Genomic DNA, 244,364 nt, shown 5'->3' with positions numbered 1-244,364 from the left:
ATCATCCTCAGGAGGAGGAGCGTCCTCCTTGTGGCTGGCCCACCACCGAATACTGCTGCATAACATTGTTAGAGGAACTTGGTCCTTACCTTCCTTATCATCCATTCCCAAATCTTCCAATTCAGGCTTAGTTGTCACAGATTTTTCCCAATTTCTAAGTCAACTTCAACTATCACTCCATCAGAACTCTGTGATGTAAGTAAAGGCGTGGTGCTCTGACTAAAGAAGACTGCAGACCAGAGGCATCCACACCACGGCCACTAATGGGATGGATTTTTGCACAGAACAACTTACTCAGCAGGTTGGGTTCTTGCTTTGACACACCCTCCACAAGGCTTAGCTCTGCTTGGCTGGCTCTTCCAGATTCTCTTGTAGCTAAGCAGATCTCACTTTGCTTAGCTTGCAGACCTTACCATCTGCCTTCACATACTTGTAGTTTCCTCAGTTTCCCAAAGATGTCATCCCACTGGGTGAAGGTGAAGCAGAAACTACAGAATAGCTTATGAACAGGGGGACATGTCAAGTAGGATTTCTTGACTGAAAATTATGAAAACAGGACAGAGTGGAAACAGAGGTCATTACAATGACGAGACAAGGGCCATGCTTGGAGTTGTTTCCTTTCTCTCAGGCAGTAACATCTGACGCTGCCTTAAAGAGGGTTGCCTAGAGCCAGGCGGTGGTGGTGCACGCCTTTAATCCCAGCAATCGGGAGGCAGAGGCAGGCAGATCTCTGTGAGTTCGAGGTCAGCCTGGTCTACAAAACGAGTTCCAGGACAGGCACCAAAACTACACAAAGAAACCCTGTCTCAAAAAATCAAAAAAAAAAAAAAAAAAAAAAAAAGTGTTGCCTAGGAACAAAGAGATTCGAAGGGTATGATGTATGTTATATTGGTAAAATCGTCATGTGCTGTTCGAACTCACTAATAATCTGGCTCTGGAAGCAGAGTTGGCCCCTCTCCACTTCAGACCCAAGCATATTTTTGTCAAATGTCCTCCAGGACCCTTTATCTGGGGATGGGTCAGTCCCCCTAACTCTGTGACAGGGAGGGAGAGAAGCGCAAAACAGCACAAGAGTAAAGGCAGCTAAAGGTAAACATTTCCAGCAGACTTCTGCTGATTATCCTGGTTTATTAAAAAAAAAAAAAAAGACCTTCAATGGGCACAGGAAGTCTCAAGTTCAGCCATGGGAAACTCAGCCACTGAGAAAACTCAGTCAGGCACGCCTGGTGAATACCCCACAACAGTCCTGATAACCTGGGCCCCAAACTAGAGCGGTCACCAAGGTCCTGGGCAGCAGGCTTCCACACACCCAGTGAAGGGGGCTTAAAGACGCCCATGGGCGCCTGTGCTCCAGGCATGAAAACACCCCATCTGGTGAGGTGCTGACTCAGCTGCTGCTGCTGAGCTGTTCTGAGTCTTCAGGGAAGGAACCAAGCCCCAACTTGTCTCCAGCTGGGGAAACTGAAAGCATGCCTTCTTCTCTCAGCTCAAGCTCCAATCCAACAATGGAAACAGACACCTGTGGTCAAAGTATAACATGCCTTCTCCTCTGATCCCAGCCAGTGTGCAGCACCGGCATGCCTGTGAGGAATCAGTGCAACATCAAAAAAAAAAAAAAAAAAACCTCCCTCTTGGAGTGGTTTAGACCAAGAGAAAATCAATTTTGATTCCTCCACTTCTCTCCCTGGGTCTTCTGACTGTCTCTGTTGCCTGTTCCTAGCAAAGAGCTTTGCTATATAGTTATCAAACAGCATGGTATAGGAGAGAAATGAGGAGTCTCTTGTCTAAATCAAATATTTTACCAGTGTTTACAAGGAAAGAATCTACTGAAACCTACTGATCCAGAGCAGTATTCACCTGTTGCTTGCAGAATGCATTTATTGTGGATACTTGTTTTCTTCAAGGTGGCTTTCAACCTATTGTCTGCTTTTAGCAAACGATTTCTACAACACACACACACACACACTATTCTGGGTCAGGGGCTTGGAAGAGTACATAATTTAAGACTAAAGCTTTGTGTTTAGCCTAGCTTGAAAAGTCTGATTACATGGGAAGTCCAAGACATAGAAACATTGGTTACATCGTTAACTTAAGCAGGCTGAATGGTAGGAGAGAAACAGATTGGGTATGTAGTTTTCAGTGGTCTCACCGCAGAGGATAAATTTGGTCCCAAGGTCGGGCAAAAGTTTAGTTTCAGAAGCATGAGGTATTTTCAGAAAAAGCTCTTTCCACGTGTGTCCACTAATGGAACTGTGGGCATCTCACAGATTCCAGCTTCAGAAGTTTCAAGAAGCATGAAGTATTTTCAGAAAAAGCTCTTTCCACGTGTGTCCATTGATGGAACTGTGGGCATCTCACAGATTCCAGCTTCAGAACAAGAGGATGAGGCTACGGCAGAATCACAGCTCTTAAAGTTTTGTTTTTGTTTTTGTTTTTAATTTGTTGGTATACAAAAGATACACCAAGCAAGAGGTTATGTTATAGGTTTATGTTAGCCAGTATATTCTGAGTACAAGATTGGATAGTAAGAAACAAGGCTATATTACAGATTGTTCAAATGGTCTTCTAGGGGATGGGTTTGGAGTGCCAAACTCCCTGTGTATAAAAGAGCAAAGGGGAATGTACAAGACAACCTACAGAGACTCGGCAGTAGTCAGCCTAGAAGAACCACCAGCCTCCAGCACTCTTCGAGGAAGAGCGGGCTATCGCCCTAGAGGCGACAGCGATCCAGGCACCAGGCAAGGGCAAAGAAAGGCTGCGGGCCCCACGGAGTGTCCCTCTCCCTTGATGAGAGCCTGCTACCTGGCTAGGGAGACAAGCTGGAAGAAGCGGTCGCAGTGATGGGCCCGAGAGGCCTGGAGCTGGATGACGATGTAGTCAACGTTCAGGTGGCCGGATGATCAGGACTGTTTCTGGTCGACTCAGTGCAGAATCAGAGTTGAACCTCTTGATTCGGAAACCGATAGCCTTAGTGATGAGGCTAAGAACTTTCAGAGGAAGACAGCACAGTATGGAGAGTTACAGTGTGTCAGAGGGAAGTAGGACCGGTCCATCTGAAAAGGACCCAGGAAGCTCCTTGCCTGGCTACTGAAGCGAACCTCAGTAAACAAAATGAGTCTTGTGGAATATTAGTTGAAGACATATCTCATTCACATTTATGCTGTGGAACATTTGTTTAATGATGCAAAGATGTGTTGCATTCCTTTATGTTGCATTTGTTTAACTCTGTGAAGCTGTGTTACTTTGTCTATCTAAAACACCTGATTGGTCTAATAAAGAGCTGAGTGGCCAATAGCTAGGCAGGAAAGAGAAATAGTCTGGGCTGCCAGGCAGCCAGAATGGAAGAAGAAGAAGAAAAGGGGGAAGAGCGAGAAAAGGAGAAGGAGAGGAGGACACCAGGGGCCAGCCACACAGCCAGCCACAGAGAAGGAAAGAAAGACATGAAGAATAAAGAAAGGTAAAAATCTCAGAGGCAAAACATAGTTAAAGAGAAACGGGATAATTTAAGTTAGAAAAGCTGGCTAGAAACAAGCCAAGCTAAGGCTGGGCATTCATAAGTAAGAATAAGTCTCATGTATTTATCTGGGAGCTGGGTGGAGGGCCCCCAAAGAGTTAAAAAAAAAATCCAACTACAGAATTCTTCCCTTCTCCACATCACAAGAGCTGCTGGGCCCTTCACAAGACCTGGCTTCCAGAAGATAAAGAAGAAATCTTGGGAAAGCCAACTAGGAAATTCAGCTCAGGCAGAAGAGGACTCGGATGTACCTGAAGGCCAAACAACAGAGGCATGAGTGACTCCAAAGGGCCATGTGCTGAGGAGAGTGAGAACGCAGTCCTCCCAGTCACCGCAGAATGAGAACTATTCACACCCATCAGCTTCCAACAGCATTTATAGCAGCCGAGAAGACAGAAAACATTTGAGAAGGAAGAAACGCATGACAAGAAAATATGGAATCCATTGAATTGACCTCTGTACATTGTCTCAAGGTCGACCTAAAGACGGTTGGGTGCATTGTTTGTAGACAAACAGTACATTTTCTGTCACACTTCACATGGACGAAGAAGATAAGAAAATGAATAACTCCTGCCTAGTAAGCAAACAGCCAGTTAAAATTATGTGCTAATGCATTTCAACTAGCTAGCCTGTTCACAAATTACACTTTTACTTTTATTTATTTTTGTTTTTTGAGACTGTGTTTCTGTGTAGCCCTGGCTGTCCCGGAACTGGATCTGTAGTAGCCCAGGCTGGCCTCGAACTCACAAAGATCTGCCTGCCTCTGCCTCCCAAGTGCTGGGATTAAAGGTGTGTGCCACCACGGCCAGTCTGTTTTTACATTTCTAATTATAACCTAAAATTGAGACAGCAGGGGTTTAATTTTTTTACAGATACCAAAGCAAGAAAGAATCTCAATCCATGTAAAGGGTTTTGGTTTTTTTTTGGGGGGGGGGGTTGTTTGTTTGTGTGTGTGTGTGTGTGTGTGTGTGTGTGTGTGTGTGTGTGATTTACCCATTCTGGGAGTAGGAAATAGTGAATATTTACTTCCTTTTAGGAAAATTTCACTTTGACTTATATTGTATGCTTAGGTTTTAATGCAATTTGCACTGGCTGTATAGTTTATCTTTTACCTTTATTAAATAGTTTTCACTTATCTAACAATAGAAATGTCTGATTTCCTCTTAAAAAATGTAAACTGTGCCAGGTGGTGGTGGTAACTCCAGTGCTAGGAGATCCAACACCCTTTCCTGGCCTCTGTGGGCATCTGCACACATGGCAGACACACAGACATACATAGATACAGACATACACACAGACGCAGACACACACACACACACACACACACATACACAAATAAAATAAAATTTTTATAAAGCTAAAAGCAGAAATGCCACATGGTCCACATACTGGCTGGTTTTGTGTGTCAACTTGTCACAAGCTAGAGTCATCAGAGGAAGGAGGCTCAGTTGAGGAAATGCCTCAGTGAGACCCAGCTGTAAAGCATTTTCTCAATTAGTAATCAATGGGGGAGGGCCCAGGCCATAGTGGGTGGTGCCATCCCTGGGCTGCTGGTCCTGGGTTCTATAAGAAGGTTGGCTGAGCAAGCTATGGGAAACAAGGCAGGAAGCAGAACCCCGCCATGGCCTCTGCATCAGCTCCTGCCCCTGGATCCTGCCCCGTTTGAGTTCCTGTCCTGACATCCTGACGTGTAAGCCAAATAAACAAACCCTTTCCTCCCCAACTTGCTTTTTGGTCATGGTGTTTTGTCACAGGAATAGAAACCCTAACTAAGACAGTCCACTTATACCATCCTGGACTTATACTCAAAGGACTCTATCTGTACCTTGCTACAGACATGATTATAAAACCATGTTCCATTGATGCATCACTCACAATAACTGAGAAATGGAATTAGCCTAGATGTCTACCAACTAATGAGTAAGTGATGAAAATATAGACACCAAGGAGTTTTTTAAATTTTATTTTATGTGTAGGGTGCTTTGCCTGTGTGTCTGTCTGTGTACCATGTGCTTGCCTAGTGCCTACATAGGCCAGAAGAAGGCATCAGATACCCTGAAACTGGAATTACAAACCATTGTGGGCACTATGTGGGTACACTTAAAAGCAAACTACTGAACCATCTCTCCAGCCCCCCTTACACAAAGGAATTTGAATCGGCTGTAAAGAAAAATGAAATTATTAAAAATCCATAGGAAAATGGCTGAAACTGGAAAACATTATACTAAGTGAAGTAACCCAGGCCTAGAAAGATAAATATCACATGTCACAAACATCACAGCCTCAGCTACCCACCTGATACACAAAGTCACCTTGGGAAGATAGAACCTCAAATGAATTGCCCAGATCAGATTGACCTGGGGCCACGCCTGGGAGGCATTTTCTTAACTGATAGTTCCCATAGGAGGGTCCAGACCACTGTGGGAGGTGCCTTCCTAAAGCAGGGAGGGGAAGAGGCCCTAAGAGGGGATGGGGATAGTAGAACAGATGTGATCCAAAATGGAGGTGGGGAAATACTGGGACTGGAAAAGGTTTGAGCTGTGAGGAAGCCAGGGATAGAGAGAAGGTAGAGGGACTCCAGGTGTGGTTGTGAAAAGACTGAAGCAGAGAGGGGAAGGGGAGATGGAGAGAGAAGGGGACAGGAGGAAGGCTAATAAAAAAAAATGCACATATTGTGAGACCAAAATGAGCCATCTTAGAAATAAGACCAAAATGCTTTCACCCTAAGATTAAGGCCTAAGATTTCTCCTTTTGGGAATAGGCCATTAGTTACTGAAACAGTGTCAGTTCGGATTCCAGAAACCAGAAGTGTAAAAGTACAGAGTCACAAGATAGTCACGAGGTAATGCCTGCCGGACTATGGAATGTCCTCTCCCTGGTTTCCAGAGCAACTGACCACAGAAATGCCCCCACCTGAGGGCAGCCAATGAGAAATGGTGGCAGGCAACCACTCCCTCAGAAGTAATTTCTAGAAGTCCCTAGAAGCGAGCCAATCAGAATTGTGCCCGCACTAGCACCCCTAAATGATGTAATCTTGTGATTTTTTTTCCCTTTAAAAGCTGTTGCAGATAGGTGGGCACTTCCTCCAGTCTCCACTGCGTTAGATGTATTGGACGAAGTCCCTGCCTAGGCTTGTATTGCTTTTGAATATCCAGAATTAAACCTTGCTTTTGCATTCCGGCATGCTCATCTTTGGTGGTCTCTCTGGGGGTCACAATCTGGGCACAACAATATGAAAACCCTTATGGAACCACTGCTTTGTGAGCTAACTTTAAAAAAATTAAAGAGGAGTTTGAGTGGAGGTATCTCATATGGACAGACAATGCTATTCCCACGAGCCATGGGTTATTAAATGTCCCAGTGCCTCCGGTTGTTGGTTAGGGAAGCCTCAGAGGTCACCAAAACAGCCCAGGTTCTTGCCATTGCTGGTGATTATCCACCAGAACTAGATGGTGAGATCTATTGTGGTAGACACCATACACTGTATTTGCAGGACACAGAAAAATCAACCATGTGGAAATGTCTCCAAGCTGGTTAGCTGTTAAAGTCCCAAATGGTACTATGCAAGCCACTGAGGACGAAAAGTCACCAGGGGTCTTACCCAACCCTGGATCCTTGGTCCTGCAATACTGACCCACAAGGCAGGATGTGCCCACTGGCACAACAGCGGCATGAATGTTGTGGGGTAACCAACCATTTTCCTTTTGGATCTGAGGCCTGCTCCACAAGAGGAAATCCATGCCTGTTACTGTAAATCTGGCCAAAAGTCCATGGATATAAGTTCAAGAGCCTATCTGGAACCTACTACCCACTGTTTTGCTAAGTAGGGTCAGGTTGCTGTGCTAGTCAGGGTTACTATTGCTGTAACGAAACACCTTGACTAAACGCAACTTGAAGAGGAAAGGGTTTGTTTGGCTTCCACTTCCACACCACTGTTCATTATCAAAGGAAGTCAAGACAGGAACTCAGACAGGGCAGGAACCTGGAGACAGGAGCTGATGCAGAGGCCACAGAGGGGTGCTGCTTACTGGCTTGCTCCTCATGACTTGCTCAGCCTGTTTTCTTATAGAACCTATGACTACCACCCCAGGGATGATACCACCCACAATGTCTGGGCCCTTCCCATCAATCACTGTCAGGTATTCTGTGTTGCACAGGCTGTTCAAAGAAGGAGAATCATCCCAGAATGTAATTTAGGCTCTCTGGCAGCAGGGAGGAACAGTTACTGAGAACTGAACCCCCAAACCTCTGTTCAGAAGCATATTTATTGACTGTACACAAAGGTTGTGTTTGGGATACAGTAAATTCCTCATGTCAAAAGCCCCTTTGATTTATTTGATATGTTATCTGAAGAAAATCATTACACCCTTGAAACCTTTAGTCCTTATTGTATACTGTTGGCAGTATCTGATAATACAAGACCTCCAAGCCTGGATAGTCTTGTGACCAAAGATATGCAACAGATGGATAACTCCTTCTGAAAAACAACTCTATAAATCATAGAAAACAATCACTGTTTTTATATGATTTCTTCAAGGTCCAAGTATCCTCAACAAACACTAATACATGAAACTGTTGCCCTAGATACAGTGAGAAACAACTGTTACATTTTATGTTTACCCTAGATACAATGACTCTACTAAATTCCCACTACATTTCCCCCTTTCGTTTCAGTTAATTTAATTACATTGAAGATTATGTAGTCAGACAGTGAAGACAACCTTTGGTCTATTATGCTGACTCATAGTCTTATGTAGATAAGCCAGAATACATTTTAAAGCCAGTAAAATTATTACAGGAAGAACAAGTATAACAAGCATTAGAATAAGAAATGTATTAAAATGATGCACAGGGTTAAATGAAGCTATGGTATCTGCAATGCTTTCCATAATATCCATCCCAGATACATCAATTAACTTATTAGAAGTTTCCTTAATTTCTTGCTGTAAATTATAAACTATTTGAGAAGAATTAGAGTAACTCAACAAATGAATTTTAACCCTTTCCCAATCTTGCTTTCATTCAACCTTAAAGGTGTGTAATACAATAAGATGTAACATTCCAATCACATTTTAATTTAATTTGCTCTCTCAGTGTCTCTAACTGATCTCCCATAAGGATTACAGCTTGTCTCAAATCAGCTATCTCATTAACAACCTCACTATCGATCCTACTTTGCTGAACCTAAAGTTCTGTAGAATGTTTATGCCAGTCTTTAATAAATTCAGCAGTCTGAATTTCCTTATGAAGGGCCAGTCCAGCTATTGCCATAGTAGCAATCATTGCAATAATTTCCATAACCGCCGGGCGGTGGTGGCGCACGCCTTTAATCCCAGCACTCGGGAGGCAGAGGCAGGCGGATCTCTGTGAGTTCGAGGCCAGCCTGGTCTACCAAGTGAGTTCCAGGAAAGGCGCAAAGCTACACAAAGAAACCCTGTCTCGAAAAAAAACAAAAAACAAAAAAAACAAAACGAAAAAAAAAAAAAAACAAAAAACAAAAAACAAAGCAATAATTTCCATAACCACAGCAACAACCAATCTAATCATTCTACGAGTTCTTAATATTCTTTCATCCAGTGTCTGGACTAGACTCATCACAGATGAATCTGGCCATGGCCTTGACAACTTCACCAGCATTCAAGCTGCTGTCCTCGATCTAAGAATATAGAAACTTTCAGAAGTGACATCTGATAACATACTAGCATTAATACAGGTATGAAGAGTACAGCATTCGCAAGTGATACTATAGTTATTAGGGTGCCATTGTATAGGCCCTTTAAGTAATACATAAGGTAATGGTACACATGCTACAAAGTAATGACTTTGATTTAATCTAAAGGACAAAGTATACTTACCGTCATTAATGTCTAACTTTCCTTTCCAAGCATTAACAGGATATATAAAGCACCAGCTGATTTCCACAAATTAGTCTGAACTGACTTGCCAAATTGCAACGTAAGAGCTGACATGCCAAACCCATGCCATTGGATGGGTTCATTAACAGTAGAACTAATTTCTCTAGTTCCATTCAAACTATACCTTTGTCATCTCAATTCTGAGTGAGAATATTTTCCTTGAGGGAATCCATAAGGGCTCCAACCAATGACTTGTCCTTGGGAGATATTAACAAATACCCAATGGTTCTCACTTTTACATTGTTGCCAATGTATCCAGTCAGATTCCTTGTTGGTAACCCACACCTCACAAAATGGCAGATTTATGGAACTAGTCGTATTAATCTCCTGTCCTCCAGATGCATGAAGTAAATACAATTTATAATGAAAAATTCTAGGTAGTATTAACTATAGATAGCCATATTTGAATAGGCTATATGAAGGTGTGTTCTGTTACCCATACAAATAGGAATTCCTTGCACTCCCACAGTATAATTTTTAATTTCTTTACCCTCTTCCTTAGGCCTAGCAGGTCCTCTGTGGTCATAAGGATCAGATAGCCAAGATTCATTGGCCACAACAGGAATATCCATGTCTCCCCAACTCATCCTTTTATTAATGGAAGGATTGGGAATGTAAGTGTGTATGTATGTATGATTAGTCCCCGTTACCTGTACAGCTGCCACAGACAGCACAGCAAAGAACAAAGTTGTAGCATTCAAAGGTTCTAGAGCCAGACAACTATTGCTTCCCCTTCTTCAGACAATTTCTTAGGCTGTCGCCAAGTAGGATCAACTGTCTGCTTCAAAGGCTTTCTGGATTTCTTTCTTTTCAGCGTTGTAGTATCCTTGTGAGCAGTCGAGGCATCCTAGAGACTTCTCTTGCTCATGTCAAAATTTTATCAATTTCGGTGGTATCCACAACTTCTCGTCTCCTGCAGAAACATAAACACAACCTTGACCCCATTGCAACACCTCTCCTGCTTTCCATTCTGATGTTAAAACATCCTTGTAGTACACAGGCTGACTCAGTTCAACAGTTTTCCCTATGGTCCAATGCCTTTCAGTGGCTATTGTCCCTGCTTCATTAGCATTTTAAAAATTTAAAGTTAGTGAGGCATTGTGTAACCTTTTGTGTTTACCCTAGATGCAGAGACTCTACTAGAGTCCCACTACAAATCACTAATGAAGAAAACGCCCTTCCACATGTGCTGTGGTATATATGTGTCCCCCCGTACAGAACCATATACATAAATTATCTTTAAAACCTCTTAGCAGACTTTATCTCTCTCTGTGCCAGGGCGCAGAGGTCAGTTTCAGAGACCTTGCCAGGTACAGGCTGGGTTGCCCTGTGGTCTGTCCTGAGAACTGAGCCCAGAGTTTGACCTGAACATTGAGTCTGGGGCCAGGTGGAAGCTGGTTGGAGTGCACTGTCTCCACTTTGGACCTAGCCAGGACCAAACTCACTAACTTGGGCGAGCCAGGGTGAAATTTAAAGCCCCTTTTATCTTCCTCCAACGCGAATCCAGACTGGAGTTGAAGACCAATGGTAGAGTGCTTGCCTAGCAGTCAAAAGACCCTTGGATGGATCCCTGGGACTGTAAAATATAAACAGGAACACAGCCCTCCGCCCCGCCCCCAGCACCACCACCGCGAGCCTAGGAGGTAGCTGGCAGCCCAGCCCCAAGAGGCAGAGGTTCCCCCTGGCTGGTTGCTTTAATTGGCCAGTGATGTCTGCCTTGTGAATTGGCTTTATAGTCTCCCAGTCCAGCTCCAGGACAGCCAGCCCCTCCCCATTGCCTCTCTCCAATTCCAGGAGCCTGGCTGTCTCTAGTGAGGAGCGGAGGTTCAGATTTAGAGGGAGGGAAAGTCTGACCTGTGTGATGACCTGTAACCAGCTGAAGGCAGTGGGCTTTTGTGGTGTGCTGAGGATGGGGGTGGGGGAGAGGCTGGAAAACTCAGAATAGAAATGCCCTAGAGGGACACAAGCTCAATATTCAGGGGCCAAACTGCTCTCCTAATTCACAGTTCCAAGTAGGCATTTCTAGAAGCCAGTGAACAGATCTGGAAAGGAGCATCCTCCCATCCAGTTACTGACTCCCCAGTGAGGCTGGGGCAGGGGGGTGGGGGTGGGGGCTCTCCGCCTGGCCCTGTGTCTCTGTCTCAAAGTCTGGCTGTGCTGTGCAGTTGTCCCCAGTGGCCTTGTCTTGCTCAATCAGAGGTGGAAAAAGATCACCTCCCGGTGACCTCCCTCAGGCCCCAAGGGATGGGCTGTGTCCAGAGCTATGTGGCAGAGCTTGTTGCCAGGGCCTGGAGAGGCCCAGCTGGCCTGCCTTGCAGCCCCAGCCACAGACCCAAGCCCAACCCTGAGAATGGCGGGGAGTGGGTATGGGAGACAGTCCAGCCAGGGCCCCTGTCTGCCCCAAGCTGTCCAGGAACTAGGCAGTGAAGTCACTATGACCATCCTGGTCAGCTAGGAGAACAGTGCTCCAACGAGAGCTTTTCTTTCTGGGGACTTGAAAGGGAGTGGGGCACAGGTACGTGGAGTAGCCAAAGCCACCAGTCCTCATGGCTCTGCAGGACTTTGAGGAGTCAGTACGGTGACCACCATCCTCCTGGTGGGACAAACTGTGGCTCTATGAAGATGAGGACCGTTGGAGGCAGGCTATCCTGGCTGATACCCTGGTAGGACAGGGTGGACCCACAGGCGTTCTGCGTTTCCTGGGGTTCCTGTGAGCTAGCTGCAGGCCTACGGGACAGAGGCTCGCGGGAACAGCAGAACAAAGCTGGGTACTCTTCCGTACATGCCTAGCTTTGGCCAAGGTGCTATGAGGTATGCGGCCCCAGGCTTGCACTGCCCCTCTTTCTACAGATGTCGGATGGTCCACCCCATCTCTGGGTCCACAGGAACTGACAGGGGAGACCCAGTGAGATGTAGCATTTCATTCACCCCCAGTTTGGTTGCCCTGGGGTCAGGAGAGGAATGGGGACCATTATTTTTTAATCTGTATGTAATATTTGACATTTTTGTTCTTTTTTTTTTTTTTTTTTGGTTTTTTGAGACAGGGTTTCTCTGTGAAGTTTTGTGCCTTTCCTGGAACTCACTTTTGTAGACCAGGCTGGCCTCTGCCTCCCGATTCCTGGGATTAAAGGCATGCGCCACCACTGCCTGGCTTTTTTGTTCTTTATGTGTATACATGTGTAAATATCCTCTCCCTCATCAACTGATACAATTTGTAATTTTTTTTTTTTTTTTTGGTTTTTCGAGACAGGGTTTCTCTGCATAGTTTTGCGCCTTTCCTGGAGCTCACTTGGTAGCCCAGGCTGGCCTCGAACTCACAGCGATCCGCCTGGCTCTGCCTCCCGAGTGCTGGGATTAAAGACAATTTTTAATAAAAATCATTTAAAGCAAAAAGAAAGAGAGAGAGAAAGAGAAAGAGAGAGAGAGAGAGAGAGAGAGAGAGAGAGAGAGAGAGAGAGAGAGAGAGAGAGAGAAGAAAATGCCCTGGGCCCGGGTCCTTGGGTCCTGTCATTTTAAGGAAATAAGGGGCAGAGAATTGGAAGAGTTAGAGAATCGGAATGGTTCATACTCCATGAAAGACACATAAAGGAAGAAGGTGGATGAAGAGGATTAGACAGATGTTGGAGGCAGCTTGCCACCTGGGTCTATGGTGATGGCGGTGATGATTAGCCGGAGGAGGGAGGGAGGTCTGATTACCACCCGGGACCATTGCAATGCCCAGATCAGGCTGCTACCAAGGCCATGTGTGGGTCTCCCGTCCTACAGTAGCCAGGGTCTGTGTGAATATCCATGGCTCCTGTTGCCATGCTGATTCCAGTAGGCTGGTCTGCCTTCTGCGTCCGAGTTCCGGTCCACGAGCCATGCTGCCACTGGGGCCATACCGATCTGGGAGGCCTTTGCCGTCACCTAAGGCCATGGTGGCAACCAGGCCTAGGCTGCTGGCAAGGACCACGTCTGTGCCTGTGTTCCTACCGCACCTGAGGTCTGTGTTGATGCCCATGTCCCCACTGCGCCACCAAAGGCCGCATGAAACCTGGGGTCTGGACCGCATCCTGGGGTCATGTTGCCGTCAGAGCCATCTTGATCTGAGCGCCTGGAGCTGCTACTTGGAACAAGGGTGTTGATCAGGCTAAGCTAATGCATGAGGCCATGTCTGGGTCCGGGGCCCAACCACAGCTGGGGTCTGCATTGAACTCTGTGGTTGCCACGGGGACTCATACAGACGCCTGGGATCTGGGCCAGAGCCTGTGGCTTGGTTGCAGTCGGAGGCCACGCAACAGCAGGGGCCATGCAGATATGGGTGGCCTGTGCTACCACCCGGGGCCAGGGTGTCATCTGGGCCCAGGCTGCCACCAAGGGCCATGTCTGGGTTTCTGGACCTGCACCGTCCAGCATCCAGATTGACATACGTGGCTCTGGTTACCACCGAGCACAAGGAAGAAGCCTGGGTTCAAATCAGCCGCCTGAGTTCCAGATTGGTGTCTGAGGACCAGGATGAATCCATGTCTGAGTGGTCTGCTCTGCTACTCAATAACATGGTGACGTTTGGGCCCGAGCTGCAGATGAGGGCCATTTCAGGGTCCGTGGCCCCACTGCAGCCAGGATCTGTGCTGATATCCCATGCTCCTGTTGCCATCGAAAGCTGTGCAGACACTCAAGATCAAGGGCTAAGTTAGTGTCTGGGGGCCATGCTGCCACTAGGGGGCAGTGGTGATGTCCAGACCCAGCTGCTACTAAGGACCATGTTGGGGTCCATAGTCCTACAGTGGCTGGAGGTCTGACCCGAGGTGTCATGCAGAGGCTCAGGGTTGGGACAGAAACCTGAGGCCTTGGTGATGTCCGGTGACCACATGGCTGCCAGAACCATTCCCACCTGGGTGGCCATTCCTTCCACCCAGAGCCAGGATGTCGTCCCGGCTTAAGCTGCTGCCAAGAGCCATGTCTGGGTCCATGGTCTAGTCGCAGCTGGGATCTGTGTTGGTGGTGTCTGTGGCCAGTGTCACCTGAGGAGGCCTTAGGAATCATGCGAGATGAAGTCAGAGGGCTGTACTGAGCCAGTTCTGCCCTTCACTGCCCTGGGAAAGCTGGCCTAGCCTCTGGTGGGCCACTACAAGAGAACTGGTCCCTATACTCAGGAAAGAGGGCCTCCACCCCTCACCACCAGCGAGGTTGAACATACCCTGAACATACATGTAGGGGAGCTGTTGACTCCACCACCACACCTGAGGCAGGTGGCCCCAGTGGCTCAATCTGACCTGCCTGGCTGACACCCAGACTCACGACTGGGCCTTGGGTTGACCTACCCTAGCATCTACCCCATCTAGGTCCTCGTGAAGGGACTGGTCCTGCTGAACGATACCTGCAAGATCTCCAAGACACAGGATACCCCAAGAGCTCTGGTGAGGATCCAGTGAGGATGGTGTGCCAAAAGCCAGAGGCCTTGCTTGAACCAGAGCAATGACTCACTGCAATGCACAGTTGCCAGTCAGGCTGATGGGACGGAGGGGTACACCAAATGACACACTGAATCAGACCAGATGAAAAAGTGAGAGAGAGTCGGGTGAGAAGGAGAAGCAGTAGATTTTCTGTTTCTTGTGTGGTTTTTGTTCTGTTATGGTTTGTTGGGATTTTTGTTGTTTTTGCTCTCACTTTTGTTTTCTTGCTTGCTTACTTTGTTTTGCTTTTTTTTTTTTTCCCCGTGGAAGAGGATGCAGCGAGGATGGGGGGGAAATATAGGGGGAACCCAGAAGTGAACATAATTGGGGTGCAAGATGTGAATCCCCCCAAAGACTCAATAAAGAAGTTTTTTGTTTTTTTTTTTAAAAAAAGGAAAATGCTCTACACCTGGATATTACGGAAGCACTTCAGATGGCTCTAGCCTGTGTCAAGGTGACATGAAACTGGCCAGCAAGGTTACCCTCTAAGCACTTACGCTGACCCCGTTAGGTTAGTGCTGCTCTCGGCTGTGGCCAGAGAAGCTTCTTTTTTGCAGTGGGCAGTGGTTAATAAGAGGCTCACAATGGGTCAGAGTGCTGAGAATAAGTTAACTGTGGAGGGCTCAGCCCTGAATGGGACAGCCCCATCAACCCCCAACCCAAGGCTCAGGGAACACGTTGGAAGAGGGTAGGAGGAAGAAATGCAGGAGCCAGAGTGCAGGAAAGCGGATGTGAAATGCATCTTCTGAACTTCTGAACCCATGCACTTACAGCAGCTGTGGTTACCTACATGAGACCTCTAGAAAATGGATCCATGGAATGAGGGGAGAGCATGTGAGGTCTCACTCCCGGCTAAGAAGCTATAGGCAAGTTAATTGGTTGATGGGGTGAGGGGAGTGTAGCCACTGGTAAGTTGTACATGGTCTACTGAATAGCCCCATACTCATGCTCATGCAAATAGCCCTAATTAATCTCAGTAGGTTATTTTTTTTTAAGAAAGTAGGATGTGTTGGGATAAGAGAGGATTCAGAGAGAGTAGGTGTGGAAAGGGAATAAAAAAGAGAACTGGTCTGATTGAGCATTCCTTGGAAATATGCCCAAGAGTGGTATAGCTGGGTCTTGAGGTAGATTGATTCCCAATTTTCTGAGAAACCACCATACTGATTTCCACAGTGGTTGTACAAGTTTGCACTCCCACCAACAGTGGAGGAGTGTTCTCAAGTCTCCTGCCTCCGTCTCCTGAGATGGTGGGATTACTAATCCAGACAGGATTACTACCGTACCTGTTCCTGGCGATCTTCTGCTGACGACTTTATTTTCCAACAGATGTGTTTACAGGAAGAAGGGACACTAACAAGGCAACACGCACATCTGCTCAGCCTGCTTAGCACTGCACTGGTGGGAATCTCTAAACCCTGGGACTGGTGTGTTGGCCACTCTACCTCCCTCCTACTCTGCTGATGCTGAAGAGGATGGTCATGGAATTCACCTATTTCTCCCATCCCAATCTAGTCAGGTTATTTGGGAATAAAGAGGAGAAAGGAAGTATTGCTTTGGGTGACTGCTACAGGGGCCATCAATGACAAGACATGCTGATTATTCTATCAAATATCAGTACTCACCTCTTCTGGAGGAAACAGGTCCATTATGAGATGATATAAATTTCACCGGGTCACTTCCTGTTCCTCCTCGCTTGATACAAACTCTTACAACAAAGCCCCTTTCCCACTGCCCAGTGCTGCTGCCCCATTTCCGCCTCTTTGGGCACATCTGACCGTCTCACAGGCACACAGGCCAGTGGACACACACTTCCACTGCCTTCCTTTCCCTTTACTCTGACCCCTCCCCGCACTGCTCAGGATATGCGCTGCTCTCAACTTGCAGATAACCTTCGGTTTTGATTAATTTCCCAGGTTTACTCTTTGAGTGATCTCCATCCCCAAGGTATTCTGAATTTAGCAATCAGTAGTGCTGTTGCATCGGAAAGACCAAATTATGTGGCATGAACAAAACAATTCATTAAACATTTCATCAAAAAAAAAAATGAGAGGGTATTTCCTAAAGAGTGGTTGGTTTCCTCTCTACCTATGGCAAACCAGTAGCTGCCCTTTAGAAGATGAAACCAAACATTCCAAGGCACCCTTCTCACCCTATCACGAGCTGCCAAAAGAATACATATATGTATATGTAATCTTATCCAGTTTAGTCAGTGTTCTTTGCACTTAATTATCTCCATTCTCTCCAGCTTTGGCAGTTAAATCAATACCACTGGTTTCATTTTCAGTGTACGGAAAAAACACAAGAAGAATTTCACAACAGACTTCCTGTGCTGGGAAAAACAAAAACAAAACATTGTACAAGGGAGAGCAGGCTGAATAATTCCCCCCACCCAAAATATCCAGGCACTAATCTCTGGAACCCGTGAATGCTCCCTTATTTGGGGAAAGGGCTTTTGCAGGTTTGATTAAGGCTCTTGAAATGTGGGGATTACCCTGGATTATCTGGGTAGACCCTAAAGTAGTCCTAAGTGCCCTTAGAACAGAAAAGTAGAGGATTTTATCACAGAGGAAACACCATTCTGACGACCGGGACAAGACGCTATGCTGATTTGGCTTCTGAAATGGAGCAGAACTCCACCAGAGAGTAGTCTGTACACCAGGGACAGGTGGGTTCCCCTTGGAGCCTCTGAGGGAGTTCTGTCTTCTAGGCACTTTGATTATGCTCCATGAAACTGATTTCAGATTTCTGATTTCAAGAACTACAAAATGATAAATCTGTATAGTTTTAAACCATAAAATTTGAAGAACTAATGCATCTATGCACTGTTCTTAAGGCTTCAACTTGATATCCAATTGTTTCTCCTTATACTCTAAGTAACATCCAAATAATGACAACAGCAATGTCAGAATTCTGCCTAACTTCCTATGACTATCTTACATACAATATAAAATGTGCTAACCCCCCCCCCAACAAAGCCTCAACAACTTCAGCATTGCTCAAAAGTTCAAGTCCAAAGTCTCTATTGAAATTCAAGGTGCTCTCTTAACCTGTGAGCCTCTGGGGGAAAAAATTACATCCTCCCTACATAGGAGTCAACGCCTTCATGAACGGTTTCTTTGGAGACCCTTACAGAAAGCCACAGCTAGTCAAAATGCTGAGAGCTGATCCTCTGACGCCCAGTCCCAGTTGATGCATCTACAACACAACCCCCATAGCTAAGACTCACGGAATATAGTGGAAAAGGGGGCAGAAAGGAAGAGCCAGAGGACCAAAGGAGTCCGCAGTGAGATTGTGTCTCCTAGAAATGACAGGGAAGCTGCATCCATGTTACCTCAACAACATGGCTGCCTAAATAAGACCAGAACAATGGCAAGACCAATGGATGTGTTATTGTGGAAAGGAGAAATATCATGAGACTCTACCCTTGCAAAGAACTACGGACTGCTGAGAGAGGGAGAATTAGTCTTCCCCAGGGAGATGTCCCCTAATTGGTTATCCAATTGGTTACATGGTCAGCCATGTAACTGTATACATACAAGCAACACTCAGTAGGTTATATTTATGTATTTATTCATTTATATATGTAACAATAATAATTAAAGAAAAGGGGGCCATGAATTTGAGAGTGAGCAATAATGGGATATGGGAAGAGTTGGAGAGGGGAGAGGGAGGGGAAAATTATGTAATTATATTTTAATTTTTTTAAACGGCAAAAAATAATTTGGAAAAAAGTTTGGAGTCAGGGAAAATGGGGAAGAATAGTGGAGGAGGGAAATGAATAAGAACAAAAGATAGTAACATATATGGAAAAAATGAATAAAAATAAACAATGAAAGTCCTATACTTAGGGTTAATATTACTTTGTTATTTATAAAAACACCTCCTATTGAAATTTTATTTTTTGATAGCACATGTTCTAACTTGTATTTATCCAAACTTTCAAAGAATTACCTTTGTAATTTTAAAATTATTTTTCACTTTACTTCATTGAATTACTTTCTTCAATTTTCATTACTAAACATTTTTAGGTTAATTATTTTTCTTTTTTCGTTTCTTAAATGCAAGCACTTATTAAAATTTCCACTGTAGCCGGGCGGTGGTGGCGCACGCCTTTAATCCCAGCACTCGGGAGGCAGAGCCAGGTGGATCTCTGTGAGTTCGAGGCCAGCCTGGGCTACCAAGTGAGCTCCAGGAAAGGCGCAAAGCTACGCAGAGAAACCCTGTCTTGAAAATCCAAAAAAAAAAAAAAAAAAAAATTCCACTGTTTATGTCTTTGACTTGGGCTTTTGTTAGCCTACTTATTTTCTTTTTCAAGACAGTCTTGCTATGTAGTCCAACTCTCCTGGTGCCCCTGAAAGCTGGGTCTGAGCTTTGTGGGAGGCACAGAAGTCCCTGTGCTCACAGATAAGCATGAGGGAACCAGGAATGCTAAACACACAGGGTTGTCTCTTCAAGGGGAGAGATGTAGAACCTGTTTTTTGCTCAAAAGGCTGGGAGTGGTTAATAGTGGTGACCTTTGTGTAATCTGTGTGGCCCAGATTACACTGGATCCTCCCCCAGACACTTATCATGAGCTCGTCAATCTACACAACCCATCTTTATGGAAGGTGTCACATGTACTTTGCAAAGAGTTTAGACATAGGGTATAGTCACAGCTTAAGCATTATTGTGTGCACGGAACTGAATTAATTATCACCAGGAAATTTTTTACATTCCAATTGTGCAGTGCTTAAATGCCTAAAGTAGCTGGGCGGTGGTGGTGCACATTTTTAATCCCAACCCTTGGGAGGCAGAGGCAGGCAGATCTCTGAGTTCCAGGCCAAGCTGGTCTACACAAAATAACCTTGTCTCAGAAAAACAAAACAAAACAACAACAACAACGACAAAAAGCCTAAAATTAACTACTTAGAGTCAGACTCCCAAAGTTTGAACCAACACCAGCTACTGAGTCACGTTGAACCAAACTACCTTCTTGTCTCCCATGGATCTTTATTTACTCTGTTGGCCATGTGGTTGCAGAGACCCCCACAGAACTTGAGCTATAGCTCCCCCCAAAGCACCTAGTCTCCTGAGTGATGAGATCACAGACAGACCACCATACTCAACTATGTTTGTTTTTAATTTTAATATTTAAGACTATCAGTCTTCTATTTGGTTGAAGCCATACAAGCTTTGATAAGAAATTAAATTGCTAAAGGCCAGTTATAAAATTGACTTTTCTTCCTTTTCCATCCAATCTAGGTATTGACTTGTATATATTATAACAATGTATTTATTGAATTTCCCAATGCGATATTGTGTGTGCACATTACTTTTGTTTCATTCGCTGGGGTTTGGGTGTTCATTTTATTCACATACATGAAGAAAAAGAATAAATACCATAGGGACTGGAGAGATGGCTCAGGGGTTAAGTGCCCTTGCTGCTCTTCCAGAGGACCTGGGTTTGGTTGGCAGCACCCACATGGTAGCTTACAACCAACTGTAACTTCAGTTCCAGGGGATCCAACACCTTCTGGTCTCCTTGGGTACCAGGGATGCATGAGTGCTACAGCTCTGGAGGGAAAGGTCTCCTGACTTGTCAGGAGGTCAGGCTGTATCCAGGGCTGCAACAGGACTGCTCTGGAGGCTGGAGCTGCAATAAGACAGCTCAGCTCTGGAGGGAGAGGTATCCTGACTTGTCGGGAAGTCAGGTGATACCTGAATCTGGGGTGCAGTGGGGGATGGTCTCCTCTCCTAGAGAGAACCATTACCCGCTGAGCTTTGCTCCAATCCTTATTCCCCTTTAAGGGGGCTTCCCAGCAGAGCTCCACATCTTCTCTCCCGCCCAAGACGTTGCTTCTTGGGCTTCACTCTGCTAAAGAGGAAACCCCTACAGAAATGTAGCAATCTCCTCTGGCTCTGGCCAAAAAGTTGTTACTTTTTTCTGCTCAGCCTTGCTCAGGCCCGTTAAGGGAACATCTCAGCAAAGTTTTTTCTGCTCAGTCACCCTAAGGGAACATCTCAGCAAGATTCTTCTGTTCTGTGCCTGCAAATGAAGATCTTCACCCAAGACTCTTTTAGGAAAGAGATTTATTTGGGAAGGAGGAGTCCAGGAGAGTGGCTGCCTTTGCCAGGGTGGGAAAGCACAGCCCACAACTGAACAGGCAGAGGGGCTCATATAGTGCTTCTTAGGGGCAGAATTTCTCCAGGGGGAAGATTTCCTGCTCAGGGATTGGTTAGTTTTGTTGGTCAGAGGTAGAGCTGGCTCTGATTTCAGGGCCAACTGTCTTTCTTTCACAGGTCCTTTTTAGCCTCTTGGCTCTAATTTCAGGGTCAGGGTGTGTTTCTTTGGTTCTGGGTTCAGAGCTAAAGTGTTTCTTCCACTGGCTCTAGTTCCAGGTCCAGGGTGGGTTTCTTTGGCTGGCCCCTTTCCCCTACAACATGGTATATATGCACACAGTCAGGGAAACCACTTATACACATAAAAAATAAAATCTTAAAAATAAATACATAAATAAGAATAAACCTTTTAAAATACTACAAATAAATATTTAAAACATTTTAGTTTAGGATTCAAGGGGGACACTGAGACAGATTGTCCTTTAAAACATTTTTTTTAAGATTTTGTGTGTATGAATGTTTTGCCTACCTCATTCATATGTACCATGTGCATGCCTGTTGGAGTCCTTGGAAATGGGGTTATGGATGGTTGTGAGCCACCATATGGGTGCTGGGAATTGAACTCAGGTCCTCAGCAAAAGCAACAAGTGGTCTTAACTGCCGAGCCAGCTCTCCAGCCCTCAGACTGTCCTTTTTGTAAGTGGTTTATTTGAAAATATAGTACCACCATAGACAGACAGGCAGACGGCAGTGTGCCGGGTGCTCTGAGTAATGTTCACCCCCGCTTCTTACATGTTTTAAAGGAAGTAGATTGAAAGTTTCCCTCTGGGGCCAGCAGTTGGCCATTGCTGAGTGTAACCATTAGCAGTCAGCTACAGATTGTCAGATAACAGATAAAGATCTTTCCTGAGCAGCCATTACTGGAAGTCATCAGGGCAGGGGTAGGCAAGAACTCGGAGAAACAAATCATTTTAGTTCTAGAAACCAAATCACAGTAGCTATGTAATTAGCACAATTCAACCAAAATTGAGGAGCTGTACAAAATGGCGTGACCCTGACCACACAGGGAAGACACTGTGGTTGAAGAAACAGCTCCTACCTCAAGGGAATGAATGAGACAGTTTATTGCAGAGCTAACTATGAGCAGCCCTGACCCAGCAGCACAGAATCAGGTTCCCCCAATACCATGTTCCCAAGGATGTAGCAGTTTCATGAACTTGCTGTAGTAATAGAAGTACATCACAAAACAGCATCCTTTCCAGTGCATGGTGGGTACTTGGGGCAGGTGGGTTATACGGAAGCAGGGAAGACGCTGCTGTAGGCCTCAATTGCTATCTGATGGCATTCTTAGTGTTCAGTTGGAACCTCTCCAGCTGCCCCTGCATGATCCGCAAAGCCCTATTCCTATCTCTCCAAACCCCACCCACTCAGAGAATCTCCAGACAAAGGGAAGGCACCAAAAAGCCCAGTCATGCATTCTTGGTGGGTACTGTAGCTTCCTCTCCTGAAGTTGCCTCAACCCAAATCTGGACCATACTGGAGCACAAACCCAGCTTGCAGTGAACACGTCATCGCCCCTTGCTTACAACCTATATAATCTCCCTGCTTGAGTTCAAGTGTGTGGCTTCTCTGGCATTGATCCCTGGGACTGGAGAACCCACTCAGGAGTTGCTTTGCTCTAATAAATCTGTTCTTATAATTTTTCAATTTGACTTGATCTGGCTTACTGTGTCAGTGAAGAAGCCTATTGTCAGGGGACAGAAAACCTATTACTTAGTCCTTTCACTGGTGGAAACTGGTGTCTGCTCATGCATTCATTCCAAAGGATTTACATAATGGTCACAGAAAAATAAAAATAATAGATCATGAACAGAGAAGGGCAATAAATGGCTATTGAGGAAGCTAAGGACACCGCCCAAAAATATGATTTGTAACATTCCAACCTCTCTTCGTCATTACAGTTCTGGTCAGTCAGTCAGCCTTAGTGGACACATTGCCCCCACCCTCCCCAGGAATTCCTGTTCACAATTCCAAGAATGGCGACATAGAAAACAAATAATAGGACTGATACAGGACAAACACAGCAGGCTCCACGACATTCACGCTGACCTTCTGAACTCCCAACAGAGTCAACTGCTAAGCCCTTCTGACAGCCCTCTGGGCTTTCTGCAGCTCCCCTGTCCACATTTTCCAAACTCTTCCTTCACAAACCACATTGATGAGAACAGGAGCTGGAAACTGGCCAAGTGGGGCAGGGACCCTGGAGTAGCAGTCCTGAGGATGTCCTCTGGGCCCTCGGAGCTGGAGCTCTGATTCCTGATGCTTTGCTATCTTCTAAAGGAGCAACTCCGCTTCAAGCCTGTATGACCCTATGTGACTGAAGCTGAGAGGCTGCACCTGGATGCTTCACGGCTGGGCCAAATGGACTCCAGCTCATCCCTGCCTCCATACCTCACCCATCTAACATAAGTTCCTTAAAAAGCCCCCAGACTGGCAGCTGGTGGCACCCTATTTCCTGGGACCATTCCTGCTACAAGAGCCTTTCCCTCTGCCTCTGTCTCTCTCAGTGTCTCTGTGTCTCTCTGTATCTCTGTCTCCCTCTCTCCTCCTTCCCTCAAGCTCTCATCTATGACTCTATGATAAACTCATCTCTAAAACTCACCCTCTGTAGTTCTTGAATTTCGTTCTTTGAATTAATGAGACAAGAATCTGAAGCGGCTTTGGCAGCTAAGAGCCAAGAAAGGCTCCCTTACTCAAAGACACCCCAAGATTCCCATATTGACATCATAGCAACACTCCCAGCAATGGCACCCTCCTTCTGCTCTCATTCCACCCCAGCTGCCCACATTGGGGGGTGGCAGTTAATCCTCTCTGTACCCACCTTTTACTAGCTGAGCCTTACTGATCTCCTAAACAGTTCTCAAGCCACTGGGGTTAACCATTCACAAGATCCCTAGGTTCACCTAAGGTGAACATGTAACAGGCTCCATCTGTCATCCCTGCTGTGAACCAATAGGACGCTAAGACACCTTGAACTCCTGACCCTGCTGCTTCCTCCATCCAAGCACTGAGATTACAGATGTGTGCAATGCCTGGAGTTGAGCCAGGGCCTCCCACATGCCGGGTGAGCATTTTACTGACGGAACCACAGCCCTCCACCAACCACTTCCTTTTTGTCCTTTTCCCCCCTAATTTTTGAGAAGGATTCTTAGGTCATTGATTTTCAGCTTTCATTCATATCTACACTATGTATTTAGGATCATAATATTTTCTAGCCTGGATTTGGCTACAGGTTATAATTTCTGTGTGTATTGCCATTTAGTTAAGACATTTCCTGATTTTCCACATGTTTTAAATGTGGAATTAGAATAGATTCTTTAAAACATATTTCTTTTTTATTTTAGTTTTATGTGTATGGGTGTTTTGTCTGCTGTTGTGGAATAATCTTTTTGTATACTGTGAAGATGTGTCCTGGCCAAAGCGCCTTCTTATTGGTTCAATAAAAAGCTAAATGGAAACTCAAAGCGATACCACTAAATTCAGGAACAAGACAAGGCTGTCCACTCTCCCCATATTTATTCAATTTAGTACTAGAAGTTCTAGCTAGAGCAATAAGACAACAAAAGGAGATCAAAGGGATACAAATTGGCAAGGAAGAAGTCAAACTTTCACTATTTGCAGATGATATAATAGTATACATAAGTGACCCCAAAAACTCTACCAGGGAACTCCTACAGCTGATAAACTCCTTCAGTAAAGTGGCAGGATACAAGATCAACTCAAAAAAATCAGTAGCCCTCCTATACACAAATGATAAAAGGGCTGAGAAAGAAATCAGAGAAACATCACCCTTTACAATAGCCACAAATAATATAAAATACCTTGGGATAACACTAACTAAACAAGTGAAGGACCTTCTTGATAAGAACTTTAAATCTCTAAAGAAAGAAATTGAAGAAGATATCAGAAAATGGAAGGATCTCCCATGCTCATGGATAGGTAGGATTAACATAGTAAAAATGGCAATCTTACCAAAAGCAATCTACAGATTCAATGCAATCCCCATAAAAATCCCAACACTATTCTTCACAGACTTGGAAAGAAAAATACTCAACTTTATATGGAAAAACAAAAGACCCAGGATAGCTAAAAGAATCCTATACGATAAAGCAACCCTTGGAGGCATCACCATCCCTGACCTCAAACTCTACTATAGAGCTATAGTAATAAAAACAGCTTGGTACTGGTATAAAAACCGACATACGGACCAATGGAATCGAATTGAAGACCCTGACATTAATCCATGCACATATGAACACCAGGTTTTTGACAAAGGAACCAAAACTATACAATGGGACAAAGAAAGTATCTTCAACAAATGGTGCTGGCATAACTGGATGTCAATATGTAAAAGATTACAAATAGATCCATATCTGTCACCATGCAGAAAACTCAAGTCCAAGTGGATCAAAGACCTAAACATAAATCCAGTTACACTAAACTTAATAGAAAAGAAAATAGGAAGCACTCTTGAACGCATTGGCACCAGAGACCATTTCCTAAATAAAACACCAACAGCACAGATCCTGAGCACAACCATTAATAAATGGGACCTCTCGAAACTGAGAAGCTTTTGCAGGGCAAAAGACACAGTCAATAAGACAAAAAGACAGCCAACAAATTGGGAAAAGATCTTCACCAACCCCACATCTGACAGAGGATTGATCTCCACAATTTATAAAGAACTCAAGAAACTAGACATCAAAGTACTGAACAGTCCAATTAAAAAATGGGCTAAAGAGCTAAACAGAGAATTCACAAAACAAGAACTACAAATGGCTGAAAGACATTTAAAGAAATGCTCAACATCCTTAATCATCAGAGAAATGCAAATCAAAACGACTCTGAGATACCACCTTACACCTGTTAGAATGGCTACGATCAAAAACACCAATGACAACCAATGTTGGAGAGGATGTGGAGCAAAGGGAACACTCCTCCACTGTTGGTGGGAATGTAAACTTGTACAACCACTGTGGAAATCAGTATGGCGGTTTCTCAGAAAATTAGAAATCGAACTACCTCAAGACCCAGCCATCCCACTCTTGGGCATATACCCAAGGAATGCTGATTCATACCATAAAGATACATGCTCAGCTATGTTCATAGCAGCACTAGCTCAGCTATGTTCATAGCAGCACTATTTGTAATAGCCAGAACCTGGAAACAACCTAGATGCCCATCAACGGAAGAATGGATGAAAAAAATGTGGTACATATACACAATGGAGTACTACTCAGCAGAGAAAAACAATGAAAGCATGAAATTTGCAGGCAAATGGATGGAACTAGAAAAAATCATCCTGAGTGAGGTAACCCAAACCAAGAAAGACAGTTATGGTATGTACTCACTCATTGGTGGATTCTAGATATAAAATAAAGAACAATCAGACCACGACCCATAGAACCATAGAGGCTATATATATAGCATGGAGGTCCCTAGGACGACTGTGGCATATAATAAATTTCAGTTTTACTCAATTATTAAAAAAAATAGCCAAATGAATGGAAACACATGAACTATGAACCAAAGGCTGAGGGGCCCCCAGCTGGATCAGGCCCTCTGAATAGGTGAGACAGTTGATTGGCTTGATCAGTTTGGGAGGCAACTAGGCAGTGGGACCAAGTCCTGTGCTCATTGCATGAGTTGGCTGTTTGAAACCTGGAACTTATGCAGGGACACTTGGCTCAGTCTGGGAGGAAGGGACTGGACCTCCCTGGACTGAGTCTACCAAGTTGATCGCAGTCCTCGGGGGAGGACTTGTCCTGGAGGAGGTGGGAATGGAGGGTGGGGGTGGGAGGGGGGAGAATAGGGGAACCCATGCCTGATATGTAGAACTGAATGGTATTGTAAAATAAAATATATAAATATATATATATATATATTAAAAAATAAATAAATAAATAAATAAATAAATAAAAAATGTAAAAAAAAAAAAAAAGCTAAATGGCCATTAGCTAGGCAGGATGTATAGGCAGGACAGCCAGACACAGAAGATGCCTGGGGGAAAGAAAGACGGAGTTGCAAGGAGACACCAGGACTCAGAGGAAGCAGGATGGGCTGTACAGAATAAAGGTAATAAAGCTACGAGGCAGAAAGTAAATGAATAAAAATGGGTTAATTTAAGTTATAAGAGTTTGCTAGGAACAAGCCTAAGCTATCGGCCAAACTTTCATAATTAATAAGAAGTCTCTGTGTGGTTATATGGGAGCTGGCTGGCAGGACAAAAAAGTCCGACTACAGTCTGCATGTATGGTCTGTGCACCACATGTGTGCCTGGTGCCCAAGGACACTTGAAGATGGTGTCAGATCCCCTGGAACAGAGTTACAGACAATCATAGCTGTCTTGTGGGTGCTGGTGGTCAAACAAAGGTTCTCTGGAAAGAGCAGCCAGCACTCTTAACCACTGAGCCATCTCTCCAGTACCCGGAATTACACTTCTTCTTTTTTTTTTTTTTTTTTTGGTTTTTTGAGACAGGGTTTCTCTGTGTAGCTTTGCGCCTTTCCTGGAACTCACTTTGGAGACCAGGCTGGCCTCGAACTCACAGAGATCCGCCTGGCTCTGCCTCCCGAGTGCTGGGATTAAAGGCGTGCACCACCACCGCCCGGCGGAAGTACACTTCTTAACATTCAAATATGCAGGTGTCTTAGTTGGGGTTACTATTGCTGTAAAGTCCATGACTAAAAGCAGCTTGGGGAGGAAAGAGTTTATTTGGTTTACATATCCAGCATCACAGTCTGTTGAGGGAAGACAAGGCAGGAGCTCAGATCAGGCAGGAACCTGGAGGCAAGGGCTGATACAGAGGCCATGGAGGGGTGCTGCTTACTGGCTTGTTTTCCATGGCCTCCTCAGCTTGCTTTCTTATAGAACCCAGGACCAGCAGCCCAGGGCTGTCACCACCCACAATGGGCTGGGTCCTCCCACATCAATCACTAAGTAAGAAAATGCCCTACAGGCTTGCCCACAGCCCCATCTTGTGGAGGCATTTTCTCAGGTGAGGTTCCCTCCTCTAGGATGACTATAGCTTGTGTCAAGTTGACATAAAGCCAGTCAGCACAGCGGGCTTTCTAGTTACTATTTATTTTATTTTATAATTTAATTTAATTTTACATATCAGCCACGAATTCCCTTGTTCTTTTTTTTTCTTTTCTTTTTTTCCTTTTATTTTATTTTACAATACCATTCAGTTCTACATATCAGCTACGGGTTCCCCTGTTCTCCCCCCTCCCCCCCCTTACCCTCAGCCTACCCCCCATTCCCACCTTCTCCAGGGCAAAGCCTCCCCCCCGAGGACTGCGATCAACCTGGTAGACTCAGTCCAGGCAGGTCCAGTCCCCTCCTCCCAGACTGAGCCAGGCGTCCCTGCATAAACTCCAGGTTTCAAACAGCTATCTCATGCAGTGAGCACAGGACTGGGTCCCACTGCTTAGATACCTCCCAAACAGATCAAGTCAATCAACTGTCTCACCTATTCAGAGGGCCTGATCCAGCTGGGGGCCCCTCAGCCTTTGGTTCATAGTTCATGTGTTTCCATTCATTTGGCTATTTTTTTTAAATAATTGAGTAAAACTGAAATTTATTATATGCCACAGTCGTGCTAGAGACCTCCATGCTATATATATAGCCTCTATGGTTCTATGGGTTGTGGTCTGATTGTTCTTTATTTTATATCTAGAATCCACTTATGAGTGAGTACATACCATGACTGTCTTTCTGGGTTTGGGTTACCTCACTCAGGATGATTTTTTCTAGTTCCATCCATTTGCCTGCAAATTTCATGCCCTTGTTCTTAGTTACTATTTTTTATTGGTTTCTGGCTTAATTGCCCTGAAGTCAGGTCATAATTTGAACAACTTAAATTCTTTGAAATGTGTTGGTTTCTTATGCAATGGACCAATTGTAGTACACTATATTTCCCAAAGATGGCCCTGTTTCCCCAGCCACATGCCTCTCTGCAAAGTGATCCTGCACTTTACAGAACAAGAGGAAATGGTCCCTGTCACTGACCGAGAGAAAACAGCTGGCCTGGGAGTTTTCTCATCCTGCTGGGAAAATGACCACCATGGAAGAAGTATGACGACCCTGAAACCCTGCAATGCTTCAGAGAGTCAACATAGGAGGAAAGACTCTGGAGGTGACATGTCATCAGAGGAGAATAGGACCAATGCGTGCCACAGAGCCAAGACAGGTGACTAAAGAAGCCACCTTGGATCTAGTCCAAGCATGCCTTTAGACAACTCCAGTCTCGGCTCTTTCTGACCAGAGTTACATAAGAGACACTAAGTGAGAATCATCTGAGCATAGGCAACCCAGAGAACCTTTCAAAACAGTAATAAACTGCTATTCTAAGCTCCATATCTTTTTTTTCTTTAATAAAAGAACCATTAAAATTATTTTATTCACTAAATGTCTCAGCAATGGAAAAACGGGGGGGGGGGTGTTTAAATGTAACAGGGTTATTTTATATGAATTCAGTCAATTAAAAAATAAAAAATTTAAAAAATGTGCTTAAAGAAAAACCACTATTGAATTATGGTGTTAAAAATTAAAATTTACTACTACAGATGTCAAGACCTCTGTCCTTGTGTTTCTGTAGAAGCACCTGGCTCAGATTGTGTGCCTCAGTGTCCAGCAGGAAGTGCTGAGGTGGATGTGCAGGTGTGTGGGAGCGCAGGTCATTGCATGAGCTGATTCCCAGCGGGGATGGAGCCGGCAGCTGGCTTGTTAGTGGTAAGGTAAACATTTCCTTTTGAGATGACACTTTTATTTCTTTTCGGGTAGAGAGCTTTGAAATAATTTAATGATGCATGAACTTTTAAGGATGTGTCTTCAAAGAAAGAGCTGTGTATGGGAAGACTTTTTTGTTGAGTGGGTTCTCTACTATAATGAATACTTTTCAAATTTTTCTATCAGCAAATCGTTTATGGAGAATGACATAAGAAAGGAATTTCTTGCCGGGCGGTGGTGGCGCACGCCTTTAATCCCAGCACTCGGGAGGCAGAGCCAGGCGGATCTCTGTGAGTTCGAGGCCAGCCTGGGCTACCAAGTGAGCTCCAGGAAAGGCGCAAAGCTACACAGAGAAACCCTGTCTCGAAAAACCAAAAAAAAAAAAAAAAAAAGAAAGGAATTTCTTATGTGGTTATATAATATTTCCCTTTTATTATAGTCATTTTCAGAAATCAACATCTTGTCAGGTCTATAGTAACCCAACAATTTTGTTGGCAATGACTACATCAAAGAGAAGTTATTGTGCATAGATTAAATCTCTAATAAAGGAAGTGATGTTTTCTTGTTTTTTTTATTTTTTAAATTACACTCATGATATTCAATAATTACATTCATGATATTAATCACATTTGTGGTATTCATAGATTACATTCAAAGTATATATATATATGTAATATATATATTTTTTTAATTTTAAATGCCGAATGTCATTTATTAAAGGAGGGAGGAGGTCTTAAATACAGGCTTACAGCACAATGGGAGAACCCTGGAGGGCAGAAGTTCCCTACTGATGTATTACAATCTTGCATCTAAGCTGTTAACGCCCATTATTCAGAATATACAGACAAGGAACTTCCCTTTAGCATTCAGGAGGGTGGAACCTGGCAGGGAATTAGCATAGGGAGGATATCAAGGTCAAGGTCTGCAAGCAAGGCAACAGTTACCCAAAATAGGGACCAGGGACCTACAGGTCCCCCTTTTATTAAAAAACGAGTTTCTGACTTGGGTTGCGTGGGACGTCAGCAGGTCACCTTACCGGTCATGGAGACACCTGCCCAGTAAGCTCCATATCTTAACAGCAATTTTTTTTGTTTGTTTGTTTGGTGGTGGTGGTGTTTGGTTACTGGTTTGGAAAAATCTCATGTATCCAAGGCTAGCCTTGATGTCCTTGAAACAGGGTCTCAGGTAGCCCAGGATAGCCTCAAACTTGTTATGTAGTCCAGATTGACCTTGAATACCTGATCTTGCCTGGTTTTCTTGCCTTCACCTCTAGAATGCTGGGATTACAGGTGTGTGCCACCATATCCAGTCTATGAGGTCTTATTTCCCCAGCCACATGCCCCTCCCTCTGCAATGTGCTCTTCCTGCATGCTAGGCTAGCCCTCCTCCAACTGAGTTTAATCTCCAGACCAAGAGTAATTTTATTTATTTATTTATTTACTTACTTACTTACTTACTTATTTATGTTTTTTTTGTTGTTTTTTGTTTTTGAGACAGGGTTTCTCTGTGTAGTTTTTGGTGCCTGTCCTGGATCTCACTCTGTAGACCAGGCTGGCCTCGAACTCACAGAGATCCGACTGGCTCTGCCTCCTGAGTGCTGGAATTAAAGGCGTGTGCCACTGCTACCTGGCTGGACCAAGAGTAATTTGTGATGCATCAATAATTATTCAGAATGTGATTGATTTATGTACATGTTCCTGATGGGACTGGAGAGACAGCTCAGTGTTAAGGTACAGCATTACTCTTGCAGAAGATCCAAATTCAGCTCCCGGCACCCATATCAAGTGTCAGAACTGCCTGTAATCCCAGCTCCAGGTGATCTGACACTCTCTTCTACACTCACACACAAATACATACACACACAGTTTAAATCTTTAAAAGATTCATCTTACAAATGACCCATGTGTATTTAAAAATAATTATCAACTATAATTATTAGTGTTCTGTTGTATCAAGTAAGCCAAATACAGTAGCTTGTGTATCTAAATCTACATACTGTATCGCTTGGTTTGCTTTCATAAATTACTGAGAGGGATGTGTTACCAATCTTCCACTATGATTCTGTATTTGACTACTCTCCTTTAGTTACCCCACCCCAGCCCCTGCTGAAGATCGAGGGCCTCTCACATGCTCGGCAAGCATTCTACCACTGGGCTACATCCCAGGTCCCTAGTTCTATAATTCTTTGTTTTTTTTTTTTTTTTAGATGTAACCAACCGTCTTATTAAATAAGAAACACAGAACCAATGCAAAGAAGAAAGCCAAGAGATCAGAGCTAAGAGTCTTACCCACCTGCTGCAGCTAGCCAAGAGACCTCTCCGAAAAAGGCTCTTTCTGTTTTCTATTTTTACTGTCGAGATGTAGTGTTTGCTTATATATCTAAGCTAACATACAAAGTAATGAGTTTCACTATGGACTTTTCATACAGATATCTTACTCATCTCTCTACCCAACCACTTTCTCTCACCTCATCTGTCCCCTTTCGCTCTTCCCTACCTCCCTCCAGCTTGTCATTCTTCCTGTTTTCATGTCATATGTATTCCACTACATTAGCTATCGATCTGTCTGCCTGTTTGTCTACAGACATTGACTTTAAGTCCTTTAGTTAAAACCCAAGAGTGGTACAGCTGGGTCATAGTTCTTTTTTCTATCTTTTGAAGAACCTCCATGCTGACTGCTATAGTGGTCACTTAGTCTATTTCAGCACTAGGACTGGCGGAGTTGAAGCAGCAAGGACGGCTGGGTGACCCCATGGAGTCTCACATGTCAAGAGGATGAGGAAAGCGACCATCAAACAGAAGAGCTCCATGGCCCCCAGGCAGGGCAAAGTCCAGAACAGCATAGAAGAGCTCTTGCTCCATAGATGGGTTCCAGCATAGCCAATATAAGGCTGCCAAATACCGCTCCCTGATCCCGCCACACCAACTGTGGTGCCCCAGCACCAACACACCAGGCTGCTGTGTCGATGTTCTGAGATACATCTCTGATCTGGAACTCCCATCTGGCCACTTGGAGAGGGGAGCTGCTGCAGGGAAGCTGTTAGGTGGGGCCTCTGGTCTTCTCAGAGGGAGGCAGACACAGGCCTGATCAGAACTGGAAAAGCAAGTAGCCTTGGTGCTCCTTATCTTTCCCATCTACCAGCTTTAGCCCTTGGTCTCTGGGAATTAATTTTAACAGGTAAAATTTTGGTCCGATCATTCCTCCCTTTAGGAACAGAAATGCTTACTTTGTGCCATTCTCTGATGGAAGGATATAACTTGTCTTTTATTTTATACAAGCCCACAGCTAAGAGACTCGATTTTTAAAGTGTTGGAATTGTTGAAAACTATGGGGATTTTCAAGTTGGACTGGATACATTTTATGTTTTTATGTGGTCATGAGACTCTGTGGACAAGGAATGGAAGGTTATGGCTTAAAAATGATGTTTGGGTGTCTTATTGACAAGGAATAGAGCTGTGTTAGCTATCCACTTGACAGGATCTGGAATCACCTGGGAGATGGCCCTCTGGGGATTTCATTGATTACAATAATGGAAGGGGGAAGACCCACCACTGTGGGTGAGGCCATTCCTTGGCTGGGATCCTGGACTGTATAAAGGAAAGGGGGAACTTGCACGTCTCTCCCCAACCCTTGCTCCTTGTGGCTCTCGTCAGGTCCAAAGGAAACTCCATTTCCCTAAAGTCTGGCAGGTAGACAAAATTGAGCATTCCTCAGAAACTTGTGAAGCTGGTTCCCCTCTACCAAAGGAGCCATTTCCCTTATCACTGGCAGAGGGGACAAATGGCTGTCTGTGGTGGCTATTAGTACACCCAAGTGCACGCTAGCTTCCAGGCTTCCTCAGTGTCACAAGTACCTGGTTTACACATTTCAAAGTCCATGCTAGCGTCCTAGCCCTCCTCCCCTCCTTCCCAGCGCTTCTCCAGCTCACAGGCTTCCCTACCCCAGCCTCTCATTCTCCTTAGAACCCTGCTATTTCAGCTGTACCCTCTCTCTTGTCTGAACTCTGTCCTCATTTCACTTTCTCCCCATTTCTCTCCCTCTCTCTGCTCTGCTCCTGCTTCTCTCCTGGTCAGGTCCGGTCATGCTCAGTCTACTACCTCTCCTCTGTGCTCTGGTCTCTTCCATGTGCCTCTGCCATTTCTCCCCCTCATATACATAATAAAAACCTTAACCATACCATGGAGCAGTCGTGTTCATCAGTTTTTACAGCTCTACCTTACCTGTGAGCCAGAATAAACCCCTTTCCCCTTAAGTTGACTTTATCAGAGTATTTTTATCACAGGAATACAAAAAGAAACTAAGACATTTGTCATTTTATTTCTTCACATTTCCAAGTCCTGAAAAATTTATGGTATCAACTGATTTTATTGCTCCTGGTAACATTCTAATGACACCCCCCCACACACACAACTGAGGATCAAACCCAGGGCCTTGTGCTTGCTAGGCAAGCGCTCAGCCACTGAGCTAAATCCCCAACCCCCAAGGACATATTATTACATTTGCACTGTCTATCTGGAATATAATCATTTTGTTTGGGAGACAAATGTTGAAGGTTTTTATTTACTATGTACATGTTGGATACTGTACATATCCAACATATCAGTAAACACTGATTACTCTTACAATAATCCAATGTAAACAATTTAGTGTAAATTTACGTAATACTTTTAATAATTAATTTTAAATCTACAGATAGGCTTAGTTTCTATGTAAAAATCTAATCAATACAATGTGACTAAGATAAAGTGTTCAGGAAGAGACAATATTTAATGTTTCAGGAAAAGATAATTAACAGGTTTATTTTTTTTTCACTTACACATTCAGAAGGGCTTAACCATAGACATAAAAACAAATATGGAAAAACTACCAAACAGACAAAAATACAATTCTCAAATGTTGAGGCTTAGAGTTAAAATTTTATGCTATGAAATTTGAGTTGTTAAAAAAAAAAGGGTAGAACTAAGGCTCACATACATCCAAATAATACACACACACACACACACACACACACACACACACACACACACACACACCAAAAAAAAAAAAAAGGAAAAAAGAAAAAGGATACATTTTCTTTAGATAATTCTGTGGCTGCCATAAGTTCCAGAAGGACAAACAGGTCTAACAAGATACCTTCAAAAATAATTCCATTTATGTCTCCAGAAAGTAATAAGCCCACCAAACTCTATGTAAGACGTGGTTTCTGTGTTCATGTGGTACTTGGAATTGAGGTCAGTCAGGACTTTGTATAAACTTGGCAAGTGCTTTACTATCCAAGCTTTGTAACTAGCCTCTTCTAACTTTTGTTATTTTGAGACAGGGTCTTAACTAAGTTGCCCAGGCTGGCCTGAGCTTTCTATTGTCCTGCTTCAGTCACCCAAGTACCTGGGTTACAGGTCAGCACCATAAAGGCCAGCAAAACTGCCTTCTTGAGATTGCCACATTTCTAGATTCATTTAAAAAGCAGAAAAGCCAGGTCCAGTGGCACACACTTACAGTTTCAGCTTATTTATAATGCTGAGGCAGGCCCAGGAGTTAGAGGCCAACCTGGGTAACACAATGAGACCTTGTCTCAAAAAGGGCACAGAATACTGACCCAGAGTTTCCAGCATAACCATCTAGGAAAACAGGGGATAAACAGCAGCCTGGACAATCAGTTTGGGCTGGGCCTCATTTAGTCGCTCTGGCAGGACACCCTCTCAAATTTTCACTTCCTCATAAGCCATAGTATTGGCCTCATGCTTTACCATGGGGGCTACAAGGCACCTGACTCACTATGTTCAGAAACAAACATTTACAGTTCAAGTACAGCAACCTCATTTTTTAAAAATCAAAATAACATGACCAGAATCATAAATGTTAGCATTTCAATACTGAACCTAGAAAAAATACAATGCAATACTAAAGTCAAAATCAAAAGAGCATTTGACAGAGTTCTTTTAAGTATGTTTGGATGACAATAATTCCATAACAATTGTGCACTCACAATTTGTGAATATGTCAAAATGGAGAACTAAAATAGAATCTGAGTTTTCTCAGGACACATGTTGAGAAAGAAAATAATTCTTTCTCCATTCACATTTAAATTATACATATGTCGTAATATTTTATAAAAAATAAATGTCCAGATATAAGTACAATTTAACTTAGTTTCCTCTTTAATTTGTTTTTTATAGCAGACATGTTAATTTCATTTTGAACATGATATGCCGAATATCCTGAGCTTCCAGGAATGAAGTCATGTAATTCTCCAAGGAATTTCTCCAAGGCATCAATTGATATATAACCTATAAAGATAAGAAATAGATACATTTGAAATCTCATCACACTATTTTATTTTCAGTGTCTTTGATTTATTAGTTAATTTTTTATAGAACTTTTTTTAAAAGAACTGAAAAGAAAAACTAATACTAGTGAGAACCTTAGACACCTATATTCCTGTTCCTACCTCTCCAGTGCTGAGATTACAGGCCTGTTCCACCGTGCTCCACTATGTAGTACTGGAGACCAAACCCAGAGCTGTGTACATGCTGCCCAAGCACTCTACTAACCGGGCTCTATCCTCAGCCCTTAACACTGTTTTCTTTCTTTGCCTTAGTTTATAAAACAGTGAGTTTTTATCATGGCCTCTTCATTCAAATATATCACCGTATTTTGGTCATATTTGTCTCTTCTCTTCTACCCATCTTCCCTCCCCCACTGTCCTAGTTTTTTGTTTGTTTGTTTGATTGTTTTTTGAGACAGGGTTTCACACTTTAACCCAGGCTAGACTGGACCTCAATTGTAGCCCAGGCTGGCCTTAAGCTTTCAGCTCTGCTTCAGCCTCCTAAATTCTCGGACTATTGGTGTGAACCAACACACTTAACTTTTTCTCCCACTCTTAAAGCATAGATACTTGGTAAGCAACTTTGATTACCAAGAGTGGAATGTCCATATTGGGGCTGGAACATTACAGTGCCGAAACCAGAATGACGGGATAACTGGCACAGACTGTAACCACTGAGAACTCTCTCCAACCACCCAACAGCACAGACAGCACATCTGCTCTATAGAGCAGACGACACCTCCAAGCACTGAAAAACTGGGATAATGTTCTCTAGTGAAAAATTAATAGTAAAGTCAGTACTGCTGCCAGTCAACACAAGTTATGGGTGTAATTTTGATGTCATTAATAATCTGAAATAGCTCTGGACTGACAGCTGGGGAACCTGCATGGGACTGAACTAGGCCCCCTGAATGTGGGTAACAGTTGTGTGGCTTGGGCAGTATGTGGGGCCACTGGCAGTGGGACCAGAATTTATCCCTAGTACATGAACTGGCTTTTTGGAACCCATTCCCTGAGGTGGGATGCCTTGCTCAGCCTCCATACAGGAGGGAGGGTCTTGGTCCTGCCTCAACTTGATATGCCATACTTGTTGACTTCTCATGGAAGGCCTTATCCTCTCTGAGCAGTGGATGGGGGGTGGGATAGGGAGAAGGTGGGGGGAGAGCAGGAGGAGGGGAGGGAGGGAGAACTGTGGTTGGTATGTAAAATAAAAAAAAACCCTTTTAAATAAAAATAATAATAGTAATCTGAAATAGATATGAATGCCAAAAAAGAAACCTTGCCTAAATGCAGAGAGCTTAAGGAAGGATTCAAAGCTCTTAAGCAGTAACTTGATAACAATTACTTATTATTTGAATGATTATATTTTATGTATAATACAAATGTTTGTGGTTTATACTAATACTAATACTAATACTAAAATTGCAATCTAAAAGCAAACATTGTACATTAAAAATTCTAGAAGATCCCAAGTATGACTGAATTTAAAAGTACCATCAATGGCAACAGAGTTTGTACATATAACTTGATTGTTTTTGTAATAAAGTCAATTCATAGTTTAAAATTATGAATGTGGCCATTGAAAATTAGTGTCTTTAATTTTATTTATTTCAGTCGTGGGTATCTACTTCCTTAGCTCTTTTTGAAGCACTACTGTGACAGCCCATGTATATCCATGATCTCTGCCTGATGGATAAGCACTGTGTAAGGAGTGAAAAAAATGCTTATTGCACAGACACTATGTGAAGTTTCTAAATGCTTACTGCACACATATAGAGAGGGTACCAGGGCCTTGTACTCACAGAGAAGCACCAAGAGAACCAGGAACAGTAATCAACCGTGGATGTCTCCTCAACAGAGGACATAAAATCGAATACTCTGCATTCCATCCAGAAAGCTGAGGGTAAAGGTTGCTAACAGTCTAGTGACATTTTTGCTATTTGAAGGGATAGACCTCTTTCTAATTCCCCAGAATGATTATCCCAGACTCTTCCCTCCCTAGACCATTACCCATCCTTAGGGAGATGTCCCATGTATTTTATGGCCTGTTGATCTCTGTGCTATCAGTCAGAGACCACATTAGATTCTAGGCCTTTTAGCTATATAACCTATCCTTAAAGTCACATGTACTTTGTAAAAAGAATTGCTATGTAATCATACCTTAAGCCTTATCGTGCACCTGGAGTTGGAATTATGGGAATTATTGTTGCCTGGAGACCCTTTCCAAATTCTATTGCATTTAAATATGCCTACAATAAAGTGTCTGGTATTAGATTCCCTGAAGTCTGATCCAGGTTGATGAATTCAATCTGCACTGGGTTTTCATTCTTATCTCTGTGCGGTTTGCTCCCCTGCCTGAATACCTGCAGGGACCTCCTCACACATACACTATGTAAGGTTTCTAAAGGCATCAGGAAAGAAATACAAAATTAATTAGCAAATATATTCCTACCAGGATAAGTGTGCTATCTGCTTTCATCCAGTTTTTGGCTTGTAACTCTTCCTCAGAGGTATAAGATAGAACTTCCCTCCCCCAGGCTGCTCATAGGAACTCTGGTATCCCCCTTTTCTGTCTTAGAGCTGGTCATTGTGAACAGAAGTTTACCAGAAAGAAGAAGCACCCTCTGCAAGGCTGACTAACGGGTCAGAATTTCTGACTGCAGAGAGGCTGCCAAGTTACAGCCTTCTTACTAGACGTCCCTCCCCCACCTGTGTCTATCCTAGCATCCTTGTGACTAGCAGGTAAAATCTTAACTTAGCGACCTTGAGCTTCCACCAACCCCAAAGCTAAGAACATCACAGACAGCCTAAGGCCTGTGACAGAGATTCCCTGCTTGGCTATAACCAACTGCCTACCTGGCATTTCTACCAATGAATGAATTTATAAAATATCTTCATTTATGATGATTCACTTCATCAAACTGCTACCACACGGGGATGTGGGATTTGGTGAAACCTGAATCTGTGTTTCATGGTCACTTATAGTTTCTAGAAAATATCTCATCTCATTTGCAGTGAGACTTTTTTCACATCATCATCATAAATTATCTAACCTACCCTTATCTAATTGATGGTAGCTCAGGAGATGCTTTGTTCTGGAAGATCCTGCCCCATAGCCTGGAAGGAAGAATGCTACAGAGATAGATCAAGTAGAGCTTTTGGTATCATATCATACTCTTCCTGTCCCATCACATCTCAACACGGTTGCTGACAGGAACTTGGCATTATTCAGAATCAACTATCATCAGTCTCTTACTGATCACAAGTTTTCCCTCTACATTTTAGCTTTGTTTTCTTTTTCTGGGCCAAATTGTGTTTCTTTAAGGGTAGGAAATATGGTCATTTGGTATAGCTTTTAGTTGAATGCCTGCCTAGCATGCATGAGGCTCTGGGTATGATTCCCACTAATCACCCCTTACCTCACCCCACTTCTCTGTGTGTGTGTGTGTGTGTGTGTGTGTGTGTGTACATGTGTGGTCACCTAAATAATGAGTTATCTGTTACACCATGTCAAAAATTCGAAAAAAAATTACTATGGTCAGCCCATTGCAAATCAGGTATTCAGTCCCAAAGCAACTCTTGGGACTACAGACAAAGCGAGCTTGTATTTTAGATAATGCCTGTTTCTGGGCAGAGGAGATGGTTCAGTGAGTAAAGTCACTTGCTTTCAAGCTTGATGACCTGAGTCTAGTTCCTGGTACCCATATGGTAGAAAGAGAACTAACTCAAGGTTGTCCCCTGGTCTCCCCACGTACATGGTGGCAAACGAGCCCATAAACATATATCATGCACCAGCACGTACATATATACAACAGTAATAGGCAAATTTTAAATATAAAATAACAACTTCATGAAACAGTTACCATGTGGAGCATGGAATCTGGGGAAACCTGAATCTTTGTTCCTGAGTCATGGTCACTTACATGTGGCTACAAATAAATGATCTCTTATCCTCTGTGAGGTGAGAGCTGTTTCTTATGTTGACAACAGTCTCTAAGAAGGCCTTAATGAGTGATCCCCATCTCTTGGTATTCACAAACTTGTGTAAACCCTGACTACTTCCTGTGGAATATTCCTTTACACTGTTTGAATATATGTCACTGTGATTAGGTTACTAAAGAAGCTGACTGGTTAATAGCTGGACAGGTAGAGGTTAGGCAGAACTGGTAGACAAAAAGAGAACATGGAGAGGAAGAGGAAAAGTCTCAGGAGCAGTGAGGAGATGCAGAGGAAGCAGGAGACGAACTTGACGTACTGAGAAAAGGTACTGAGCCACATGGCAGGGCATAGATAAGAAATATGGGTTAATTTAAAATGTAAGAGTTAACTAGTAACAAGCCTGTGCTATTGGCTGAGCGTTTATGATTAATAATAAGTCTCAGTGTGGTTATTTGGGAACTGAATGGTGGGAAAGAAAAGTCAGCCTACAACTTCCTACTTGGGCTGATCTATGTGTTGGCATGTCACTTCTGAAAACAAGGACTAGATTCTATCTTAGATATTCTCTTATTACTTTTGGACCTCTTACTCTGAAATAAGTTACTATATTTTGAATGAAAATGTCCATTCAGGGAGCTGGAGAGATGGCACTGTGGTTAAGAGTATTGGCTGCTCTTGCAGAGGACCTAGGTTTGATTCCCAGCACCCACATGGTGGCTCACAACTGTGTAATAGCTCCAGTTTCAGGGTATCCAGGGCCTTACTCTAGTCTCTTGAGATACCAAGTACACAGGCATACATGCAGACAAAACACCCATATGCATTAAAAAAAAAAGTCCATGTAATATAAAGTATTTGGCCAAAACTCAGCAAGGACCTAAGGTCTGTCAAGTACCACTCATGAGTAACCTCTGATGTGGATTTTTCCACTCCCAGTTGTGCCTCCGAATGATTGTAGCTTTGGTGACAATTTCACTGAAAATTTATGGAACTCTGAAATAAGTCATCAGTTACTAAACTCCAGGACTCTGACCCTCTGAAACTATAAATAATAAACATTCATTATTCTGGTTTTGTTTTTGTTTTCTCTGATGTATGCTAACCTGACCTCAAACTTGCTAGTTGTAGTTGAGGATGACCTTGAGCTTCTTATCCTCTTGCCTCTACCTCTGCAGTGCAAGAACTACAGGTGTGACACCCTAAACAGTTTCTATGGTGCAAACACTGTACCAACTGAGCTGGAGGCCCAGGGCCCTGGGTTGGTTTGTTTGTTGGAGATAGTCTCAACACTGTAGTCAATATGGTCTGTAACTCACTGTGGAGCCCAGGCTACAGATTCATAGTACTTCTCTTGCTCAGCCTCCAAATGCCTGTATTTATAGAAACTAGCACCCATGCCAGATACATGGCCATTGCTTTAAACTGTTAATTTCTGAAATGATTTGTTACATACCAATAGATATGTAAACAGTAAATATTTTGGATTCTTAATTTAATTATTAGAATCCTTTGGCTTGGAATTTTTGTCAGTAAGGTATTTAAATTGTTAGTGATGATTTTTTTCCCTCTACTAATCACAAATATAACTTATCAATCAGAACATCTTATTGTAGATAGTAGTAAGTGATAATTAAACTGAGGTGATAATAAAAAAAAAAAATTAAAAACAGTATTTTGGGAGCCACTTGGCAAAGTCTGGAGATACTTTTGGTTGTCACAGTTGCGGGGAAGAAGTCATATGGCTGGCACACAGTGGGAGACATCTTTTTTTTTTTTCCAGAGTTGAGGACGGAACCCAGAGCCTTGTGCTTGCTAGGCAAGCACTCTACCACTGAGCTAAATCCCCAACCCAGTGGGAGACATCTTACAACCATGCTCAAAGCTGATGCTCATCCATCTCTGTCAAGAGAATAGTTGGCCAGCAGTGCCAACAATGCCCAAACTGAGAAGCCGTATTCTAACACAAAGTTCCAGCTTGTGTTTTCTTATAACTAAAGACCTCAATTAATTCTGTTTTCAGAAACTTAACATGTTGTCACTGAACTTAACCCATTTAAGGGAGGAAGAGTCAAACAGCAACAATGTTACTAGAGTTTGTTAGGTTCAGAGCCTGGACTCTGGCAGCCCTAACAGGCCAGGCTGGGTCACTGCCCTCAACAGGCCAACTGGAGAGACTCAATGGTATAATGTGTGCTTAATGAAAAGCTTCAGGTTTGAGCTTCAAGGGGGATGGTACACTGAGGTACACTATCCTTGAGATAAGAGATTTATTAAATGTAACAATGAAATGTTAAAATCTAGCTGCTACTTAAGCCATAATACTTTGCCAGAGTCTCCCACTTTCAGATACTGACAGGCACCCTACTGAGACACCAGCTCCAAGTCCCAGCTAACAGACTTCCTGGGGCTAGGATCTCTCATCTGGGGAGGTGAGCTGACATCAAAGAGGGTGTGGTTGTATATCCTGCTTACTACCATTTCCCTCTCATGGCTGGGAAACCTCCCCATTCTCAGAAAGTATAAGAAGAAACCACACTTCTGCCATATGGGCTCTGATTCCTCTCTATCTCTGCCATGTAGTCTGTGTCTGGTGTTGGGGCCCGAACTGACCCCAGAGCCCTCACCATGCTATTGTCTGCCTGTCTGTCCATGACAATAACTTCTCTAAAAGTCTCCAGTAATCCATTTCAGCATATCTCTTGAACCACCCCCAATTTGAAACCTTTCGTTAGAAGAATTATTAACACCATAAACATATAGACAGCAGAATGGAGGTCCCTTCTTATGGGTCTCAAAGGGAAGGGGAGGTTCCATGTTATATGGCTGGTGAGTAGTCCACAGAAGGGGCCCAGCTGTCTCAGGCTCCACAGAAAAGCCTGATCCTAGGCATGTATGAGACCCTGGGTTCAACCCCCAGCATTACAAAAACAAAAACAAAAGAACTGATCCCTGAATGCCAGAAATAAATTGCAACTGTCTCATGCAAGCAAGAGTAAGCATCCCTCCTATCTAGAGAGCCCTGCCTTGGCACAGGAAACATGAAGCCCATGCTTGGTCCATTCTGCAGGTTAACGTTTTAGGAGATGAAGGGCACCTCTCCTATCACCATGGTAAAAGGAAAGCTCTGCTGGGTAACAGCTTGGTTCTACGCAGTCCCCCTGCTTCTTCCCTAGCTGGGGTAACTCCCATTTCTACTTCAGGTTACCTGTTACCATGTTGTTCACTGGATAATTCTGAAGAGGGAAGTACATCTGCTTTTCTACAACCGGAGTCCTTATAAAATCATTCTCTGCACTATAAAAATAAAACATACAGAAAGTCACATTTATATTTGATTTTTTAATTTATATTACAAATGAAGATTTATTCCAGGCAATGTATATAATAATTTAACACTTTTTTTTGGTTTTTTTTTTTGAGACAGGGTTTCTCTGTGTAGATTTGCACCTTTCCTGGAACTCGCTTTAGAGACCAGGCTGGCCTCGAACTCACAGAGATCCGCCTGACTCTGCCTCCTGAGTGCTGAGATTAAAGGCGTGCACCATCACTGTCCAGCAATTTAACACTTCTTTGATCAGGTTTTAGACTTACTTACTGAAATATTAATTGTAAGCTTTCTTTTGTGATCCTAACAAAGACCAGAGCTTATATACCTGCTTTTGGTTTTCTTAGCTACTTCACAAATCAAACAGTTATTGAATAGAGGCCTAGGTCTTCTCAATATCTCCCAAAGCACAGTAATAATTTGTAATAAGATAACATAGGGCTAGGAATGTATCTCAGTTGTAGGGCTTTTCCCTAGCATGTATGAGACTGGGTTCAATTTCCAGCACTGTCAAAAATGTAAAATAATTTATTATGTACATCATAATATATATATATATATATATTTATACACACATGTGAAATCTTACATATGCCAAAAGAAAAGCACAGTAGATTATATAAATGGTCACAGTATTTTGTTATTCAGTATTCAAATAATTGAGACTCTATGAACCAGTACACTTCACCATACTTCAGCACAACAAAAAGAAACAAGGTCAGGGAAACCATGAAATACAGTGAGATTTTTAAGTAACTTAAATAAGTAAGGTTTACCTTAGATCATGGGCCTGCCTATTTAAGACCAGATGGCAGCCTAGAAGAAATCAGCCCACACCTTCCCTATAGTCTGTCCACTGAAGCAAAGAATTGACATGCTCTGTGTTATCACACAAGCCTAGATGGGTCCCCCTCCTTTTTGTGGGGGGAGGGTTCAAAATAGAGTTTCTCTGCATAGCCCTGAATGTCCTGGAATTCGTTTTGTAGACCAAGCTGGCATCAAACTCACAGAGCTCTGCCTGCCCCTGCCTCCCAAGTACTGAGATTAAAGGCATGCACCACCACTGCCTGCGTGGTAGTTTGAATGTAACTGGCCTCCATAATCTCACAGGGAGTGGACTATTAGGAGGTGTGGCTTTATTGGAGTGGTATGGTGTTGTTGGAGGAAGTGTGTCACCGTGCAGGTGGGCTTTGAGGTTTCCTATGCTCAGGATACCGCCCAGTTTGCCAGTTGACTTCCTGTTGCCTGCAAGCCAAGATGTAGCCAGCACCACATCTACCTGCACACCGCCATGCTCCCCACCATGATGATAAGGGACAGAACTTCTGAAACTATAAGTGAACTCTTCAATTAAATATTTTCTTCTAAGAGCTGTCATGGTCATGGTGTCTCTACACAGCAATGAAAACACTAAGACAGCCCAGCATGGCTTGCTGGGTCCCCTTTGGGAAAGAGTTGATAGAATATTAAATGCAAAGTCAAGGGACTTCAAAATTACCTCAGCTCTAGAAATTGTGTCTTATTGTAAGAGAAGAGAGATACATACTATTCAGTAGTAGAATTATTTCTGATTTAATTTTCCTTTATTCTTTTCTGTATGTCTTATTTTCATGAATTTACATGGATTTGCATTTTTAAAATTTTGGCATTTTTGAAATAGGGTTTCATAAAGCCCAGGTTGGCCTCAAACTAGCTATGTAGCTGAGGATAACTTTGAACTTCTAATACTGTGTTTACCTCCAGGGTGCTGGTTTATGCAGTGTTAGGGATCACTTCCAGACCTCCATGCACACTAGGTAACCCCTATAACACTGAGCTACATCCTCAGCCTATTATATTTATTTTTAAATAATCTAAATCAACAACAAAAAGTTAAAATGCACGTGGCTTTAGAATTTGAGGAATATTTGGGGAAAGGAAAATAGCACAATGGTTAAAAGTTTGGACTACACATGGTTTCAAATTCAGCTGTACTTTCTGAATATATCTGAGTAAATTACTTAGCTCTTCAGATCTATTTTCTCAATTGTAAAATGAATGGGGCTGATTGCATATCTAAGTGGTGAGAATCAAATGAAATACTGTAAACTGCTTGTCTCACAAATACTTAGCAATTGTTCAATAATAGCATTTCTTTTAGTATGTGCTTGCTATCATTTAGTAAGTAATGCTTCATACATGTATTTTAGGGTATATTTTATTTATGTTCATATTCCACCATCTGGTGGTTCCACAAAGAAATGGCTCTACAGATGTAGTGGAGTTCTCTAGCATAACATGACAGGGCTACTGAACACATGAACTCACAGTGGCTATGACAACACGCATAGGACTATACAAGATCAAACTAGCTAACATCCCAGCATGGGTAGAGGAGGGGCTCATGAAGCCCCAACTCTAGCTGAGAAGCTGTTGGCCTTAGAGAGCTGCTACAAGAGTGAGAATAAGTTTTCTTCGGGGATGCAGCCCTTGAAAGGCTGCTCATACTCCTGTAGATGGTCCAATACTCATTCACATAGAGGCAGCACTAAGTAGACCCAGCAGGTTTTTAAAGCAAGAAGCACCAGGTAGTGATGGTGCACACCTCTCATCCCAGCACTCAGAAGGCAGAGGCAGGTGGATTTCTGTGAGTTTGAAGCCAACTTGCTCTACATAGTGAGTTCCAGAACAGCTAAGACTACACAGAGAGAGAATACATGAAATTGAGGGAAAGAGGGGAGTTAAAGAATTAGAGGAGGGGGTGGGTGTGGGTTTGATCAAAATTCATTATATGCACTATGAAATTCCTAATTAAAAAAGGAAAATTGAAAAATAAAAGGCAAAGCCCAGCAGTGGTGATACACACCTTTAATCCCAGCACTTGGAAGGCAGAGGCAGGCAGATTTCTGCGAGTTCAAGGCCAGCTTGGTCTACAGAGTGAATTCCAGGACAGCCAGGGCTACACAGTGACAGTGAAACCCTGTCTTGAAAAAAACAAAAGGAAAAGAAAAAGGAAAAAAAGGCAGAAACCTAGGGCATATTCACATAATTGGTCTTTGGTTTTTTAAATGTGACAGAGTCTTCCTATGTAGCCTAGCGCTCATCTTAACCCCTATAGTGCCAAGATCATACTTAAAAAGTACCACGCCTGGCATTTTTGTCATGTATGCATGTATATTTGTGTGAGTGTTAGTGTGAGTGCGCACATATAGGAACATGCATGTGGAGGCCAAAGATTAATATTAGGTGATGTCATCAATAGTTCATCACCTTATTTTGTTATGTATTTATTTATTTTTGTTTTATGTGCATGAGCGTCTTGCCTCCGTGTGCACCACATGTGTGCCTGGTGCTCTCAGAGGTCACAAGAGAGTGTCATATCCCCTGGAACTGGAGTAACTGATGGTTGTGAGCCACCACGTGGGTGCTGGAATCAAATCTAGGCGCTCTGTAAGAGCAATAAGTGCTCTTAACCACGGAGCATCTCTCCAGCCCCACTTCTACTCTCTTTAATAAAAGTTCGTATTTGGACAAATTAATCTTTTTATCTTAGATCTCTTTTTCTATAAATGGGAATGGTGATAATGATACTATTAATCTCAGAGGAATTGTAAACTAAAACAAATCCACAATCAAGCTCAACGATTTCTCCATTAAGTTTGAACAGCACTGAAGCATAGGAACTCCCTACCTTTCAGACAACTCTTTCTTGTGTTCTGTGGTTGGCTCACTGCTTCCCCTCTCATTTGATGGTATCCTGTCATGCTGCAAACAGCAAAAGATATCACATTTGTAAAATTAACACACTAATTATCTAATCATTAATTTTTAAATTAAATTAAAATATAATCAAAAGCTATTAAATTTATTTTTTTAGTTCTAGTCATTGTAACCTAGTAGGGAAGCTTATGAAATTTTGTATATATACTCATATAATCATGCTTTTAGAAGAGTATAAAGAAGGAAAACCAGAATTCTAAATACCAGCTATAGTTGTAGCAAGTAACTAAATTTTGTTTGAGGGAAGGGAAAGAATACAGAAAGGAAGGAAGAGAGAAAGGAAAAAAATCAAACATTACAAACTTAAAGACTTTCTTAAAATCCTTGACTTCAGGATTTTCCTATTTACAAATCAATAAAAAAAGACTGAATGAATTGTTTCTATTTTAAAGTGATGGTGACAGAGATATGTTTACTCTGAAGTTGTAACAAAACTAAAAGTATATTACGCTTTTCCAAAACATTTGTAAAAATGACTCAGATGCTTATACCTAATGCATTTAACAGAATGTCATTAGAAATTCCATATTTAGATCATAAATTTTCCCTAAGCAATAATAATGCTCCAAATTACTTTCCAGATTTATCCTTGTTATTTTCATTTGAAATCATAACTTTCTACTTATATATTATGTGGTTACAGTATTATAATTAGCTAATATTCAACACTGATAACTACTTTAAAGGAATTGACAAGATCTTTTATCAAATAATAATGTCTAGCCAATAATCAATATAAAAGTATGTTATTAACATTTTTATTTTGATTTATCTGTCTGCCTGTATGTCTGTGTAAATGTATGTCACATGTATGCAAGTGCCCACAGAGGCCAGAAGGGCTCGTTAGAAGCCCTGGAGCTACAGTTACAGGCACCTGATGCAGATGTTGGGAGTTCAGTGGTGAACTGAATTCTGGTCCCCTGAGCCATCCCTCCAGCCTTACACTAACTTTTTTTTTTTTTTTAACAGAAATGACATTAGATTAGGTTTAAGCTAAGAAAATTTGGTTTCATTGTGCTAATATATGGTAACATGTACTAAGACAGATTTTTTTCCCTTTTCTGTTTATGTCAGCATTTTTATTTATAAAATTAAATGATCTTTAGGTTCTTTTTAAGTCCCATAGTACTGGTATACTGAACAATTGGCAACTAATTTTTAAAACTCATCATCACTTGCCGGGCGGTTGGTGGCGCACGCCTTTAATCCCACCACTTGGGAGGCAGAGGCAGGCGGACTTCTGTGAGTTCAAGGTCAGCCTGGGCTACCAAGTGAGTTCCAGGAAAGGCGCAAAGCTACACAGAGTAATCCTGTCTTGAAAAACCAAAAAACAAAACAACAACAACAAAAAGAAACTCATCATCACTTGTATAGAAACACTGACATATCAGAGATTAGATATTTTCAGAACTTATCACCTCCAAGCCTCGGACATCTACATGTGTATAATGGCATGTGCATACACACAAAGAAATAAATAGAATTTTAATTAATGAAAGGAATATGAAGTATATAAATTAATTACTTGGCTGTGGAAATATAGATTTTTTTAAATTTTTTCAGACTGAAAAAAAAATAACATACTGATAAGTTTTTAAAAATAAAATAGTACAATACCTTGCACTTAGAGATATTTTTGCTACTTTGAGTGTGCTCTTTTTCAGTTTTGTGAGACCATTTGAAAATATAACATTTCTATTTAAGATCTAGCAAGAATTTTCTCATAAATATATTTTATCTTTATAATACCATTAGCATACTTGAGAAAATTTAATAAATCATTATTATCTAATATCCCACCAATCAGTTTTCCCACTTGCTCTCAAAATGCCTTTTTTGTTGTTTTGAGACAGGGTCTCACTATGAAGCCCTGGCTGGCCTGGAACTCACAGAGCTCTGCTTGCCTCTGCCGCCCAAGTGCTAGGATTAAAGGCCAGTGCCACCATGTTATGTTAAAAATGCTTCTTTTATGTTAAAAATATCTATATAGAGAATCTGATCAAGGTTTATATATCACATTTGGCTGTTGTATCTCAATTTAGAACAATCCTTTTGCCTTTGGTGTGACAGTCGCTATAGAGGTCAGGCCAGCTGACTGACTGTGGCATAGTCACTTCTTGGATTCATGTGATTAATTCATAATTGGATCTCGATTAAGCTTTTGAATAAGAATACAGCATAGACAATATTGTGTGCTTATTACAACACAACAGACTAAGCATAATTAGAGGTTATTCCAGGATTAGTGACACCAATTTGATCATTTGGTTAAAGTGGAATCTTCCAGATCTGTCCATTTGCAGATATTGCTTGCCTTTGTAATTAGTAAGTAATCTGTGGGTGATAATTTGGGATCATAGTTTTTACATCTATTAGTGACTCTTTCTAAATCAATTATTATATTTGCAGTTACAGAATGCATATTTTTTATTTTAATTTTGTGTGTGTGTGTGTGTGCGTGTGCGTGGTGTGTTGGGGACAAGGCACCCAATAGGATACAGCATGCCTATGGAGGTCTGAGGACAACTTGCTGGCGTTGGTTCTCTCCTTCCTCTATGGACCCTCCCCAGGTCATCAGGCTTGCACAGCAAGCACTTTGACTCACTGAGCCCTCTTGCTGGCCCAGAGAAGGATTCTCTATTTTATCATCCTTTCTACCTCTATTAGCTGCTATTGCTATAATGAAAAGTTATACTTATACTACTTTCTTCTTCTTTCTTTCCTTCCCCTGTCATTTTTTCTTTCTGCCTTTGGATTATCACTATGAACTAATTGATTCCTTTTTATATAATGTATCATTATCAATTACTGTCTTCTTTGATACTGAAATTATCCATATTTGTCTATTGCAGAAGGATTTTGAAGTCAAAATACAGACAAATTTGAGTAGAATGACAAAAACTAAAATGCAGTTTTGCATATCTATTAAGGAATATTCCTCAAAACATTTAACAAGTGATTCAGCACAAGAATTCATCAGAATCTACACCAGCAAATAGCAGGCACCTATTGTTACTCTATAGTACTGACTAAAGAAACCAGTGTCTTATTTATTTTTCCAGTACCAGGAATTGAACCGAAGGAACTGTGTGCCAAGGAGGCATTCTGCCACTGTGTTCTACCCCAACCCTCAAGTTTCTTTCTTTCTTTTTCTTTCTATTTTATTTTTCTTCAACTTCTAATCCTCCTGCCCCTGTCTCCCAAATGTTAGGATTACAAGTGTATGGCACCATGTCTGGTTTTTATGCTGGGCTGAGGACTAAACCCAAGGCTTCCTGCATGCTAAGCCTGCATTTGAGTTTCTTATAAGAATAGTTTCATTTATACAAAATAATTGTTTTACCATTGCACTGCACTATGTAAAAACCATGTCAAACCAGAAAACACTCAATAAAAGCATGCTCTTTCAATTCCTTAATCTGGCTCATTGATGCATATGTCACAAATTATACTGCCTTCAAAATTTTTGAAACTGCACATCCCAATCAATTATTTTAATTTCCTCTTACCTTTTCTATCAGAACATTTTCATCTTGTTCCCAAATAAAACTACCAATTTTTCTTCGTATTTCTGTAGTGAGAAAAACAAGTTCAATATTTTTAAAAGTAATTTCTGGATTTTGCATAATGTTTGAAACTTGTAGGTTATGTTTATTCTACTTGAATCAAAATAACCTCTTTTTTTTTTTAAATTCTACTTGAATCACAATAACCAGATTCCTACTGAACCAAGGCATTGAAAAGCCTAGGAATTAAAATTTCCAATTCACTCTCCAGATGATTCCAGTACACTTATGATCACTATTATAGACTTCTTCATGGTATGGGGTGTGCATGTATGTGTTTGTTGTGTAAGTATATGTGGTTGCATGCATATGAACATGCAGATGTCTATACCTGTATACAGCATGCAGAGGCCAGAGGAGAGCACTGAGTATTTTCCTCTGCCTTATTGCCTTCAGACAGGGTCTCTCACTGAACTGGAAGCTTATTGGTTCAGCTAGACTGGCTGGCCAGCTCCTGGGATCTCTCTGTCCCCATCCTCCAGCTGCTGGGGTTACAGGCACTCATGACCATGCCTAGCTTTTCATGTGGATGTTAGGAATTCAAATTCAGGTCCTTATGCTGGGCAAATTCTCTTACCTACTGAGCCATTTCCCTGCCCTTACTTTTTCTACTAGCATATATTACTTCATTAGATATGTGTCTCCATTATGCCAAGTATTAATAAATAAGACAACTATCACAATAAAATGCATAAAATTGTTGAGTATCTAGAGCTGGGTTTCTCAAGAATAAATTTATTTTACTAAAAAGTAGATAAGCAATGTCTAGTAGACAGGAATTCTATAAAATTCAGTATGTCTGGTGACTTTTATTATCTTAATAATCTCAAAATTCTCCACAACAGTCCACTGGAGGACAAAAGGATCTAATTATACTAGACTTTTGTTAACCAATATGGTAGCAATGTAAATGTATGCTTAGTCAAATTGAGGTATGGTGTAAGTGTAAAATAAGAACTGGATTTTGAATATCTGGTATCAGAAAGAATATAAAATATTTTAATAATTTTCATACTGATTACATATTGAAATGATAATCTTTTCAATATTAGGTTAAATAAAATATAATCTTAAAATTAATTTTGCCGGGCTGGAGAGATGGCTCAGTGGTTAAGAGCACTGACAGCTCTTCCAGAGGTCCTGAGTTCAATTCCCAGCAACCACATGGTGGTTCACAACCACTTACTTGCAAAGAGATCTGGTGCCCTCTTCTGGCCTGCAGGAATACATGTATACTGTATACATAATAAGTAAGTAAGTAAATAAATAAACAAATAAGTATATAAATAAGTAAATAAATAAATAAAATCTGGGGGCTGGAGAGGTGGCTCAGCGGTTAAGAGCATTGACTGCTCTTCCAGAGGTCCTGAGTTCAATTCCCAGCAACCACATTGTGGCTCACAACCATCTATAGTGAGATCTGGTGCCCTCTTCTGGCCTATAAGCATATGTGCAGATAGAGCACTGTATACATAATAAATAAATCTTTAAAAAAAATTAATTTTGCCTATATATTTTTAATACGGCTACCAAAACCTTTTAAACTCGCATAGTTCACAGTGGCATATCACACACATCTGCTAGGCCATACTGCTCTAAGTAGATAAGTACGATATCCTGGTTTGAATGAGAATGGCCCCACAGGCTTGTGTTTGAATGTTTGGTCCCCAGTTGGTGGAACTGTTTGGAACAGATCCTCACTGGAGGAAGCATGTTACTGGTGAAGCTGTTAAGGGAGGCTCCTCATTGGTGAAGTATGTTATCGGCGATGGATCTGAGGTTTCAAGGGACTGTGCCACTTTCAGTGGTCTCTGCTTCCTGTTTGTAGCCCCAGATGTGAGCTGTCAGCACTGCTCGAGAGCCGTATGCCTGCCTGCCTGCCGCCATGTTCCCCACTATGATGGCCATGGACTCCTATCCCTTTGTAACTGCAGGTCCCAAATAAACCCTTCCTTTTATAAGGTGCCTTGGTCATGGTGTTTTATCACAGTAATGGAAAAGTAACTAAGACAGTAATATACCTTTTTTTTTTTTTAAAGGAGTATGTTTTCATTTCAAACAGATTTGTTTGTTTGTTTGTTTTTCCGAGATAGGATTTCTCTGTGCAGTTTTGGTGCCTTTCCTGGATCTTGCTCTGTAGACCAGGCTGGCCTCGAACTCACAGAGATCCACCTGGCTCTGCCTCCTGAGTGCTGGGATTGAAGCCGGTTTAGCCGGGCAGTAGTGGAGCATGCCTTCAATCCCAGCACTCGGAAGACAGAGGCAGGCGGATCTCTGTAAGTTCAAGGCCAGCCTGGTCTACAAAGTGAGTTCCAGGAAAGGCGCAAAGCTATACAGAGTAAACCCTGTCTCGAAAAATTAAAAAAAAAAAAAAAAAAAAAAAAGAGAGAGAGAGAGAGAGAGGTTTAGATAGAAAGGGACGGAGAGAAAGAGAAAATTTTTTTCTTTTTTTATTATTAAGAAATTTTTGTTTGTTTGTTTGTTTTTTCTAGACAGGGTTTCTCTGTGTAGCTTTGCGCCTTTCCTGGAACTCACTCTGTAGACCGGGCTGGCCTTGAACTCACAGAGATCCACTTGGCTCTGCCTCCCGAGTGCTGGGATTAAAGGCGTGCGCCACCACCGCCCGGCTATTAAGAAATTTTTTATTAATTTTACATACCAACGAAGATACCCTCTTCCATCCGAGATAGTTATTTTTTAACAAATCAATTTTTTTTGCCATAAGTCATTAGTTTATTTGCATAACCACTTAGATAATTTAGTATTATAATTAGGTTGTGCTGGAACACTACTTACAAGAAACCAGTCTTTGGGGTTTCTAAGGATTTATCTAGGAAAATAACTGTTTTTGGTTTGTTCTGAGTTGTTTTTAATATTTTCCTCACTGGAAACCTGTGACCAGCTTCAGTTTGTCTTTCTAGAAATGGACATAGAAGCAAAATCCTCACCAAGAACTGAGTGACTAGGGATGGAGAGATGGTTCAGAGGTTAAGAACACTGTATGCCCTTCCAGAAGACCCTGGTTCCATTCCTAGAACCCACATGGTGGCTCACAACTGTCTCTAACTCCAGTTCCTGGGGATCTGATGCCCTCTTCTGGCCAGCACAGGTACCAGGCACCACTGCGGGGCACCGACACACATGCAGGCAAAACACCTACATATAGAATAATTTAAACAAGAACTGAGTGACTAACGAAAGACCTACAAAAATGAGAGATATAAGGTTAGGTAAACAACCTAGGTTAAGCTTTGGACAAACATGCTAAGACCATGTTCCAAGCAGGGAAAACTGAAAGGACCAATCTCAAAAGCAGTTTACTTACTTTTCCTTCAGTTGTTGAGATAATGTGAAAGTACTTTCAAAAGCATAATGAAAAATATAAATACGAATTTACTATTATAACAAATATTTAAACAAAAATTCAGATGAAGAAATTCAACACTAGCAAACAACACATTTATTAATACTCACCACATGTCATATGAGATCTATTATCTCATTTTATCCTCAAAATCACTTGGAAGAAGTCAATAGCAAATAAATTACAAAACTGCTGGGCATGGTGGTGCACATCTTTAATCCTAGCACTTGGGGGGGCGGGCAGAGGCAGGTGGATCTCTGTGAGTTTGAGGCCAGCCTGGTTTATATAGTGAGTTCTAGGCCAACCAGGACTACAAAGTGAGACTCTGCCTCAAAACAAACAACTAGAACAAAAAAAAAAAAAAAACCTCCATAAAAACAAATTAAGTGTTGGATCCCAGCTAGTAAGCACTTTTGGGGTAATATCTGACTCTGTCTTGGTTTGTTTTATTTTTTGAGACAGGGTTTCTTTGTGTAGCTTTGTGCCTTTCCTGGAACTTGCTTTGCAGACCAGGCTGGCCTCGAACTCAAAGAGATCTGCCTGGCTCTGCCTCCCGAGTGCTGGGATTAAAGGTGTGCACCACCACCACCTGGCATGACTCTGTCTTATTCACCATTGAATTCAAGCACCTGGGTTGTGACCTGGCAAACAAAGAGAATTTAATGAGTGTGTAAATAAAGAAAGCCAGAATACTCACTCAAGGTGTCTCTTCCCAAGTCCATACTTATTCTACCTATATTAAATGATTCAAAAATTTCTGTGGGTATCGTGGTTCACACCTACAATCCCAGAACTCAGGAGACTGGGATACAGAGTGAGACATTGTCAAAAATAAAAACAAAAAAAACCCAAAAGCAAAACACACACACACACACACACACACACACACACACACACACACACACACACACACCATCCAACTGAGAACAGAGATTGGTAAAAATTAAATTTGGTTATCTTAGAAGGGATTGGCTGGATTTGGCAAACAGATAGGTTTATGATTTTTGCTAACCTTTTTGCAGACATTCAGGAGGAAGAACAAAATGGCCCAAGGCCACTGAGTTTTTCATCTCAGTATTAGCTACCGCAGAAAGATAGTAGGCATGAAAAACTGTAGCATTATCTTCTATGTACTCGAGGCTCTGATATATTCTAGAAGAAAGGAAATCTTCTAGGTTATGAAATAGACAGGAATGCATTCAACCTTTCAAAAGAAAAACAAATGACTTCAAGTAGGATTACTGCTAACATTAAAGAATACATTTATGATGGTCCTTTTTTCCTGGCAAGAATGAATAAATTTCAGGTCTGTTAGTTTGAGGACCTACATGTAGGCAAATCTCAGCTTTCGAGTGGGTAAATGATTATATACATTTACAAAAGACCTAAAACAGTAGTCAGCTGGCCATCAACAGTGGACCGAAAGCCAGCAGCGCAAGGAGTGTTACTCATAGTTACTGCCATGAAAAGAAATCAATTAATTCCGAGGTCGAGTGGGCATCCAGTTAGAGAAGCTTTCACATACAGAAAACATCTTTTCTAAGCCTGTGAAAAGAGGGAGAGAAGAAAAACATTAGGAATAAAAGACATACATGAAGGAACAACAATGACAATGTTGACTAGACTTCGAAAGGTCTGGAAAATTAAAAGAGGTTTTAGCTAAACCTGCACCTGTAGGTAGTGGGGCGAGGGCAGGCCAGGCGCAGATCTCCGTTCAGTACGCGACAGCAGTTATGAAAGGAGATGGCAGGACACACATGGAGGCAGAGTGGTCTCTTAGGAAGTTCCTGTGATGGTCCTGGCAAGGGGTAATTACAGTGCTAGTAAAAGCAGCAATGCGGAGGAAGTACTGTTACTGGAGCCTGTTCCATGGTATTGGGTACCGATTCATTCGTGGTAATAGCAGTTAGTTAAGATGCCAGAAAGCCCAGTCTTGACACGTGCCTGAAATCTTAATCTTGGGACTTAGTATGCCAAGACAGGAAGAGCATGAGGTGCAAGGCTAGCCTGGGCTACATTGCAAGAGCCCGTCTCAGAGAAAAAAGACAAAAAAGGGTGGGGGGTAGATTTTCAGCTTGCAGAACTCAGGACGTGCTCCGGTGTCGAGGTGATACCTGGTTGGAACCTGCAACTTTCACGTGACAGCTGGACATTCAAAAGCAGGATTCCGTTAGAGACCGGAGGGACAGGCAGAAGGCGAGGGCGGGCGGAAGGAAAGAAAGGAGAACGGCATCCCTCAGGACGAGGGCTGCAAACTTGCTGTTCCCCAGTGGGGATGACTGGACCGCCACGTCTATGCGTGGCTCTAGCGGGTGACCCTGGGGTACCTCAGCGTGTCCGGGTGCGAGGCATCGCAGCTGAACAGGAAGTCGGCGGCCTGGGCATCGCTGACGGTCCCGCCTTGGTCCACTGTGGAGGCAAGAGCACGTGTGAGCGCCGGGCAGGGCAAGCGCCCCCAACCCCGCTGGGGGAGGAGGGCTTCCCGGGATGGGGGGGAGGGACACACTGCGCCCCGCCCACCTTCCTACCCCAGAACTGCCGCAAGTCCTGACTGACGCTGCGGCAGAACCAACCACGCTGCCCCTGGAACATGGCGCCGCCTGCCTCCAGGGCTCCTGGGCGGGGCCTAGCGCCGAGACCGCTGATTGGTCCGAAACCAAGCTTGCTGATTGGTTCCCACAAGGAAAGGGCGGGAAAGGTCTGCGGAAGCAGACAAAGAGGCGCTAACTCCCATCCACACGTGAGAGAAGAGCCACGGAGGGCCAAGTTCGCTGGACCTGGTGAGTTTTAAACACTGGGGTAATAAGTGTAGTAGTAGGGTGCTTATACACCTATAAACTGCTGGAATTACCCGCTGGCCACTGAGGCAAGAAGAAGACACTGCACTGGAGTTACAGGCCGTCGTGAGCCACCCGGTGGGTGCTGGGAATTGAACACCAGGTCCTCTGGAACAAGGGTCCTCTGGAAGAATAGTCAGTGCTCTTAAACCCTGAGCCATCTCTCCCACCCTAAGAATTATTTTTAAATGTAGTGATGGTATCATTTTGTTTATATTTATTTGGGGGAGTGTGGTTGTGTGTGTGTGTGTGTGCAGATCAGAGGACAGCTCTCAAGTGCTGGTTCTTTACTTCCACCATATGGGTTCCAGGGATTGAATTTAAGTGGTCAAGCTTTGTGGCAAGAGCTTTCATCAGCAGCATCGTCTTGCTACTCATATCATATTTTTTGTCATTTTGAGACAGTCCCTTATAGCCTAAGCTGGTCTTGAACTTCAACTGAATATATGGCCTTGAATTTCCGGTTCTCCTGCCTCCACCTTCAGAGTATTTTGATCGCAGGCCTGGGTCACTATGTCCAGTTTATATATTGTTGAGGATGGAACTCAGTGAAAGGGATCAGGGTCAGCACAGAACACACCAGACACCAAATTCTCAGCCTAGAGGGCCAGGCTAGGGCATTCCTCTTAATCTAAGGGTCACAGGTTTTTTGAGATGTCATTTCTTATTTATTGCTTGGTTCAAATTATTCTCAGATTTCAGTAGAACATTTTGTAAAGTGGCTTATTTGTCTTTTTGTTTGTTTGTTTGTTTTTGAGAGAATCTCCATATTATTTACAAGCAAGCCTCAGACTTGTGATCCTATGCTTCAACCCCCAAATGTGAAGATTACAGGCAGGCATAGCTATGTACACTGATATATCTTAAAATTTCCAAATACATATGATTTTCTGATTCTGAATATATTTACTCATGGCTTAGCTGCATTAAAATAAAATACTGGGGCTGGAGAGATGGCTCAGCGGTTAAGAGCACTGCCTGCTCTTTCAGAGGTCCTGAGTTCAATTCCCAGCAACCACATGGTGGCTCACAACCATCTGTAATGAGATTTGGCACGCAGACAGAACAGTGTATACATAATAAATAAATAAATCTTTAAAAAATAAAATAAAATACTGGTCTGTTTGATCAAATCTTGAAGTTTGTTAGCACTTACTTTATAATGGCAGTGTATAGCCCATGAGGTTATATCTTTAAAAAGAATGCTCTTAGGTGTTCTGTATATATGTTTGTTGGATCAAACTACTCATATTGTCTGATTCTCTGTCAATTTGTAGGGAAGCCATGTAAAAATCTTATGGATCTATCAATTAATTCTTATATGTTAAATTTTTATTTGTGTGCAGGCCTTGTACTGCACTACTTTTAATTAGAAACATGTAAACTCATACTTGTCATTTTCTGTTTGTTTGAGTCATTGAGCACTTAAATATGAAAGGCAAAACCTCAAGACACATAGAACACGAGAGAATATTTTTGGCCCCAGGCAAAGGATTTTTTTTTTAATTGAGACATAGTGTTAACCATGACAGAAAAAAATTACATAAATTTGACTCCATTAAAATTCTCTTCACCAAAGTCACCATAATTAGAGTGAATATATACAAGTCACAAAATAGGGAAGGTACCTGCAGTGCAAATAATCAAGAAAGGATTAGTGTCCAGAATATATAAGTAACCCTATGAAACAATAAAAGAGAAATGACCCAATTAAGAAAATTCAGCAGACATCTGAATAGACTTTATAATAAAAAGACCTGCAAATGACCAATAAACACATGAAAATATGCCTAATCACATGTAGTTAGGGAAATGAAAATTAAAACCACAATGAGATACCATTACATAAGTTCAGTATTACATACTGAACCATTACATACTGAACTTATTAATAAAAAATGAATTGGCAAAAGCAGAGTCATAGGAATTCCTCCTGCCGCTGCTAGTGAGAATGTAAATCTATACTCTCACTTTGGTCAACAGTCCAGTGTTACTTAAAGTTATATGTCTAATGTCACCCAGTATTCATCAGATATACACCCAGGGAAACTCTTGTTCCCATGTACACATACAGCAGTACACATAGAATGTTTATGGCAGCTTACAATTGCTAACAGCAGCAATAACAAAAAGGAACAATGGAAACAATCACTGTACGCTGGGTATTTAAATTACTGTCTCTCCTTTAAATTTCTAAATTATGTTTATTTCTTCATTTGAGGGGTGACATGGCTTGGATGTGGAAGTCAGAGGACAACTTGAGGGAGTCAGTTCTTTCCTTCCATCATGTGGGTCCTAGGGATCAAACTCAGGTCATCAGGCTTGGCAGCAACTGTCTTTACCTGCTAGTGATCCTGAATTATACTGTATTTTCATACAATGAAATACAATAGTCCTTAAGCACAGAGGATGCTTTTCAACATCCCAAATGGATGCCAGAAGTTACTAATTCTAGACCCTATATATACTATAATGCTTTCCACCACTACACAGATATCACTGTGCCAAATTTTAATTAATAAATAAGGCATGGTAAGACATTAACAATTAATAATAAAATAGAACAATTATAATATATTCAACAAAAGTTAGTGTGTTTTCTCTCAACTGCCATGAGGCAGCTAGTATATACATTATGGATATGCTACTCTATTGATCCTAAGTGGGAGGGGTAGGAGGGCATAAGACTTTATCATACTACTAAGAACTGCATATTGAACCCAAATCCTCCAACATGATAAGAAATCTTTACCACTGAGTTGCACCCCAGCGCTCAGAACCATGATTTTAAATTAATCAATCATTTATGTCTGGAGTTTCCCACTGGTATTTTCAGACTATGGTTGACTGTAGGTAATTTTAACTGTGGAACATGAAATCATGGATAAGGGAAAGAATACTAGTACATCATAATTTTGAATTTTCAAAAAGCCCAGGAAAACATACAACACCATACCATTTATTTTCAAGTTCAGAAGAAGTGATAAAATGAAAATATATATTTTAGGAATACATGGATATTTAATATAGAAAAAATAAAATAATACATGTATAGAAAAACCAGCTAAGTTTATATTTTTAAAAGAATTTTTATATAAAACATATTATTTATTCATTATGGATATGCATGTGTGTTTGAGTATGCATGCATACCACATGTGTGCAGGAACCTGAGGGAATCAGAAGAAAGCATCAGATTCCTGAAATTGAAATTATAGGTATTTATAAGCAGGCCTGTGAGTGCTGGGAGCTGAATCTTCTGCAATCTCCAGCTGGGTGCTGGATCTTCTGCAAGAGTAGTAAGTGCTCTTAACTGCTGAACCATCTCTGCAGCCCCATGCCTTATGTTTTAGTGCAAAGCATAGAGTAGTGAATACCTGAAAACTGAAAGAGGCACCCAGGAGCCACCAATGTTTCATTGCTGTTTGGGTTCTAAAGCTAAATTATTAGTTAATTAGTCTTTTTTATTATTATTCTCAGAAGACCTCTACATATCTATCACCTGCCTTAATTATTGTGTATTTTTAGAAGTAATTAAGAAATTATATTAGTTGATAGGGGAGGAGAGGGGAGACAGTGACAACATCAAGCAAAGTTCCAGGCCCAACATGAGTCCTCACCACATTCTGGTTGAGGTGAAGTCATTAAAAGACATGGATAGGAAGGGGCTGGACAGATGGCTCTGTGATTAAGATTAAGTGCACTGCTCTTTCAGAGAACCCAGGTTGGGTTCCAGCACCCACATCAGGCAGCTCACAACCACCTATAACTCTAGCTCCAAGGGATGTGACATCCTCTTTTGTATTCCACAGGTACCTGCATCCATGTGGCACACACTCAGATACACTTGCATACACATAATTAAAAAAATAAGATTTTGTTTAGAAAAATAGTAAGTTTTCAATGTATCCTTTTAATCATGTCATGCTAGTTACCAAACTCATCTATTATAAATGTATATGTGTTGTATAGGAAAGCAACTTTAGATCGGGAATTCCAAGGAGGGGAACTAGGGCCATTTCATCAAGAGTACTGTGGATATCAAGAACTCTAAACCTAGAAAGAAGGAACAAGCTAGACACTCAACAAGTTGAAGAGAGAAGGATGAAAAATGCTGTTGATTAAAAATATAGACAGGACTGATGAAGAAGGACAGAGTCAAAAGCAGATGGGAATATGGGTGTATTTTGATCTAGGAGAAACAGGCAACTCTCACTAATAACGCAGGAAAAAAGAACTGAAAAGAGGAAAAAGAGCCAAAGATTTGCTAGACTAAAAAGTATGTTGAGTGAATGCAGGAAGACATGATTATATGCTAATTCAGGCCATTTTCTACTTCAAGTCTCTGGAGCAAATTTTTACATTTACAGCAACGTGTTTTGGAAAAGAAATGAGGTGAATTTTTTAGAATTAAATCCCAGCACTGAAAAAAGCTAATTCAACGGGAGGAAGAGTACAGATGTGAACATCCATCCTCTAGACTCAGTATGCTGGCAGAACATTCGAGAAGGGTTTCCAAGCATCACAAAATCAAGCTGCAGTTTGCTCCAGAAACAAGACATGAGGACCATACTCAGGGAAGCTCCCTGTGTCCTAGAAGACCCCACAGAAGTAGAGTGTTGTCTTGAAAGGCTCCAGCAAAATCCATGTAGGGAACTGAAATGTAAGTCAGTTTGTGAATCCTGCTTTTATTGTTTCAGAGTTCCCCATAAATTGGAAAGAGAATCCAGTGAAATTGGTAAACTATTTCAACACTTTAATAACGCTCTGAATTTATACAACAGTATGACTAATTACTGTGGATGTACGATGTGCAATGGTTCTTTATTCTCTCCACCATCATTAAGGCAGGGACAGAAGTAGGGGAAAAGTGTCTCCATGAAAAGACTACTGAAGGTGTAAAGATGACTCATGGTTGCAGCATTATAGAAGGACACCTGCCCTCCCTCATAATCCAGGTATATGCCCACCCTGTTGAGATCACCCTCTTTCAGACTACAAGAAGGCAAATCCAAAGCCTTTAGATCAGTTTGGTTCCTTAGTCTTAAAAGCCAGAATCCTTGCTCAGGAGTCAGAGGGCAGCTCCCCTTCCGAATGATGGACTCTCTGACGACTCCAACTGTCCATTTTGTCTTCTTTGCTACTTCTACTTCCCAATACCACTTTCCAGAGGTGAAGCCTTTTGAGCCCAGTACAGCCACACTTGAATCAAACCTCTCTGGATCATCAGGCATTACCTGCTTAACATCACCATGACACACACTGGTCCTGCTATCGGATAGCACCAGATTTGGATGAGCTGTTTTAGGATCCAGAGTTAATTGAGATAGGCCTAGTAAGAAAATGAGATAGCAGGGAAGAGGGGAAAGGAAGTGAATGCAATTTTCCATAGTAAGAAATAATACTAGCATAGATATTTGTGTTTTCATCTCAATATACATAAACCCCTAGTCAGGAAGTTTCTCATATACTTTCTATTGCTTGGTATCCATGTTGCTATTTCTAGACCTTTTTATATTAGCGATAAAATTAAACTTTGTTCTGAAGTAATTTATGTTCTACTGAAGGAAACAATACAAATAATGTGAATCTTGACTAATACCAAGTGGTAAAAATAGGTGAAATTGTCCCAGGAAACCTTACTAAGGAGAGTGTCTCAATTGGGCTATAACATGGTATACTTTGGGTAAGCAGAGACGGGGGAGGGTAGATTAAATGCAATTAGTTGCTTGTGTATGAGAAACTATCTGTTAGAGCTAGGGAAGACTGAGATACCTGGTGGAGATTATATTTGGTTTAACATGCAGTGAGACATTGGAGCTCTAGGGTGCTATGTGCCACTGCTCTTCAGAATAGAGTCTACAGATTATGTGGTTACCAGCCTGGGACAAGATAATACAATGAAAGCAAACATTTAGAAATTTTTATGGCAATCTAACAAAGTAACTTTATGTCATTTTAAACTGGTAATTACAAAACCAGGCTTATACTTTGTAAACGATCTTTAATTTCACATTTGTAAGTAATTAATTTATATTGTAGTCTATAATATTAAAATTCCACGACAGATGAAGATTTTTTTTAAATATGTAAAAGCTAAGAAAGTTTGCCTCATAGAAATAGACTAGTGATCACTGGAGGCTAGAAAGGATAGGGAGGGATGGGGGTAGAATGATATTGGATAACAGATACCAAAATATGGTGAGATAGATGTTACTTTCAGAGTTTTATAGCACAATATGGTAATCATAATTATATATATATATAAATATTTTCCCCCAGTGGTTTTGTTTTGTAGCCAGTGCTGGAGATTGAGCCCAAGGCCTTGTATATGTGAGGCCAGCATTCTGTTACTGAGCTATATCCCCAGGCTTTATTTATTGAGGAAATATAAATACTAATTACCATGATTGAATTATTATATGTTGCATACATGTGTTGAATATTATATTGCATCCTATAAATACATACAGTTACCATGTGTCAATTAAAATTCATTTGGAGCTGTAGCACATACCTATACCTAGGAGGCTGAGACAGAAAGATCCTAATTTCAAAGCCAGCCTGAATAATATAATGAGATCCTAGTTTTGTTGTTGTTATTGCTGTTTAATGTTTTATATCAGGTGCATGCCTATAATCCTAACACTTGGGAGGTAGAAACAACAGTATGGGGAGCTTAAGGTCATCCTTGGCCACACAGAACTCTCAGTCAAGCTGGGCTACATAAGACTGTATCTCAAAAAACTTAAGTTAAAAAAAAAAGGAACCATCAAAAAAGCAATTTGTGGCTGGAGAAATGACTCAAAAGTTAAGAGCACTTTGCAGAGGAGTTCTGATCCCAGCACCCACACCAAGCAGCCCACAACTGCCTGTGACTCCAGTACCAGGAGATCCAATACCTTTTACTGGTCTCTGTTGACAGCCACACTCAGGGGAACAAATTCATATACAGACACACACTTTTGTTTTGTTTTCTTTCTTTAAATTCTTTTTAACAAACATGAGTGATAAAGGACTTGTCCCTTTATAATTTAATGTTAAAAGAATCCAACAAAAGTGTGGTCAAAAGATTGAATATGTCTCACCAACAAGGCATAGGAATAGCAGAGAACCATGTGGAGAGATGTTCAACAGGATTAGACATTAGAGATGTATACATTAAAACAATGATGAAATGTTACTATACTTAAGGTTAAATAGTTAAAATTAGAAAGATTGACAATATCAAGTTTTATCAAGAAAATAGGAAAAATGGTCTTGTCATCCGTGCAGTAGGAAATGTAAAATGATTCCTCCACTTGAGAGAAGAGGGGTTGACAGTGTCTCATAAAGTTAAATGCACATCTCCAACCCTACCACTAGGTCTTCTCCTCAAAGATGTGTGAACAGACCATACAACTTTATTCTTCATAGCCCTCAGTGTAATCTACCCAAATGTTCGTCAGTTGAAGAATAGATAAACACATTATGATGTGTCTGTTAAACAAATTTATTGCTATGTGCAACTACATAGGTAAACCAAAGGAAGCACTGTGGTAAGTACTAAATCTAGACACATCGTACTGGAATGTGTGATTTACATTAAATCAAAAGTTTGAGAAGACACATGCAAAGTGAAATAAAGCAGATCAACAAGCATTAAGGGCTAGAGCTATACAGAAAGAACTGATTGCAGAAAAACATGCCTGTGTGTGTGAGTGTGTGTGTATGTTCATGTATGTGTTTGTGTACACAAGTATATCTATGCATGTACGTACATGTGCATGTGGAGATCAGAGATCTACTTTGGGTGTCTCCTCAATCACTCTCCATCTTATTTTGTGAGACAGGTTTCTCACTGAAATCTGGAACTCAGTCTTTCAACTAGACTGGCTGCCCAGCAAGCCTCCTAAGATCTACATTTTCCCCCAACTCTTCCCCAGTGATGGAGTTACAGTTGTTTACCACCATACCTCACTTCCTACATAGGTGCTAGGGATTCAAACTCAGGTCCTCTTGTTTGTTCAGCAAGCATTTTATTCACTAAACCATCTCCCCAGCCCCCACTTATCTTGATCACAGAGATATTTACATGTTTGTTAAAACTCAACAGCTTGTACACTAGGTATATATAGGTAAAATTGGCAGATTCTACTCTATTAACTATACTTCAGTGAAATTGTTTTCTTTCCATGTTTGTCACTTGGAAAATGTGACAAGTATATATTTGATTTTAAGTAGGCTAATAACAATAATAATATGTATATAAATTTTGCCAAAGCTATCTAAAATTTTATTTCTATACATATTATATCTAGAATATTATTTCTTTTTTATGAAATACCACTTGTGTTATTTTGTCCTGTTCAGGCCTTTGATATTTGCAAGAACACAAAAATGTGCTCATTACACAGACATATCTACTGAAATTAGATACTGTTTTCTTCTGAAGAACTGTTTTTTTTTTCTGAAGCACTGATAATCTCTAACACTCTTTTACATGTTGTGCTCTATGCTATGACTATAAAGCACTAAAAGACCTATAAAGACTCTAAATATATACAAGGAGTATGTGTGGGAAATGCCTTCAGAGCAGAGATACTCCAGAGATTCTTATAGCTGATGTAGCAAAACAGGATAAAATTGTGGTTGTTTCTACATATTCTAGATCAAACAAAATTATAGGCTGAGGAGTAATTCTAATATCAGACTCTTATGTATTGTTAGTTCAAAGACACATATTCTTAGATCATAGCAGCAGGAGAAAAAGAAAAAGTCTTCTGAATTAAACTCCACCCAAGGGCTGGAGAGGTGGCTCAGTGGTTTACAGCACTGGCTGCTCTTCCAGAGGTTCTGAGTCCAATTCCCAGCAACCACATGGTGGCTCACAACCATCTACAATGAGATCTGATGCCCTCTCTGGCATTTTGGTGTACATGCAAACAGAGCACTCACATACATAAAATACATTAATAAATAAATCTTAAAACTGCACCCAAGACTATCTCCACCTTGCCTCAAGCTAAAGAAGTAACTTGGGCCACAGCAGAGACCCCATAGATAAAATGTAGTTTGGGGGCCATAGGAATGAGTAGCTACTTCCCACTATACCTGGACAGAGAACAGACTGCATTTCCCTCCAGATCATATACTGGATGGGACCTTTGAAGCGGCCTGGGTTCAGCTTTTTGGAGATAAGCTGTCTGGGTAAGAATGCCCTCATTCCTTGCGCCACGCTGTAAGGGACACAAACAGTTTATTTTTTAGACATCCTCCAGGGCCAGAAGGAAGGGGATAGAGTACCATGGAGAAGCACTTACCTATCTATGAGCTTTGTGATGTCCTAAAAGAGAAAAGGAGAAATAGTGCAGTCAGATGCCTGTTTATCATCTCTAGAAATCTGTCTGGTTATTCTGATTACCATCCAGGTTTCATCAGTACTGGCTTCCTGTGCAGGTGATGGTGCTCAGTCCATCTCCAAGAACAATTTTTATCCTCCACAGGCTTTTCCTAATCAGCACCCCAATCTAACCTGTGAGAAACTGACCTCCCATTTGCTAACCTCCTGATTTCTATAATTCCAACTCTGGTAGGAATTATATGGAGCCAGTACATCCATAGTTAAGGTCAACTTTTTTTAAAGTGAGAACTTCCAAATATTCCCACAAGAAAAGATCAGAGGCAATTCCAGTGCCAAGGGTAACTAAACTTTTGAGTCCTGAAGTAATCACCAGTGTTGCTTTAGAGGTGAGACTTCAGGTAGCAGTTTGACAAAAAGACTTTTAAATAGTTCAGTTTATTATTTCTGTAAGCCCAAAACTCAACAAAGGCTATCAGAAACATACTTTTGAAAAATAAGCCAGGCGATGGTGGCACACGCCTTTAATCCCAGCACTCGGGAGGCAGAGGCAGGTGGATCTCTGTGAGTTCGAGGCCAGCCTGGTCTACAGAGTGAGTTCCAGGAAAGGCACAAAGCTACACAGAGAAACCCTGTCTCGAAAAACAAAACAAAACAAAACAAAACAAACAAAAAAGAAAGAAAGAAAAATAAAGCTTCAATGTTCTTAGTGGGAAAATAAAAATATTGATCCATATAGCATTATGGATGAAATTGTACTGTTTCATAGGAAGATGAAAGCACAGCTTTCCACTGAACATAGAACAAAAGCAGCCTACATTTTCCCCAAAGGATCTTCAAAGCACTGCAGTGGATTGGGTTCAGTTCAGTTCGGTTGAGTTTGGTTAGGCTATGCTTTCCTTCCCTCCCCAACCAACCCCAGGCCCTCTTCCCTCCTTCAAGTGTACCCATAATCAAATTGCTGTGGAATCTCACTTTGAGGAAGTTGAAGGGATTCTGCTGTTCCATCCGTGTCTGAATGTTTATCAGCATGTCTTTGGCGAGAAGACACTGTTCCTGAATCTGGTTCAGATTCAGCTCCATCTCCTCATTCAAGACTTTCCCCTCATCACGGAGGTCATTTAGAATGTCTTTTTCTTTGTTGTGCAGGAACTGATGCAGCTTGAGAAACTCCAAGGAAAGGTGTTGTTGCAGTTGTATCTTGTTGTCCTGGAAACCTCCATAATCATCACCACGATTACTACTGAGACTAGCACTTAGAGACAGGGACTCACACCACACAACACACCTTGGAAAATTCCATACAAATGGCTGCTTAGCATCAACATTCAATCCTACTAAACAGAGCCCCTTGGGAGACTTATTCCTTCTTTCCCAGCTAGTTTAATGGTGTAAGAGGAAAGGTTTTGTTTTCATTTTTTCTCTTACTGCTTGGATAATAACCATTGCTCTATTAAATAATGTTGTGGAGTCAATCAAACATTCTAAAAAGAATTATTATTGTTGTTTTTGTTGTTGTTTTTTGAGACAGGGTTTCTCTGTGTAGCCTTATCTGCCTTGGAAGTCATTCTGTAGACCAGGCAGGCCTCAAATTCAGAGATCTGCCTGCCTCTGCCTCTGGAATGCTAGGATTAAAGGTGTGTGCCACCACAACTTAGCTAAACATTCTCAAATTAATACTAACAATACCTTCCTAGACTGGCAAACTATCTACTAAATGATGCTACTAAACTAGGGCATAAGGAACCTGGGAGAACTGTCCTTTCAAAACCAAAACTACTCTTGCTGCCAGGACAGCATGAAAGAAACAGGATACGAACAATGTACAAAGTGCTGAAATTGGTAATTGCTACACTTGCAGCTTGTGTGTGTGTGTGTGTGTGTGTGTGTGTGTGTGTGTGAGAGAGAGAGAGAGAGAGAGAGAGAGAGAGACAGAGACAGAGAGAGACAGAGAGAGACAGAGAGAGACAGAGAGAGTCAGAGAGAGAGAGAGCACAGCTTCCTCCCTGGTGAACTCTTTATATCCTGACTTCTCAGTTCCTCATTGTCTTCTTTTCTAATAACTTAGAGCTTTCTCCACTTAGTCCCAACCACACATGGAATTTCATCATTCCCAGAAAATGTATCATCTCCAAAATGACTTTTTCTCCGAGTTCACTTGCTCCCTACTGCAGCACTGTTGAATCTCAATGCCAGTTTGTATTCAACCTGGGCATGATGATACATGGCTCTAATCCTAACACTTGATGGAGGGGACAGGGGAGCAGAGGCAGGCAGATCTCTATGAGTTTGAGGCTAGCCTTGTCTACATAGTGAGTTTCAGGGCAGCCAGGGCTACATGGAGAGACTCTATCTTAAGAAAACAACAAAGTGCCGGGAGGTGGTGGCACATGCTTTTAATCCCAGCACTCGGGAGGCAGAACAAGGCGGATCTCTGTGAGTTCGAGGCCAGCCTGGTCTACAGAGTGAGTTCCAGGAAAGGCATAAAACTACACAGAGAAACCCTTTCTCAAAAAACTAAAAAGAAAAAAGAAAACAACAAAGTAAGTTTGTAATCATTGACCCTCCTCTGTTTCTGTTAATAAACTTCTATCTTCATGGCCTGTCTTATGTAGCTTAGATTCCATGGACAATCATTAGCACACTCTTAAGATAGTCTTAACTGTTCTTCTAACCCATGTGTTTCCAGTTTCCCTTTCACCTTTCTCATGATTTCCCATTTCCTCTACCCACAATTTAAATATTAAAATTAGTTGGTATTCTGTCCTAAACTCAAAATTAGTTAGTATTCTGTCCTGCTCATTCTACACTTTTAGGCAATCCCTCCTGCAGCTTTAAGTAGCATCTAATGCTGACAGCTTTTCTCCAGCTTTTCTCCAGCTTTTGGGCTCCAGATTCCTAAACCCAAATGCTTATCTGATATTGCCATTCACTCCTCTTATCTAATCAATCACCACATCTATATAGTGTCCTCCCTACACCATATGCTTTTGTTTATCTCTGTGTTTCCTGCTCTTTAGTCCAGTCACATGCCATTGTTCTTGACAAACTAACCTGCAACAGTTTTCTACGATTTTGTCACTGTCTCTCTCTAACCCATTTTCCACACAGCAATCAGACATTTTCAAAATGAGATGAAACTGTATCCTTATTACAACTCTTTATTTCTGTGGTCACAGGATGAAGTATTCAAAATACTTAATGTCTTCCATACAAAGACATGCCTGACTGGGCCATATCTTCCTCTTCAGTATTACCTTTTTAGCGTGCTCTAGTTTTATTGGACTTTTTTCTGTTTAACCTCCTGTTTCTTGACTTCTCCTTGTATATTTTCCTATGCCTACAACACTCTTCTCCAGGCCCTTTAGTTCACATTCCTTTCACCCAGTTCATTTGATTAAGTTACTCATCCTTCAGTCCTTAAAAAAAAAAAAATTGAGAGTGGATCTCATGTATCCCAAGCTAGTCTAAAACTTGGTATGTAGCCAAAGATGACCTTGAACTTCTGATCCCCCTTCTACCTCCTGAGTGCTGGAATTACAAGTGTGTGCCACTGTGACCAGTTTATGTGATATTGGTGATAAAACCCATGCATGCTGGGCAAGTTTGAGTACATCTCCAGCTCAAGTGACTTCTTCAGAGCATATTCCTCCTCCACCTAAAATAGGTTCTCCACTATAGTCCTCTTCATTACTATATTTTCATATCATATAGTGCTAGTCATTATTGTTATTTTATTGGTATAGTTAGCATTATGTAATGCCTGTCTCCCAAACTCAGATTCTAGTGTGGGAGTCTAATGCTTTGACCCATTCAACAAATATTTGTTGAATGAATATTGACTGTAGTATCTGAACTAGGAAACAGTAACAAAATTCTCTGGAAACATCCCTAACTCCATCTATCTCTCTCTGAGGCTACATATTTTTCTAGATGCCAAATGTCAGATGGCTCTCCTATACAGCGTAATTAATGAAGAAACCAAAGTTTCAATTTAGCTCCCAACCTAGATACTGATTTGCTGAATCTTTCCAATTAGTATTGTTTAGCACTCCTGTGAAGTCTAAAGTGGATAGGCATGTATAGGCAACAGCTTTACATAGTTTGGGAGCAGTTAAGGAAGACAAATCAGATGGAGGAAAATGTAATCTGAGAGTCCATGGATCAGAGGTACCTGGTTATAAACTCAAAGGAAATAAAAGTATTTCTTTGGACATAGCCATCTTTGGTAGGTTTTATTGGTAAAGTCCTTATTTTGCCATAGGTGAAAGGACAGAACAAGCAGATCTCAATACCACGTTGTTCACCTAGTGACTTAACCATCAAAAGACCCAGCGTGTTAGGACAAAAGCTAATCTGTTCAATTATCAAATATTGGGAACTTTTCCCACTCTACATTTCTTCCTACCCTGCAATGAAATACCCAGGTGCCATGTAGTCTTCTTGATAGAGCTGGAGTTCTAGGAAGGGATTATCCCAGCTCTGCTTCATAAGCACTTTCCCCTGCCCCTCACCTTGTAAGCAGCAATGGCATCTTTCTGCATAGTTCTGAGGGACTGAAGCTCCTTCAGGGTTGTCTGAAGTTGGCTCTGATAGATGGCAAGCTCCTCCTAGAAATACCGAATAGAATTAACCTACAGCAATTTGGGAGGTAAAGAAAACAAAGCAGGTCCCCAGGGCCTGGGGAGATGATGACTCAGTTAGTACAGTGCCTGCCCCACAAATGTGAGGACCTGAGTTTGATCCCCAGCATTTATAAAAGGCTGAGCAGGGTGGCACACACTTAAGTCCAGTGCTGGGGAGATGGAGACAGAGATCCCTGGGACTTGCTGGCCAGATAGCTGGCCTAGCCTAATCTGCAACCCCAGGTCTTTGTGAGAAAAACCTGTCTCAAAAAACAAGGTGGACAAGTACTTAAGGTAAAGCCTAAAATTTTCCTCTGGCCTTCACATGCATGCACACACATGCCTATAGCACGGAGAGACCTCTGTAGAATAGGAAAAGAACTGTGCTAATAGCACAGGGAGACAGGAACAGGACAGGTGTTGAACAGGACAGGCTAAACAAATGGCAGGATGGGGAGTCTAGTCCTGGCTCCAGAAGAGATTCTGCCAGGGGATAGAAGGCACACCAGTATTTGTTTGAACATAGACATTTTAATGTTAGGAACTATTAATTTTTTTAAATTTTTTTTTAAATTTCTATTTCTTTTTGGTTTTTCAAGACAGGGTTTCTTTGTGTAGCTTTTCACCTTTCCTGGAACTCACTCTGTAGCCCAGGCTGGCCTCGAACTCACAGAGATCCGCCTGCCTCTGCCTCCCAAGCGCTAGGTTTAAAGGTGTGCGCCACCACCACCCAGCAAGGAACCATTAATTTTAAAGTTAGCTCATTGCTGAGATGGGTGAGGTGGTCGTGTGGGTAAAGGCAGTCATTGTTAAGCTTATCAACCTGAGTTCAGTCCCCAGAAACCACATCATGGAAGAAAAGAACTCTCTCTCAATCTCTCTCTCTGTCTCTCTGTGTATGTTTGTATGTCTCTCCCACCTCTCTCTCTCTCTCTCTCTCTCTCTCTCTCTCTCTCTCTCTCTCTCTCTCTCTCTCACACACATACACACACACACACACACACACACACACACACACACACACACACACACACACGAGGAAGGATGGTGGGAAAGACATCTACAAAGACATGGTGTGCCAAGAAAGAAATAAGCTCGAGGTGTTCCTTCTTTAGAGCCCCTCCCGCTCTCTGGAGTCCTTTCTCATTTTTCTCTAATAAGTCTGTGTTCACTCAAGTCAACTCTTGCAACAAAGACATCTTACTCTTCTACTGTGTCATAATTCCTGTCTCTTTTGAGAACTGTGACAAAGGCTCAGGTTTAACTCAATAGCATAATACTTGTTTTGCTTATACTATGCCCTGGGCTCAATCCCCAGCACCACCAAAACAAAATTTGTGAGTAAAATAAGCAACAGAAACAGTTAAGTTTTGACATCTTATTGTCTAGATACAGGGATTTGAGGAGGCTACTGTAACTCTACATCTGAACACCTTTACTTATGCCGTTCCCATTGGAACATTTCTTTCTTCCTTCTGCCCAGCCAAATCCAAATTATTTGTGTTCTAGTCTCACACCTTTCCTTCACTGTACATCCCCCCCCTCAGAAATCCTAAACACTTGGGAATTACAAATGTGACAAAACTTAGTTCTCAATAATACATTATCATATACTGTTTCTATTGTTGTGCTCATTGAAACTCCATCAAAGTTTGAAACTTATAACAGGAGCACTCTTCTGTTCATGCTTTACCCAGTGTGTGACTGAAAGAGCCATATAGTCTTTTATAGTGCCTTTCCTACATGTAGCATCTTTAGAGGAAGCACTTTCCAAGGCATGTTGTATTTCTGAAGACTCTGAACTTTCTCATTATTTGAATAAAGAAAGGGATGAGACCAGAAGAAAGAAGCAGCCCTCCAAAAGAGTTTTCCTAAGGGATTGCTCACGGCCCAGCTCTCACACACCGTAAAGAAATGGACAGCATCAGAGATTTGCAGGAAATCCTTAGACTGCTCCATAGACAACCGTGCATCCTTGCATTGAAAGCAGATCAGTTTCCCATCTGGCTTACTGAACAGTTTCAGGTTCTCTCCATGCTCTGGGCACTGTGGATGGCCCTTGAGCAGGGGTAACTTCTTAATCTTCTCTACCAGCTTCTCCAGCACAAGGTTGAATGTACAGTTGCTATACTGGCATAACATCGTACACTCAGGACAGAATGTTTCCTTTGCATGCAGTTTCCAGTAGTTTTGGATACAGACTTGGCAGAAGTTGTGGCCACAGCTCAGCATCAGTGGATCACGGAACCAATCATTACACAGTGGGCAGTGTAGCTCCATAGTAATATCTTGTATCACCACTTTTGAGGGTGTGTGGGTGGTTGGATCATTCACTTCAACATAGGTGCCTGGATCGAAGTTGGAGGGGGGCCTGGAGGATACCTTTGGGAAAGAATAGCTCAATTAAGGTTCTCTTACTGCCCATTTCAATACACAAGGATGCAGAACTCCATTCCTAAAGGAGCTGAGAACATCAGCTAAAACATCATAATCTCTTCTTTGAAAATAATGCAATGGAGGCTGGAGAGATGACTCAGCAGTTAAGGACACATACTGCTCTTGCAGAGGACACAAGTTCAGTTCCCAGCACCCACTCAAAATGACCTGTAACTTCAGTTTCTGGAAATCCAACACCCTTTCTGGCCTTCACAGGAATGGTACTCATTTGGACAAACCCATCTACACATAATTTGAAATAATTCAATAAATAAAAAATAATACAGTGAATTTGATGTTTTCTAATGTCATAGTTTGTGGCACCATTTCAAGTTTTAATACAGATCCAAAGGAGAAGAAAGTGCTCTATCAAAGATACATATTTTGTTGTACATTCCTCTCTTTACCAACCTTCTCCAGTTATGCATTGAAACTTTTATTTCTGATTTCTGTCTCATTGGTTATTTTTATTTCCTATGGATCACACATACCTAGAAATGCAGTGTCTGGAGCATCCTGAACACACACTTATGATTCCATTGACATCAGAATATACACTATTTTCAAATGTGCATGGAACATTCTCTAAAACCATATGTTAAGTCACAAGACAAATCTCAATGCATTTGAAAGGATTAAAGTCATATGAGGTATGATATGGTTTGAATAAGATTGGCCCCACATAGGCTCATGGATTTGAATGCTTGGTCATTAGGGAGTGGCCTACTTGACAGGGATTAGGAGGTGTAACCTTGTTGGAGGAAGTGTGTCACTGGGGATTAGTTTTGAGGTTTCAAGGGCCCAAGCTAGGCTGAGCCCCCCTCACCCACCACCTGCTGTCTGCAGATCTGGATGTAGAACTCTCAGCTACCTCTCCAGCACCATGTCTGCCTATGTGCTGCCATGCTTCCCAACATGATGATAATGGACTAAACCTCAGAATGTAAGCAAGACCCAATTAAATGCTTTCTTTTATAAGAGTTGTCATGGTAATAGTGTCTCTCCACAGCAATAGAACAGTGACTAAAACAAAGTGTCTTCTCAGATACTATAGAATGGAACTAGAAATCAATAATAAGCAAAGTGGAAAATTCACAATTATGTAAAAATTAAACAACACACTTTTAATTAATCATTGGGTCAAAGAAAGAGGTAAAGTTAGGGAATATTTTGAGATGAATGAATAAAAAAATTCAACATACCAAAACTTATAATAAAAAGCAATTATGTCTGGGAAATGTATAGTTGTAAACACTGACATTGGAAAACTAAAATGGTGGAACTCAGTAAGTAGTAGAATGCTTGTTTAGCATATAAAGGCCCTTGGCTCAATTCCTAGAACCAGCAGCATCAACAATAAAACTTAAAAAAAATTAAGAAAGAGAGCTTAGTACTCTGACATATGCCTATATTTTCAGTTTCTTGGGAATCTGAGACAGAAGGATTGCTTGAGCCTGGAAATTTGAGTCCAGCCTGGACAATATAAAGGGATCCTGCCTGGGACCTCTTAAAAGGGCTGGGAACATAAATCAGTGGTTGAGCATGTGCTCAGCATGCCTCAGACCCTAGGTTTGATTCCTCAGCACCACAAGAATAAGTCAGTAAGTAAGTACATAAATAAATTCACAATAAATGGCCCAAATTTCCCTTAAAGAACAAGTAGGGGGAAAGAACAAACTAAATCCAAAGCTAGCAGAAGGAAGAAAACATAGAGTAGAGATAAGTGAAATAGAGAACAATAGAATCAGCAAAATCAAAAGTGCAGCTTGTTAGCTTTGCCAAGCATGAGGGAGCACATCTGTAATCTCACATTTAGGATGTTGAGGCAGGAGCGTTGCCCATGGCTAGCCAGGGCCTAAAATAAAAATAGTGCTTTTAGTGGGTGGAGAAGCTAAAATTGATTAGCTAAATTAATAATTAAAAAAGAATGAAATCACTAAGATTTGAAATGGTTTTATTACAGGCCTCACATAAATAAGACTCTTATGCACAGTTGTATGACAACAAATGTGTAACCTAGATGAAATAGGAATGGTTCTAGAAACATATCAACTATTAAAACTGACTCTAGAAGAAATAGAAAACCTGAACATCCCTTGTAACAAGTAAATAAATTAATCAACAAAGTAAAACCCAGGACCAGATGACTTCACTTGTTAATTTTATCAAACAGTTAACAGATTAATATTAATCTTCCTCAAATTCTCCCAGAATAGGGTGGTACTTCTTGACCCTTTATATGAAGTTAGCATTCCCCTGATATTAAAGCTAGGTAAATAAGAAAAACAAAGTAAAAGACAAATTACATAAAGGAAGAAGTTATTTGCAAACTCTAGTCCTTGTAAGGGTCTAGAATCCAGAATAAAAAATCTAGAATCTCACAACACAAAAAGATTAGCAACCACTTTGTAATGGTCAGAAAATTGAATAAGCATTTGTCCAAAGTAAACAGATAGGTGGCCAACAAACACATGAGAAGATGTTCCATACCTTTAGGCATGAAAATTCACATGAGAATTTTGAATTCATTATTTCACTATCTCACAATGAAATCTAATTTCACACTAGGATTGATATAATTTTAAAAGGTACATTGCTGGGGGCTGGAGAGATGGCTCAGAAGTTAAAAACACTTCATGCTCTTCCAGAGGAATTGGATTCCATTCTTAGCATCCACATGGCTGCTCACAACTATCTAAAACTCTAGTTCCAGATGCCTTCTTCTGGCTCCAGTGGCTCCAGTAACACAAGAGGTACACAGACATATGCAAGCAAAACATCCATACACATTTTCTAAAGGACATTGTTAATGAGAATGTCAAATAATGCAGCCATTTGTATACTTCCTCAAAAAATTGAACACAGAGCTGTGCATGGTGGCACATGCCTTTAATCCCAACATCCAGGAGGTAGATCTCTATGAATTAGAGGCCAGCTTGGTCTGCATATTGAGTTCCAAGACAGCAATATAGAGCTATATAGTGAGAGCCTGACTGAAAAAAAAAAGAAAAAAAAACTTATGGACTGTAAAGACAGCTTAGAGTACTTGCTGCATAAGTATACAGACCTGAGTTCAGATTTCCTACACCAATATAAAAAACCAGGTATGGCCGTGTATTCCTGTAACCTCAGTGTTGGCAAAGGTGGAGACAGGGATATCTCTGGGGCTTGCTGGCCATCAGCCTAGCCAGAAAGCAGTGGGAGACCCCATCTCAGGAGAATAAGGAAGAAAACGATGGAAGAAGACACACAACTTCCTCCACTGGTCTTCACATACATGCTTATGCATATGTACACTAACATACATGTGTACATACATGCATATATACCACATGCACACACTATATCATTATGCTGGACTGAATGTTTCTCAGTGGTTAGAGTACTTGCCTAGCATAACCCCAGAACAAATAAAGCCTACACAAAAGATCACATTTTATGATTTTGTTCATATAAAATATTCAACATAGGTAAATCCCTAAGAGACAGAAAGATTAGTGCTAGGGCATATGGGAGAAGGAAAAGTGAGGAATGACTGCGTAATGGAAAAGAGATTTCCTTTGGGGATGACAAAAACATTTGGAAATAGAAGTAGCTGTTGTACAGCATTGTAAATATACTAAATGCTACTGGATTGTACATTTTTAAATAGTTAATTTTATATTACATGTTAGTTTTTTTAATGAAAGATATTTGTTCCAGAGCCTGAATTTTTATACTGAACAATATCCTGCTTTGCAAAATGTTGTAGTTTTGCCATACAAGACATGCTGTTATTTGATAAAGAGCCACCAAAAGTTGTTTCAGTCCCTACCTGTGAGGCTGATGCTATTCATGAGCACACAGTGCCGGCTCTGTTCTATCCTCCACTGTATCTGTGTGTCATTGGCAAGCCTACTACCTTGGCCTCCTGATGACTGATAACAGGCACGAACCACCACACTATGCTTCCAGTTTCTTTTCCTGAACAGCTCCTAGACAGGCATTGAAGAGCCTCACTGTCCTTTCCATTTTTTTTCTTGTTCATGTTTTCTGGTGCCATAGCGCTCTCTCTTTGTTATGGACAATTTTATCCCTTTCTTACTTTATAGTTACCACTAACTTTTTGTTTCTTTTTTATGTGGGGGAAGGCCTCGAAGACAACTTTGAGTGTCATGAGATAGTGTGTCATTGTGCTGGAGTTCACCAGTCAGGCTAGCCAGGCTAGTAAGTGACTCCCAGAGCTTCTTGTCTCTGCCTTTCTAAAACTGGGGCTACAAGCATGCACCCCCATGCTTGGCTTCTAACATCCAGCTCAGGTCCTTGTACCAGGCCATTGCTCCAGCCCAATTTCTTTGTTTCTTTAAGTACTTTGAGTGAGATGAGTTCTTCCTGAGTTAGCTATTTAGAAAAGACTTGTATGAAAGGGGTGGCAGGTCCATACATTTGAGGTTGTTTTCTTCTTGAAACAACGTGCACATGAGTTCTCCCCCCAGTGAACCGGTCCTGCGGGTTTGTTTATTGTGCAGCATCCCTCCACTCCACCTCACCATCAGATGGACTCTGCCTTCCTCAGCCTTAAATCTTTGTGACAAGTGGATCTAGGCGAGCTCTGGCTTCAGCCACCTGTCTGTTCTCATTGTTGTGGGTGTTGGATAGTCGGATGCCACACTTCTTTGGGAAACTACATCACTGTCTTTATGCAGGTTCACATTCCTAATCCTCTCTCATGCTCTGTTTGGTTTTTACTGTCGCCTGTAGTCTTTCCTACCAGGCTGGTACCCAAAGCTTCTGAATGTCTTTAGCTTCATTGTTAAAAGGTTGTCTGGTTTTTTGCTTTTGGGGTTTTTTGTTTGTTTGTTTGTTTGTTTGTTTTTGTTCTGTTTGCTTTTCTTGTCTTTTTCATTCTCCTTGAGTTTTTTGTTTGTTTGGGACAGGGTCTCAGTATATAGTCTGGCTTCCCTCAAACCCAAAAATCTTCCTGCCTTTCCCCTTCCAAGTGCAGGAATTACAGGTATGCCAGCACATCTGGTTCAAAAGTTTACAACTTTGACTTTACAAAGAATAAGGGGTTCTTTTGAAGGGGAAATCATTGTTTTTATTATTTCACCATTCAAAAACAAAATCTTGTCACTAGCACTTTTTCCAACATTTCTATATGTTTAGGGAAAGATATGCATGTGTGTACACACATGTAAAAGTGTTTAGGAGAGAGTGGGGCAGATGGGAGGGGATGGATTTCAATGTCATAGACCATCTTGACAAGATGAATAATGAATTGAGCTCCTTTGCAGCCTATAGGAAGGGAAATCAAAGTCAACATTTAGCAATGTTATAAACAATCCTATGTGTTATTCTTTGCACACTTGACTTTTTAAACTAAGATTTCTCTTCAGGGTCTACTAAATGTGTTCATTAAAATAGCTGCCATCCCCACAGTCCATGCTAAAGTCCAAGCCACACATACACCGTGTGGCTTCCTCTTCCTTCCCCAGACCACAGATGGGCTTCTGGACCATTTCATAGTCTGTCCCGCAATCCCAATTGTTACCTAATGTAAACCAGAGCATCTCATGAATTATAGTCTGAAAACAAAAGGATCAGAAGACAGACAATAGGAACAACAAGATCACTGTGAGATGCCATGTGGAACACAGAAAATCATTAAAGAAGCAGGATCTGCCCAGGCCTAGTGGAGCATACACTTAGTCCCAGCACATGGGACATGAGTTCAAGGCCAGCCTGGTCCATATAGTGAATTCCAGGACAGCCTGAGGGACCTGACAGAGAGAGGGGGGTTGGGAGAGGGGGAAAGAGAGAAAGAGAGGCAGGATCTGGCAGATACAGTTGAAACACAAAGCAGAAGGAATGGAGAGAGGCAGTAAAATCAGTTCGTTGATAAAGACAAGAAGACATTACACAGAGAAGGCCTGAAAAGATGGCTCAGTGGCTAAGAGCATCTACTGCTGTATCAGAGGACCAGAATTCAGATTCCAGAACTCACAAATCTAGAAACAAGCAATATGGCAGAGCCAGCTCTGCCTAAACTAAAAAAAACACTGCGTCCTGAATTGGCTTTGTACACAGAAGTGAAGACTCAAACCTTGCTGACTTCTCAAAGGTTTCATGTCCCTCACTATTTCCAGCCTCTGCCTGAATAGTGGAAGTAAGAGTAAGTTGACTGTCATGCAGTCTTTTATTTCACTATTAAGGAAGAGTATTTTTCCCCCTGACTTTGGCTTTAAGGGGATCAGAGTATAGTATGAAAGGCAATAGCATTTGGGGGTTTTTGCCTACAAAAAATGTAAACAAAATATTTGTTATTCAGTTTGCTTTGGTAGCTAAGGACAAAGAAGAGCATGAGCAAACCTCAAGGTCCTGCAGTAGAGGAGGTGAGAGCCTGATCATCACAGTGAAGAACTATATAAAACAAACTTCAACCTCAAGCTGGTTCTGGTGGTATGGGCCTGTAATTCCAACATTTGGGAGGTGGAGGCAGGAGGATCTTGAGTTCCAGACCAACCTGCATAAAGAGATCCCAACTCAAAACAACCTGCCAAATCAGAACACCAAACAGTAAGTTTCCTAAGTAAAAATTGGGGGGAAATGATAAGTCAGCATCGGGGGCTGTGTGTTGGAATTTCTATGAGCTTTAGTGGGCTTTCCCTCCTATGGTAAATTATTGTTTTCTTTAGTCTCCCTGACAACACAAAAGTTTAGAAGACTGACTTCCTTTACTTTTGTTTTAAGGTGTCTTAGAACAAGGAAATCTATTTAAAACCTTTAACTGGGCTGGAGAGATGGCTCAGGAGGTGGAGATGCTTGCCTCCAAGCCTGACGACCCAAGTTTGATCCCTGAGAGGAAGGAGTGAACTGATTCCTGCAAATTGTCCTCTGACCTCCACACATGCTATGGCATGCACAATGACACATGTACACAAAATACACAAATGTAATTTTAAAGATATTTAAATTCTGTTTTAAAAATAACACACCAAATGTGATAGTATGAAAAACATTATAATTTTTCATCCAAAGATAATAAATGTATTAATAAAGAGGGTAAACTTTTATATAGTTTATTTGAATTATTTTCAGAAGTTCTGGTGGGCTTCCTTACTTTCTTACCCACCTCTCTAATTTCTGTTTTTCCAGAGGTCTAGAGAGAGCATAGAATGCTAAAGCTATATGTTAAACATTTCCTTGATTTCCTCTCTTGATCCACAGTCCATTCCCGGCTCCTATGATCTTGTTTTCCACACTGTGTCCAGAAAACGTGCAGGGCTGTTGGAGAGTAACTTACCTCCATGAAGCTTGGTCATCAGGCCACCAGGTGGCAGAGACAGGCAACTTGGCTTTGCTCAGTGGGCCCAGGATGGCTGCCGCCCAGTAGTCCTGGGCCTGTTAGTTTGCTAGGAATGGACTTGGGGCCCATGAGAGGAGGAGGGAGAGTTCAGGAGCTGGAGAAGAGAGGAAGGCCAAAGAGAGGTCTGGCGGGTTCCGTGACAGTTTGTCAGTTGCTTTGATCATATTCGCTTTCAAGAAAGAGAAACTCTGATTGGATTGGAATGGCCTATCAACCCCTTTTATTTTATTTTATTTGGGGCAGGGTTCTTTTAAATTTCAGGTGGTAATCTAATTTTTTTTTTAATATTTAATCTTGTGAGTGCTGGGAACCAAACTCTGGTCCTCTGCAGGCAAAGTCTTAACTGCTGAGCCATCTCTCCAGCCCTGGTAATGTAATGTTAAGGTTTACAGATCTCGCTTCTGAATGAGGCTGCTCTAGAAAGAGAAAATCATCATCATCATCATCAGCAGCAGCAGCAGCAGCAGCAGCAGCAGCAGCAGCTGTACTCCTGACTCAGGAGATAGCACTTCGGTCCACCTGGGCCTGGCAGCCCAAGGCACACTGGACCGCGGAGGGCAGCTGCTTCCCTCTCGCCTTCCTCTTACCATCTATTGAAGCACACCTGAGTGAGTAGCAGGGTCTGGGGTCAGGCCCTAAGGAGGCAGGGTAAGATGCTTTCACACAGCTTTCTCTAGCACTTTTAGCTTAGAGATTCCTACCTAGACCATGCTCATCCAGGACATATAAAGAACTATCTCAGAGCCAACAGGTTTGCTGTTTTGCTTACAGTAATTCCAACCCAATGTATTGTCTGGAGCGGGTAGTGCCTGTCTGCTATCCACGCACCACTCTGCTGCCAGAGTTAGAACTGCCGGCATACGCCTTGTTTCTCTGGCTTTGCACAGGCTGTCCCTTCTGCTAGGGGGCGCTCTCTGCCAAGAGAGTTAGTGAGAAGTCAGAGCTAACTCTATGCAGCAGCACTTTGCAGCTGTTTCTATCATAGCTCTGATTATACTGCGTTGTTTCTTTCATAAAGAAACTTATTTGTTTTCATATCTTTTTCCCAAGAAACTGTAAGCTTCTTGGAAGGAAAAACTATCTTCTTAGGCCCCCAGGCTTACCACACTATCAATATGTAATAAACGCTGGCTAAGTGAGTGAATGGACAAATGAGGGGCACCTGTCAATGGCCTAGACCCTCTCCTTTCTGTTTGCTTGTTTGGTTTTACTATATTTGGGGGAAGGTTGTTTTGGTTTGGTTGTTGTTGTTGTTGTTTTGTATATGTTTTAGAAGCAGTGTCTCTTTACATAGCCCTGGCTATTCTGGAACTCACTATGTAGACCAGGCTGGCCTCAAACGCATGGAGATCTGCCTGCCTCTGCCTCCCAAATGCTGAGATTAAATGCCCAGCATGTATGTTTGTTTGTTTGTTTGTTTGTTTTTGTATATTTGGTGCTATGGTTAACTCAGTACCTTGTACCTGCTAGACAAGCACCCTAATTACTGCCCTACCCCAGCCTTCTTTCCGGTTGGATGATTGAATAACTGCTGCTCTTCTAGCTTGTTCAGAAAAAAGGAAGAGAGTGGTTCGTTCACTAAAAGCACTCTCCTATCAGGAAAGCCAAGGGACATGGTGACACCACACTGTCAGTTTTTCTGTCTTCCCTGTAGAGAATCAGTGAGACTGGCAGAGCCATACCTGGGGCCTCATGTCTTTGCATGCCTCAGAAGAAAGGCATATAAGCCACAGGAACTTTTCATGTATGGAAAAGTAAGAGGAAGGGATGATCTCTCAAATACTACCTAATTAATGTCTTCCATGCCACGGGGTTATCATGTCATTGGACAATACAACAAAACCGCACATTTTCTCAAGTCAGAAATCTACCTGCATGACACTATGGCACTGAACTATGAAATTAGAGATGCAGGGAAGATGCACAAGATTGCACTGCTGACATAATGCTCTGGGCTGCTAGGCATGATAGTGTACACCCAGAAAACCAGTACTTGAGTGACAAGCAGGAAAATCAACCAGTTCATGGCTAGCCTGGGATACAAAGTGAGACTTGTCTTAAAAGTCCTCTTTTTAAACCCCACAAAACTGTGTACTAATAAATATTCAAAACTGTTAGTAGTAAAGCTGCTGCTCCTAACTTTGAACACTTTTTTAGAAATACGGAGTGAAAAGCTGGGCCTGGTGGATCATGCCTATAACCAGCCCTTGGGAATTAGAGGCAGGAGAATCATAGTGAGTTAAGGCCAACCTCAGTTATATGGTACATGAGACCTTGCTTTTTTAAAAAAGGAACAAAATCTAGGGAGGTGGCTCAGTGAAGAGTGCTTGCCCTTCAAGGTTGAGGACCTGAGTTTGAATCCCCAGAACCCACTTAGAGACAAATGCAGCAGCTCATTTATAATCTCAGTGTTCCTACCATAAGATGGAAAATGGAGCCAAGAGAATCCCCAGAAACTTGCAGGCTAGCTAACCTACAGAAAAAGAGAACCCGTCTCAACCTAGGAGAAGGCATGGACCAACACCCAAGGATATCTTCTGAGATAAACATACATGCTCCCTCCATGTGCATGTTCATACACACAAAACAAACTGCTCCCCCAAAACCCTACTGCCCAGTGAGACCCATACCTTCCTGTGAGCCTCAGAGCTAAATCTAGACTGTACTGGAGCAGTCCAGGGTTATAGGTACAGAAGTGCAGAGATTGCATGCAGGCCAAGGCCTCCTTGACATGCTCCTTGGTGCTTAGTGTGTTTTAGACTGCCAGGAGAGCTGGAGGAAACCACAGGAAAGAAGTCCAGGACAGTGGGTGCTGCTGTTGCTCCTTGCTGTCACTGAGAGGACACTACTGGCTTAGAGACATCATTAGGATGCAAGTGCCATTGAGAGCCTACTTAATAAAACTCTTTGACTATTCCAGGATAAACATTTTAATAGTAGGAGTTAAGTGCTTAATTGCAGCCCACAGGTCACATGTGTCCCAAGAAAACTATGAATGTGACACAACACATTTGTAGATGACAAAGGTCATGTTGCAGTATCAAAAGGTTGGACATTTCTGGGTATTTCATACTCATCTTGCATATCCTGTACCAAGCCAAACAACCAAGGTCTGGGATGTGGGCAATATCCTAAAGAATCCAGTGGTGACAGAGGCTGTAGTCCCAGAACTCAGAAGACTGAAGTAGGAGAATCACCACTAATTCAAGGCCAGCTAAGGCTACAGAGTGAATTTGTGGTCAGCTTGAGTGACATATTGAGACCCTGTGTCAAACAAACAAACAAAAATAAGCAACCATAGCCGGGCGATGGTGGCGCATGCCTTTAATCCCAGCACTTGGGAGGCAGAGCCAGGCGGATCTCTGTGAGTTCGAGGCCAGTCTGGGCTACCAAGTGAGTTCCAAGAAAGGTGCAAAGCTACACAGAGAAACCCTGTCTCGAAAAAAGAAAAAGAAAAAGAAAAAAAAAAAAGCAACCAGAATGCAATGGGAGACAGATGTGCAGGTATAGGCACTGCCTTACTGGTTTACCTGAGCTTGCATGTGGAGAAAATGCTGCTATGTGTACTGTAAGGAATGAGTGCTTCCCTGCACATTTTATTAGAGAAAGGGAAAGAGCATTGCAGAAATCACACCTCTCCCATCCCGAGGTACAGGTTGCTTTGTGAGAGCTACATGATACTCTGTAAAAGAGTAAATATGCTTCTCAAGGCCTGAGAGCCAGCCAGTCTGCTGTTTGTTCACAGGAGCATGCTAAGTTGGTTAGCTGACCCAATTGTTAGAACACAGACAACCTGTACAACCAAGGTAAAGTAGTTCCTCCCTGTCCTGGCATGTCAGAGGTCAGAGAATGTAAAACCACTATTGTAAGTTCCAATGTGCATAGCAACTTAGCAGGCTGGCCTCAAAGGCCATTAGTCATGGTATTTACCTGCATACCATGTACTTCATTCACCCTCCGGTAGAAGTAGTCAGAAAGAACTGACTTCCACTCCAGTATAATCAGGAAATGCAGAAAGTGCCCTGCCTGGCCCATTAACAAAAATAAAGTTTCCCTTGCTCTAAACAGAAACAAATTTGATGCTTAGTTTTACATCTACTCTTTTTTTTTTTCTTTTTTTATTTTTCAAGACAGGGTTTCTCTGTAGCCATGGCTGTCCTGGAACTCCCTCTGTAAACCAGGCTCGCCTCAAACTTACAGACTCTGGAGTGCTGGGATTAAAGGCATGAGCCATCACTGCCTGGCTTATAGCTACTCTTAATTACTGAAAGGACTTACTTCTGCACACCATAGTTAGAAAGTTTCCACCCTCTTACGCCTTACAATGAGGATTAAATTTCAACATGTATAAATACAAGAATGTATATACTCTTCAGCCCCATGGATGAATTCCAGACAACCCTGAGAGTTGTCTGCATCTAAAGAAAGATGCTAACTCTATAGAATTCTGGGGAAATAAAGAGTCTGGCTTCACTTGTGAACATCTTCAGCCTGGAGTGGTTGACGTAACTCACCAAGATTCCAATAAGTCACACATTACCTGACTGTACTGAGTGTCTGATTTGCGTGGGAAGGCACTCAAGAGTCACGTGAATGGAATGCAGTCATAAAGTGGAGGGGACAGTTTCCTAAGTCTCAACCTTAGGGAACAGTCACACCATAACAAAAGAGAAAGTTCCTGGGCATGGTGTCACATGCCTTTAATCTGTGAGATCCAAACCAGCCAGAACTACATAGTGACACTCTGTCCCAAAAGAGAGAGGAGTGCAGTGTGTTGGTTTAAAAATAACTGTCAGAATGGCCTTAGCTCTAACAGCTCATGGTTCTCACACAATGATATGGGAAAGCCATCTCAAGCCAGATGGTTTATTTGTCCTAAGCACCAAGCACATGTAAATACAATAGTGCTGATGATGGTTGATTTTTTTTCTCCAAACAAATCAGTACAATTTAAGTATTTTTTAAGAGAAATTCACAAGAAATTCACTATGGAAGATATGACCACATTCGGTAGTGTTTCTGTGATTGCTGAGGATTGACTGAGCTGCAGGCTGGGCAAACTAGGCAAGCACTCTGCCACTGAACTTATACCTTCAGCTCTATGACTACATTCCATCCATATGACTCTTAAGAGCCTTCCCACGCAAACCAGACTCTCAGTACAATCAGGTAATGTGTGACTTATTGAAATCTTGGTGAGTTAAGTAAGTTAACTACTCCAGGGTAAAAATGTTCACAGGTTAAGCCACATCCTTTACTACCACAGAGTCCTATCAGTTTTCCACCCAAGGCCATGCCAAGAGTTAGCATCTTTCTTTAGATGGAGAACTCTCAGGGTTGTCTGGAATTCACCCATGGGGTTGCCAGAGTATATACATTTTTGTATTTACTACAGTTTTTTGATTCGGTAAGACATCTGTGCCAAAGTTTAATGCCAACATTAAGGGCCTGTGCACCTCATAGCTGTTGTTGATCCCAGCTGGTTTACATCAGAATTTAGAGCTCAGAGCTTCTGGAATATTTGGCTTAGATTCTGATTCCAGTCCCATCCCCACCTCCACATCCTCTGTGCTCTCACAAGGCAAAGTCAGCTCAGTGTGATCTTTTTTGGTTTTGTATTTTAAGACAGAGCCTCATTCATGTAGCCCAGCCTGGCCTGGAACTTACCTTCTTTCCTGTCACTCCCAAGTGTTGTGACATCAAAACAGCCTGAGTTTCATCCCCTGGATCCACGTGGCGGAAGGAGAGAACTAACTCCCTCAAATTGTCCTCTGCCCTCCACATACATGCTGTAGCATGTGCATCCACATACACACACAAAAGCAAAGAGTGTAGAAACAAAACAAAAATAGTGAATGGCTCCTGAGGAATAACATCCTACTTGTCCTCTGGCCTCCACACACATGTTCACACAAACACTAAATAAACAAATGTAATTTTTTTTTCCGAGATGGGGTTTCTCTGTATAACAGTCCTGGCTGTCCTGGAACTCACTTTGTACACCAGGCTGGCCTCAAACTCACAGAGATCTGCCTGCTTCTGCCTCTCAAGTACTGGGATTAAAGGAGTGTGCTACCACTGCCAGGCAATAAATATAATTTTAAAGCTAAAATAATAAGGATTGAAAGTAGTATAAGATATATATAAACATATGGAAAATTCATAATCAAAAATTTAATTATGCATTTAAACAAATTTTGGAGACCATTACTCTTAAAACTGTGCCTCACCCCCATTTCATGTCCTGGTGGCAATGGTGAGAAGGTGAACCCAAGAGACATTTACATGAAGAAGAGTACAGACTACTTAAGTATTAGCAAAATAGTCTAGATAACATTTTATTTTTATTGCTTTATAAGATAGGCAAGATGGCTCAATGGGTAAAGGCATTTGCTGCTAACCCTGATTGTAGCTAGAAGTTTTCCTGTGTCCCAGCCTTCCAGCAGTTGGGACAAATCTCTCCCATTCATGTCCCCAAGTAAACACACAGAGGCTTATATTAATTATAACTGCTTGGCCGTTAGCTCAGGCTTATTACTATCTAACTCTTACACTTAAATTAACCAATTTAGCCACTTAAATTTCCCATAATTCTTATCTATGTTTAGCCACATGACTTAGTACCTTTTCTCAGTTCTGCCTTGTCATCTTGCTTCCTCTATGTCTAGCAGGTGACTCCTGACTCAGCCTTCCTCTTCCTAGAATTCTCCTCGTCTGCTTACCCTGCCTATACTTCCTGCCTGGCTACTGGTCAATCAGCATTTTATTTATCAACCAATAATCAGAGCAACACATCCACAGCATGCAGAACGAGATTCCATAGCACCTGATGATCTGAGTTTGATCCCTGGGTCCCACATGGCAGAAGGAGAGAAGTGACTGAGAGTGCATACCTGTTATCCCACCACTCAGCAGGCAGAGACAGGAGAACAAGGAGTTCAAAGCCAGCTTGGGCTACATGAAAGCGTGTGCTTTTAAAAGAGAGAGAGAGAGAGAGAGAGAGAGAGAGAGAGAGAGAGAGAGAGAGAGAGAGAGAGAGCGAGCGCTCTAAAGGCTCTTTAGGGCCTGGAAAGATGGTTCAGCGGTTATGAGTACTGGCTGTTCTTCTTGAGTTCTCACATGGTAGTTCCCAATCTGCTTTAACTTCAGTTCCAGAGGATCCTATCCTCTCTTAGGCCTCTGAAGACATTGTATGTATGTGGTACATGTACATGGCACATACACATGCTGGCAACAAACACTTATACACAAAGAGGATAAATTGTTAGAAAGCTCTCCATGTGTCTGAGTTTTTATTAAGAAGAAATATATAGTATATTTGCTGCTTCACTAGCCCAGATTTCTCTAATATGGGTTTTTAAAGGGTTTTGTCCAAAATTTTGTTCTAGGAAATGAGATGAAATTTGAGCATTAGCTATAGAGAGACTTGGTTTCAACCTGGGCATGGTGCTGCACACTTTAATCCCAGCATTTGAAGGCTGAGGCAGGAGGACTGCTAAGAGTTCAAGGCAAGCCTGAACTTTATAGCAAGACCTTTTACATATTGAAATTGCTGAATTTATTCCTGATAATACAGAATTAACTTCACTCTATTCATACAATTACAGGAAATCATTAGAAATAGGGAACATCATATATATATATATATATATATATATATATATATATATATATATATATATATCACATCATATCTCATACAGGTCTGCCAGGACCTCTAGCACAAGGTAATGTGATTGATGAGTTACTAATAGGTAACATGCTAGAAGCCTCAGAATTTGATAAGAAACACCATGTAAATAGCAAGGGTTTGAAGAAAGATTTCTCCATCACTGGGCAACAAGCCAAGGAAATTGTAAGAAAATGTCCTACTTGTTCCCTCTATAACCAAACTCCATTATACACAAGAAACAATCCAAAAGGTATACAAATAAATGAAATTTGGCAGATGGATATGTTTCATTTCACAGAGTTTAGAAGATTAAAATATGTACACCATACCATTTACATCTGTTTGGGATTTCAATGGGCAACTCCCAGGAGTTCTGAAAAGGGCTGATTCTGTGATTACACACCTATTAGAAGTTATGGCCATCATAGGAATACTTGTACAAATTAAGACTGACAATGCCCCAGCATTTGTCTCAAATAAAATGAGACAGTTTTTTTGCTTATTACAATATAAAGTATGTTACAGGTATACCACACAATCCCACAGGCCAAGCAGTCACAGAAAGATTCAATCAAACTTTAAAGGATATTCTAAATAAACAGCAACAGGTAACAATGACTCCTAGAAATAGATTGCATAGTGATTTATAACCTTGAATTTTCTCAATGCTGATGAGAAAGGAACAACAGCTTCGGAGAGACATTGAACAACAAAAAACCTTCTGAGCTAAACCAACCAGTTTACTTCAAAGATGTGTTGACCTCAGAATGGAAACCAGAATATGTCCTATGTTGGGGAAGGGATTTTGCTTTTGTTTCTGCAGGAGAAGAAAAGCTATGAATACCAACAAAATCAATGAAAATTCAATTTGAACAGGGAAAACCCCTTGATGAGGAGAAGTAAAAGCTCATCCACTGATGTGACATCTCTACAAGTTGTAATAAAAATTTAACAAACAAGGGTTTGGGCAGGGTTCTATTTTCTGTCATTACAGGATAATATTGGACTCAGTATTCTCCTTAAAGAAAAAAAGGGGGGATGGATAGGTATAGGATATTAAGGTAGATTATTGAATATACTAGTAAACTAATTTAGTAAAATATCAGCCTTAGATAATTTGCACTGTTATGGATTCTTATATATTGATACAAATGTAAACTATTTTTATTATCCTATTTAAGATAATTTGTATATTGATACAAATACAGAACTATAATTGTTATCATGTACATATATTTCTACTTGTATTTGAAATATTTTGTATATTGATACAAATGTAAAATATTTGTCATACTATATGTATGTTCTACCTCTGTTTAGGATATTTTATATATTGATACATATTTAAGATTGTTGTCATATTTAAGATTGTTGTCATATTGCGTATTACACTATACATTTCTACCTCTGTTTAAGATATTTTGTGTATTGTCACAATTTTGAGGTCATTGTCCTTTTACCGTACACTTGCCTACAGACTATTTACCTTGTTTACATGAAGCCTTATTCCTTAGGTTATTAGATAGATAAGACTTACAGATTTATAATCACCTATGCTTGTCATCTCTATAGTTGTATTATTTAGTTTGTCCAGATTTACAGATACATAAGTCAGATGGACAGGTAATCTTCAAACACTTGGTAGATCTAGAGACTATGGCATTTAAATAACTTAGAATTCTGTTGACGTGAGACATGATTGCTCCTGGCAGCGCTGATTTGATCTCAAGAGAATGTTTGGCTCCTAAGACATTTCCATTTGGAAGCTTTTCTTCTTCTTGGCAAAAAATGGCCTCCTGGGCAAAGAACTGCCCTTGCCTCAACTGCTGACAGTACAAATGCTGTCCTTTCTGGATGAACGGGACACAAGGAAAAGTGATTACTGAACTCTGCCAAGACAGGGTAAGATGGTCTTTCAAAATTCCTGCTTCTGAAAATAGTCTGTCAAATACTCTAGGCCTTTGGCCAATTTGAATGCACCAACTATGCTGAGAAACTTTAGGTAACTGTCCAGGCTGCCAGTTGTCTCTGTCTACTCTCACAACATTCCCAAAAGTTGCTTGCATCCATTCTCATGTTTTCTTAGGTATTATTATATTCCTTCTCAGGTCTTTGATGGGATTGGAGACTAACAGTTACAGTTACAATCTTCTTATATTTTAGCTAGAACATATTAAGCATTAGATTTAGATTAGATAGGACACCTTTTGGAATAATCTCTGTAACATGCCATTTACCTATGCTCTAGACGTCTCTGGATTTCAGTATGTGTCTCTTCTTGTTTTATGTTGTTCTTGTTGGTTGTAGTTCTATTTGTTTATGTCATTACCCTTTATTTCTCTTTGATAATTATTCCTATTGTATATAGTTTTGTGTTAAGTTAGAACTTTCTTTCTTAGACAAGACGAGGAGATGTGTAGGGGTGGTTGTCTGTGCCTTACCCTGAAGCACCGCCCCCTAGTGAGGCAGCAGGTAGCTGCTAGGTACCTTCCCCCCCCCCCCCCCCGGGCCTGGACTGACGGGGACCCCTTAAGACCTGGGATACACGTATGTGGTATCTCTTCTCTTCGTTACCTCATGGTCTGGTACTATGGATCAAGGCAGAGCTCTCCTGAGAACCGGGTTGGACTGCACCCCACCCCTCCTCCGAGACCATATCCTTTATTCTTGTTGTGAGTTAACACCCCAATAAATTCCTATAATCAATAAGCTATTTCTGTGGATTGGTAGCGATTTAATCGCAATACTAGCCCAGAATTCTCTACTAGGGGTTTTTAAAGAGTTTTGTCCAAAATTTTGTTCTAGAAAATGAGTTGAAATTTGAACATTAGTTATAGAGGACTTGGTTTCAACCTGGGCATGGTGTTGCACACTTAAATCCCAGCATTTGCAGGCTGAGGCAGGAGGACTGCTAAGAGTTCAAGGCAAGCCTGAACTTCATAGCAAGACCTTGTAGCAAAATGGGTGGAGTGTGGGCATTACAATCTCCAAAGGGCAAGTGAGGTCGTTCAGTGGGTAGAGTTACTACTGCCAAGTGTGGCTACTGATCATCTGAGTTCTGGATCCTACATGGTGACAAGAAAGAGTTGGCTCCGTCAGGATGTCCTGTGACTTCCATATGTACACGTGCCCACACACCCAAGGAAATAAAATAATTTTAATAAAATAAAAGGAATATCAAGAATAGGCAAATTTACAAAGACTGAAAATTTAATTGTTTTCAAGGGCTAGAGGGTTGAGGAAGAAGGAGGAGAGCCTGCTAACTGGGATAGGGTTTTCATGGGAAGATCATAACCATGTCCCAACATTGTTGGACATGGTGGCACATACCTTTTATCTCAGCACTCAGGAGGCAGAGGCAGGTGGGTCTCTAATGGATTCAAGGCTAGCCTGGGCTACCACAGTGAGTGAGACTCTTACCTCAAAAAGCAGAGAAGAAAAGAAAATGTTCTAAAATCATGGTGATGGATATACATAGCCTTGTGAATATACTAAACCTCAATGAAGTGTGTACTTTAAATGTACTAATTGTGTGGTTTGTGGATTATATCTCTGTTATAAAGTATTATTTTAAGATGTGTTACATTTGTTTATTCTGTGGAATATTTAATTATGCAAAGATGTGTTGTATTCCTTTATGTTGCATTTGTTTAACTCTGAAGCTCTGTTACTGTGTCTGTCTAAAACACATGATTAGTCTAATAAAAAGCTAAATGGCCAATAGCAAGGCAATAGGCAGGGCTGGCAGGCAAAGAATAAATAGAAAGAGAGAAAGGAGATCAAGGAGCAAGAAAATGAGGACATCAGGGGACAGCCACCCAGTTACACAGCAAGCCACAGAGTAAGAAATAAAGAAAGGTATACAGAAATAAAGAAAAAGCCCAGAAGCAACAGCCCAGCTTTCTAGCCCCTAGGCCCCAGGGGCATATATTGTGCTCCTCCCCCTATCATAACACCAGAGACCAAGCAGCAGCATCCTCCCCTGCCCCCTCCCCAACCATCACTCCCACTGGAGCCACATGCCCCACCTCCACCAATTGGAAGAAGAGGTGAGTCTGAGCTCCCAGCTGGGCAGTCCAACTCTCTAGCCCCTAGGCCCCAGGGGCACATATAGTGCCCCTCCCACACACATCACAGCCCCAGAAACTAGGCAGCAGTATCCTTCCCACCACCTCAACCATCCCCTGAGGCACCAGCGACCACCAGAGCAGCACACCCCACCTGCACTGATTGGAGGAAGAGGGACTCCAAGAGGCACAGGCTCTACCTGTATGGATTGGAGGGAAAAATGGGTATATGGCAATGTAAGAATACATTCAACAACATAAAGAGCAATATGGCACCACCAGAAACTAGTGGTTCTACAACAGCAAGACCTGAATATCCCAACGCAGATGAACCAGAAGAAAGTAACCTTAAAAATAACTTTATGAAGATGATAGAGGTCCTTAAAGAGGAAGTTAAAATTCCTTTAAAAAATGGAGGAAAAGGCAAACAAAAATTGGAAGAAATCATTAAATCCCTTAAAGAAAGCCAAGAAAAAACAATCAAACTAGTGAAGGAAACAGTTCAAGACTTGAAAATTGAAATAGACACAATAAAGAAAAGATTAAACCGAGGGAATTCTGGAAAAGGAAAATCTGAGTAAATGAACCAGAACTACAGATGCAAGCATAACCAACAGAATACAAGAGATGGAAGAGAGAATCTCAGGCACTGAAGATACGATAGAGGAAATAGATTCATCAGTCAAAGAAAATGTTAAATCCAGCAAATTCTTACCACAAAACATCCAGGAAATCTGGGACACTATGAAAAGACCAAAACCTAACAATAATAGGGATAGAAGAAAGAGAAGAATTCCAGCTCAAAGGCGTAGAAAATATATTCAACAAAACCATACAAGAAAACTTTCCAAACCTAAAGAAGGACATGCCTATGAAGGTACAAGAAGCTATCAGAACACTAAATAAACTGGACCAGAAAAAAAGTCCCCTCACCACATAATAATCAAAACACTAAACATACAGAATTAAGAATATTAAGAGCAGCAAAGGAAAAAGGCCAAGTAACATATAAAAGCAGAGCTATCAGAATTACAACTGACTTCAATGGAAACTCTGAAAGCCAGAAGGTCCTGGACAGATATTTTGCAGACACTAAGAGACCACTGATGCCAGCCCAGACTACTATACCCAGCAAAACTTTCAATCACCATAGATGGAGAAAACAAGATATTCCATGACAAAACCAGATTTAAACAATACATACCCACAAATCTAGCCCTACAAAAAGTACTAAAAGGAAAACTCCAAACCAAGGAAGTTAGTTACACCCACAAAAGCAAGGCAATAAATAACCTCACACCAACAAACACCAAAGAAGGGAAACACACACTACCAACAACAACAACAAAACCAAAAGTAGCAGGAATTAACAATCACCGGTCATTAATATCTCAATATCGATGGACTCAATTCGCCTATAAAAGACACAGGCTAACAGAATAAGTACGAAAGCAGGATCCATCCTTCTGTTGCATACAAGAAACACACCTCAACCTCAAAGACAGACATTACCTCAGAGTAAAGGATTGGGAAAAGATTTTCCAATCGAATGGACCTAAGAAACAAGCTGGTGTAGCTATCCTAATATCTAACAAAATAGACTTCAAACTAAAATTACTCAAAAGAGATGGAGGACATTTCGTATTCATCACAGAAAAAAATCCATCAAGATGAAGTCTCAGTTCTGAACATCTATGCCCCAAATACAAGGGCACCTACATTTATAAGAGAAATATTACTAAAGCTTAAATCATACATCAAACCCCACACACTAGCCCACTTTCACCACTGGACTAGTCTGCCAGACAGAAACTTAACAGAGAAATAAGGGAAATAACATGTTATGGCTCAAATGGACCTAACAGATATCTATAGAACATTTTACCCAAACAAACAAACAAAAAAAAAAAGTACCTTCTCAGCACCTTATGGAATCTTCTCTAAAACTGACCACATACTCGGTAACAAAGCAAATCTCAACAGATATAAGAACATTGGAATAATCATCTGTGTCTTATTGAATCACCATGGCTTAAAGTTAGAATTCAACAACACAAATTGCAAAAAGCCTACAAACTCATGGAAACTGAACAATGCTCAACTGAATCATCACTGGGTCAAGGAAGAAATAAGAAAGAAATTAAAGACTTCCTAGAATTCAATGAAAATGAATGCACAACATACCCAAACTTATGGGACACCACGAAAGCAATGCTAAGAGGAAAGCATTAAGTGACTACATGAAGAAACCTCACACTATCGAATTAACAGCACACTTGAGAGTTCTAGAACAAAAAGAAGCAAACTCACCTAGTAGGAGTGGATGACAGGAAATAATCAACTTGAGGGCTGAAATCAATAAAATAGAAACAAAGAGAGCAATACAAAGAATCAATGAAATGAAGAGTTGGTTCTTTGAGAAAATCAACAAGATAGACAAACCCTTATCCAAACTAACCAAAAGGCAGAGAGAGAATATCAAAATCAACAAAATCAAAAATGAAAAGGGGGATGTAACAACAGATAGTAAGAAAATCCAGAGAATCATTAGGTCATAATTCAAAAACCTGTACTCCACAAAATTAGAAAATCTAAAAGAAATGGACCATTTTCTTGATAGGTACCATATACCAAAATTAAAGCAAGATAAGATAAACAATTTAAATATACCATAACTCCTAAGGAAATAGAAGCAGTTATTTAAAAAAACCAGGGCCAGATGGTTTCAGTACAAAATTGTACCAGATTTTCAAAGAAGAACTAATACCATACTCCTCAAATTGTTCCATCCAATAGAAACAGAAGGAACATTGTCAAACTCTTTTTATAAGGCTACAGTTACCCTAATACCCAAACCACACAAAGACACAGCCAAGAAAGAAAATTATAGAACAATCTCCCTCATGTACACTGATGCAAAAATACTCAATAAAATAATGGCAAACCAAATTCAAGAACACATAAAAAAAATCACCCACCATGATCAAGTAGTCTTCATTCCAGAGATGCAGGGATGGTTCAACATATGAAAATCTGTCAATGTAATCCACCATATAAACAAACTGAAAGAAAAAAAACCCACATGATTCATCATCATTAGATGCTGAAAAAGCCTTCCACAAAATCCAACACCCCTTCATGATAAAGGTCTTGGAGAGATCAGGGATACAAGAGACGTACCTAAACATTATAAAGGCAATAGACAGCAAGCCAACAGCCAACATCAAACTAATGGAGAGAAACTCAAAGCAATTCCACTAAAATCAGGAACAAGACAAGGCTGTCCACTCTCTCCATATCTATTCAATATAGTACTCAAAATTCTAGCTAGAGCAATAAGACAACAAAAGGAGATCAAGGGGATGCACACTGGAAAGGAAAAAGTCAAACTTTCACTATTTGCAGATGATATGATAGTATACCTAAATGACCCCCAAAATTCTACTAGGGAACTCGTACAGCTGATAAACACCTTCAGGAATGTGGCAGGATACAAGAATAGCTCAAAAAAAATTAGTAGCCCTCCCATATACAAATGATAAATAGGCTGAGAAAATAAGTCAGAAAAACATCACCCTTTACAATAGCCATAAATAACATAAAATATCTTCAAGTAACTCTAACCAAACAAGTGAAAGACCTGTATAACAATAACTTTAAGTCTTTGAAGAAAGAAATTGAAGAAGATACCAGAAAATGGAAAGATTTCCCATGCTCTTGGATAGGTAGGGTCAACATAGTAAAAATGGCAATCTTACCAAAAGCCATCTACAGATTCAATGTAATTCCCATCAAAATCCCAACACAATTCTTCACAGACCTCAAAAGAACAATACTCAACTTCATATAGAAAAAAAATATGATAGCCAAACAATTCTATACAATAAAGTAACTTCCAGAGGCATCACCATCCCTGACTTCAAGCTCTACTATAGAGCTATAATAATAAAAACAGACACGTGGATCAATGGAATCAAATTGAAGACCCTGACATTAATCCACACACCTATGAACACCTGATTTTTGACAAAGAAGCCAAAATTGTACAATGGGGAAAAAAGCATCTTTAACAAGTGGTGCTGGCATAACTGGATGTTGACATGTAGAAGAATACAAATAGATTCATATTTGTCATGATGCACAAAACTCAAGACCTCAACATAAATCCAGTTATACTGAACCTGATAGAAGAGAAAATGGGAAGTAGCTTGAACGCATTGGCACAGGAGACCACTTCCTAAATATAACACCAGTAGCACAGACACTGAGAGCAATAATAAATGGGACCTCCTGAAACTGAGAAGCTTCTGTAAGGCAAAGGACACAATAAATAAGACAAAATGGCAGCCTACAGAATGGGAAAAGATCTTTACCAACCCCACATCTGACAGAGGGCTGATCTCCAAAATATATAAAGAACTCAAGAAACTAGACATCAAAATACCAAATAATCCATTTTAAAAATGAGGTACAGATTTAAACAGAATTCTCAACAGAAGAATCTCAAATGGCTGAAAGACATTTAAGAATTGCTGAACATTCTTAGCCATCAGAGAAATGCAAATCAAAATGACTCTGAGACACTATCTTACACCTGTCAGAATAGCTAAGATCAAAAACACTCATGACTGCTTATGTTGGAGAGGATGTGGAATAAGGGGAATACTCCTCCACTGCTGGTGAGAGTGCAATCTTGTACAGCCACTCTGGAAATTGGTATGGAGGTTTCTCAGAAAATTGAGAAGCAACTTACCTCAGGACCCAGCAATACCACTCTTGGGTATATACCCAAAAGATGCTCAACCATACCACAAGGACACTTGCTCAACTATGTTCATAGCAGCATTATTTGTAATAGCCAGAACCTGGAAACAACCTAGATGCCCCTCAGCCAAAGAATGGATAAAGAAAATGTGGTACGTATACACAATGGAGTATTACTCAGCGGTAGAAAACAATGACATCATGAAATTTGTAGGCAAATGGATGGAACTAGAAAAAATATCCTGAGTGAAGTAATCCAGACCCAGAAAGACAAATACAGTATGTACTCATAAGTGGATATGAGATGCAAAGCAAAGGATAACCAGACCACAGTCCACAGCTCCAGATAAACTAGGTAACAAGGAGGACCCTAAGAGGGACACATGAATTGCCCCAGGAAGGGGAAATAGTTAAGATCTCCCGGGTAAACTAGGAGTGGGGTGGAGGGGGGAGGGGAGGGGAGGGGGGATGGGAATATGAGTGATCGGAGATGGGTGAGTTGGGTGAGGAACAGAGAGAGCAATGAAAGAGATATCTTGACAGAGGGAGCCATTATGGAGTTAGGGAGGAACCTGGTGCTAGGGAAACCCCCAGGAACTCACAAGGATGACCCCAGCTAAGACTCCTAGCAATATTGGAGAGGGTGCCTGAACTAGCCTTCCTCTGTAATTAGATAGATGACTACCCTAATTGTCATCATAGAACCTACATCCAGTAACTGATGGAAGCAGATGCAGAGACTCACAGCCAAGCACTGGGCCAAACTCCTGGAGTTCAGTTGAAGAGAGGGAGGAGGGATTATAGGAGCAAGGCGGGTCAAGGTCATGATGGGAAAATCCACAGAGACAGCTAACCTGAGCTAGTGGGATCTCATGGATTCTGGGCTGACAGCTGGGGAACCTGCATGGGACCAAACTAGGCCCTCTGAATGTGGGTGACAGATGTGTGGCTTGATCTGTTTGTAGGGCCACTGGCAGTGGGACCAGGGTCTTATCCCTGGTATATGAGCTGGCTTTTTAGAGCCCATTCCCTATGGTGGGATATCTTGCTCAGCCTTGATGTAGGGGGGAGGGGCTTAGTCCTGCCCCAACTTGGTATGCCAGCCTGTGTTGACTCCCCAAGGGAGTGCTTACCCCTTATGAAGAGGAGTGGGTGGGGGATGTGATAGTGAGAAAGTAGGGGAAGTGGGAGAAGGGGAGGGAAGGGAAACTGTAATTGGTATATAAAATGGAAAAAAAATTTAACTAAAAAAATAAAAATAAAAATAAAAAACAGGCAGAAGGTAACCAGGGTAATTTAAAGTTAAGAAAAGCAGGCTAGAAATTAGCCAAGCTAAGGCCTGGCATTTATAAGAAAGAATAAACTTCCATGTGTGATTTATTTGGGAGCTGGATAGTGGGTCCCCCAAAGAGCCAAAGGAGTAAGAATACAAAACAACCAACAATATATCTCAAACACAGTGGCAGAAATACTGCACAATACAGAGTTACTGTGGGGATTTGGTATAAACCGTGGAACCTGGTAGACAGTTGGAAGCCTAAGAAGGAAATTGGTGGAGCCCAGGGATGGGTGCAGTGCCTAGCACTCTGTCACGGGCACCAACCTTTTGATCCAGGTGATCCTACTGAGACACATGACTCTGGTCTCATGATCACAGACCATGGCTACACTTTACCTCTCCAACCAGGGAAGCAGAGGCCTCTAAGTGAGGCTGGGCAGCCCTAGAAAGCAGAGCCCATCACCTGGTCTCTACCTAGGCATCCAGCAGCTGATGTGGGACCCAGGTCTTTTGTCCTTCCTGTCTCAAGAATTCCTGCCAGGGTCGCTATTGGGCGGGAGAACTAGAAGCATGCACTTGCATTTGTGCTGAGTTTGTGACCCTGGCTGGGCAGGGAGACTGCACAAGGCTGTGTAGATAAACAGGAAGACAGCTGTCACAGGGACACCCCAGGTTGCAGAGCAGAGGTCACAAAGTAGGTTGATAAGGGGCAAAATCCTTCTGGAACTCCACTCTTGCTCCTCATCCCCATCCCTGCTGCCACTGCCTCCTGAAACACTTTCACTCTTTGTGACCTGCGCACTGAGCGCAGGTCGCCATATCGCCCACCAGGCTGTAGGCAAAAAGTGCCCTTAGTTAGAAAAAGGACTTCCCTACCCCCTCCCTCTTAGTTTCCTCTTCTGCCAAAGCCCTTTACAGGAAAGGGGAAGGGCAGTTGTTCTCTGTCCCCATCCGCCCAGAGATTAGATCAGCAATCCAGCTGTCCAGTCACACTTTATGCTTGCTGTGATGGTGACATTACTTGTAGTGTCCAGAAACTGAGGGTCAGAGGTTGCAGCCTACGAGATACTCAAGTCTTTATAATCTGGGTTTACAATCACACGTAAAAAGGTGTTTTTAAATTGTTTTATTTCTTGAAATTTTGTGGACCACTTTTTTGCTATGCCTGGCTAAAATAGCTGAATAAGTACAAGGCAACTCAAAAGGTGTAGTTTGGGATTTTTGTTTGTTTTAGGAATTTTACCTAGATTGTCACCATTTCAGAAAAGCATCACAGAACCGATAGAGTGAGAGCCATTGATGAGGCTCAAAGCAACATGGCAGAATGCGGTGCTAGAGAAGCCACACACACACACACACACACACACACACACACACACACACACACACACACAAAAGCCAGGTTTACTGCTCAAGGTTTAACCAGTAGACACAGGACTTGGGGACAGGAAGTTGGAAAGATAGTCTTTCTTGCACCCTGAGGTGCCAAAAAAGTTCCACTAAAACAGTTAGGGAGGGTCCACATCTCCACCTGCAGCCTGCCCTGAGGTTATTTTCAAGGTAACAAGGGTCTTTTTAAGGTGTCTTGTGGGGAAATGGTTCAGTTTCAAGCAAAGTTTGGTTTCCAGCACCCAAGTCTGTAATTCCAGCTCTAGTCTCTGGCCTCCAAGAGGACTAGCCTTCACATACACACACACAGATACACACACACACACACACACACACACACACACTCTCTCTCTCTCTCTCTCTCTCTCTCTCTCTCTCTCTCTCTCTCTCTCTCTCTAAAATTAAAAAAAAAGTTTCTTTTTAAGGTGTCTTGGCAGGGTAGAGGGTGGGGTTCTTTCTGCCAAGTCGGTCCCCCAGGTTCTTCTTGAGCTCCTGGCTGCTGGACAAAGCAGCCTTTGGGGGTGCTAGCCCAAACTCCTTCCCTTCGGCTGAGTTCCCAGGCTGCCACTGCAGTCTTGTTCTTGAACAGCTTCGGCTGGGCTCAGACCTTGGGATGTCTCGGTGAAGGAAGAGCTTCCCATGAAGTTCCCTTACCCTGTTGAAGCCCAGTAGTAACACAGCCATCTTGAACCCTACTGAAACTTCACTAACCAAGCAAGATTAAACAGGAGACTGAGAATCAAACTCTATATCTAGAACCCCAAGGAACTTTGTCCCAGATTGCTGTCTTCTGGGCCCATTTACCTCTCATAAAAATCATTTATTGGGGGCATGGAAGATGCCTCAGTTTTTACACCTTGGGACCGGGTTCAATCCTCAGTACTCATGTAAAAGCTGGGAGTGGTGATATGTGCCTGTAATCCCCGCGCTGGGGAGGTGGAAACTAGAGGATCCCTGTCTTAGTCAGGGTTTCTATTGCTGTAAAGAGACACCATGACCACGGCAACTCTTATAAAGGAAAACATTTCCTTAGGGCTGGCCTACAATCCAGAGGTTTAGTCTGTTATCATCATGGCAGGAGCATGGCTGCATGCAGGGAGACATGGTGTTGGAGAGGTAACTAGGAGTTCTACATCTGGATCTGCGGCCAGGAGGAAGAGACTAAGACACACTTTCTCCAGCAACGCCACACCTACTAATAGTGCCAGTCCCTATGAGCCTATGGGGCCATTTTCTTTCAACCCACCAGAATCCCTAAGGCTTGCTGGCCAGCTAAATCTCCAAATTTGAGGTTCAAAGAGACTCTGTCTCAAAATATCAGGTGGAGAGTAATAGCAATTGAAGATATTCAACAAGAAGCATTTCTGGCCTCCGAATACACACACACATGCATGCATGCATGCATGCATGCACAAACGTATACATACAAAAAAATTAAAAGGTTTAGCAGTTAAGAGTGCTAGCTGCTCTTCCAGAGGACCCATGGTTTAGTTCCCAGCACCCACATGGTGGCTCACATTCATTCATAACTCTAGTTCCAGGGGATCTTACAGCCTCTTCTGAACTTCATAGGCACCAAGCATACATGTGGTGTACTTATGTACATGTATCATACACATAAGAATAAATGAATAATTATAAATTTAAAATAACAATTGAGTGAATAAATGAATAAGCTTTGTGATACAGGACTAATTATCCCACTTTGGAGTTATGGTGACTCTAAACCAGTAATTAATTGTTATAACAAAATACTTGACACAAGCTACTTAATTAGATTTATTTAACTTACAGTTTTGAATTCCAAAACTTAAATGATTAGCACAGACTCTATGCCAAAGTTTCCTTCTTTATGCCAACAGCAATGGGAAAAATGCATCAGGAGTAAGCACGTGATTATGCGTTAGACCAGCAGAAGGAACAGAAGGGGCTAGGTTTGCTGCCTTTATAATAACCCTTTCAGAACTCAAAAAGACCTGAGAGCACCACAGGACCTCCCACTAGACCCCACCTCTTAGAAGTCCAACCACAAAAGGACCTTTGGGGATACAACTAAATTATATCAAATTTAAAAGCTCAAGTCAGAATTTTATAGTAACTTTGTATTAGGATTCAAACTCAGTTCTATCAGCATTTCCACTTTAACACTAGCCCTTAGAAACTTTGAACTGGTGGTGGGGCTTTCAGACTAGGTGTGCTGTAGGCACAACAGAATTGAACAGGAAACACAGTACTCACTGATGCCCCACCTACATCCTTCAGTAAGAGCCAGTCAGTCCTCAGCTTTTGCATGTCGGTACTTGCACACCACCATATCTGGGCTTTCATCCTACCACACAGTCCTGGAGAGCCAGCAACAGGCTTGTCCACATTGCCAAGACAAACTTTAAGATGTGGTTTTTGCTCTAGAGCTCCCTGTGGGACCAGCACTTCTGAAATCCCTACTCCCCTCTCAACTCCTTCCTATTCCCTGTCACCAGCCACACTCCTACTGTTTTGCTTTGGAGTCATTTCTTAGTTATGTTCATCTCCTGGTTCAGGAGCCTGCTTCTATGAGAACCTCTTAAGACACACACTGGCTCTTCAGGTGATAAAAACCACATGCGCATTTGCAGGCATTTAAGGATACCTAGAAACCACTTCGTGTAACACTCTGGCAATGTCTAGCAAATGTCCTTTTTTTCTTTATTTTTGAGTAAAAATAACAAAGAGGAAGTAACCCATGGAGTTGGGGGAGAGGATTGTTAGGCACAATGTGCTTTACCAAAAAGAAAATATCTCAGGTTTCTTAGATTAAAAAAAAAAATCACTTAAGTTGTAATAGGCCAAAGATGAATAATTCCATCCAACTAATAAGATGTACAAAGGGTTTGATATATGATCAACTATTATTTTTAATTACATTTACTAGCAGTTTTTTTTCTTTCAAATTATCAAAATGGTTTGTTTCTGATCAAAATACTCATTGATGCTTTATTATTTCAGATATGTAGGGTGTTAGTCTTCAATTTTTTTTTGGAAAACATGCAGAATTCAAAGTTACAAAGAAGATGATGTGTCATTACTATTCCTCACTGTGTGCATAAATTGTACAGCATATTAAAAACTGAGAAATACTCTGGAGTTAAACTCGTCCAAATGAAGCATCTTCAGACCTGAAAAGAAAAGGGGAAGAGAAGGGAGGAAGGAGGGAAGGAGGAAGTTAGCAGAGCATTTACTTCATTCGAATTACAGACCTCACCACCAGTGGGTCTAGCATCTGAGTGTAACCACCTTCTTAAAGGAAGTGGGTCCTGGCTCCACCATTTGGTGACTGTGTGCTCAGATAACCCATCCTCTCTAATACTCTCTCTCAAATCAATCCCCCTTTCCTAGAAATAAAATCATACAAGATCGAATGAGATTTTGGCCCCAAGGTCCCTGGACAGTGGGATTTCATTGAAAATAAGGATTTTCTACACTAGACCACATCTAACACAGAAGCCTGAGTTCCCGTCATGTGCTTCTAGACTTCCTTCTGAGACAGCTATGATGGTGCCTTTACATGGAGTTACAATATTCTATATCCGTTTCTTTCCTAGAGTGGTCTGAAAGCCTCTAGAAGGTAAACCTAGTGCCCACCAAATGAGACAGAACAAGAGACTGAGGGGTGATGAAACTCTGTCAGCCCCACTCTTGGCTGAAGAGCAAGGCCACTGCCACACAAAGAAAGCAAGTGGTTCATTGTCCATGGCCTTTTCAGCAGAAATGCCAAGGAGAAAACAGAAGAACCACCAAACCCTTAAGGTGGGGTAGATAACTGCCCGTCTCTCTTGGCCACATACTAGCAGGCTGAGAGCTCCCTTTAGAGGGTTAGTGATGGTGGCAGAGCCAGACCTGTAGTTACGTGCCTCCTTCCTGCCAATCCACAGGATAAAGGAATGTAACCCCAAAGGATTCTTCTGTGGCTACTGACAAGCTACCCTGATTAACGTCTTTTGTACACAATAGAACTCAAAGCCTTATGCATGCTAGGCATGTGCTCTACCCCCAAAGGCCCATTTCTTAAGGTCAAGAAACTTACCTCCATGATGCTTAATCACAGGTTTCGATCTATGAAAAAAGAAAATGGGAAAAAATTTTTTTTTTACTTTTATTCTGCTAAGTACTAACAGACGTCCCAAAGTGTTACAATAAGACCAGTAGAATAAATAGGTTGTTGTTAGCATTGAGTACTTGTTGAGAACCACCCAGAGATCCACCCCTGTCTACAGTCTCCAGTACCTAGCCAAGGTACTGGAACATCCAGAATTGTAGATACATGAGGGCAGGGATTGCAAGCCAAGGCCTGTGCCTTCCCGACATGCTCTTTGGCACTTTGTGTGCATCAGGCTGCCAGGAAAACTGGAGGAAGCCACAGTAAGAAGTCTGGGACAGTAGATGCTGCTGCTGCTCCCTGCTCTTACAACAGTGAACTACTCAGAAGGCTCCACTGATCCGTGCTTTGGGGGTATTCCCTAACAATCTCAGTATGCAGATTTTTGAAATAGCAAAGCAGTTTTAGGCTGTGACTTGACACAGATAGAGCTTTCAGAAACTAAGGAAGAACTTGAAGACTCACCCCAGGTGACAACCTTGGGCTCTTTCAGAGTGGTGTGTGTAACTCTGCAGGCGTACTTATCAGTCGCAGTGGGTGTGAATTCAGTATGAGCCAGGAGATAGAAAGACCAGTCCTTGTTGAAGGACAGATCTGTGTACTCCACTTTTTCTATCTTCTCTCCGTTCTTCAGCAGTTCGATGTTAATGTGGGGTGGGTGAAACTGCGACACGTAGCAGTTCAAGAAGTTCAGTTTGCCATCCTCTGGTGGGTGGCGGGTGTATACTTGCACTTGTGGGGTACCTAAGGGTCACAGAGAAAGACAAATAACAACTGCTGGGGCTTTTTCCTTGGAGCTAACTGCATCACAGTCTACACCATGCCCCATGTCACACTTGGTCATCTAGTTCTCCCACTTCCACTTCTGCTCTGGACAGGTGATCTTCTGCTTCCCCAAAAGGCTACCTACATTTTGAGAACCACATCATGACATTATCTTTTCCTCGAAATCCTGTACACAGGCCTTTGGTTTTTCCTAACTGGCTTGTAAGCAGTGTCTTCTGTCACTAGAGACGGCTGGATTTTTAAGAAGCTTTCTTGGAGGCTCTCAAGAACTATACTCATCCCTTCCCTTAATTAATGTCATGGCCCACCTGCTTTCCAAATCTCAAGTCTCATTCCGCACACCCTCTGCAGTATCCATATCATAGTACCTACATCCTTGTATGCTGCGTCAGCCCCAATCACTTTCTTTCTTATTTTTATCCCCTTCCTTTTTACTTAATGTTCCCCCGCAGACTGCCTAACATGTATTGTCTGATACAGAGCAGAAAGCTGAGCCTTGCCCCTCAGGTGGCAGGGTTAGTGTTATTTCCTCCCTCCTTATGTCCCTATGCACGTCATTCCAGGGTCCACTCCTGCCAGGTACAATCTCTCTGTTCCAGCCCAGAGTTAACAGGCCAAAGCAAAGCTCTGATTTCATGAACTAGAAAACAAACAACATCTAAATAGCTACAGAAGCTAGCAAAACTTTTAAATGGTTGGGTTAGGATGGATAAATCCAGTAGGGAGAAGTGAGGGCTGTGATGAATGAGAAAGAATATACTCAGCTAGAACTAAGTGGAGCAATGTATACAGGAGCAGGATAGTGTTTCTAGTCAGCGCTTTCAAATGGCTGCCCTAACTAAACATGTTGGGAATAATTACCTCACAATATAGAGGCCTGCATGTGTGTGCACGTATATGAGCACCATAGCTCTTGTGTGGATTTAGGAGTCATTTCTCTTCATCCACCAAGTGGCATCTGAGCTCAAACTCAGGCTTAGTATCTCTACCTGCTGAGCCAGTTCATTGGCTTTCTTGTGTTTTCTCCATCCATCCATCCATCCGAGACAAAGTTTTGCTCTGTAGACTGGCCTCAAACTCTTGTCTCAGCCTCTCCAGGGCTGAGATTACAGGCATGAGTCGCCACACCTGGCTTATAATATACTTCCAAATACATATATATATATATATATATATATATATATATATATATATATATATATTCAGGGTACATGGTCTCTAAAGGGCAGCTACTTATTTCATGTAGAAGGAGGTAGGGAGAAGGAAAGGCATCTGGGAACTGCGGCCAGCTCTACGTATCCAGAAGCACTGGAGGAAAGGTTACTAGCTCGGTCAAGAACTACGGTTAAGGTTTCAATGAAGCCTTGGGTTTTTCTCCTGTAAAGTTAAAGTGAAGATAAGCCAGAAAGCGCCTTACATTTGAGGTTTTAGTAACAAGAATATTAAATGCCAGAGTTCAGAGGCCAGGTTCATCCTGCCTGGAATCCTCTGGGAAAGAACGATCCCTTCTTACACAATTTAGACAAGTGTTGGGCCAGGTTTGAATCTGGGCCCCGCCACTTTTCTACCTCTATGACTTCTTGAATTATTTATCCTCAAGAGTCTTGGTAACTATACTGAATTATCTTTGCCCCAGAATTCACAACTTCCCTGGCTTTGACAAACTTGGAGTTTCCGAAACCGAAAGTAGATGCTCTATCTTGTAAAACAGCCAGGCTGCGTGGCAAAAAGGAAAGCCTGTGTGAAGTACCAAGGGCCCAAGGCATCCCAGCCTGCTTTACAGACTATGATCCCGGAAGGACAGGGGCACTTCTAGAAACAAATGGGGTTACTTCCAAAAGGCCTACTTTTACCCCAAATGGCATAAATAGGCCTCACTTCCAATTCCAACTGCCATTAATCCTTGTGTGAATAAATTACTTAAAATCCCGATGCCTCGGGTTCCCCATCTGAGAGACAAAAGGAACCATAATGTTTACAGCTTAAGCTCAGTTTCCAAGTTATAAACCACGCAGCGTCCTCAGCATTACAGTAAACTGCCATACCCCACCGCCTTTATGATGAATACTAAAAGCATTAATGAGACGAGGTAAATTAACGGTCGAAAAAACTTTGGAAACAGCAGAGCCTAGGACCCACGCCCATTTCTCTAGACTTTGCCTCATTGGACCCCAAGCGCTCGGAAAGTGCAAAGGCAGCTGGGCGGCTGCGGTCTGATTTCCTGGGTTCCCTGGGTCTAGTCCAAGGCCCTCTTCTCCGCACCTTCGAAGCAGACCCACCCTCCCGCTGCGCTGGGAGAGTCCGGGGGGGGGGGTCCTGGCAAGCAAAGAGCAGGAGAGAAGCTTTCCCCACCTCCAGCGCTGACAGTCCGTCTACACAGTCCCAAACCGCGTCCACACTGCTGCCTCGAGGCAGCAAGAAGGGGGCGGCGGGACTCCCACCTCTTCCCCGGGAGACCCAGCCCTGTCCAATCCCGTCGGGAAGGAGAACTAAGGAGAAATCAGAATTAACGCCGGGAGAGGAGAAAGACACTCACGCTCGATAGCGTCCGAGTAGTCCAGTGAGGCAAGCATCAGAAAGGCCACGACCATAGAGCCCACAGAGCCCACAGAGCGAGCCATCGTTGCGCGCCGGTCGGAGCGAAATGAGTGCGGCCGGGGCTGGGCGCACTCTTATACTCCCCACTCTCGCAGCCAATCCGGATCCAGATCAGGAGGCCGTCACCAGTCTCCTAGATGGTGACGCTGAACTAGGTTAAAAAGGGACTTTCCTATTTTCAGTTTCATGTTCTTATAAAGTCCCGTGGTGCTTTGAACAGCCTGGGCGGACCCTCCGTACCCTGCAATCAGGGGCGCTTCTGAGCTTGGTGTATCTGGTCCTTCATCCTAGGAAGGACCTCCATTCGTTCTAATGCTAGTCAGAGAAGGGCTTAGGACCTGAAGTTTTCATTCTTGAAAAGTAAAGCCAGAACAATTAAGAGCATTAACTGGCAGAACTCAAACCTTGGATTATAACTCCAACCCAGGAATAAGAAGGCGGTTTCAGGATTCCCTGTGCAAGGACCCTCCTGCCCTAAGGGTAGCTCGGCGAATCTTGCTCGCTTCACGCTTCTCGAAGGTTTCTCCTTTGGGTGGAGAACTTCCTCGGGTATGCTTGCTAAATTTAGGTAAATTTCTGTTTCATTTGTGGGTGTGGGGAAAAGACAACGGCTTACAGTTCTGAGTTTCCAGGCCATTCTCTTAATAGTACCGCACTAGAACAGTGCCATTGGTAAACTAACTGAACAAGTGACGTGAATTCCACGAATAAATTATTTTTCTGGATAGGGAAGAGAGAACTGAGAGGCATAACCCTGGGGTTCCTGCTTTATCCGCTTGGAAGACAAAGGCAGTTTTATTCAGAATGTGTATTACATCAGCTGAGGGGTCCATCAAGGAAGTTAAACTCCTGGCCAGAAGCGCGTGACAGAGACAAGCAGTGACCACCGGGGTTCTGGAGACACTACCGCCACAAGTAGCCAAGTTGATGGCAGCGTTAGTGAGTGAACAGTAGGAAGCGGAAGTGGAGCATAGGGACATGGAGGGAGATCTTGGAAAACACCGTAGCGACTTTGGGCTGGGCTTCCCCAAGGAGCACAACATAATTTCTGGGTTTCTTTGACATTAACTATCAAGCTATTAACAATCTCTAGTGTGGAGCCCGTGTCTAAACTAGAGAAAACAGAATATTCTCCACGGACCTTAATGAGATAATAAACAGATATCCACTCCTACAGTGCCTACATAGTATTTTTATCCAGTAATGTTTAAGGATCATAATTATTAATGTTATTTTCTCATCCCTTTCTGTAACTCTGAAATATAAGAATAATTGTTAAGCATAAAGGTATGAATTAAGATACTTTCTTCCATCTAGTTAAAAAAAAACTCATTTAACACATTTAAGACCTGAAATATTAATGTTAAATTATACTAAACACAGCTAGTGTTGAATTGTACTAGAAAAATGCTTTAGGAAAATAGTAAACTACAGGGCTTTTGTTTTGTTTTGTTCCTAGTTTACTATATCATTAAAGGTAGGATCTTTTCTATTGACGTATAAACCCAATTTAAAATCAGAAAGAAAGAAGCCACAGTGGGGAAGCTGAGATCGGGCACACACTCCAGATGGGGTACTGGGGAAGCTGAGAGAAGGATTGCTCAGGCTAGAAGTTCGAGACCAGTCTAGACAAGAAGGTCTCATCTCAAGGAAGAGCCAGAAGATGGAGAAGTATTTTCAGTTTTTTGCATGTGGGGACTTCTGTGTTTTCTCGAACTGCCATTTATGACATGTCTGGATAATAATGAAAGGAAAAGAAAATGATTGTTTAAATATTAAGAGTGCCGGTGAGATTGCCATCAAACCTGACAACCCAATTTCAATCCCTGGGACCCACGTGGTGAATGGAGAGAACCAGCTCTGCAAGTGTCCTCTGACCTCTGCGCGCGCGCACACACACACACACACACACACACACACACACACACACAGTCAACAAATAAAATAAAAAAGAAAAGAGCCCTGTGTGTCCAAGGGAACCAACTTTGAAATCTATAAACATAACAATTTAATAGTATTATCTCCCAGGAGACTAATTAACTGGTGAACTGGTGGCCTTTTTTTTTTTTTTTTTTTTTTGCCTATGTGATTGCCTAAAAAGGTTTTTGCAGTCAATACTTCAAATTCAAAATGGTAAATATTGGCAAGAATTATTTCAAAAGAACTAGAATTTTTATGTACTCCTGGTAGCAATGTAAATGGTATAAGTACTTTGGAAAACAACATAATAATTTTATTGAAAACAACAAAGTTTGGGGGTTAGAGAGATGGGTCAGTGGTTAACAGCAATAGTCACTCTTGCAGAGGACTGGGGTTCAATTTCTAGCACCCATATGGTAGTTCTCAACTCCTAATCCCAGTTTCAGAGGATCCAACAGGCATACACATGGTGCACATACAAGCATACAGACAAAATGTCCATACAAACAGAGCAAAGTACATCAGTCTGGAAAAGGTTGTTGTTTCTTTTTAATTAAACACAATGGACCATAAGATCTAGTCTCTGCATTCAGGTGTTTTCCAGGAAGAAAACAAAAGCATATATTATACAATGACTTGTACATGAATGTTCACCAGAGCTTTGTTTGTAAAAGCTGTAAACCAGAAATAATCCAGACCACTACCAACAGGCGAATGGATAGATACGTGGTGGTGTAGATCTGTCAATGGAATACTATTAAGCATAAACAAGAAAAAATGATGCAAGAGCATGAATCAAATTAATAATTCCGGAAGAAGCCAGATGGAATAATGTACTCTGTATGAGTCTGCTTATATAGAACTTACAAATGATACACTAGTCTGTAATGACAGACAGAAAGCAGGTGGGTGGTTTCCAGGGGACAGAAGGAGCATAAGAAGCAGGAGAACGTGTTGGTGGTGAAAGCTCTTAATTATTTAGAGTTTGATGGTGGTTTTATAGATGTGTTTATATATACTATTATTCATCATATACTTTAATATACTTATAGTATATTAATTATTATGGTTAAAAAAGGTAAACCCCGAGGCTGGAGAGATGGCCCAGTGGTTGAGAGCACTTATTGCTCTTTCAGAGCATGGGATTTGCATCCCAGCACCCACACTGGGCAGCTCACAAACACTGTTAACTTCAGGTCCAAAAGATCTGCCACGCCACTCTAGCCTTTGTAGGCAGAGGTGCACATGTACACACACTAAATAAGTAAGTAAATAACTCTTAAAAAGAAAGACAAACATTGGAAGCACAGATACTTATTGCTAGATTTCAAAAACAAAACAAAGTGCTTGAGCAGGAAGAAAAGTAAGATCAAGTAGAGAGACAGGCACAGGTTAAAGTTCATGTGAGTGGACCTCTATCAGCAGTTTTCTGAGACAGGTTTGTCTACACAGTTGGTCCACTAGAAACAATGGAGCATTTGTGCTGAGATCTTTCAAATGTTGTCCTCAGTCCCTTGCTAGTCAAAGCATGATCTAACATCAGCACCACCAATATCTAGGAGCACCTGAGTAAGCAGGCTCTTGGGTCCATCTCAGACAAACTGTAGCAAAATCCCCCTTTGGCAGCATTTCCAGATGACTCATATCTACACTAACGAATGTGAAACTGCTAACCCAAACTATACAACTGTTTCGAAAGTAGATATTTTCATTTATAGATAAGAAAATTGAAACCAGGAAAGCACGTATATAGAGGGAAGAAGTTCTACAAAATTAGGATAATTTCATGTATGTTCATTGAATTGCTTATTTTCAACTTTAATAAAATTTACACAGTGTCCATGTTGTTCTGTTATCAGAAGCTGGGTGGGGTCCTTCTACTCAGGCAAAAGCAAGGAATGGTATTTCCAATGTTGGTAGTCCCAGGCCATTGAATATCAAAGGCTGGCAGGTTGGCCTGCCAGACTCAGAGACATAAACCGCCGAGCTCTAAGAACTAGAGACTTATTTCTAGAGCCAGGCACCATATGTCTGAGATTGAGAGCCCTGGTTGCTCATGTTGGAGGCTTAATGCTCTGCGTTTTGATTGTCAAAGGCCATGTACTCAGTATCTAATGAAACCCTTGGTTTGCAGCAGCAGCAGCAACAGTCAGTCCCCAGCAGCAGCCAGTATTACGGTTCCTAAGCCTTTGATATGAGTCTCCTCAGTCTTAAGGTTTGCCAGCTACCTGGAACTCTTCTGGTGACCAGGACTCCCAACCTCTCATCTTCAGCAACTCAACTTTTCATCTTCTGTATTGTCTTAGTTAAGGTTTTCATTGCTGTGAAAAGATACCATGACCACAGCAACTCTTATAAAGGAAACGTTTAATTGTGGTGGCTTGATTACAGTTCAGAGGTTTAGTCACTCATGGTTGTAGCTAGAGTTTTCCTGCCTTGCCCACAGTCAGGACAAATCTTTGTCACCCGCCAGTCCCACAGCTGCTCAGACCCAACCAAGTAAACACAGAGACTTATATTGCATACAAACTGTATGGCCGTGGAAGGCTTCTTGCTAACAGTTCTTATAGCTTAAATTAATCCTATACCTTGCCACGTGGCTTGTGGCTTACCGGTGTCTTCACATGTGGCTTGTCATGGCAGCAGCTGGCAGTGTCTCTCTCTCTCCGCCTTCCGCTTCCCAGAATTCTCCTCTCTTCCTGTCCCACCTACCTCCTGCCTGGCCACTGGCCAATCAGTGTTTCATTTACTGACCAATCAGAGCAATTTGACATACAGACCATCCCACAGCACTTCCCCTTTTCTTTTTTTAAAAAGGAAGATTTTAACTTTTACACATCTCCAAAGCCAGCTTGATATATTTGGGAATTTGGGCGTAGTTTCTCTTACTGCTTCCTGCTGGAGGGGGGCGCTGTATCTTATGGGGACACAAAGAAAATTTTAGGATCATGGAGTAGTCTGTGAGGCTGTATCATCTGAGCCAGTTGCCTTGAAACGATTCTGGATGTTGGATCATCTGGGCCATGGTGTCATCAGAGACCTTTCAGGTGGTCTTGGCTAGTCAAACCTGATGTATCTTAATCTGGAACAAATCCATAGCCTCTGGCTTTCTGTAGAAACAAAAGCAGAGCCTCTTTTCCAAAGCAACATATCTTTATATCCAAATTTTGAAGTCAAGGTACCTTTAAAATATACATTTTGGCATAACTCAACAGCTTTTGGAATCAAATGTTTTTCTTCAGTTACAAATATCAAAGAGAACATAATCCAGATTCTCTGTGTGATAGCCATCTTTATGTGGCTTATGTTTTATATTACCTTGAGCCTATTGCTTTAAACTGCAGCCTTCTAAGACTGAAAAGGCGCTGTGGCTGCTGGCTCCGCCCACTTCAGCTTCTCAACATGGCGGTGGTACGTTTTCCACCAGCTTTGGGAGCCATCAATTCTCAGAAATAGTGGGTCTATGCTTCTTATCAAAGCAGCATGTAGCCCAGAAACCTCTTTTTGTTTTGTACTAGCAAAGGCTAAATCCACCACACAGCTTAATGTGCCACTTGCAGAGGCCTCATTTCCACCATACTGCAGGTCAAGCACACACGCCAGGAACCCGCCAGTAACTCAAACCGGCAGCTGCTGCTCATTTGAGAGAGACAATTAGGAAACTGTTTTTAGTTCTGTTTTAGAATCTTTTCTCAGGTTTTAGGTGGAAACTCTTGCCAACTCGTTGGGCGCCATTTGTAGCTAGAGTTTTCCTGCCTTGCCCACAGTCAGGACAAATCTTTGTCACCTGCCAGTCCCACAGCCGCTCAGACCCAACCAAGTAAACACAGAGACTTATATTGCATACAAACTGTATGGCTGTGGCAGGCTTCTTGCTAACAGTTCTTATAGCTTAAATTAATCCATTTCCATAAACCTTGCCACGTGGCTTGTGGCTTACCGGTGTCTTCACATGTGGCTTGTCATGGCAGCAGTTGGCAGTGTCTCTCTCTCTCTGCCTTCCGCTTCCCAGAATTCTCCTCTCTCCCTGTCCCACCTACCTCCTGCCTGGCCACTGGCCAATCAGTGTTTTATTTACTGACCAATCAGAGCAATTGGACATACAGACCATCCCACAGCACATGGTAGAGAGCATGGCGGCATGCAGGCAGGCATGGTGCTAGAGAAATAACCAAATGTCCCACATCTTGCAGGCAACAGGAAGTTGATTGAGTCACTGGGCAGTTACTGTGGATATTACTCTATGTAAATAAAACACTGATGGCCAGTGACCAGGCAGGAAGTATAGGCGGGACAAAGAGAGAGGAGAATTGGGGAAACAGGAAGAAGGAGGGAGAGACACTGCAGCCACCGCCAGGACAAGAGCATGTAAAGATGCTGGTAAGCCACCAGCCACGTGGCAAAGTATAGATTTATAGAAATGGGTTAATTTAAGATAAAAGAACAATTAGCAAGAAGCCTGCCACAGCCATACAGTTTATAAGTGATATAAGTGTCTGAGTGATTATTTTATAAGTGGATTGTGGGACTGCGGGGCTTGGGGAACCTGGAGAGAAGCCCTCCAGCAACAGGCAGTATCCTGAATATATGAAACCTCAAAGCCTGCCCCCACAGTGACACATGTAGATGGACTTTTCTTTCCCACACACCAGTTCCCAAATAGCCAACACAGACACTTAATATAAGTTATAAATGCTCAGCTGATAGCTCAGGCTTATTACTAACTAGTTCTTACAACTTAAATTAACCCATATTTCTTAACTAAGTTCTACCACATGGCTCATGGCTTGCTACCTCATTTCATACACATCTTGCTTCCTCTGTGTCTGGCTGGCAGCTCTCTGACTCTACCCTTCTTCTTCCAAGAATTCCCCTAGTCTGACTCTCCTGCCCAGCTATAGGCCAGTCAGTTCTTTATTAACCAATGAAAGTAATACATATTTACAGTGTATAAAGACTGTTCTACAGCAGATACACTTCCTCCAGAAGGTGTGGATCAGATTAGAGGTGTACCCTCCAGCCTCAAGGTCTGGATTAAAGGCATGTGTCATCCAGCCTTCTCCAAAAAGACCACGCTTCCTCCTACAAGGCCACATCTCCTGATAGTGATATTCTCCATGAGCTTATGGGGGCCAAATACATTCAAACTACCACATGTATACTTCCTCCATCCTTTGTCATCTCTGCCTGTTGCTCTCAGGAACTCTTTAGCCTCCTCCTCACTGCAGCCTCACTACCACTACCCTGTCTCCTCTTCAGAGTTGTCTGGGTTGGTTTCTTGTCAGCTTGACACAGCTACAGTTATTTAGGAAGAGGAACCTCAATTGAGAAAATGCTACATGAGATTACCTGTAAGTCTACAGGTCTTTTTCTTGATTAATTATTGATATGATTGGTCTCAGCCTAGGGGGCAGAGAGGTGGTGCTACCAAGGGCAGGTTGTTAGATAAGAAAGCAGGTTGAGCTAGCCACAAGGAGCAAGCAGGTAAGCAGCATGCCTCCATGCATTCTGCTTCAGTTTCTGCCTTGACTTTCCTCAGTGATACACTCTAGTCAGAAGTTTCTCCAATCCCACCTGGCCCTGCAGTCCTGGAGCCACTTATAAAATAATCACTCAGAGACTTATATTAATTACAAACTGTATGGCCTGTGGCTTTAGCTTCTTGCTGACTGGCTCTTTCATCTTAAATTAACCCATTCCTGTTAATCTATATGTTGCCATGTGGCTATGGAGTCCTGTCTCCTGTCATCTTGTTGCTCCATCTGAGGCAGGCTTGAGTCTCCTGACTCCATTCTTCTTCTCTCTGTGTCTGTTTGGATTTCCTACAAGCTTTCTTGCCATAGGCCAAAACAGCTTTATTTATTATCCAATGGGAGGCACACATATTCATAGCATACAGAAAGACATCCCACAGCACTTCCTCTTTTCTGTCTAATCAAAAAGGAAGGTTTTAACTTTAACACAGTAAAACTATATATAACAAAAACAGTTATCAAGCAAGAATTACAGTTACAATATCTAGTCTATTTGTATTCGGCAAAATTAAAGAAAATATCCTTATTTTATCATCTATCCTTATTTTTGTGAGTATAAAGTTTTATATCTAATTTATTTTTTATCATGACTAAGGAAAACTATTACTATCTAGTCTTTAACTCTATCAAAGACCCCAGAAGGATATATTACCTGAGTAAACAGGGTCTGCATTGCAAGCAACTTCCATAATTCTAGAAATGACAGAGACATATGGCTACCTGGACAATCATCCAAAGTTCCTCTGTAACATTGGAGTATCTATCTTCAGCCTTCAGGCCTAGAGTCTCTGGCATAGCTTTCAGTGAAGCAGGAAATTTTAGGGACTGTTCCACCCATTCTGGCAAAGTTCATCAATCACTTCTCCCTGTGTTCTGTAGAATGTCTGGCAGTTTCTTCTGCAAAGCAGGAACCTGAAGGACCATCTCGCCTTGCAAAGTTCAGTGGTCACCTTCCTATGGGTACTGCATGTCCAGTTTATACAGCATCCTGTCAAGAAGCTGAGGCAAGAGGAGTTTCTTGCCCAAATGGCTAACTTTTTGGAGTTTCTTCGATGCCCATCATCTTCTCTGAAGTAGATTGGTGCTGCCAGAAACAGACATGTCTCAATGTCCAGAAAAGTCTAAGTTCTTAAAACATTTTAAATGCCATATTCTGTAGGTCTTTGAAGTGTTTGAAGATTACCTACCTAATTGAAATATACCTTTGTATACCTAAAAAACTTAACTAACATGACTATGAGTTTAATTATCATAGATGACTAATTGTTAATCTGTATTTCTTGATTATATATTACAATTTTAAATGAGTTGCATAAATATAATACCTTAAATAATAGTAGAAATATACATTTAGTATAACAAAATTGACCTTAAATTTGTATTAATAAACTAAAATCTATAGCAATGTAAAATATTTCCAATGAAGCCAGGCAGTGGTGGTGCATGCCTTTAATCCCAGCACTCAGGAGGCAGAGGCAGGTGGATCTCTGTGAGTTCAAGGCCTGCCTGGTCTACAGAACAAGTTCCAGGACAGGCTCCAAAACTGTACAGAGAAACCCTGTCTCAAAAAAATATTCTTGGTTTTTAAAAGTAGATTCAATAATCTACCCTTTTATCCTATTATATCTATATCCTACATTTTTATATCATATACCCCTTTCTTATTTTAAAAAGAGATTGACTATTACCAATAACAATTTGTAACCAACCCCCTAAACAACAACAAATTATCCATAATCCATTTTTGGGGGGGAATGTGGGTGTAGTCCTCTAGGCTACTTCCTGCTGATTGGAGGTGCTTTTAATCTTATGGGGGTCCTGAGAAATTTCAAGATAGTGGTTAAGTCCTGGGAAGACCAGCTATAACCTTTGTTGATAGATACCATCTGTCAAGGTTCAGGTGGTCTCACTTGATCAAATCTGGTCCATCTTAACCTGGAACAAATCCACAGCCTCTTGCTTCCTGTGGAAACAAAAGCAGAGCCTCCTTTCCAAAGCAACATATCCTTAGACCCAAATTTTGCAGTCAAAATACCTTTAAAATATATATATTGGTTTAACTCAGCAGCCTTTACAATCAAATGTCTCTCTCCAGTTAAAAATCCCAAAGACAACATAATCCAGACTCTGTGTAATTTCCATCTCTACATGGCTTATTATATTTTTATATATATTATTTTATTTTTAAGACTTTATTTTATTGTTATGACTATGGATATCCTTTCTCTTCTCTCTCTCAAGATTACATACCTTTTACATATACTGTAAACCATTTAGAGTTTTATTCTGTCTGAATCTGTGTTATTGTGAATCTATAATCAATCCTTTTCTGCCTAGGAGAGATTTTAAACTGTTAAGCTGTGTGGTGACTTAGGCTGTTGATTCTGCCCTGTTGGGACACAACAGGGCAGAGGAACATTTACTGCCAGCTCTGAGAACCACGCTCACCGCCAACTCTGGGAAGCAGTGGGTCTATGCCTCCATCAAGCAGTGTGTAGCCCAGAAATATTTTTTTTGTCTGTACTAGCAAAAACTAAATCTCTGAATCCGCCATGCTGTGCTCAAGCTCAAATGCTGCGGTGTCTCTGTACCATGCTGTGGTGTCTCTGTACCATGCTGTCTCTGTACTACAGCCCACATGAGACATGAGAACTAGGAAGCTGTTCTTAGCTCAGTTTTAGAATTTCTTTTTAAGTTCTCTCAGGTTTTAGGTGGAAACTCTTGCCCCACGTTGGGTGGCCAAATGTAGCCAAAAGTTTCTCTGGTCCTGCCTGGCCCTGTGGTCCAAACAATCTCTGCCACCTGCATCCCACAGCTGCTTGGTCCCAAGTAAACACACAAAGGCTTGTATTACTTACAAACTGTATGGCCTATGAGTCAGGCTTCTTGCTAGCTAGCTCTTATAACTTAACTCAACCCATTTCTATTAATCTGTATGTTGCCATATGGCCGTAGCGTTAATGGTCTGCGGGCATCTTGTTGCTCCGTGGGCAGTGAGCTGGTGTCTCCCCTCATTCTCCTTTTTTTCTCCCATGTTACCTAGGAGTATAAGATGAAATAAGCCCTCCCTCCCCAAGTTGAGCAAATCTATTTTAATTGCATGGATCCTTAAAAAGGGGAGATTGTTCAGTGGTTGAGAGCCGCAGCTGCTTTTCCAAAGGCTTGATTCCCATCATTCACAGGGTAGATCACAGCCATCTGTAATCTCAGTTCCAGGGATCTGATGCCCTCTTCTGATCTCTGCAGGCACCACACACACACACCTGGTATACATACATACATGTAGGCAAAACATTCATACACATAAAATAAATCTAAATTGTTTTCAATCAGGGAACTATTTTTTTTTACTAGGGTTAATAGGGAAATACTGTTACAGAAGCATAATCAGAGGCATTCGATAAGAAATGTTAAGACAAAGAAAGAAGCTATGAATCAAGAAATGAAGGCAGCCTGTAGAAGGCAGAAAAGTCAAGAACAGCCCCTACACTCTAGGGCCTAGAGTCTCCAGAGAGCGCTGCTGCCCCAACACCTTCGTTTTAGCTCCATGAGACTTTGGGTCCACAGAAGCATAAAATGACAAATTGTTCTGAGTGAATGAGTTCTTAGAAACTCATTGCAGCAGCAACAGAAAATCAATCCAGTCCTCCTTCCCAGAAGCACACAGATTTGGACCTGGCTACCAAAAACTCAGTTCTGCATAAATGTTTGCCTTTCCAAAGTCTGTTTTGCCTTTGACCAAGCAGGCTCTGGCTTCACAGGGCATTTGGGGTATGCTCCCGTCGGGAGCAGCAAATCACCTGCTTTGTGGCCGAGGGGAGTTGGAATTTTTGTTAGAGCCTTGGGTCCTCCCCTTCACTCACCACTCTCATCTGAGCTATGTCGGCCCTGGTGATGTGGGCCCAGCACAGCATGGGAGGGGCCAGCCATGGCAGTGTGCCTGATGTACGTTATTCCACAGATACCACAGTCCAAATGGGCCAGACCGCCTGTGCCCTACTTGAGGTTTACAGTATTAAAGGGGGCTGAGAGTTACAAGAGGGGACTTCTAGACCAGGACAAAAGTGTTCACAGTTTTGCCTTTTTTCTTCTTATCCTGTGCCAGATACTTCCACGATCTGCCCCAACTTGTCCATCTAACATATCAGTGCCCACAAAAATCATTCAGTCGCTCAACAGTTCTTTCCTGGGTTCTGCTACCTGCTAAGCACTGGGGAAATTTTCCCCAGAGGAGCTCCGTGAACTGTAGTTTATAGACCTGCAAATAGATCATGATACCAGAACAGCAGCTACCTGTATTGGGAGCCAGTAAGGGACAGCCAACCGCGGACCTTGGAACCAAGGGAAAGAATGTGGACTTTCCCCTGTGGACTGTGATCCAGTGCCAGCAGGACAGGTTTTTTGTTTTTGTTTTTTTTTTTTTCCATTTTTCCAGACAGGGTTTCTCTTTGCAGCCTGTCCTGGATCTAGCTCTGTAGACCAGGCTGACCTCAAACTCAGAAATCTGCCTGCCTCTGCCCCCCAAGTGCTGGGATTAAAGGCGTGTGCCACTGCACCCAACTGAGACAGGGTTTGTTATTTATTTGCTTTTCCTCGCCATTGGTCCTTAAGACTTTTCTTCTTTGTTTGGGGGTGCTGGGAGTCAGGCTCAGGGTCCCAGGTGTGCTAGCTCTACCACTGAGTTACAGAGTTACATCCCCAGCAACACCCCCCCTTTTTTTTTCTTTTTTTTTTTTGAGACAGAGTTTCTCTGTGTAACTTTGCACCTTTCTTGGAACTCACTCTGTAGCCCAGGCTAGTCCTGAACTCACAGAGATCCACCTGCCTCTGCCTCCCTAGTGCTGGGATTAAAGATGTGCGCCACCACCGCCAGGCCCCTTTTTCTAATTATAAAATTCACAGCCATAAGAAAATGCTAGACAGTTTAACTAATATTAAGATCACGTTATTCTGCCTTCCAAGATATCCATGCTGTATTTATGCCTGGACTTTATCGGCTCATACAAAGATACGTGTATGGACACACATCTTAATAAAAATCTAATCCTCTTGCCTATATTTCTATGCAAACTGGCTTTTAAGTAACCATATATCATGGACACTATATCTGTTTCTATGACAGTATAGATATGTCTTCATACTTTCATGATACTTTATTATATAAATACCTACATTTTTTAAAGACGGGTTCTCACTATGGAAGGCCACAAATATTCAGTCTTCCTGCATGAGCCACCTGAATGCTGGGATTATTGGCTTCTACACCACACCCAGTTTATACCATGCTTTTTAACCCAATCTTTCTCTCTCTTTTTTTTAAAAAATTACACTCATGAGCCGGGCGGTGGTGGCGCAAGCCTTTAATCCCAGCACTCGGGAGGCAGAGCCAGGCGGATCTCTGTGAGTTCGAGGCCAGCCTGGGCTACCAAGTGAGTCCTAGGAAAGGCGCAAAGCTACACAGAGAAACCCTGTCTCAAAAAACCAAAAAAAAAAAAAAAAAAAATTACACTCATGATATTCATTAATTACACTCGTGATATTAACCACATTTGTGGTATTCATAGATTACATTCGTAGTATTCATTCAATTATATATATATATGTATATATATACATTAATTTTAAATGCGGAATGTCATTTCTTGAAGGGGGTAGGAGGCTAAACACAGGCTTACAGCACAATGGGAGGACCCTGGAGGGCAGAAGTTCGCTACTGTTGTTTTACAATCTTGCATCTAAGCTGTTAACGCCCATTATTCAGAATACACAGACAAGGAACTTTCCTTAAGCATTTAGGAGGGTGGAACCTGGCAGGGAATTAGCATAGGGAGGATATCAAGGTCAAGGTCCGCAAGCAAGGCAACAGTTGCCCAAAATGGGGGCCAGGTACCTACAGGCCCCCCTTTTATTAAAAAATGAGCTTCTGCACTATTTGTAATAGCCAGAACCTGGAAACAACCTAGATGCCCATCAACGGAAGAATGGATGAAAAAAATGTGGTACATATACACAATGGAGTACTACTCAGCAGAGAAAAACAATGAAAGCTTGAAATTTGCAGGCAAATGGATGGAACTAGAAAAAATCATCCTGAGTGAGGTAACCCAAACCCAGAAAGACAGTCATGGTATGTACTCACTCATTGGTGGATTCTAGATATAAAATAAAGAACAATCAGACCACAACCCATAGAACCATAGAGGCTATATATATAGCATGGAGGTCTCTAGGACAACTGTGGCTTATAATAAATTTCAGTTTTACTCAATTATTGAAAAAAAATAGCCAAATGAATGGAAACACATGAACTATGAACCAAAGGTTGAGGGGCCCCCAGCTGGATCAGGCCCTCTGAATAGGTGAGACAGTTGATTGGCTTGATCAGTTTGGGAGGCAACTAGGCAGTGGGACCAAGTCCTGTGCTCATTGCATGAGTTGGCTGTTTGAAACTTGGAGCTTATGCAGGGACACTTGGCTCAGTCTGGGAGGAAGGGACTGAACCTGCCTGGACTGAGTCTACCAGGTTGATCGCAGTCCTCGGGGGAGGACTTGTCCTGGAGGAGGTGGGAATGGGGGGTAGGCTGGGGGTAAGGGGAGGGAGTGGGAGGGGGGAGAATAGGGGAACCCATGGCTGATATGTAGAACTGAATGGTATTGTAAAATTATATATATATATATATATAAAATGAGCTTCTGACTTGGGTTGCGTGGGACGTCAGCAGGTCACCTTACCCGTCGTGGAGATGCCTGCCCAGGCCACACAGGTGCTCTGTCTTAGGTTGGTGAGTGACCCCCAGGAATTACCTGTCTCTGAATGCTCATTATCATATAGGCTCAATCGTGTGTGAGCTGCAGTTAACTGCTGCCAAAGATCTCAAAGTTACCCAATCTTTCATTAGGGGCATGTCCAGTTTTTCCTTATCCTATGTATCATGAAGCTGTCCTCCAGAGACTTTGTAGCAAGTTATACTTCCCACTTTAAGAGATCTACTTATCTCCCTACACCTTCCCTTGATGGTTGTTGCCACTGAAAAATTGCCTTACTTTACATCTTTAAAGGCTGTTATGTGATATTTTGATCACATTCTGATACTCCTGAGACTGCCAATAAAGTTTGTTTTGAATCAGAGGGCAGAGCTAGCTACTAGCTGGCCAAAATTAACCATGGAGGTTTTGGAGGACTGAGGACAGATAGACACAGGAAGTAGTAGGGTAGGGCATAGAGAGTCTTGGTTCTTTTGGATCAAGGAACAAAAGAGAGAGGAGGTCACTCACTGGTAGCTTTTCCTCCACTTCTCTGATAATTCAGGTTCTTACTCCAATATCTGACTCCCTAGCTTTTATTGATAAAGAATAATTAGATAAATGCTTTATTTGGACCCCCTCGGGGGTGGGGGTACCATTTGTAGTCTGGCTTTTCTTTGGGCTGCCAGCTCACAAAAGATGACACAGATATTTATATTAATTATGAAAGCTCAGCCAATAGCTTAGGCTTGGTTTTAGCTAGCTCTTATAGCTTAAATTAACCCATTTCTACTAATCTATGTTCTGCCCCAGGCTCGTTTACCTCATCTACATACTGTCCATTCTGCTTTCTGCTTCCTCTGTGTCTCCTCGAGACTCTGCCCTTCTTCCCAGCGTCCTCTGTGCCTAGAAATCCTGTCTAACTACTGGATGTTCAGTTTTTTATTAAACATATATTATGTATGCTCTTTGCATTTCTGTTTGTGAATTCCCCATTTATGGTACTATTAGCCAAAATCCCTGGCTACTGGAAATGGACACTGATGTGTGTGTGTGTGTGTGTGTGTGTGTGTGTGTGTGTGTGTGTGTGTGTGTATGTGTGTGTATGTGTGTGTGTGTGTGTGTGTGTGTGTGTGTGTGTGTGTGTGCATATGAGCATGAATTTGACATAGGGTGTCATGTGCCCAGACTGGCTTTGAACTGATCTTCTGGCCCTCATCTTCTAAGTGCTGGGTTACAGGTGTGCATGCCACATTTGGCTCAAGTAACTTTTATTTATATATATTTTTGAGACAGGGTGTCACTATGTAGCCCTGGCTGGCCTAGAACTTGCTACGTAGACCAGGCTGGTCTCAAATTCACAGAGACCCACCTGCCTCTGCCTCCCCGGTGCTAGGATCAAAGGCAAGGGCCTCGATGCCCAGCAAGACACTGTGATATAGCACAAAAAGTGTTTATTTAAAGAATATTTGTAATGATTAGGGATGGGGTCGGACAGGTAGATTCATATTCTGTATTATAAAGACATACTTGTACTCTGTATCTTAACACACACACTGGTAATGGATTGTTTGTTCTGAGTTACCACCTCTCCCTCCTGCCCATCCAGATAGATGACCTTGATACAAGTGGAAATGAACTAAACTTGGCGTTTTGAGTTCCCAGGCCCAAACATCCACAGAATGAGAGAAGAGCCTGGGGGCTGACAGCAAGAGAGACATCCCAAGTCTCAGAAATGTGGCCAGCCACCTGAACAGGGCAATACCAGGCTCTAGAATGATCAGCTGCCTCGTGCCTCCGCCCACCTTCTCCCTGTGGACTCTGCTGCCTGGAGATGGGAGACAAGGCAGTTCTTAAGGTGTTAACCCACTGCCTGCTCAGATCTCTGGTTCTGGACAGAGCCTGACTTAAAGATTCCAGTCCGGCCTCTGCTCATTGACCCCTGCAGTAACAGGAACCACGAGCCCCGGTCTTCAGGCTGCATATTCTGGAGACTATACTGGGAGGGCTCTGGGACTCCCCAAAAAGTCAATGAGTTAGGAAGGAGTCCTGATCAGTGCCTGGACTTGGGGCCTCTGGAGTTCCAGGCTACAAAGTTACCAAACGATTTCACTTGGGGACTTTTCCTTCCTCTGTTCCCTGACGCTTGGCATAGCTTTCTCCTGACCAGTTGAATCATTGCACTTTCTGGTTTGGTTCCTGGGATAAGACTTGCCTGGCCTCTGGTTTAAAATCCATTCTGTTCTGTTCTCATCCCTGGGTTATGGCCTCTGTGCTCCCTGACGTAAAAATCCTCTTCTGTACTGTTTGGTTTGTTTCAGAGAGCTCTGTTAGAACGGGTGGTGCAGCCTCAGTTCCTGGGGACAGTCCCTCGGAACATGTTCTGGCAAGCTGAACTGACCATTATGCTTCTATTAAAAACAAAAATAGCGTGTGCCCCACACTCAGGAAATACAGGGTTATAAAGGGTTTTTTGCCTCCCACCCCCCACATATGTATGTTTGTGTGGTCAAATGTGTACATGCAGTTAGGTATACATACACATGGGTGCACCACCACAGAGTCCTGAGGCTGTGGTGAGATGTCTCCACTGATCCTTCTCCACGTTATTTATCCAAGCAGGATCTCTTGTTGAGCCTGGAACTCCTCGATTCCAGCTAAGACTGACTACTGAAGTGTGGTGGATTCTGGCAAACTTGACCCAGGTGCCCCACCCCCACCCCAGCCTCCCATGCTATCTTAACTGCCAGGTTTTTAAGTGAGGCCTGGGGCTCTGTGCCTCACACCTGCACACGTCCGATATCCCCTGGGCCATCTCTCCAGCCTGATTCTTAGGCTGTGTGTTTCCCTTCTGTCTTCTTCCTTAAACAAGACAACTCACTGTCTAAGGTCGTTGGAAGTTCTGTTATCTTGGCTAGCTCTTGATGAAATGTAATATTTTATACCTTGCAGACTTGTGAAACAAAGAAAAATATAAAAGAGTCTTTTTAAAAATCCAAGCAACAATAAAGTTTGCCTAAAACTTGCAACAGATAAGAACTTTATAAACATTGAGTGGTGGTACGCACCTTTAATCCCAGTACTCAGGAGGCAGAGACAGGCAGACCTGTGTGAGTTCAAGGCCAGCCTGGTCTACAGAGTGAGTTCTAGAACCCAGTACTACACAAAGAAACCCTGTCTCAAAAAAACAAAACAAAACAAAAACTTTATAGTTTAACAATATATGGACAGATAATCTTAATTTGTTATAGTGTGTCGTGAATGTTTCTTGGACTCAATTCAATTCTCTGTCTCTCTCTCTGTCTCTCTCTCTGTCTCTCTCTGTCTCTCTCTGTCTCTCTCTGTCTCTCTCTGTCTCTCTCTGTGTGTGTGTGTGTGTGTGTGTGTGTGTGTGTGTGTGTGTGTGTGTGTGTATGCATTGTGTGTGGGGTGTCTGAAATCACAGACAATAAAGTAACAATACAAGGAGGCAAAAAGGTAGTTTGTACAACATAACGGAGTAGCCAATGTTGTTTTAAACTTTGGGAGTCTGGTCCTGAGTGGTTTATTTAAGGAATTTTGTTGTTGTTTGATTTTTGAGATGGGATTTTTCTGTGTAGCCCTGATTGTCCTAGTATTCACTCTGTATACCAGACTGGCCTTGAACTCATGAAGATCTGCCTGCCTCTGCCTTCTGAGTGCTAGGATTACCACCAGGCTATTTTAGGAATTTTTAAGCATGGCACAATTTGGTGAAAAATTTTCCTGGTGATAAGTCAATCCCATGTATACAATAAAGCCTAAGTCAAGATTACATTGATTGACAAGCTCATGATAAGGGTTTGAGGGAGGAGCCCATGTGATATGATTTTATATATACATACATACATTTATATTTGTATATATATATTTGCTTTGTTTTCAGCCGTTTGTCAACATTTTAGCTATTTAAGAAACCAAGTCTTTTTTTTTTTTTTTTTTTTGGTTTTTCGAGACAGGGTTTCTCTATGTAGCTTTGCGCCTTTCCTGGAACTCACTTGGTAGCCCAGGCTGGCCTCGAACTCACAGAGATCTGCCTGCCTCTGCCTCCCAAGTGCTGGGATTAAAGGCTTGCGCCACCACCATCTGGCCAAGAAACCAAGTCTTAACAAACTCAGAGTTTATTTAAGTATCTGCTAAATTAAAGTTATTTAAGTTTGTGCTAAAGTCCACTTGCTAAGCTTTGTACAGCCTCCTAAGCATGGCCATTCTCAGTCTGTTGTTGCCCACAGTTTTGGTCCTTGGTTAATTTATGATTGTATGTTGTATTCTTCTTATAAGATTGGGTTGTGTACTGCACTCTGCAGAAGTCCAGCTCCTGACAAAGAATGTGGTGATGTCCTAGGATCTGAAGATCAGGACAGACAAAATTAAATTCAAGAACAGACCCCAGGTGGGCTTAGCCTAACAGCCACCCCTTTATAGCTCCTACTTACTTAGGGTTAACCATACAAATTGTTTTCTGTGCGTCTTTTGTTTGATTCCACTACTCCTTGATATCTGTCAGTCACCCTCCACCCCCTAAACTGTGGATCAGATCAGACCAGTAACAAGGGACAACCCAGGTCAAACCACCAGCTAATCAATGATGTCTTCAAAGGTGGGGGATTGTCAGAGTCAGAAGAGACTCAATGTGGACACAATGGTTTCTGCTAGATTTCTATTGTCTGCAGAAAGCCAAACCTCTAAGCCCAGGTAGTGATGTAGTCCTAGAATTCAAGTATTTGAAAGGCTGAGGCATGAGGATCCTGAGTTTAAGGCCAGCCCGGGCTACATAGGGAATTACAGGTCAAAGTCAGTTACATAGTCAGACATGGCCAAAGATTCACTTGCCCAGGCTTTTGCAAATGTAGCAGTTAAATATTGATAATAGAAAGTGTAGGCTCTGAAGAAACGGCTCAGTGGGTAAGAGCATTGTGTGGGAAAGCAGGGGTGCCTGAGATCAAATCTAAATAAAATTCAGGTGTGGCTGCATGTGCCTATAACCCCAATGTTGGAGGTCGGTACAGAAAGATCACAAGAGCTTGATGGACAGCCAAGCAGCCTAGTGGAAATGGCTAGCCCCAGGCTCAGTGGGAGAACTTGTCTCAAAAATAAGAGAAAGTGACAGAAGACACCCAATTTCATCCCTTAGCCTCCCCATGAGCACATACATCTGAACACACACACACACACACACACACACACACACACAGAAATTTTTAATGTGTTGAGCTATAAATCACTGGAGAATTATTTGACTTGGTATTGAATACAGGGTTGAAAGGCAAAGTATCAACTTTTCTTATCTATATTCACCTTTCTCATAATGTAACCTGAAGCATATATACAGAGAAACAATAACACCTTTGAGATTGGGGGGCAGGGGCTTGTTTGGTTGGTTTTTGTTTCTTTGTTTGTTTTTGAGACACTGTCTTATGTAGCCCAAGCTGGTCTTCAACTCTCTGTGTAGCTATGGTGACCTTGAATTCTCAATCCTCTTGCCTCTTCCTTCCAAGAGCTGGTGTTAGAGGTGTGTACCGTACCACTATGCCTGGATTTTAGATTTTTATATGTGCATGCTAGGCAAGTGCTCTAACAACTGAGCTACACCTCCAACTCCTTGTTGAATTTTAAAAAGAATGTTTAAACATTTATTTGTATGTTTGTTTGTGGTATGTGTGTCCGCACACATGTCCATACATACATGCTCACACCCTGGTGTATGTGTGAAGAGGCGAGGAGGAAACTTACCATGTGGGATCCGGGGATTGAACTCAGGTCATCAGGCTTGGCAACAAGCACCTTTACTCATGGAGCATCTTTCCAGCCTCCCATTTTTTAGTATGTTTGAGGTTTTATTTACTTAAAATCTTTGCTTTATCTGGAATTTACTTTGGCATATCTTCAGTGTAGTTTCACTTTTTAAGATGAAATCTATGTTTTTTTTTCTTTTAAGATTCATGCTGAGGTATCATTATGTTCTTAGAAATGTCCTAGGGGACCACATGGAGGGGGGCGTGGCTGGAGTATCACACACCCCGGGGCAGTTGCAACCTAAATAACAGGTTCTCCAAAGACCATGGATTACCTGGGAGTAACACTGCAACAGGAGTTTCCTGCCAGCGTAAATGATGTGAGTAGTTAAGGAGGCTGAGGCAAAGGCCAGGCAAAATACAGGTCACTACGTGTGCCATTGAAAAATAGTCCTTGCCTCCAGGGATCAATCAAGCATTGGACTGGTCCATTTTTTGGATGGACAGTTGTTAGGCATCTTGAAGCAGAAAAAAAAAAAATCTCTGTGCCAGGTTGTGGTCCCTTCAGAGTCTTGGTATAGTTGGTTTCTCCTCCTTCTCTTCCTGCCCTACACCTCCTCCATTTGTTTGCTTTGAGACAGGCTCTCACTTCACAAGGCAGCCCAGGCCTGAACTCACTCTAAAGCCTCCGCTTGCCTCAAACTGGAAACAGTCTTCCTGCCCTGGCCTCCTGAGTACTGGGCATGGAGCTCAGGCAGCAGTAGAGCGCTTGGCTAGCATGTATAAGGTCCTGGTCTAGGCCACACGCACACATAATAGCAAATAATATAAAAATATAATATAATTCTATTTTACCTCCAGTAAAATACAGACCTACACGCCTACAGCCCCAGCTCTTTCTGTTAAAGTAGCCCAGAAAATGTAAGTTTGTGTTGTCTCGTGCAAAGGTGTTCTCACCCTTAAGGGCCGTGCATCATTGGCAGCTGGGTGAGTAAACCAGTTGATGTAACCCAGAGGCTCAAGCACCCTCAGGTGGACTTGGGGGAACCTCCAATGCCCTTCCCAGAGGCAACCGCCTCAGGATGCATCCAGAACTTTCCTCTCTAATTAGGCTTGTGTAAAACTTGGGCATCCAATGGAAGCAAAGTTCTTCACAAAATTCCTAAACCTTTCTTAAAGGATACCTTTTTAAGCCTTTGCCCCCAAAATGTCAGTCCCAATAAATTGTTCTCACAGACTTAGAAAGTTAAATACACAGTTTATTTCTCTTCCCCAGTCAAGAAGGATGTTGCTTGCTTTGCTTTTATTTTTTTAATCTTTTGAGAGGAGGCCAAATTCTAGCAAACAAACCAACTTGGAATTCACTATGTAGCCCAGGTTGGCCTTAAACCCAAGCCTCCCAAGGGCTGGGATTACAGGTGTGGGCCACTATAGTTAGTTAAGAGGTTTTTTTCTTGTTTGTGTTCTTGGTTTGTTGTTGTTTGAGTCAGTCTTGTGAAGTCCAATCTGGCCTCACATTTCCTAGGTAGCCGAAACTTCCCTTGAACTCCCGACCCTCCCGTCTCCATCTCTCACGTGCTAGGATCACTGACTTGCTACCACACCTGACACACCTGACTAAGGATTTTCTCTATTAGAGTTCTCCTCTTCTACACCACCTCAGCAGTGAAGCACGCTGGCCCTTTAACAGGTGAGCAGGAGGCAGAGCAGAGCCTTCAAAAGCTAGGAGAAGCAGGCAGGCCCTGGCCCAGGCTGCCGTGGCTAACCTACATGAAAAGGTGGTGGGTGTCGGCAGCAGGGTGTCGTCACTGTGCCCAGAAAGTGGTTGGTTGTATTCTTCCAGTGCTTAGCCAGACCCCTAGCTTCTGTCCCTCCTTGGAGCTGAGCTGCTGCGGTGGAAGGGTGGGGGCTATGTATATCTGAGAGCTCAGACTCTTGCTTCTTGAGGCCTTGGGTCAATAATTCTCTGCCCACAGTGCTGAAAGGAGACCATGGATGTGTTGGGGGCCATCCCATCCTTATCGAGGAAGAGAATATTTCTGGATCTCTTCTCTGTCCCAGGTTTCCCTTCCAGAGGCTTCTCTATCAGTGGGGGACACAACTGGCAAGGAAGCCCAACAGGCTGCCAAGATGAGATGCCTTGCAGGTATTCCTACGTGGGCCGGGTGTCTACATAAGATGTCCAGGGGTACACAGGCAAGAGATACACATCAACAGAGTTGAGAAACCAGGCTCGGTAACCAAGACTGAACGGTCTTCCATGGCTAGCTACTGAGATAGATTTTTCTGGGCTTTTGTTTTTCTTGCCATCGTGGAAAGAAAAACTTATCAGCAATGCTGACAGTGCTGTATGGCGTTCAGTAACTGTGCAGTGTAAAGTATGGAGCATACAGGGTTAAGTTGCTCTGAGTTGGGACAGCTGAGACTAGCTCATTTAAAGAGGCATCAGAAGGGCTTGTTAGATTAGGAGGAGCCGGAGGAGCAAGACGCCTGCTGTATATCCATCCATTCAGATCACTGAGGTGGTGTATGAGCAGTGAGGGGGTTTGGTGTCGGCCAAGTGCCATTCATGTTCACAGTGGCTCACTGGAGAGTGTCCTGGGGGAAGGGGGTTAAAACAGCACGGAGGTGGTGTTTAAAAATGGCTTCTGAACTGAGCTTCTGAACCGAGTGTCAGCTTGTCTAGATCTGCATTCTCACACCAATGTCTCCATCTTCTTCCACAGGCCTGCACTTACACCAGAGGCCAAGCAAACTCTCTGTTCCCTTGGCTCCTAAGGAAGGCTCTGCCTTCCACCTGGAGGAAGTGGAAGAGGAGAATGAAGAGGAAGATGTGTGTTCCAATCAGGCCCCAGATGTGGAGGAGGAAGGGGCTGATCTTGGGGATCCAGCCATACTGAGTGCCATCCAAAATATCCAAGTACCACGGCAGGTAGGGTAGAGAGAGCAGTCCTGAACTTGGGCGTTCACAGTCTGCCACTCAACACTCCTCTCGTGACCTCTGCTTCTTTGTTAAGACCCATTTTGAATTAACATGGTTTATTTCAGGCACGACACTGAATTGAGGCTTTTTTCTCCCCCTCTTTCCTCTTGTCTCCCATTGAAGTGTCTGCAGCTGTCCTTTACCTCAATCAGGTCCTAAGCCAGGTGCAGTGGGGCACACGTGCAGTCCGACCACTAAGACTCCTGAGAAACAGAAGGATCATGACTTGCCCCCAGTCTGGATTATACAGAGAGACCAGGTCACAGACAGACAGACAGACTACACACACACACACACACAGCCTGAAGCCAAGCAAACAACAAAACTCCACAAGGCCGGGGTGGGGGAGGGGCAGGAGGGTGGGAACTCAGTTGGTAAAGCCCTTGTCTTGCAAATGTCAGGACCTGACCTCAGATCCTCAGAACACATGTAAAGCCCTGTGCACAGCAGTGTGTGCCTGTAATCTTAGCCACTGCGAGATGCGGGGGTGGACAAGAGAGACCTTAGAACCTTACAGCCAGCTTGCCCAGCTCGCCCAGCCTATGTGGCAAAGTTCCCAACCAATGAGAGATCCTGTGCCAAGAGGAAGGTGGAAAGAGCCCTGGAGATCAACATCTGAGGTTATCCTCTAACACACACACCGTGCACATGCATGTATACCTACACACACACGTGTGGACACACAATCCCAGCAGAGTCCTTGTCTCCCATAGACAGTAGCCCTGCTATTGGTGAGTCACTTTTGTTCTAGCCTTGTGTCTTGGCAGGCCATTCCTAGTATTTGATCTTTAAATTCACATGACCAGTGGAGAAAGACAAGGACTTCCAGTAGAGGCTAGGTGCAACCTACTCCTAAAATGTTAGTTATCTTCTCAGGAGGAGGAAGGATTCTGGACCATTTGGCCTTGAGGATGAAGGGGGAAGCCAGGCTGTTACTGTCCTGGCTGTTGGAAAGTTGGCTTTGCTGGCCCCAGCCGTGTTCCCATGGTAACAGGAGCAGAAGACATTTCTTCCTTTCTGTTCCAGAGAGGGTTGCTCGGTTCTCCTGGAGCCAAGGCCCCTGGTGCCCCGGAGATGTCACCAGCCTCCTTGCGTTTTCTGTGGCAGGTGAGTCTGTTCTGGTCTCCATCCTGTGAGGAGGTGACTGAGTGGCCAGAACATTCCATTCCTGGAAGGATCGAGTGCCCCTTGCTTCCACTATGCTCAATCCACCCATCTCCTTGCTCTAGAGATGAAGTACTCAGAATGACGCATAGGTCTGGGGTGGACAGCCACATCATGTAGAAGAGCTTGGTAAATGGCAGGTGGCGCAAGATGGCCTTAATAAGTGCTACAGGAACAACTACTACTCATACAGAATGGGACCAACTATAGATTCCTGTGAGCGGATGATCAAGTACTGCACTTAGGGGCAGGAAAGGCTACTGCTATCCATGAACCACACACATAATAGTGTGAGAGCTGAAGACTAGGAACTCCTGTAGGGAGAGCTATAAGGTAATTGAGCTCTGCTGAGGGCTTGGGAAAGGCAGAAAAAAGGCAGAGGAGCCTGCCCTGGGTAGCTGAAGACAAAACACCAAAGCATAAGGGTTGTTCAAGAGCACATCCTCCCCACCCACCCTCGGAGACTGAAAAGGCCCCTCCTAGGAGGTGCCAAACTGTCAAAGGCAGGAAGCAGTCTCCACAGCTGCCTTGAGGGTCCCGCAACAAAGCAAAACATTGGGCAAAATGGTTGAGGGGAAGAGGCAGGCGAGGAGCCCAGAGGGCAGTGACTGAGCAGGGGCAGCATTTCCCTCCTCGCCCCTTATCCCCTGACTACCTATCGCCAATTCCTTTCCAGCCTGCGTTTCCAAGAGCCAGCTCTCCAGCCTGCCACTTTGGACCTCGACCGCCTTCGCCCGATCCTTTTCTGTTGTACAACCCACTGACTCCGTGGCCCCCTAAACTCAGGTACCAGTGACAGGCTGCATTGTGAGGACAAGCTGAGTGCTTCCTATAGGTCACAAGGCATGGCGGCCAAGGACCACCTCTGTCGCCGTTTATCAGCTGCCACAGAAAAACACTTAGATTCACTGACAAAAATCGGGAAGCACAGTCCAGTGTCAGCTCCCTGGCAGCTGAAGAAACAGAGCCCCGAGGAAATTACAGAAGTGAGGTCAGCTACCCTGACAAAGCTGAGGCGAGGACTCACAACTGCTAAGAACCACCCCAAAAGGCTGCCTGCTGTGGCTAGACTGTCTGTAGTCAAATTACAGAAAAACATGTCTTGGGATGGGGAAATGAGGATTGGGATGCTTTCTGCTTTTTGATTTGGGAGGGGGGGGGTGTAGATGCCTAGGGCTGCCTTAGATGTTCACTGACGTACCTGGTCTGAAGGGATGGAAGGGTTGGTGTACAGAGCAGAAGTTTTCCCACTCCGCTGATTTCCTTTTAAGCCTTCCCAGTCATCTGACCCAGCTCCACCCTCAGCACCAACAGATCCTACTGCGGCAGCAGAGTCAAACCGTGAGGTAAAGCCTCTCGATGGGGAAGCAGTCTGCATGCATACTGGGTATTTCCTTGTGACTAGCCATCTGCCCCCACTGCATAATGGTACTCCATCACTGCTACCCAACACTGCACCTTCCGGTCCTTCCAAGAGCACCCCACTGCGTGTTCACATCTCCTTGGGAAGTCACTGTGGCAGGGCTTGCCTAAAGGGATGTTTCTGCTGGCTTGAAGTCTCCTAGCCAAGAAGCCTTGGTCTCTGAAGCCAGACGCCTATGCTAACCTCATGACCCGAAAAGAGAAGGACTGGGTGATAAAAGTACAAATGGTTCAGCTGCAGAGTGAGAACCCCCGCCTGGATGATTATTACTACCAGGTGAGCTCTGGGCCCCCTGGTCCCAGCTTTTGACCTTGGCCACATGAGTGAGAACTTCTGGGCCTTCTGTGACCCTCTCTCATAGAAGCCCATAGAAGCCACATCTGTTTAGGTGCTGACACAGCACTCCATGGTAGAATTCGTCTTTCTAAAGTTGGTGTCCCACACTCCTTCCCATTTAATCTCCTACATTTTGGTCAAATGGGGTTATTTACTGTTTGCTAAAGTACCCAAGATTTGTCTCCATCCTTTTGAGAGGTTCCCTTGTCTACCCTGGAAATGTGGGCATGTCCACTTCTGTGCACTTTTTTGTAAATGCCCACACACTTGCCTGCTCCCTGGACCCTCAGGAGTACTATCAGAAGCTAGAGAAGAGACAGGCAGACAGAGACCTGCTTGGACAGAGGAAGAGGGCTGAGTCTCTCAAGCTGGTCACACCTTACATCCAGAAGGCAGAAGTGTATGAGTCAGGTATGGCCAGACTGCGGCTTGGGCTGGATATCTGGGTGTATGCGTGCCCTATAGAGAAGCATGTTCCTCCCGGCTCTCTTTATGCAGTGGTACGAATTGAGGGTTCCCTGGGCCAGGTAGCTGTATCAACATGTTTTAGCCCTCGCCGAGCTATTGATGCTGTTTCTCATGGAACTCAAGAGCAGGTAGGAGTGTGTGATCGTTCTATAATTTTTTTTTTCTGGTCCCTGCTGTCTAGAACACATTCGTGTTTGGGGTTTAAACATTCTTACATTGTGACGTAAGGATGAGGAAGCAATGTGGTCAGACTTTGTATCTAGCCTTTTCCAGCTGCATTGATGGTGTGGCTGAGGGCCAAGGACTCTTTGTGCCTAGGATACAGGAGCTGCAAGCAGTCAGAGGCTCCGAGTATTATCCCTGATTGAGAAGGTGAGATAAGCTCACTGCTCCGGAGAAGCTCTTGTCTAAAATTTTAAAGATAGGATATTGGTCAATTAACCACCCCACCCCCATCAAATTCCCAGATGTTCCTCCAGTTACTAGAGATAGAGGAGGGCCAGAATGATGGGTTTCCACAACTCTGCCACTCGGGGGAACAGAGCAACCAGGTTGAGAAGCTCTTTCAGGCCTTAAAGACCCAGGAGCAGAACAACCTGGAGTGAGTATGAGAGTCCCACCTCGGTCTCAGAAGAGGAGGGCCAGCAGTCATGGGGACTTGCTGCTGGCCGGAAGCCGTCCTTCCCAGTGCAGCTCTCAAAAACGCTCTCCTCTCTCCTGTAGGGAGACAGCAGATAGCCTCCTGCAGGTGCTGTCGGTGAGGAAAGGGAAGATTTTGGTGGCTCGGCTGCTCCCCTTCTTGCCCCGTGATCAAGCTGTCAGCCTTCTCCTGTATATCACCTACCACCTGCCCCTCCTGATCCTGAAGGACATGCCTGACCAGGTGCCGTGACGATGAGCAGCAAAAAGGGTGGTCTCGATGGGGTCGGAGTCTTTCCCCGCCTCCGTTCCCTCCCTCCCTTCCTACAGATGCCAGCAAGAAGTAGAGTGGTGCTGCCCACCCCTCAAATAAGGACGTTACAGAACAAACGACCATAGCCCCAGCAGACCATCTTCACATAGGATGAGCAAGGGAAAGCAGGTGGAGGGCTGTACAGGTGTGCGTGTGCTATGAGTTTGAGACGGCTGAGTCTCATCTACTTCCATAGAAAGCCAACGTAAAATAAGTCGGTACTCTAGGGCTCTGTTCCGACTAGAGAGCTATGAGCAGTGTTAGGCCTGGCAGGCAACCTGACCGGCAAGGTGTCTAAAGCCGGTCAGCCAGGGAAGGAACTGGAGGCAAAGGATGAGGAGATGAAGTTGCAGTAGAGTTGGGAGAGATATTTACTGATTTTCCTGCAGGCTCTACACATACTGTTCAAACCTCTGGGAAAATACATCAGTCATTTGACCTTCCGTCAACTCCTCCATGGACTGCAAGGTCTAATGTTGCTACCGCCTGGCTCCTCAGAGCGGCCGATCTCTGTGGTACTTCAGAATCAGGTGATATATCTGGGACACTTTTCTTTCCACAGATGGCTTTTGGTGTTTTGGGGATTTTTTTTTTTTTTTTTTTTGAGACAGGTTCTCACATAGCTTAGGTTGGCCTAGAACTCTCCATTGTAATCAAGGATAGCCTTGAACTCATGATCTTTATGTTGACATGTGCCACCATGACAGGCCTCCCATAGATGATTTCTAAATGGCACTACTAGAAATAATCAAGATAATAGTCTCATCTCTGCACAAATCTTCTCAGTAGCACTTCTCAATGTCTAGTGAGAACTGGATGTGGTATACTCCTAGTACTCAGGAAGCTGAGGCAGAAGGATCATGAGTTCAAGATCAACTTATGCTTCATAGCAAGCATCAGACCACTCTACACCTATCTCAAAAACAACAAAAACCTTTCAGTGAGCACAGGATCATCTGGAGAGAGCTTATTAAATACCGGGTCCTTGGTCCCAACCCAGGAAGACAATGAGGAACTGTGTGTGGTGGTCTGCTTTCCCCCACTTCCTCTCTCTCTCCCCTTCCTTTCCCCATCTCTCTCCCTCTCTTTTCTTTCTATACTGTCTGGCACTGTTGCTTGTGAGTGTATGGTGAGGCTTGTGGCGAATGCCATGGTGGCATTTAGAAAAGAGAAGTACATATCTTGGCTGTGGGATGTGGCTCAGTTGGGGGGGGTGCTTGTGGGGCACGCATGAAGTTCTGGCTTTGATCTCTAACACCACACTGAGAGAGTATGGTAGTGCATACTTGTAAGGGAAAGCAGAAGCAAGGCTATCAGGATTTCAAGTCACCTTTGTCTTTATGGTGAGTTCAAGGCTAGCCTGGACTACTGGAGATCTGTATGGGGGGGGGGGAATGACACATCTTTTGTGATGGACTCCCTGTGGCTGCTGGTGGTGTGAGCTTCCACATCAGAAATCTCAAAACTTTTTATTGTGTATCTTTTAGAGTAAAAAAAAAAATTGGAGGCATCCCACATGCTTATAATATTAGATTTTTACTAAAGGAGAGATAAAGTATTTTATTTGTGCTGAGCATCCAAACAAGGGCTTGTGTGTACTTGGCACTCCCATAGCACTGAACTCCACCGCAGCCACAACATCGAGTTTTAAGTATGCCACTCTAGACTTGACAGACTCTGTCCATCTCTAGTGAATTCTCCTGTTCACTCTAATCTGTAGATCTCTGCTTAAGGTGGTACTTCTGAAAGTCTGGCCCACAGACTACCTGCTCAGAGTCCAGGCTCCATTCCTCATCTACTGACCAGTTCCTCCACTTACTCAGCTCTCAAAGGCTTGTGGAAAGTTCAGGGCAGTGATTCCTTTGGGTATGTCAGAGTTCTCTGTTTAGCTGCAAATTCTGACAGCTCTTGTGGTATTGGTCTCCATCTGGACATGCAAGCCTGTCTTTTAGGGGGAAGCCAGCAAAACCAGAGAAGCAAAAACCACCTAAGTGAACTCATTTTGTCTTGAACTGCCTATCATTCATAGTTCGGGATATCTCTGCTTTATGCCCTGCTGAGTCATGGAGAGCAGCTGGTATCCCTGGATTCTTCCCTTCAATCCAGCAGTGACTGCGCAGCTTGGTAAGATCATAAAGGCCTTGTCAATATATTCCAATATCCCTGGATGTGTAGGGTAAGCCTGATGAAAGAATTTCTACATAACATATTCAAGTACCAGGGAGGAAGCTGGGCAGAGAAAGAAGACATAGTAGAACCGTATCTTCTTGGCCCCACAGTTTCCCATGGGGGACAGAGTCATAGTAATTAAGGAAGACACATTTTAGAGCCAAACTGATCTGTCTATTGCAATGTAACTTGGAGACATTTCACTTCCTAGTCTGTTTCTTCGTCTGCGAGTGGTGCTATTAACTCCTTAGAGTTATTAAGATCAAATAGGAAAAAGGATGGATAGGCATTATCAGTTATGTTCCAAATGGACAGATGTCACCTCAGTGGCTATCTGGGATGGGATCAGTGGCTGCAGTGGTTCACGAATAATAAGGGATTTTGCCTGGATATGAGTTTCCTGCATCAATATAAAAGCTCCGTTGGGCTTCTCTTTTCTGTCCCTCAGGACAGACTTGGTGATTCTGGTTGCCTGGGAGATATCTCAGTTGCCCACAGCATCCCTGGCAGAACCCCTAGCCTTCCCCAGGAACCTGCTTCCCCTCTTCTGCCATCACATGGACAAACAATTAGTTCAGCAGCTGGAAGCCAGAATGGAGTAAGTGTTTACAGAGACAGTCCCAGCCCTGGTCCAGGTCTGTGGATCAAATCGCTTATAAACCGTGAGCATGGAAAATGATGTGCTTTAGACAGAGTCCTATGGACTAATAATGCCTTTGATCTCAGCACTTAGGGTCAGAGGTGAGTTTCAGGCCAGCCAGAGCTACTTAGTGAGATATGAGAATCTCAAAAAATAAAAATTAAAATATTTAAAAAGGTAGTTAGTTCTAGGGCCAGTGAGATGGCTCAGCAGGCAGACTCACATGGTGGAATGAGACAAGTGACTCCTAAAAGTTGTCCTGTGACCTCCAAATGTTCACTGTGGAGTGTGTGTGTGTGTGTGTGTGAGAGAGAGAGAGAGAGAGAGAGAGAGAGAGAGAGAGAGAGAGAGAGAATGTGTGAGTGTGTGTGTGTGAGAGAGAGTGTGTGTGAGAGAGAGTGTGTGTGTGTGTGTGAGAGAGAGTGTGTGTGAGAGAGTGTGTGTGTGAGAGAGAGAGTGTGTGTGTGAGAGAGTGTGTGTGTGTGAGAGAGAGAGTGTGTGTGTGTGTGTGTGTGAGAGAGAGAGAGAGAGAGAGAGAGATGGAGGGTGTGTGTGAGAGAGGGTGTGTCTTGTGTGAGTGCGATAGAGCATGTAAATGTAATAAAACAATAAAAAGAAAATCCAGATCCTCAGGTATTTACTAAGTAACCATTCTGTACTCATTAGTGTCCTTTGGACTGTTCAGCCAAACCTTTGCATTTATTTCTAATGTTTGGTCATTTGTAGGTGCTATTTCAGAACAGTAATCTGAAAAGTTGAATAACTAATTCATTCAATAAATAGTTGTGACTAGTCCAGAATATAAGAGAATTAATACAGAGATAATCTGTCCTCAGAATTTACCAGCTCTTAGAATGAGCCACGCACGAATTAAACCATAAATATTTATAAAAATGGAATTTTTTGCAGTTAACTCTTGTTCTCTTTTTAGGCTTCCCTGTATCTACTGACTTATTAGTTCTGGAACTTACTTGTGAGAAGTTGAAATATCAGAACGGAAACTATATCACCTGCCCACAGTGATACATTTGAAGTCATTTCCTATACTTTGTTATATTGGAGGACCCTGCCACAAACACTGTCATGTCCCTCGTTAAAAGCTAAGTGACTTGCCTAAAATTAAGGCATGACTTTAGGTAAAATTAAAGAAATATCAAATGATATGTTGAAACTTGTTTGTAAGTTTAGAATTACAATGAAGGCCGTTTTTGTGAATGTGTCAAGAATATCCTTATTAGGGACAAGGCCTTGTTGTATGTAATAAAAGTATAATCTGGGACATTGCTTCAGTGTTACCAAACTTTATATAAACCAAACAGTTGAGCTAAGGCTGAGAGATTTAGATATAAACATCTTCCTTGGCATAGGAAATGAGCTGCATTTTGTCAAATGAAGCCCTACATTCATCAAGGAATACTGGAGTTCCTTTTGTAAGCCAAGATGCATTTCAGGTAGGAGGATAACAATGGTGTACAAGTCTCTGCTACTTTTAGGCTTACATAAAGGTTGGGCAGGAACTGACAGAAAATATCAATTAGTCATAAACACCGAGGAGAAACACCGGGTGATTTGAGAGTGACTGGAGTGGAGAGAGGCTTTAGACTAGATGAGCCAGGATGGTGCGCTGACAGAGACTGCAGTTGAATCAAAATGTTCAGATTGTGAATGTGTCTGTGTTTACCAAGGCTGACTGGACATGAGGCATACCCCTGTATTCCTAAGTACCTGGAAGGCTAGTGAAGGAGCATTGGGAGTCCAAGGCCACTAGGGAGCCTTTATCAAATAAAAAACTTGACAAGGTACTGTTTGATTTCTCCCAAATGCCTTTCCAACACCTCTCAGCTCTCTCCCCTTCATTTTCTATACCGGTTTGTACTTCCCTGAGAAAAATAGAAGGTGAGCCGGTTCACCATCTCCATCTGTTACAAAGGATATCATTTGACTACAATATTCATGTTAACCTTCATGATTGTAAGAAACAGAATCCTCAGTGGAGGACCATAAAGAATAGACTGTTTGCTCTCAAAAGGAGGTCTACTAGTCTGAGGTTGGGACTCCCAAACCCTGCCGCTGGGTATCCAAGGGTACAGGAAAATCACTGTGCAGGGTCTGAAAATCAGTTTTTGTAGTCAGGAAGAGGAAGGGCCTAGCGAATGATTTTTGGGTAAACTGTTCTTCAAAACTACCTGGTGGGAGATAAATCACATTGCCAGCTTTTGCAAACTCTGGGCTCCAGGGCATCTGATGGGAATAGCTGCCTTGGAAAATTCCCTGCGAGCAGATTTCTTGAAGCTTTGGGCGTGGGGGTAGGGGAATCTGTTTTGTGGCCCTGGGGTTTTTGTTGTTGTTTGTTTGTTTGTTTTTTAAATGGGGATAGGGTTCTTTAATGGTTCTATACTATTAAAGAGTCCTTACTACCAAGAAAACTGCCCTACTGTTGGACCAAACAATGGCACAAAACAATAGCACAAAAAGCAAAGAGAGACCAGAGACTAGGTTTTAATGAACAGGCATCGGCCTCAGAAAGCTTTGGTAACAAGCACAGCAGAAGCAACTGAAAGGACGTCAGGTTTATCGACTTGAGCCGAGTGAGGGTGGGTGTGGTTTTGCAAGAGTCTGCTTAGACCCACCCCCACCCCAAGCTAAGAAGATTACTAGCGTAAGACCGCCTCGCAGTTCAGATGACCGTCACAAGGTACAAAACACTGCGCATGTCCGTGACGCATGCGGGCGCCTCTACCGGAAGGAGTGCCTGAGCCAAGATGGCTGCCAAGCCCGGGCCCGGAAGTGCTGCCTCCCCCGGCTGTGCCGGGGCCATGGAGCGGGTTCTACCTGTGCTGCTGGTGCAGATCCCTGCCGAGGAGGCGGCGGCACAGCTGGGATCGCGGGCGCAGCTGCACCGAGGGCAGGAGGCCCTGGGGAGCCTGACGGCTGCGGGCAGTCTCCAAGTGCTCTCCTTGGCGCCGGGCAGTAGGGGTGGAAGCAGCTGCTGCCTCCAAGGCCCCTTTGGGCAGTAAGTGCGGCGGGACCGCTGCGGAGTGTGGGAGGAGTCTGAAACTTGAGCCGCTCCTGCAGCTCCTGAGGGCGAGCCGCAGGCTCCTCTCAGCGCGGGTTGGTGGGAGGGGGTGACAGCGGGGAAACACCTCAGGATTGAGCCCCACTCCTCTCGGGACCTCTCCCATCCCGAGGTGATCTGCTCACTTTGTTGCACCTCCCTCCCTCACTTCCTGGGTGGGCAGAGAAGATACCCACTCCTCCATAGCCTCTGCGAACCCTGCATGGGTCCCTGCCCAGGTGCTGTTTCTTTGACTTAAAAAAACAGATGGTTACAGAAAGGACTCCTAAGCCTGTCCTCCTCCTCCGCCTCCTCCTCTTTACTATGTAGTCCTAGAACGTGATCGTGGGCTGGGCTGGAACCTACAGAGATCCGCCTGCCTCTGCCTAAGCTACCACACCTGACTTTGGTTAAAGATGCCAGATGAGGCTTATTTCTAACTCATTTCAAATATTCATTTTTGTTACCGAAATAATGTTTTCTTGCAAACATAGCTCCACACACACCCCCTTCTCTTTAAACTTGTCCACCCAATGCAAGTGCCCAGGGGTCACTGAACTATCCCAGTCCTTTTTCCTTATTTGAATCGCAGTCTCTAGATGGCTGGCTTGCAATTCACAGTCCTCCTGACTTACCCTTCCTAGGGCCGAGGGTACAGGCTCTATCTCCATGTCTGGCATGTCAGTTCTGTCTTAGATATGAGGCTCCCGTGGATTGAGAAGATAGATAATTACAATAACGTACCACTTTCCACTTTCATAAATCTTGGTCCAGGGTGGACAGTTTACATAAAGTTTGGGAGTACCCTGAGTACATGATGACCTTTTTAAAAATGGGAATATTTTAGAACCAGTTGGTATGAGACTATAGCCAAGAGGTATCACTTTGGAATCTCCAAGTTCTGTAACAGCTCTGTATATACAAGACTAGTTTGCTAAATCAGCAAGTATTTTAACCACCCCCCTTGAGATAAGCCTTATCTGATGAGGGCTCGTGAAGCTCAGGCTGACCTTGAACCAAGGATGGCTGTAGATTAATCCTACTCCACTCTCCAGGGCCGGAATTCTAAGTGTGCATCACCATGCTCAGATTTCCCTTATTCCTCTGTGTGAGTGTTCACGTGTCTGCTGTGTGTGTGAGTACCTGTGCCTACATATGTGGGGGCTGGAGATCAACATAGGTGTCTCCTCTACGTCACTAATGTTTTGAGACAGCCTCTCACTGCACCTGGAGCTCATGGATGGGCTGAATTGGCTACACCCTCTCAAGCCGGCAGGCCTCCTGTCCCCACCTCTCAGTTCTGGGATTAGAGGTGTGAGCCACATGCCCAGCTTTGGATGTGGATGTTGAGTCAGACCTCAGGCTTTCCCTCTGAGCTCTCTCCCCAGACCCTTTTAAACGACCTAATTGAACTGAATTTTTATTCTGTTCAAATGTGTATAGAGTAAAAACAAGGACAGTGTTTTAGAAGTTAGGGTTTGCGCTCTCCTTTTCACAAAGTATATAGGTTTTCATTTTTTATTTGTCTTTTAAAGATTTACTTTTATATGCTTGTGTGTGTGTGTGTGTGTGTGTGTGTGTGTGTGTGTCTGCATGTGCCACATGTGTGTGAGTGCTTGTGGAAGCTAGAAGAGGGTGTCAGAGCCTCTAGAATTGGAATTACAGGCAGTTATGAACTGCCCAGTGTGGATGCTAGGATATGACCATGGGTCCTCAGGAAAAGTAGCAGCTGCTTTTTTCCACTGGGGGCTTGCTTGTTCTCTCTCTCTCTCTCTTTCTTTGAGACTGTTTCTCCTGGCTGGCTTCCAACTTTTGATCCTCTTCTTCAGGTCTTTTCAGTAGTGAGATTACAGGTAAACATTACTGCACCAGCACATTTGGTATATATAGGTCTGTTTTATATTGAATAGGTTGTTGTATATTGTATATTCTTTTCATCATATTTCCTTTCTGGGTGGTAGTATATGTGCTAATGATCTTAATGGGATAGCATAGTGTTCTCCCTTTGGGATAGCACAGTGCCTTTAAATATTTTACTTTGTTTAACCTTTTCCAGGATTGATATTTAGGTTATTTCCCAAATTTTCAGTGTAAACAAAAATTAGGTGTTTGTGAAAAAAATAATTCCTGTTATATAAAAGACAGAATATGAACTGTCAGTCTTTTTTGGGGGGGAGGGGGGAGTGTTTCAAGACAGGGTTTCACTTTGTAACCCTGGCTGTCCTGGAACTCACTCTGACCAGGCTGACCTCGAATTCACAGAGATATGACTGCCTCTACCTCCCAAGTACCGAGATTAAAGGTGTGTACCATCACGGTCCAAGTCTTTCTAATAAGGACCTAATAGCCACCCCATTTAACATGAAACTCACTACTGTAGAAAAATCAAAGTTTTTAAAGGAAGTTGAAACTATCAGAGTGGTAGCCTCATCCTTTCAACTGCATTGTTTTCAGAGTTGGGTCCTATTGACTGGTTTTGAGATAAGGTCTTTCTCTGTAGCCCAGGCTGGCCTTAAACTCTAAATCTTCCTGTCTCAGCCACTGAAGAAGGATGTTGAATTATTGTTGAGCCACCACATCTGGCTCGTGCATATTAGTGACAGAGTCTTGCTATGTCACTTAGGCTGTCTAATTACTGGGCTCAAGAGACCCTCCTTCCTCAGCCTTCTGAGTAGCTAAGATAACAGATACATGTTGTTCTGCCTAGCTTGGGTCCTTTTTGGTTTATTTTTACGTGTATGTGAATGTGTGCATGTGTACAGGTGGAGGCCTAATGTTGATATTGGGTGTCTTCATAGATTGCTCTCCGCAATCATTTTTAAATTTTATGATTAGTCTTTGGATGTGTGTGCACATGCTCACAAACCTATAGTGCAGCACAAATTGTGGGGGTCAGAAAACAGCTCTGTGGAGTTGGTTCTCTGTGTCTACCTTCACGTGGATTTCAGGGCTCTAACTCGGGTTGCCAGGCTTGCATGGAGGTGCCTTTCCCTGCTGAGCTGTTGCTGGCCCCATACTTCATTTCTGGAGGCAGCGTCTGTCTAAACCAGGAGCTCATAGTATCTGACTGGTCTAAGTAGCTAGCTTGTCCCCAGGATCTCTTGTTTCTTCCTTATGAGTGCTGGTATTGCAGGTGGCCCCGCTACCATGCCTGACTGGCTTTTATGTGGGTTCTGAATGTCCAGACTGCCATTCTCAAGCTGGTGGAGCGAGCTCTTTAAGCCCCGAGCCGCCTTTCCTGCCTGTTACATTTATTTTAAATGTAATTTACTACATTTGGTCTCTCTCCATCCTTGTTAGCCCATACTGGTAACTGTGCCGTCTAGTATGACAGTTGTTAGCCACATGTGGCTGTTAAAGTGAACTTTAAAATCCAGTTCCTTGGTTGCACTGCCCATGGTTGAAGTGCTTTGTAGCCACAGCTGCCCACTGGTTGTCGGCTGTCTTGAGCAGCTCTGAAGTAGAAATAACATTTCTATTATCACAAAGTTTTATTGGGCAGGGTTCTTCTCTACCATAATATTCCGGAGTATTCAAAGACTGTGGATGTAAAGAATCACTTTCTAAAATCTGAAATAGTTCAACTCAGCCAAAGCCCATTTAAAACATGTATTTATTTTATGTGTCAAGTGTTTACCTGCATGTATGTGTGTGTACTGTGAGCCTGGTGCCTGCAGAAGCCACAAAAGGGCATCAGATTCCCTGGAACTGGAGTTGCTGATGGTTGTGAGCAAGTGCTCTTAACCACTGAGCCATCTCGCCAGCTCTATAAGCCCATTTCATTAACTGTAATAAGTAATATATTTATAAGTAATAAATTTACAGCTGGGCATGGTGGCACACACCTTTAATCCCAATACTCAGGAGGCAGAGACAGGCAGATTTGATTGTTGGTATTTATCCTTCATGATGACAATCTCTTTAAAATGTCAGTTTAAAAATATCTTTAAGGGCTGGAGAGGTGGCTCAGTGGTTAGGAGCACTGCCTGCTCTTCCAGAGGTCCTGAGTTCAATTCCCAGCAACCACATGGTGGCTCACAACCATCTGTAATGAGATCTGGTGTCCTCTTCTGGCCTGCAGGCAAACACGCAGCCAGAACACTGTACACACAATAAATAAACAAATAAATATTTAAAAAAAATATCTTTAAAAATATCAGTTGATGCTTAAGGTAAAAGAGTAAATGGATTTTAAAAGGCTCTTTAAAGGCTGAAGGAATAAGGAAACGGTTTCTTGCTCTGTGCTCACTTCATCTCCCACTCTTAGATGGTGTGGGGGCAAAGTGGAGAGAAGTGAGAAGAGCGAGCCCTGACGTAGTTCTCATTCTGCTGCGCTGGGCTGCAGAACTGGTGCTGTCCAGGGAACCGAGCTCTCCTTCTTCTGCCCCTTGGTCCCCACCATTGTGGTAAATGGGCTTGTGGGTGCAGAAATATAATAAATCTAGACTTTTTTCCTTAGCTTCGTATGGGAGGATTCTTGTAGCAGCAGCACATCCACAGACAAGCCCACGCTGCTTGCCGTCAGTGAAGATTATGAACTGCGCACATACGAATTTGATTTGAAAGACGGGAGGTGTGATGCAGCCTTATCACAGAGCTGCTGTGGGAGGACCCTGCAAAAGCTCGTTGAAGATCAAGGAGTCAGTAAGTGCCAAGCTAAAGTTTGTGACTTTTGTTTCCTTTGAGACACAGTCTGACTGTGTAGTGGAGGCTGCCCTCAAACATGTGATCCTCCTGCATCAGCTTCACAAGTGCTGGGGTCTCAGGAGTGTGCCACCATGACCAGCTAGCCATGGTCTTTTTTGAGAAGTTCTCATGGAGGTGAATTCCCAGGGCGGTCTACACTGTCCAGCACTGTAGCCACTGGCCAGATTGGGCTGCTGAGCACTTGAAATGTGGTTCATATAAATAAGTTGTATTTTTAATTTTTGCAGTGCTGGAAATCAAATCCAGAGTTTCACAAATGCTAGGCAAGCCGTTGATCCCTGAGCTATAGCTTCAGCCTAAAAATGTACTATAAAAGCCCCAGCAAAGTGAGGTGATAATGATGCTGTAATCCTAGCCCTTGGAAGGCAGAAGCAGGAGGATCTCAGCTTGATGGTAGCCTGGGATACATAGTTAGACTCTGTCTCAAAAAAAAAAAAAAAATCATGCATCTTTCTTTTCTAGGGGGGATACTGGGGATTGAATCTATGGCCTCATACATGCTAGGTTGTCACTCAGTCATTGAGCTACATACCCAAGACTTTTTTGCCCTTATTTGAAGACAAAGTGTCACCAAGTTACCAAGGCTGGCTCTGAACTTAAAATCCTCCTGCCTCAGCCTCTTGAAAAGCTAGGATTATATGCCTGCACACCAAACTGGTTCTACATACCAGGTTTTGAAGTCTTAGTATAAGGAAAGTAAAATAGCTCATTAATAATTTTTGTATGGCCGGGCGGTGGTGGCGCACGCCTTTAATCCCAGCACTCGGGAGGCAGAGCCAGGCGGATCTCTGTGAGTTCGAGGCCAGCCTGGGCTACCAAGTGAGTTCCAGGAAAGGCGCAAAGCTACACAGAGAAACCCTGTCTCGAAAAACCAAAAAAAAAAAAAAAAAAAAAAAAAAAATAATTTTTGTATGAACTAACATGTTGGAATGATACTTTGTATGTAATTATCTAAATAATATATTTAAATTAATTCGCCTGTTTCTTTGGCTGTTAGTCACACGGAATCATATCTCTCTCATGTATGCATGATTCTTGTATTTTACTGGACAGTGCTGACCTAAACTGGTTACAGACCTGTTGGACTGTCTCTTGGCCTGATAAGCTGCAAAGGGGTGGGGGGCAGAAATCCAAGCTGCTGGGCCTCTGATTTTAACCCAGTAACATCCATTCTACCCTTGACTATAAGGTTCCTTCTTTTTCCTTAAGGAAAAAAAAAGTCTGATTGATTTTGTGTGATCTCATGGGTAACTCAGCTTTTTTTAATCTTCCTTCTGGTGTGCTTTGAGACTTCAGCCTTAAACAAAAAGAACCCTGGGACATTGTGGGCCATCTTTATTTATCTTTACCTACCTCCTAATGCCTGTGTCCACAGATATGAACAGTAACTGCTTTGAGTTGGAATAAGTACAATTTCCTTTTTTGTTTTATCTGTGTTTATAGGATCACATTTACCAACTGTAAAAGTGTGATTGATGAGTTTGAGATAATATCCTTTTGTTTCACAGGTATTTCCTTCAAGTCTTTGAGAATTCTGTCATTTCACAACAAGACGGCATTACTGCTCATCAATAGATGTCTCATCCTACGCGTTGTACTTCTGGGGAGAGACTCTGGGAATAGAGTACTGGACTGCTTCCCACTGGCCTTGCCGGCACAGACGGCAGACACAATTATTGACGTGCAGCTCTGCAGGGGATTTCTTTTTGTTCTGAGTACATTGGGCTGGATCTGTATCCTTGGCCAAAAGCATGTTGATTAATGTGCAGGGGAAAAGAATATGTGGAAAGATGAGTCTTTCCAACTTTCATTTGGGGGAGCTGGAGCGAAGGCAGAGTAGTTAGTTTTTAGTTAAGAAGTTTCAGGCAAAAAATACTCTCATAAAATAATCAACTATATTCCTTTATATTTTTCAATGTATAGAAATATTGTTATTGTCATAATAATCTTACTCATATTTATATTCTTTATTTACCCAAACTGTATTTAAGTGTGTTAACATGCATGATTGCTTATGATACGATACATGTCCTTTCCATGTGAATATAACTCACTTTGTCCAATGATGATTCCATTATTTTTTTTCTTTTTTTGAGGTCCCAAATACCCAAATACTAGGGTTTCTAGTATGCATTACCACACCCAGATAATTTTATCATTTTAATGAGCGGTTTACGTAAGTAATAACAGTTTTTAAAAATACTATACTTTGCCAGGCGGTGGTGGTGCACGCCTTTAATCCCAGCACTCGGGAGGCAGAGCCAGGTGGATCTCTGAGTTCGAGGCCAGCCTGGGCTACCAAGTGAGTTCCAGGAAAGGCACAAAGCTACACAGAGAAATCCTGTCTCAAAAAACAAAAAACAAAACAAAAACAAACAAACAAACAAAAACCCCCTATACTTTGTATCTAGCAGTAAAATTATCTTGAAGATTTTTAAAAATGACCTTTTATAGAATGGTTTTTGAGGCTTCTTTTATTTCTGAAGTGAAAGGATGGATGGTCTTCTTTCTTGATGGTTTTGGGGTTGGCCCCAAGCCCTCCTGTGTGTTGTTCAAATGTTCTCACACTGAGCTGCAGTCCCTGGCCCTGTGTTTGCTTGTTGGTTTATTTTTGAGGCAGAGTCTTACTTTATGGCACTTGCTAGCCTGGAGCTCACTGTGCAGGCCAGCTGCCTCTTAACTCACAGAGATCCCCCTGCCTCTGACTCTTGAATATTGAGATTAAAGGCCTGTGTTTCCACATCCTTCTATTTTGGCCTTTTGAAATAGGGTCTCTGTAATTGAGGTTGTTCTAGAACTCACTCTGTAGCCCACTTTGTAGCTGGCCTCTGACTCAGCCTCCATAAAGGGATGATTTTTCTATTTTAGATATATTGAGTTTGTTTTGTTTTTTTTCACAAAAGTGTCATAAAATACTAAATTGACTTAATTTTTATTGCCAGATTTGTTGTCTACTGCAGTAGGTGTCAGGTGTGTGAGGCTGCTGAACATCTGAAATTGTCTGGGCATGTGGATACTTAATTTTATTTAATTAGGTTTAAAAGTTGACATTGGTTTAGTTATTAGAGAGTTTATTTAGAAAAAGCTTCATTTTTTTCGGACTTTTTTTTTTTTTTTTTTTAAATAAGGTCTCCTATAGCTAAGACTGGCCTTGTACTCTCTAGTTAGCCAGGATGACCTTTGACATTGACTCATGATCCTCTCTGCCTCTACCTCCCAAATTCTGGGATAGCAGGCTTGAGCCACTATGCTCAGATCATATGGTATTGGGGAATCGAACCCAGGGCTTCATTGAACTAGATAAGCACTCTACTTACTTAGTTTCATCTCTTGCCCAGTTTCTCTTGGTGTTTGAATTGTAACTCTGTGGAGTCTAAATATGGGTGAGATATTTCTGATGAAAATTTAGAACCAAGAACAGTGGTGGTGACTCATTGTCTTTAATCCCAGCACTCAGGAAGCAGAGGCAGGCGGATCTCTGAGTTCAAGGTCAGCCTGGTTTACAGAGCGAGTTCCTGGAGAACTGGGGCTACATAGAGAAACTCTCTCAAAAAACCAAGAGAGACAGAGGATAGGAGGGAGGAAGGGAGGAGAGGGAGAGGGGGGAGAGAGGGAGAGGGAGAGGGAGAGGGAGAGGGAGAGGGAGAGGGAGAGGGAGAGAGAGAGAGAGAGAGAGAGAGAGAGAGAGAGAGAGAGAGAGAGAGAAATTTAGTATCCAAAGTTAGTTGTATTCTAAGTGTAACTTAGATTTTGGTGGCTTACAAAAAATGAAGTATCTCAGCTTTTAATGTTGGTTTCATATTGAAATGATATTTGGGTATTGGCTAAAGTATAATGTTATGGGGTTTACCCTGGGAAATAGTGTCTCGGGGTCTGGAACAGCAGACTGGAAGAACAATACATCAGCATGTTCTGCTGCCGGCTCCATAGTCATCTGGTTACTACATTGGAGTATGCCTCAGTTTCCAGCCCTCCTGCTATACTTGCAAGGTTGTAGCAATCCAGACGATAGCTCTTCCCAGTCCTGTGACTTACAGGGTCCTGTATATAAAACGGACACTTCTTTAACTCTAACTCAAAGATATTTTTGACACTGCGGATGGCATGCATGTAGCTCGTGTGGACTTGGCTCTTCTCCAAGAAGATTCTGAGCAGCAGGAGCCAGCCAGTGTTTCTTCCTTCGCATCACTGAAAGTGTCTCCAGACTTAGATGTTTTGGTGATTGTCAGTTCATCCAACACTGCGATTGCTCTTAACCTAAATTTGTATTTCAGGTAGGCAGATGACTAAAATTTCTTATTTGAGGCAAATAGACCCATAAAAGGTTTAAAATATACTCATTAGCTTTTTTTTAAGCAGCTTTTTCTATGCCTTTAAATCTCATTACAGCTCCTATAGTAAGATTGTTACTGTAAAGAATGTGTATAAATGACTGCTGGCTGCCTTTGTATTTTTGGCTTGTATAGCAAAGGTTTGATTTCCACTTAAGTGGTAGTGTGTGGGGTTTATGTCATATAAATAATCAGGACTATACAGCCTCACTTTTACATATCACCCCCTTCTTTTCCCATTTAAGAGTAGAAGAGAATGGAATTTACCTGTTGTTGGATTTGCTGTTTTTGTGGCTTGGGATCCTGGCTGTACTGGGGCTCATGTTCCTCTTAAAGGAGTATGACAAGATCTATTTGGCTAGATTTTCCACCTGGGGATTTCCACGGGTGTTTCCCTCTGAGGAACTGAACTTGCGGCTGTCTAAGGACCTCAGTGATGCTGAACGCTTACTTATATTGCTTTTCCATTAGCTTGCTAGATGATGTTGATTTTATAGTGTCCGTATGTAACTTGATGATCTGGAAACTGGCTTTTCAGCATTTATGAGCTAACAATATTTAAGGCCATTCAAAACCATCTAGTCTTTTGATTCCACCTTGATATGAATAAGATAAATCCCTGAGTAGTGGGAATATTTTTGATGAGTTTTATTGCCTATTGTTTGGTTCATAAAAAAGGGTAAATTTATTTTTATATACCTGCCAGGTATCTTTATAGCTGTAATGTTTTCTAAGGATCACACCCCGAATCTCAGTCATGTTCAGCAAGCAAGCACTCTACCACTGAGATAGACTCTCAGCCCCAGTTTGTTTCAAATGGCTACTTACTTATTTATGTTTTGACCTTATTCTAAAAATGAGTAGACATTAATGGAATTTTAGCTAGGGGAGATGTTATGATCTGATTTGTTTGTTTGTTTAATACAAGGTCTCACTATATAGGCCAGACTGCTCTCAAACTTCTGTCTTCTTGTGTCAGCCTCCCGAATGCTGGGATCACAAGAGTGGCCATCATGCCTGGCCTTGTTTCGAAATCTTTGAGTGGGGCCCAGTTTCTGCAGACTGTTCTTGTCTGCCCATAGGCCGTTTCACTGATTAGTCATGTGCTGTGGATGTAGAGTGTCTCCTGATCACTCGTTGAAAATGGTGTGAATGGTGGGAAAAGAGGAAGGCCTAGTCACCTCATGATATGCTCTGGATGTTTTAGAGCTCTGTCCCGTGCCCTGAAACTAATTAGGGATCAGTCCGTCCCTAAGCAAGTGCTCTGTGTTTCTTGTTCACATAAATGCTGTTTAGTGCCATTTCTCTGCAGTTGACTGTACTCATTTTTCTGAGAGTACTCTGATGTCCCCATGGCTTTTGCCATTCCTGCCTTGTACTAACTTTTCAGCCCTCTTCCTCGTGTCCTGTTCATCCTTTGGGACCCCACTGAACTGTACAACCCTTTCTTGAAACCCTGTACTCACAGGCACTGTCTCCACCAGAATCTTAGACTTATCATAACTTTCCTTCTCTTCCAGTGTGTGTGGCCTCTGCTTAACTACATAGTTTTATAGAGTTCCTTTTTTTTTTTTTTTCATTTTTTTCCGAGTAAAGTTTGCAAATGCTCATTGAGAATCCATCTAATAGTTTGTTTTCTTCAGTCTTTTTCTCCCTTTTGTGATGGGACCTTGCTCTGTTGTTCGGTCTGGTCCCTGAGCTCCTGGGCTCAAGTGTCCTTCCCAGCTCAGCCTCCTGAGGAGCTGAGTTTTGTTCTTTCAATTCATTGTGAGTGACTTTTCCTTCCACTTTACCTTAGCTGTCCATTGTCAAAACCAAAGCCTGGGCTTTGTCCGCATTTGAAATCACTCCTCCAGATCACTGCTCTACACAGATCAACACAATTTCCCAAACTTTTTAGCTGGCTTACCCACGTGCCTGCCCTCTGACCTCACTGGGATTTCCAACTAACTGACCTTCTGTGCCTCCCCCACCTGTCTTCACTTCCCTCCTTTTCAAGCGTGGATCTTGTGATCCATTGTTGTAGTCAGTTTCTTGTGTGCTCTGTAAACTTTTGCTCTTCTCCGGGGTAGCACTTGGCCTGCCAGAATATCAGCCCTGATGAAACCTTTATTCTGCCTTCTCGGTGCCTACCCCCAAGCAATTCTGCGTTTGTGAGGAAACTGCAAACGACTATGCCAACCCCCTTTTTGTAGTTTTTTGAGAGAGTTTTGCTATGTAGACCAGGCTGGCCTCAAACTCAAGGTCTGCCTGCCTCTGCCTCCCACAGCTGAGATTATAGGTGTGCGCCACCACACCCAGACTTAGAAAAAAAATTTTTTTTTTTTTTTTGGTTTTTTGAGACAGGGTTTCTCTGTGTAGCTTTGCGCCTTTCCTGGAACTCACTTGGTAGCCCAGGCTGGCCTCGAACTCACAGAGATCCACCTGCCTCTGCCTCCCGAGTGCTGGGATTAAAGACGTGCGCCACCACCACCCAGCAGAAAAATGTTTTTAACATTAACATTAACATTAACATTTCTATTTTCTCTCAGACCTGCTCATGTCTTCATTCATCCCTTTTCTTGGATGACCTTGCCTCCTACATTTTTATGAGATTTCATCCCTTTTTCCCCCACCCCCCAGGGACCTTTCTCTACTTGTCTTCCTTTTCTATATTTACAGTCTCTTTTCAGTATTAGGTCCATGTCCAGTTAACAGACAAGCAGCAGCCATTCTCCTCCTGAGTCCCTCCCGGCTGTCCTCCTCTCCACTGTTTGCACCCCAAGCCACGCCACTGTCTTCTCACCTGAGCTGCTTTGACAAACACCGGGGCAGTGTCCTTGTGTCTGCCCTCATCCCCTGAAGGATCTTTCTCCAAAATCGTTAAAATGCCTATCTCATCAGTGGTCCAGCCACATACTCACATTTCATCATCTCCCGGACCAATGTCAGCACAATACCTTCCTAGTTGAACCCTTCTGAAGTGTGTTATGAGAGTAAACGCTTCCCTCTCTCCCTAGCTGTGCTCTGCCTATGATCACGTTGTAGCTCTGCCCGACCCCTCCCTTCACTGCCTTTTCTCCTAGAGGTGAAAGTTAAACTTCCCTAGTCGCACACAAGGCTCCGAACCATCTGTCTCCTGCCAGATTTTTGGGCTTCCTGTCATGTCACAGCATTGTGCTTCTCACTGGCTGTGCTCTGGCTGCCACAGTCCTCTTTGTTCCTCAGATGTGACAGTCCTCACATCTGTCCTACCTTAACACGCACGCACGCACGCACGCACGCACGCACGCACGCACGCACGCACGCACGCACAGTTTTGCAGTTCTTATTCAGTTACTGACCCTGGCTTAAATCTTGCTTTGTTATGGTATAATAAGTTATTAGAAACCTTAGCTTTGGCCAGGCAGTAGTGGCATACACCTTTAATCCCAGCACTCAGGACAGAGCCAGGTGGATCTCTGTGAGTTCGAGGCCAGCCTGGTCTACAGAGTGAGATCCAGAACAGGCACCAAAACTACACAGAGAAACCCTGTCTCGGAAAAGAAAAAAAAAAAAAAGAAAGAAAGAAAAAGAAAAAAAACTTAGCTTTGGGCTGGCTAAATGTGCATTCTATGGAATGCCTGAATCCTCTCTACCTACCCTACTCTCCAAGTAAGTAAATAAATGTTAAAAAAAAAAAAAAACTAAACCCCAAGCTTTCTGGTTAAATGAGCCTGGTTCCGTGTTTCTCTTAAGCCTTAGTGTCTGCATCTGTGAAGTGGGATATACTTCTGCAAGGCTGGTGAAAGACTTCAAGGTCTGTGTAAATCAGCCTGACACCTGCAGTGTACTAGACAGTGAGTGCTCTTCCCACCTTCTGAAATGAACTGCTCCATGGAGTCCAATTCTTTTCGTTGGTGGTGTTAAATTTTTTAAATTTTATTATTTTGTATATAAGGGTGTTTTGCCTGCACGTATGTCTGTGTATCATGTGTGCAGTGCTTGCAGAGACTGGAGTTACAGACAGTTACAAGTCATGTGGGTGCTGGGAACTGAACCCAGGTCTCCTGGAAGAGCAGCCAGTGCTCTTAACCACTGAGCCATCGCTTCAGCCCAGAGTCAAGTTCTTGACATTGACTTTATCACTGTTCTACAAAGGAGGTTAGAGAGACTACAATCTTAGGAATATATTTTTGCTGTTCTTCTCTGTATCCCGTGTCCATTTTCTATTAAAAGTTTCATGCATTCTATTTTGATCATATTCCTTCCCTTTCCCAGCTCTTCCAGATCCTCCCACCCCCATTGCGCGTTCTCTCTCTCCTGATCTCCCTCTCCCTCAAAAAAATTCAAAACAAACAAACTGAAAAAGACCAGAAGCACTTATGACACAAATTTGGGGTTGTTTATCATTTTTTGATACAGCTACCTTTTCTTCCAATGTAGGCAACACCCAGGACACCTACTGTGTGAAAGGACACTGGAAGACCTTCCTATTGAAGGGCCTACTGGAGTAGATGAAGATGACCTTGTTAACTCTGTCCACAACATGAAACTGACCAAGGTTTCCTTTCAAGTTGATAGGTATAAACACTTTTAGGATTTTGTGGATTGCCATTATTTTTGTCCTTCTGACGTTATATTTTCATGAAAAGTCTCTACATGGCAGATACTATGATTTGTTTGTTTGTTTGTTTATTTGGAGGTAATGTAGTCCTAGCTGATTTGTAGCTTGCTATGTAGAGCAGGTTGGCCTTGAACTCAGAATCATCCTCCTGCCTCTGCCCCCCCCCCCCCCCCCCCCCGCCCCCAAGCTGGGACCACAGGTGGAAGCCGCGGTTTCAAGTGTCTTTACCCTGGCTCGTGTTTGACTTGGTGCCCTTACTGTAATGGTGTTAAGTGCTGCCCTGTCTTCCAGGTCTTGGAGGGCCCAGCTCTCATCCCTGAATGAAACAACAAGGAGCTCCAAACCAGAGGTTTCCTGTTGTGCTCCGTGGTTCCAGGGTGTCCGGCGTTTGGAGTCCCTGGAATCTGGTAACCACACTCCCATTGTGCCAGACCATGTGTTCATTCCAGGAGATGTCACGTGTGGCCAGTGTGCTTTTCCGCAGGAGCACATCAAGACTAGTGATCCAAGAAGACCGTGGGAGACAATGCATCTGAGCGGACAAGAGCAGCCCTCCGAGCTCAAGTGCATGTCTGTGACGGGATTTACAGCACTGTTTACTTGGGCAGTAGGAGCCGCCAGCTGCACCATTGTCCTCTGGGACCTGGAGACCCAGAGCATGCAGTGTTTTTCTCTCGGCCAGAAGTGTGCTCCTGTGGATAGCAGTGGAGACCAGCAGCTGTGCCTTGTTTTGACAGGTGGGCATGTCTGTATCCAATTGAAACACACTGCTTAGAGGTGCAACTGCTTTCTTAAAATTACACTTACTTGTTTCTCATGTGTGTGCATGCGCGCATCCACGAATGCTAAAGCACTCGAGTGGAGGTCAAGGACAACTTGTGGGAGCTGGTTCTCTTCTTCCACCATGTGGCTCTCAGGGATTGAACTCTGGTTCATCAGGCTTGGCAGTCTTTTTACACACTAATCTATCTTGCCAGCCCAAGGTATGACTTCTCGATGTATTTCACAGCTGCTGCCCTGATGCCAGCATGTTCCCAGTCTTACTGCAAAGTGGTCCTTATTCTGGGAGGAAATTTGGTGGTATTCTCTGTAACACTGTCTCGTATGCCTTAATTTATTTTATGTGTGTGGGTGTTTTGTTGGCATTCATGCTTGGGGCCAGCAGAGGCCATAAGAGGGCATCAGATCCTCTGGATCTGGAGTTACAGACAATTGTGAGCTGCCATGTGGGTGCTGGGACTCAAACCTGGCTCTTCAGTTCTTAACCACTGAGTCATCCATCCCTCCAGCCCTGTGTTTAATTTAAATAATTTCTCTTCAGCTAAATGTCAGTGCTAGGTAGTAAGAGTAATGTGGGCTGAATTTTTAACTCGGAGAAGCCTCCTCTGACTTGAGTCTACACAGCAGAGGTTACGAGCCAGCAGATTATGTACCGTGTGTATGTTGCCTGTTCATTTTGGTTGGCACTGACCAGAGTTTTATTTTATTTGGTTTTAAAGCAGGGTCTCACATAGCCCCAGCTGACCTCAAACTCGCTGTGTGTGTAACTGATGCTGGTCTTAAACACTGATCCCAGACTGTGCAGTGGTGGCACACACCTTTAATCCCAGGACTTGGAAGGCAGAGGCAAGCAGATCTCTGAGTTCGAGGCCAGCCTGGTCTACAAAGCAAGTTCCAGGACAGCTGGGACTGATACACAGAGAAACCCTGTCTCGAAAACAAAACCAAAACCAAAACAGAAACCACTGATCCTACCGTCTGTATCTTCCAGTTCTTAGAACTACAGGCCACCACACCTAGGTTAGATAACAAAAATACAAAGTGCAAAGTGACAGATTTATACAAAATCTGGATCTGTAGCTGTTACTGCTGTAGCATCCTGGACCTGCATTTCCGTATAGAAATTTATGTGTTGGGGTGAAGTTGGGTTCTCTGGTGGGCTGTTGTATTTCTGGTTGGGGTTCTCTGGTTGCTGTTGTATTTCTGGTTGGGGTTCTCTGGTGGGCTGGTGAATTTCTGGTTGGGTTCTCTGGTAGCTGTTGTATTTCTGGTTGGGGTTCTCTGGTGGCTGTTGTACTTCTGGTTGGGTTCTCTGGTGGCTGTTGTACTTCTGGTTGGGTTCTCTGGTGGCTGTTGTATTTCTGGTTGGGTTCTCTGGTGGCTGGTGAATTTCTGGTTGGGGTTCTCTGGTGGGCTGTTGTATTTCTGGTTGGGGTTCTCTGGTGGCTGGTGAATTTCTGGTTGGGGTTCTCTGGTGGCTGTTGTATTTCTGGTTGGGGTTCTCTGGTGGCTGTTGTATTTCTGGTTGGGGTTCTTTGGTAGCTGTTGTATTTCTGGTTGGGGTTGTCTGGTGGGCTGGTGAATTTCTGGTTGGGGTTCTCTGGTTGCTGTTGTATTTCTGGTTGGGTTCTCTGGTGGCTGGTGAATTTCTGGTTGGGGTTCTCTGGTGGGCTGTTGTATTTCTGGTTGGGTTCTCTGGTGGCTGTTGTATTTCTGGTTGGGGTTCTCTGGTGGCTGTTGTATTTCTGGTTGGGGTTCTCTGGTTGGGTTCTCTGGTGGCTGTTGTAGTTCTGGTTGGGTTCTCTGGTGGGCTGGTGAATTTCTGTTGTATTTCTGGTTAGATTTTTCTTACACTTCCCTGACCTCCCTGGTCCCTGTGCTGCCGTCATAGGGTAGTTTACATAGAGGATGCATTCACTCAGCGTAAGTGCTAGAACCTGTACAAAGGTGTTGAGTATTGTGTGGGGTTCAACTGCTGTGTTTCTTCTTCAGCTCCTAGTTTTTTGCTTTTGTTTTACTTTGCTTTTTTTAAAGACAGAATCTCACAGCTTAGTCCTGGACGGCCAGGAACTTGCTATGTAGAGCAGACTGGTCTCAAACCTGTGGCCATTCCCTCCTTGTCAACCTGATACCTCAGTTGAGAAAATGCCCTGCAGACTTGCCTACAAGCAGTCTGGTTGAAGGCATTTTCTCAGTTAATGATTGATTTCGGAGAGCCCAGGCCACTGTGGATGGTGCCACCCTGGGCAGGTGGACTGGTTTATATAAAAAGCAGGCTGAGGGGCTGGAGAGATGGATCAGCAGTTAAGAGCATTTGTTGCTCTTGCAGAAGATCTGGGTTCGATTCTCAGCACCCATATGGTGCCTCACAATCATGTATAATTCCAGTTTCAGGGAATCCCAACAGGCATGCACGTGGTGCACATACGTGCATACAGAAAAACATCATATACATAAAATAAAAATTAAAATAAAAAAAGCAGACTGAACAAGTCCTGGGGAGCAAGCCAGTAAGCAGTACTCCTCCATGGCCTCTGCTTCAGTTCCTTCAGATTCCTGCCCTGGCTTCCCTTCAAAAAATGAATGAAGGTAAATTTTAATATGAAATAAACCTTTTCTCTCCAGGTTTGGTCATGGGGTTTTATCACAGCAGTAAAATAATTAATACACAGGGTAATTCACATGCACACATACACACATACAGATATTTAAATTTTTTTCTTTAAGATAGGGTCTCACTCTATAGCCCTGAATGGCCTGGAACTCACTTTGTAAACCAAACAGGCCTAGATTTTACAGATTCACCTGCCTCTACCCACCAGGTACTGGAGTAAAAGACATGCACCACCATACTCAACTCAATACATGTATTTTAGCTATAGTATGGAAATATTAGGTCATTCGAAATTAATTTCTAAGTCATAATTCTAAGATCTAAGTTCTTACCAATATAGTAATGCTAACTTGTATTTTTCCCATAGAAAATGGTCTCTCTCTGATTGTGTTTGGTCTGACTCAAGAGGAGTTTTTGAACAGACTGATGATCCATGGAAGTGCCAGCACTGTGGACTCCCTGTGTCATCTCAATGGTTGGGGACGGTGCTCAATTCCTATACACGCTCTGGAGGTAACCGAGTGAGACCTGTGTGAGTGATGACTGAGAGAATTCATATTTTTCCATCTTCATCTCTCCAGGGTTGACTCTTTATTTTCTTAACTCTTATTACTCTTACTGGCTCTAAAGATAGAAGATAATAACGAATAGTATTTTAAAAAGGTAATTGTCTACAGAAGTGTAGACAATAGTAAGCTGATATGATGAGAAGCAAGCTGTGGAGAACAGAGTAGAAATGATCTTTTATTTCTATTCTCCTTTCTATCCAGCTTTAGAATATATAATCTGAATTATATAGCATTTTACAGTTCACATATTCTTTTCTATATATTTCTAATTTGGTCCTGAAACAATCACATGAACTGCCCATGAATGACTAAGTAATTTTTCTTCTCTCTCTCTCTCTCTCTCTCTCTCTCTCAAGAGACACAGAGTGGCCAGTTGAGTAACCACAATATTCTAATAAAAAAGGAACTAGAGTAAGAGGGTGTTTCTGCATCACGGTATAGCCTCTGAAAGGCTTTTGGTTGGTTGGTTGGTTGGTTGGTTGGTTGGTGGGATGGTTGGTTGATTGGTTGGTTGGTTTTTTGTTGTTTGTTTGTTTGTTTGTTTGTTTTTCGAGACAGGGTTTCTCTGTGTAGCTTTGTGCCTTTCCTGGGACTCACTTGGTAGCCCAGGCTGGCCTCGAACTCACAGAGATCCGCCTGGCTCTGCCTCCCGAGTGCTGGGATTAAAGGCGTGCGCCACCACCGCCTGGCTAGGTTGGTTGGTTTTAAGATAAGAGTATCTCAGGCCAGTCTCAGACTTGCTATGTATCCAAGACTGGCCTTGATCTCCTGATCTTCTTACTTCTGCCTCCTGAGATCTGTGTGTGTAGGGGTGTGTGTGTGTGTGTGTGTGTGTGTGTGTGTGTGTGTGTGTGTGTTGTGTAGGGATATGTGTACATGAGTGCAGGTGTCCTTGGAGACCAAACAAGGGCATCATATCCCCCAAAGCTGTTGCTACAGGCAGTTGTGAGATACCATGTAGGTGCTGGGAACTGAACCCAGGTCCTCTGCAGACCATTATGCATTCTCACCCACTGAGCCAACTCCAGCCCCTTTCCAACCTTTTAAAATCTTTTTTTCACCCCTCACCCAATTCATGACATTGTGTTGCATGTGCATGTAAAAAGATATATCCCTATACTGATCACACATAAACTACATGCGTGTGTCATTTCTGGAGGTCATTAAATTTTTAGAGGAGAAGTCTCTCAAATGAGAGCAAATAATCTGAGAAAATGAGAAAAAAACAAGTCTGAGTGGTAAAGATAAATTCCACAGATCTGTGGCTCCTGTCTTTTATGATTGTGAGGCGAGGTCTCCCTACATAGCCCAAGCTGGCCTGGAACTCACGATCCTCCTGTCTTGGAAGTAAGGAGTAAGAAGATCATGTGAGTGCCACATCCACCTTCTCCTCTCTTTGAATGTACAAGTGTGTGCTCTGAATGTGCCAGTTAAAACTCTCCAGTGTGAAGCAGAGGGTGACTAAGAGCTCAGAGTAGACAGCTATAAAGCAAGCAGGGGGCACCATTGGGTGCTGACCATGCATCCGCTTAAAATAGACCAAACTTTCCCAGTCTCGATGGGCTCAACAGCTGATCTGGGTCTGTAAATCATTCCTACTTTATTGTGTTCTATTTTGTCCCATATTTGCTCATTATGCTATTTCCTAATTAGGGCAAGTCCAAGTATGCTAGTCCAAGTCAGCTAGTCCAAGTATGCTTACATGTACTTCAGACTGTCTGACTCAAACATTTTTATTCTTCTGAAAATACAACTAATTTCTTCCTCTATTTTTACAGTAAACAGTAAGTCAGCTGAAGAGATGAGTGGGGTTTGGGGCTAAGGATTGCCACCACCTTTGGGCACAAGACTACTGAGTGAGTTGGCAGCTTATGGACAGGACCAGCTAGTAGACCCCCCTCCAGGAAGGCCCTGCAGCGCCCAGGGCATTGCTGGTACAGCAGCTCCGAGTTGGAGTCACAGAGGAATCATTCATAATGAGTTGTTTCTTGTTCATAGTTCCCAAATATCTTCACTTTAGCTGCCAGCTTTCTTTAATTTTTTTTAGATTTATTTATTTTATTTTCTATGTATGAGGGTTTTACCTGCATAGGTGTGGCTGGTGCTCATGGAGGTCAGAAGAGGGCTTTGGATGCCATGGAATTAGAATTACAGATGGTTTAAGGCAATATGTAGGTGTTGGGAATCAAACCCAGGTCCTTTGAGAGAGTAAAAGTGATCTTAACCATTGAGCTACCTCTCTGACCCCAAGCTTTGCAGTGTTTAACTTGGTTACTTTTTCTGTCCAGCTTTCTGACATTTCCTTCATCCTCATACAGTATATAATCAAGTGTGGCGAAGTCTTCTTTGGAAGCCTGTCTTGCTTTATGGGCTGTGCTAATGGCTATGATTAGGGAGCTTACAGTCTAAGTCTGGGTGCTGCTGTTATTAATGGAAACAGAATTTTGCAAAGCCAATGATATGGAAATGCCATTATAGTGAAGTGAGGGGCAGTTCATGGTCATTTCCTGCAGCCATATTGGTTCCACTTGGCTATAGTTGTTCTTATGTCTTTATAGCTCTGAGGTTGCATCAGGTTTGGAGATGTCATGCATTTTGCTTCCTTTCTCCTAAGGCCTTTTGACCTCCCTCAACTCCCCCAATTAATCTAAGTTAAAATTGGAAGTCCTTTTTTATTCTTTATTTTTGTTTTTGAGATACTAAAGATCCAGCTCTGGACCTTGTACACACTAGGCAAGAGCATTGTCTACCACTGACACACATTCCAGGTTTTTATTTAATTTTTGAACTCAGGATCAGCTAACTTATTAGTATCCTGCTATAAGATTTCAATTCAAATAGATCACAGCTTCTTGTAAGATAGCCCAACTACTGAGCTTTTGGATGGAGAGTTTTTTTGTTTGTTTGTTTGTTTGTTTGTTTTGGGGTTGTTGTTTTGTTTTGTTTTGTTTTTCGAGACAGGGTTTCTCTGTGTTGTTTTGGAGCCTGTCCTGGAACTCACTCTGTAGACCAGGCTGGCCTCAAACTCACAGAGATCCACCTGCCTCTGCCTCCCGAGTGCTGGGATTAAAGGCGTGCGCCACCACTGCTCAGCTTGGATGAAGAGTTTTAAATTACAGAGAGCTGGAAGAGTTTCCAGTAGCCTGTCTCTGCTGGGACAGAAACTGTTACTGGAATTGTAGCCTAGGAAGCATCACTCTGTGGGTCCTAGTGTGCTAGGGTCAACCCTCGATCAGAGCCCAGCCAGAGCTAGGGATGGAAGCCAGTGGGAGACTTGCCCAGCATACCCAGAGCCCCAAGTTCAATCCCCAACAGTAAGTGGCTGAGGCAGAAGTCTCTCAGCAGAGTGACAGAAAAGCAAGAAAGGCATTTATTTCAGTGTGGCCAACCCTGAGGAGAGCAGGCCAGGGAGGTTAGCATCTTGTCTTGTCTTCCAGGTGCTGAGCATGGTTTGGGGAGTATTTGGGGAAAAGGACAAAGGCAGGGGCCAAGACATACGTGTGGTGAACAGTGCTGGCCCGGCTGTGATCTGGGTCACCTCAGGTCTAGTTATGCAGGTGTCACGGATCATTATCGCTTGAGAGGGGCAATGTCAGTTTCCATCATGGGGCGGTTGACTGTACAAGTCTAGTTGTTCCTAGAACTTTATGTGAGCTAAGGAAGACAAAGGACTTAGAGAACAACTTAGACAAATGGTCAGAATTCACTAGGACCCAGGTACTCGTACAAAGTAAAGATGGCTCATTTGTTTTGTGTCTCTGCTCATTAAACTCGGAAGTTTAAAAAAATCTGCCCTCCTCAACCCCCAGCACACACAGAGTAAAACTTCTCTGCTTTTTTCCTCTCCATGTTTAGGCTGGCATAGAAAATCGGCAGCTGGACACAGTCGATTTCTTCCTGAAGAGCAAGGAAAATCTTACTCCATCTTCAAAGTCTGTTCCTGATCAGCTGCATCACTCTCCGTCCCAGTTATATTTAAGACGTAAGTAAAATATTTCCACATACATGCTATCATTTTAGATGTTTTCAATTTATTACAGTTTTTATAATTTATGTGTGTATGCGACCACGTTTGTGTAGGTGCCTGGGGAGGCCCAAAGAGGGATCCCCTGGAACTAGAGTTATACATGGTTGTAAGCTACCTGACATGGTCCTAGGAGTGGAACCCTGTCCTGTGAAAGAGCAGCCGGTGCCCTGGACTGCTGAGCTATCTCTCCACCCCATTACTGTGTTTTCTAATGGCCTTTTTGCTTATCAGAACTCATTTACAGAGCGTATGTACTTGGAGGGAATTTGTCAGAGTCTGTAAGTGATCTCACTGTAGGGAGTGCTCGGTGCTGGTGCACTGTCTGCCGAGTGGGGGGCACTTGTTCAGTCCTAGAAGAGTGCCACTCTGGTGACTACAGTGTTTACTGTTCATACCCTGTGCTGTGCTCTGGATTTTCATATGTAAGGACAGGATGATCTTTTAGTCTCAAGAGGATGATGTGTGAAGGGGCATGAAACTCTTTGGGAATTAGCCATCTTCATGCTGAGATGTGAGTTGATAGCTTGACTTTGAATTACAGAGTTGTCTGGATTTTACAGAGTCTGGGATTTGTTAGGAAGAATTTCACTGACTCATGTACATTTTTTGCTACTTTAACAATTCTTCAAGATTTTGGCTTTTCTTAACAAATGAGGAGCTTAACATTCTTGAACCAGGTAGCCAAATAACATGATGGTTCTCAACTTGTGGGTTGTGACCCCTTTGGGATTGCATATCAGATATTTACATTATGATTCATAACAGTAGCAAAATTACAGCTATGAAGTAGCAACAAAAATAAGTTTATGGTTGGGGGGGGTAACCACAACATAAGGAACTGTATTAAAGGGTCGCAGCATCAGGAAGGTTGAGAACCTACTTTAAAGGGACTATGTAATAAAGTATGTTTCCCCCTGTACATATAGTATTATAATCTGTTTTTCTCCCTCTTGATATATATTGTATATATCTTTGTGCAATAATATATATGGTTATTAATTGTAGTGACATAGAATTTCTTTGTATAGACCTATCATAATTTACTCAGCCAAATTCTTATTATATATATAGAGTGATTCCAGTTTTTTTGAGACTGAGGCTCACTGTGTAGCCCCAGGCTAGCCTTGAACTCAGGAAATAGCCTAGGTCAGGCTCTAGCTTGTGGTCTTCCTTCCTCTCCAGTGCTGGGGTTACAGTGTGCACCACCACACCTGGTTTAAACAAGTAGCTGCATGACAAATGTTCATTCTGCCTCTGTCTTCGTCTCTCTGTGTGTGTGTGTGTGTGTGTGTGTGTGTGCATGCCTGTGTATAGTCATTCACTTGGGATAAATTCTAGATGCAGAATTTTCAGCTCTAAGAGTATTGCCATACTTTGCTGTGATTTGCAGTTGAAATTGCCTTAATAAATTGTCCTCAGACAAGTTTTATGAATTTTCACTTTAGTTACATAGAGAAAATGGCAATCTCTTCATTGATGTATGTTCTCATGATATATGAGTAAAAATGTTTTCCTCTTAATATTATCTCCAGCTAGAGAGATGACTCAGCTGTTAAAAGTGCTTATTACTCTTGCAGAGGACCCAAGTTCAGTTCCCAGCACCCATGGCAGGTGGCTCACAATCTCCTGCAATTCTAGCTCCAAGAGATTCAATACCTCTTACCTGTGATTAAAAGTAAGAAAGAGGGGCACCGTTGTTAGGAGCACTCAGTGCTCTTCTAAAGGACCTGGATTCAATTCCCAGCACCCACATAGTAGCTCACAGCTGTCTGTGACTCCAGTTCCAGGGGATCTGACGTCCTCTTCTGGCCTCCTTGGGCACCAGGCACACACAATGGTGCACAGACATACATGTGAACAAAACACTCCTACATATAAAATAAATAAATAAAATGGGCATCCTATCAGTCAGGCATGGTGTTGCATGCCTGTAATTCCAGCCTTTCTAGAGGTGGGGAAGGAGGATTGCAAGTTCAGAGCTAGTCTGTGCCACCTAGTAAGTTTAAAGGACGCTGGGGTTGTATAAGACCTTGTCTTAAAAAAAACAAAACCAGGCATAGGGCTTTAATTTGAGTACTTGGGAGGCAGAAGCAGGCAGATTGCTGTGGATTCAAGGACAGGACCTGATTTATATAGTGAGCTCGAGGCCAGCCAACCAGGGCTACATAGTGAGACCCTGTCTTAAAACAAAACAAAAACCAGAAACAGAACCAAATTCATAAAACATTTCCTCCCTCCCCCATCTCTCTCCCTCTCCCTCCTCCCTTCTCTTTACCCACCCCTCTTTGTGTGCTGAGGATCAAGCCCAGGACTTGGCATATGCTAGGCGAGTGCTCTGCCACTGAGCTGCACTCCCAACCCAACCTTGTCTTGATGGCAGGGTTGGCTTTCTCCCTCTTGGATGTGCTTTTTAATGCCTCTCAATTAAAGACGTACATACAGTTGAATTCACAGGAAGCGGCTTGGTTTGTGGTGTTGAGCAGTGTCCTGTCAGCAGTTGAAGGGTCACAATTCACTCATACTGTTGCTGGAGGGCTTCTCTCCAGGTTCCCCAAGCCCCGCAGTCCCACAATCCACTTATAAAATAATCACTCAGACGCTTATATCACTTATAAACTGTATGGCCATGGCAGGCTTCTTGTTAACTGTTCTTTTATCTTAAATTAACCCATTTTTATAAATCTATACCTTGCCACGTGGCTGGTGGCTTCCCAGCGTCTTCACATGCTGCTTGTCCTGGCGGTGGCTGCAGTGTCTCTCCCCTCAGCCTTCCGCTTCCCAGAATTCTCCTCTCTCCTTGTCCCACCTACTTCCAGCTTGGCAACCTACTTCCTGCCTGGTCACTTGCCATCAGTGTTTTATTTATATATAGAGCAATATCCACAGCACTTCCCCTTTTCTTCTTTTTTTAAAAAGGAAGGTTTTAACTTTAAAATAGTAAAATTACATATAACAAAACAATTATCGAGCAAGAATTACAGTTACAATACTAAAGATGTCCTATCTATCTTATATTTATGAGTTTAAGGTTTTATATCTAAATTATCTTTTATCATAACTGAGGAAATTACAACTATCTAGTTTTCAACCACATCAAAGACCTGAGAAGGAACATAATGGTACCTGAGAAATGGTAGACGGATGCAAGCAACTTCCGGAATCTTGCAAGAGTAGACCAAGACAGCTGGCAGCCTGGACAGTCACCTAATGTTTCTCAGCATTGTTGGTGCATTCAAATTGGCTACAGGCCTAGAGTCTCTGACAGACCATTTTTAGAAGCAGGAATTCTGAGAGACCATCTTACCCTGTCTTGGCAGAGTACAGTGGTGGTCGTTTTCCTTGTGTCCCGCTTGTCCAGAAAGGACAGCATTATATTTGTACTGTCCGCCATCAAGGCAAGGGCAGTTCTTTGCCCAGTAGGCCATTTTGTGCCAAGAAGACAAACTTCCCAATGGAAATGTCTTAGAAGCCCAACATTCTCTCGGGATCAAATTGGTGCAGCCAGGAGCAATTGTGTCTCATGTCAACAGAATTCTAAGTTATTTAAATGCCATATTCTCTAGGTCTATGAAGTGTTTGAAGATTATCTATCTATCTGAAATATATCTATGTATACCTAGAAGACTTAACTAACATGGCTACAAATATGATTATCATAGATGACTGATTATTAATCTATTTTTAATTATCCATTACAATTTTAAATGAGTTAAACATAATACCTCAAACAAGAATAGAAATATATATATACAGTATAACAAAATTAACTTCAAGTTTGTATCAATTAACTAAAATTTATACCAATGTAAAACATTTTAAACATAAACTAAAATCTATACCAATGTAAAACATTTTAAACAAGTTGTTCTTTAAAAGTAGGTTCATTAATCTACCCTTTTATCTTATCATCTCCACATCCTCCTATATATCTAATCATATCCCCTTTTACTTTTTTTGAAAGAGATCACATTTATAATCAACCTGTTTTAAATAAAAATATTGGTTTTTCTCTGTCCCACACCAGAGGGCTCTTCTGATTTGGGACACAAGAATCTCTTAACCATTTTTTTAAAAGCAATATGTCTGGGTTTAGAGGGGGAGTGAGCCAATTCCACCTCTAAAGCCAGCTTGGTATATTTGGGAATTTGGGCGTAGCATCTCTTACTACTTCATGCTGGAGGGGGGCGCTGTATCTTATGGGGAAGCAAAGAAAATTTTAAGCCTATGGGGTAGTCCGTGAGGCTGTATTGTGTGAACCAGTTGCCTTGAAACCGCTCTGGATGTTGGATCATCTGGGCCATGGTGTCATCGGAGACCTTTCAGGGGGTCTTGGCTGGTGAAACCTGATGTATCTTAATCTGGAACAAATCCACAGTCTCTGGCTTTCTGTGGAAACAAAAGCAAAACCTCTTTTCCAAAGTAACATATCCTTATATCCAAATTTTGCAGTCAAGGTACCTTTAAAATATACATTTTGGCATAACTGAACAGCTTTTGCAATCAAATGTTTTTCTTCAGTTACGAATATCAAAGAGAACATAATCCAGATTCTCTGTGTGGTAGCCATCTTTATGTGGCTTATGTTTTATATTACCTCGAGCCTATTTGCTTTAAACTGCACCATTCTAAGACTGAAACCGCACTGTGGCAGCTGGCTCCGCCCACTTCAGCTTCCCAACATGGCAGTGGTACGTTTTCCGCCAGCTCTGGGAGTCATCAAGTCTCAGAAATAGTGGGTCTAAGCTTTTTATCAAAGCAGGGTGTAGCCCAGAAACCTTTTTTTTTTTTTTTTTAAATACTAGTAAAGACTAAATCTACCACACAGCGTAATGTACCGCTGGCAGACGCCTCATTTCCGCCATACTGCCGGTCAAACGCACAAGCCAGGAACCCGCCAGTGTTCAAACCCGTGTTTTGCGGCGTCTAGCTGCTTGTATGAGACAAGAAGCAGGAACCTGGTTTTGGCTCTGTTTAGAATTGGTTATTAAATATTCTCAGGTTTAAGGTGGAAACTCGAGCCGTTGGGCGCCATTTGTTGCTGGAGGGCTTCTCTCCAGGTTCCCCAAGCCCCGCAGTCCCACAATCCACTTATAAAATAATCACTCAGACGCTTATATCACTTATAAACTGTATGGCCATGGCAGGCTTCTTGTTAACTGTTCTTTTATCTTAAATTAACCCATTTTTATAAATCTATACCTTGCCACGTGGCTGGTGGCTTCCCAGCGTCTTCACATGCTGCTTGTCCTGGCGGTGGCTGCAGTGTCTCTCCCCTCAGCCTTCCGCTTCCCAGAATTCTCCTCTCTCCTTGTCCCACCTACTTCCAGCTTGGCAACCTACTTCCTGCCTGGTCACTTGCCATCAGTGTTTTATTTATATATAGAGCAATATCCACAGCATCATACTGTTTGACAGTTTTGACTTTCCCTCCTCTTACCTGCACTGCTAAAGGTAGAAATGGATCTGGAATCAGATGCATGGGAAGAAGCTTCGCTTACTTTCCTGGGCCCGCGTTTCCCATAATTCTTGCTCTCATGCTATTGCAAAGCTGGGCGGATGCTGAGATAAGCAGGAATCACCCGAGAGGGCCCCAGGCTTGAAGAGGGGTCAGGGTGTTCTCCACTCCCGTCTTCTGCGTGCCTGTCCGAGTGGCTTTGCAGTCACAGAGGCTTAAGCTCACATTCTGGCTTTGCCACTTTATTCCCTTTCAGGATAAGCATGGGTGAGTGACTCACTCTCTCTCACCTCAGGCTCCTGTCTATGGAAAGGAAGTTAGCACTTGCTGGGTGTTGAAAAAAAAAAGTTTATAAAACACCAAGACTGCAAAATAATAGTAGTAAAACCAGTAAGTGTTTATTAGGGACTGTAGTCATTGACGTTTGCAAGTAATAAGCCTTCATGAGGAGTGAGCTTGTCCAAGCCAGTGGACCTTGTTCATGCATTTGAGAATGTTGGAACTAACATCTGGGTGTGCTAAAGCGGAGGAGGTCATCTCCATGATAATTTCTTCCTTTGTTCCAGAGGTGGAAGAGATGACACCCGCACTGGATTTACTTTGCTCGGCAATTAGAGAAAGTGACTCTGAGACCCAGAGCAAACACTTCGCAGAGCAGCTGCTTCACCTCACGCTCTCTTTCCTTAACAAGCAAATCAAGGAGCTCTTTGTTCACACCAGAGGTAAGGATAGCATTGAGGGTGGGCCCTGCCTTTCCTGGTCAGAACAGAATCAGGGAAGCCGCAGTAAGCCAGGGGCACACCGCAGTGAACCAGGGGCACACCGCAGTGAACCAGGGGCACACCGCAGTGAGCCAGGGGCACACCGCAGTGAAGAAGGGGCACACCGCAGTGAAGAAGGGGCACACCGCAGTGAAGAAGGGGCACACCGCAGTGAAGAAGGGGCACACCGCAGTGAACCAGGGGCACACCGCTGTGAGCCAGGGGCACACCGCAGTGAGCCAGGGGCACACCGCAGTGAGCCAGGGGCACACCGCAGTGAAGAAGACAGAGTAAAGGAACGGGTTTGATACTACGAGCACTGGCAGGAAGATCTAAGGATAATCTTTGTGCAGAGTGAAGAGGACTGTGCTAAATGCAGCTGCTTGTAGAAAGGGAAAAACACCTCGGGTTTATAGTTTGAAAATACTTGTTTTGAAGTTTGACAGTTTCCAGAATTCCTTTCAACAAGTTGTAGTGTGTTCTTCCTCCCTTTTTTCCCAAGCCTGTTTACACATGAGCATACACACTCATGCACGTGCAAACACACCCATACTCAATGCACACACACTCACTCACACACATGCACATGCAAATTAGAAAATTGGTGTTTTTCACAGAGATAGATGAGCATCTACAGAAAGGAGTGGACATTTTGACCAGCTACATCAACGAACTTCGGACTTTCATGATAAAGTTCCCTTGGAAGCCAGCAGATGCCACTGAGGAATACGATGTAAACAAAGATGTCCTCACAGTAAAGGAGGGCAAAATCTGGGAGAAACTCAGCTTTGAGGTAAATATGAGTACTCATCATATCTCTTTGCCAGGTTCAGATAGCCTAAGAAAACACCAGAAGCAACAAATTTAGAGTCTGTACACTATGGTGTGAAGTCTTTGGCCAGGATTTTAGATTTTACTGATGTGGGTTCTCTGGGCATGATTTCAAATCTGTACCTCTAGGTCCTGCTAATTTAATGGTGCATGTAGGCAGGTGCCCTCTGATGCCGATCAGCCACAGGATCAGCCTAGGCCATCTCAAGGGGCAACTCCCAGCAGTCCTGCCTCACCGGCTTGGGCCTGGAACTTTGTTTCAATTTTATTTGTTTTGGAGACAGGGTCTCACTATCCCAGGCTTTCCTTGAACTCATTTTGTAACCCAGGGTGGGCACAAACTCCTGATCCTCCCACCCTAGCCTCCCCAGTGCTGGGGGTTGTTGGCATGTACCACCATCCTCTCCAGGGCACTTTGGCCTCATGCATTGATGACTTCTGATAAACAGACTTTCTTCTGGCCGTTAGATCTTAGAGATGTCCTATGACATCACTACTGGGAAGCCCCTTGAGTCCTACTTATTACAAATTCTAATGAACACTGTTGCCATTTAAATCTTCCGTCTGCCCATCTGTCTGATTCTCTTTTCACAGTAGTAATTAGTTACGAATGTGCTAATGTGCTGCCCAGGGCAGTTGGGGGGGGGACGGGGACGACTGGGACAGAGTAGGGTGTTGGAGAGGCTGAGCCAGTGACCTGCCTCACATGCTGACAGCAGCCAAGTGAAAGGATAAAGCAGAGCTTTGGTGTCCTCAGGACTGCTGTGGAGGGCAGAGGGCGGGGGCCTGGGGGGGAACTGCTTCTCCTCGCTCTCTTCCTGGCTCTCTACCCAGAAGCTTACTGTTCTTGCTCAGTTTTGGCTGCTGTCTGTCTGTCTGCTTTTCTCGTGGTCCTCCCATTAGTGTTTTCTAGAGCCCTAGCAACACTCCCCAGTTCTTCTTTCTCAAAGTCACTGATTTTTAACTCCCCCCTCTCTCTCTCTCTCTGTCTCTCTTTCTGTCTCTGTCTGTCTGTCTGTGTGTGTATCCAGTATCAAGGGGGACTACAGTTAACTGTGATGTAAGCTGTGGACTCTTTCTGCAGAACCCTACGTGTGCGTGTGTCCACACAGTTTTGCACATGGATAATGTGGTTTACAGGTGCCGTTAAGGCCTCCATTAAGAATGACAGACAGATCTCTTGAGTTCGAGGCCAGCCTGGTCTACAGAGCGAGTTCCAGGACAGCCAGGGCTACACAGAGAAACCCTGTCTCGAAAAACAAACAAGAAAGCCTGTTTTCTGTTCTCCCGGGGTTCAGATCTTCAGTTTAGGTCTCTTTTGCAGTGACCTTCCCGCTCCTCATTATCTCGACCTTCAGTTACTTTCAGTCCATGCCGCTTCCTAAACTAAGTGTGATGACAAGTGTGGCCTCTTGCTGTCAGTCTGGTAGTGGCTCCATGTAAGTTTGAGGACAAAAGGCACCTCACCCACAGGCTCGTTTTGCATCTCTACACACAATGTCCCTCCTTTTGGGGTACCTGTCTTCTTCTTCTTCTTCTTCTTCTTCTTTTTTTTTTTTTGTTTTTCGAGACAGGGTTTCTCTGTGTAGCTTTGCGTGCCTTTCCTGGAACTCACTTGGTAGTCCAGGCTGGCCTCGAACTCACAGAAATCTGCCTGGCTCTGCCTCCCGAGTGCTGGGATTAAAGGCGTGCGCCACCACCGCCCGCTCTGCGCCACCACTGCCCGGCTCGGTACCTGTCTTCTGATCAGGGCCTCTACTAAGAAGTCACACGCCCTTGGGCACCCAGCCCCGTCTTGGGTTCTCTTGTTTAGATGGCCCCTTTTGGGCCCCTGGAGCAGTTCCCACAGCCTTCATCAGTGAGCGCTGTAACCGCCACTTCCCTCTGTTCGGAGTTGTGGGGTCCGGGCTGCTGAGGTTCTGCCTCAGTCCGGTTCATGCCCCCCACACCTTGCCAAGAAGTAGCTTCTCGGTGAAAGGCCCCTTCGTAGGTGTTTAACACACTTCTATATTCTGAAGTGACAGTCATAAGAAGACTACAAGGAACTTAATCATATTTTTCCTCTTTTTTCTAGGAAGTTATTGCTGACGCCATTTTAAATAACAAAATACCGGAAGCACAAACTTTCTTCAGGATTACTGGTCATCCCGCTCAACAGCTCCAGGAGCTGGTCAGGATCGGCCTAGACTTGGTGTTTGACAGTTTAAAAGGGAACAGTGTAGAGGAAGCCTCCGTGCTCTTGAGGAATATGGTGAGTGCTAAGAATCTCTTCGTCTCTGATGTGTAAGAAGACTCGACCCACTCCTCTTTTTTGAGACAAAGTCTCTATAGCCCAGGATGACCTAGAGCTCACTCTATAGCCCAGACTGGCCTCAGACTTATTCATGGTCCCTGCCTCAACTGTAGCATGTTGGGATTACAGGCATGAACCACCACACCTGACATCCCTTGTTTTCATTTGTTTTTAGGTACGGTCTCATTGTGTAGCCCAGGCTGGCCTTGAACTCACAGTCCTCCTGTCTCAGCCTCTCAAGTGCTTTACTGTCAGCCCCTCTGAGACAGTGTTGTCATAGGTATCACACATGTCATGCGCAGGGCCTCAGTTGTGCTGGAGGACAGTCTGTATTCTTCAGGTGACCCCTGACATCTCCGTTTGAACTTTCTGGTGCATCATGCACCAGCTCGGGGCTTGATGGTCCTCAGTGTTGCTTCACTTCAGAATGGAAGTCCTAGGAGAAGCAGGGCTTATGGGCTGAATTGAGATCGGGCCCTCCTCTGTGTGGCTGGAGTCTTGCCCAGGGTGACTTTCTTTCCGAAGGTGCAGACGTGCTTGTGGTCTCTGTCTGCCTCTGACTCCAGGTAAACCGTCACAGCAGTTTGCCGCAGTCTTGGCTCTGGTTGCCTGGTGTCACCTTAAATTGTTCTGTGTGTTGCCTTTGCTCTGGGAAAATAACTAAGGGCTCTGGGGACAAGCAATCAATACATAGAACTGATGTAGAAAGTAAATATTCCCAAGAGCAGAAGCCATATGCTCTTCTAGCAGAATCCACATCTACAGAAGAGCATTTCTGCACCTAACACATTTATGTTCAAATGGGTTCATTACAAATGTAAGCTTTAAAATTTCATTTATTTTAGGGCTTCAATGTGGAAGATGAGTTGCTCAAGATATGCTTTCATACAACTGATAAAAATATACGGGACTTTTTGGTAGGTAAAGGTGTGACAATGTAGCTTCTGTTTTTTATTTTGAGACAGGCGCTTGGTATGTAGTCCAAGCTGTCCTCCAACTCTTAATCCTTCTGCCTCAGCTTTACGGGTGCTAGGATTACAGGCATGCCTGGCTATGGATTACTTTTTTATTAGACCACTTTGGTGACATTTCTTAACTTTAAAATGAATAATTTTAGTATCTAGGAAATATACAAGTAAACATGATAACCTGTTTTTAATGGTTGAGTGTTTTCTCATTTGACACCATGGTAAAGGAAAATTTATATGAATATATATTAACTTAAAAATGCAGCTTAGTGGGTTGGCAAGGTACAGATAAAGGATCCTGCTGGCAAGCCTGACTGACACAGCCTGACAGCCTGACCCCAGCCTGACCACAGCCTCACAACAGCCTCACAGCCTGACCACAGCCTCACAGCCTGACCACAGCCTCACAGCCTGACCACAGCCTCACAGCCTGACCACAGCCTCACAGCCTGACCACAGCCTCACAGCCTGACCACAGCCTCATAGCCTGACCACAGCCTCACAGCCTGACCACAGCCTCACAACAGCCTCACAGCCTGACCACAGCCTCACAGCCTGACCACAGCCTCACAGCCTGACCACAGCCTCACAGCCTGACCACAGCCTCACAGCCTGACCACAGCCTCACAGCCTCACAGCCTGACGACAGCCTCACAGCCTGACGACAGCCTCACAGCCTGACCACAGCCTCACAGCCTGACCACAGCCTCACAGCCTGACCACAGCCTCACAGCCTGACCACAGCCTCACAGCCTGACCACAGCCTCACAGCCTGACCACAGCCTCACAGCCTGACCACAGCCTCATAGCCTGACCACAGCCTCACAACAGCCTCACAGCCTGACCACAGCCTCATAGCCTGACCACAGCCTCACAGCCTGACCACAGCCTCACAACAGCCTCACAGCCTGACCACAGCCTCACAGCCTGACAGCCTGACAGCCTGACAGCCTGACATCCTGACAGCCTGACGACGGCCTGACAGCCTGACATCCTGACAGCCTGACAGACATCCTGACATCCTGACAGCCTGACGACGGCCTGACAGCCTGACATCCTGACAGCCTAACAGACATCCTGACATCCTGACATCCTGACAGCCTGACAGCCTGACAGCCTGACAGCCTGACGACAGCCTGACAGCCTGACAGCCTGACGACAGCCTGACAGCCTGACAGCCTGACGACAGCCTGACATCCTGACATCCTGACAGCCTGACATCCTGACAGCCTGACAGCCTGACAGCCTGACAGACAGCCTGACAGCCTGACAGCCTGACAGCCTGACAGACAGCCTGACAGCCTGACAGCCTGACAGCCTGACAGCCTGACGACAGCCTGAGTTCTATCGCTGGGACCCACATGGTGGAGGAAGAGAACCCAGCTCCTACAAGTTGTCCTCTCACTTCCACACATACCCACTCTGCTACACACACACACACACACACACACACACACACACACACACACACACACACAAATTCCCTCCTCCCCTCCCTCCCTTCCTCCCTTCTTCCCTCCCTCTTCTCCTCTCCCTCTCTCTTCCTCCCCCTCTCCCCACTGTTTATTCATGGTGCTGTGGATCAAACCCAGGGCCTGAGGCATGCTAAATAGTACTCTACCAACTGCATTCTCCACCTCAGAATACAGTTACTAAATGGCATTTAATCTCATGGCTTTTGTTTTGCAAATGTTCTTAATTTTTGTGTGGTCATTGCTCTAATTGCTTTTTATCCAAGGTTGAAATTTTAAAAGAAAAGGAGTGTTTTTCTGAAAAAGAAAGAAGAACTGTAGACTTTGTTCATCAAGTTGAAAAGTTTTATTCAGGACATTTCCAAGAAAATGTACAAATGGCGTCCTTCCCCAGGTAGGCTCCTTAGTCCCCCGGGCAATAACAGGAGAAGATGGTGGGTGGCACTTCATTTATAATAATTGTGAGCATACTTTCCTTACATGGAACTAAGCCTCCGATCCTCTGGAAGGTAAAATTTGTATCTTAAAGAAGGGCATCAGCTGGGTGGGGCAGTGGTAGTGCACGCCTTTAATCCTAGCACTTGGGAGGCAGAGGCAGGCGCGATCTCTGAGTTCGAGGCCAGCCTGGGCTACAGAGTGAGTTTCAGGACAGCCAGGATTACACAGAGAAACCCTGTCTCAAAAAACAAAACAAACAATAACAACAAAAATTATCTATCTATCTATCTATCTATCTATCTATCTATCTATCTATCCATACATACATATATATATTGTCACTGTTTTTAGTTATTGGATAAAGGAACAGGACTATTTCAAGCACAAACCTGTCTTGGATACATTCCTCAAATGTGATAAAAAAGATGAGTTTAATGAACAGGACCATAGAATTGCACTGAATTGGGCTCACTGGTGGGATCAGCAAACACAAGAACGCATCCTTCTCCCCAGGATCAGTCCACAAGGCAAGTACAAAAGCGCCTGAAATATGAGCACGTTAGATGGGGAGTAAGTTAGGCATTAATGTTTTCATATTTGGGGTCTCTACTTTAGAATTCCTTTTGGTGGGGGAGGTTCACTTTCTTTAAAATTCAGTCGTTGAATTAAGACCCCTTGTTTACAAGGCTTTTGTCATGGCTTTACAGTGTGGTGGTGGAAAAAGTCATGGGTCCAATGACTGGATATTAGCAAAGCCAAAAGCCATCATTGCAGCTCCAGAGTGACAGTCTGGTTTTCCAAATAGTTTGTGAGTTTCTTGTGTAAATTGGGGATTAGTGTCACACTAGGCTCTGGAGCATGGCTAACTGGGTGAGCAATGACGAGCCAGCCCGAATTCTTGTTTGCAGTGCTAGCCTGAGTTTGCCGTGTTGCAGAGGAGAAGAAAGTTGACAGCTTCAGTGCCTGTTTCATGCGAACTCTGTAGTGAGGATCCCTTCACCCTACCTCTCTCTGTGGTGTTGATTATAAAATGAACAGAGAAAACCGTAGCAGTAGAGGGCCTGAGTAAACCACACGTGATAGGATACATGGAGTCAGTGTCAGTTCCGCATTGAGTTACAAGTCAGTAACCACAATCACTGCTATTTTAAAAGGCATTTTGTTCTTCACATAGACTACAAAGCACACTCCCCGGACGCCCTCTGGAAATACCTCACAGCTCGCCATGACTGGTCAAGCCTTAGCTTGTGGATTGAAGAATTTCAGACCCAGGGAACCGCGCCACCTCAGCAGAACAAGTGGCCCCCTCTGAGTGCTGACGTCATTGATCGGAATACTTGCTGCAACCGTTACATGAGGCATAAGATTTTAGACAAGCTGGCCAGGTACTGTAACCGTGAGATTCAGGTCCAGTGGGGAGGATAAAAGAAAGGGAAATTAAAAACATAGTAATAATAATCGTGGTGAAGGGAAGAATGCTTGCCTGGTGCCTGCAGGCTGTGTTCAGTGTGTGTGTTCACAGGTGTGTGCCTGCACACGTGATTTTTCCCTTTCAATTACCACACATTCAGTGCAGTCTTGCTTCATAACACAGCATTTAAAGGGTGGTTTTTTTGTTTGTTTTTTGGTTTGTTTTTTGTTTTGTTTTTGTTTTTCTTTTTTTTTTTTTTTTTTTTTTGGTTTTCGGAGACAGGGTTTCTCTGCGTAGCTTTGTGCCTTTCCTGGAGCTCACTTGGTAGCCCAGGCTGGCCTCGAACTCACAGAGATCCGCCTGCCTCTGCCTCCCGAGTGCTGGGATTAAAGGCGTGCGCCACCACCGCCCGGCTTTGTTTTTGTTTTTCAAGACAGGGTTTCTCTGTGTAGCTTTGCGCCTTTCCTGGAACTCACTTGGTAGACCAGGCTGGCCTCAAACTCACAGAGATCCACCTGCCTCTGCCTCCCGAGTGCTGGGATTAAAGGCGTGCGCCATCACCGCCCAGCTTAAAGGGTGTTGTTTTAGTGTTAAGGTGGTACAGAGATCCTCCAATTCCAGATGGAGGTTTTCCCCATGACACTTTGTACCTTCTGTTGTTTTATTTTTTGGGAGACAGGGTCTTCTGAGGTAGCCCAGATTGTTCTGGAACTTGCTACTTAGTGTTCTCTGATGCAGACTTGTCACCAGAACTTGAAGGAGCAAGTGGCAGGATGCAAGACGTAGATACCCCAAGATGAGGTGTCCGGTAACTGTGTCCACTCCTCTCGGACAACAAGTCACCACATCTGCTGTATGGCTTTGACCTGCAGAGGACTGTGGGAATAAGCTACAGAGCAGAGTGGCGATTTTAGATCATTTCTAAAAAGAAGTGTATTAGATCTAACCTGTGAACCTGCCATTTGTGTGGCTCAAAAGTAGTTGACTCTCAGGTTTGGTGCAGCTCAGTCTAATCTGTCTTCCTTTGAGGGAAGTTGGGTGTGCACATGAGCGTGTTTCTTCCTGTTTCACACGTGTTACTTTCCATTTGTACTCACTGGGGATGTGCTTAGGCTCCTGTCCTCAGCAGCGTGCAGATGCAGAGTCAGACAGGGAAGGGGAGAGCATCACCTAAGCCCCTCACTTCCAGAGTGGGCTCCTTCAACATCGGGTTTTCTAGTCTCTGTTCTCATTGCATTAATGCCCTTCTCATTTAATAAAAGTAAGATAGTGTAGATTTACATCATCAAAAATATTTGCCTTAGCATTTGGTTGTTTAAAAAAACTAATTTATCTGGTTTAATATGAATTGAAAAATTAATTCATGCTGGGCATGATGGCACATCTTCAATCCCAGCACTCTGGAGGCAGAGGTAGGCAGATCTCTTGAGTTTGAGGCCAGCCTGGTCTACATACTGAGTTTCAAGGCAGCCAGGGCTATGTAGAAAGGCTCTGTCTTGAAAAACCAATAATGATAATAATAATGATGATGATGATGAAAGATCATGATATTTATTATATAATTATATTGAAGAGGAAAATCATACCATTCTAATTGGATTCAGAAAAATCAGCTATCCAAACATAGATGCAAAGTCCCTTACCCAAAATATTGGTGTCTAAAAATAATCGTTCTAGCCAATAGTATACAAATGATGAAAAAGTATAAGCATTCTCTTTAGATTTGGAGCGAGAAGAGCCAGTAGTCAGTCCCTCTCAAATGCTCTTTGGGCACATTGTCACCTCAGGAGCAATTCCAGCAGGTCTTGTTTGGGTTGGAACACAATCTGATTTTAAATACATGTATGGAAATGGGAGTCACAAACCCATAGAAACAACTTGCCCTGAAGACAGCAAAGTTTACTTAAAGCTGCAGTGATCGAAACAGGGAAGACAGAAGAAAGAGCAGAGAGAGACTTGGACGTGTGCGATCGTTTGTATACAAGAGTGGTCCTGAAGAGCATTGTGATAAATGAGCAGGTATCTGGGGAAATGTGGCCCTGCACATTGAATCATTTCTGGGTAGACATAAAACCTAAGTGTCAGAATGCATAAGAGCTTGAAAGAGGCTCTTGGAGCCATGACCTCAGGAGGAGGCTGGCTTCCCAAATGTCTCAGGCGGCAGGGAAGCAGTTACTGAAACCAAGAAAACGTTTGGCAGGATCCATAGAGGGAGGTGCCAGCCAGTTTGCAGTCTCTATTGCTAGCCAGGCTAGCTCTGTTCCCTCTCCCTGACTCTTCTGTCCTGACTGGGCAAATCACAGCCAGACAGATGGAGCATCCAGCAACACAGCAGGGAAGAGTAGAGCTTAGGTCTGAGGAAAGAGCCCATTAGAACCAATTCCTGGATAGTTCACTGAAAAGGAAGCACAAATGGCCAGTGTGCTAGCTAGTTTTATGTCAGCTTGACACAAGCTATAGTCATCTGAGAGGAGAGAACCTCATTTGAGAAAATGCCTCCATAAGATCTGACTGTGGGCAAGTAAGTAGGGCATTTTCTTAATTAGTATTGATGGGGGAGGACCCAGCCCATTGTAGGTGAGGTCATCCTTGGGCTAGTGGTCCTGGGTTCTATAAGAAAGCAGGCTGAGCAAACCATGAGGAGCAAGCCAGTAAGCAGCACCCCTCCATGGCCTCTGCATCAGTTCCTGCCTCCAGGTTCCTGCCCTGTTTGAGTTCCTGTCCTGACTTCCTCAGTGATGGACTGTGATGTGGAAGTATAAGCCAAATTAACCCTCCCCTGCCAACTTGCTTTGATAATGGTGTTTCATCCCAGAAATAGTAACTCTATCTAACACAGCCAGTGAACATAGGAAAAGATTTCTTTTTCATTTATAGTAGTGGAAACATGAATTTATCTTTCCAAAATCTAGGAACAGCTGAAATGACTCACAAAGGTACAACAAAATGTAGTACAATCATACAACAGCATGCCACATTGCCATGAAGAACATTGCTGTGTCACCATGGATGAATGGCCAATGTCAAATAAAGAATTAGGGTAGAGGGGAGAGAGGCCCCCACACCCACCAATGCCTGAGGCAGGTGGGAGAGCTGGCCCTGCCCCCCACCAGCTGCAACACTCGGGAGAGCGGGCCCTGCACCTCTCCAGGGCAGCACAATAGAGCCAACCCTGTTGGTAGAGGTGTGGGTGAGCGAGCCCTGAAGTTGTAAGCGTGGGAGAGCTGCCCCCACTACTTGTCCGGGTGGGTGGGGGAGAGATGCCCCCGTTACCCCTCACCGCCTGTGACAGACAGCAAGCTGACCCTCCCTCTTATCAGCTTCAGTACTCAGGAAATGGGGCCCTGCTCCTGCCTAGGCAGCAAGTAAAGCTGGCCTTGTTAGCAGAGGTGTGGATGAGGTAACCCTTAGGGTGTGAGAGTGGGAGGGCTGGCCACACCCCCTTGTCCACCATGTAGTAGTGAGGGAAGGATGCCCTCCCCGTTGCCCCTGCCACCTGTGGTGGGCGAGGGGGCTGACCCTCCCCCTTACCAGCTGCAGCACTCAGGAAAGTGGACCCTGCACCTTACCTGGGCAGCACAGCAGAGCTGATCCTGTTGGCAGAGGTGTGGGTGAGCCAGCCTTGATGTTGCAAGCGTGGGAGAGCTGTCCCCATTACTTATCAGTCATGTGGAGGCATGGGTGGGGGAAGGGAGATGCCCCCCACCACTGCCCATCAACTCCTGAAGAAGGTACAAGAGCTGATCCTGAGGTCATAAGATCAGGAGAGCGGTCCCTGCCCCTCATCAGCTGCAGCACTCAGGAGAGTGGCCTCTACACCTTGCTTGGGCAACACAGTAGAGCTGGCCCTGAAGGTGTAGGTGTGGGAGAACTGACCCTGAGAACACGAAAGTCTGAGAACAGGCCCCGCCCCTTGCTCATCACCGCCAGGGGTGAACTAGCCAGGGCAATGTTGGAGAGCTCCCCCTGGTGGTGAAGACAGGGGTTGACCAACCCTGCAAACTACCCAGGTTATGTGTTGACCCATCCCCAAAACCACCCCATCTGTGATCCGCTGGGGGGATGGGGGTGTGGGGGGTGCCAGTCCTGCAGACCTAGGGCTTCGGGGTCTCCGTGACACAGCAGCAATTAGATGTCCAGGAAGAGTCCCAGTGAGGTCCAGTGTAGACAGTATAGCAGAGACCAGGGGCCTTGAACCCGACCAGTGAGTGATTCCTTGTGAAGAACGTCTGCAAGTAAAGATGTGTGGATAAAGGGGTTACTGTGTGACTCCCTGTGTCACACTGCAGCTTCCATGACGAGATTTTCCCCCTTCTTCTTTTTCTCCTTTTTCTCTTAAATTTTATTTTGTCTTATTTTGGGGTGTGGGGGAGAGATGGGTGGGATCGGGAGGCATCCCGATGTTAAAGACACAAAGAATAAATAAAAAGAAAGTTAAAAAAGAGTTAGGGCAGAGAATAAAATACCTCATGCTTCATTTTTAGTGTAAAGCTCAAAGTAGACAAAATCAAACCATGGATTATTGAGGTTGGTTATAGTTATAAAACTATAAATGAAAAGTTAAGAATTAGTTACCACAAAAGTCGGGCAGATAAGGGGTTGCTGTAGGGCACGCAGTGAGAAGGAATACACCAGTAGCTTCCAAAACACAAGTGTCTATAATCAGAGTACCAGTTATGTGGTATTTCTATTTTCAAAATATCTATAATTTTTTAAAATTTATTTTTATTTCATGTACATGAGTGTTCTGTCTGCATGTGTCTGTGTGCACCACATGCGTTCCTGGTGCTCATGGAGGCCAGAAGAGGGCATCAGATCCTCTGGAACTGGAGTCACAGATGTTTGTGAGTCACCATGTGGGTGCTGGGAATTGAACCCAGGTCCTCCAGAAGAGCGGTCTGTGTTTTAACCACCATGCCATCCCTGTGGCCCTTATATGGCGTTTCTTTTAACCCTGTATTTTTCATGATCTTTTTGTATGGCAGTTTTGATGTGTGTAGTAGTAAATTATTATAAAAGTAATATTTAAATGCAGATCTCCATCATTGTTTAGTAGTTGGTGTGTTTAAACTGCTGTGGCTCCTTAGCAGTTTTTGTGGACGTGTGTCTCATTTGAACCTTGCACTTCTTTAATTTCTCACCCTTCAATCCTGCCCCACAGGAGTGGGATTTTTCTTGCATCTGAACTAGAAGATTTTGAACTCTTCCTCCTGAGACTGAGCCGGATTGGGGGCATAATGCAAGACAATTTCCCCGTGCAAAGCTACAAATCCTCGGGAGGGTGGGATTTTCACTCCCACTTCATCCACTACTGTCTAGAGCACGGCCTACAACATCTTCTCTACGTCTATCTCGACTATTACAGGTGAGTGCTGAGAGCTGGCTCACACACGCATCCTCCTTCCAAGCTGCTTTGGAACTGTTTGGGGGGTGAATGGGGGCTTGAGACAGGGTCTCAAGGTAAGCTTGAACTCTTGACCCTCCTGTTCTGCTGCCTAAGTGGAGGGATTACAAGTGTGTACCATGTGCCTGCCTACATGACTGCTGTGATTTTGTGTGTTTTTAAGACAAGGTCTCACCAAGTAGCCCTGACTCACTGTGTAGACCAAGTTAGCCACAACCTCACAGAGGCCTGCTTTTGCCTCTAAAATTGTGGAATTAAAGATATCAGCTGCCCCGTTTGGCCCCTGAACGGCTTTGAGAAAACATTAAGCACCGAGAAACTGATCCTTCTGAAACAGTTTCTTCCTGTTATCTCAGGATTATGTTCAACTAAAGACACGTGTGTGTTTTATTGACAATGGTTTCATGTAGCATCTTATTGGCCTTTCAGATGACTTGAGATTACAATAAAATGATGTGTCTGTCAGTGGCAAAGCCTTTGTCTGTCACGTGCAAGCCCATGGATTCATTCACCAGCGCTGCATGAAAAAAATAATAGAATGAAAAGCACGTTTGTTTTAAAACACTTAAAAGAAGGATAGCCCTTAACAGAAAGATAGAATTCACTAGCAATTCTTGACTCTTTTCAGAGAATTCCTAAAAAAAAAAAAAAAAAAAAAAAAAAAAAAAAAAAAACTTTAATTTCATAGCCACTGCAAAATGGATTAATTAAAATTAATTAAAATTTATATAGATAAATTTACATAGATCAGCATATGTCCACCTAAGACCAACCTGTAGAATCCTGTCTATGGACATTGCTAGTTGTTACTGGGTCAGTATTAGTAGCATTAGATGTAGTCTTTAAAATTTTAAATGTGGCTGGGCGGTGGTGGCACATGGCTTTAATCCCAGCACTCAGAAGGCAGAGGCAGGTGGATCTCTGTGAGTTCGAGGCCAGCCTGGTCTACAAAGCGAGTTCCAGGACAGGCACCAAAACTACATAGAGAAACCCTGTCTCGAAAACCAAAAAAAAAATAAATAAGTAGAATATTAAATGTGTGTATGTGTGCACGTGTGGATGGGTGGGTGCACGTGTGAGCACATGTGGAGGCCAGATGTTGATATTGAATGATGTCCTCAGTCACTGTCCACCTACTTTTTTCAGGTATGATCATTCATTGGACCTCAAACTTGCTAGTAGGCTAGACAGCTGGCCATTGGGTTCCAGGCAATTCCCCTGTCTCTACTCCACCTCTCTAGAGCTGAGGCTTCCGACTGCTGAGTCACTTAGATTTCATGTGTGGGCACCGGGTATCTGAATTCAGCTTCTCACTGTTGCACAGCAGACACTGTCTCTCAGTCAAACGCAGACATTACCAATGTGGCTAGTCTTGCTGGCCAGCTGGCTCTGGGGACCTCCTGTCTCTGTCCTCTGGGGCTGCAGTTCTGTGTGTTTCTGGAAATCTGAACTCTGGTCCTCATCATGCATGCATGACATGTGCTTCAACCCCTGAGCATCTCCTCAGCCGTGGGAGCCCATTTAGGCTTTACCCAGCAGGTCCACATAGAGGATGATTGGACCACGGGCCCCAGGTGTCTGAGATGGTCTGCACTTGGCTGTGCTGGGGGGGAGGTCTTTTGCTCCACCCCTTGGCATTCCTTTAAAAACTCTAGGGCAGAGACAGTCAGAGCCAGTGGATAAGGATCCAGGCCCACCCGAGTTTATCCTGTGTTTCTGTTTCTCTCCCCTCCTTATTTCTAAGTCTCTTATCCCTCATTCCTCAAGAGTCCCTGGGGTAAATAAATGTGGGGGCTGGTCCCCCACACTCACCCCCATCCTTTACATGCTTTTATGTGTTATTATACCTCTCTCCCTCTCTCTGTCTCTCTGTCTCTCTCTCTCTCTTTGTGTGTGTGTACTCAGTGTAGGGAAGGAGAGGTGTTTGTCTGTCTTACTCTGTAGCTCAGGATGAACTGGAACTTAGAGGAGTTCTCCTGCCTTAGCCTCCTGAGCACTGAGATTACAGGTGCCAGAGTTTATGTTCTTTTTTGGCATTGCTGGCATCCACCCCAGGGCATTGTGCTTGCCAGGAAAGTGTTCTGCTGAGCTACAGACCCGGCTGATTTTCAGAGTTTTTGAGACAAGGTTTTGCTGTGTAGCCCAGGCTGGCCTGGAATGCATAATGCTGCCTTAGACTTCTACACCAAAATTGCTTTTCTAATGCTAGCTATCACCTCTCATGTGATAATCCCAAAGGTGTTTGTTTGTTTGTCTTTAAATACAGACTTAGTCCTGGAAATTGTCCTTTTTTGGAAAAGAAAGAATTACATGAAGCTCACCCTTGGCTTGAATTTTTGGTTCAGTGTCGGCAAGTTTCCAGTAACTTAACAGGTATTATGTTCAGAACTAAATACACAACCTTTCCCTAGGTCAACTGTGAGTCTATTGATGGGCATTTAACTTGGGAACTCTTTAAGTTAATCCTTTGGTTGTATTCAAATATCTGACTGTAATCCAGCTCACACTTTACTAATGAAATAGAAAACTAAAAGAAATGTTAGCCTCTTACCTGCCAAGAGAAGTCAGAATTGGAGCGGAGAGCTTTGTGCTTAGATTTCCTTCACTTCTGCCACCCCGTCACCCGCCCACCATCACAGGCTCCGCTCCTGCTCTGGTAGATTGACACCCACCCTTTCTCACAAAGAATTGGTCTGCCTTCTAGATACCTGCTAGGAATCTTCCCCTCCTCCTCTCCTCTGTCCCTCTCCCTTCCTCCTTCCTTCCTCTTTTCTCCTCCCTCCCTCCTCCCTCCCTCCTCCCCTCCTTCCCTTCCTTTCTTCCTTTTTTCCTCCCTTCCTCCCTCCCTCCTTCCCCCCTTTTTTCCTGCCCTTCCTCTCTGCCTTCCTCCCTCCCTCTCTCTCTTCCTTCCTTCCTTCCTCCCTCCCTCCCTCCCTTCCTTTTTTCCCTCCCTTTCTCCTTCCCTCCCTCCTTCTATTCCTTTGCTGTGTTAGGGCCTCTCACATGCTAAGTACATATGCCTCAGGCACATATGTGGAGGTCAGAAGACAACTTTGTGGAGTCTGTTCTCTCCTTCCTCCTTTAGGTGGGTTCTAGGAACTTATAAATCTTTTGGTCTGAAGCTCCAAATTGAAGAAAAGAAACTCACGTGTGTGTGGGATGTTGTGTCCTTGGAAGGGAGCTTCTGAAACAGCTGGTTTGACTATGACCAGACAAAAAGCCCTTTACCTCCACGCATTCTAGCTAGTAGTGTTCTTCCCAAATTCTGGAGAAAGGTACAGGACAAGCGCTAAACATCCAGCAGTGTCCACAACCAGTCTTTTGTGTAGTGCCCAGTGTTGTTGGGGTTACGGGTGGTGGTGCACACCTTTTAATCCTTGCACATGGGAGGCAGAGGCCAGCAGATCTCTGTGAGCTCAAAGCCAGCTTGATCTACATAATGAGTTCCAGGCCAGCTAGGGCTGTATAGTGAGACCCTGTCTCAACTGAACAAACAAGGGAAGCCACCTACAGCTCTCCACAAGTTGACACCTAAGTAGACTCAGTCTGGGCCTATGGGAAGGTGGCTGCCCACAAGTGGTCATTGCTAAAATTGTCATGTTTCCTTCCAGTTTCTCTCTGCTTTCTTTGCATGACTACTCTTACGTCATTCAACAGGGATCCTTGGCTTCTGGGTTGTGCAGAGTATAGGAACCATCTGTGTTTTGTACAACCTACTCATGATGACCCACAAACAGTAACACTGGATTTTATTTTGTTATATCACTGCTGGTACAGTTGACTTGAGGCATCTAATTAAGCCCCCTTGCTGCCAGGGAGCTGGGGGGGGGGGCTTAGCATGTCTTTCTTTCATTGTCAACTGGTTATTTCTTTTGTCCATAGGGTATTATTCCTTTAGAACGTCCCTTGTTGAATTTTTCTCTTGACTCTTTATGACCTTTATGTTTTCTTTCTTTGAAATCTTTGTTTTTATGAGATGAGCCTTTTGAGTTTGTCCACCCCCGCCGCCATGTCTTTTCATTGCTTTTAAACTTAGGAAGTCGTTCTTACTGTGGACAGAGTTAAAAGTATCTTTCTCAGAATTGTCTCTCTCTTAATTTAGTAATTATCCCTTTTATTTTCAGATCCCAAACTGATCTTCCAGGCTAGCCTTGCAAATGCTCAGATCTTGATTCCCACCAATCAGGCCAGTGTGAGCAGTATGCTGTTGGAAGGACACACCCTCCTGGCTCTCGCTACGACCATGTATGCTCCTGGGGGTGTCAGCCAGGTACGGGCGATGCTCGGACTTTCTGTGGTGAAATAGGGTTGATTTTAAACAGATGACCCGGATTGTCTAAACCTTAGCTGGTGCTAAAGCATGACTGCTTCCAAAAATCCTGTTAATGGTCCAGCATGAAACAGGTAAATTCACAGTTCTGTGTCCTGAGCTGAAGTAGAAGTCATGCATGGACAGACATTCTCTGTCCCTCTGGTATGTTTTCTATAACTCCAGGACAGAAGCAGGATCGGGTTACTTCTGACTTGTGATATGTCTTTGCTGTTTACCCTTTTAGAAAGTTTATTTGAAAGCATAATTTTTAGCTTTCCCTATAAATTCCTTTGAGGGACCATGTGTGGATGTGCTCCTCTGCTTTTTGAACAGACAGTGTGGCTGGTTAGAGGGAGAGAAGTTGTTGGATGTCTCATCCTCTGTGGTTTCTTCCTGGTGGGAATTACCCTCAGATTGCTGCATAGTACTCACATGGCTAAGCTACTCACACCTGCTTTTAATCACCAGTCAGAAACTACAGGTCAAGAAAGGACTAAGGAATCATCTGTTTTGATAGCATTCATTTGTTTGTTTGTTTCTTAATTTGTTGTTTTGAGACAGGGTCTTACTATGTAGCTCTGGCTGTCCTGGAACTCACCGTGTAGAGCAGGCCTCTGCCTCCCAAATGCTGGGGTTAAAGGCCCACGCCAACATCGCCCTGGCCATGTGATTGGGTTTTCTGAGGCAGGTTCACCTCTAGTCCAGGTTGGCCTGTAATTCCCTCTATAACCCAGGCTAGTCCTGAATTCTTAATGATTCTCCTGCCTCAGCTTCCCAAATGCTGGACTATATACAGATACCACCATGTCCAGCAGTAACAGCTGTTAGATCTTTTAAGATATTAATGTATGTGGAATATAAATATTATAAACACTGCAGTGGAGATGGCTTTTTTTATTTCTTCAAACAACCTGTGGTTTGAGAACAACAAATCTAGCTCTCTTCCTAATCTTGCAGAAATGGAGGCTTGATGTTAAACATCTAGTCCAATGTCATGCAGTCATCCAGTCCTAGCCTTGAATGACTGTTTTGTGGATGCTGTTTCATTAGGAGCCATCTTCTATAGGGACTGGTTTTTAAATCTTCAAATATGTACTATCTAAACATCACCCCCATCTGTAATGTGTCCTCTCGCATAGGTCATTCAGAGTGAAGACAGTGAGAACTGTCTGAAGAAAGTGGACCCCCAGCTCCTGAAGATGGCCTTGACACCTTACCCCAAGCTCAAAGCTGCCCTCTTCCCACAGTGCACTGCTCCTAGTGTTCTGCCCTCGGACATTACACTCTACCACCTCATTCAGGTATTTATGTGTATTTATGTGTATCAGCCAGCTCTCTTTAAACACTTGGGATAAGGAATGTGGCAAGGACAGAGCTATGAGCCTGCGCCCAGAATGACGTGGAGCCCTGTCATTTGGCTTCTATTTCAAAGGGATGTGCAGACCCTCTGAGGCTGATTCAGAGTGTGATTAGAAGCATCTTTTACCCATATCTCAGTTCAACAGGTTTCTTCATTACATATATATTCAAAGTGTCTTCAATCCAGCAGAAGCTCTGTTGTTCTTTGGAGATGAAATCTGCCCTGCTCTAATGTGAAGAACTCTTGGTGTGGGCAGTGCTGCTTGAAAGTGTGGTTCTCAGATTTGCCAGGACTGTTTGTTTCTAGAATGCCATAAGATTAGCAGCCTGGGCTAGAGTGCAAGTCCGTCATGCCACTTAGTATACCCTCGAGGTCAGTTTTCTGTAAAGAATTTTTCAAGGCATGGGGCTGGGGAGATGGCTCAGTGGTTAAAAGCACTGGATGCTCTTCCAGAGGACCTGGATTTGATTCCAGCACCCAGATGGCCACTCACAACCATCTGTAACTCTAATTCTGGGAATCCAGTGCCCCCTTGTGGCTCCACAGGTTCTAGGCACACAAGTGCTGCATATACATACATGCAGGGAAAACACTCATCCACAGGGATTCTTAAAGGAAGAACCTCCTGGTAAAGACAGCCTTGTGCTGGCATGCAGAGCAGGACTGTGTATAGCACTAGTATACACCAGATGCTTCAGTGACTCAGGGCTTTGCCCAGAGTTGGCTCAATGTAGTGACTCTCCTGTCTCAGTGTCTCAAGTTCTGGGATCAAAGGCATACAGAGTTCCTTGCCTCTAAAGCATTTGAATCAACTTCAGACAAACCATTTCAAGTTCTCTTTTCTTCTTGACTTACATACTTTTATTTTGTTTTGTTTTTTTGAGACAAGGTCTCATGTGGCCCTGAAACTCGATATTTAATCTAGGATGGCCTTCAACTCCTGATCCTTCCTCTTCTAAGTGCTGGGATTACAGATGTGCACACACCTGGCTAGTTATTTATTTATTTTAAAGCAATGTCTTACTGTGTTGCCCAGGCTGATCTCCTGTGCTCAAGGGATCCTCTCGCCTCGGCCTCCTAATGCTGGGACTGCGGGCACATACCACTATGCCTGGGGCCCAGGTAGTTCTTTCTATGTGTGCACTTTTATGTTCATGTGGATCTCCACGTGTGTGCAGGTGCACACGTAGCCTGTGTATGTATCGGTAGCCTGTGTATGTATCGATCAAGAGACCAACCTTGAGTGATGGTCCTTAGGAGTGGTCTCATGTTCTCGTCTGTCTGGGGTGGTGGAGGAGTGGTGTGGTGTGAGGGAGGGACCACGTTCAAAGAATTTATGTTTAGAGAAAAGGCATTTAGCTGTGTTTGGTTCCAGGGAACAAAGTTAGGGCCTCGAGTGGGCTGGCAAACCTTTTACCCGAGTCCTAAGAAGTAATTCCCTCTGGAGGTTTTCTCTCGTTTTATTTGTTTTAGGGGCAGTCAGCTTTTGCGTCTGACTGACTTTTCCTCTTTTTCAGTCTTTGCCACCCTTTGATCCTAGCAGATTGTTCGGCTGGCAGTCTGCCAACACACTAGCCATAGGAGGTAAGTCATGAGAGTTCTTGCTTTGGAAGCATTTAGGTCATGCTGAGAGTAGATGTTTTTATACATAAAGTTAATCCCTTTTTCCAGTGCTTTTTACTCTAAAAATAAAAGTAATAGAAGACACATTCCTGGAATCTAGTTGAGAACATGTAAGTTGCAAGTCTGTGTTGAGTTTCCAGGACTGCGTGTTACAGAGCAGACACGTGCCTCTCTGTAGCTCTTCTTTTCAGAATGCCCTGTTTTGCGTGTTGGTGTTGACAGGCAATAAATTATGGTTCCACCTTGTAATGACTGTTTGACCTTGAGCATATGTTTTAACCTTTCTTCAGTGTCCTTTAAGGCTAATAATAATGTCCCTCTCATGTGTTGCTGTAAGGAAGAAGACAGGTGTTTTTGGTGGGTTGCTTGATACGCTTTTGAGACAGGGTCTCGTATAGCCCAGGTTGATCTTGAACTTGCTGTGTAGTCCAGATTGACCTTAGATATCTGATCCTCCTGCCTCTACCTCTAATGCTGGGATACTTGAGTTTCCCACCACATCTGACTTCTGTGGTTCTGGGATCAAATCCAGGGTTTTGTGCATGTGAGACAAGCACTGTACCAACTCAGCCACAGCCTCAGCCCTGAGAACAAGGTGTCCCACAGCCTCCTTTATCACAGGCCAGGTCCTCACACAGCTGTCCTCTGTAGGACAGAAGAATTGAGTTTTGTGCCACTCTAAGCACTCAGTTTCTGTTCCTCTTGAGTTTAGGGTTAGTGTTTAATATCATCTGTGATGCCTCTGTCTCCATGTGTGTGATGTTAAGTTCATACTACCTACGATCATGGAAGTACCTCAAAAATGTTTGACCTCAAAAATACAGTAGATGTGTATCAAACATATTGACTACCTAAAAATGAATTTTCTGATCAAGCACTCTAGCCCTGAGCTGTAATCTCCAGAAATAAAAAGTGAATTTTTAAGCCAGGCGGTGGCAGTGCACGCCTTTAATCCTAGCCCATGGGAGGCAGAGGCAAGTGGGTCTCTGAGTTCGAGGCCAGCCTGGTCTACAGAGTGAGTTCCAGGACAGCCAGGGTTACACAGAGAAACCCTGTCTTGAAAAAACAAAAAAAAAAAAACAAAAAAAAAAAACACAGGAATTTTCTAATGTATCTGTTTTATAATATGAAAATGTTATATAGACCTTGTGCAGAATGCTTGCAGCAGGCAGCTACAAGTTTCCCATGGAGGTGCTAACAGCCCATACATGGATAGTTGTGGTGATATTTTATTTATGCTCTAACAAATAAAATTTGCCTGGGGATCAGAGGCAAAGCCAGCCATTGTATTAAACATAGAGGTCAGGCAGAGGTAGTACACACCTTTAATCCCAGCATTGGGGAGGCAGAGATTCATCTGGATCTCTTGTGAGTTCAAGGCTACATTGGGAACAGAGCCAGGCATGGTGGCACACGCCTTTATGGTCCTGGTGAGTGAAGGGTGGCATGCTTTGCTTTCTTCCCAGATACAGCCAGTCATCTCCCACATTTTTCCAGTCCTCACCTGGTGAGTAAATACGCTATAGTGGAACGTCTGAATTATGCATATTACTTACATCATGGACGCCCATCATTTGCCTTTGGTACTTTTCTGGTCCAGGAGTTAATCAAGAGTAAGACTCCCAAACAACTGTAAGTGTTAAGAGCTTAATTTCTGTTCTTGAAAAAGCAGTGTATTTTACTAATGCATTTTAAAAAGTAGTGAAACTGATCATTAACAATGTCGTAATTTGCCTTTGTTTTGATTTAAATGTTTGTATTCTTTGAGAATTCCATACGATGCATTTTGATCATATTCATCCCCCTCCCCCAGTTCCTCCCAGGTGTCCCCGCCTCCCTACTTACCCAGCTTCATGTTCTGTGTGTCCCTCTGTCTCTCTCTGTCACCCTCACTCCACTTGTGGGGACTGAAGACAGCTGAGCTGAGGTCTGGCCAGTGCACCAGGTGTCACTCCACTGAAGAGAACTGACGCCCTTTCCCAGCAGCCATCAGGTGTCAGCAGCTCCTCAGCTGGGAGTGGGACTCGGCGCCACCGCCCCTGCCCCACGCTGGGGTTGTGTCTGGCTCAGTTGAGCTTATGCGGTCTTGTGCACACTGTTCCAGTGAGTTCCCACGCACTCCGCCCCACTGTGTCTGGAAGACACTGTTTCTTGAAGTCATCCACCACCTCTGGCTCTTCCAGTCTTTTGGTCCCTTCCACATAGATCCCTGAACCTGGAGGAAAGGGATGTAACATGGCTGTCCCAGTTAGGGGCTGAGCCCTCTGAAGTTTCTCATCCTCTGCATGTTGATCGGTTGGGAGTGTCTGTGATAATTGCCAGTTCCTGCACAGAGAAGTGTCTCTGATAAGGGTTGAGCAATATACTGATCTGGAATTCAGGCTTAGACTCTGTTCAGACTCCAAGCAGTCCCAGGTCACTGAGGTGGGTGGGGACAACAGGCATTGCATTCAGTGGTGATCTTGGTGTTCTATGTGCCTTTTTTTTTTTTCATTTCAAGTTTTTTTGGCTTTATTGTGTATAATATTTGCTAATGGAAAAAGTAAAACAACTCTCGTAAAAGAGTTATTGATATTTTAGAGTCACATGACATCTGCTCAGGCACCAAGCAGCTGCAGCAGAAGATTCCATACAAAGGTGCATTTCATATTCACGAGCTGTCCTTTATATTCCGTTTCAGAATTGGGAGAACTGTTTGATGTAATTGACAGGGAAGTATGGTTTTTGTTTTGTAATTAACACAGTGATGTATTTTAAACTTTGTTTTAGTAGTAGTTTTTCATGGTAAAGTAGTTCAGAAAGTGGGAGTGAAAGACAGGAGTCTGGTCTCCAGTTCTTGTTTATATTGCTAGAAAACTTTCTACGTACAAAATGTACATCTGAGTCCTCTAAAGTGTGCTTTCGAGCTTGAGAGGTGGCTCGGTGATTAGGAGCACTGATTACTCTTCCAGAGGACCTGGGTTCAATTCTAAGCACCCACATGGCAGCTCACAACTGACTGTGAGTCCAGTTCCAGGGGATCTGATGCCCTTTCCTGGGCTTCCATGGGCAGTAAACACACATGATGCACAGACATACATTAAGACAAACACTCATACATATGAAATAGAAATAAATCTCAAAAAATAAGGTAGTATTGATTTTCTAGGTAGCTCCTGTTCACACCCATACCATACTCAGATCCCAAGTCCAGGGCTTTTGAAAGTTCTTCATGTCCCCTGGGTGAAGGTAGAAGTTGCAGTACTTTGGAGTATGAATAGGTGCTTTAAGAGACTGTAAATCTAGGGTCAGCAATACAGCTCAGCAGGTAAAGGAGCTTGCCACCAAGGCTAACAACCTGAGTCTGATCCCCAGGACCTCTGACCTCCACACTCATATATATATGTACATATATGCTCCTCCACCCTCCACCTGAGTGACCAAATAAGCTGACTTGGGGCTCCTGGTACCACAGCTATTGCCGTACCTGCCAGCTCTTCATTTGCCCGTTAGCAGTGCCAGGCTTTGATAACATAAACACAGCTGTCTCCCAGACAAGGTACGGCACCCGGGACCGATGTGGGCAGGCCTGTGATGAGGGGGGTGTGGAGAGCAAGCAGTGTGCTGGCTGTCACAACTTGAAACGAGACTGATTTGTCCCTGCAGACATACTTCAGCCACAACAGCTAACCCACCAGGTGGGTTAACCAGCTGACTCGGGTCTGTAGTCTAGTCGCACGTCAGCCATTCTGTGGAAACAGCTGTGGAAACCGTCTACCTTTATAGAAGAGGCAGGGATTGGTTTTGGCCACACGCCACACAAATCAATAATGCTGCCACATCCATTAAGTCGCAGTGGGAGCATTATGAGCGGCGCCGGCTCAGCAGGACCTGGGTATTTTGCTTGCCCTTAGAGCAGTGTTCTCAGCCTGTGTGTTGTGACCCCTTTAGCAAACCTCTGTCTCCAGAAATATTTACATTACAATTCACAACAGTAGCAAAATTACAGTTATGAAGTAGCGACTAAAATAAGTTTAAGGTTGGGGTCCCCACAACGTGAGGAACTGTACTGAAGGGTCGCAGCGCTAGAAAGGCTGAGAAGCCGCGCTCTAGAGCAGCATGCTGCTGACTGGCTAAATCCACTTTGACCAGGTGCAACTGCATGTCTTGGAGCATTTTGTTATTTAAACTCAGTGGGTATGGCAGGGCTGTGTCATGGGACCCTGTGGCAGGTGTGCTGGAATACTGATGTCTTCCCATGATCCTTTTCTGCAGTGACATCTTTGCAAGGATAGGCCTTCATTTCCTGCTTCTGAGATCTTTTTCTTCTGCGTTAGTCATGGACTCTCAGCACCTGTTAACAGCATATGCTGTTATGTGTATGGAGGAGTCTTTGTCCTAATCTTTTTGTCTTTAGAACTTGATTTATCTGGGATGTGGACCTCGGTGGCCACATTGGCAAAAAGGACTTTGAACTCTAAATTGCTCCAGCAAGCTGCTGCAACTCATGCTGGTCCCAGGAGACTGAGGACATTTTTGTAAAACAGTTGGCACTGTGACAAGCCTTGAGTGTTTGTGCTGATACAAACAAGAAGTACTGCTGTTCTGATCGTTCCCTGCACGGTTTCTTTATGTTACATAATGATGCTGTTGATAGATTCTTATCAGTTAGGAACCGACCACAAAGCTAATTCTCTTGCTTACCAATAACCCACTTATAGTAGAAAAGAAATAAGGCCTACTGCAGAATGACTTTCCAAGGAATTAGGAAAGAAAACTATTTTCAGGAGGTACGCAGAAGCAGGAACTGGAGAAAAATTGCCGTGCTGCGAGTTATCTTAGAAAGCTTTGGCTGAAGCACAGAAAAAGGAGCAGTGCAGTCTTCCCTTCTGTGGGGGTGAAGGGAACAGCGGACGAGTTATAGGGTTCCCTAAGTCTGGACTAGACTGGTCCCACGGACACCTTGTCGGCTCTCCAGATCTCCCCGGAAAAAGACAATCACTAACGTTTCCGAAGAAAAGTAAAAAAATTCCACAACTTTGGTATTGCCATTGCCAATGTGTATGAGTGCATTTCATGCTTATTAAAATTTTCCAGTGGCGCACACCTTTAGTCCCAGCAGAGGCAGAGCCAGGCGGATCTCTGTGAGTTTGAGGCCAGCCTGGTCCACAGAGTGAGTTCCAGGATAGACAGAATGACACAGAGAAACTGTCTTGAAAAACCAAAAACAAACAAACAAACAAAAATCTAAGGAAATAGGATTATAGTGCCCCAAAAAAAAAGGTTCCCTGGAGCCCCGATGAACAAAAGAGGAAGGGAGAGAGTAAGAGATCAAATGTAAGGTTCTCTGCCTATCATTAATGCAATTTCGTTTTCTTGTCCTAGTGAGAAACAGATGTTTCTTGTTTTGTTTTCTTTTTCTTTTTGATTTTGTTTTTTGAGACAGGATTTCTCTGTGTAGCCTTGGCTGTCCTGGAACTCACTCTGTAGACCAGGCTGACCTTGAACTCACAGAGATCCTCCTGCCTCTGCCTCCCGAGTGCTTGGATTAAAGACGTGTGCCACCACTGCCTGGTGAGAAGCGGGTTTTAAAAATTGTGTGTGTGTGTGTGTGTGTGTGTGTGTGTGTGTGTGTGTGTGTGAGATGTGTGTGTCTCTGTGAACACCAAGATAACTATGAAGTCAGAGGATAACTTTTTGTTTTAAGATTCCATTTTACTTTTAGTTAGGTGTCTGGTGGGGAGGGGTTGTGCATGCGAGAATCCAGAAGAGGAGGTCTGGTCCTGGATCTGGCATTACAGATGACTGTGGGCTGCCTCGAGTGGATGCTGGAACCTAACTTGGGTCTTCAACAAGAATGTCAGCTTTTTCATGTGGGTTCTGAGGTGTGAATTCAGGTCCTTACACTTGTACTGCAAGATCTTTACCACTGAGCTAGGTCTCCAGCCAGTGTGAAAAACACTGCCTCCGTCTGATACACTGTTGACTCTTTATTTTTCAGGATCCAGCAAGTAGGCAAGGAGGCCTATGCCTTGGGGCTCACTTCCTCCCACAGCCCTTCAGTCGGGGCCGCCTGTGTTTGCTTCTTAGAATTGCTTGGTCTTGGCAGCCTCCAGCTCAGAGTGGACATGAAGGTGGCCAATGTGATTCTGGGCTACAAGTGCAGAACTGAAGACGTTCACCCCAGCTTTATCAGGGAGTCTCTCGGTACAGCACTTTTGCTGTTTCACCCAAAGGAACGTGGGGAAGGGTCAAAAGCACTGAGGTGGACCCAGCACTTTTCCCTTTCCTTGTGCAGTTCGAATGATTTATCTCATTTTCTCAGATGTCCCTCTAATCGGGTTTGAATGACCCTGAGCCTCATTACTTGAATGGAAATGCCCAGGTCCTAACTTTTTCTGTTGAACACACATGCACACACACATGCACACATGCACACTCTTGACGGCTCTGATCTTATTGGGCTTTTTCTTTGGTTTTGGGTTCTTTGGAGATGGGGTCCCACCGTGTTCTGTCTTGCTCAGGCTGACTCTGGGCTCCTAAACCTGAACAGCCCTCTTTCCCAGCGTCCTGAATAGCGGGTGCTACAGGGCTGTGCCGCTGTGCCCTCTTAGGTCTTTCTTGCCTGTGTGTCTTGTAGCTGAAAAGCTGTCTAAGCTTGCGGATGGTGACAGGGCCGCCACAGAAGAGTTGCTTGTTCTCCTGGAAGAAGGCGTTTGGAACAGCATCGGGCCGCAGGGTTCTAACAGGTTCGTGAGCCGCAGCCCCACGCTCTTGTCTAGTAGACCTGACTGTGCCAGCCTGTGTTTGCCTGCTCTTCCAATACCTTGCTCTCTCACCAAAATCCTGCTCTTCCTCGACCAGCAGAGCAGACAGAAAGTTGCACCTTACCTGTGGGGTTCCTTCTGTACAGATGAAAGGGAAGTCTGTTCCTCCTTGTAGGCTTTTAAGATTGTTTGACTGCCGGGCGGTGGTGGCGCACACCTTTAATCCCAGCACTCGGGAGGCAGAGCCAGGCGGATCTCTGTGAGTTCGAGGCCAACCTGGTGTCTATAGAGCGAGATCCAAGACAGGCACCAAAACTACACAGAGAAACACTGTCTCAAAAAAACAAAGAAAAAAAATGATTGTTTGACTGTTTTGTCTGCATGTATGTCTGTGTACCACATAAGTTCAGTGTCCTTGGAGGCCAGAAAAGGGCACCAGATCCCTTGGAACTAAAATTACAAAAGGTTGTGAACCTCCATGTGGATACTGGAGCTGACCACGGGTCCTCTGCAGAACAGCAAGTGTTTTTAACTACTGAGCCACCTCTCCAGCCCAAGAGGTGTGGTTTTTGTTTTGTTTGTTTTTCAAGACAAGGTTTCTCTGTGTAGTACTGGCTGTCCTGGAACTCACTCTGTAGACCAGGCTGGCCTCAAACCCAAAGACCTGCCTGCCTCTGCCTCCTGGGTGCTGAGTACACCACCACACCTGGCTAGTTTGTTTGTTTGTTTTTAAAAAGTCTAATAAATATTTGATATGTGTTGAGAAGTGTATATTTTTATTATTTTTATATAACACATGCATTTTTAAATTATTTTTATTTTTACCACAATGGAGATTAAACCCGCAGCCTCGTGCATGTTAAGCATCTGCTCTGCCCTGGGTGATACCCCCTACTCCCATCAAAAGGGTTTTGTTTGTTTTGCTGTTTTTCTTTTTTAAAGAGAATATGCTCTGGTTAATTTAATTTTTACCTAATTTCCAATTTTCAAGCTAGATCTATGTTATAGGTGTGTGTGTGTGTGTGTGTGTGTGTGTGTGTGTGTGTGTGTGTGTGTGTGTGTGTGTGTGTGTGTATGTGTGCACGCGCCCCCATGGCAGCCAAAGGTATTGATTCCTGGACTTGGAATTACAGGCAGCTGTGAACCAGCTGCCATAGGTTCTGGGAACCAAACCCAGGTTCCTTGCAGAAACAGTAAGCTGTCTTAACCACTTAACCATCAATGTTTACTTATTGATTTCGTTTCTTTGAGACATGGTCTCACTCTGTAGAACAGGCTGGCCTTTAAACTCATAGCTCTCCCCTGCCTCAGCCTCCTGAGTGCAGAAATGCACCACCATGCCTGGCCTTAGAGCTGTATTTTAATTTTTTCCTTCTGCTGTCCATCCCCAATTCCGACTATAGGTTGTCCAGTGAATCCAGCAGCCAGTGGACATTAGTGTTACAGTTCTGCACAGTCCACAATATGAAACCAAGCATGTCCTACCTTAGAGAATGTGCCAAAGCAAATGATTGGCTGCAGTTCCTGGTTCACAGCCAGCTCCATAACTACCACCCAGAAGAGGTAAGCACACTTTCAGAACAGTTCTTTGTGTTTGGACTGCGGTGAGACCGCGTTTGCCGAGTTGGTGGGATTAGCATCGGGCAAGAGGGTAATCCTCGGGAGATGTGGACGAGTTTCTAGGGTTCCAGGTTGAACATGGAAGTTCACTCAGATTCCCTCAAAAGCAACCAGTGTGGCGTCTCAGGTCTGTCATCAGTGCTAGGGAGACTGAGGAAGCAGGATCACAAGTTCTAGGCTACCCTGGGCCAGATGGCAGGACGTTACCACGGACAAGTCAGATGACTTAGGAGACATCACGCGGTCCTCCCTGACACAGTTCAGCATCTAAATGTTCATCCTGAGCCTTTCTGTATTCCCTCTAGCTGAACGGGAACATCCAGTGTGTTTCAACCGTCTGCTTTCTAGGTGATCTCTCTTCTCCGGTACTTCAGTCCAGTCCTTCAGGGCCACTTGAAGCTGGCTTTTGAGAAACTGTCCTCAGGGTCCAGCTCTCGAGTGGGTGTTGATCAAGACTACAGGTGCCTCCAGGAACTCCAGAGAAACCAAGAAGAGATGAGCGATTTCTTTGAAATTCTCCACCAGTGCTCAGAAGAGTCCGCCTCTTGGCGCCGGCTCCTAGCTGAGTCAGTGAGGCAGCAGGCCCCGATCCTCAGCGTCCTGGCCTCCTGCCTCCAGGTGAGGAGCACGAGGAGCCGAAGTTAGGGAGCCAGAGAGCAGTGGGGCAGAGAAGAGCCCGGCACGGTGGGGCTGCCTGGAATCCCACTTCCGTGGGTGGATAAGTTAGGGGGGTGGGAAGTTTGAGGCTAACCTGGGCCATAAGGTGAGACCCTGCCTCAAAACTGCGAAACAAGGCCTGGAGAGATGGCCCAGTGGTTAGGAACACGAGCTCGCTCACAGAGCACCTGGTTTGGTGCCCAGCACCCACATTGGGTGTCTCATAGCCACTTGTAACTCAAACTCCAGCGGCTCCGACGCTTCTGGGCTTCTGAGCACCAGCACCCGTGGGCACATACCCCCTACCCCCCAGACACTCAACACTCACATAATTAAAAACACAGTAAGTCTTCTTCAAAAGTAAAATGACAACCACGGAAAAAGAACAAAGGGGCCAGTGAGAAGGCTCGGCAGGTAAAGGCACTTGCCACCAAACTTGACAACCTGAGTTTGATTCCTGGAACTCAGGAGGTGGAAGGAGAGAACTGACTTCCACAAGTTGTCCTCTGACTCCACACATGCTCCATGGCATCCGTGTACATGCACACGTACGAACATGCCCACATACAAATACAATTTTAAAACCGTCTGGGGCTGGAGCGCTGCCCCTGATTAAGAGTGCTTATGCTCCCGCACACAGTGCTCACAGCTGCCCGTTGTTCCCGCTCTAGGGACCCAGCATCCTCTTCTGGCCTCTGTGGGCGTCAGCACACGCGTGCTCACACACAGTCAATCAAAACGGAGAGACCAGGAAGAAAAGGAAGGGAAGGAGAGAGGAAAGCAAGCAGCAGCTGGGGAGGGGAGGGTGTCCTGGCCTGGGGACAGCAGTGAGGCTCCCGTACTTGTTCCAGAGTCTCTGGAAGTTTCTGCGCTTCCACGGGCTCTTCCCCATCTCCTGACACCGGTGAAGCCAGCGGTCAGCGCTCAGACCCTGGTGGCCATCACGAGAACACTCTGCTGGGTGGGCAACCGCCTCACCCTTGCTGGAGAAGGGAGATTTTCAGTCTTGAATTCAGCCAGTTAGTGGAGTGTCATCCCCTCTGTGGCCTTTTGACGGCCATTCTTCAGGACAGTTTGATAGTCCCTTGCTTAGTTTGTGTCGTGTTTGGAAGCTTGCTGAGCGACCTGAACTGAGAAACAGAGTGACCTCTTCTGAGAGGGAATGCCCGTCTGTGGCTCTGTGCATCTTTGAACCCAGGCCGTTCCTTGGTTTTGAAACGTTCTCCTCTAATGACAGGGTGCCAGTCCTGTCCCCTGTCTCTGTGTTTGGATTGTCACCTCTGTGGAGGACAGGGTTGCAGCTGAAGCAATGGGACACATCCAGGCCTCTGTGGAGGATCATCCGTGGAGCCTCGAGGACCTGTCCATTATCTGGAGGACCCTGTTGACAAGGCAGAAGAGCCACACTCTCATCCGGGGCTTCCAGCTTTTCATTAAGGTATTTTATATGTACACACACACGCACGCACGCACGCACGCGCACACACACACACGCTCGCATGCTCCCTCACCAGGTCTTTCCAGAATGTCAGTGTTCAAGGCATAATACTCCTTGGCTTTTTCTTAAGTCAACAAGCGATAACACTAAAACTAGTGTGTGTGTGTGTGTGTGTGTGTGTGTGTGTGTGTGTGTGTGTGTGTGTTAGGTATCAAGCCCAAGGGCCTTTGAGATACACCACATTTACTTATCAGAGTACTTATATGTACTGGTTTAGTAAGTTCTCACAACAATATAAAAATACCTATGTGTGGGTGGTATGAGGTGGCATTACCCTTATTTTACAGATGAAGAACTAAAGCTTGTGTGGCTCAAACCATGCAGATTCAAGTGCGTTAGTAAGTGGGCACACTTACAGTTCAAATTCATCCTTTCTAATCCAAAGTTCCTCTTTTCTGGCCTGACAACCCACCAAAAATAGTCTGGTTGGTGTCGTAGAGAACAGTAAGGGAGTAGGCTGCTGGAGCCGTCAGCCTCCAGGAATGCTTGTTGGGGCATAGCGCCACCTAGTGGGCGGTCTGTAGACCAACCAGAAATGGATTTGTTGGTTTTTGTTTTTTGGGTTTTTTTTTTCCCCCAAAAGGAAATAACACGTGAGACTTAATTTGATTCTGAAGCTGTTATTAATAGCATTTGATGTTCTGGTCTTTCTAATTTCAACTCTTCTTCAAAGGATTCCCCACTTCTATTGATTATGGAGATGTACGAACTGTGTGTGTTCTTCAAGAATTACGAGAAAGCCAAAGTTAAGCTCGTGGAGTTCCAGAAAAGCCTTGAGACGGTAGGCTGGAATTGGGGTGCCCTCCTCTACAGTCTGAAGCTGGCTGGCACAGCTTTGTGCTGGTGGCTGGCATGGGAGGCAGCAGGCGAGTGATTGTGCCCCATGATTGACAGAGCGGCTTGCGTCACCGCGGAGAGGCCAGTGCTTCTCTGGCCCGTGGTCTGGTGGCGTAGCTAAACTTAGTGAGGCAGAGAGTAGTGGTCCCTGCTGTGGACACCAAAGGGGGGGTCCATGGCTGCATTTTGTCAGTCTGGGATGGCCTGACAGTGACGACAGCAAGACACCGCTGTATTTACTGTAGGAGGAAAATGTTTTATTGTTTGGGGGCCATTGAGAGGGCTCAGCAGGTTGACCTCGAAAGCCTGAACACCTCAGTTTCATCCTGAGAACCCAGGGTGGAAAGCAGAAGGAGAGGGGCAGCTTCCTAAACTGTCACACGTGGCCACCTCACACATCTCTCACGTACACAGAGTAAATAAGATTTTACTATTTTAGAAAGAAAATGCCTGCTCGGGTGAGGGGTTTGAGACATTGTGTTGCTCTGTAGCTTAGGCTGGCCTGGAACTTGGAATTCTCTTCCTCAACAGAGGTAAGAAAGTCTTTCTAAAAAATCTTCATGATAGGAATTTTAAATCTTCTAGGCTCAAATATAATCCAAGACCCCCTTCTAGGAAGCTGCCAAGTGAAACATGGTTAATTTCATGGCAGTACATAGGGGAACTAATTTGACAGTATGAAGAATTCAAGAATTTAAGCCAGGGAACTCCATAGCTCCCAGTGTCCAAGATTCGACTTTCATACACAAAGCCCCAATATCAGCACTTTCTAAAAAGTGGCAAAAACTGTCCTTTGAGCCTATTACTGCTTTCTGCCATTCTGTCAAATGCTCAGACACTCCTGTGTGATGGGTCCACAGGAAGATGCTCAGGGACTCCTGTGTGATGGGTCCAGAGGAGGATGCTCAGGGACTCCTGGGTGATGGGTCCACAGGAGGATGCTCAGGAACTCCTGTGTGATGGGTCCACAGGAGGATGCTCAGGGACTCCTGTGTGATGGGTCCACAGGAGGATGCTCAGGAACTCCTGTGTGATGGGTCCACAGGAGGATGCTCAGGGACTCCTGTGTGATGGGTCCACAGGAGGATGCTCAGGAACTCCTGTGTGATGGGTCCACAGGAGGATGCTCAGACACTCCTGTGTGATGGGTCCAGAGGAGGATGCTCAGACATTCCTGGGTGATGGGTCCACAGGAGGATGCTCAGGGACTCCTGTGTGATGGGTCCACAGGAGGATGCTCAGGGACTCCTGTGTGATGGGTCCAGAGGAGGATGCTCAGGGACTCCTGTGTGATGGGTCCACAGGAGGATGCTCAGGGACTCCTGTGTGATGGGTCCACAGGAGGATGCGCAGGGACTCCTGTGTGATGGGTCCAGAGGAGGATGCTCAGGGACTCCTGTGTGATGGGTCCAGAGGAGGATGCTCAGGGACTCCTGTGTGATGGGTCCACAGGAGGATGCTCAGGGACTCCTGTGTGATGGGTCCAGAGGAGGATGCTCAGGGACTCCTGTGTGATGGGTCCAGAGGAGGATGCTCAGGGACTCCTGTGTGATGGGTCCAGAGGAGGATGCTCAGGGACTCCTGTGTGATGGGTCCACAGGAGGATGCTCAGGGACTCCTGTGTGTTAGGCCCATAAAAACATACCCTTAAAAGTATTTTGGCTTTCCTGTTCCTAAATTTGAGGATTCTGCTTTTCATTTCCATAAGCCATTGTCTTTGAGCCTTTGTTGTTTTTTGTAGCTCGACACAGCAGCTCCGAGGGTCCTTCCTGTCTTCTCTGCCACGTGGATGAAAGAGCAGGTGTGTTTCCTTCTGAGACTTATGCCACAGCAGTGCCAGACGCAGTATGAGCTGGGGAAGCTCCTCCAGCTGCTTGTCGGAACTGAGCATCTCTTCCCCGATGGTAAGCCAGTGTCGCCCTGAAGCTGCTGCCAAGAAGTTAGCTCCATATCTTGGAATTATCTTTGGAGGGCATTCAGAACATTAGAATGCACCAGTAGATAGCACTTTGCCGACATCCATAACTGAGCATGAAGAGCTCATCTGTAATAGCGGCATCTACCATGATGACCGGTCCTAAACAGTTGTCACGTGGGGACACACACACACACACACACACACACACACACACACACGCCTCTGTATTGACACAGCATTGTCATTGTCTGTGGCAGGTAACTGTAACATGTCCTCATTGCTCAGGGCCACAAACCCTGTTTCAGAAATAATAATTAATTGTGAACATTTCAGAAAAACTTTATGCTTTGTGTGTGCGTATTCCTCCAGACATTGGCACTCTCTACGATTGTTGCCAGTTACATCAAACTGATGTTGCCTTTCTCCTCTGCTTGTTGCGTCTTTCACATCATTGAACGACAGTGTCCTCCAGTTACGCTGTTCTGAAACTCACAGATGTCAGCTGAAGAACACGGGTTCCATAGAACACTGACAGAATGCTGGACCCGCCGCTGTTTCCAAGATGTGGCGTTACAGAATGGCACTGGCTAGTGACTGTGTGTGCTGGGTAGTCTTTTGCCAAGTTGACACAACCAGCAGTCACCTGGGAAGAGATTGGCCTGTGGGCAGGTCTGTGAGGAGTTGTCTTGGTTGTTGATTGATAAGGGAGGGTCCAGCCCACTGTGGGCAGTGCCATCCCAGGGCATCTGGTCCTGGGTTGCGAAAGCTGGCTAAGCCCAAGCCGGAGGAGCAGGTCTGTAAGCAGCACTCTGCCATGGTCTCTGCCTCAGCTCCTGATTCGGGTGCCTGCCCTGACCTCCCTCAGTGATGGACTCTTACCTGGAAGAAACCCTTTTCTCCCCAGTTGCTTTTAGTCAGAATATGTAGCACAGTGACAGAAAAGCAATCTGTAACTTGTTATTACGAGCACAAATACAGTTTTTTAAAGCTTGTATTTTCCTTCTGTAATTCTTGTACCTAGGAGGCTGATGCAGGAAGATCTGAGGCCAGTGTAGGCTACATAGCAAGACCATGTCTCAAAAACCAAGAAAAACATTTGTGTTTTCTATACTGCGGGCAAAGAGGGAAGGCATGCCTGTATTGGTTGCTGTTGTGTGGTGTGTTGCCTGTCTCTAGAACTACCGTTCTGCAGCTAGCTCTGGAAATGGCCTCTACAGGATGTTTCTCGTGCCTTCCCTTGTGACTGGACACGCATGGGCTTCCCATAATACTGATTGGAAGTTGGAGCAAACCCAGCCACACAGAGTATTGGTAGAGAATCCTTGCAAACCCAGCCACACAGTATTGGTAGAGAATCCTTGCTGTGTCTGTCTGTCTGTCTGTCTGTTTTGCAGTGCTAGGCATCGAACTCAGGGCCTCATGCATGCTAGGCCAGCTCTCTAAGTGGGCACTTCCTAATGTTACTAGGATAATCTTTCCAGGGACAACAGGAAGTGCAGCTGGGTCTCCCTGTGTTGAATGAATAGCAGACGGAGCAAATACTGCTGCACTCTGAATATAGTGTATAGCAGCCATGCCTGAGGACAGGCCAGGACAATCGCAGCTGCCCTACAAGCCTGTGTCTCCAACTTATGATGCTGCTATTGAGTGAGCAAATGAACACACAATTTGATGGAAATAAGAACAAATGAGATAGACAGAAACACACACACACACACACACACACACACACTCATACACTCATACATGAACACATACATACATACATACATACATACACTGAACATGCTAAATGCCATATATACATACATCTGTACATATGTAGACTCATATACATATGTGTTTGTGTGTGTATAGGTAGATGATAGATAGGTAGAAAGGTAGATAGATAGATACATGGCACTTAGCATTTTGAGTATGTGAGGAACTGAACTTAGGACTTTTGTAATCAGTCAAAAGATTCGTTTTATAGGATACATGGCACACACCTGTAATCTTAGCACTTGGGAGGCAGAAACAGAAGAATCAGGAGTTCAAAGTTTTCCTTGGCTATTTAATGAATTCAAGACCAGACTAGGCTATGTGCTACCCTGTCTCAAAAATAAAAAAAAAAGTAAAAACAACCTGAAGAAGAAAGTCCTGGGCTGGAGAGATGACTCAGCCGTTAAAGGCTAGGCTCACAACCAAAAATATAAGAAAGTCCTGTGTCTGTTTCTCCTTTCTTCGGCTCCCCCGACCCTTGGAACACTGAAGCACTGATGTGACCATGTCTCTCTTCCACAGGTCCAGATGTGCAGAAGCTGTGTGTGCTCAGCCAGATCTTGAAGGATACACCTATAGCCATCAACCCTACAGTCATCACCAGCTACAGCCCCGAGAATTTTCAGCATGAGTGTAGATCCATTTTGGAAAAGCTGAAGGCAGATGGGCAGTTTGCTGTGGCCAGGAGAGTGGCAGACTTAGCAGCGTTACCCGCCGACAGCCTGGTGATCGAGCAGGTAGACCAGTTAGTTCGGTTGCTCAGACTCCTCCTAGCAGGGCACCGATGGGGTGCAGGCCACAGGATGTACAGTGACCAGCTTTGCATGTGTGGAAGAATACATGTTTCTGATGTACAGCGGTTCTCAACCTGGAGGTCACATATCAGATAACCTGCATATCAGATATTTAGATTATGATCCATAACAGTAGCAAAATTACAGCTATGAAGTAGCAACGGAAATAATTTTATGGTTGGGGGTCCCCACGGCATGAGGAACTGTGTTAAGGGCCGCAGCGTTAGGAGGTTGAGAACCACTGCTGTTAGAAGCTTGAGCTGATTTCCTTTGAACAGGACGAGTATAAGGTGGCTTTCTCTGCCCTCACTCAGGCACATGCATTGAGAATTGCCTTCCTCCTACCTTTTCACATGATTGTGCCAGCGCCCGCTGCCGCCCAGGCTCTCTGTGCACGCTAGATTTGCTTGTAGCCAGCATGGCCTTAGGGAGCATGAACATTTGGAAAGATGCTTCTTTACTCCAGCAAGGCTAAAGTCTGCTTTGTTCAATTTCACAGCTAACCCAGGAAATGGAGGCCCTAAAACACACTCAGAAGTGGTCCCTCCAACACGCAAGAATTGACTTCTGGAAAAAATGCCATGAAATTTTTAAGAAAAACTCCGTTTCGCACAGAGCAGCCTCTTCCTTCTTCTCCAGCCAGGCCCCTGCGATGAGCGAGCACCCCACTGAGGAGCAAGGCAGCCTGGAAGAGCGCCATCTGCTGCTCACACTGGTAGGGCACTGGCTTGCCCGAGAAGAGCCGGTCCCCTTGGAGGAGCTGCAAGAGCTGGAGAAAGAGACCTGGCTCTGCCGGCTCAGCCAGCACGCCCGTGGAGGGGACCCCGGGGGAACCCAGCCCGGCCCGCCACAGACGCCAGCGGGTGCTGAGCTGCTTCCCTGTGCTGCCTTAGCCGATGCGTTTTCCTTCTCCAAGCTTGCTGCTCTGAACACACCCAAATACTTAGCCCTCAGTGGTCTCCCATCCAAAGAGGTGTGTGAGGACGGACTGGATTGGAAGGCGCGGGAATCGCTGAATGTGTTGATTGGACAGCTGCTGGATGACGGCCGTGTGCACGAAGCCAGCAGAGTGTGCCGGTATTTCCACTTCTACAGTCGGGATGTAGTGCTGGTGCTGCACTGCCGGGCCTTGGCGTCCGCCGAGGAGGCCAGCCTGGAGGACCTGCACTCGGAGATCCGCGCCCTCCTCGCCAGTGCCGCGCTGCCGCCCGACGACCAGGAGAGCCCTAGCGCCCCTCTGCGGAAAGCCCATAGCTGTGAGTAAGGACGACACACATGGGGCCGGGCCCTCTCAAAGATGAGGGGCCTCCCGGGGTGTCATAGTTACCCTAAACTAAGGAGTAATGTGTAAACAAGGTAATTAACGAGTCAACAGGTAACACCTTTTACACCTAGCCTATAGATCAGGTTAGGGGAATTCAGTTTGTCTGGTAGCTAGTTTAGCTGATGGAAATTATATAAATATTATATTAGCCAGCACTGGGAGGCAGAAGCAGGATTGCCCATGGGTTTGAGGCCACCCAAGGGCTACATAATCAAGCTGTCTCAAAACAAAAATAAAACCAGGCATGTGAGCACAGCCTTTATTCAGGAGGCAGGTGCAGTAGCTTTCTGTGAATTCAAGGCTAGTTTGGTCTATATAGCAAGTTCCAGGACTGACGGGTCTAGGGAAAGAAAAGCTGATATAAAGCACACACACCACGTTTGCGGGTTTGGTTCCCAGCATCCTAGTCAGGTCATCTCAACGACCTGTAACTCTGGCTCCAGGGGACCAGCACCTTCTTCTAAACTCTGCTGCCGCGCACACACACACACACACACACACACACACACACACACACACACAGAATTAAAAATCAAATATTTAAGAGTTTACAGTTACACATTGGTAGCATATAGAAATAGGATAGGCTTTTTTGTGTTATTCACCGCTTGACCTCGTTGAACTTGCTTTGTTTATGTGTTTTCTTATTTTTCTTGGGATTTTCTGCATAGACATGTCATGTGTAGACAGGTAAAGTTCTGTCTCACCAGCTCTTAGGAGTCAGTGTGCTGGCTGGGCTAAAACTCTGTTAGGTGGGGTGGCCACGGGCACACCCCCTTGCTGCCGGTCCTTGGAGTTTGGGGATGGATTATTCTCATTGTTGTTCAGTGTTCCATTGTGTTGGCCTCTGCATCTGTTGATCTGACCTTTAAACCATTCATATGAGATATGTTTATTGATTTTTAAATACTGAACCAACCTTGCGTTCTCAGGGAAACTCTTCCCGACACGTTCCCCTTTTGATAAATACAGCTGGGATTGATTAGCTCTTTAGCTGAGGGCTTTTGTGTTTATGTTCTTGGGGAATATTCTCTAGTTTACTTGTTTTTTGTTTTGTTTTTTGAAACAAGGTCCCTCTACATAGCCCTAGCTGCCCTAGAACTCACTTTGTAGACCAGGCTATCCTCGAACTCACAGAGATCCGCCTGCCTTTGGAGTGCTGGGTCAAGGCGTGCGCCGCTACACCCAGCTGTAGTTTGCTATTAAACAATAGTTTTTGTTTGTTTGTTTTATTTTTAAGCAGTTGGGATAATCTGGTTTTATGAATTGGAAATTATACCTTCTTTTATTTTCTGAACGCCATTCCCAACCCATCCCCACCCTTCCAAGATCTTCTGTAGCCTAGGCTGGCCTTTAATTCCCTGTGTCCCTGAGGATGAGGCTGAACCCCCGACCCTCCTGCTCCCACCTCAAGTGCTGGATTAGAGGCATGAGCCGCCATGGCTCACTTGATGTTGTTTCCTCAAATCTGAATCTAGAGGCTTCATTTCAGAATATTTAAAGTTATGAGTTCCTTTTATAATTATATAACTATGCAGGTTATCGTTTGGCTTTTGGATGAGATTTGGTAGTTTGTGATTTTTGAGGAAACCTTTTCTTTCCTGCTTTTTGGGTGATTTGGACTGTTTTCTTTTCTACCACATTGTGCATTGTTTTTTGTTGTTGTTTTTTAAGAAATGTGCGTGGGTGTTTTTCACTGTGTGTATCTGCACCGCGTGTGCCCGGTGCTCACAGAGACCGGTGCAGGGTATGGGATCCAGTGGAAATAGAGGCAGAGACAGTTGTAAGTCTCCATGTGGATTCTGAGAATCCTCTAGAAGAGCAGCCAGCGTTCTTAACTGCTGAGCCATTGCTTCAGCCCCTCAGCTCTTTTTGACACGGGGTCTTTCTGTGTAGCCCTGGCTGGCCTGGAACTCACTCTAGACCCCATGTCTGTACTCCACGTGTGTATCCATTGCCCTCCGCAGCCAGAAGAGGGTGTCCACCCCCTGGACAGGAGTTAGGGGCGGTTGTGAGCTGCCATGTGAGTGCTGGGAACTGAGCCCAGATGCTCTCTCCACAAAGCAGTATGGTTTACTCCTCCCAACCCCCAGCTCACTCCAGCTGCCACTGCAGCTCGGCCACCACTGCCAAGGTGGCTTGGATGCCAGGACAGGGGAGAGGAAGCCCAGGCACGTACGCTCTACCTTAAAAACAGTACTCGTGCTCGCCTAAGTGCTCATCTGTACGGACACACTCGGAGTCTCTCCTCCGCCTCCGTGCTCAGGTCTGGGTTTCCACAGCTTACTAGATAAGGAAATGACAGTTCTGGTCATCTCCAGTGTCCTTGCTTTGCTCTCAGGCTCTGCATACAGCCACTGCGTGTCTAGGAGTTATACAGCCGGAGTTCGGGGGAGGAACAGAGTGCAGCCGGCCAGTCTCATCTTGCTAGCACTCAATGCCCTTGGTGAGGGATTCACAGGGCCTCAGTTGTGCTCCATTTATCGTCACCACCACCTCCATTTGGGGGTTTGTTTGCTGTGTTTTGAGACATAGCCTAGACTGGCCTCCAACTGGCTGTGTAGCCAAGGATAACTTTGAACTCTTGACCTCCTACCCCCGAGGACTGGGATCAGAGAGATGTCCCCCGACACCCTGCTTCACTTTTAAAGTGTATGTTTTTAGACTTGAGCTGTTTTTCTATTTGTTTGTATCACTGTATGGCCAGCGGTTACCTTGAGCTTCCTACTGAATCTCCATGTGTCCACTTCTGGAGTGCTGGGATTACAGGCTTGTGCCACCGTGCTGACTTTTGTGATAATGGAGTGGAGCCCGGGGCTCCAGGCATGCTAGGCAAGCTCTTGGCCAAGTGAGCAGCAGCTTCAGCTCCTGATGCTTAATATAAGCATGAAAGTGTGTCATGTTTAGTGTAATAAATGACAGACAGAGGACGGTCGTGCAAAGTGAATCCAATGCTATCTTCTCAAAGCTCCCAGAATGCCAGTCTTTTGCTTGCGTGGTACATGTTACTTTCTGCACGCCAGTGCAAGCACATACAAAACATTTTCCCAAAGTTAGACTCTGTCATATGAATCTATGTTTTCCTGTCAGGATGTACCAAGAGACTCTAATGAGGAAGGATTATTCTACTGAACGATGTACCATAGTTTACAGGTGTTTGATTGGTCGTAAACCTTGCTCTGTTCCACAAACAGCAAGGCAGCAGCTCACATTCTGTAATCTAAGCACTTGGGAAGCTGAAGCAGGACAATCACTTCAAACTTAAGGCCAGCCTGGGCTAAAAAAAAATGAGTTTCAGGCTAGCTGGTGCTAAGAATGAGATGCTAAGAGACAAAAAGGAAACAACAAAGTGTTATATATTCTACTTTTATTTTTTTCCTTATAGAAACCTTTTACCAAGTAAGCATCATTTCTCCTAATTCAGGCTAGGGCTTGGGATTTTTACAGGGCTGGGATTGTACCTAAGGCAAGCACTCTACCACTGAGCTGCATGCCTGGCCTTACGATTTCCTTTTAAAAACCCCAGAATAAGACTGTGAAGGAATGATTTGAAGGAGAAGGGAGGCCAGCAGCTGGGGGCAGAGCAGGGTGAAGTGAGGACCAAGGAGATTGAGAGATAGTCTGGAGATCGGGAGATGTATTGGCTCTGCAAACCGAGGCAGAATTCAGGAGCAGAGGGATCTGACAGTGCCGTGGTGCTGACATCTAGAGTATGCAGGAAGCTCTGAGTCTGAGGTAGTGTGAGATCATTGAAGAAATCATGGCTGGATTTCCTGAAAGGTGGTGATCCAAGTTTAAGTGGGGCTCTGTCAGAGTGGCCCCAGACCCCGGAGCATCATGGGAGTTCAGTTCAGAGGAGGGGGAAGTGCTTTTCAGAGTGATAAAGTCAAGGGGAGCTCGGGAGAGGCCAGCCTAAAGCTCCCTTCAGACTTGGGTTTGCTTTCAGCTTCCAGTTTGGACAGTCAGTCATTTATGATGCTGCCATCTACGGATGAAGTGGCAAGGAATCTCCGAGCTCTCACAAGCCAGTGCCTCCATGGGAAGAACTACTGCCGGCAGGTCCTCTGTCTGTATGAACTTGCCAAGGTATGTGCGAGAGGGGATCCCCACAGGAGCACTGTCTGAAAGGGAAGTGGGAAGTCGGGGTACTTTGGACACTGCAGGGGCAGCTCTTGAGATGATAATTGTGAAAGAGTCAGGGCTAGAGTGTGTGCCTAGCATGAGCAGGGTCCCTGGATCCCCAAAGCCACAAGAAAACAGGGAACTATGACTTATACGTAAGGCCCTTGTCAAGATGTTGGCCCATCTGGGGACGAGTGTGGAGGATGCCAGGTCAGTTTGAGTCTTGGCTGTAGCTCAATCAGTCGAAACGTAGGGCAGGGTACTAACCTTCCATGGGCTGCTGGCTCTTCTCTATAAATAGTGATTTGAACATGAGTTCCTTCTAGACTTCATGATTTTGCTTTATGATTCGAACATTACATATAACATTTGATGCATACAAAGAGAGACGGCTTAAGCCTTTAATCCCAGCACTTGGGATACCGAGGCAGGATTACCAGGAGTTTGAGGTCAGCCTGGGCTGTGTAGTGAGACCCTGTCTCCTGCTTCATCCCCTTATTGCAAAAAATCCAGAGCCAAGATTTGTGCGTGGCCCTGTGCTAGTTGAAAAACAGTCAGAAAGTGCAAAGATATGAGGGAAACAAGGCTGAGCGGTGCAGCCCTTTGCCTTAGACTGGGGTCTCTGGAGACTTAGGCCTCAGCTTATGTTCCAGGAATAAAGGGCCTTTCACATTTCATTCCACTCCTTTACACTGGATGATTGAAAAGACCAGTGTTCATCACGAGGTGAGGAACCTGACTTGGTAAAATGGCAGGACTAGACGGCACACTACTGGCTGCTTCTGGGATTCTGGGATTGCTAAGCTCAGGCAACACCTGCCCCCACATTTCAGAATTCGTTCTCTTACTTTTTGCTTAAAAAATTACTCTGCTCCTGTTGTCTTCCACTTAGGAGTTGGGCTGCTCCTATGCAGATATTGCTGCCAGGGACAGTGAAGCCACGCTCCGGACAATCTTGGCTTCTCAGCGGCCTGACCGATGCAGACAAGCCCAGGTCTTCATTAGCACGCAGGGCCTTGAGCCAGACATTGTGGCTGAACTAGTGGCTGAAGAGGTGACCCGAGAGCTGCTGACCTCATCAGAGGGAACAGGTATCCTTCTCTCCAGACCTCCCCAACCTCGGACAGCACTGTTTCCCAGTACTAAAGATTTGAATGTTACAGTCATACACAGCTTGTATGTTGTCCTTTCAAGATTCCAGATTGTAAAAAAAAAAAATCCTTTACATTTATCTTATTGCTCTGTATTGTTTTATGGTCATGGTTAGAACAGTTCTGCCTCTGAAGAATGCCCCTGTCCTATAAGACCTGATGGAAAAAGCTGTCAGCACCCCTCCTGCTGCCAGGCCTGGGCAAAGTTGGCCTCCTGGCCCCATGCTCTGGTCTTTTTGCCAGCTCTCTTATGGCAGACTCAGTGCCTGTCTCCATATCTTTCTGTGCAGGAGAAAAGCAGCCTTTCAACCCAGCAGAGGAAAGCCATGCATTTCTTCAGCTAACTGCTGTGTGTCAAGACCGCACACTGGTGGGCATGAAGTTGCTGGACAAGATTCCCTCTGTCCCCCACGGGGAGCTGTCCTGCAGTAAGTCCTTATAACTAAACTTTTGTACTGTTGTAGCACCTGTAGACTGCTTCCAGTTCTTGCTCTTTAAGTTTAAGCCTGTCAGAGGATGAGCGCTCTCTAGACAGGGCACTCTCTGCCAGGCCCTTCCCTTTCCTGCCAAGCACAAGTCAACAGTATTACAAGCCCGTCTTATGCATGTCCTACTACCCAGCCACAGAGCTCCTGATCCTGGCCCATCATTGCTTCACCTTTACATGCCACATGGAGGGGATCATCAGAGTCCTACAGGCTGCCCGGATGCTTACAGATAACCACTTGGCTCCCAACGAGGAGTACGGGCTGGTGGTGAGTAGTCCCCTCAAACCCACTCTCATCCTGAGGCAGCTTTGAAGAGAAACAGACAAGGGCCCCAGCTCACAGCTGATAGGGTCTTGGGGAATTCTGCCCTCTGGATCCCCACATCTGTTGATTACTGGGCAGTCAGTTCAGCCCTTTGTTCCTGGTTGATTTGTTCAAGTAAGTGTCCCAAAAGAGCAGCAAGATGTCCCCTGCCATGTCCCAGGGCTATTGTACCTTCTTGCCAGGTAAGTCAACTTTTCGAGGGGAAAGAACTGCTTCTCCAAACAAGATTCAAGCATAATGTGTCCCCGAATTGACCCACATAGGTAGGTAAAATGCACCTTAGTGGGATGAGGAGTGACAAGAGGAAGCACCCACTCAGAAAGGCATTTTGTAGCACTTGGTAGTCAGTTTAAAAAGGACAAGGGGTGACACCCAATGACATCCCAAAGATTCATTTCCAAATTATCCAGAGAAGCCTCAGTTGAGTGATTGGGAGAGAATGAAGCATGGCGTTTGGTGACGGTAGTGGTTGGCTCCAGCAACTCGAGTCCTCTTTCCCTCAGGTACGCCTCCTCACCGGCATTGGAAGGTACAATGAGATGACATACATATTTGACCTCCTGCATCAAAAACACTATTTTGAAGTTCTGATGAGGAAGAAGCTAGATCCGGTACGTGTTTAGTAATGAGCTCCAGGATATGAGCCCCTCCTGCTCTTGGGAATGTATCTGTGTAGGGCTCTACAGTGTTCATAGAGGCCAAGGACTTCTCTGGGTGCACACCATCACCAGTGACTTAAGCTACAGAGTTCAAAGACTATGTCATGATATTGATGCTAACTATTGAAGAAAACGTTTCTTTCTTCACCTCAGCCTTTAACCACTATTGTTAAAATAGTGCCTGTTCTGGTAAGAACACACCCTCTTGAGAACCTGTCAGTGCTGAGGCTGTTAAGCACTGCTAGAGGGTTTTTTTTTTTTTCTTCAGACAAAATATGATGCTGAGAGCCAGGGCAGGTCTCCCATTCTGACAGAGGGCTCAGGCATCTAATTCTGAAGTGAGGGCAGAAGATTTTAAAAGCCAGGAGGGTTAGACAGCTGCAAGGAAGCGAAGTCTTCCAACACACCAGGGCCGATCCACTCAGGAACTGGAGGCATGCACCAGCCCAGCCCAAGTTCAAACCAGACAAATTCCAGCACAGAAAAGGGGAAAGGACACAAACCCACCAGGAAGTCATTTCTAATGGACACCTTCTGGGAGAGAGAAGTCGCTTATGGCTGGTCAACCACACTCCAACTCCATGCTTGTTTTGTTTTGTTTTTTGGTCACCACAAAACAAACTTCAGTTTTGGTTTGGTACTTTTCTTTTTGGCCTTTTTTTTTTTTTAAGAAGGAACATGAAGCTGGGTGGGTAGGGAGGATATAGGAGGAGTTGGAGAGTAAAGAATAGGATCAAAATATATTGCATGGAAAAAACACTCTAAAGCCAGTAAGTAAAACAAAAAAATACCAAGATAGGAAGCAGATACATAGACCTGGGCCAGAGAACCATTTATAACAACCAGGAAGAAGCCTTGTAAACAGAGTCTTTGGGCCTCTTTATCCCCATTATATGCCATGACATGAGGTATGTCACTCATATGTTTACAAAGCGTTTGGGTTGGAGGCTTGTCTCTGTTCATTTCTCCTGTCAAAAAATACAGAGTTAAGAAAAATCTGTTAGGCTGTTTCAAGACAATCCTGCTGATGACAAAGGAGCAAGACCCTTCATAGGTCCATCTTCAAGATCCCGAGATTTGCAAATTGTTGTTTTGAGGCACTTTTGCATTTAAAAATTTTTAATAACTTTTTTTCCGATTACAAAAGTAATACATACTCCATATAAGACACTTAGAAAACAACATGGAAGACCTCAGTGTCCACCATCTGGAGACAGCCACTGCTGATTTGATATACCCCTTTGCACATGTACCCCAAAAATATAAAAATCCACATTTTAGCAAAATTTTATGCTTTGAAAATAAGGGATAATTGAGGTTCTCCTTTTACAGTGTCTGCTGTGGCTATTTCCCAAGTCAAGGTAGTCTGAGTGGCAGAGGCCATAGTTAAGTGGTAAAGCATGTGCTTAGCCCTGGGTTCAATTCCCCAGTGGGGGCAGGGGCCTCACTTCAGCAATTTAATGGCTACAAGGTATTCTTAGTCTTTATTTGGGGCATCCAGGCTGCTTTTAATTAATGTTGTTAAATCTTTTGCATTCACCTTCACACTTGTGTCTTCGGGATAGAGTCCTAGCAAACAGAATAGTAGGTCAGTGTGTGCTCTTACAGCTGCCTTTATCTGGTCAAGTTAACTTTATACTCTCAACAAGGACACGTCTGTTCCCTTATCCTCAAGACAGCTTAAGATTTTATAGTCATTTTCATCATTTACCTTTCCTTGGGGATTTTCCCCAGTTTATAAAACCAAGGGACTCAGCTGATCTCCCCTGTGGTCCCTGGTTAAGACCTTGGATATCCCTTTTTTTCCTGGGCAGAGTGGCACCCTGAAGACAGCCTTGCTGGACTACATCAAACGTTGCCGCCCTGGAGACAGCGAAAAGCACAATATGATTGCCCTGTGCTTTAGCATGTGCCGGGAGATAGGGGAGAATCACGAGGCAGCAGCCTGTATCCAACTGAAGCTGATTGAGTCTCAACCCTGGGGTGAGTGAGGTGTAGCACCTCCACAGCGGTGCTAACACTAACCCTGCCAGCTCTTAAGGAGTAAGGGCACTCGGCAGCAGCCAAGATGGCAGGGGATGGCACTTCACAGAAGCGCCTGAACCTTAGGACTACCCTCCTAGGGTGTTATCCAGCAAACCCTAGAGTTAAGTTCTAGTGAGGACATTTCTTGCCTGAGTGAAACATTCCTACCTATGAATATACTTAGATTCTGTTTCTCTCATCTAGCCTGCTGCCTTCACTGAGTGGTCTGAGAAGTCACTCAGCTTTATAACAAGTGTCCTTTATTCTACAGAGGAAAGCCTCAAGGATGGAGCCCAACTAAAACAACTCCTGCTTAAAGCCCTGACTCTGATGTTGGATGCAGCAGAGAGTTACGCCAAGGTAACCAGTGTCCTTCTGGCCTGGCACTGGCATCCGTAGTAGGAGAAATGACTTTGGCTTGGGCTCTTCCAAGTGAAGAGGGAGTGTGGAGTGGGTCAAGCCAAGGTCAGAGTACGTGAGTACAGAAGATAGGGTAACAATAAAATTCTCCCTTCTTGTGCTTCCTCCTCCCGTCCCTCAGGACTCCTGTGTGCGACAGGCCCTACACTGTAACCGGCTCACCAAGTTGATAACACTGCAGATTCACTTTCTGAACACTGGTCAGAACACAATGCTTATCAACTTGGGCCATCAGAAACTAATGGACTGTATCATGGCCCTACCTAGGTTCTACCAGGTAAGAACACTGACAGGTACTGCCAGTATAATCCTGTGGTGTCTCACCCTTGGTGCCCAGAGGCTAGGTGACTGAGGTCTCAGGGCTAGGGACAGACCCAGGGCAAACTAGTTATCCCAATTTAGTTGTCTAATAGTACCTCGAAGAGGCAATTTGAGATGGATGGCATGTGTTTTGTAGTAATTCAGATCTTCACAAATGCTAGGCAAGTGTTCTACCACCTCCGGCACACTCCCGGCACTATCTGGTGTACTATCTCTAGTACATGGTTTGGGCCAAGTTAGGGAATTTTGATGTTTGGCAGTTACAGTTCTAAGAGACTTTCTTGGCCTGTCCTCTTTAATAATCTTGCAGACGTGTCCGTGGAATGGTGCATGCAGGTTAGCACTGAGAATCAAGTCTGCCCAGAGATTGATTCTAGTCCTTTAAAACGAACAGGAATAATGTCCCAGCATCAGCTCTTTCCTGCTTCCCACACAGTTACATTATGGAAATAATTATTCACATCAGTTTTACTGTCCATTATGAGGAAGACTAAAAACAAGTCACCGGAGGGATTTTTATGGGAGGGAAATGCCAATACCAGACAACCAGATAGCCTTTAACACTGTGATCATAATTCGCCGTATACAGTACTGTTTCCTAGACTTTGCCTTCAATTTCCCACAGCATGGGATCTAACAGCCCCCTTCCCTTCACTTACATCCCTTTAAGGCTTCTATTGTAGCTGAGGCCTATGACTTTGTTCCTGATTGGGCTGAAGTTCTCTACCAACAAGTGATTCTTAAAGGAGACTTTAGTTACTTGGAAGAATTTAAACAGCAAAAGTTACTAAGACCCAATATATTTGAAGACATTTCCAAAAAGTAAGTATTCAAGTTGACTCTAATCACAGCACTTGCTTCAAGCCCTAGTGTGTGCCAGGACAGTCAGGGCTACACATGGAGAAGCTGTCTTTTTTAAAAAGGGAAAACACTGATTGTGAACCAAAAACTCTAGCAAAAGTGTCTTTTGCAGTAGTACTAAAGTTAATTAAGGTGGGTGCTGACATATTTTGCTTTGGTTTTTTTTGTTGTTGTTGTTGTTTTGTTTTTTGGCCAAGACAAAGGTTTCATTGTGTGGCCCTGGCTGTCCCAGAACTTGTTCTGTACACCAGGCTGGCCTCAAACTCAGAGATCTGCCTATCTCTGCCTCCTAAGTGCTGGGATTAAAGGTATGAACCGCCAATGTCCAGGGACATACTGTTCTTAATTAATTCATCAAAATCCAATACTAGCTTGATAATTGCCTAAGCTTGTGACACCCCTGCAGATGTGGCAGAGCTGACCCCCCTTGTTGATGAGACAGTATTTAACCTGTACTTTACACATTTCTGTGTAGATATAAACAACACCAGCCTACCGACAGGGTCACAGACAACCTGAAGAAGTTACTTTCATATTGTGAAGATATCTACCTGCATTACAAGTTGGCATATGAACACAAATTTTTTGAAATTGTAAATGTGCTTCTGAAGGACCCTCAAATAGGATGCTGTCTTAAAGATATGCTCGCCGGTTAGAAGATCTGAAAGATGCCTGATTGTTTTTTTGTACCTATACGGCAATAAAGTATTTGAAGATCTTTATCCCCACTTGAGGTAAAAGGCCCAGAAATACACAATATCACATCAGTCATTTGTGGCTGTAGGGAATGAAGGAGAAATTGGTATTAAGATCAAAAGCTTGTTAAAATGTCTTCTACATTAGGAGAAACAGTAGTGATTAAAGAATACCTGTGCCTGCAGGTTCCAGTTTCAAAGCAATTTAATCTTATTTACACAGTTAAGGAACAGGTGATACATTTTCATGAGTTAGAAACTGATCTTTCTATAATAAAATAGGTTTTAATTCAGTGTCTGTCATTATTACTGCTAAGGAGATCTTAGCCCTTGTCTGCCTTCAACAGTATTTACTATAGTTATTGCTGTGTAGTCACGGCCTTCTATTAATTCAAGTCATTTAGATGGTCCTGTTTTCCACTTAGTAGTCTACAGAGCTTTGAGGTTCCTATTGCCTATAGAAGAAAAATTAAAAAATTTTTGTCCTGGTTGTAACAATTATGGGGACCAAAAAAAAAAAAAAACACTAACCACAAATTTGGTTAAATTACTTAAAATGATCACCCAATTTATGTTTACTGTAATAACGTGAGCAGTAGGCGCCAATACTCCAAATAAATAGTTATAGGTACTTAATTGGGCCTCAGCATCTAAACAAGATAATTTCCCAAATAAACAAGAGGAAAGCAGCCTCTGTTGCTCTACACTCAAGACCCCAAATATTCTTGTTTCAAAGCTGTAACTACATCAGGCACTGATTAAGCCTTAGTGAGTCCACAGAGAATTCCACCCAGGAGCTGCATCCTGTACTCAACTATCTCTTGGGAGGTAACACAAAATTTAAGTCCTCACAATAGTGATTTTATTAAATTAGTTGCTTTATAAAACATTGCAGATGTCATAATTGTTAACATAACAATTTACCAAACTGTAGTTAACTGGTGCAGTTTGCTGAGCATGTTTTATAAAGAAAAGGAAATGCCAAAACCCTGTTAAGTTTTTCTGTTGCAGCCTAGAACAGAAAGATTTGTTTCTCAGACACTTGAATCAGGCAAATAGAAACAGAGTTCCCTCCCCCATCTGAAGTCCTCCATCAGTAGAGATAGGCCGATAAATAACTAGACAGTCAATGACTGGAGCGTCCACCACTTGCACTGTAACAATGGAGAGGTTTACCTTCTTCAGCTTCAAAGTTGAAGGGTTTTGGTCATTAAAATCTTAAGTATCAAACTAGTATTTTTCAGCCACAGTATCTTCGCTCTGAGATAAGCAGTCTTCTTCACAACATGTTTTTAATATCCTCACTCTCAATTTTAAGACAAAGCAATTTTAATACTAGGTGCATCCCACATGCCCTTGTTTGCTGCAAACTGCTTTTCTTGACAAGTTATGAAGTAGTTCAAGGAGGTATGGTTAAGGCTGTATTACTGAATGGTGCTGGTAAATACTACACAATTTTTTTGTCATGTTGCAACCTTTGTTTCCAATTTAGTGACTGCTGCTATGGAATCAGATAGCAACAATGACAACATTATTAGGTTTCTTTTGTTTTTAAACTATGATTTAGTAGCAACTGAGGTTCCCAATTTTAACCCCTTGGCAACAAGATCCAAGTTCCCTCATTTGCTCATTAGCACCTGAGTGTCAAGGGGTTAAATAACCAGCACAAAAGATACTGCACTTCTGATTGTAGCATTTGGCAGAACTGAAAAGAAAGGAAGTTGTGCTACATGTTGAAGGGATTGTGGGCAACAGAAAGAAGACACCAGGAGAAGGTAAAATGTCACATGAAGTCTTCATAGTCTTGTACATATCCTCCATCATATCCACCATAATCTGCCAGATCGTCTTTCATGGTGGCCTTTAATCCCCCTCCAGGAACCACGCCTTTCTTCTTCTTTTTGGCTTTGCTTTGCTAAAAATGAAGGAAGAGTTAAATTCATGAACCTTTATCTGCTATGGACATTTCATCTGTCACAGCAAGCACTCAAAGAGATGCTAAAGCTACAGCAATTCTTATTGTCTCAGAAAAGAACACAAATGTCTGTGAATGGAGACAACAGGCATCACACTGATGTTCAGTTCTGAGAATTTCAACGGGCTCTTGACTGTGTTGAGGGAATTCTGCCCACAGCCCCACCCTAACGTAGTCATTTCTCTGTACTGCTTGCTCTTACCTTTTCTTGCTTCTGTTTTTCACTGCAAAGCACAGTCAATGAATTGGTAATCTTTTTCAAGTCATCAATTTCCACTTTAAAAAAGAGAGAGACATACTACTAAACTTCAATTTTTAAGCATTTAAAAAAATAAAATCAAAAATTCCTTATTAAAAAATCATTTGTATGTCATTAAACTTAGGTAACTCCATTAAAACAACTATGGATTTCTCCTTCATAAATAATCAGGTAAGTAACTGTTCAGTCTATGGCTAGGCTCAGTGATAGCTCACTAAAGTACAATGGTAAACTCAATGACAATAAAAACTTAAATTAGCCAGTCGGTGGTGGCACATGCATTTAATCCAGCACTGGGGCAAGCAGATCTCTGAGTTCCAGGCCAGCCTGGTCTACAGAGTGAGATCCAGGACAGCCAAGGCTACGCAACACAGTGAAACCCTATCTTGAAAAACAAAAAAACCTGTATTTGTGAACTCTTTAGCATTTGTACTGCTTCTTGCCATCTTTGCTCAGTCTAAACAGAGGGGAGAATAACCACAGCCTCTACAATCATTGAGTAGCAGCTACATTGAACATGCAATGATAACTAAACACACAAATGATAAACCTCTGCCTCTGGTATGTTTTCTAGTCCAGGAACACCACCATTTAGTAGTAGACAACATATCCTTTTACTTATTTAAAAAAAAAAAAAAAAAAAAAAAAAAGCTGGAAAAGAAATCAGTAAATCAGTTCTTAGATACAGAAAATGTTAGGGTTTGGTCAGAACCCCATTCCTGCAAAAGAAACACAGGAAAAACAGTACATGTAAAATGAAAACCCTGGGCTGGAGAGATGGCTCAAAGGTTAAGAGCACTGTCTGTTCTTCCAGACGTCCTGAGTTTTAATTCCCAGCACCCACATGGCAGCTCACAACCATCTGTAATGAGATCTTGCTCCCTCTTCTGGCCTGCAGGGATACATGCAAACAACACTGTATACATAATAAATAAATAAATCTTTTTAAAAAAGAAAAGAAAACCTTGTGGGTTACCAATCACTTTGAGCATCCCCTGCTTAGTGATCATTCCACAAAGAAAATACAACTCCTAATTCATCATGACCTTTTTCTCACTACAACAAATCCTAACACCCTCACCACCCCTAGACATTCTTGGTGTGATGTCCCAGCATAAAGGCACCAGTTCTGTTGGGCAATTTGGACAGCATCTCAGACTCCATTTGTAAACCAGTGGTTCTTAAGGGTCTTACTGAGCTCTAAACCTGAGGAGCCCCTAGTCCATTCCTTCTAAAGACACTTTGTAGTCCTTTAGGAGATTATGTGCTTTTGCTTGGCATAAGCCAGCTATCTCTGAGAAACTCCTACACAACAATGAAAGCAGCCTGCTCCCACCTCCAAATACTCAAACTGGAGACCATTCCAAAAATATCTGCTAAGAAGGAAATCCCAAAAGTCTACATTATATAGCATTAAAGCTATATTTAAAAACAAACAAACAAACCCCACTTTCCCAAGTACGGTGTTCTTAATATATTCATAACAAAAGGGGCTAGAAATCAGCATCACTTACATGAAATACAGACATCTCGAACTAAGGCTTCCAAAAAACTGGCATAATATAGTGATTTTTCATATTGTGTAATTTTATCTTTTAGTAACTTTCCAAACTCTGTGAAGTCATCTCTTGAAGATGGGTTCATAGCATCTATTCCATAACCTGTATTATTAACACCTGCAGGAAAGAAGACCTGAAGCATTAGGAAGATACAAACATTTTACGTTCATCAATGAGGGGCTAGTGAAATGGCTCCCGGGTAAGAGAGCTTACCCATGTAAAGATGGGGAGAAAGAACTGACTACACAGAACTACACTGATCTCCACTACACTGATCTCCGCATGCCCCTCCCTGTAACAAAAACTTTAAAGTTCATAAACCAAGTTGCTATCTAAATCAGTTTTATTCTAAAGCAGGACTTTAAAAATAACCAACTGTCACATTGTGTGTGCACACACCACCAGGACCTACATGTGGCAATCAGAGGATAAATTCACTCCTTCCACCAGTGAGGGTCCTGGGGAATCCAACTCAGACTTACTACCCACTGAGCCACCACTCTAGCATTAGGAAGCTTCTTAAACTATTGAGTTTTTTAACCTGGGCCTATTAGAGTTCTTGGACAGAATTCAGAAGGGTGTCTTCAAAATTCAAATTTAAAAAGAAAAAAATCTATCTTGAATTTTACTAACCTTCAATTTTGCACTTGCTTCCATGTTTATTTTAAGCAACAAATCATATTTAACAACAAATCCCACCCTGACTTCAGAGCACACTGCAGCTGGTGCAGATAACCCTCATCACTGTCTGCTCAGGACTGTCAGATCCTACTAGTAAAAAAGCACAAGGAGTGGAGTAGTCACACACACTTTATAATTCCAGCACTTGGGAGGATGAGGAGTTCAAGGCCAGCCTGGCAAGAACCTGTCTCAAAGAAGAAATCAACCAACAAATAAAATAATAATAAAACTATATGGGCTGGGAATGTAGCTCAGGTAGTGTTTGCCTAACATGTATGAAGCCCTGAGTTCAATCCCCTGCACTAAAAACTAAAAACCTATAATTCTGTGTCATGGATTTGTTTTGTGATTTGATTTCTGTTTCAGTTGAACAGGTTTCCTTTGTTAAAAATAAACTGTTAGAAAGCACCTTTAACCCTAGCATTCAGGAAGCAGAGGCAAGCTTTTCTGTGAGTTCCAAGCCAACCTGCTCTACTCGGTGAGTTCTAGACCAGCCAGAGCTACACAGAGACCCTGCCTCAAAAACAAAAGCCACATTAAAAAAAGGGACCCACAGACTGTACTTCCTGTCCAAAGGAAATTCTCAAAATGTCCAAGAAAGACAAAAGATGAAAGGGACGGGGTGGGTGGGGGATGGCTCAGTAGGTAAAGAAGATATTTGTCACCAAGGTTACCACCTACATTCAATCCCCTGAACCCCCATGGCAGGAGAGAAGCAACTTCACAAGCTGTCCTCTGGCTTCCACAGGCATCCTTGAGTACACAAACCCAATAAATGTAAAAACAAAAGAAACTTTCTACAAAGATGGGAAAGAATAAAAAAGATGGATATAAAAATAATCAGCCAATAACTCCAAAAATTAAGTAGAGGTAACCATGTGTTAAAACCTGAGAGAAAAATTAATCTGGCCTAAAAGAATTCTAGGTTAAAAGTATGTATGCTTCTGTGTTAAAACCTGAGAGAAAAATTAATCTGGCCTAAAAGAATTCTAGGTTAAAAGTATGTATGCTTCTGTACATACCCTTTTCAATGTCAAATAAATGATCTATCAATACCACAGATTCAGCACTGTAGTACAGAAATAGTAAATTCCTATTAACCAAACAATGCCTGTGTTAGTTCATTTTTCATTTCTTACTCTGTAGCTGGTATCCTATATGAGGTTTTCTGTACTGAGCATACACATGAACCATCACAAATAGAGAAACACCCACAGTCACAGCTGACATTGCTAAAGACCCACTAAGGGGTATGGTCACACTTTCCTAAAAGGGGACCAAGCAAATCGCTTGTGTTCCAGAGAAGGTGGGTCAATTTTTTCACACCAGGTAATGACAAACTTGACAAATGAAGTCTGGATTTCTCTGTTGTCTTTTAATCTTCCTTAGTGTGCTGGCTAGTTTTAAGTCAACATGACACAAACTAGAGTCTCCTTTGAAAAGTGGGAACCTCAACTGAGAAAATGTCCCTACCACATTGGGCTGTGGTGCGTTTTCTTGATTACTGATTTAGGTGGGACAGCCCAGCTCACTGTGGGCAGTGCCACCCCTGGCCAGATGGTCCTAGGAACTGTAAGAAAGCAGACTGAAAAAGCCATGAGGAACAAACTAATAAGCAGCAATCCTTCATGGCTTTTGCTTCAGTTCCTGCCCTGACTTCCCTGATGATGGACTATAAGCTGTAAGATAAATGATGGCCCTGAAAGATGGGGTATTAAAAAGGCCAAGAAAAAGAAACAACCCTAAACACAAGGCAAAGCTACTACTGAATATTCTACATGGACCAACGTGCTCTGCCCAAGTCCTAGCTAGACTTATGGCACGAGAATGCCCCAAAGACAGTTCGATATTTTAATTTCAAAGCTGTAGAGAGCAGAATCTATCCAGTTCATAAGTTTAGGTAACAGTATACTTTACTGTGTCTACTGATGTCTTCTGGAGGAGGTTGGGAGGCACAGTCTTGCTATATAACACTAGCTGGCCACCACTTCTGACCCTCCTGTCTCAGCCTTCCAAATGTTAGGATTATAGGCATGTGTTACAAATGATGTCTTATATTTAATATGGTACTCTAAAAAATTACTCAAGAAATCTGAAAACATGTCTATACTTTGTCAAGTAATCTTAATTAAAACTGTTTTCTGATCTCAGTAAGACTGTATGTGTCCTTTAAAAACATGGTTTTTGATCTTTTAGTACTAAGACTGGCACAATTTTTCACCTGGAGTAGCTCAACATTGCACCCACCATCTTACCAAACGTTTCTTTTGCTAATTCAAGGTCTGACTCTTCCTGTAGCTTCTTTAGCCGAAGTTTATCTGCTAATTGCTCTTCGGGTGTTAGCACTTTAGATTCTTCCGGCTCTTCTAACTAAAATGAAACATAAGTTTCACTTACAAAAGCCAAGCTTATAGTGGACACAGTCTGTTTTTGTATTATATGAATTTAATGTCAGCACTTAACACAAAGAAGTACATACAAAATGATTACTGTATTTTAGCATTCTTCTAAACACTTTAAAGAATATTCATCTCTCAATTACACAGATAATTAAATAAAACATGGAGACACAGAAAGTTATAAAACAACTGGCACACAGTAATAGGAAGTAACATCTAACCGAGGTGATATTTGAACCAAGGAAGGTAGAGGCTGTTTCCCTATCCATTGTTAAAAATGAGTAGATGAACTTATAGGCAAGATGAAATGGCACTCTTCACATATTGCCACAACAGACACTGAACAACCTTTCTAGGGCAATATGGAAGGAAACCTGTATCAGGCACCTTAAAATACTTCTACATGCTTTCATCAAGCAATTCTAATATTTGCGTTAAGAAACCTGAGATGGGCCGGGCGGTGGTGGTGCACGCCTTTAATCCCAGCACTCAGGAGGCAAAGGCAGGTGGATCTCTGAGTTCGAGGCCAGCCTGGGCTACCAAGTGAGTTCCAGGAAAAGGCGCAAAGCTACACAGAGAAACCCTGTCTCGAAAAACCAAAAAAAAAAAAAAAAAAAAAAAAAGAAACCTGAGATGGGGGCTGAAGAGATGGCTCAGTGGTTAAGAGCACTAGCTGTTCTTCCATAGAACTGTGTTCAAATCCCAGCACCCCCACGCTGACCCATAAATCTAGTTCCAGGAGCTAAAGGCCCTCTTCTGGTCTCCATAGGTACACCACATGAGCACGGTACACAAATATACATGCAGGCAAAACACTCTAAAAACACTTTTTTTTTTTTTTTTAAAGGTAGCCACTAAGATGGCTCGGTGGTAAAGATCACAACTGGATGTTCTTCCAGAGAACCAACTGTTATTCCTATCACCCATGTGGGGCTCAAAACCAACCATTTGTAACTCCAGCTCGAAGGGATCTAATGCCCTCTTCTGGCCTCAAGGGCACCAAGCACTCAAGTGGTACATAAAAAGATATGCATGCAGGCAAACACCCATACATATAAAATGGGGAGGAAAGGGGGGAGGACACGACACCTAAGATAATGTCTATTGGAATATTATTTATAATTGCAAGTAAATTTAGTGACATCCTAAATGTTCAACTACCAAATGGTTAAAGTGTAGCATTGTGCTGGGAGGTGGTAGCACACGCCTTTAATCTCAGCACCTGGAAGGCAGAGGCAGGTGGATCTCTGTATGTTCCAGGCCAGCCTGGTCTATAAAGCAAGTTCCAGGACAGCCAGGACTGTTACACAGAGAAACCCTGTCTCAAAACAAAACAAAACAAAACAAAACAAACAAACAGCAAGTATAGCATTGTTCATCTGACAATGTAAACATTAAAAATGTTTTCAAAGCATCGGAAAAAAGTTCTATTTTATTTTAGAGTTACAAACAATGTAATCAAAATAACCATGTGACATCCCAGTAATGTAAAGCTCTCTTATTCCCCAACCCTCTGAAAGGGTAGATAGCAGTCTGGTGTCTTTTCTACACCTGGTGATATAATTTACTACAGATGTATGTTACTCATAATTATAGTTCCTGGGAAAAGTGAAGCACCTTTGACTCTTCATGTATGTTCCTGCCTGTGCAAATTCTCATTCTGAATTTCCTTGTTCATGGAGAGGAAATGTAAAGAGGTTAAAAAGAAAAAATGAAATATTTCCAAGTGTCTTTAGACCTAGATAAGGATCAAAACTGAAAATATCTCAATGTCAGGCATAAGACAAACTAAGTATACTCAAGTTAAGGTCTCTTCAGGTTGGAAATAAAAAACCTGAAAACCTAAGTGACTACGAGTCATTCAACATAATGCCTTAAGCTGAGTTATGATTTTACTGCTTGTTCTGATCATGAAAGCACACAGAGGTACCTTTAAATATACAAATTATTATTTTTAAATACCTAAATGTTTCTAGTTGAGGAAGGGGAAAGAGGCAGGCTGTTCACAAATGCAGAAAAGCACAGCCCCATATGGAGAACAATTCAGGGGCTGGAGAAATGCTCACAGATCAAGAGCACTGACCGCTCTTCCAGAGGTCCTTTGCCAAGTCATGGCCCCACAGCAGTGAGGATGCAATTTCTGCTTCTGAACACTGAATATAAAGGATTTTGTTTTGGGCTTCTTATGTCTGAATTTCACCTGAAGCTGCAAATAGGCGAAACAAACTAACCAGGTGTGGTGGTACATGCCTGAAATCCTAGTACTCAGTAGTTAAGAGACAAGAGGACCAAGAATTCAAGGTCATCCTCAGCTACACAGCAAGTCTAAGGATAATTTGAACTACATGAGCTTGTCTCAAAAAAAAGTTAAAGCAAATAAAATATGTATTGAACTGTACACAAAATAACACTAGAACTTACTACATGATTACACACACTTAACAAGATATATTCTTTAAAATCTTAAAAAAAAAAAAAAGGTGGGAGGTAGTTTGAAATAATCCTGACAAGGTGGCACACACCTGTAATCTCCACACAGGCACGTAGAATTCTGAGTTAGAGGCGAGCCTGGTCTACATTGTAAATTCCAGGCCAGCCAAGGAGGCTATATACCATGTCTCAAAAAGTTAGGATACAGTCTAAATTGAAAAAACTATAAAGAAATCCTACACTGGGCATGGTAGCACACGCCTTTAATCCCAGCACTCAGGAGGCAGAGGCAGGCAGATCTCTGAGTTCTAGGCCAGCCTGGTCTGTCTACAAAGTCAGTTCCAGCACAGCCAGGGGTGCACAGAGAAACCTGTCTCAGAAAACAAAAGTACTAAACTCCAGCTAGCAGATTTAAACTTTATTCTATAATACATTTTAGAATTTTTTTCTCGAGTTTTTTGAGATAGTCTCATGTAAGGAATGGATGAGATTGCGTGCACAGCTCTTACAAATGTGTTTGCTTCTTTACTGAGACACGGTCTCTATCTGTACCCTAGGCTATCCTCAAACTTGTAACCCTCCCACTGGGATTATAGGCATGTAGAACCACACCCTGCTTGAAACTTCAATGTTTTTATCCTCATATAGTTATTCATTCATATATGTATGTACCATATATGATGGTGTGAACAAACACACAGACAGACAGCCTCCCCCATCCCCCAGGGCTGGCCTCAAACTCACTATGTAACTTAGATGACTTGAACTCCTTATCCTTCTGCTTCCACCTCCCAAGCAATGGGCTTATAGGCATGCACTGCCACATTGTTTTAGGAAGTGCTAAGGATTGAACACAGGGATTTGTAGATGGTCCTATACCCATCTACATACTGGCAGCACTAAGTAGACTCTGAGTTTTTCAACACAGCATATGAAGTTGGGAGGAAGAGTAATGAGGAAGTGGAGGGGAGGAATTGGGGATTTGGCCTAAACATATGCAAGTATAAAATTCTCAAATAATAAACTACTATGTTTGGGTAAGACAAATTACAAAAACCTTATAACAAGTTTATTAAAAAAAGAAAGGATTATTAAAATTTTTTGGCAGAGTCAGGCATGGTGGCACACACCTTTATATCCCAGCACTTGGAGGCAGAAGCAGACAGATCTCTGAGTTCAAGGCCAGCCTAGTCTACAGAGTCCCAGGACAGTGAAGATTATACAGAGACACTGTCACCCCCACAAATCCTGCCCCTCCCCCAAGAAAAGCAGTACTGGGGATTGAACCATAGCACCTTCCACACAGGCAGGCACTCTATCACATCTTAGGGATGTAGATCTCATGCCACATCTCTTATGCTGGTAAAACAAAATATATATATACATACACACACATGTATATATACATACATATATGTATTGATATAGATCGATAGGTATAAACATGTGTATACATACATACATATATATAGAGAGAGAGAGAGACAGAAAGAGAGCTTCAAATCTAGAAATACAGATGTCTAGAATATCAGGTTGTATTTATGCAATCATATGAAAAAAAATCTCCTTTCAGAAGTTTAAAGGTAAAATGTCTATTAGCTCTATTAAGCAAAACAAAAACAGATGAAACAAATCTGGGAAGACACTAACAATATTAGGTGATATGTACTATTTGTTGTTGAGACAGTCTCACACTATGTAGCCCTAGATGGCCTAGAACTTGCAATATAGAGCAGGCTAGCATCCAACTTTTAGCAATCTTCCTTCTGCTTCCTAAGGATTATAGGTATGAATACCACCACATTTGGCTTTATGAGACTGGGCCTTACAATACAGCCCAGGCTAGTCTTGAACTTACAGTAATATAACTTGGGCTTCCAGAGTACTGGGATTTTAGGAGTGCACCATCATGCCTGATTATTTTCCTACTTGCATATTTGAAGATTTTTCTTAACAAAAAGTAAAAAAGGCCATATAGGGTGGTGGCACACACCTTTAATCCCAGCACTCAGGAAACAGAGGCATACAGACAGATCTCTGAGTTTGAAGCCAGCCTGATCTATAGAAGTGAGTTCCAGGACAGCAAAGGCTACACAAAGAAACCCTGTCTCCAAAAAAAAAAAAAAAAAAAAAAAAAAAAAAAAAAAAAAAAAACAACAACAAAAAGTAAAGAAAAATATTAGAGGTATTTCCATGTTAGTATTCATACTATACATGTTATATATGAAAAGATCTCTACAATAAAGTAAATAAAATTGAAGTGGAAACTATACAAGAAAGGACAGCCAGTTAGTGATGCATGTCTGTAATCTCAGCACTTAGGAAGTGGAGGCAGGAGGAAATCAAGTTCAAGGTCAGCCTAAGTTATACAGCTAAAGCCTATCTCAAAGAGATAGGGATAATACATACAGAAATATAAAGATAGCTTGGAAAGGTAAGGGACAAGTGTTTACATGTGGGACAGTGGGAAAGACAGAATAAGTAAAGGTTTAGGAGTGTTTGTAAGTTTTTATGTCTGAATTATGAAAATGTTTCTTATTAAGGAGAAAATTAATAAATACAATAGAGGGCTGGAGAGATAGCTCAGGGATTAAGAGCGCTGACTCTTCTTCCAGGGGACCCGAGTTCAATTCCCAGCACCCACATGGCAGCTCACACCTATCTGTAACTCCAGTTTCAGGGGACCCCGACACCCTGGCAAAACCACAACTGCAACACAATAATAAGGTAGAATTTCTGGATCCTGCTACAAATAATCAAGAATAAAACCACTTTAGGACACGACAGAGGTTTGCTCAGTGTGTTCACTGTGTATAACTGTGACTAGAAACAGCTGCAGGTGGGCTGGGTATACAGCTCAGTAGTAGAGGGATCACTTACATGCATGAGGCCCTGAATTCAATCCCAGCACTGAAAGAAAAAAAAACAAAACTGCAGGTGCTAGCAAAAAACAGTAAGTGTGGTCACTGCACAATCTAACTGTTCTGATGAAACTGAAAATATTTTCAGATATAAGACTTCTGGGTTCAATTTTTGCAAAATCAATTTGTTCTGGGCTTCACCTATTTTATGGTATATCCATTGTGTCTTTACAGAGCCCTTCAAGTTACTAGGTAATATTTGCAATCAGTCAGTTAAGACACTGTACCACAATTGACACATTATGAATTCTGTAAGCATTTTAGGGAAACTGACAGAACTTACCCTCTTTTTAATTTCTTCTTGCCTTTTCTTCTGCTGCCGTTCTTTCTCTTTTATCTTTTCTGCTATTTTTTTCTTTTCTGAAATTTTTACTTCTGAAAGAAATATTTTATTTACAATTATATTGGATACTTTCTAGTCTATGGCTAAGGCAGACATGATGCTTGAACACTTGAAGAGATGAAACCTTCCCCTAGCTTTCAGATGGTGAAATTCTGGAAATGATAAAGTTCTTTTCCTTTCAAATCTTATCCCCAAAGATCCAAGTAGACAAGGTAAGATCATTCACATATTATCATTTCCTCTACTCTTTTCTCCCACGTGATGACCCAGCAGTCTAACAGAAAACCAGCAGGTACTTAATCTGACTGTTGAGAGGACAGAGAAGTAATACAGGAAGAGGAAAATAAAGTACAGAGAGACACTTGGTTTAAAACAATGAAGGAGTCTAGTGCTCACCTGGCTTTACTTCTGCTTCCTCTTTACTTTCATCATCATCATCATCCCAGTTATCCTGAAGACAAGAACCTCCATTAGTCATTCTCACATGTATTTTTTTCCACGTGCTCTCTAGGGTTAACCTAACTCTGCACAAACAAGCTTGTTGATATTTTTTGGTATTATGTATGGCCTTTATAGTAAGGCCCTAAGCCAAGAGTTATCTTCCCATTTTTCACGTCTACTTTTGTATCTCAGGAATGTAAGAAGTTTTACATGTTTTTCTTTGGGTTTGTTCCTAGTATTCGATAAATTCTGTTGCTTCTCTAAGTAGGTTTCCCTTGCTGCCATCATGCCCTTTAGTTATTTGTATATAGCAAAGGCTACTTGGCTTTGAACATCAGTATTTGGGAGGACAGAGTCCAATATAGCCCAGACTGGCCTTGAACTCAACTTTCTGCCACCACTTCCCAAGTGGGAGTATAGGCCACCACACCCAAGTTAAATTTTTCATCAATTCTTTGAAGTTGTCTAATTCAAAAATCTGCAATGTTTCAAAATTCAAAACATTATTGAGTACCAACACGTTGCCACAAGAATATTCCATACTTAGAGCAACTGGGCCTAGTACCACAAGCCTGAATATAATCCCAGCTACTTGGGAGACAGATCAATGTTTAAGGCCTGCCTCTACAAATAGGAAATCCTATTTCAAAATTAAGTAAAAAAAATAGAAAGCTAGGGAATATGGTAAATGCTTGTCTAGCATGCACAAGACCTAGGTTCAATCCCCAGTACTACCAAAAAATGAAAAATAACAGAAAATTCCACATCTGATCCATTAATAGATCTTTAGTCAAAGAGAATAAATGCTAAAAAGAGTGTATAAAATTACCTTCCAGCTATGTGTAAAAGGTAAATTTAAAACAAAAGAATTTCATGTTTACTTGTGTCCTATACCATTATACATACACATATACACCTCAAAATCTGAAGAAAAAAAGTTCCTAAATGAAGATACTTCTGGCCCCAAGCATTTTGGATAAGGGACATACTATACAACCTGTACCACATCACCTGAAAACAACAGAAATGGTACACTACTTCTTGACTTTTGAGATAGGGTTCCCTATATAGTCCATGCTGACCTCCAACTCATTCGTCTAACCACCTCTGCCTCCAAGTGATGGGATCAAAGACGTGAAAGCCTCCACACCAGCATGACTAATTCTTCTAATTGTACTAACTCAATCTTCAGTATACTAGTAAGCAGAGCAAAGATAATAGGCACCCTTGTCTGTTCCTCTCTTAATGAAATTGTCCCTCAAATACAGTAAAATCTATGCGTCATTGGCTTGCTACCTCTGGATTTGCATTAAGTCAGAAAATCTCATACCATGTTCAGATGAAACTGAACATAGAATTCACCATGTTTTCTTCTAGAATGGTTTTGTTTTTTAATTTAGATTCCCTAATCCAGCTATAGTTAAAACACACACACACATACATACACATACACACACACACACACACACACACACACACACACACACACACACACACACACACAGATCTTGCTCTATAGATTAGGCTAGTCTGAAACTTTCAGTGATCCTGCCTTTAACTCCTGAGTGCAGAGATTCTAGATGTAACGAACACCCCACTTAGTACCACACTGCTGTCATTACAGATATGTTTAATGTCTACATATATAAAATAATGTAAGCTTAATGTCCTTTCCCCTTTTAAGATTTTTAATGTTTTTACTATGGTGTTTGTTTTTTCATATAAGCTTTTATATCCACTTATGGTAAGCCATAAAAAGCTTACCAATTAAAATACAAGATAACCAAGCTCAAATTTATAAGCCTTAAATCAGTTGTTATCTTATTTTCTAGTTTGACAAGTCTACCTAGGTACCCCAAAATGGCCTTGAACTCACAATCCTCTTGCCTTCCCTTCCTGAATTCTGGGATTACAGTCAGGTGTTTACTACCCATCACTTATCAATTGTTTTGTTTACCAAATGGACCAAGTATTCCACTCTCCAGCCAATGGGTCATTTGTTTCAAGCAGTATTGCTTACAACACAACCATAGTCAATGAATCAAATTACACAATATTTTTAGGCACAGTATTAGAGATGAGTCAAGAACTAATTAAACCTTTATGGCTCTGCCTCCTTAAGCTGAGTAAGGCACTTGGAGGTAGACCTATACTCTGCTTTTTCTATGCCTAACTCTATCACTGAGCTACATATAAACCTAATATCAAACACAATTTTCTAAAGACTCTATAGAATTAGGCGATCCCTATTTGGTAGGGATGGAGACAGCCTTCAATTTAAATTGAGCTTTTAACTTATAGGTAAAACACAGTCTCGGCAACCATCAGACACAGTATGACATGTCATTTGAAGATGAGCCATCAGAGGGAAGGTACAAAGCAGGAAGCCCTGACGCTAGTAGAAGAGGCAAGGGCTGACTAATATACCACAACTATGACACAAACACAAGCTTCTAGCTTTATAGCATTACAGATCGCAGCTCTAAATCAACCCAGGTATATATACTAAACCTCAATTAAGACAAGTTTATATATCGAGCAAAGAAATTAAAAATCCAGCCTCCTGACTGAGGCTGCGATGGGTTGAACAAGCAGAGCAGGAATAATTTTATGTACATGTGTATGTCTAATTTTTTTAAAACATTCAAATTTAAAACATTCATTTCTCTGTTTGGGTGTTCTGCCTTCATGTATATATATATATGTATCACATCTACCCAGAGAGGCCAGAAGAGGGTTCAGATCGCCTGGAACTGGAGTTTATAGTTATGACCTACCATGTGAGTGCTGGGAAATCTAACCTGGGTTCTCTGGAAGAACAGCCAGTGCTCTTACCCAATGAGCTAACTCTCTAGCCCCCAAGTAAACATATTTTTACAATCACTTGTCAAATTTAACCCATGGTTTTGAGTTTTAACAAACTGAAAAATCAATTAGTCATTATTTGAATAACTAAGATACTAGAGTTAGAAATTAAAAATGAAATGTTTGTATTGTCTTACTATTGTGCCTTAGTTCTTATATCAAAACTGTAGTACACAGGGAACCAAAGATCTAAAAACAGAAGCAAACTACCAGGCATTTTGGGGTCTGTAATATGCTGCTTAGACAGTGCTTCATATAATAGGAGTGTCATGTGTATTTCCAGGGAGTGCAGATTTAAAACTGAGATAATAGTAATAGCATATATTGATGAGCATTTACTTTGCACCCAAAATTATGCTAGGAGTTTTTTCATGTTTTAACAGTAAGGTTAATCCTCATAACACTCCTAAAAGTAAGGCAGCATATTACATAACTATTACATATCCCATTTTACAGAAAAAGAAAACTGTGGCCCACATGTAGCCAACAAATGATCTCAGTAAGAAACAATATAGGGACTTGCTCTGAATGGACCAAAGTGACACAGAACGTAACTTCCTGTGAGACTTGAAATATAAAGGAACTACAAACTAAGTTCCTCCTACTAAGATTGGTTTTTTCAGTTAGTTCTAGAATATGCTCCCCTAGATCATAGGGCATCTCATTAAAGAGTAGAGTTAAGTAAGGTACATACTTATATGTAAAATATGCCCAGATACATACAACTGTATTAGTTACACACCTTCAAACCTCAAGGTGCCTACAGTATGTCTTATTTTGTTTAGAAATTTAAAGACACTGATCTCCAAACCTGTCTAGTACCACAAAGCCAAGAGAGAACTATTACTGAAAATAAGCAGTACCTTGGTGATACCTTCAACACAGAGAAGCACCCTTAGCAGCTTATCCACATCAACTCTATATCCCCTGTCCCTATTGTTCTCTGGTTTCCCACAACAAAGATAACCCCAGCTCCTATCCATGCAAACAGGAGGCTCCCTAGAAATCCTCCATTCCATCAAATTCCCTTTTGTGTGTGTGTGGGGGGGTAGAGGGAGGTGTTATGGTTGGGTTTTGCTGTGTAGCTCAGGCTGGCCTTGAACTCATGATCCTCTTACTTCCACTTACAGAATGCTGAGATTTGTGGCATGTGCCACCAAACCAGGCCAGAATGGGTTTTAGTAGTAAAGAGGCAGTTCCTGTAAATGAATTCTAGCAGTCATGACACCTGCCTAATGCACAAAGGGCCATGAAAGGCAAGCCACTGTACTGTCCATCACCATTACCCTCAAATACATGCAACAGACCTGCCCTGAAATCACTACTAAACTGTCACATTAATTCCTTAAGAGACCAAATAGCTGGAACTATCAAAGGCGGCTCAGTAGCTTCCTCGGGAATTTTTAAAATTTTGGCTCCTTAGGTATGAAATTAGCAAGTCCTAAAAAAAATAAATGTAGGGTAGAGAATGTCTACCACAATTGCTATAGAAAAACTGTCCAAACTATTCTGTAAACACAAGGACTTTGTAAATGCTGGCAAGTTTTTCAGATAAAATGACAAAAGTGTTACAAAACACTTAAAATAGAGACTGTAAGTTTATCTATCACTTCAAAAAAGGGAGGGAGGGAGGGAGGGAGGGAGGGAGGGAGGGAGGAAGGAAGGAAGGAAGGAAGGAAGGAAGGAAGGAAGGAAGGAAGGAAGGAAGGAAGGAAGGAAGGAAGGAAGGAAGACCTAGGTGTTATGTTCAAGATACAACCTATTAATATCCTATTAAAAACACCTTTCCCAGAAGCTGGGGATATAGCTCAACCGATACAGCGTGTGCACAACATGCATGAGGTTCTGGATTCAACCTCCATTACTGAAACAAACACACACTCCAGGAATCTGATCCAGGTATCCTGGTGGTTCATGACTGTAATTCCAGCAGTTCGTGAATAGAGACAAGAGGATCAGTTCACAGCCATCCTCTGTGGAGTTCTAGGCCAGCCTGGACCTTGAGACTGTAACAAAAACAAAAACATTCAAGTTGCCTTCCTAAAATGGCCAGCTTCTTTAGAAAAGAGGCTGTTTATAACTTCCTTATGTACATACATACTCATGCCCTACAAATATACACCCAACATCATTTGAATTCAATTATTTCTCTGGAAGAGATGACTGCTTTTCAAGTCTAAATCCTTTTTTCCCCCGAGACAGGGTTTCTCTGTGTAACAGCCCTGGCTATACTGGACTCTGTAGACCAGGCTGGCCTTGAACTCACAGAGAGATCACCTGTCTCTGCCTCCTGATTGCTGGGATTAAATGGATACATCACTACCATCTGGCAAGTTCAAAATCTTTTTCCTAACCAAACACAACCAAATAATAAAATCAAAACAAAAACATTTTTTTTAATTTATAATAATGTACCTAACCGTTGGCTGGTTCTGTCATTTTTACGATACTAAAATGCAGAGTGTCATATGCTATGAGAGAATGTAGTCAAGGCCAAAAATGCTTTCCAACTGAAGGAAGACATATTTATGGATTTTCAAACAGGAATAGCTTCAAAAGAACAGTAAAACTGTTTTTGCCTCACAGCAATATCCCAGGAGCTAACATATACTTCTCTCCCTTTTTCCTGAAATAATTTGGTTTAGACAGAGCAAATTAATTTAATTTTTATTTCCTTTTAAAGGCAAAGTAGCCCAGAGTAGCCTCAAACTCTCTATGAGTAGATGACCTTGAACTTCTTATCTCCTAGGTGCTGAGATCTCAGGAGGGCACCACAGCCATGCCAGGGTTATGGAATGTTAGAAATGGAATCTAGAGCTCCATGTGTCCTAGGCAAGCACTCTATCAACTGAGCTATAAGCCCAGCCCACAAAATATATCAAATTTCTTACAGGAAAAACCACTTCTTAGTACTCTGTAAATTATGTGTTTTCTGCTCTAAACAGCCTCAGAACCGACAGAACTAGACTTCTCATAAAAATTCAGTTTTTAAAAGAAAGCTACCATCTTTAGGTCAAAATAATTGTTTCAGTAAATTCTACTCCATTACGATGGGACAGTAGCCAGGATGTAAAATAAATGGATGAATTTAAAACAAAAACTGAACACCAGGGCTGGAGAGGTGGCTCAGTGGTTTAGAACACTTGCAGAGGCCCTGGCTCACAATCATAACTCCAGGTCCATGGCCATCTGAGGCCCTCTTGTGAGGGCCATGGGCACCAGGCAGACACGATGCACATACACACATGCAGGCAAAACACTCAGACATATAAAATTAATCTTTAAAATCCCAAAACCAGACACGAACTAAACAAATAACTAACTTATTTGCAATGGCCCAGTACAACAAATACAGTAAGTAAATACTGTTCAATAAAAAACATACTTCTTGAGATAACGGACTCCAAAGTTATCTATCTTCCAATTGCTACACATACAATGTAGCATGTGTGCCCATACAAAAAAAGAAAAAAAATCTAAAGTATGTTTTAGGATTAAAAATGAAGACATTCAATGATAGCACATTATGTGTAAAGCTTTCTAAGTAAACACTTGCTATTTTACAAACTTTATTTTACAAAAATTATTACAGTACTGAAATGATTGGGATTTTCTTCACAGTAATCTGGCTGAAGCCAGACATGGTGGCTCCTTCACTCCCACAACCCTATCACTTGGGAAACTAAGGCAGGAGAATTGACAGGGGTTATAAGGCTAGTCTAGGCCATAAAAGCAAGGCTGTCTCAAGGGGGGGAAAAATGATGGTGACTCTCTTCATTCAGTGGAGGAGCAGGAAGCAGTGAAGAACTTATTAAACTACTTCCATATATTTGTACTTTTCTGTATATTAGAAAAATGATCTCTTCAAGACACGAATTTTCAGCCATGCATGGTGGCAACACACTTGTAATTCTAGCACTCAGAAGGCTGAGGCAGGAAACACTTGAGAGTTCAAGTCCAGCCTCATCTACATAACTAGACTGCTTCTCCTACCTCCCATATAAAACAAGACTGGGGATATAGTTCATTTGGTAGTCAAGACATTCTGAGATTGATTACTGGAACTGCATAAACCAGGCCCACAGCATACACACCTGAAATCCCAGCACTTGGGAAGGCCAAGCCAAGAGACCAGAGTCCCAGGCTGTCCTTGGGTAGGTACGCAGTGAATCTAACACAATCCTAGGCTGTAGGAGACACCGTTTTAAATAAAACAAAAAGATACCTATTTTATGCAAAATGGTCACCTTCTGAGTAATCACACTTTTCTCTAAAACATAGATCTTGAACTGGTATGCACATATAATCAAAGAACTTGGATGGCCGAAGCAGGAGGACCCAAACTGGAGATCCTGCCTCAAAAATAAAATACAAGAAACAAAAATAAAATATAGATCCTGCTCCTCAAAATACTTGAAAAGTCCTTATTATGTAACATTTAAACTATTAGTTTCAATAGACCCTTAAAGAAAATGAGTAAGACATGACTGCTTAGTGCTCAGTTTTTACCTGGGTCAGTTCTGAGATTTTGTGTAATAAATCAACTTAGCCAGAGAAACAACTGGCTGAGGGCTGAAGATGTAGCCCCGCTGGTGGCTCGCCCTGGGTTCTATCCCCAAGTCAGCATATAAACTGGGGGTAGTTGTACATGTCTGCAATCCTAGTATTCAAGAATTCAACTGGCTATGAGAGAGAGGCTGCCTAAAAAAACTAAACACACACACACACACACACACACACACACACACGAGAGAGAGAGAGAGAGAGAGAGAGAGAGAGAGAGAGAGAGAGAGAGAACAAAAAAAAAAGCCTGAGACAGCTGAACACAGCCAGAAGTTTCCTCTAAACATTTGTAACCTTTTGAATAAAGCTAATTTGTAACTTGTTCAATTGGAATGTAGGGAATCTAGTAAAAGGGATTTCAAGTTGTGTTTGTCCCTGCTTCCAGTAGGTACTCAATCCTGCATTCATATACGGCACATCATTCCAGTCATACATGCAAAGTAAAACATTCTTTCCACACTTCTGCATATCAGGTTGGTAAGAAAATGTTCAAGTAAATAATGCGAGAAATCATGTTCCCTAGTTCTCACTTAAAAAAGTAAAACAAGTAAATAAATAGATGTGTGTCTGCCTGTCTGTCTGTGGGTATGTACGTGACAGACAGCAGGTCTACAAGAACAGAAACTCCGGATGCCCGGGAGCTAACGCCACAGGCAGTTGTGACATGAGTGCTAGGAACCAGATTCCGGCCCTCAGGAAGAGACTACTGCTCTTAACCTCTGAGCCATCTCTCTAGCCACTAGTTCTCACCTTTTTACTGGGAAAAAGCCTCCATGAATATTAAAGGTCTACAGCTTTACTTTTAAGTCCATCTTTGCCACTGCAAGGTAGCTTCTGAAAAGATAAAATACTGTCTACTGAAAAGGACAGTTAACTAGAACAAGTAACTGAAAAAGGTACTATAAGTAGCATTAAACTTAAAAAAAAAAAGGCAGCATTAAATTGGTCATTTATAAAGGTAAAGCACTTGGTCTTGACATAAAATAAAGAACACTCTATGGTTTTACGGCAGAATTCTCATTCACTGCCCAAGTTGGTCTTTTTTTTTTTTTTTTTTTTTTTTGGTTTTTCGAGACAGGGTTTCTCTGCGTAGCTTTGCGCTTTTTCTGGAGCTCACTTGGTAGCCCAGGCTGGCTTCAAACTCAGAGGCTCTGCCTCCCGAGTGCTGGGATTAAAGGCGTGCGCAACCACCTTTTTAAGACCAAAATGGTCTTAAAATCATGGATTAAGTGATCCTTCCCCAGCTTCTCTAAAGTGCTGCAACTACAGGCACTTGCCATTGTGCCCAGCTCGGGTATTTTTTTAAAGATGCACATATTGAATTGTTTAAGGACTATGATTATTTGATTTCATGAAAATCAACCCTTGCTTACATACCCCCACAGAAAGATTAAATGCTACAACATCAAAATTCAGAAGTTTGGTACTCACTGCCATGCTAGATGACAAAATTCAATTTTAACAAATCTCCAAACAGGTAAAAATCTGTTCAATAACCATGATCTCCCCCCCCCAAACAAACAAAAACCCCACAAAATTCATAGTAAATAAACACTATAGAAAATATTTAGCCGGGCGTTGGTGGCGCACGCCTTTAATCCCAGCACTCGAGAGGCAGAGCCAGGCGGATCTCTGTGAGTTCGAGGCCAGCCTGGGCTACCAAGTGAGCTCCAGGAAAGGCGCAAAGCTACACAGAGAAACCCTGTCTCGAAAAACCAAAAAAAAAAAAAAAAAAGAAAATATTTAATCTTTCTATCCTTAGGAAATGATAAAATGGGGCACAAAATAAACCTCAGATACTAGATCTTAGCAGCCTAAATATTTCATAGGATAAAAAAAAAAAAAAATCAATGAAAACTAATATTTATTGAATACCTACCAAGTGCTAGGTGTCCCTGCTTAATGCTCATTTAAAATACAAAGTTACGGGGTTGAGGATTTAGCTCAGTGGTACAGCACATGCCTAGCAAGCGCAAGGCCCTGGGTTCGGACCTCAGCTCAAAAAAAAAAAAATCCCGCCGGGCAGTGGTGGAGCACGCCTTTAATCCCAGCACTCGGGAGGCAGAGGCAGGCGGATCTCTGAGAGTTCGAGGCCAGCCTTGTCTACAAAGTAAGTTCCAGGAAAGGCGCAAAGCTACACAGAGAAACCCTGTCTCGAAAAACCAAAAATAAATAAATAAATAAATAAATAAATAAATAAATAAATAAATAAATAAATAAATAAATAAATAAATAAATAAAATACAAAGTTACACCTGGGCGGTGGCCCACGCCTTTAATTCTAGCACGGGAGGCAGAGGCAGGCAGATCTCTGTAAGTTCTAGGCCAGCCTGGGCTACCAAATGAGTTCCAGGAAAGACGCAAAGCTACAGAGAAACCCTGTCTTGAAAAACAAACAAACAAAAAAAAAAAAATACAAAGTTACTCTCAGGCTGTTGTACTCCTTTAAGCTACACAATGAGACCCTCTCTCAAAACAAAACGAGCAAAAAAACAACAAAGTAACTAATGCAGGACTCATGACCATTTACATATTGAGAAAGTATAGCTTGCTTATGACCACAAATCTAGTAAATGCCAAGGTAACATTATAATCAGTGTAATTCTAAAGTCCAGGAGTCAAACTATTCTTATACTGTATCATGAGAATGGATTTCAACACTTCCAAGTCTCTAAAATTTAGCTCTAACACCTAAGACTTACATCAGTTCTTAATTTATGGGTCTCAAACCCTTTGGGGGTCGTATGATCCTTTCATGGGGGTCACCTATCAGATATTTACACTATGATTCACAACAGTAGCAAAATTACAGTTATGAAATAGCAACGAAAATAATTTTATGTTGGGGGTCACCACAACTGGAGGACATGCTAAAAACAACATGTTAAAGAGTCACCGCATTAGGAAGGCTGAGAACCAATCTGTAGTGACAAGAATTACAAACATCAGGATCAACACCATTTAGAGTCCATAATCCCAGGTCAATAGATCATTACAGACAACTTTAAACAACATTCTGGAACTTATTCCCAATTCCTCTCATTTCCTCCAGCCTCGTTTTGAATCGAACTTACTCCCATTCCTTTTTTAAACTTTTTTATGTCTTAACTTCCACTTCCTAGGAAAAGTGAAAACTCAAAACTGAAAATCTGCTGTTGTGGGGTAATGGAAGGTTGGTAACAAATCACCCCCAAGTGCAGTGTATACAATAGGCAAACAAAGCATGTAAGTAACCATTCAGTATACTATTAGTCATTATTAACTTCAATGCATGCAAAACTCACTCCATTCCTCAAATTCAGGTTGTCTGGTAAAATGGACACACTTCAACAAACTTCAGAGGAAAGACAAAAAATCCAAACAGCACTATTAAACTTACAATGATTACCTAGCTCAAAAATTTGAACACCAACCGGGCGGTGGTGGCACACGCCTTTAATCCCAGCACTTGGAGGCAGAGGCAGGCGGATCTCTGAGTTCCAGGCCAGCCTGGACTACTGAGGGAGTTCCAGGAAAGGGGCAAAGCTACACAGAAAAACCCTGTGGGGGGGGGGGGGGTGGAAGGAACACAAATATAACAAGACTTTGAAAACTTCACTAGTATAGTTATAGAGGTGAGACTTTTCCAACTTTTTTTTTAAATGAACACAGAAGAGGAAATGACTTCTAAAGCTGTAGGATGAGCCCGAGGGAATTTTCAAAAACAAGAAAAGTGAACAGGATTCGAATTCACAAGACAAAGAAAAACAAAACCACTGGCCCCTGATCTAAGTCACCCACCAAACCTTTGGTATTTTCCTAGGCCTGTCCCTGTGTAGCTGCCTAACTGTTACCTTTCCACTTTTCACAGTTTACAGTTCTGTCCTAGGTTCCTGTCCACTAACCTGTTAGTTATCTCGGTGAGTTCATCGATGCTGAGTTCACCCTCCTTACCACAGGGTGGGGGAAGGGAGAGCTAAAAGTTGCTTTGCTGTTCCAATTCTAACTTAGAAAAACCAAGGTGTTTTCTGCATCCAACCGCTGGAGCGAGCTACCGGCCCCTGAGGGCCACGCCTAAGTTACTGACACCCGGGAGCCCCGAACGAGCGAAGGCAGGCGGGCCTCCCTACTTTCCATATGGGACAGAACACCGACGCCGAGTTTCCAATCTGCTCGGCTCGTCCCGGTGAGAGGCTCTGGACGGCGAAGCTTGCACGTGGGCCGATCCGACTGCGGCTGTCACTTCTCGTCGCCAGTTAGGATCCAGGCCGGGGAGCGGACCCTCGGGGAGGGGCTGGGGACTCGGGCTGCCACCACCCTCCGCAGAGTCCGGCCGGACACGCCGCCGCCGCCGCCGCCTGCCGCCCACATGGCCGGCCGAGGGGACCAGGGTACGGCTGGGCCGACGCTCACGCGGGACCCACGGCCCGCAGGCCCGGGCGGCGCCCTAGGGCCCCGAGTCTGCCCGCCCGCCCGCCCGCCGCCGGCGCCTGCCGCGCTGCCTGGCGCCCCGGCCCGCACCTACCTTCACGTCCTCGTCCTCGTCCTCGCCCTCCCAGCGGTCCCCGCCGGCCGTGCCGCCGCCCGCGACCTTCCGCATCGGGTCCTCCATAGAGAACGTGTCCGCGTCTACGGAAGAAGAGTGAGGCGCGTTAGTAGACGCGTGGGAGCGAGGCCGCCGCGGCCCGCACTCGGGCCGGAACTTCTGCTCACCCCAGGAGTCTGAGTCCCCCGCCGCCGCCGCCGCCGCTGCCGCCGCCGCCATCTCGAGTCCGGAGGCGAGCGTGAGTGAAGGCAAGAGCTGCGAAGAGTTAGCGCGGCAGAGGTGAGTCACTGGGCTGGCTCTCGTTGGCCCGCGCGGGGCAGGCTGGGACCGTGGCTGACTGGGCGCCCGGCCGAGGCTCCGCCCCTTCGGGCGACGCGCGCGGCGGGCGGGGCGGGGCGGGGCGGGGCGGGGCGACGCTGGGCTGGGAGACGCCAACCCCAGCCTGAGGCCCCAGGAAGGAAAAGGAAGTGCGCACGCGTGAGTCGGGTGGTGCTCGCCTGCCGGCAACCCATCATCTACTACTAAAGGGCTGGGAGCGGGCAGGCGAGCTGGGTGGAGGCAGCAGGCAGCATGCGGGCCTCCGGATCGAAGTTGACCCCAACCTCTCGGGGTTTTCCCTTCCCGTGAGCCCCCGGAGGCTAGCGCGGTGATTCTTTGGCGAAAACATTTCGGAATTCCGTGGTCTGTGCCAGGCCTATGCTCTATTTTGTCCTCAACCCAGTAGCAAAATAGTTATGTAAACAGATTTCGACACAGTGCGATGGCTGCAACAAAAAGAAGCATTATGAGGTTAGATGTGAAAAGGTAGCATTAACGACGGCGGAGGTTGCAGTTTCCTGTCTGCGGTAGGCACTGGTGAAGTGGAAGTTTGCGAAACTAAGTGGCTTGTGCTCCGGTGCATTTCTGGTAGAGAGAAGGCTTATGGTCCTCACATGGCTGAGTGCAATCGAACAGGTAAAGTGATGATAAAGAACCTAAAAGGAGCAGAATTTTTCCCCCTTTGGCACTGGGCTGCTCTGTGAGGACATTAAGGGACGAGCTAGTTTCGATATTTTGTTGTTTAAATTTATTTTCCCTATATAACCATAGTTTTTAAAGTCTTAAAAAGATAGACAGTGATCAGCCATTCTCTTATTAGTGTCCGTTTCTTGTGTATTTTGGTCTAAAAATAAACATTTCATAAGGTGGTCTTTCAAGAAATGTTCTACAGCATTATTAAATTGTGAGACGACGACGATCTCTAAAGAAAGCATCTATTTATCAAGGTGGATTGAAAGTAAGCAATAGAGACAGCAGCAAAAAGCTGGAATCGACATTCCAGGACACAGTCATTCACAATTTTTATCTTCAACGTTTGGCAAAGTACCTAATACATAAGTGTAATTAATTTGCTGTGCTAGGGGATAAAACCAAGAGCCTCGGCAAGCCTTACACTACCACTGAGCTATGCAACCCCCAACTGCAGTGAGTGAATTCAGTGAGAAGAATCCAAGCCTAAAATAAGCTAAATTAAATGGAGAGGAAGGAACCACTATGAACCTAAAAGGAGCAGAATTTTTTTTCTGAAAAAATATTTAAAGATCAAAGAAGGCAATAGAACTTAGTGATTGGACTGATTAATTTTATATATCAGCTTGACTAAACTCAAGGTTTAGTATCATTTTTTTACTAAACTCTAGGTTACATGGGTACCTAGTGTGGTCAAAAACCAGTCTAGTTGCTGTGAATGTGTTAGATGTGATTAACGCTTAAGTCAATAAGCTGAGTAAAGCAGACAAATAAAGCACTGTAATATATATGGATCCAGCCAATAAGTCCAAATAAAGACAAGACCCTCAGGAAGTAAGACTTGTGCCTCCAGACCACAGCATCAGATCTCCCTTAGGTCTCTATCCTGCTTGCCTGCCCTGAAGATTTTTGGATAGTTGTGACCTAAATTCCTTAAATTCTCTTTTTATACATGCATCACATTGATCTGTTTCATTCGAGAGCCCTAATATAGTAACTGAATGTATTGAAGCTCCAAGTAGGAAAGGTTATGCTTTAGGAGATTGAGTGATGGTGACACTCACTGAGATGTGCAAATCAAAACTTGAGAGCTATCATTGATTTCTTGACCTCTTTGACCCCCCTGAATTCCATTTGTGACCCAGTTTTGTAATTCTGTTTCCATAACTGAAATTGAAAAATTACTACTACCTGAATATAAAGAGTTTTGTAACTTCTCAACTGGCATTCCATTTTCATCTCTTTCTCCACAATCCATCCCACACACAACAGTTTGCTTGCTTAAAAATGTAATTTATGCCAGGCAGTGGTGGCATACAACTTTAATCCCAGCACTCAGGAGGCAGAGGCAGGTGATCTCTATGAGTTTGAGGCCAGCCTGGTCTACAGAGTGAGTACCAGGACAGCCAGAGCTACACAGAGAAATCCTGTCTGGAAAAACCAAACAAACAAGCAAAATAACAACAAAAAAACTAATGTATACCAAGTGTGGTGATCCAGGCCTGTATCCCAGCACTCTTGATGCAGAAGCCAAAAGAGTCCAAGTTTCAGGCCAACCTGGGCTACATATCATGACCCTGCTGAATAAAACAGTAAATAATATTGCTTCCTTCCAAGTAAAACCTCCTTAACGACTTCTTGTTTATTTTTAGAAATACATCAACTTCTTGGCCTGGGAATGTAGCTTAGTTGGCAGAGTGCTTGCCCAGCATGCACAAGACCCTGAGTTTAATCTCTAGCACCACATAAATGACGTGGTAGCACACAGGAGATGGAGGCAGGAGGCTCAG

At 43.3% G+C, this 244,364-nt stretch overlaps 6 protein-coding genes and 1 long non-coding RNA gene across 20 annotated transcripts; 3 read left to right on the top strand and 4 right to left on the bottom strand.

Moving 5' to 3' along the window:
- Positions 1-14,319: 14,319 nt before the first annotated feature.
- LOC143272977 (uncharacterized) lies at positions 14,320-16,409 on the top strand. The gene is made up of 2 exons (XR_013050705.1): positions 14,320-14,974; positions 16,191-16,409. It is a non-coding gene; the product is annotated as an uncharacterized LOC143272977 (long non-coding RNA).
- Positions 16,410-35,886: 19,477 nt separating this feature from the next.
- Terb2 (telomere repeat binding bouquet formation protein 2) lies at positions 35,887-58,540 on the bottom strand. 2 transcript variants are annotated; one of them, XM_076570494.1, is made up of 9 exons: positions 58,495-58,540; positions 56,881-56,990; positions 56,558-56,729; positions 56,357-56,438; positions 55,042-55,181; positions 50,609-50,670; positions 47,011-47,084; positions 43,221-43,309; positions 35,887-36,038 (listed from the first exon to the last, which is right to left on the bottom strand). In XM_076570494.1, the coding sequence occupies exons 3-9, from the start codon at positions 56,619-56,621 to the stop codon at positions 35,893-35,895; spliced, it is 657 nt and encodes a 218-aa protein (XP_076426609.1). In that variant the 5' UTR covers positions 56,622-56,729; positions 56,881-56,990; positions 58,495-58,540; the 3' UTR covers positions 35,887-35,892. The 2 variants fall into 2 exon arrangements, with proteins under 2 accessions (XP_076426609.1, XP_042132042.2); XM_042276108.2 differs by lacking the exons at positions 56,881-56,990; positions 58,495-58,540 and adding an exon at positions 39,134-39,208 and having other exon boundaries at positions 56,558-56,667.
- On the top strand, positions 56,710-139,189 carry Patl2 (PAT1 homolog 2). Of its 13 annotated transcripts, XM_076570479.1 has the most exons (19): positions 56,710-56,809; positions 79,575-79,822; positions 80,997-81,220; positions 128,779-128,943; positions 129,315-129,399; positions 129,980-130,185; positions 131,263-131,343; positions 132,077-132,186; positions 132,672-132,746; positions 132,958-133,099; positions 133,450-133,570; positions 133,658-133,755; positions 133,946-133,999; positions 134,095-134,228; positions 134,351-134,510; positions 134,969-135,109; positions 136,609-136,703; positions 137,197-137,346; positions 138,320-138,672. In XM_076570479.1, the coding sequence occupies exons 5-19, from the start codon at positions 129,384-129,386 to the stop codon at positions 138,336-138,338; spliced, it is 1,602 nt and encodes a 533-aa protein (XP_076426594.1). In that variant the 5' UTR covers positions 56,710-56,809; positions 79,575-79,822; positions 80,997-81,220; positions 128,779-128,943; positions 129,315-129,383; the 3' UTR covers positions 138,339-138,672. The 13 variants fall into 13 exon arrangements, with proteins under 13 accessions (XP_076426594.1, XP_076426598.1, XP_042132038.2 ...); XM_076570483.1 differs by lacking the exon at positions 80,997-81,220 and having other exon boundaries at positions 128,836-128,943; positions 138,320-139,189; XM_042276104.2 differs by lacking the exon at positions 80,997-81,220.
- On the bottom strand, positions 61,601-80,738 carry Trim69 (tripartite motif containing 69). Its single transcript, XM_006995121.4, has 7 exons — positions 80,550-80,738; positions 72,737-73,213; positions 70,721-70,816; positions 67,182-67,415; positions 66,169-66,191; positions 65,960-66,084; positions 61,601-62,198 (listed from the first exon to the last, which is right to left on the bottom strand). Exons 1-7 carry the CDS (start codon positions 80,553-80,555, stop codon positions 61,660-61,662), a joined length of 1,500 nt encoding a protein of 499 aa, XP_006995183.2. The 5' UTR covers positions 80,556-80,738; the 3' UTR covers positions 61,601-61,659.
- Positions 101,550-107,395, bottom strand: B2m (beta-2-microglobulin). The gene is made up of 4 exons (XM_006995122.4): positions 107,241-107,395; positions 104,384-104,662; positions 103,847-103,875; positions 101,550-102,938 (listed from the first exon to the last, which is right to left on the bottom strand). Exons 1-3 carry the CDS (start codon positions 107,323-107,325, stop codon positions 103,862-103,864), a joined length of 378 nt encoding a protein of 125 aa, XP_006995184.1. The 5' UTR covers positions 107,326-107,395; the 3' UTR covers positions 101,550-102,938; positions 103,847-103,861.
- Positions 139,190-140,125: 936 nt separating the features above from the next.
- Spg11 (SPG11 vesicle trafficking associated, spatacsin) lies at positions 140,126-216,898 on the top strand. Its single transcript, XM_042276101.2, has 40 exons — positions 140,126-140,401; positions 144,903-145,087; positions 146,659-146,883; positions 149,232-149,424; positions 153,886-154,023; positions 154,358-154,803; positions 157,828-157,973; positions 161,885-162,011; positions 168,078-168,233; positions 168,890-169,065; positions 171,178-171,354; positions 172,242-172,313; positions 174,103-174,230; positions 174,626-174,801; positions 175,449-175,659; positions 180,847-181,050; positions 183,356-183,462; positions 185,214-185,359; positions 186,541-186,702; positions 188,279-188,345; positions 189,851-190,016; positions 194,365-194,570; positions 195,004-195,112; positions 196,534-196,693; positions 197,099-197,368; positions 198,645-198,845; positions 199,579-199,686; positions 201,484-201,646; positions 203,944-204,158; positions 204,715-205,471; positions 209,486-209,625; positions 210,554-210,752; positions 211,103-211,240; positions 211,434-211,567; positions 212,128-212,235; positions 214,098-214,266; positions 214,580-214,668; positions 214,850-215,005; positions 215,720-215,871; positions 216,386-216,898. Exons 1-40 carry the CDS (start codon positions 140,151-140,153, stop codon positions 216,564-216,566), a joined length of 7,314 nt encoding a protein of 2,437 aa, XP_042132035.2. The 5' UTR covers positions 140,126-140,150; the 3' UTR covers positions 216,567-216,898.
- Positions 216,899-217,444: 546 nt separating this feature from the next.
- Positions 217,445-241,922, bottom strand: Eif3j (eukaryotic translation initiation factor 3 subunit J). Its single transcript, XM_076570495.1, has 8 exons — positions 241,734-241,922; positions 241,546-241,649; positions 229,569-229,623; positions 229,113-229,204; positions 223,335-223,449; positions 220,354-220,515; positions 218,783-218,856; positions 217,445-218,520 (listed from the first exon to the last, which is right to left on the bottom strand). Exons 1-8 carry the CDS (start codon positions 241,783-241,785, stop codon positions 218,389-218,391), a joined length of 786 nt encoding a protein of 261 aa, XP_076426610.1. The 5' UTR covers positions 241,786-241,922; the 3' UTR covers positions 217,445-218,388.
- Positions 241,923-244,364: the final 2,442 nt, after the last annotated feature.

This window comes from Peromyscus maniculatus, chromosome 4 (assembly GCF_049852395.1).
Source record: "Peromyscus maniculatus bairdii isolate BWxNUB_F1_BW_parent chromosome 4, HU_Pman_BW_mat_3.1, whole genome shotgun sequence".
Lineage (NCBI taxonomy): Eukaryota > Metazoa > Chordata > Mammalia > Rodentia > Cricetidae > Peromyscus > Peromyscus maniculatus.
Note: the sequence above shows the minus strand (reverse complement) of the source record. Positions and strands in the feature narration are given on the sequence as shown.

What these genes read in the sequence shown, in the direction of transcription:
- Terb2 (XM_042276108.2), bottom strand. Translation starts at nt 56,621, where the DNA reads ATGTTCCAGGGGCAGCGTGGTTGGTTCTGCCGCAGCGTCAGTCAGGAC. An exon ending in AAAATGTTCTGATAGAAAAG is followed by an intron (nt 47,085 to 50,608) that starts GTAAGAGGAAAT and finishes TGCTGTTTGCAG; the next exon opens with CATGACAGGATACCATCAAA. An exon ending in CTACCATCAATTAGATAAGG is followed by an intron (nt 36,039 to 39,133) that starts GTAGGTTAGATA and finishes TTATCTTTATAG; the next exon opens with GTTATATATCAATTGATGCC.
- Trim69 (XM_006995121.4), bottom strand. An exon ending in ATGCTGTCCATTTCTTTACG is followed by an intron (nt 70,817 to 72,736) that starts GTGTGTGAGAGC and finishes CGGTATTTCTAG; the next exon opens with GAGGAGCTTGCCATCTATCA. An exon ending in ATGCCATTGCTGCTTACAAG is followed by an intron (nt 67,416 to 70,720) that starts GTGAGGGGCAGG and finishes GGAGGTTTCCAG; the next exon opens with GACAACAAGATACAACTGCA.
- B2m (XM_006995122.4), bottom strand. Translation starts at nt 107,325, where the DNA reads ATGGCTCGCTCTGTGGGCTCTGTGGGCTCTATGGTCGTGGCCTTTCTG. An exon ending in CTACTCGGACGCTATCGAGC is followed by an intron (nt 104,663 to 107,240) that starts GTGAGTGTCTTT and finishes TGTGACCCTTAG; the next exon opens with GTACCCCACAAGTGCAAGTA.
- Patl2 (XM_076570475.1), top strand. Translation starts at nt 129,249, where the DNA reads ATGTGTTGGGGGCCATCCCATCCTTATCGAGGAAGAGAATATTTCTGG. An exon ending in CCTTGCGTTTTCTGTGGCAG is followed by an intron (nt 131,344 to 132,076) that starts GTGAGTCTGTTC and finishes ATTCCTTTCCAG; the next exon opens with CCTGCGTTTCCAAGAGCCAG. An exon ending in TATTATCCCTGATTGAGAAG is followed by an intron (nt 134,000 to 134,094) that starts GTGAGATAAGCT and finishes TCAAATTCCCAG; the next exon opens with ATGTTCCTCCAGTTACTAGA.
- Spg11 (XM_042276101.2), top strand. Translation starts at nt 140,151, where the DNA reads ATGGCTGCCAAGCCCGGGCCCGGAAGTGCTGCCTCCCCCGGCTGTGCC. An exon ending in CGTTGAAGATCAAGGAGTCA is followed by an intron (nt 145,088 to 146,658) that starts GTAAGTGCCAAG and finishes TTTGTTTCACAG; the next exon opens with GTATTTCCTTCAAGTCTTTG. An exon ending in AGTTTCCAGTAACTTAACAG is followed by an intron (nt 183,463 to 185,213) that starts GTATTATGTTCA and finishes TTTTATTTTCAG; the next exon opens with ATCCCAAACTGATCTTCCAG.
- Eif3j (XM_076570495.1), bottom strand. Translation starts at nt 241,785, where the DNA reads ATGGCGGCGGCGGCAGCGGCGGCGGCGGCGGCGGGGGACTCAGACTCC. An exon ending in GGAAGCAGAAGTAAAGCCAG is followed by an intron (nt 229,205 to 229,568) that starts GTGAGCACTAGA and finishes TATTTCTTTCAG; the next exon opens with AAGTAAAAATTTCAGAAAAG. An exon ending in AAAAACAGAAGCAAGAAAAG is followed by an intron (nt 218,521 to 218,782) that starts GTAAGAGCAAGC and finishes CTTCATTTTTAG; the next exon opens with CAAAGCAAAGCCAAAAAGAA.